This window comes from Scyliorhinus torazame, chromosome 28 (genome assembly GCF_047496885.1).
Source record: "Scyliorhinus torazame isolate Kashiwa2021f chromosome 28, sScyTor2.1, whole genome shotgun sequence".
NCBI lineage: Eukaryota > Metazoa > Chordata > Chondrichthyes > Carcharhiniformes > Scyliorhinidae > Scyliorhinus > Scyliorhinus torazame.
The window spans coordinates 11,847,173-12,090,965 of NC_092734.1; the positions used below are offsets into that span (position 1 = coordinate 11,847,173).

A 243,793-nucleotide genomic window follows, 5' to 3' on the forward strand; every position below is an offset into this window, starting at 1 on the left:
TGCCCATATAGTAGAGGTACATGGGTAAATCCCTGCCTGCTGGCTCCGCCCAGTAGGCGGGGTATAAACGTGTGTGCTCGTCGGTGCTGCAGCCATTCTGGTTCCAGCTTCAGGAGGCACAACATCTTTGCTCAATAAAGCCTCGATTATTCCACTACTCCCGTCTTTGTGGTAATTGGTAGTGCATCAATGAGCAAAGTGGTCAGAGATCTTCAGGAGTACGGCGGCACGGTGGTTAGCACTGCTGCCTCACGCCGCCGAGGACCTGGGTCACTGCCGTGTGGAGTTTTAACATTCTCCCCGTATCTGCATGGGTCTCACCTCCCACAATCCAAATATGTGCATGGGACGTGGACTGGGCACGCTAAATTGTCCCTTAATTGGAAGAAAATGAATAATAAAAATAAGAGGTCTTTAGGGGTGATATGGGGAGGAGGGGGTTGGGGGGGGAGGGGGGGACGGATTTGAAGCTGGCCATCCCACTATTCTAATGTGGAGTCAGGAGGTGTGTCAATTCACCAGGATGGCATCAGGGAGGTAAACTATGGTTAAGCTGTCTCTCGTCTACATTTCCTGTGAGTGTGGCTCCCTGCTGGGTTTGTGAGGGCACATAATTACCCCTGCACCGCACACTTTTAAACTGTGATGGCACCATAAATAATGCAGCCCAGGGTGATGCTGATCTCTCCCAGTGTTGGTCCTTGGCAGCAGTGGAGATGCAGCTTCTTTTAGGTCTCTGCAGTTGCGTTGAATAATGGTGGTGGAGTATCAAAGGGGGGTGATGGGAGGGTGGTGCGGTCTGGCGACCTAAACGCACCTCCAGCGAACGGACCAGCCACTGCATGGTCACTGACATGCTTGAGAGCCATGCACGTTCATCGAAAACCAGACAGAGTGTGAGGGCAGCTGAAGGAATAGCTGCTGCACTTATTCAAAGCAATGCTTTTTCCTTCCGTTAACTTGTCTGACAGCAATTGCATCTGTAAATGTAATGGAGGGTGCAATATACTGCACATCACCCAGTAAAGATGGTTTTTAATTAAGTAATGAGCTGATTTTAATAAATCTCTTGCCGAGAGTGCATCCAAGCTCGGGGTTAATTCTGTATCGAAGCAGTGATTTATACGCTGCTGATGTGCTTGTTCTGTCACATTCAAAGAGCTGACCGCACTTAATCACACGAGCTTTTTTATTTAAGCGTTTTTGCCTTGTGTTGTTTTAAAATTATCAGTGATGCTTGAAAGGCCTTTCTTCTTCCAATCCCGCTCTCCCAATGTACCGTGTCAAAAGTCTGATTGATAGCGCCCATTCTGAGGGAATCGTGGACTGCCGTGGTCACCCACACAAAGGAAAAGTAGGGTTTAAGCTGCATTAGCAGGCCGAGTTTCCTCAGCAATTAAATCTATCGCTCAGCTTGGATAGATCAGCTGCCATGTTGCCGTGGGTGATTTTGTCGACCAGGCCACTGTTTTTCATTGCTGCCGAATATGACTCTTTCCCACTCTCCCATCGCCAGCCCCCGAGCCCACCCTCCAAAAAAACAGATCTCGGAATTTGACTTGCGCAGCCTGAGTAGATCAATCACTCTGGTCAGTCGCCTTGAAATTGCCCAGTAAAAATATCACACTCGCTAACTCAAAGACGGTGCTAACCGTTTCAAAATATTGAGGCAAGCCCAATTGTAAATCAAACGATTAAAGTTGACCTGGACACTGATTTCCACACAGTGCAATTCATGGGATTTTTGATCACCGTTGTGTGAAGCAGAGTTAGAAAAAGCATTTCTTTACATTTATTTTTAATTCATTTACGGGATGTGGGCGTCGCTGGTTAGGCCCAGCGTTTATTGCCCATCCCCAGTTGCCCTTCAGAAGGTGGGGGTGAGCTGCCTTCTTGAACCGTTGCAATCCCTGAGGTGTAAGTACACCCACCGTGCTGTTGGGGAGGGAGTTCCAGGGTTTTGTCCCAGCGACAGTGAAGGAACGGTGATTTATTTCCAAGTCGGGGTGGTGAGTGACTTGGAGGGGAACCTCCAGGTGGTGGGGTTCCCAGGTATCTGCTGCTCTTGTCCTTCTAGATGGTAGTGGTCGTGGGTTTGGAAGCTGTGTCTAAGAAGCCTTGGTGAGTTACTGCAGTGCATCGTGTAGATGGTTCACAAGGCTGCCACTGTGCGTTGGTGGTTTGAATGTTTGTGGAAGGGGCAGCAATCAAGCGGGGCTGCTTTGTCCTGGATGGTGTCGAGTTTCTTGAGTGTTGTTGGAGCTGCACCCATCCAGGCAAGTGGAGAGTATTCCATTACACTCCTGACTTGTGTCCTGTAGATGGTGGACAGGCTTTGGGGGGTCAGGAGGTGTGTTACTCACTGTAGTATTCCTAGTATTTGACCTGCCCTGATAGCCACAGAATTAATATGGCTAGTCCAGTTCAGTTTCTGATCAATGGAATGGAGATCATTGAAGCAGCTGAAGATGGTTGGGTCTAGGACAGTACCCTGAGGAACTACTGCAGTGATGTCCTGGAGCTCAGATGATTGATCTCCAACCACAACCATCTTCCTTTGTGCCAGGAGTGACTCCAACCAGCAGAGAGTTTCCCCCCTGATTCCCATTGGCTCTAGTTTAGCTGGGGCTCCTTGATGCCATACTCGGACAAATGCTGCCTTGGGGTCAAGGGCAGTCACTCTCACCTCACCTCTGGCATTCAGCTCTTTTGTCCATGTTTGGAAACAGAATAAACCAACTGTAAATGATTAATGTTCTGTTAAATGGAAACAGATTAGACTGCCACTGTCACAGCCAGTAACTTAGCAAGTGTGAATTGTAAGTCTAGATACCTACATTTCCCCACCTTTTTCAGAGTGCAATTGGATCCCCATTGCTTTCCGTAACTCCAATGCACAAACGTAAGGGGTTTCCCGACAGCCTTCCAGCCTTAACATTGAGTTCATCAGCTTTCAATCTTAAAGACTGCTCCTATTTTCTTAGACAATTTTCTGCTGTAACCATTTCTACCTGTGCGTCACCCAATTACTTCTCTGCTTGTCCCGTGTCCATGCCCTACCGGCCAGCATCATCAACTATTTTGCCAGTAACAGAAGGATTTTTTGGCTGGTGGGGTTTCCCACACTGCCACCTGATGGTGTTGGCGCAGAATGCACTGCATCACCCCCAATCGCAGTAGCCGTTGATTGGCTGCCGGCTCTGTAGACGCAGCAGCAACAGCAGTGGCCAGGACTGGGACTATAAGCAGTGCCCAGATTCCAAGTCCCGGCATCCAGGAACAGGCAAGTAAATGGGGGTCTCGTGGGGAGAGGGCGGGAGAGTTGGGGCTACGCGATGGTTGGGGGGGTGCCAGTGTTCGGGGGATGCGAGGGTTGGGGGGTACACGAGGGTTGGGGGTACGCAAGGGTTGGGGGGATGCGAGGGTTGAGGGAGCGAGGGTTGGGGGGAGCGAGGGTTGGGGGTGCGAGGGTTGGGGGGATGCGAGGGTTGGGGGTACGTGAGGGTTGGGGGATGCAAGGGTTGGGGGGAGCGAGGGTTGGGGGTACGTGAGGGTTGGGAGGATGCGAGGGTTGGGGGGAGCGAGGGTCGGGGGGAGCGAGGGTTGGGGGTACGTGAGGGTTGGGGGATGCGAGGGTTGGGGGAGCGAGGGTTGGGGGTACGTGAGGGTTGGGGGGATGCGAAGGTTGGGGTAAGCGAGAGTTCAGGTAAGCGAGGGTTGGGGTAAGCGAGAGTTTGGGTAAGCGAGGGTTGGGGTAAGCGAGGGTTGGGGTAAGCGAGGGTTGGGGTAAGCGAGGGTAGGGGTAAGCGAGGGTTGGGGTAAGCGAGGGTAGGGGTAAGCGAGGGTTGGGGTAAGCGAGAGTTTGGGTAAGCGAGGGTTGGGGTAAGCGAGGGTTGGTGTAAGCGAGGGTTGGGGTAAGCGAGGGTAGGGGTAAGCGAGGGTTGGTGTAAGCGAGGGTTGGGGTAAGCGAGGGTTGGGGTAAGCGAGGGTTGGGGTAAGCGAGGATTGGGGTAAGCGAGGGTTGGGGTAAGCGAGGGTTGGTGTAAGCGAGGGTTGGGGTAAGCGAGGGTAGGGGTAAGCGAGGGTTGGGGTAAGCGAGGGTTGGGGTAAGCGAGGATTGGGGTAAGCGAGGGTAGGGGTAAGCGAGGGTTGGGGTAAGCGAGAGTTTGGGTAAGCGAGGGTTGGGGTAAGCGAGGGTTGGGGGACGCGAGGGTTGGGGGACGCGAGGGTTGGGGTAAGCGAGGGTTGGTGTAAGCGAGGGTCGGGGTAAGCGAGGGTCGGGGTAAGCGAGGGTCGGGGTAAGCAAGGGTTGGGGGTGTTTACAATGAGGGCAGGGGAATGGAAAACTCACTGGGGAGCTGATCTTGGGAGGGGTGTTTCTCTTGGAACCGTGTTACAATCGAGTCAGTGTTTAGTTAGTAACTGAGGGCAGCTACCGCCTATTGGGGAAATGTTAGGGAATTATTTCAAGTGTATTAAAAGAAACAGTTCTGACTGGGTGAAGGGAAGCAACAAGGGATTCTATGCCTGCACTATGTGGTCTTGTGAAAACACCTGGATTAAGGAATAGACAACTCCAGATTCACCCTTTTCTCAAAATATGAATAGGGGCTTTAACAGGTAGGGGGAGGGACTTGGCACCCAATGTGGAAATGGAGGCCTTGAGGGAGGCACGCCCTTCCCGCCAAGTCCCAAGCATGCGGCCTTCCGGAGCCACTCCCCACCTCCCTCCACCCTAACCCTGCCCCATCTGCAACCCTCCAGCGCAGGCCTGTAGAACCCTGCTCAAAATCTCTCCTCTTTGCCACTGACTGCCCATTATGCTCTTCCCGACACCGCGTCATCCCGTGCTCTATACTTTCTTACAAACTATTTCATCCAACCTCTTACAGCTCTGATGGAAGGTCAGTGACCTGAACTGTTACCTCTGTGTCTCTCTCGACAGGTGCTCCCTGACTTGCTGACTATTCCCAGTAATATCTGTTTCGAATTTCCCTCAATGTTTTGCTTTGGTTTCGGTGAATTGCCCCTTTTAATACACCCGTAAGGAGACGCCAAGTTGTCCCAAAATTGTTAACACAAATTCCCCTTTTAACAAGGAAACAAATAATAAAAAGCTAAATCGTACAAAGGAAAGCAAGTTTAATAAATTAATTGAATCAAGATATTATCAAGGGCAGCATGGTAGCATAGTGGTTAGCACAATTCCTTCACAGCTCCAGGGTCCCAGGTTCGATTCCCGGCTTGGGTCACTGTCTGTGCGGAGTCTGCACGTCCTCCCCGTGTCTGCGTGGGTATCCTCCGGGTGCTCCGGTTTCCTCCCACAGTCCAAATATGTGCAGGTTAGGTGGATTGGCCATGTTAAATTGCCCTTAGAGTTGGGTGGCGTTACTGGGTTACGGGGATTGGGTGGAGGTGTGGGCTTGGGTGGGGTGCTCTTTCCAAGAGCCGGTGCAGACTCGATGGGCCGAATGGCCTCCTTCTGCACTGTAAATTCTATGATTCTATGATTACCTCCAGCGTTGGCGACACCCTCAGCCTCTATGATGCCCATTGGCCACAAAGGGTTTTTATCGAGGTGATGTTGTTGGCACAATCACAGATTTTTAAGTTTTTCAATTTTTAAAAATCAGCCCTGGTTGTGACCGTGTATGGAATTTGACTGCGTAGATCACAGTTACTCTGTTACATAACCACCAGTGTTAAATGTATGTGTCTTCTGCAGGCTACAAATCCAACTCGTACCTCAGAGGCTAATTGCTCATTCTGGCGGCTTGTTGGCTTTGGTTTTGCTTCCTCCCCGGTTCCTCCCCCAAAGTGTTTGTGTTTTTACTCCCAGCGCATTGAACTGAAAAGGGCCACAAGCCCCTCTTAACTTGAGGTGAGAGTGAGGAGTTTGGCTTGAGGCCTGAAGGGTATTTAATCCCCTCTGTGCAGCTGCTCTGCCGCGAACGATGGATGGGCCTGCAGGTCACAGCGAACCTAAGCCATGCTCTTGGGGGTTTGAAACCCTGGTCAATTTTACCATGGACCAATTGCCTCTGGTGAAATTCCAGACTATGTGCAGTTCCGGGAAGACATCTGCTCTGGAGAAGGAACAGGAGAAGTGCTTCTAGTCCGGTCAGTTTCAAACTCGGATCGTGACGGGCAGTTGGGCCGCAACCGACTTTATAAAATGCTGGCTGTCCCGCGCGCGCGTGCGCCCTCAGCCGGACGGAGCAGTGCGCAGCACCGGAGCCCAACAGGGCAGGCCGCTTCCTCCGGACATTAGCGCGCTGTCCCAGGAGCACAATTGTTTTTAAATCAATGGAGTCTTCCCACCAGAGGCAGCAGCAGAGAGCAGGTCACATGCCTCCCACACTGACGTCACGTGCTCTGGACGTGAAATTACTGAGGAGTAGCTGCCAGAAAGCAAGTAACAGGACTACATGAAGAACGGAAGATGGGTCATTTTGTAATAAGGAAGAGAGGGCCAGAGACACAAACAGGCCAGGATCTCACAGCTGAATCTGCTGGAGAGAGCTTCTCGGGAGAGTCCGTGGCAGGACAAAGCAGTGCTGGTGTGAGCTCCAGGTCCTCTGATGAACAACGCATACGGAAATGTAACGTGGAATGACAAAGCAAGTGAGGTCTTGCGGACCAAGCAGGCTGAGGTACGCATTAAAGGTAAGCGAAAATGGTGGGTTGCGAATTTTGGGCGGTGTGGGTGGCGAAGGTCGGCCGGCGTGGGTCGCGAAAGTCAGCCGGCTGGTAAAAATCGGCCACCGGAAAAAAAGTTTGGAAAGCACTATTCTAATCTAACTTTTTGAACCTCCTATTGCATTCCTTACCAGGATTCAAGAGCCAACAGCCCTATCACCCTCTTACAAATGTGACACCTTCTTTCATGGTTGTAGGGTGACCTTGAGTACATCACCCATGTGTCCATTATACATGTATTTGCCTTGACAAAACATACCAATAAGCTGGATAACATGGGGGGGGCGGGGGCGGGGGTCAGTGGCATCAATTCCAACCACAATTTGGTGCTAAAATAAAGACAGAAAATGCTTAGTCAGGCAGCATTATCTGTGGTGAGAGTAATAGAATTGATGTTGCAGGTCCCTGACCTTTTCTCAAAACAAATGCAATTCTGTCCCAACCTGGTGAGCGTCAGGAGGGGAACGTTGGGCAATTATTTTTTCCTGAACTTTGGGAATTGGAGGCCAGTTGTTGCAGCTTTATTGCCATTGCTGACCAAAATGCAGGCTGGAACAATTGCCCTTGATGGCATCACCTTATAAGTTCATGAATGTTAGTAGGAACCCAGTCAGCAGGCAGCTGGAGTGTAGGCAAACGTGCGACACATCACCTCACATCACAGTGGTTCCGGCCTCCAACTTGTGACCCGACTCCATTCCATCCAATTCCATCCAAATGTACTTTGGGGCCATCAACGCGAGGTTATAACATCTCTCTTTCTTCCTAACAGTTTCATGGGAGAGGGTCAGAATTCCTGGGGTCCTGCAGCGACTTGGGTTCACATATTTTGTCATTGCCGTGATGGAAACGTGTTGTGCTAAGAAGGAACTGAAGCAATACATGGTGAGGAATCCTTTGAGGTGATACATCGTGTATGGCTGCCTGTGGGATATTGTGGTGTTCAGTTGTTCCGTGTTTGGTTTTGTGTGCCAGTTGACTGTTCTCTGTGCCATGCGCTCTCCGTCAACCCTTTGGGTGATGTGGCTACAGAGAACGAGAAACTGAAAGTAAGCTGGTAGTTGCAGACATTTTTGTTTTAAAAGCCTTTAGAATCAAGTCCTGCTCGCACGCCAGAACCTGCTGAGTGTCGTCCCTGCATACCTCCACAGTACAAAGCACTTGCAACCTGGCATTCCAGCGGCAACAATGAGGAGGGTGCTTTGTTACCAGTCACAGCCTTACAGAAATCGACACCTTCACCCCCCCCCCCCCCCTCTCCACGCCAGGTTGCAAAAAAACTAATCCCAGATTGGCAAGAGTCTCGATTTCTCGTAATTCAGGAGGGCAGCATGGCAGCACAAGTGGATAGCACTTCACAGCACCAGGGTCCCAGGTTCGATTCCCCGCTGGGTCACTGTCTGTGCGGAGTCTGCACGTTCTCCCCGTGTCTGCGTGGGTTTCCTCCGGGTGCTCCGGTTTCCTCCCACAGTCCAAAGATGTGCAGGTTAGGTGGATTGGCCATGCTAAATTGCCCTTCGTGACCAAAAGGTTCAGGAGGGGTTATCGGGTTACGGGGATAGGGTGGAAGTGAGGGCTGAAGTGGGTCGGTGCAGACTCACTGGGCCGAATGGCCTCCTTCTGCACTGTATGTTGTATGTAATTCACAACAAATCCCTGAAATGTTATTTCTCTGAAACACACTCCACTCTCCAACTGCAATGGTACCATTATCCACCAGGTTTGTGGTCTTGCACGTATTTTAATATCAGAACTTCTATCTTCTCATGCACCTCTGCATGTTGTGATTTTGCCCTCAGGACAGTTTTTGGGCTCCCATCAGGGATATTCTGATCTACTGGCCCGAGTGGATATTTATCGTTTTACTGGAAACATTATGGCTGTGCCTCACCTTTCTTCTACCTGTTCCAGGCTGCCCCAGGTAAGTCCTTTGGAATAACCAGCTTTGCTTTTGCATGTAGAAGTTGCAAAAGCTATTGAAGCAGCAATACCAAACTATCAGGGGCAAAACCCACCAGCACCATGATGTATAAGGATTCAGAGGAACACTGCCATGATTTTGCCATTAATTAATTTTATGTGGGGGGTGTGGAATTCTCCGCCTCGTGACGCAGCAAACTCGAAGCACGATCGGGCGGAGAATTAGGCGCCTGTCCAAAATCGAGGTCCCCGCCCGGTGCCGAATAGGGCGCCATGCTCGCTGGTGACCACCAAGAGGTTTGCGTCCTGCACCGGCGGCAATATGCCCCGCCCTCCCGCGATTCTCCGTTCCTCTCAAGCGAGGTCTCGTGGGCGCAAATTACTGCAAGTGGACGAGTCCACATTTGGCCTAAGGACATGTGAAAGGGTGGGTTATGGATGGGAAGAAGGGGCACAAAAAGGTCAAGGGGACGACGGGGCGTAAGAGGAGGTGTAATATTAGTGGAAGTTAGAGATGGGATGGGACGGAGCAATCCAAAAAGTGGGCAAGAACTTTAAATTCAGTTAAAGGACATCCTCTCAGGTGTGTAGCACTCGATTCTGTGAGAGGCCAGTCCTGAATTGAGTCGGTCATCGAGAAATGGCTGTGCGACTGCTGAATAATAGAGATTGGTTATTAATGAGGTGACTAATCAAACAGAGGCTGCCCTGAATGATTTACACCGCCAGGCGATCCAACTGCCTCAGGGCCTTGACGGCATCGTTCCGACCCGTGAGCTGAGGGAGTTTTGGATGGTGAGGTCTCACAAGCCTCACTCAGCTTGGTGTGGGAACTCTGTTTATTTATCGAGCTGTTCTTTATGATTTATTGCCTCATGTTGCAGACTTTGCTGAGGGATATTAGATAATCATATTGTGTCACAGACAATAGGGTGGGCGCAATGAGAGAGCATCCATCTTCTCAGCCCAGAGCTGGGCCACTTTCAATCTGGAATTTTCTCTATGATTTTTTTCTCTCTCTCCTTTTCAATCTAACCCCCCCCCCCCCCCCGGAGCTACAGAACGCATTTTGCAAAGGGTGTGAAAATTGAAAAATACATTCTAAGCGTTGGACATTTATCTAAACAAAAAAAACAAATACATCCAACGTTATTGCTGTTATGTTTTCCACATCATCTTTTCAGACTGACGCTTTGGCCAAGTTTGATTTTGTGTTTAGAGAATCTCCTCCCCCCCCCCCCCCCCCCCACTTCTCCAAATCCGTCTCCATCCTCCCCTCCACCCGCCTCCCCTCCCCTATGCACCCCAACACCAACCCACTGACGAGTAGCTAGGCAGTTGATGTGTTGGGTATTCTGGATCACAAACAGGTCACCAACACTGGAAGTGGTGCAACTCTATTTTATTATAAGGTTAACTATATTAACATACCTGAACTGTGGGTAAATGCAATACCAGCTTTAACTGTTGACCCTTGCCTAGTCCTAACCAGGTGAGGCACTCAGCACATGGTGAATGTCTGTGTTGCAGGCTGTGAGCTCTGTGCTCCGAGCTGGCTGCTACTAGAATGAGCGGGAACTCTCCTGTCCCCTGTCTTTATAGTGCGTGTGCTCTCACTGGTGATTGGTTGCGGTGTTGTGTATGCTGATTGGTCCCACTGCATGTCCATCAGTGTGTGTCTGCACCATGATATACTGGTGTATATTATGACAGCAGTAATCACACACATTTATATAGCACACTGGGCTAAATCGCTGGCTTTTAAAGCAGACCAAGGCAGGCCAGCAGCACGGTTCAATTCCCGTACCAGCCTCCCCGAACAGGCGGCGGAATATGGCGACTAGGGGCTTTTCACAGCAACTTCATTGAAGCCTACTTGTGACAATAAGCGATTTTCATTTCATTTGATATAATTCCTGCAACCCTAGCTGCTTTGCAGGGTTCTGGTGAAAAAGCTGCAATGTGGGATTAAATTCAATAGCCCTTTCAAAGAGCTGACACCGGCATGATGGATGACTGGCCTGTTCTGGAAGGTTCTCTGATTCTATATAAAGGGTGCGATCCAACAGCCACGCTGCACGTGAAAAGAAGCTTGCCGCGGCTCAGCGTGGCTGTTAGAAGCCGGGAGACCCCGCTCACAACGCCTCGTGAGATTTAACGTGATGTGGCGAGATGTTGCGATGTAAATCCCGCCCATAGCTAGCCTCACTCTAATATGCAGTTTCTCGAAGTACCTGAGGCATTGGGATCTATCCCTTTCGCCTCGGAGACCTCGGGCGAGTGCCGTTCAGTGCTGGCCCCCACAAACGCAGACCAGATGGAGCGGCACTCGTGGGAGTCTCTCAGGGGATGGGAGGCCCCCAGGTGCTTGCCCCTTGGGTAGGGTGGTACCCTGGAACTGCTGGCGCCACCCAGACACCATTCACTGCCAGCCTGGCACCCTGGCAGTGCCACCTGGGTGCCAGCTGGGCACTGCCAAGGCGCCCACGTGGCACTGCGAGCTGGCAGTCCCTCCGCTAGTGAGTTGGGGCTTGGGAGGGGGTCAGGGGCTGCACCAGGAGCTTCGGGGATCGGGACGTCATTTTAAAATGGCGTCCCGATCTCTCGCTATACTGACGAGTTCAGGCGAGCGGAGCTCCTCTGTGTAGAAAACCGGGGCTATGCGCAGCCTCGGCCGTGCGTTCCCTGCTCAGGCCCCTTATTTAATGTGTGTGGTGTTTTATAGCCTTGTGTTTCTCGGCACTGCGAGCGCCATGAGACACGTGGCTAAACACGCTCGCTATGGGATTTTATTAATAATAATAACAATCTTTATTGTCACTACACCTCTCCACCTCTCTGTCTCACTTCCCTGGTTTACGATGCTCCTTAAAACTTGGTTTCTTAGCCAGACCTTTTGGTCATCTGAGCTGTGTAAATACAAGCTGCTGTCACTTCCACTACGCCATCGGACATTTCCAGGTCAGTGCTCGACAAGTTTTGATGTAAGCCGTCGCAATAACTTAAATTTAGAAATGAACATTGAGAAGAAGGTTAGGTGAGGTATTTGAAGCTTATGTTAGAAAGGTAGATTTTGATAATGTTTTTCCTGCAATAACAACTCACCAAAGCTCCTTTGACAGCACCTTCCAAACCCACGACCGCTACCATCTAGAAGGACAAGGGCAGCAGACACAGGGGAGCACCACTACTTGCAAGTTCCCCTCCAAGCCACACTCACCATCCTGACTTGGAAATATATCACCGTTCCTTCACTGTCGCTAGGTCAAAACCCTGGAACTCCCTCCCTAACAGCACTGTGGGTGTACCTACATCTGCAGTGGTTCAAGAAGGCAGCACCTCAAGCGCAAATCTGGTGTTCTTGATTAACAAGGGGATTTCTTGATTAATAGGGGGATCAGGGGTTGTGGGGAGAAGGCAGGGGAATGGGGATGAGGAACATATCAGCTATGAAATGGATGTTATCTATCTTGACTTCCAAAAGGCCTTTGATAAGGTGTCTCACGGAAGACTGTTGAGTAAAATAAGGGCCCATGGTATTCGAAGCAAGGTACTAACATGGATTGACGAATGGCTGTCAGGCAGAAGGTAGAGAGTTGGGATAAAAGGTTCTTTTTCGGAATGGCAACCAGTGACGAGTGGTGCCCTGCAGGGTTCAGTGTTGGGGCCACAGCTGTTCTCTTTATATATTAACGATCTAGATAACGGGACTGGGGGCATTCTGGCTAAGTTTGCCGATGATACAAAGATAGGTGGAGGGGCAGGTAGTATTGAGGAGGTGGGGAGGCTGCAGAAAGATTTAGACAGTTTAGGAGAGTGTTCCAAGAAATGGCTGATGAAATTCAACGTGGGCAAGTACGAGGTCTTGCACTTTGGAAAAAAGAATAGAGGCATGGACTATATTCTAAACGGTGACAAACTTCATAATGCTGAAATGCAAAGGGACTTGGGAGTCCTAGTCCAGAATTCTCTAAAGGTAAACTTGCAGGTTGAGTCCGTAATTAAGAAAGCAAATGCAATGTTGTCATTTATCTCAAGAGGCTTGGAATATAAAAGCAGGGATGTACTTCTGAAGCTTTATAAAGCACTAGTTAGGCCCCATTTAGAATACTGTGAGAAATTTGGGGCCCCACACCTCAGGAAGGACATACTGGTACTGGAGCGGGTCCAGCGGAGATTCACGTGGATGATCCCAGGAATGGTAGGCCTAACATACGATGAAAGTCTGAGGATCCTGGGATTATATTCATTGGAGTTTAGGAGGTTGAGGGGAGATCTAATAGACACTTACAAGATAATAAATGGCTTAGATACGGTGGACGTAGGGAAGTTGTTTCCATTAGCAGGGGAGACTAGGACCCGGGGGCACAGCCTTAGAATAAAAGGGAGTCACTTTAGAACAGAGATGAGGAGAAATTTCTTCAGCCAGAGAGTGGTGGGTCTGTGGAATTCATTGCCACAGAGGGCGGTGGAGGCCGGGACGTTGAGTGTCTTTAAGACAGAAGTTGATAAATTCTTGATTTCTCGAGGAATTAAGGGCTATGGAGAGAGAGCGGGTAAATGGAGTTGAAATCAGCCATGATTGAATGGTGGAGTGGACTTGATGGGCCGAATGGCCTTACTTCCGCTCCTATGTCTTATGATCTTATGATCGAATGGTGGAGCAGATCCAATGAGCCGAATGGCCTAATTCTGCTGCTATATCCTATAGTCTTCTGGTCTCACCACCACATTCTCAAGGGCAATTATGAATGAGCAATAAATGCTGACCTAGCCAGCGATGCCCGCATCCATGAATGAATTTTAAAATAAAAATGAGTTGAGATGCAGAAGACCCTTCAACCCAAATTTTCGCATGTTTCTGGAATACTGGCCCGAACATCTTACAGGGTTACCTAGAGTTGACCAGGCAGATAAAGCTCACTGAAAATCCTGACTACATGAAGGTTATATGTCACGCAGGCCCCTGTCTCCACCTCATCCTCCAGTGTTAAATATTGATTCGCCCTGCTGCTTTGTATTTGGTTTGAATCACTTTGCCCTCTTAGCTGTACTTCAATGATTGGTCCCTAATGCCATGAAATCCTTCCAGGAGTCTAGCCAGCTGGATGGTAACCAAGCAATGCGCCCTGTGGAGATGTAATGATATTGAAATAATTTATACACTTTGATGTTTGCTCACTGAGATTTCTTTATTACCGTTGCACCAAAGTATTGTCAGAGAAAAATGATTCCTCAACAATACTGAGGTTTTGCTTCGAAATCCTACACTTCTTTCTTGAAGGAGTTTTGTTTTATTCTCAGCAATTCTTTGTGGTTTCATTCGACATAGAGTCTTTGCAGCACAGAAGGAGGACATTTGGCCCTTTGACTCCATGCTGGCTCTGTGGAGGAATCCAGTCAGCCCCATTCCCCCACCCTATTGCTGTGGCTCTCAGGTTTACTTTGCCTCAGTTTAATTTTGACATCATTGCGCACAATTCTGCTCGCCACACCACCAGAAGGATGTGGAGGCTTTGGAGAGGGTGCAGAGGAGGTGTACCAGGATGTTGCCTGGTCTGGAGGATGTTAGCTATGCGGAGAGGCTGAATAGAGTGGGACTGCTTTCATTAGAAAGACGAAGGTTAGGGCAGCACGGTGGCGCAGTGGTTAGCACTGCTGCCTCACGGTGCCGAGGTCCCAGGTTCGATCCCGGCTCTGGGTCACTGTCCGTGTGGAGTTTGCACATTCTCCCCGTGTCTGCGTGGGTTTCGCCCCCACAACCCAAAAGATGTGCATAGGTTAATTGGCCGCGCTAAATTGCCCCTTAATTGGAAAAAATGAATTGGATAATCTAAATTTAAAAAAAAGAAAGACAAAGATTGAGGGATGACCTGACAAGGTTATGATGGGCATGGCTAGAGTGGATGGGTAGGCACTCTTTCACAGGGTGGAGGGGTCAGTCACCAGGGGGCATAGGTTTAAGGTCCATGGGGCAAAGTTTAGAGGAGATGTGCGAGGCAGGTTTTATATACAGAGGGTGGTGCATGACTGGAACACGTTGCCAGGGGAGGTTGTGGAAGCAGATACAAAAGGCAGCTTGACAAACACATGAATAGGATGGGTATAAAGTGCTGAGGGTTTTGGCAAAGGTTGGTATTGTGACCGGTAAAGGCTTGTTCCTGTAGTGTATCGTTCTTGGTCTCCAGTTGCGTCACCCTCGCAGGAATCGGGATCCATGTCATTACCCGTCGATGTATAAAAATATTCTTCGCATCCTTCCTGTATCACTTGACGAAAACCTTAACTCTGTGCCCCCTAGTCCTTGCGCCATAACCTCGTGGGAAGAGATTTTCTTTATCCACCTTATCTAAACTTGTCACACGTCCATCAGATTTCCCTTCAACCTTCTTTGCTCCAAGCAGAACATCTCCAACTTAACCTTGTAGCTAAGATCCCTCAATCCTGGAACCAACCTGGCAAATTTATTTTGCACACTCCCAGGGATCTTCACATCCTTCCGAAAGTGTGGTGACCAGAACTGGACCTCTAGTTGCGGCTTAGTTGTTATCCGTACACGCTGGACAATAGGGCATATCTCGCCCGTTAGTACAGTTCTTAACCCCAGGGCTGTGCTGCAAATGTACCCAATTCTAGAAAGTTAATCCTCCTCCACTGTTACACCATTCGAGTCTTATCAGAAGGTGACAAAGTTTACATGGGCGATTTTCATATAAATGTGGACAAAGGGTTTTGTCATGGAAACTATTAACAGGGAGTTTATGTAGGTGCAAGATTTTTGGATATAGTCTGTACTATAGTCTAACCTCAGAGTCTGTATATGACAGTTGCTTCTATTGGTCCTTGTGACCAGTCTAAAGAGGAGGTATCAGTTGTTGGTGGAGATCTTAGAACTGGGTGGCACCGGATCATTTTACATTGGCAGATGGATCGAGAACTCAGCCCTGGCTGATGATGCTTTGTTTGACCTTTCAGAGGTTATCTTGGAGCCGGAGGAATAGGGGATGATGGGAAATTCCCAAACTGCACTGGAGGGGCGGCAGGCTACATTGACAAATGGCTGCTGGGAGCTAATCACATCTACGGCTACCCCACGTGCAAGGTAATACCTCTGTGCGTGGAACTGAGCTAAATACACCTCAAATTGGGACCTCGGCACCGTGAGGCAGCAGTGCTAACCACTGCGCCACCGTGCTGCCCAAGCTGAAGATCACTTGACGGTGGAAGCTCGTCGTAACCAGGGTCAGTGGGTTGACAGAGTGACTCCCTCGGCATTTCTGGGGATGTCAATTTCCATTCATTCTTGTTTTTACCTCTTATTTCAGGAACTGTACCACACCACCGAGCCTTTCGATCCCGAGGGAGTGCTGGGGACCATCAATTCAGTTTTGATGGCATTTATAGGATTGCAGGTAAGAATGTGGGGCAAATCCTCGCCCAAGCACAATGGAGCTTGCCCACATATTCCTCATCAAGTATCCCTCGTTCGAAAGTTCTCATTTGAGGGAAGACAGAGCTCACTTCAGATCACTTACTGTCGTTATGAATTGTACTGGATTCCCAGCCAGTTGGATATTGGTCTTTCACATGAGGGCAAGATATATGTCCGGGGCTCAACTGAGGCTGGCCTCCTCAGTCCAGCCACTCGTAACCATGGGCAGAATTTTCTTGTGGCTTGGGGGTGGGAGAGGGGGTGCTGCCATAGGGCAGGCAGCTGCAAAGACTCAGCGACGCCAACGGGAGAGGTGATCGCTGCTGAGGACAGGCTGGATAACGTGAGGGCACTTCCACGCAGAGGCCCCCTTCAGAAGGTCACTTAAATTAAAACAATCAGCCGTCGGGTGGCCCTGAACTTGAAGATTGCTGAAAAGGGAGACATGTTGCCAAAGCTTTCCACCTTGCACTTATCAGGACAAATGCAAGGAAGCTAAATTTCAAATGCTCACAAGAAAATCACCTAACCCGTACTTACAAAGACTCTGCAGTTGGATGCAATTGCGTGACTGGGAAGCACTTGGTGAACAATCCTGAGTGCATTAATAGCTACACAAACAGCCAATTTGAGCTAATTAGTTGAGCTTGTAACGTGGATCATCTATACTTGCCGGAAGTGACATACATTTCTAAGCAGGAACCTATTCTCGACATACAGGGGCTGGTTTAGCACAGGGCTAAATCGCTGGCTTTGAAAGCAGGCCAGCAGCACGGTTCAATTCCCATACCAGCCTCCCCGAACAGGCGCCGGAATGTGGCGACTAGGGACTTTTCACAGTAACTTCATTTGAAGCCTACTTGTGACAATAAGTGATTTTTATTTCATTTCATTTCATTTCAAAAGGAATATGTTCAAGCCTTGGACCTTTTTTTGAATTTATTGGGAAGACAGTAGTTCCCTGTTGCTTCCTCTATGGCACTACCTCGGCCAATCAGAGTTGACTTTCCAACCAAGTATCACCTGCACATCTTTGGACTGTGGGAGGAAACCGGAGCACCCGGAGGAAACCCACGCAGACACGGGGAGAATGTGCAAACTCCACACAGACAGTTACCCGAGGTCAGAATCGAACCCGGGCCCCTGGCACTGTGAGGCAGCGGTGCTAACCACTGCACCACCGCGCTACGACAAGAAAAGTGATCCCAAATAGAAATGGATGAGGAAAGACTGGAGGAAACAGTTTTCAAACCTGGAAAATCCTCACTGTAGTTTATAAAATATGAGATTGCATGGATAAGAGGAACAACAATGTGTGCATTTATACAGCGCCTTTCCTGCAAAAATACTGCAGGACCCCCGCACAGAGGCCTACTCGACTAACTTGATGGCAAACCAAAGGATGAGAAATTAAGAAGGGCATGTAAAAGTTAGTTAAAAGATGTGCTTGAAGATGCGGATGGAGATAGAGAGGCCGATGGTGATTCCCAGAGCATGGAGCTTAGACAGCTAAAGGCATGTTGCCAATGTTAGGACGATGGGAAAGTGGGTGGATACAATCTAGGTCAGAGCCAGAGGAACCGAGACCTTGAGGCTGGCCTGGGCTATCTTTAGGATTGGTGGAGTTTACAGAGATAAGGAAGCACAAGGCCATGACATGATTTAATCACAAGGTTGAAAAGGTTAAGTCCTGCTACAATTGTAAAAGGCTTTGGTGAGACCACACCTGCATACTGTGTGGCCTTGATCTCCATATTTAAGGAAATATGCACTTGCATTGGAGGTGGTACAGTGAAAGTTCATTGATAAACTCTGGGGGTGAGGGGGTTGCCCTATGCTAAGAGGTTGAGTAAATTGGACCTATTCTCTGGATTTTATGGGAGGTGAGTTCAAGATTCTGAAGGAGCTTGATAGGGCAGACACTGAAAGATTGATTTACCTGACGGGGGAATATAAAACACAGGGTACGATCAATCTGCCCTGGCCCGCTGGAATCAGAGCGGGACATGGCTGGTAGATCCCAGGAGAGGCCTGGTTAGATCTGGTTAGATCTCGCAAGACGTCGCATTCTGCGGGCGGGACCCAGTCTCGCATGGCGAACCGAGTTGAAGAACCCTCTTAGCCGTGCTGATGCCAGAACGATCGGCCACTCGGCATCTATCATCCTCGCCAAGGAGACCCCCAGCCGGGCGCCGTTCTGTACTGGGCCCCACAAACGTGCTGGACAGCACGGTAGCACAGTGGTTAGCACGGTTGCTTCACAGCGCCAGGGTCCCAAGTTCAATTCCCGGCTTGGGTCACTGTCTGTGCGGAGTCTGCACGTCCTCCCCGTGTCTGCGTGGGTTTCCTCCGGGTGCTACGGTTTCCTCCCACAGTCCAAAGAAGTGCAGCTTAGGTGGATTGGCCATTGATGTGTTGGGTATTCTGGATCACAAACAGGTCACCAACACTGGAAGTGGTGCAACTCTATTTGTTTATAAGGTTAACTATATTAACATACTTGAACTGTGGGTAAATGCAATACCAGCTTTAACTGTTGGCCCTTGCCTAGTCCTAACCAGGTGATGCACTCAGCACATGGTGAATGTCTGTGTTGCAGGCTGTGAGCTCTGTGCTCCGAGCTGGCTGCTACTAGAATGAGCAGGAACTCTCCTGTCCCCTGTCTTTATAGTGCGTGTGCTCTCACTGGTGATTGGCTGCGGTGTTGTGTATGCTGATTGGTCCCACTGCATGTCCATCAGTGTGTGTGTGTGTCTGCACCATAATATACTGGTGTATATTATGACAGCCATGATAAATTGCCCTTAGTGTCCAAAAAGGTTCGGCGGGGTTACTGGGTTACGGGGATAGGATGGAGGCATGGGGTTTAAGTGGGGTGCCTTTTTCAAGGGCCGGTGCAGACTCGATGGGCCGAATGGCCTTCTTCTGCACTGTAAATTCTATGTTCTTGTTCTAACAGGGATGAGGTGGAACGGCACTTGGCAGAGTCTCCCAAGCGATTGGTGGCCCCCAGATAGTCAGTCTCCAGGCAGGGTGGTCCTCGGGCACTGCTGGTACTGCCCAGGCACCTTCGCAGTGCCACCGGTCACCCTGGCAGTGCCACCCTGGGCACACTGGGTGTCAGGTTGGCACTGCCAAGGTGCCAGACTAACAGTGTCAAGGTGCCAAACTGGTATTATGCCCGCACTAGGGATCGGTCCTGCGGGTGCCCTGCCGCTATGTGGTGGAGGGCAGGGGGGAGTGCTCAAGGACCGCCCCCAACAGGTAGGTTGGGGCATTGGGGGGACTGAGGTTACGTCAGGTTCAAAATAAAGGAGGAATGAAGCACAAAGGGACAAGTCATCAAAATCAAATAGAAAACGTTTATCAGGAAGAACATATTTACTGGAAGAATCAGGAATAGTTGGCATAAACTACAGGTTGAGTAATGGAGATTAAAACATTAAAGATGTTTAAGGTCCAAGTTGGATGATATTATGGAAGAGTTTGCATACTGGAGCATTAAGTGCAGAGTAAAGTACGACCAAGATAAATTTTGTTGGCCATAATGGTCTGCACTCATACTTGTGGGAGTGAGAGTCAGCATTTTAAAATGTTTTTAACAAAGTAAACACAGGTTGTGTCCAACTGCAGATTCAATGTCCTCATTCTCTCTCTCTCTCTCGCACCATGCACATGATGAAGTGACTGTGTTAGAAGCATCCATTTGGAGGAAAATGAATGAGGTGCTGCTACAAATGCCTTTCAGCTGTTCCCCCTCCTTCCCAGAAGAAAAAAAATTAAAGGAGATCTCCCTCCTACCGATTTTCCACTCAGAGAAAATGCATTAAAGGCAGGGAGATCCAGTGCTCGCTGGTGTCTCTAAAGCAGCCAATGTCTTTGTCGTTATGGTTTAAAATATCGATCAGCGGCAATCTGGAAGCAGCCATGCCTTACAGAACCTTTCCTTGAGTGATGGCATGACAAAGTCAAGTGGCACACCTGACATTTAATTCCATGATGCCACTGCAAAGCTGATTTATGGAAAATTCTCCCCTGCTGCATTTGGAGCGTTTTGAGTATTTGACATCAGTCCCAGTTAGCTGCAATGATTTATTCACAGCGTACCCTGAATGCTTTGTCAAAGGAGCGGGTCGTTCCTTTTTAGTTTCTGGGGTCCCGGAGCCATATTGGTGATGCTGCTTTAAGAATGCAGCCTCTCTTGACTCATACTATGGATTTATTCACGTGAGATGTTGTTGTTAATGTCTTGTGGACTGGAACCCCAAGGACCCTTTGCTCTGGCATGCCTCCAGTCCAAATTAGCTGTACAGGCAAGTTTGATGCACCCCAAAGTGACTTTCGCCGAGATGTTAGGCACTTCCTGAGCAAACAAGGTGTCAGAAACATGCATACAGCTAATCGAAAACAGAAATTCTTGTTGCACAGCTGAGGTTGCTGTACCTTGAGCCCAGTGAGGAAATTCAATAGAACCATGTCCTAATAACTGTGATGGTCTAAAGCCACGTTCCAGGGGTGTATTTTGTCAAAGCCTTGGGAGAGCCAGCCAGGTTGCAGATGCTTGCGAATCAAAAGACGTTCAACCGAAAGGGCTACATAGAACCTTTAAAGAAAGAATCAAACTTGGCTGTAGTCTGTAACAGATCCGCACAGCTAATGTGTCCAACCTCGACTAATTGGACAGATTTGCTGAATGGACATTAACTAGAATTCCACATGGAACTCCACACCCACTGGTGCATCAGCTGTGATGGCCAAAATATCACTAAATCATTGCTCTCACAGTCCTGGTCCGAAGATGTGAAGGGTAGGTGGATTGACCATACTAAATTGCCCGTTAGTGTCCAAAGATGTGCAGGTTTGGTGGGATTACAGGGATAGGGCGGGGGAGTGATCCCTGTTAGGTTGCCCTTTCAGAGGTGCAGACTCGATGGGCCGAATGGCCTCTTTCTGCATTGGAGGGATTCTATGATTCCAAGATAGATATTGGCGGATTTTCATAATCTCTGCTGGTGCGTGGAAATTGTGGCTCTTTGATGTAAAACCAACACATTTCATGTGGTAGCATGGGTTAATGCCAGCTTTGAAGGTTAGACCATGTGCTGTGTGGAGTTTGCACTTTCTCCCCGTGTCTGCATGGGCCTCACCCCCACAACCCAAAGATGTGCAGGGTAGATGGATTGGCCACGCTAAATTTCCATTTAATCGGAATTTTTTTTAAAAAAGAGTAGACCATCAGGTGCTGACCTGCAAGTGCCCAATTGAAATACCAAACACTGAGCCACTGTGTTCTTATAGTGAACACAGTAAGACGTTGTACAACACCAGGTTAAAGTCCAACAGATTTGTTTGGAATCACTAGCTTTCGGAGTGTCGAATAAAATAAATGAATGAAATAAATAAAAATTAAATGAATAAAACCGCCCCGAACTTGTAAAACAAAAAACTGCGGGCGTTTAAAAAGAAAAGCGGCCGCACTGCGCATGCATGCCCAATCATAGGCGCGCATGCACATAGTTTTGCGCATGCACGTCGATGATCGTGTACGCAGTGCGGCCGCATTTGTTAAAACATATTCGTGGCCATTTTGAAGGCCGCTTGCAGAACCGGCGTTAATAGCCGGCTGTTGCGCGCAGATTTGCGCGATTGGGAGCGCCGCGACGGACGGCTCCACGACCCTCCCAACCCTGCCCGCGACCCACCTGCGGGTCGCACCCCCGAGTTTGACAATGCCTGCATTAAGGCCCTTAAGTGACCCTCAATGCTTAGGCTGGCAGGGGCAGGTGTGAGTAGGGTGGGAAACAGAGCAGGTTTCTATCGTGGGCGGGAAGGGTGAGGGGGGGGTGGTGCATATCAATCTGAAGGCCCCTTCTGATTGGCCAACAGTTTTCACAGGCGGGACATCCTTCCTAGGGTGGACAGAAGTCCGCTCACTGTCAATCAACGGTACGCACCGACTCTCAGGATGGCGAGCGCTGAGCACTCCCCACCCTTAAGGTTCTTCCCCTGGTGTCTTGGCCAATATTTATCACTCAATTAGCATCACTAAAACAGATTATCTGGCCATTATCACATTGTTGCCTGTGGACCTAACTGAATGCATTTTGGCTGTTGCGTTTCTTACAGCAGTGATGCCACTGGGAGGAAAGTTCTTTAAGAGTTCTGGTGGTTATTAAAAGTGCTATATAAATGCATGTCTTTTCTATTATAACTTCTGCCTCAAAAGTCATTTATAGTCGAGTATTCCATGTTTTAATATGCCCACTGTGTCGAGAAAATAATTGTTTCCTTCTCATTGTTTGGATGGTGGTCCAATGAGGTTATGCCCAGTGAGGTATCAGCTAAACGAGGAAGCACTGAGTGAGTGATGGGTGAAAAAGGGGTATTTGCAGATCAAGGTATAATCATTAAAATCTGGCGGGCAGTCAGAATAAGTGATCAAAAAGGCTATGTTGTGCTTTTTCACAAGAGACAGCTCGAAGATAAAAGCAAAGTGGTTCGACCACAATTGCGCAGGGTGCTGGTCAAACTCACACTGAATATTCAGTCAGCTTTTTCTTTCTGAAGATCTCAGGGAAGCTGTCGGAAAATTGGGATGATGCCCCACCCCCATCGTCAAAACAAAATCCCACAGACTTTGGGTGCACAATGTTCCAAGACATGGGCGAAATTCTCCGTTATCGGCGCAAAGTCCGCCGATCGGCGCAAAAAACGGCGCAAATCCGACCTGCGTCACGCCGCAAAAATCGTCGGGAAGTCTCCGGCCCGAAATGGGCTAGCAGCGACGTGACAGGATCCGCGCTTGCTCACGTGGTTCACGCCGTGCAGCGTCATACACGCCGCACGGCGTGACGGCTCATAAGGACGCGCTGCTCCCCCCCCCACCCGGCCGGAACACCCGACCGGAACACCAGACCGGATGGCCGGCCGCCGCTCAGCCCCGAGGTTCCGGTCACGCGATGTGGAGGCGCTCCTGGACGCAGTGGAGCAGAGGAGGGACGCCCTGTATCCCGGGCACGGCCGCAGAGTTGCCCCACGCCACAACCGGCGTCTGTGGAGGGAGGTGGCAGAGGCCGTCACCGCTGCGGCCCTGACACCATGGACAGGCACCCAGTGCCACAAGAAGGTGAACGACCTCGTCAGAGCAGGCAGGGTGAGCCTTCCCCCCCCTGCCCGATATCCATATCCCCCATATCCCCCTCCCCCATATCCCCCCTCCCCCATATTCCCCATATCCCCCCTCCCCCATATCCCCCTCCCCCATATCCCCCATATCCCCCTCACCCATATCCCCCTCACCCATATCCCCCCTCCCCCATATCCCCCCTCCCCCGTATCCCCCATATCCCCCCTCCCCCATATCTCCCCTCCCCATATCCCCCATATCCCCCATATCCCCCATATCCCCCCTCCCCATATCCCCCCTCCCCATATCCCCCCTCCCCATATCCCCCCTCCCCATATCCCCCTCCCCCATATCCCCCCTCCCCCATATCCCCCCTCCCCATATCCCTCCCTCCCCCATATACCCCTCCCCATATCCCCTCTCCCCCATATCCCCCCTCCCCCATATCCCCCTCCCCATATCCCCCTCCCCATATCCCCCTCCCCATATCCCCCCTCCCCATATCCCCCCTCCCCCATATCCTCCCTCCCCCATATCCCCCCTCCCCCATATCCCCCCTCCCCCATATCCCCCCTCCCCCATATCCCCCCTCCCCCATATCCCCCCTCCCCCATATCCCCCCTCCCCCATATCCCCCCTCCCCCATATCCCCTCCCCCATATCCCCCTCCCCATATCCCCCTCCCCATATCCCCCTCCCCATATCCCCCTCCCCATATCCCCCTCCCCCATATCCCCCTCCCCATATCCCCCTCCCCATATCCCCCCTCCCCATATCCCCCCTCCCCATATCCCCCTCCCCATATCCCCCCTCCCCCATATCCCCCCTCCCCATATCCCCCCTCCCCATATCCCCCGTCCCCCGTATGCCCCCTCCCCCATATCCCCCCTCCCCATATCCCTATCCCCCATATTCCCCCTCCCCATATCCCCCTCCCCCATATCCCCCTCCCCCATATCCCCCCTCCCCATATCTCCCCTCCCCCATATCCCCCGTATCCCCCTCCCCCATATCCCCCCTCCACCATATCCCCCTTCCCCCATATCCCCCATATCCCCCATATCCCCCCTCCCCCATATCCCCCATATCCCCCCTCCCCCATATCCCCCTCCCTCATTTCCCCCATATCCCCCCTCCCCCATACCCCCCTCCCATATCCCCCCTCCCCATATCCCCATATCCCCCCTCCCCCATATCCCCCCTCCCCCATATCCCCCATATCCCCCCTCCCCCATATCCCCCATATCCCCCCCTCCCCCATATTCCCCATATCCCCAACTGAATCCAGCCGTAACCTTAACCTCTGCAATACACGCGCAACCGATGGCGTGCATTCATATACCTGTCTAACACTGTTGCCTTCTACCCCTGCCACCCCCCCCCCGCCACGGGAGAAACGCGCACACAACACCAGGGAGCATGTGAGGACTGGAGGAGGCCCCGCTGATGAGAGGCCACTGACCGAACACGAGGAAAGGGCCCTGGAACTGGCTGGCGGACCTGAGGACCGGGAGGTTGCTGATGCAGAGGTCGGGGGCGTACTAGCAAGTGAGCCACCAACAGCCCGTCCCCATATCCCCCCTCCCCTATATCCCCCTCCCCCATATCACCTGATCACTGCCTGCGTGTCTAACCATGCATGCTTCATTGTGTATCGCAGGAGCAAACGTCGAGGCACCCATCCCCGCAGATGCAGACCGCCCGCAGGATGCCCCTCGGAGGCCACGGGAGACGGAGAGACCCGGACCTTCCGGCATGCGACGCCCGCAGGATGCCCCTCGCACACCACGGGAGACGGAGGGACCCGGACCCTCCGGCATGCGACGCCCGCAGGATGTCCCTCGGAGACCACGTGAGACGGAGAGACCTGGAGCAACAGGGAGACAACGCCCCCGTCACGTGCGTGTGTTACCCAGCAACGAGAGGGGCAGCCATAGGCCCCCGTCACAGCCGAGCCAGGATACCACTACCCAGGACACTCCTACCCAGGACACCCCTACCCGGGACACCCCTACCCGGGACAGCACTACCCAGGAAGACGAAATACCGGACAGTGACACAGAGTGGATGGGTGGAGATGATCCCCACCCCAAAGTGCCATGGACTCAGAGTGGGACGAAGAGCACGACACAACGCCACTGCTGTCACCAACACCCTCCACCATCGCAGAAACACTCACCTCGGTTGGGCACTTTAGTGATGAGGCGTCTGGTACACTCACTGGTGCGCACACCACAGCCGTCCCGGTACAGCAGGTGGAGGTAGGAGCAGCAGAGGGGCCGGGCGGTCGGAGGGCAGCCCAGCCCAAGCGAACATCTGCCGCCCAGATGGATCCCGGGTTCCTGGAGTTACCACAGCCACCCATAGATCCGATGCAACCACCGACCCGGAGACGAGCGAAGAGGGTGACGGCCGGCTTGCAGCAGCTGCAGTCGCAGGTGGAGGAGCTGGGAGTGGTGCCGGTCATACGTGCCACCCAGGCCGACACCGCACGGGTGGCGTACGCGGTGGAGGCAATGGGTACGACGGTGTCAGGCATGGGGAACGGTTTGCGAGGCCTGGGGCTTTCCGTGCAGGCGGCGTCTGTGGCCCAGGAAATGGCTGCCCTCTCACAGGAGGCCATGAGCCAGTGCCAGCGCCAGATGGCAGAGGCGCTCAACGCCATGGCCCAGTCTCTGCAGGCCATCGCTGAGGGCATCAGCGACAGTGGCCATGTGCGAGCCGGCATCGCACAGTCACAGACAGAGTTTGCCAATCCCCTGGGCTCCATGGCTGCAAACCTGCAGACCCCTGTCGATACCAGCACGGGCCTCCAGGACTGGCAGCGCCAGATGTCGGGGGTGCGTCGGATGGCCAGTCTGTTCGCATCCCCCACCCATGTAGAGGCCTGGGGGCCATCGGGCACCCCGAGGGAGGAGGAGGTGTGGTCCGTCCCGGGTCCCCCTGAAGGGGAGGTCCCGGAACACCGCGACACCTCGGACTCCCCCCCCCTTCCGTCCCAGGTGCATCGGGTGGGCAACGGGCAGGACAGGCTGGCAGCTCGCCATCCCAGTCGCCCGGGCCGCAGCCTGGCCCATCTAGGCCAGGACGCCCCAGGAAACGGCCGCCAAAGGGATCCAGTGTCAGAGGGCAGGAATCACAGGAGTCCACCTCCAGTTCTGCTGTACCGTCTGGGGAACCACGTAGACGTAGTCAAAGGGCCCGTAAGGCCAAACAATTAGACACTGAGTAAGTTGGCACAGGTGCAGGGCACAGATGAGTTTTAGGGGCTAGGGCACGTGCATGAACTCCTTTGGTTATTAAAGTCAATGTTACACCTACAGAAGCTGCCTTTGTGCTCTGTCCAAAGCGTGCGGGGGTGTCATGTACGTTGAGCGCAAGTGTGTGTGTGAGGGGTGGTCTTACTTCAGCCCCAGGTGAGTCTGCCCCTTCCCCCTGGGCCGCCATCAACATCCCCCCGGGCAGAGGACGGGACCGTGCGCTGCAGTGTCACAGCCGCATGCAGGGATGGTCCGGGTGGATGGTGGTACTGTGGCCATGGGTCAGACATAGTCCAACGATGTGGAGCCAGGAGCTCATCGCAGGGCGGGTTGTCATCATCCTCCATGGCCTGCAATAGACACGCGTCCACCCGCAACTGTGTGAGCCCGGCTGTTGTGCCGCAGGTGGATCGACAATTGGGGGGGGTGGTGTGCATGCGGGTGGGGTGGGTGGGGTTGGGGAGAGGGGTGAGGGTGCTGGGTGGGTGGATGGGTGGGGGGTGTGGGTGGTCGGCTGTTGCCATGGTATGCGGTCTGTGGCCGTACTACCCGATTCCCACGCCCATCTAGTCAGTGAAGCGGGCGGCGATCAGCATGTCCCGTGCCCGCTGGGCCAGCCGGTAACGGTGGACGCCACCCGCCTGTGTCTAGCCCGTCTGCCCTGACCATTGCCCCCATCCCCTTCATCTGGGGAGGACTGTGCCTCTTCCTGCTGCTCCTCCACTCCGCCCTCCTCTGCGTGCAGCACATTGCCCCTCTGCTGGGCTATGTTGTGCAGGACGCAGCACACCACAATGATGCGGCCGACCCTATCTGACCGATACTGGAGGGCGTCCCCAGAGAGGTCCAGGCACCTGAAACGCATCTTCAGCACGCCAAAGCACCTCTCTATCACTCCCCTTGTCGCTACATGGGCATCATTGTAGCGGTTCTCCGCCTCATTGCGTGGCCTCCGTATAGGCGTCATCAGCCACGATCGCAATGGGTAGCCCCTGTCGCCCAGCAACCAGCCCCTCAGCCGGGGATGGCGTCCCTCGTACATGCCGGTGATGGATGACCGCGACAACACCTATGAGTTGTGTACACTGCCTGGGTAACGGGCGCAGACGTGCAGGATCATCATGCGGTGGTCGCAGACCACCTGTACGTTCATCGAATAGGTCCCCTTCCTATTGGTGAACACGGCCCTGTTATCTGCAGGTGGCCGCACGGCGACGTGCATCCCGTCAATCGCGCCCTGGACCATGGGGAACCCGGCCACGGCAGAGAAGCCCACGGCCCGGGCATCTTGGCTGGCCCGGTCCATGGGGAAGCGGATGTAGCGGTGCGCCATGGCATATAGGGCGTCTGTCACTGCCCGGATGCACCGGTGCACCGATGTCTGCGATATGCCGGACAGGTCCCCACTCGGTGCCTGGAATGACCCCGTTGCATAAAAGTTCAGGGCCACCGTAACCTTGACGGACACGGGGAGAGGGTGTCCCCCGCCAGTGCCACGCGGTGACAGGTGTGCCAGCAGGTGGCAGATGTGTGCCACGGTTTCCCGCCTCATCCGGAGTCTCCTCCTGCATTCCCGGTCCGTGAGGTCCTGGTATGACTGCCGGGGCCGGTACACACGGGGCGCCCTCGGGTGCCTCCGTTGCCGTGGGGCCGCGACGTCCTCCTCCCCCTCCTCGTCCTGTCGGTCAGGTGTCCCTCCAGCCTGGGCGGCTGCCGCCTGCCCCTCTGCGGCAGCCTACGCCGCCTCTCTGGCACGCTCCTCCTCCTCCTCCTCATCCAGGGCAACATAGACATTAGCGACTGCCGCCACGGCGGCCAACATCGCTGGATGATCGGAAAACATGACTGCCTGGTTGGGGGGGGGGGCGGGGGGGGGGGGGGGGGCGGGGGGGGAACGACGACATGTCATCATTGCCCATACCCCCTCCTCCCCCCAGTCAGGTGCCATGGACCGCATGGGTCCAACTGTTGGAGGCTGGCACCTGGCCAGGTGGACCAACTCATTTGCCCTCGCACCCCCCTCCCCGTAACGGACCCCATCCACCTCCCCGGCACGGGCCCCCCATCCTCCTCCCTGGCATGGGCCCCCCTATCCTCCTCCCTGGCACGGACCCCCCAATCGACCTCCCCGGCACGGACCCCCCCCATCCTCCTCCCCGGCACTGGCCCCCCATCCTCCTCCCTGGCATGGGCCCCCCTATCCTCCTCCCTGGCACGGACCCCCCAATCCACCTCCCCGGCACGGACCCCCCCCCATCCTCCTCCCCGGCACTGGCCCCCCATCCTCCTCCCTGGCATGGGCCCCCCTATCCTCCTCCCTGGCACGGACCCCATCCTCCTCCCCGGCACGGACCCCATCCTCCTCCCCGGCACGGACCCCATCCTCCTCCCCGGCATGGACCCCATCCTCCTCCCCGGCACGGACCCCATCCTCCTCCCCGGCACGGACCCCATCCTCCTCCCCGGCACGGACCCCATCCTCCTCCCCGGCACGGACCCCATCCTCCTCCCCGGCACGGATCCCCAATCCACCTCCCCGGCACGGGCCCCCCATCCTCCTCCCCGGCACGGACCCCATCCTCCTCCCCGGCACGGACCCCATCCTCCTCCCCGGCACGGACCCCCCAATCCACCTCCCCGGCACGGGCCCCCCATCCTCCTCCCTGGCATGGGCCCCCCTATCCTCCTCCCCGGCACGGACCCCATCCCCCTCCCCGGCACGGACCCCATCCTCCTCCCCGGCACGGACCCCATCCTCCTCCCCGGCACGGACCCCATCCCCCTCCCCGGCACGGACCCCATCCTCCTCCCCGGCACGGACCCCATCCTCCTCCCCGGCACGGACCCCATCCTCCTCCCCGGCACGGATCCCCAATCCACCTCCCCGGCACGGGCCCCCCATCCTCCTCCCCGGCACGGGCCCCCCATCCTCCTCCCCGGCACGGACCCCATCCTCCTCCCCGGCACGGACCCCATCCTCCTCCCCGGCACGGACCCCCCCATCCTCCTCCCCGGCACGGACCCCATCCTCCTCCCCGGCACGGACCCACCCATCCTCCTCCCCGGCACGGACCCCATCCTCCTCCCCGGCACGCACCCCATCCTCCTCCCCGGCACGGACCCCCCCATCCTCCTCCCCGGCACGGACCCCCCCATCCTCCTCCCCGGCACGGACCCCCCCATCCTCCTCCCAGGCACGGACCCCCCCATCCTCCTCCCCGGCACGGACCCCATCCTCCTCCCCGGCACGGACCCCATCCTCCTCCCCGGCACGGACCCCATCCTCCTCCCCGGCACGAACCCCCCCATCCTCCTCCCCGGCACGGACCCCATCCTCCTCCCCGGCACGGACCCCCCCATCCTCCTCCCCGGCACGGACCCCATCCTCCTCCCCGGCACGGACCCCATCCTCCTCCCCGGCACGGACCCCATCCTCCTCCCCGGCACGGACCCCATCCTCCTCCCCGGCACGGACCCCATCCTCCTCCCCGGCACGGACCCCCCAATCCACCTCCCCGGCACGGGCCCCCCATCCTCCTCCCCGGCACGGACCCCATCCTCCTCCCCGGCACGGACCCCATCCTCCTCCCCGGCACGGACCCCATCCTCCTCCCCGGCACAGACCCCCCATCCTCCTCCACGGCACGGGCCCCCCATCCTCCTCCCCGGCACGGATCCCATCCTCCTCCCCGGCACGGACCCCATCCTCCTCCCCGGCACGGACCCCCCATCCTCCTCCCCGGCACGGACCCCATCCTCCTCCCCGGCACGGACCCCCCCATCCTCCTCCCAGGCACGGACCCCCCCATCCTCCTCCCCGGCCCTCCCCGGCACGGACCCCATCCTCCTCCCCGGCACGGACCCCATCCTCCTCCCCGGCACGGACCCCCCCAATCCTCCTCCCCGGCACGGACCCCATCCTCCTCCCCGGCGCGGACCCCATCCTCCTCCCCGGCACGGACCCCATCCTCCTCCCCGGCACGGACCCCATCCTCCTCCCCGGCACGGACCCCCCCATCCTCCTCCCAGGCACGGACCCCCCCATCCTCCTCCCCGGCGCTCCCCGGCACGGACCCCCCCATCCTCCTCCCCGGCACGGACCCCATCCTCCTCCCCGGCACGGACCCCATCCTCCTCCCCGGCACGGACCCCATCCTCCTCCCCGGCACTGACCCCATCCTCCTCCCCGGCACGGACCCCATCCTCCTCCCCGGCACGGACCCCCCAATCCACCTCCCCGGCACGGGCCCCCCATCCTCCTCCCCGGCACGGACCCCATCCTCCTCCCCGGCACGGACCCCATCCTCCTCCCCGGCACGGACCCCATCCTCCTCCCCGGCACGGACCCCATCCTCCTCCCCGGCACGGACCCCATCCTCCTCCCCGGCACGGACCCCCCCATCCTCCTCCCAGGCACGGACCCCCCCATCCTCCTCCCCGGCCCTCCCCGGCACGGACCCCATCCTCCTCCCCGGCACGGACCCCCCCATCCTCCTCCCCGGCACGGACCCCCCCATCCCCCTCCCCGGCACGGACCCCCCCCATCCCCCTCCCCGGCACGGACCCCCCCCATCCTCCTCCCCGGCACGGACCCCCCCCATCCTCCTCCCCGGCACGGACCCCCCCCATCCCCCTCCCCGGCCCTCCCCGGCACGGACCCCCCCTCCCGGCACTCCCCCAGAGCCCAGCCCATTCTAACCACCCCCCAGGCCGTCACCCACCTCCACGCTGGTCGGCGTAAACCTGGAGCACAGGTTGACGCCGATTAAAAGGAGGTTTGATTTACGTTGATGTGACCGGTCATCACGTCGACGGGACTTCGCCCCATCCGGACGGGAGAATATCGGCAGGCCCAAAATCGGGTGCCTTGCGCCCACCTGTGCCATTCTCCGATGTCAGCGGCGCCATTAACGCCCCGCCGACTTCTCTCCCTTCGGAGACTTCGGCAACAGGCGGGGGCGGGATTCACGGCGGCCAACGGCCATTCTCCGACCCGCTGGGGGGTCGGAGAATGACGCCCCATGTGTTTGACAAGTACTGAGAGCGGCAGTACAGGAAATCACCCCCCACCATTACTTTGAATTTTGGGCACTCTAAATTAGGAACGATGAACAGAACATGACAAGGATCCAATGAAGATTCATCAAGATGATATCTGGGGGTTAAATTTGAATACTACTTGGAGTGGTGATCTGATTGAAGCATGGAATTGGTAGTGTAATTAGCAGAAATATAGAACAAAGGGACATCATTTCAAAACTGGAGCTAAACTATAATTAAATCCAGGAGCAATGTCTTCACAATGGGTTGAGTTTCTGAAACACATTGATGCAAAAGGCAATTGAAGTGTTTGAAAGGAGGATATATACTTATTTGGAAAGTAGGGCCTTGAGGCACTTGGTGTCAGTCTTGGCTGAGCGGGTAGAATTCTCAACTTTGAATCAGAAGGTGATGGCCCCAAGCCTCAGAAACGCCAGGGACGTGAGCACACATCCTGGGCTGAGGGACCGCATTGTTGGAGTGATACCTTTGGACCAAATGTTAAACTAAGTCCTGCTAGTCTGCCCAAGATCCCCTGGCGGTATTTGAAAAAAAAACTGGCCCACTCCCAAAGTTCTGGCCAATGTTACCAAAAGCAGATTATCTGGTAATTTATCACGTTGCTGTTTTTTTTTTTTGCGTTCCTGTCGTGTGAAAGTTGGCTGCTGCTGTTATTGTCCATATTGCAGCAATGACAGCTCTTCAGACAAAGCGTTTTACAGGCTGCAAAGCGCTTTGTGATCTCCTGAAGTTGCGGAAGGCGCTGTGCAAAGGCAGTGCTTAGCACTGATACCCCATGGAGCGTCCTGGTGGGGCGGGGGGGGGGGGGGGGAGACACGTGCAATTTCAGTCTGAGACCTGCATTCTTACTGTTCCTCATAATCTCAGAATGAATCACTCCACTCTGGAATGAGGACTGCGTATCAAGAGATTCCAGACAAATAGTGTCATTGCGGCTGGTATTCTGTGAAGAATTTATGATATCATTAACTAGAGGTTATAGGTTATGGAAGATATGTCATGGCCTGTCTGTGACACAGTTAGGGTAATGCAAGTACTTCAGCTTTTTTAATCTGAGCGCTCAAGGTGATTAAATTAATATCACAGCTAGGGGGGAAGTAATAAATTAGTAACCATCACTAGATTGAAGACATTTAGAAACAATGTTTAGAATATGTTCTATGTTCCTGTACAAAGAACAGAACAAACACTGCAAATCCCCTGCATTGATCCCACCCCCCTCCTGTACAGCAGGGGTTTAACTCCAGTCTATGCTTCGAGTAATGTTCCTCAATCCTTTTGGCTTGATAGGCGAGCTGAGTGGACAGGCTTGAATCTGGCAGGAATATCTCTTCCCAGCGATGATGAATCGTGTGCAGCAATTTGTGGTGGGGGAGTGTTCCCTCACTTCTGAATCCAGCCCAGGCAAAATGATTGAATTGCCTCCTCTTATCTGTAGAACACCCCAAGCCAGCCAGTTTTGCATTGTTTGAGAATGCAAAGTACTGCTTGAACCTTTTAATATCTCTTGTAAGCTTTGCTGACTTGGCAGCCCTTTGAGCTAGGAAGTTGTGACTTTCATCCCCACTCCAGAACTTGCCCACGTAACCTGGGCTGATAGTTCAGCGGAACAAGTAAAGGTTGCTGCATTGTTGGGGTGGAGTCCTTTGGATGAAATGTTAATCTTTGTTCTTTGTGTTGCTAAATTCAGGATGGTTGGCGTAGTGTTCACAAAGACCACAAAATAGCTTGAACCTGAACAAAGCTTTAAATTTATTAACACTAATTTGGATTCGACACATACTCCTGATGATAATACAGTTGATAATTAACATATAATCTCTACTCTGTTATAAACTATGATCTGCTCTCACTCACACTATCTTTTTTTCAGTCTGTACTCTAGCTATCTCCTTCATTTCTCTCCCCACAAGGCTTAGCATCAATGTCTTATATACTTGTAACTCTAGCTCCCTCTGGTGGCTGATCTTGACATTTTATTAACTCTTGCAAGTTCTGGTTGCCACATTTGCCAACATAAAAGGAGCCACTGTACCTCAAAGTAATTTATCAAATGTCGGCAGGCTCTGAGAAGATTGAGAAATCCGACATGTTGTCATTTAAGTGCAAGTCTTTCCTCTACATACCTGTATTTTAAAACACGGAAGTGGTTTGTGCTAGCCTCTGATCACAAGCCTATTTTAGTCCTATCAGTTTCCGTGTTGTGATCAGTGACATGCATTGTGGAATAGTGGTGAAAAACATGGAGACAAAGATTAAGGCAGAATTAAATCCCTTCAAAAGAAAGGCAAATAGGTTGAATTTGGACGATGTGTTATGAGGCCAAACCATGCACTTGAATTTCTATAACACCCTATCACATCAAAGTGCTCCACGCACAGTTATATTATGAAACGCTATTACACAGACAAGCATTTTGTCCCAGTAATGCCCCATAAACTGTACAATAAATATCATCACGGTCCTTTTAAATGGTGGGCCCTTTCATTAAAGTAGCAGGGATAAAAACTACTTACAGACACACACACACGTTTCTACCAATGTCACATAGTGAATGTAGATTTGTTTTTGTTAATATAAATTTAAAGTACCCAATTAATTTTTTTTCCAATTAAGGGGCAATTTAGCGTGGCCAATCCACCTAACCTGCACATCTTTGGGTTGTGGGGGGTGAGACCCACACAGACACGGGAAGAATGTGCAAACTCTACACAGACAGTGACCCGGGGCTGGGATCGAACCCGGGTCCTCGGCGCCATGAGGCAGCAGTGCTAACCACTGCGCCGCCGTGCCACCCCGTGATTTGGATTTGTGTGCGTGCGTTTGAGTGTGTGTTTGTTTGAAATACATCCATCTATGATGGAGGTGATTTCAGGGTGGACATTTTAAACAGCCCCTCAGATGGCAGGATGGATTCTGCAACTGAAATTTGGTGGCTAGTTCTGTCAACGAGTGTACATGGTTCAAGACACCGCAATACCATTCATGCTTCACGTTTTCTTGTGCGTTTTCTGATCATCTGTGCAATTGATTTTGTTTTGCCAGCTGTCAGACATAATTCCTGTTGCAGAAACATTCTCTTTCCCTGAATGCAAGAATTGTATGTGCTTTAGAGGTTGGGAGGGAGGTGTTGCCATTAAGTGGGTATATCAGAAATATTTTGTGAAATAATTGGCTGCTGACCATAAATCCTTCATTTAATTAAGTTGACAAGGGTTAGTTATAGTAACCTTGAAATCTACACAGCTGTGCGAACAAAGCTAAGGAAAATGTTCCTGGGAATATCTCATATTTCCACTTTACTCACATTAACAGCTATGTTGTCTACACAAGACTCCCAGTTGGGTCCAGCTGCCTTCTGATGTCACTCGGGCTGATTGAGAATTCTCTGCAGATCAGCCGAGTGTGGAGAGAAATGTGCAGGAGAACTCTGCAGACACAGTTTAAAGAGACAGCTTCTCAGTCTTTGCTAAAAGACTTTCATTCAACTGTCAGAAGGAGAAAATTAATATATTTACCTGTGGGAGGAGTAGTTTAGGAACAGTTAACGGTGCCTTGAATGAGGCGACTTATATTTAAGGCATTAGAACTGTCACAGCCAGTGAACCTTACGGCAGCTTTAATGTTCGCCGTCCTCCATCCAACTTTAACACCTTACTTTCGAGGGCCATATGGATCCATGTCACTTTACAAAGCTCCTACTACTGAACTCCTCCCAATGGCTCTGAGATAATAATACTTGCATTTATATACTGTGTTATCACTTCAAAGCCTCCCACAGTTCTCCTTGCAAAGAATCACCTTAAGCGTGTAGTCATTTCGAGTTCCAACACAACAAAGGTGAACACCTTGAATGGTGCCACGGGATCTCCAATGTCCATCTGGAAAAAGGCAAGAGATTGCTCATAATTAATGGTGGGGGTGCTGGAAATGTGGGGTGATACCAGAAGATGCTGTTGAAGCGACCATCAATTCACTCGAAGATACGTGGAGAAGTAAACCGTGGTTTTAATCAGCTTAGAACTGAGCCTGCCTGTGACCGGTACAACACTGAAGGTGGCCCCGCAGGTCAGCAGCTCTTATACTTCCTGTAAAGGGGGTGGAGCCATGGGCGGAGCCCATACATGCCCTAACATATCCCCTGTGGGTGAAGCCCTTTTTGTCAGGAGCAGAAGTTGCCCGTGGGAAGCCCACCCCCGCCCACACGATGTCACAGGACCCGCCCCTTACAATATTTTCTCTAAGTTTTCAAACATGCGGTGTGAAAAGCCGGCAAGGCAGCTGGTGAGCTGGAATAATTCCGCCCAATGTTTCGTGTTGAAGATCTTGAGCGGGAGTCTCCGGTTCCCCCGCCGTGTATTTCTCGGCCGCGCGACGTTCGCTGGCGGTGGGATTTTACCTTCCCGCCGCTTGTCAATGGGATTTCCCATTGAAGCCACCCCGTATCACCGTTGAATCCACTGGCGCGGGCGCATGCCATCAGGAAAAGCAAATCCCGACGACCAGAGAATTCAGGCCTTTTTGTCAGAAGTTCGGGTTTTCCATACACACTTTCCCAAATGCCTCCCATCAAGCATGACATAATGGAAGTACAAAGTTGGCAACTTTTAATTCCAGCTCTTCAGAACGATTGCGTTAACACAGTTATGGCTCAGACATTTTCCTGTTTGCTTCCCCCGTGTTGATCTTTTTACTTTTTAAGAAGTTTTACAGAACCCAATTCATTTTTTCCAAATAAGGGGCAATTTAGCGTGGCCAATCCACCTGCCCTGCACATCTTTGGGTTGTGGGGGCGAAACCCACGCAAACATGGGAGAATGTGCAAACCCCACACGGACAGTGACCCAGAGCCAGGATCGAACCTGGGACCTCAGCGCCGTGAGGCCGCAGTGCTACCCACTGCGCCACCGTGCTGCCCTCTTTTTTTACATTTTAAAGAAGATTTTTAAAAATTACTTTATCAGAGTTACAAAGTCAGAGCTCCGAGTGTGGACAGGGGCAAACCCCTAATCCAGCCCCTTGCCTGCTCCAAAAACCAATTCAAATTGAATCCAATTCATGGCCCCACAAGAGCGACATACCAGATCCAGGCATTGCACCTGACCTCACGATCATCTTAGCCAAAAGGCCGAGAAGCGATGATCTTCTTTACTTTTAACATTAACTTGGAATTAACCCTTGGAGAAACACTATTCATCTTAGCTGGGCAGTGGTTGCATCTGCATTAGAAGGTTATGGGGTCGAACTCTGCGACCATATCATCAACGCCGGCACTTTCGGTGACAGTACTGAGGGGGGTGCTGCACTGTTGGAGGGTCATCTTTCAAATCCAGGGTGCAACCTTCCCTCCCCTCTTCCCAACCCTCAGTAAAGGAGAATATTGCCCAGAGCATCCTTGAGAAAGAGCGAGGGAGCCAGGAGTTCTTGCATTGTTATGACTAACATTCCTCCAACAACCAACAGAACCAACAGATTAAGTGGTCATTCACTTCACTTGCTGTGGAACCTTGCTGTGGGCAAACAAGACTCCGCTTCAAGTATTCACTGTATATCGAGGACTTTTGGATTTTTCTGAGATGTGATCAGGTGCTATACCAATGAAATTCTTCCGATTATAAAATCCAATGTAGAAACTCTGTCCAAATCTCATATACCCTTTAAATAGATCAGAGGGTTGAAAAACATACCAGCATCTTATGCACTGGCGCAACTGCATTATTTTCCAAACCAAGAACAATAATGAACGAGTTAAGTACAAGTGGAACATTTGGAATCATTACAATTCCTTACTCTTCTGTCTCTCAGTTGCTTTTTCAAAAGAAAGATTTCTGCCTTCAACTGAAGATTAAGTCCCTCTTCTCATGATCAATGCCCAGCTTGCTCAGTAATTAATGACCTGCTAATAAAATTGTGTTCTCAACAGCCGCACGTCTCAAGAAACAGTTTTTCCATTTTGTTAGCGGGTCATTAATTACAGGGAAAATTGCGTTCTCCAAGTTTTGTTGAAAGCAATAATTTATACCCTTCATTGTATTTGCTAAACTTTCTTCCGGGGCCAAGATAACGCTAATCCAACATTAGTAAATAATGCACTGATATCAAACCTGATTGAACGAAATTTGATCGCACCCTATCATATAGTTTGGCGGCAGGGATAATGATGAATGGGCGATTATGAGAAGAAATCTTTCAGCTGTTGAGGTGGCAAATTGGACACTTTGTAAATAGTCACGCCAATGAAAAATAAGAAATCTTACAACACCAGGTTAAAGTCCAACAGGTTTGTTTCAAACACTAGCTTTCGGAGCGCTGCTCGTTCCTCAGGTGAAGCCGTGCTCCGAAAGCTAGTGACATCGAAACAAACCTGTTGGACTTTAACCTGGTGTTGTAAGACTTCTTACTGTGCTCACCCCAGTCCAACGCCGGCATCTCCACATAATGAAAAATAAGACTCGCATTTATATTGGTGCCTTAACACATTGTCACGACACCCTGGTCCAGTGCGCGCTCAATTCCAGCCTCACTTACCCTAGTCGCAACGCGGTTGAAGTTAGCTTTAATTTTAAAATACCCAAGGTCCTCCGTTGCCCTGTAATTACAGTCACCAGGTTTGTAAATTCAAACACAATTAACTTTTTATTATTAACAGTAACTATAATTAAATAGGGAACAAATACAACTGGTTAATTACTATCCAAGCTCTACCCCCCCCGACCTTTAACTCACCCCACCCTCGACACACACCCACACAGACAAACAAACACAGAGGGGAAAGAAGTGTGTGAAATAATTATGAAAGTAAAAGAATAAGAGTCTTTGTCTCAGACTGACGTCTTCAATGTGTTTCTTCTTCAGTCTAGGATTTCAGACGGATATTGTCTCTTCTGTCAGCCTGTAATGGTTTTCACTGTAGACTCACAGGAATAGCAGGGAGAGAGAGACAACTTCTTCTTTCTGGGTCTAGAAGTTTCTGCCTTCAAACAGTAGGCGGTAGAGCGGAGAGAGAGCTGCTTCCACCTAGTGGGTCCAGTGGCTTCTCCTGGGTTCTCTCCGAAAAGCCCCACCTGACAGAAACCATTCGCTGTCAGTTGCCAGGCAGGTTACAGACCCTGGCCAATCCATTGGCCACCAGCCAACAAATCAAAATAAACCTCTCTAATCTCTTGGGTGCCATAAAGTCTGGCAAAAATGATGGTGCTTCCTGATAGTCCAATAGTGTTAAAATTTTATAACACAGTGTACTACTTTGACAATTTGAGTTCCTCCCTTCCTCTGAACGACTTAAAGGTCTGCCTCCATTAATGATCCATGGGCCAAAAATGATAAAGACAAAATAAAAGAAATAGGAACTAAGGGAAACAACATAGAACATAGAACCTTACAGCGCAGTACAGGCCCTTCGGCCCTCGATGTTGCGCCGACCTGTGAAACCACTCTAAAGCCCATCTACACTATTCCCTTATCGTCCATATGTCTATCCAATGACCATTTGAATGCCCTTAGTGTTGGCGAGTCCACTACTGGTGCAGGCAGGGCATTCCACGCCCTTACTACTCTCTGAGTAAAGAACCTACGTCTGACATCTGTCCTATATCTATCTCCCCTCAATTTAAAGCTATGTCCCCTTGTGCTAGACATCACCATCCGAGGAAAAAGGCTCTCACTATCCACCCTATCCAATCCTCTGATCATCTTGTATGCCTCAATTAAGTCACCTCTTAACCTTCTTCTCTCTAACGAAAATAGCCTCAAGTCCTTCAGCCTTACCTCATAAGATCTTCCCTCCATACCAGGCAACATTCTGGTAAATCTCCTCTGCACCCTTTCCAATGCTTTCACATCCTTCCTACAATGCGGCAACCAGAATTGCACGCAATACTCCAAATGCGGCCGTACCAGAGTTTTGTACAGCTGCAACATGACCTCATGGCTCCAAAACTCAATCCCTCTAACAGGAAGGACCCTTACAACATGTCTCAAAAATATGGCACCTTAGCCGCTTTCTGCCTGATGAGATGATGGTTTCAGTCTTGGTGGTCAACTCTGTGTTAAACGTGGCCTGACATGGCTCAGAAGCCTCACTCTCGCATGGCAGTCTCTGGCGTATTGCTGCAGAGGACGACAGTGGACCGAGAAGGTACGCAATTTGCTTGCCTTTGTTTTCCTTGAGGTCTCTTCTCGCCAGCTGAGCATTCCATTTACCCTTGCCTCTTCAAATGCCTCTCCAAACAGCCAGTCTACAAAGGTCACAACCATCAGCCGCTATCCCCCAGTTGTCTATGTCAATGTCCATCACCTTCGTACCTCACTTGCAAGTGCTTCTTGTAATGGAAGTATGGACTCCTAGTAGGTCATGACCCAGTGGCCCGTTCACCATATAGAAGGTCTTTGAGGAAAGCACTTTGAGGACCCAGGCTTGGTAGAATTGACGTTTGGTGTTCTCAGTCACGTCACTGTTGTTCTGCACTCTCTTCCTCAACTTGGATGTGACGGCTGCAGCTTTCATAATGCACATGCTGATTTCAGCGTCAGGTGACGGATAGCTGTGTGTGTGATGCCATCATCTCAACATTAAATGAACTACTTTGTAGTGCTGGGGCCAAAAGTGCAACATGAACAGGACTGTCACCCACAAGAGCAGGAATCTCGGACTATCAGGGAGCAGCACCTCGTGTGAAATTTCTCTGTCGAAGAAAAGAGAGAAGTGTTGCTGAAGCTTTTCACCTTGCACAGATCAGAACAAAGGCAAGAATGTCAAAGTTCAAACAAAGGCACCAAAACAAAATTAACTGAGCACTGCTTTATCCCCTGCCCTGCCACCCACCCCCCACGAAAGATCAGCAAACACAAAATGCAATATAGGTTTTCAATATTTCATACTCCCGTGTTTTCTGGTTTATCACAGGCGCTCCAAAGTTTTGACATTAGTTGATTTCCAAATGGGGTGGGGGGGGGGGGGGGGGGGGGGGGGTGCTGTAGGCATTAGCAGGGAAATAGAGTTGGCTGTCTTTGCTGTAAGCCGAAGTGTATCAATCAGCGCCCTGTTATAAAGGAGCTTGGTGAAATGAATGCTTTCCATGCTGTAATGACGAGCTTTGGAAGCTGTGAGAGTCGGTGGTGAAATGTTCAGTGATTGATGACCGGACTTGGCCTCGCCACCATCTGGTGGCCATGTGCCGTTTGCACCTTCACCGACACTAACTGCAACACACAAACATCCCCGACTTTGGAAATCCCACCTCGGTGAGGGGCACAATCCCATGAGTTGTCACTGCCATTCTGAAATACCCGAAACTGCAACATGTGCGAGGAATGTCTGTGCGGATCATTACTTCGCCTAGGTCGAAGACAGTGGGCGCGATTCAGCAGGCGTAAAAAAACTAAGTCCCCTTCCTTGCGCGTTTGGCAACCCAGAATCAGCACTTTGCCGTTTGTTTAGGCCTGGCGGGTGGGGGGGGGGGGGTTCTTCCCGACGAGGCTGCACTTCCTGCTGGCGAGCTGATCTCTGGAAACCTGACTTTTGTACCCTTTTTCCTGAAGCCGCGGGTCTTTAACTTCTCGGGAAAATCCTGAAATTCGGTTGTGTAGAGTTCTCCCGTAACTGAGACGCCCAAGGGAGGCAGAGCCAAAAAGGAATTTGTCCCAAACTCCTTGACTGACTCTGAAGCCTCCCAGAGAACTCCTGGAGGTAAGCTGGCAGAGTCAGCATCAGCTCCAACTTCTCCACTAATGGCTGGAGCTTTCACCAACGTTTTGGCGAGCGAGCTCGATAAACACTGACAAAACCTGTTGCAGAGGCCTTGGCCGCTATTTGTTTTGTTCTTAAAACCACCAGTAAGTCTGTCGAGACTCATGGAGCCACGATTAAGGACATGGAGGGCGCATTGTCGGATCATCGTGACAGGATGACCTCCCTAATCTGGCCTTGCTTTTGTGGTCGAGGTTAACAGAACGTTAGCTAAGCTGAATGACCTGGAGAACAGATCCAGGCGACAGGATGTGAGTATTGTGGGGTTACTGGAGGGGATTGAGGGCTGCACCCCTACTGAATATTTCTTCGACTTGTTCCACAAGATGGTGGGTGAGGGTGTGCTACCATCCACACCCGCCGAATTAGACAAGGCCCATTGCTCACTGCCGCCTAAGCCTCCTTCTCGTTTCATCGTTTCAAAGAAAAGGTATTGAGATTCCAATCGCTGCTGCTGCCTGTATCTATCACTCTGCTGTCAGGGTATCTCACACTTGTCTGTCTTGCTCCATCCTTACACATCCACTGTAGCTCGCCTGCGACTGACCTGTGACATCCGTCATCCAACTACGCCTAGATCAACCCCTCTTTCTGATGTCCTCCATTTTGCCCTCGAGAAATGATCTCTGTAGCCTTTCAGCTCTGATTAATTGGCTGATATTCCTTTTCTCTATCACTTTTCTTTTACCGATTCAAAGATGCCAGACAATGCTTGGAATGCGAGCATTAGCAGGTGATTAAATCTTTACAGATCCAGAGATGGGGTAACCCCAGGTTAAAGAGGTGTGAATTGTGTCAAGCCAGGACAGTTGGTAGGATTTCGCAGGCCAGATGGTGGGGGATGAATGTAATGCGACATGAATCCCAGGTCCTGGTTGAGGCCGCACTCATGTGTGCGGAACTTGGCTATAAGCTTCTGCTCGGCGATTCTGCGTTGTCGCGCGTCCTGAAGGCTTCCTTAGAGAACGCTTACCCGGAGATCAGAGGCTGAATGCCCTTGATTGCAGAAGTGTTCCCCGACTGGAAGGGAATATTCCTGCCTGGTGATTGTCACACGATGTCCGTTCATTTGTTGTCGCAGCGTCTGCATGGTCTCGCCACTGTACCACGCTTCGGGACATCCTTTCCTGCAGCGTATGAGATAGACAACTTTGGCCGAGTCGCACGAGTATGTACTGCAAACCCACGAATAACCTCACGATGCTCCACTTCTCCAGCTTCCACCCTAAACACATTAAAGAAGCAATCCCCTATGGACAAGCTCTCTGTATACACAGGATCTGCTCAGACGAGGAGGAGCGTAACAGACATCTACAGACGCTGAAAGATGCCCTCGTACGAACGGGATATGGCGCTCAACTCATCGATCAACAGTTCCAACACGCCACAGCAAAAAACCGCACCGACCTCCTCAGAAGACAAACATGGGACACAACCGACAGAATACCCTTCGTCGTCCAGTACTTTCCCGGAGCGGAGAAACTATGACATCATCTTCACAGCCTTCAACACGTCATCGATGAAGATGAACATCTTGCCAAGGTCATCCCCACACCCCCACTACTTGCCTTCAAACAACCGCGCAACCTCAAACAAGCTATTGTTTGCAGCAAACTACCCAGCCTTCAGAACAGTGACCACGACACCACACAGCCCTGCCATGGCAATCTCTGCAAGACGTGCCAGATCATCGACATGGATACCACCATTACACGTGAGAACACCACCCACCAGGTACGCGGTACATACTCGTGTGACTCGGCCAACGTTGTCTACCTCATACGCTGCAGGAAAGGATGTCCCGAAGAGTGGTACATTGGCGAGACCATGCAGACGCTGCGACAACGAATGAACGGACATCGTGTGACAATCACCAGGCAGGAATGTTCCCTTCCAGTCGGGGAACACTTCAGCAGTCAAGGGCATTCAGCCTCTGATCTCCGGGTAAGCGTTCTCCAAGGCGGCCTTCAGGACGCGCAACAACGCAGAATCGCCGAGCAGAAACTTATAGCCAAATTCCGCACACGTGAGTGCGGCCTCAACCGGGACCTGGGATTCATGTCACATTACATTCATTCCCCACCATCTGGCCTGCAAAATCCTACCAACTGTCCTGGCTTGACACAATTCACACCTCTTTAACATGGGGTTACCCCATCTCTGGATCTGTAAAGATTTAATCACCTGCTAATGCTCACATTCCAAGCATTGTCTGGCATCTTTGAATCTGTCTATATATGTTTCTGGAACATACCTCTTCATTCACCTGAGGAAGGAGCAGCGCTCTGAAAGCTAGTGACATCGAAACAAATCTGTTGGACTTTAACCTGGTGTTGTAAGACTTCGTACTGTGCTCACCCCAGTCCAACGCCGGCATCTCCACATCACTTTTTTTTAAGGAATTCGTTTTTTCTCTAATGCCAATGTTGGAAGAAGAGGTTGGGAGTTCTCCTAGTATCCTGGCCAATATTCCTACCCCAATCAAAATTAGAATTTCCTCTCATCCATTTATTTGAACCTTGCAGTATAAACAAAACAATGTTTGCCTCGAAAACAACGGCTGTAATGGCAAAGTAATATATTGGGCCACCCTGAGGATGCCGTGGTTGGAAGTATAAAAAACAATCTTTCCTTGTCTGGGTGTTCTCAACAATGAAACTAGACACACATAAATGGAACAAAGTTCCCTTTTCAAAAATATTTTCCTCACAGATTTCTAGAAGGGAAAGTCATGGAGCATTAACACCCCATTGTAAGGAGGTGTTAACTGGAGAACCAAACTAATGTTGGAGAAGCAATTAACAGAATGGCTATGGATTCTCTTGTTAATCAACTGCTAATTATTGCTCAATAAGCTTGTAGTATTGATGCCATGATCATTAATCCTGTAGTGTGGATATCTCCACATGCCAATGACATGGAGTACATTGGCAGTCAGCCCAGAATTAGACAAAGAAATAGCCCGTAAAATTATAACTGAGCATCGTTTTAAAGGACGAAACTGATTTTAAATGCAATAATGGAATCTTGGATTCATTCGGAAATCATAAACTTGGGCGTGCATCGCTTCTTCTGGTTTATACTGTTGCTGAATCCTTGGGGTAGATTGCTTCCATACACTTAGCACAATGCTGTGCACGAACCAGCAAAGTTTAATTGCTTAAAGTGCAGCTAAGAAGTCACTCCAGGCTAGAGTGTCCTGTAGGCAGACTGCGTTTGGAATCCAAATGTCTGTATTTGGCGTTCTATCAGTAAACTGGCCAACATCTCTCCAGCAGCACTGGCTCACCAGTGAACGGGCAGTTTCTTAACTCGGTTTTTAACTTGAAGCTGATTATCCCCCTCCAGGGGTCCCATTAGCAGGTTTTAACAGCCAAATCTCTTTTAATTCCTGCCCATGCTTGGCCACCTATAGTGCAAAGTATCAATTGGCCATCAGGGAAGATACCCGTTTCACTTCACCATGCTTATTCTCTCTGTTCATAGACGCCATAGAATCCCAACAGTGCAAAAGGAGGCCATTCGGCCCATAGAGCCTGCACCGGCCCTTGGAATGCGCTCCCTACTTTAGCCTACGCCTCCACCCTATTCCCGTATCCCAGTAAACCTACCTAACCTTTTGGACACTAAGGGACAATTTAGCTTGGCCAATCCACCTAACCTGCACATCTTTGGACTGTGGGAGGAAACCGGAGCACCCGGAGGAAACCCACGCAGACACAGGGAGAACGTGCAGACTCCGCACATACAGTGATCCAGCCGGGAATCGAACCCGGGACCCTTGAGCTATGAGGCAGCAGTGCTAACCCACCGTGCTACCATGTCCTCCGCCCACCTAGCATTTCCTATGCTACAGTTTTTGTAACAATGGTATTTAAAATCTGCTGTCTGTACATGATCAAACATTCGGTTGACCAAGGCGTAATGCATCCTCCATATTTTTATGACGTCTCAGTACAAATGTCTCATCAGAGCCTCTGGTTTACACTTACTGTATATTCCTGGTTTTGCTGCATGGAATTCCAGAATTATTGCTGGCAGATTGTTCTATTCCATTATTGGGGATGCATTCCAATATTCTGTCCATTGTTCCATGAAGATTGAAATGATTCATGATTGTGCATGCAAAAGTGTTTGTTCACCAATTGTAAAACAATCTACACATTAGCAAAATGCATACATTGAGATGAACCCCTTTACTAAGATTGAATGATTCTCACTCTGTGGCTCCACCCGAACATGAGTTTGATAAACCACTTCTAATTTACTTAATCACTCCCAGTACTCACTGATTGTGTACTGGGAGCTCGAATCAGCCAAATTGTTTTCAATTTGGACAATTAGCAACCATTGGACAGGCAGTTCCATTCCATCTATCTGGGCTGTATTCAGACCACAATCTAAGCAGTGGAAGGAGAATTTTTTGAACGCACTCCACCTCCTAGTCATCCATCAGAGGAGAAACTTTCAATTTCTCAGACTAGACTGGAGGTCGGTGCTGAAGATGATTGCCACAATTCAAACGCACTGAAGCATCCTGTGTCTCTCTGAGAAATTGAGGTTGCAGCCCTTCTGTTTAGCTTGTATTGAAGTCTAGTTTCGGAGGCCAAGTGACAGTGTAGGATCACCCAGAACCTCCCCCCTCCCCACTGATATTCTTCACCATTGATCTCTTCTTTTCTCATTTCTTTGCAGGCTGGAAAGATCGTTCTTGCATATCGTCCCAGCAACCTCAGCATCCTAAAGCGGTTCCTCATTTGGGCTGTTTTATTGGTGAGTCAAATTAACTACAGACATAACAAGATACTTAAGACATTGAGTTGTTTTGAACATAGAACATACAGTGCAGAAGGAGGCCATTCGGCCCGTCGAGTCTGCACCGACCCACTTAAGCCCTCAGTTCCACCCTATCCCCATAACCCAATAACCCCTCCTAACCTTTTTGGACACTAAGGGCAATTTACCATGGCCAATCCACCTAACCTGCACATCTTTGGACTGTGGGAGGAAACCGGAGCACCCGGAGTAAACCCACGCAGGTACGGGGAGAACATGCAGGCTCCGCACAGACAGTGACCCAGCGGGGAATCGAACCTGGGTCCCTGGCGCTGTGAAGCCACAGTGCTAGCCACTTGTGCTACCGTGTTGCCCCATTGGTGCCAGCAATGGTTTCAACGGGAGGCCACGAAGGAAGGAAGTTCTGGTGACATCAATTTGTCGATACACCCGAGGAGCGCTGTGTCTGCTGTAGTTTTTACAACCTTAAATCCATTTGAAATAAACAAGTTAACGAGGTTGTTAAAATGTCAGGGAAAGGATTTTAACGTGTTAACTACAGCATTACTCATTTTGTGGAGTGTGAGTTCAATAACAAAGATCAGTGCACTTTCTTGGCAAAAAATTGAGTTTAAGCTTAAAGAAAAATGGGGACAGAATCAACACAGGGTTTCTAATGGTTCTCCAACGTCTCCAGAATCATGGTTTTGCTTGTTGGCTATTCAGAGCTGTAGAGGTTGCCCTGTGAACAGTGATTGCTCAAACTGGTGAAATGCTTATTTGTGGAGAGCAACAGGTGCAGAGGGAAAATACTCAGAGAAGAAGATAAATAGAGAGAAAGAATGGGAAAAAAAAAGTAAAACGGAAAGCTGCGGGAGAAATGGAATGGTTCCCATTGTCCCACGTGCAGTCGCGAAATTTAAAACTCTCAAATTTGTTTTGAAACCTGTCGCGTTGTTCACCCTGGGGTAACACGGACTGCACACAATGCAGTTAACTGATCAAGCAGACACCAAACGTAGGCGTTGGTTCAATGCGATTTATTGAACTTCTGTAACAATGCACACAGCTGGCTGTGGGTTGACACTCTACTACTCTAAGTGTACTAACTCTAACTTACTAGACCAGACTATGTCTGATCCACATGTGGAAGGTGCTGACTGATATATACACCCTGACTGTCACTACAGTTGTCACCAGTGGAAAGAGGCAGAGTGTTGATGCCTCGTGTGTTTTATAGTTGGAAGCCTCCCTCTGGTGTTCTGTCTGGTGATTGGTCATGTTCTGTTCTGCATGTTGATTGGCTCACCTGGGTGTCTATCACTGCCTGCTTTTACCTCATGATGTGCATGGATGCATATTATAATAAAACCATATGCGGCGACTTTGCCCCTCTTTATTTGTAAACTCCTCAAAGTCTCTGTTTTTCTGACTTTGGCTTCTTGGGCATTCTCCCATTGCCCAACTATTGACAGCTGTGACCTCAGCCACAGTGGGCTGCATTTAATGTGTTCCTGCTGGGCGTGTTTTCAGCAGCGGGGGGTGAGCGACACATGAAAATTGAGGCAGCAGCAGCCCATGCCACCATCTTCCCACCTGTCCCGAGACTGAAATCAGTAGATTCTCGACCTCTGAGGGAATCAAGGGAAACGGGGAGCAGGCAAGAACATGGAGTTGAGATAGAAGATCGTCCACGATTGTACTGAATGACAAAGCAGACTCGAGGGGTCAAATGATCATACCCCATCCATTGCACACTACTGTCTGACCCGACAAGTCGTATGGCATTCCACAGCTTTGGGATAATCATGGACAACAGTGCAAAAAAAACAGACCTTCTTCTACCTATCTCTTTCCGATTTACAAGCAGAGGCAATATTTTGAACAGCTTCCATGTCCCGAAATGTAATGGGGTGGCCGGTTAAGATTCCCTGCCATAAATTGATGATTCCAGCTGTCAGAAAGCAATGATGTAATGATTTATTACCTGCCTCTAGTGCATTTCCTACGTCTGTACAGGACGTTTTAACTAGTGCATTGAATCCATCTGAGATTCATTGGAAATTGTGCTGTCTCAGTGGTACTTACAAAGAAGTGTACATCCGATGGCGCACTAGGAAAGAATTCATTACTTTTGGTCCACTAGATTACTAAAGCCACAAGGGTACAATCAATTTACTGAGACGTCGGCTCTCATACTGGTCATTTTCAAACCCAGGTTCCGGAGAATGGATAGTTTTCTGTCAACAGTCATCTACCCTGTTAACTATTGAAGCGATTGGATTTCAACGCATACGTTTATGTCCATAGAACCTAGAATTCCTACAGTGCAGAAGGAGACCAGTTTGCCCATCGAGTCTGCACTGACTCTGTGAAAGAGTACCCTACCTTGGCCCACACCCCGCCCTATCCCCATAATCACGTCTAACCTGCACATCTTTGAACACTAAGGGACAATTTTAGCGTGGCCAATTCACCTTTGGACTGTGGGAGGAAACCAGAGCACCCGGAGGAAACCCACGCAGACACGGGGAGAACGTGCAAACTCCACGCAGACAGTCACCCAAGGTCGGAATTGAACCCATGTCCCTGGCGCTGTGAGGCAGCAGTGCTAACCCCGTTGCTACCGTACCCTAGCAGAGTATGCCACCCAATTCTCTTCCAAATGTTATCTGAATTTAGACAGAAAAGACTGTTTGACTTAAAATATCTGACAATATTAAAGAGGGGATTCAAAGAACAAATCAAAGTACAGCACAGGAACAGGCCCTTCGGCCCGCCAAGCCAGTGCCGACCATGCTGCCCGTCTAAACAAAATCTTCTACACTTCCTGGGTCCGTATCCCTCTATTCCCATCCTATTCATGTATATGTCAAGATGCCCCTTAAATGTCACTATTGTCCCTGCTTCCACCACCTCCGCCGGCAGTGAGTTCCAGGCAACCACTACCCTCTGTTTAAAAAGATTTGCCTCGTACATCTACTCTAAACCTTGCCCCTCGCATCTTAAACCTATGTCCCCTAGTAATTGACCCCTCTACCCTGGGGAAAAGCCTCTGACTATCCACTCTGTCTATGCCCCTCATAATTTTGTAGACCTCTATCAGGTCACCCCTCAACCTCTGTCGTTACAGTGAGAACAAACCGAGTTTATTCAACTGCTCCTCATAGCTAATGCCCTCCATACCAGACAACATCCTGGTAAATCTCTTCTGCACCCTCTCTAAAGCCTCCACATACTTCTGGTAGTGTGGCGACCAGTATTGAACACTATACTCCCAAGTGTGGCCTAACTAAGGTTCTGTACAGCTGCAACATGACTTGCCAATTTGTATACTCAATGCCGCGGCCAATGAAGGCAAGCATGCCGTATGCCTTCTTGACTACCTTCTCCACCTGTGTTTTCCCCTTTCAGTGACCTGTGGACCTGTACTCCTAGATCTCTCTGACTTTCAATACTCTTGAGGGTTCTACCATTCACTGTATATTCCCTACCTGCATTAGACCTTCCAAAATGCATTACCTCACATTTGTCCGGATTAAACTGCATCTGCCATCTCTCCGCCCAAGTCTCCAAACACTCTAAATCTTGCTGTATCCTCTGACAGTCCTCATCGCTATCTGCAATTCCACCAACCTTTGTGTCGTCTGCAAACTTACTAATCAGACCAGTTACATTTTTCTCCAAATCATTTATCTATACTACAAACAGCTGAAGGCCCAGATGACTGAAAGCGCAGTCAATGGTGGAGCAAAGAAAATCAGGGACACACCAAAGGCTGGAATTGGAAGAGTGCAGAGAACACTGAGGGTTGTAGAGCTGGAGAGATTACAGAGATGGATAAGGGCAAGGACATGGAGACATTGGCACACAAGGTTGAGAATTTTAAAACCAAAGACTAAACAAGGAATATAGTCATGGTTCATGTGCTAATTATCTAGTGAGAGGTTCTTCTATTTTAAGACTCAATGAATCTCTTGTGATCCCTACCCTCGTCAGATTGTGCGCAGATTCTGCACGTTGCATTGTTTAGAGTGTTGCTCAGTTGCAGGGACTTCATATTACCGGTGAAAATTGGTGCTCAAATGGAGAAACTGCAAATTCCATGCCTTGCTCACCCCGATTTGCCTCCAGATCTGCTGGAGTCCATTGAGTAATGTATACACAAATGAGCAAATCTGCATATGAGTGGGTTGTTTGCCTCCAAATGTTACTGCATCCTAGGCCAAGATCAGGGCCTGGGTCATGACATAATCATTGTGTCATGTGAAAATTCATTACCCCCAGGTGCACATGTTTAGAAGGTGGCTTCAAGAAACCTAGACTCCCAATAGCAGCTTGGAACGCAAGAAAAGATTGGCCCTTCCTGTTGTTACATTTATATTTGATGCACCTGTATGCTTTTTCCCCCCTCTCTTCAACAAAGTGAAGGGGCCTAGCCCGAGGGACTAGGACATTTTACCAGTTCAGACACCCATGGTCAATACCAAGCACTGTTTGTTTGAATTATCACACAGATCAGCTGCCACATTTCAGCTTCTTCACCGAGGTGAAGCGGTGCGAATGCGGAAGCTAGCTGCAAGACTGTGGCAGTCCATGTCACATTTCCAATCGACTAATTCCATTTTTCCTGGTACATTGAGCCTTTCCTAAAAGCACTTTGCCCAGAGAAATTGCTGGTCCGCTCCACTCCACCCATTTCACATCGAGCATGCTGTCTGCTTGTAATTGGCTGATATGTCAATTGCCTAAGGCGCCTCACTTTCCGCCATGTCAGGACACATTTGTACCTTGCGCGATGAGCCATGCGAGGGAACAAGCAGAATTGTAATTCATTTTTCCACTTCTGCTTTGAGCTTTCGTGGGCTGTGCAGGGGTCAAAAAGGAGTCCGAATGGAGGCTGCAACAAGTGAAAAAGCTGTCAGAGCCCATAGAGGCAGCAATACCAAAGCCCAAAAGTGGACACGAGTGGCAGAAACAGGTTGGAAAAACTCGGTCTGGCTGCGTTTGTGGAGAGAGAAACAGAGCTAACATTTCAAGACACAATTCTTCAGAGCTACAGAGAGGGAGAAATGTGATGGATGTTATACTGATTAAGAGGGTGATGCAGAATAAAAGTTCAGGGATGGCTGGGAGCTGAGAGATTTGGCACAGATGACATGGGCATAAGACAAAGGGAGCAATAATGGCAGTGTGAAAGACTAAAGAAGGTGCTGAGAGTGGTATGAGGTTAAGATAGCAGAATGATGAGACGCAGGGGTCTTCATCCCCCATTGAGGAAATCACCTCCTTCCCTCCCTCTCCAGTTGATGGCTATGTTTTCAACTTTAGCGCATGTACGGAAGGTGTCACCGGGATATTTGGAAACTGTGCAAAGTTCAACCAAGTGAAAAAAATGTTGGGCAGCGCTGTTAACATTTTTGTTAGTATCTGTTAAACACTTGGCTCAACAGATAGCGAAGCAGTTCCCTATTAACTTTGTCAAATAATCCCGAATCAACCATTCGCTTTGTTTTTCCCTGGCTAACCTTGCTCAATCGCCTTGCAAATAGTACTTATTGTCCAAGTTAATTTGGTAATTCCAAGCAATATGAAACTCTCTTACCTTACACAGTCCAAACTTCCACTTAGATTCAGCAAACATAAAGAATGCCTCAAATGAAGAGGTTTTGGTTGTAACCACTGATCCATCGGCACGCTATTCTTTATAGGGATTACCTGCCTCCTGACTTGCAGGTTTTTCGTTAACCAGCTGGTAAAAATATCAGCCATTTTTAATTCAGTTTGCCCTTCTACAGAAAGGCTGCTGCGAATTTCATTGATGTGTGTCATCTCGCCTCTATTTTTACGCTTACTTTAAGTCAGAGGTTGTGGGTGCAAGACCCAGTGCTGAATTTGGACAAAATCCAGACTGATATTCCAGTGCAGTACTGAGGGAATGCTGTGTTGATGGCCATCCTTCGGATGAAAGATTAAACCAGGGGTGCGATTTTCCCCCTGTGCTGCGTCCAGCACATTGCGGGAGAGGCCCAAATCAGGCTTCGCGCCAGGCCCAAACTCTCGCATGAGTCGCCCAACTCGCGGCGCACAGCTCGATCTGGATTGCGCCCTCACTGAGTGAGATCCAGATAATCATATTTAGATATGTGCGGCCTATGTGAGGCCGTGTTCTCCCGGCACCCAGGAGTCATTGGTCGCACCGGCGAGGCCTCACCCGGGAGCCGATTAGCACCAGTCTCCACAAGTGGACAGAAGGCATGATGGCCACCCTGGTAGTCTTGAAGGCTACTAGAGCCCCCCAGGTGGTTGGGGATAGGGCAGGGCAGTACTTTGGCACTCCCCCTTGCACCCTGGCAGTGCCAACCTGCTAATGTCCATGTCTGCGGCGGTGGCATTGTCCATGGGTAGAGATTGGGGCACTATTTCCAAATGGCACTCCGATCTCTGAGGAGCCCGTCTTGCCGGCGAGTTCAGCTCACCACTGCTGAACATTTCTAAGTGTGGGCTAGACCGGGGAGAATTTCCCAAGGCTCTAAAAAGTGATTCAGGGCACAGTCGAATGGCCTCGCCGTGCCCGACTTGGTGCCGAAACGAGGCCGGTAAATCTAACGAGATCTCGCGAGACGTCGCGATCTGGAGCTCACCCTCAGCTCGTCAGTTCAGGAAGTGAGGTAAGTGCGGCCTCGGCTGGGCAATTCCTCGCGAGTCCCGATTGATAGTGGGGCCGTTCTCGGCACTACAGGCACCGGGAAACACTCCGCTATTTGCACCCAAAACAGGACTCTGTATTTTGGAAATTAAATCTCACCCTCAATGTGGGTGAACCCGGGTCTGGCTCTCACCAAAAAGCCAGCGGGAAACAACCCGCCAAACTATTGTGCCCCATTGTGTCAGTGGTGGCGATGTCAGACTTTGGATGACGATTAATGACCCGTGACACGATCTGAAAGTGAACTCCCCTGATTGTTCCGGTCAACATTCTTCACTTAATTACAGCAAAACGTGGGAACACAGGAGTTGGCCATTTAGCCCCTGAAGCCTATTTCCACTTGTGGGAGAGTCAGGGACCAGAGAGCATAATCTCAGAGTGAGGGGATCGGCCGAATAGGACAGGGATGAGGGGGAATTTCTTCTCTCGGGGGTAGTGAATCTGTGGAATTCTTTACCGCAGAGAGCTGTAGTGGCTGGGTCATTAAGCATGTTCAAGGCATGAGGTTTTTAATCAGTGAGGGAATCGAGGTTTATGGGGATAAGGTGGGAAGGTGGGATTGAGGATTATCACATCAGATCAATCATGATCTTTTTGACCGTGGAGCAGACTCGATGGGCCGATTGGCCTACTTCTGCTCCTGTGTCTAATGGTCTTAATCATTCAATGAGGTTGTGGCTAATCTGCAACCTAATTCCATATATTCCATTCATCTTGTTGCTCTGTGGTATTTTGCTATTTGCAAACTAACGTGGTAATGAGGCACTGCACTTTGGTATTTGAAATGCTTGAAAATATGCCTAAGAAATTTGATGAATTTTTACATCAAGCGAGTCTTACTTTCTAATTTGCATGAATTAAAATGGTGGGTCCATCAACAAATAATTCTTCAACTGAAGGTTTCATTACAGAATATGGTTTATGCTAATCCATCACCACCCGCTTTCTAATCCTTGGCCCGGTGAAATATGGCCTGACGTCTCATTATTGCTTCATGTCACCAGCTGCGTGGCTTTGTCACTAACATAAACTGTCAGCGCAAGGAAAGGATCAAACTTAATTTTGTTATATGACATTGTCTGAGTGACAGCGGCTGGCTACATGAATGAAAACTTGACAGATGGCACTTTAGCCAGAGAAAGATGAGAAATCTATAATTGATTAGGCATAATCAATTAGGCGAGGTCATTGACATCACTCATATGTTAATTGTTAGGTTTCTGCATGACTTCCTGATTAACCAGTAGTCATTTCAAATCAAGCCACTCAGATGTTATTTTACAGTTCCTTGCTTTATTTCTGTATCAGCTTGGTTCGGTTGGTAACACTCCAGCCTGAAGCTCGGAAATGTCACCAAAGGACTTTTCTCACGTAGAATTAGCCTTGAAGCAGTGACTGCAGCAAGAACGAGAAGCGGCCACTTAGCACTCCACAAGATCCAACTGCAAAGAAAATAAGACAAATAACAAACTCTCGCCAATTGTGGTTGAGGCTAGACTGTTGATTGGGACCCTTCCTCATGCATTTTCCAAATATTGACCACGGGATCTTTAACACACGGCGGAACAATCAGATAGGATTCTGCCAATCCTGTACCCCATCAAAATCTGGCATCTCTGACCATGCAGCGATGTCGTGACGAAGCATAGAAACTAGGAGCAAGGGTATACCATTCGGCCCTTCGAGCCCGCTCCGCCATTCAATATTATTATTATCCTCTATCTCAATGCCATATTCCCACTTTTCCCCCCTACCCCTTGATGCCATTAAAAGCAAAAATATTATCTATCCCTCTCTTGAATACTTTCAGTGACTTGGCCTCTTCAGCCTTCTGTGGTAGGCAATTCCCCAGGTTCAATACCCTTTGAGTGAAGATGAGTGAAGTGTTGCCCTGGGTCATCTCCATAAGTGCTGTCGTGGAGCTTGACCCCTGGCCTGTTGTACATGTGAGGGGTACATGTCAGCGTTCCTGAGTTTCTGGGGCATCAGGAAAGTGGCATTAAATTATGTAGGGATAGAGTTAACTGAGGACGGATGGGGGGGCGGGAGTGGCTTGAGTGGATCATACCCACGTGGGCTGGTTGGACTGAATGTCCAGTCTCTGCTCTCTGTTCAATATAAACGGTGGATAATCACGATTTGAATTAGGTGCACACCGGGGTCATTGGAGGAAAATCCTCCCGTACAATTGTTTAGATGTTGAACAATCTCATAAAAGCTGCTCATTTCATTAGATTATTTTGTAGACTTGCCATAGGAATCTGGCTGGTGCAATATCACTTGCTTATAGGTAGAGAGGTTACTTAAAGATCAATACCAATGAAGATCAATTTTCAATGGGGGATTTTAACTGTCACTGATCACCCAACGAAACAATTGTCATTCATGTCGTAAAACTGCCTCTCTGCCCTGACAGTATCATTGCATCATTGGCAAATGGCCCAACCTTGAACCGGAAGATTTTTTTTTAAAAACCGGAGTGAATGAAGGTTTGAAGATTCTCGAAGAAGGAAATGAGCTACATTACCGGTGTGTGTATCCGGTTAATGAGCTGACATTTCCCAAGCCTGTTTCTGCCTCATTCAACTGCCAAAATAATTGTAACGTCACATTTTGGAAGTAAAATTGGGAAAAATAAATCAAGAAAGGCAGAATTGAAAAGTAGGAGGCCTGTCGACAGATAGCCCATGGTGGTCACTTGTAAATCTGCCTTACAACTAAACAGTATGCTAAAGGTGTGTGATCGCCCCCCCCCCCCGCCAAGTAGAAACCAGCTGGAGTCTCTGCGGCTACCTTCTATTAAGAGTTTAATGTTGGTTCAGCTTCAGACCAACATGAAAATCAGATTGGCCGTCATTCTCATGGATCCCAGCAAATGATCCTGGGAGAGTCCATTGGAATGGCCATCAAATTAGCTGGAAGCAGAATAATCTGGGTTCCCGCACAGTCAGTCGGGACATGATGTAACTTCAGTGGAGACATGTCTAATCTCACCGTGTGCATCTCATCAACCACATGTGGAAATGTGGCCCATTTCTGGGCTCTGAAAGTGGGATCAGATATTTACCCTCTGAAATGGGGCTCACAGTGGATCTCCTATTGCTCTTTTAGGTGGGGGCGAGAAGAGGGACACTGCTCCCCACTCCTCCCAGTGGACCACCTTTGGGCCGGTTTAGCTCAGTTGGCTGGACGGCTTGTTCGTGATGCAGAGCGAGGCCAGCAGCGCGGGTTCAATTCCCTGTACCGGCTGCGGTTATTCATAAAGGCCCCGCCTTCTCAACCTTGCCCCAGTTTTCTCAATGCACTTTGCCCCAATGATCAGATTCCAACACCAGATTTGAGTTGTATTCACACCACTATGGCAGAATCCGTGCACAGTGTAACTGTAACAACTCTGCAGTCGCCGTGGAAATCCTGGTATTACAATGGCGACGGTCACAAGACTGGTGCCGCTGGCTGGGGACAGATGCTCCTCCTTCGCTCATCCAACCCGAAAGACTCCGACGTTTTCCTCTCACCGCACCTGAGATGTAATAATCCCGTGGCACTATTTAGAAGATGAACGGGAGAGTTCTCCCAAGCCGCCTGGCCAAAGAACATCATTGAGAAAAAAACAGATGATCTGGCCATTATCATATTGATGCTTGTGGAATCTTGCTGTGCGCAAATTGGTCATGCATTTCCAACATTGCAACAGTGACTACACCTCAAAAAGTGCAAAGCATTCTGGGAAGTGCAGAGGTCATGAAAGGTGCTATATTAATGCAAGTCTTCTTTGCTTACAAGGATTCTAGGTTTTAGTCCTGCACTATAACATGCAAAGCCTATTCCCACAAATCCATTACGTGTGTGGATGACCCTTTTGCTGGAGAAGAGCCTGGGCCCGAAAATATGATTCTGCTCATTTAACTTGTGTTCACCTGGGCGGCACAGTGGCGTAATGGTCAGCACGGCGCCGAGGACCCGGGTTCAATCCCGGTCCCGGGTCATCGTCCGAGTGGAGTTTGCACATTCTCCCCGTGTCTGCGTGGGTCTCACCCCCACAACCCAAAAGATGGGAAGGTAGGTGGATTGACCATGCTAAATTGCTCCCTGATCGGGGTAAAAAAATGAATTTGGTACTCTAAATTTATTTAAAAAAAGAATTACTTCTTGATTTAACGTTGCCATTAATAAGAACATTACTTAAGAACTAGGAGCAGGAGTGGGCAATTCAGCCTCTCGAGCTCATACCGCCATTCACTACCATCGTGGCTGAGGAAACATCTGGTACTACATCTTCATTGTCAATGCCTGCTATCATTTTTGAAAAAAATAAGCTGCATTCACCTCGTCCTACTGGGTTTGAATTTGCCCTTTGGGTTTACCTTTTATACTTCAACCCTTCAACCTCTCGGTTATTTTCTTTTTAAGCAACTGTTTGTGTGGTTAATTCGATGCAATATGTTGCTGCATAATCAATGCGAATTGTTAAAAACTGCTGTCAACATCTGTCCACTTGCTGCTGATTCCACCGGCTCACGTGTTTCCTTCCTTTTAACTCTTATTGACCAACTCTGCGTTTGCCCTTTCCCCACAGGGATTTATTTCTGCTGTCCTCACCAAATGTGGGAGGGAGGAAGGATTCATCCCCGTCAATAAAAACCTCTGGTGAGTATTGCTTCCACCTACCGGAAAAATCCACTCCATTGGAAGAGCACAAATGGGAATTCTTTAATTGGAGGTTGTCAGAAGGGTGACTGATATGGGTTTTTCAGGCTGTTAAGGAAAGAAAGACTTGCATTTGTATTACTTCCGAACGCATCGCTCGGAAATATCTCAAAGTGCTTCACACAATCTGCAGGGTAGTGATTGCTGTTCCTTGGGCAGACGCGGCCCTCATTTTCAACATGATCTTATGAACAGCAGTGAGGAAAATTATCACTTAAATCAAAGAAAAAAAGGACGCCTTGCATTTATGTAACGCTGTTCACCTGAAGGAACCCGCGGGCGATTAAAATCTCCATTTTATTTTGAGTACTATTGACTTGACTAATTAAAGCTGAAAGGAAGCACAAGTTTCCTTCCCGAAGGATCCATCGCTTGGAAGCAGCCCATTGCCCCTTAATGTTCTGACAGCAGCACCGGTAGTTTGCTGGTTACTCCATTCCCCTTATTCTGAGCATGGGGACCCTTGCCTGGGCCTGAAAGGGGATGCAAGTTGGACATATAGCTTTTGATATGACTTTTGAGCAGCCTTGCTCCAATATTTATGTGCAGGGAGGGAGAGGGAGGGCGGTTAGCGGCCAGGAAACGACGAGCAAGTTCGGATCGCGCTTGCGTGTACTATAATAATCTTTATTGTCACAAGTAGGCTTACATTAACACTGCAGTGAAGTTACCGTGAAAAGCCCCCAGTCGCCACACTCCGGCGCCTGTTCGGGTACACAGAGGGAGAATTCAGAATGTCCAATTCACCTGACAAGACGTTTTTCGGGACTTGTGGGAGGAAACCGGAGCACCCGGAGGAAACACATGCAGACACGGGGAGAATGTGCAGACTCCGCACAGACAGTGACCCAAGCCGGGAATTGAATCCAGGACCCTGGAGCTGTGAAGCAACAGTGCTAATCACTGTGCTACCCTGCCACCCTAAGGACAGGACCTGATTGAAAGGCCTTCGGGTGGGAAAGCCTGCGGCCCCAGGCCCCAGCCGCCGGGAGCAGAACAGTCAGGTGGGACATGGGGGCAGAGCCAGTCAGGGGTAGGAAGAGATTAGAGTGGTTGGCGCAGTGGGAGGGAGAATCCTTATGGTTAGACTGTGAGGTCTGGGAAAGAGGTTAACTTGCTGATCCTGTGGAAAGCTTTTCTGCTCCCCTTGACCCGTGAGCAACGCAGTAAAGGCATTTGTCTGATGGATCCAACTGTTTTTGCTGAAAGGCTTCACAGTGCCTGCAGAACTGGGGCGGCGATAGTGAGAGGGGGTTGGAGGAGGGGGGGGGGGGGGGGGGGGGGGATGAGCGAGGGGGGAGAGAAGAATGGTATGAAATTAACATTTTAATCAGCAACAGCATTGCTAGCGGCTCTTTAGGACTATTAGTGATTTAGAAATAAGGTTTCAGCGATTGACTTGGACACTTGAACTCATTACAAAAAAATCATTTATGGTCTTTGTCATTTATTCAGTTTTCGTCCTTGTTTCAAATTATTTTGCAGGCGCAACTATCTGATAGCAACCACACAATATCGTATTGTCTATTGATTATCTGCCATCTGAAAAACACGACATGCAGCAAGAGGCAGCAATGTCTTTCCTTTCAATGTCAACTTTCATTAGTGGTCACTTTATGATTGGAGGAATAGGACGATGAAAATTAATACAATTAAATTGTCATGGGCGAGCTAGGGTACGCTGGGCTAATCTCCGGTTTCCAGGGAGTTGGAAGAGAGCTTCTCTATTCTCCTGACCCTCATTCACAGAAAAAAAAGTCTCATCACACTATCTCATTCAGGACGGCTGATGGATATTCTTATATGAATTAAAGGTGCGGTTTTCAGTTTGACTTCTCCTCTCTTCTGGGTTGGGGTGGCGTGCGTTCAAGTCCAATTCAAGGGCGTGGGCTCATGGAGAGACAGAGCGTTGCAACATATTTTAAATCATGAGAAAGCCACCAAGTTTTTAAATATCTAACACTTGAGAGGTGGCTGGTCACTTTAAATGCATCTTTCCGCAACGGCTCGTCTAGCTTGTTATTGTAGCATTGTCTGGAAAGTCAGCAACCAGATGTAAGGAGACATTCAGGTGTTACTATGTCAGCAGCAATCTTGGCCACTTGCTTTACTCTGTGAACAATCAATCGAGCCTGAAGATGTCCAGGTGGCCTTAATGCACCAGTGCCTCGGTCGCATCAAAGCTGGTCGAAGCGGTGGCTAACTTGACCCTTACTTACCGGATAGCTACACTCTCTTCTCCCGTGAGACCTTGCGGGGCATCCAGGGCTTTGATCTCAAAGGCAGGCCCTTGCTTTTCCCAGTTCCTTTGCGTATCACTTCCATGCAAGTGAACACTCATTATAGATCCCCAAGTTATACTGATGTGGCTGGTGGCCCAGGTTTAATATTTTCAGTAATTAGTGAAGTGTCATTTAGTAATGTGAAAAAGAGTAAAAATACGAAAGCTGTTGTATTGCCTCTTACTACTATTTATCTCTCTTTTACTGTGACTGTACCACAATTTGTAGTCTGAAGCACAGTCTGGTACAACATTTATTCTTCTACCAGGTCGAAGAGTCCCTGAGATGCTCATTTACTATCTAGTAATGTGACCATAATGGTCTTTGGAGTTATGAAAGGTTTAATATGGTAAATGTTTCCACTTGTGGGGTCTCCAAAGCTAGGGGCCACAAATATATGAAAGGCCTTAATGAATTCAATCATCAGATAGGACCGAAGAATGATGAGAATGTGGAACTTGCTATAACAGGGAGTAGATGAGGCGAAAAGTAGAAATGCATATAAGGGAATTTATCACTGAGGTGAGGTGGAATTGGATGGGAGGAGGCCACCTGTGGAGCATATACACAATGTGGGAGCAAAATGCTAGATTCTGTGCTGGAAATTCTCGGTAGTAATTGCATATAAGTTGCTGTTCAACCCAGATTGTGTGTGTGTGTGTGCGTAGGCCACAATTTAATCCTTAGGGAGTGAGGGCTAAATCATGGATGGCAGAGCAGGCTGGAGGGGCTGAATTGCCTGTCCTGCTACTATTCTTACAGCACTTATCCTTACAGGACTGGTCCTCCTTGATGAGAGAAATATTTGGTAACAGGAAAAACCAAAACAATCCTGTCTTTGGGATGGGATGTTAACTAAGGCTTCACGTGGATGAAGGTATTAAAGACATGGCATAGTGGCACAGTGGTTAGCACTGCTGCCACGCAGCGCCAGGGATCCGGGTTCAATTTAGGCCTTGGGTGACCGTATGGAGTTTGCACATTCTCCCTGCGTCTGTGTGGGTTTCCTCCGGGTTCCCTGGTTTCCCACAGTCCAAAGATGTGCAGGTTAGGTGGATTGACCGTGATAAATTACCCTTTAGTGTCCGGGGAGAAGGAGGGAGGGAGAGGGTGGGTGAGTCGGCCTGGGTGGGGTGCTCTTTTGGAGGGTCAGTGCAGACTCAATGGGCCGAATGGCCTCCTTCTGCACTGTAGGGATACTATGACCCCCAGGGCACTATTCAAAAGCAAAATAGGGGGTTCTTGCAGTGTCCTGTCCAGTCTTTCCTCTCAAGCAATAGATAAACTAAGTATTCATCTTATTGCTGTTTATGGGGCCACATTTGCCGTAATAATTCACTGCACTTCAATGTACTTCAACATTGGCGAAGTGTTTCTGTGAGATGTGATGAATTGTTACACCAAACTTACATTTTATTTCCACATTCAAAGCTGCAACTCTCTGATCTGGTACTTCCACTGGGGAGTGCATCTTGGGAGACCATGGAGACATGCCCAATACCTTTGCCCTATTCGTTGATTTGAATATGCTGCCCATGATCACGATTCTCTCTGGATACCAGCATTACCCCTTTGAATTGGTACTTGCTTCAGAATTCTGATTCTTGTCCAGTTTGTCCATTTACCGTCATTTGTGATGAGATTGGCAAAGCTGGTGTTGTTCCCCTCGGGGAAGGTGAGAGGAACTTTGGCAGAGGTGCTGAAAACCGTGGGAGGACCAGACAGAGTGCAGAGGGAGAAATGTTCCCGTTTTGTTCCGGGCCATGAGCCAGCGAGAGGACGCCGATTCAGTGCGATTGCCAAAAGACCAACCAGAGGCGATGTGAGGATAAGCATCTTTAGGCAGGGAGTGGTTAAGATCTGGAGTGCCGCGTCCTGCCTGGGCGCTGGGGGGAAGAATTAAATTGTACCTTCCAAACGGGGATTGGGTAATTATCTTGAGGATGGACAGGGTTACGGGGAGTGGGACTGGCTGAGTTGCTCTCACAGAGGGCTGGCACCCTCACAATGGGACGAATGGCCACCTTCCGAGTTGTAACAGGTTCTGTTTCGTCATTTTTGCTCTTTAGGTCCCTATCGTTCATCACCACAACCGGCTGCTTCTCTTTCATTCTGCTGGGCTTGATGTATTACATTATTGACATTAAGGAATGGTGGGGTGGAGAGCCATTCATCTTTCCAGGTAAGCAGCAGGACCCATCTCCATGTTCTCCACACTACATCCTAAAGCTCAGGAGCCAAGCAGTAAGAACCTCGAACATCATTTGCAAGTTCATGTTGTTTCGAGGGGAAGGGCTCGGGATAATTTCAAAGCCAAAATAGAAGTATAGAAAATAGGAACAGGAGTAGGCCCTTCGAGCCTTCCCCACCCTTCAATATGATCGTGGGTGATCCTCTATCTCAAAGCCATACTTTTGTGCTCTCCATAATAACCCTTGACAAGTTGAGAGTCCAGGGGCTGGATTCTCCGTTAGGGAGACCATGGGTGGGTTTCTTCCTCCCGCCGCTCCGGATTTCTGGTTGGGCACGCCGTCGGGATTCTCCGTTTTGCCAGCTGGGCAATGGGGTTTCCATCAGAGACCCCCATCAGACCCTCCCAACCACCTGACTCGGCGCAACAAGGTCGTTAAATCTCGTGAGAGGCCTCGTGTGTGATTTGGGCCGCTTGGAACTCCTCGTGAGATCTAACGTGATATCGCGAGAGGTTGTGATCTGGATTTTGCCCTCACATGGCAGGCAGTGTCAAGCCGTCTGGGTGCCAGATTGCCTGTGCCAGCAATCGGGCCTGAGGTGCACTTAAGAGGGGGGGGGGGGTTCGAGGACTTCCTAAGTGGTAGGTTGAAGCAGTGGGGGCATCCGGAGGTTGCGATGTGGTGTTTGAAATGAAATGAAAATCGCTTATTGTCACAAGTAGGCTTCAATGAAGTTACTGTGAAAAGCCCCTAGTCGCCACATTCCAGCACCTGTTCTGGGAGGATGTTACGGAATTGTACCGTGCTGTTGGCCTGCCTTGGTCTGCTTTCAAAGCCAGTGATTTAGCCCTGTGCTAAACAGCCCCTGAGGGGGCTTGAGAGACCAGGGTGGCATTTAAAAATGGCGCCTGATCTCTTCCTGCTAAGCTCATCAGTGCAGGAAGTGAGGTCAGTGCTGCCTTGGCGGGATGTTTGAGACCGAGACCAGAAAAAAAAGAGTGTCACATTTGATAGGGGGTCATTCTCAGTGCTGTAGGCGTCAGGAACAACTCCGCTATATGTGCCCACAAACGGGACTGTTTTGTGGGCATTAAATCGCGCCCCATGGTGGACTCTACATGTGATTTTCCATCCAGTCTGCATGCTTGCAATTAGTTGATATTTCCTTTCAATCGTTATATCGTGCATGCAAAAGAATTTATCTGCCATGTATTTTGTAGAGGGTGGGTTTGTCTTTTGGATGGGGCAGTGGCATTTAATGTTGTGCATAGATCATAAGATCATAAGACATAGGAGCAGAATTAGGCCACTTGGCCCATCGAGTCTGCTCCGCCATTCAATCATGGCTGATATTTTTCTCATCCCCATTCTCCTGCCTTCTCCCCATCGCCCCTGATCCCCTTGTTAATCAGGAACCTATCTATCTCTGTCTTAAAGACACTCAGTGATTTGGCCTCCAAATTCACCACCCTCTGGCTGAAGAAGTTCCTCCTCATCTCTATTTTAAAGGATCGTCCCTTTAGTCTGAGATGGTGTCCCTGGTTCTAGTTTCTCCTACAAGTGGAAATATCCGCTCCACGTCCATTCTATCCTGGCCTCGCAGTATCCTGTAAGTTTCAATAAGATCCCCCCTCATCCTTCTAAACTCTGAGTACAGACCCAGAGTCCTCAACCGTTCCTCATACGGCAAGCTCTTCATTCCAGGGATCATTCTTGTGAACCTCCTCTGGACCCTTTCCAAGGCCAGCACATCCTTCCTTCGATACGGGGCCCAAAACGAGGAGTGCAGGAGCTACAGGGAATGGAAGTGCATGCCTTGGGGCGCAACCCCTTCCATCCGAAAACGTCCCCCCGCACTCCTGCGGTACCTTGGGCGAGGCAACGCCCGGACCGACGCCAGTGGCCGTCAGACATTCCTCCCCGAATGGAGCCTTCTCCAGAACCAATGGATGAGGAGCCATGTCCGTGTCAGAATTGTAGGCGCCGACCCCATCGCGGACGGCGGTCCTGGGGGCGCCAGAGGCGCCGTCGTTCTGACCGAAACTGGGACCAGCCCAGGGACCGTAACTGGGACCAGCCCAGGGGCCGTACCTTCCATGTGGATGAACCTGCGGCGACTACTCCTGAGGACGTGGAGACGGAGGACGACTGCCTGCAGCTGCATTGTGTGGCAGCTCCCCGTGTGGCCCCCATTAAGGTGACAGTACGGGTCAATGGCCACCCGCTTGAGATGGAGTTGGACACTGGCGCAGCGGTCTCCGTGATTGCCCAGAGGACATTCGACCGCATCAAGCAGGGTATACAGACCCTTACATTAACCGACTCACAGGCCAGGTTGGCCACCTACACGGGGGAACCACTGGACATTGCAGGAACTACAATGACCCCTGTTGTTTATGGACGCCAGGAGGGGTGTTTCCCACTTATCGTGGTGCGCGGCCATGGGCCCAGCCTGTTGGGTCGGGACTGGTTGCGCCATTTGCGGTTGCAATGGCAGCACATCCTCCAAACAGTTTCTGAAGGGTTGACTGAGGTGCTAGGACGATACCCAGATGTATTCCAGCCTGGTTTGGGGAAAATAAAAGGGGCCGTATCCCGTATCCAAGTCGAACCAGGAGCCACGCTGCGCTATTTCCAGGCGCGCCCGGTGCCTTACGCCTTGCTCGAGAAGGTACAAGGGGAGCTCACTCGTTTGGAGAGTTTGGGTATTATCAGGCCCGTCAGTTTTGCTGACTGGGCAGCACCAATTGTACCTGTAATGTACCTGCCAGATGCCACAGTTCGCTTGTGTGGCGACTATAAACTTACAGTGAATACGGCTTCCCGACTCGACCGATATCCAATGCCTCGTATAGAGGATCTCTACGCGAAGCTTGCAGGTGGATTCTCGTTCACAAAATTAGATATGAGTCACGCCTACCTGCAGTTGGAGCTGGACCCTGCCTCCCGACCATCTGTAACGATTAATACACATCGGGGCCTGTATGAATATACACGGTTGCCCTTTGGAGTATCCTCTGCCTGCGCAATTTTTCAACGTGTTATGGAGGGCATTTTGAGAGGTTTACCACGTGTTGCTGTCTACTTAGATGACGTTTTGATTACAGGGACGTCAAAGCAGGAACATTTGGAAAATCTGGAGGCTGTCCTTAGACGCTTTTCGGAGGCTGGAGTCCGTTTACGTCGCACAAAGTACGTATTTCAGGCAAAGGAAGTAGTCTACCTAGGTTATCGGGTGGACCGCAAAGGTTTGCACCCCGTCGCAGAGAAGGTGCATGCGATTCAACAGGCCCCCGCCCCTATTACGGGAAGTTCCTCCCCAATCTGGCAACTACGCTGGCCCCTTTGCACTTTCTGCTAAAGAAAAATCACACCTGGGTTTGGGGTCAGCCGCAAGAAACCGCTTTCCGGCGGGTAAAGCAACAATTGTCGTCATCTGGGTTACTAACCCACTATGATCCTGGAAAGTCTTTGCTCGTCACATGTGATGCATCCCCGTATGGTATTGGGGCCGTCCTGTCCCACAAGATGGAGAACGGGGCCGAACGACCGATAGCTTTCGCCTCCTGCACATTGACTGCAGCGGAGAAAAAGTACGCGCAGATAGAGAAGGAGGGCCTGGCAGTGGTTTTTGCGGTGAAAGGCTTCCACCAGTACGTGTATGGCCGCCATTTCACTATCGTGACTGATCATAAGCCTCTGCTGGGACTTTTCAGAGAGGATAAGCCAATACCGCCTATTGCTTCCGCACGGATCCAGCGCTGGGCTTTTTTGCTTGCTGCATACGAGTATTCTCTGGAGCACAAACCAGGTACGCAGATAGCGAATGCAGACGCACTGAGCCAATTGCCTTTATCGCCCCATGTCGACCCCCACGACCGGTGAGGTGGTTGCAACCCTAAATTTTATGGACACCTTGCCTGTCACGGCATCACAGATCCGTGAGTGGACCCAGACGGAGCCAGTCCTATCAAAGGTTCGGCACATAGTCCTGTATGGTGGGCAGCATAGACAGCTCCCAGGCGAGTTGCGGGCATTTTCCTCCAAGCTGTCAGAATTCAGCGTGGAAGACGGCATCCTCTTGTGGGGGACGCGTGTGATTGTCCCGGAAAAAGGCCAGGAGCTGATACTAACAGACTTGCACAATGGGCACCCAGGTCTGACCAAAATGAAAATGTTGGCCCGGAGTTATGTCTGGTGGCCAGGCCTCGACACCGACATTGAGAAGGTGGCCCAAAACTGCTCCATTTGCCAGGAGCATCAGGAGCTTCTGCCGGCCGCGCCCCTACATCACTGGGAATGGCCAGGGCGGCCTTGGGCACGCTTGCATGCAGATTTCGCAGGCCCTTTTCAAGGATCCATGTTCCTTCTATTAATTGACGTCCAGTCTAAATGGCTAGAGGTGCAAACGATGCAGGGGACAACGTCCTGCGCAACAATTGAAAAGATGCGTTTGACTTTTCGTACGCATGGCCCCCCCGAGGTGCTGGTCACGGATAACGGCACTCCATTCACGAGTGAGGAGTTTGCGAGGTTCACGAAGATGAACGGCATATGCCATATCCACACTGCCCCTTACCACCCGGCTTCAAATGGGTTGGCAGAGCGCGCAGTGCAGACATTCAAAAGAGGCCTAAAGAAGCAGTCTTCCGGATCAATGGACATGAGACTGGCTTGCTTTTTGTTTATGTATAGGACCACCCCCCATGCGGTGACTGGGGTAGCTCCCGCAGAACTCCTAATGGGCCGGAGACTTCGCACCCGCCTTAGTATGGTTTTCCCGGACATTGGCGCAAAAGTACACCGCACACAAGAACGGCAGGGTCAGGGATTTTCTCGGCATCGGCCGATTCGGCAGTTTGCGCCCGGTGACCTAGTGTTCGTTCGGAATTTTGCTGGTGGTGCCCAGTGGGTTCCTGGCGTAATCTTTCGCCAAACGGGCCCTATATCTTACCAGGTGCAAGCCCAGGGTCGTCTCCAGTGCAAACATGTAGACCACGTTCGGTCCAGAAGAGTATCCCCTCAAAAGATTCCCCGCCCCCGGAGCTCATTTCTACAGCCGCAGAGACCAGAGACAAGGGAAGGTAGTCCTCACAATCTTCCACTGGTGCCTCACTCGAAGCCTGCGCAGGTTGTTACGGGACCGAATGGAGATAGAGACGCTGACATGATGGAGGCAGCAGACTCTGACTCCGAGGTGGAGACACAAGATGCATCAGAGGGGGAATCCTCGGGTCCACGGGCCGTGGATGTACAACCGTTGCGCCGTTCATCATGGAAGCGCCGGTCTCCGTCTCGTTACACGCTGCCTGATCCAGCGCCGCGTGCAAATGGTGTCCGGCCTGCGGCAAAACGAGTCCGACGCCCTCCTTCGCCAGGGTCTTCGGTGGATTCCTTGGACTTTGGGGGGAGGGATGTTATAACCTGCCTGCTTACCATTGGCTGGGGACTAATGACAATCCCACAATCCTGTGGGAGTATGAGCTTCCCCAATGAGGGGGCGGAGAAACCACGAGTAAACTCCAAGTATAAATAAAGCTGGCCAGTTTAGGAACCAGTGTGCAGCAAGGGAAGTTGCTGCTGCTGTTATATATGTATGTTATTGTAAATAAATGTTATTACTTTGTATCCTTAAAACACGTGCTGGATTCTTCGTGGCCCTCACAAAAATAGCTGAGAGCTCTAGCAACGGAGACTCATGACTTGATCCCAGATTTTGTGCTCATACTGCCTGTGCTGTCAGCTATCAGCGACACACAAGAATAAGCCATTGTGGTGGCGCTTCGTCCAATCTCGCTCACTGCCTCGCTCTCCCCGCAGCTGCTTCTTTTGGGCTCCTCTGGTGCCCCAATGAAAATCGGAAGCTTCCCCAAGAGGACGCACGAAACCGTGATGCACAGAATGAGAAATAGGAGGGAAAGAAGTCCGTTTTTTATTTGTTTAAATGCGCGTTAAAGCATGCAATGCAATGAAAGTTGTAACTGCTCTGCCCAGCAGTGACTCTCCCCAAAGTCTTGGAAAATAAAAGTTCACTCCAGGGTCTGACAGGGAGCCTGTTCTGGTTGTTTTAAATGATAGCAGATGGACTATAGAACGTTTAATGAGGAAAGAGAATGATTCTGAAGCAGCTATTTTCTGTCTGTCTAATGCAGTTAGGAAACGCATCTTTTGCAGTGAGTTGGCCCAGTGCCTCTGTACGGTGAAGTCCGTGTGACTGCCATAAGCACTGATGTCATCAAGTGTAGCTTATTGATGTAAATGTACAGCTCTGTGTTCCATATCCATGCTCAGCCTTGAACAGAGCAATGAAACACAGTTATAGGAAACAATTGACAAATCACTTTTTAAAAAGTGTTTAAAATTAGGAAGGTTTCTAAGAGAATAAGTAGCGAAAATGTATTTCCAATAACAAGCTCAGGGTTGCTACCAGGAGTGTATTGGGGGACATTGCAAAGGTATTTTGTCCACACAGGGTTGCTGGAACAAATGGCTTTTAAAGCTGATTCAGTCGTGCCATTTAGAAGGAACCAGGTAAAAATTTGAAGCGCAAAGTTATTAAAGGATATCGGGAAAGATAAGAGAAGTGTTATTAGATTATATATCTCTGATACAGCATCCCGCTCTGGCACAGGGACAATGTACCAAATGGCAACCTTTTGTCCCCAACCTTTGATGGTTCTCGGCCGTAGATTCTTTGGAACTGCTGCTTCTCCGATGCCATTCCTTTGTTTCTGGCAAATTTACAGCAGTGGAACAGGAGCAGTCCCAAGGAATTTCCCAGCCTGGGACCTGGCCAATATCCTGTACAAAGTAACCAAAATCTCACTGATAGACTGACAGCCTTTCCTGACAGGTTGCACTGTCAGGGTAGCACAGTGAGTAGCACTGTTGCTTCACAGCTCCAGGGTCCCAGGTTCGAATCCCGGCTTGGGTCACTGTCTGTGCGGAGTCTGCACGTTCTTCCCGTGTCTGCTTGGGTTTCCTCCGGGTGCTCCGGTTTCCTCCCACAATCCAAAGATGTGCAGGCTAGGTGGATTGGCCGTGCTAAATTGCCCCTAGTGCCCCCCAAAAAGGTTGGGTGGGGTTGCTGGGTTACGGGGATGGGGTGGGAGTGTGGGCTTGGGTAGGGTGCTCTTTCCAAGGGCCGATGCAGACTCGATGGGCCAAATGGCCCCCTTCTACACTGTAAATTCTATGATTCTAAGTTTACTCCGTGCTGGGGGTTCATCCACAACAGGAAAAGAGAGAAGAAGTATTTTCACCCACAAGGTCATTAGAAGTTGGAATTCAAGTGAGGCAGTCACAATGACATCATTTAAGAAGGAATGTGCTGGGTCTTTGCCTGTGGGTGAGATCAGAACGAGGGGTCATAAATATAATCAGTTGTAACATTTTCCCTGCTATTGATGTCAGGCTAACCTGCCTACATATCCCACTTTCTTTCTCTCCCTCCCTTCGTAGATAGCGGGCTTACGTTTGCTGCTGTCCAATCCATGGGGATTGTACCAGCATCCAAGGAATTCTGGAAGATCAAAACCAATTCCAGTCTTTCTGTAGTTGCACCTTTGAAAACCCTAGGATGCATGCCATCAGATCCAGGAGATTTGCCAACTTCAAGTCCCAGTCATTTCTCCATTTGTGTAAGCAATGTAGTAAGATAATTACTGAAAAAATGCAATAGGGAATTCACGAGAAACATCTTTCCCCCAGTGTTTTTTAAAATGTGAAACTTGTTACTACATGTAGTGTTTTGAGGTGAATAGCATTGGCTAAGTCACGGGGAAGCTAGATAAGGGCATAGTGAGGTAATGAAGTATATTGTTATGGGCCAGGGTTTAGAGAACCTCAAAGTGTATCATGGAGTTCACCTGACCCACAACTTTTAATAGATTGTGGTATGGGGGGCACACGGTCCACTCTACAGGTGTGGGACAGCAGAAATGGAAAAGTATTTTTTAAAAGCAAAACAATGTTTATTCTATGAACTCAAGTTAACCTTTTTAAAACATACAGTGAACATCTTAGCAACCATTAATTCAAATATAACCCCCAAAGACTACAACACTATGTAATTCTTAAAGCTTCCCAAACAACATCCAGAAGACAGAAGAAACACCTTTTAACAGAAGCACATTAGGTTTACATTCACTACTGAGAACATTTATAATTCTGAATTCACCAAATGATCAAGAGATAGTCTTTTGATGGCAGAGAGAACAGCAGTACACCTGCTTGGTCTGGCTTCAGCTCCAACACTGAAAACTAAACTAAAACACACCCTGCAGCCTGCTCAAAAACGAAAGTAAAAAGCTGACAGACAGCCCAGCTCCACCCACTCTCTGACATCACTGCAGTCGTAAACACCCATTTCTTAAAGGTAGTCTCACTACAGATATTTATATACACACCCATTTATAAACACCCATTTCTTAAAGGTACTCTCACACGACAATATGTTCATGGGTTCATTGAGGGACGTGAGGGTTGTGAGCAGCATGAACATCTGCGTGGATCTGTTGGGTCAGATGATCTATTTTGCGCTGTAAATGCTTTGTAACTAGAATACTTTGTAATAAAATGGCAGAGAAATGAAACGCCATCGAGTAGACTAGTATTTCTTCTGGCATTCACTGGATTCCTGCTGTAACTCCAGTGGAAACCAGCACAATTCATAAGGAAACTTAGTTTGCTGGGAGTTCATCTGCCAGCTGCTCGATTGAGGCACTGAACGGCAAAGACAGGTGCATAGACCCCTGTACGGGCGGAAGTGGACACTCATGGCAAGGCAACATGAACTTTCAACGAACATGAGCTATTGCGTTGTCCCTTTTGCGCTGAAGGAGAGATGGTTAAAATCTTGGGGCAGGGAGCTGGGAAATCTCTCTCCCTCTGCCTCTCCCTTCCTTCATTAGCTTCAGCCATCAGGCACTGAGTGAGGGTAAGTGCTGAAGACACAAAATATTTGGGGAAGAGAAAGGAAAATGTGAGAGTGGGACTGGCTGACAGAACGGTCAAAGAGGATGTGTGTTTGTTTAAGGAGGCTTTTGAAAGGCAGGGAGGAAAATTAGTTTGGGAAGAGAATTCCAGGTGGTAGGAAGCGTGGTTAATGAAAATTAGCCACCAGTGGGAAAGCAGGGAGAACAGGGGACCCGTGGGATGTACATGGCGAGCGAGGATGATAGAGCGAGGCTGTGGAGTGAATTGAAGACCAGTCCTAATCCTTTTTTGTCCTCTGTTACTGAATAGGAATGAATTCAATCTTTGTGTATGTCGGCCATTCTGTACTGGGTTGGTACTTCCCATTCAGCTGGCAAATGAAACACGAGAATACACATGCTGAGCGCCTCCTCCAGGACCTAGTGGGAACAGCGATCTGGGTGCTCATCGCATACATGCTGTACAGAAAGAAATTCTTCTTAAAAATCTAACTTTAGCAGGAATAAATGGAATGTATGTTGGAGCATGCAATTAAAATAACACCATTGTATTATTTTGTTAACATCCTTTATTTCTCAAATGTAAGCGACCTTTACTTGTGCCCCTTGACTCCAGTACAATCTGTACAGCAAGATCCTCTAGGAGTCTCTGCCCATCAATACAGGCTGTGTGAATTAGAATCATCCGTCGATCTGGCTAACTGAATAGTATTTCTCATCATGTTAACCTCTAGAATCTTCGCGATGAAAACTGTAAAGCAGTAGCTGTGATACAGGCCAATAAATTGTTTGTTGGGGAAGGGATTTTTGTGTTTGTAAAGCTGAAGACTGTTGATAATTAGAAGGAGCTATTTTTCCACTTTTAGTATCAAATGAAATAAAAGTAGAACTTGTTTATTTCTTGCACCTCATCAAATTACTCAAACATTCCGATTTTCTTTGAAGTGCAGTGATTGCTGTTTTGTTAGCAAGCTTGGATCTGTAGCAGACATTAAAGCTTCCTGTACACCACCCTGACGTAATATAATTGTAATCGGGAACTAAAAAATCTTATTGCAGCAACATGACATTTCCACATTATTGAGAACAGTTGGGATGTTGGTAATGTCACTGAAATAGAAATCCAGAGGCTTAGACCTTTCTAGAGGCACAAGTCCTTGGCAGCCTGTGGAATTTAGAATTTAATTAATTAATAATAATCTGAAACTAAAAGCTAGTTTCAGTAATAGTGATCACGGAGCTACTGGATTGTTGTAAAAGCCCATCTCTTTCATTAATGTCCTTCAGAGAAGGAAACCTGCCACCCTTACAAGGTCAGGCTTACATCTGACTCCAGATCCACAGCAATGCAGTTAGTTGACTCTTAACAGCCCCCTGGAATTAAGGGTCTGGTGTGTGATGAAATACTCTCCACTTGCCTGGATGAGTGCACCTCCAACAACACTCAAGAAGCTCAACACCATCCAGGAGACAGCAACCCCGCTTGATCAACACCCCACCAGTACCTTAGCCACCCACTCTGTTCTACCACTGACACACAATGACAGCAATGTGTACCATTTGCAAGATGCACTCGCCAAGGTTCCTTTGACTGCATGTTTCAAACCTGTGACCTGTGTTACTGAGAAGGACAAGGGCAGCAGATGGGGAACACCACCACCTGCAAGTTCCGTCCATGTCACCTGCATCCTGACCTGGAAATATATCTCCGTCCTTCACTGTCGCTGGGTCAAAATCCTGGAACTCCCTTTCCAACAGCTCAGTGGGTGTACCTACACCACATGGACTGCAGGGGTTCAAGAAGGCTGCTCACCATCACCGTCCTAGGGGCAATTAGGGATGGACAATAAATACTAGCCTACTATGCCCACCTCCCATGAAATTTTTTTTAAAATGGAAGCTGCTCAGTCTGGGGGTTGGTTAGCTCAGTTGGTTGGATGGCTGGTTTGTGATGTAGAGCAACACTAACGGCATGGGTTCAATTCCCGCACCATCTGAGGTTATTCATGAAGACCTTTCCTTCTCAAACTCGCCCCTCGACTGAGGTGTGATGAACTTCTGGTTAAATCACCGCCAGTCAACACTCAAAGGGGAGAGCAGCTTATGATCCTCTGGTAACATTCCATTAATGCTGCAATGAAGTTACTGTGAAAAGCCCCTAGTCGACATATTCCGGCGCCTATTCGGGTACACGAGGGAGAATTCAGAATGTCCAATTCACCTAACAGCACGTCTTTCGCGACTTGTGGGAGGAAACCAGAGCACCCGGAGTAAACACCCAGGCAGACACAGGGAGAACTTTCAGACTCTGCACAGACAGCGACACAAGCCGGGAATCGAACCCAGGACCCTGGCGCTGTGAAGCAACAGTGCTGCTCACTGTGCTATCGTGCTGCCCACTGTGCTACCGTGCTGCCCACTGTGCTACCGTGCTGCCCACTGTGCTATCGTGCTGCCCACTGTGCTATCGTGCTGCCCACTGTGCTATCGTGCTGCCCACTGTGCTACCGTGCTGCCCACTGTGCTATCGTGCTGCCCACTGTGCTACCGTGCTGCCCACTGTGCTATCGTGCTGCCCACTGTGCTACCCTGCTGCCCACATTTACATTTATAGTCAGGATCCCACAAATGATTGAAAAAAATCTGGATTGTGAATTTAGTGTCAAATGCTGGATTGTTCTTTTATGTTAGAATTGTGTCAATTGGAATGGGCTGTTTACTTCAGGTCTATCCAACAGCCCATAATCTGTCTCAGAATGGTAGTACGTAAAGCTATTCAATCCATCATGCCTTTACTACTGGTTCTTTAATCCTGCCCATCAAATCTTCTGGCCATAATCCTCAGTCCCCAAGCTCATATCCCTTTGCTTACCAGTAGAATCAATATTTCAGTATTTGCCTTCTCTATAAACTTTTGTTAGGTTTGAAAGCCTCATTGAGGCAACTTTGACCCTCCCGTCTTCTTCCCGGTGAATCCCAGCATATCCCAGCCAAGTCTGGGCGTGTTCGGGAGCGACGTAATATCCCGCTGGCGGCACAGATAATTGGGCAGGGGGGCAATTCCGGTTGGGGCTTCATCTGCATTCCATTAACAGGATGCAAAATGGCCTCTGGCTGGAATGGTGACTCACCATGATGGGCGGGAGCACACATTCCCACTGCCATTTTGTGCTGACAGGAAACTGTTTTTGCAGTTCCCGCCACATTATCCCCCCAACTCACCATTGCAGCTGAATTACTTTGACAAAGAGCCATCCAGACTCAAAACTTTAGCTCACCTCTCTCTCCACAGATGCTGTCAGACCTGCCGAGATTGCCCAATGTTTTTGTTTTCCCCCCCAATGTTTCAAATCATTCTTCAGAAATATGTTGGCACCAAACTAGTGAATCTTCACAATGCTCCCAATTTGATCCAGCAACTTTCCCAGTGCCCCTTAACCATGACAGCCAAGCCGTGTCAGCAGAGAACCAACTGCAATACGGGTGAACCTTTAGACAGCCCATCATTCTTCAGTCCAAGGGGTAGCTCAGCTAGCAATGTTAGGTAGAGGAAAGGGGAGTTACAGATCTGTCAGTTATCACCTTCCTTGAAAATTGTGGTCACAGAATACTGTTCGATATGTATCTCAAACACAAAAAAGCTAAGGGGAAACTTAATGGAGGAGTTCAAATATGAAGATTTTTGACAGAGTGAGGAGAGGAAAACTGTTTCCACTGACAGAAGATCACATTTAAAATAATTGGCCAAAGACCTGGGGCAGAAATGGCCAGCATTTATTTATCCCCAAGAGTTGTTAGAATTTGGATTGCACTGCCTGAAAGAGCAGTCAGAGGTCTTGTGGTGCAGTGGGTAGCTTCCCTGCCTCTGTGCCAGAAGCTCTGGGTTCAAGTCCCACCCAGGACTTGATGGGGGGTTCGTTAGCAACGTGGTCAGATTGTCAACAAGCAAATCCTTCCAACTTTGCCAATGGATCATGGAAAGAGTGGGAGAGCCTCCTGTCGTCAGCCATGCTTCATATGAACTGGTGCCCCTCAAGGTACACATCTGCTTTCAGATTGTGCAAACTGACGGAAGCATCTGGCCCGTGCGTCACTAGACGTTGGACGCTTAAGAAGAAGAAGCCTGAAAGAGCGGTGGAAGCAGATTCAACAGTAACCTCCAAAAGGGACTTAGATAAATAGTTAAAAGAGAAAAGTCAGTGGGGCGAATGGGAAAACAGCAGGGGAATGGAATAAACTGGTGGCTCATTCAACGAACCAACATGGGCACGATAGGCCTCCTCTTGTGGTGTCTTATTCTAGCAACTCATTGAACTATTTAAGGAAAAAGTTGGAGTTCTCCTCGTGTCTCGGCCAACATTCCTTCAACAACTAACAACCTCTTGCATTTACATAGCGCATTTAACGTTCAGAGGAGTATTGTTAAACAACGTTTGATACCAAACCACTTAAGAAGACATTAGGGTAGGTGACCAAAAGCTAGATCAAAGAGCAAGGTTTTAAAGAGTGTCTTAAAAGAGGAACGATGATGTCGAAATTTAGGGCCGGATTTCCCGACCAACCCACCGTGTGATTTTTGGTGGCCGAGGTCCACCCTGCCGTTGTCAACGGGATTTCCTGGTGACTGCACCCCTCTCCTCCGGGAAACCCGCGCGCCAACCTGGGACCGGAATATCCCGCTGGCGTGTAAAGCCGGTAGATCGCGCCCTCAGAGAAGGAATTTCAAAGATCAGTGCGTATAGCTAAACGCACGGCTGCCAAGGCTGGAGTGCAAAACCAACAATACACAAGAGGCCAGAATTGGAGAAGCACCGTGTGTCGCGGAGCTCCAGGGCTGGTACACGCTGCACCGGTACTGAGGGATTTGAAAAGAAGAATGAGAATTTAAAAATCAATGAATTTCTCAGCCGGAAGCCGATATAGATGAGTGAGCACAAGGACTTGGTGTGAGTTAGGGAATGGACAGCAGAGTTTGGGATGGGTTCCAGTTTATGGAGGGTGGAAGATGTGGGTTGGAATAGTCATGTGCAGAGGTAACAAAGGCACAGACACCACCAGAGGCAGAGGTAACTCATTCATTTTGTTCCTGTTTATGGAATGGTTGCATAAGACCAAGTCACAGGCGTGCAACGTGATGCATTGTATGGTCAATACTTCCAAATACAACGAGACCCAATTTAAATGTATTTGGGCGGGATTTACTGGCCGTTCTCGCCGGTGGGATATTCCGATCCCACCGAAGGCGCACGGGTTTCCTGGCGACGAGGGGTGGAGTCAACGGGAAATCCCGTTGACAATGGCGGGATCATAAAATCCCCCTGGCGGGCCATAATTCCGGCCCAATATGTTTGTTTGTTTTTGGACGGATTTAGCCAATATGCCCCAATTTAAAACAAAAATTCTAACAAGCAAATTAGCCTGGAAGCTAATTTTAAAAAATGACATATTTGAAAGGCAGGCTAATAAAATTTATGGCTGGTCTGAATGAAATGCGTTTGTTAGAACCTTTGTCCTGAAACTACCAACAATGACAAAGCTGTTTCAGGCCAGATATAATATTCACAGGAAACTGTAATTGAACAATTTCTCTTGCGGAGTAAATTATATCAAAGCTAGTCATCGCTGAACTGGAATATTAAATTCATACAATCATTTATCAATATGAAGAGGTCTCCTAGTTCGCTTCTACTCTCTTCCCGGTCATCTTTGGATTCATTCCAGTTGCGAACTGGTGCACTGAGATTGGAATCAAAAATAGCCAAGCTCACAACCTTTTGGACCATTGACGTTGGCAATGCTCACCCCTGTTGTTTGGCCAGAATTGGAGGAGGCCCGCCAACCGGCGCGATTCCCGCCCCTGCCGAATATCCGGTGCCGGAGAATTCGGCAACCAGCGAGGGCGGGATTCACGCCAGTCCCCGGCGATTCTCCTACCCGGCAGGGGGTTGGAGAATCTCGCCCCATATCTTTCTTTCATTCAAGCGCCCCAGAGATAAAACAGCATTGCATTTGCCAATGCATCTCCATATTCACCTCTAGGTCTGAGTATATGAGACTTTGCAGTGGAGTTGCCTTGGGCTTAGCATTTTGTAGCAACAGCACATAGATAGAAACTCAACAGAGTGAGGGTTAGTGCCAGGGACCCGGGTTCAATTCCAGCCTTGAGTGACGGTGAAGTTTGCACTTTCTCCCCGTGTCTGCGTTGGGTTTCTTCCGGGTGCTCCGGTTCCCTCCCACAGTCCAAAGATGTGCAGGTTAGGTGGATTGGCCATGCTCAATGCGCAAGGTTATGGGGAGTGGGCCTAGGGAGACGGCTCTTTCAGAGGGGCGCTGCAGATTTAATGGGCCAAATGGCCTCCTTCTGCACTGTAGGGATTCTATGGATTCTATACCGATAATCCTCTTGATGCAATGAGTCATTCCACACCATCTACAGGGTGTAGAACCACAGGGCATACTTTTAGGATAAGGGGTCGGTCATTTAGGACTGTGTGCTGATTCTTAATACCTGACGTGGTCCACTTTTAAAAAAGTGTATTTTATTCCAAACATGTGTAAAAATAGTAACATATACAACATGCTCCACAACCTCACAATCCACAGTTTGTACAATTGTTCCCCTTTTTACCCGCTACCCTCCCCGCTCCCCATTTCCCACGACAAATAGTTCCTCAACCATTGTCATGAACATTCCCCATCGTGTCTTGAAACCCCCCCCCCCGGACCCCCCCCCCCCCCAACTCAAATTTGATCTTCTCCAACCGGAGAAAGTCATTTAGGTCCCCCACGTCAGGCCGCCACCCCCGGCAGCGAATCCGACCTCCAATTCAGCCGGACAATTAGAGAGGCGAAGGCCACAACATCAGCCCCCTTCCCCTCCATCAGCTCTGGCATTTCTGATACCCCGAAGATTGCCATCATTGGATCTCCACCAATTTTGGACAATGTCCCAAACGCCGCTTCCCAGTACCTCTCCAGTTTCTCGCAACCTCGGAACATGCGCGCATGATTCGCCAGTCCTCGCCCACCCTTCTCACACTCATCGGCCAACCCTTGAAAGAACCCACTCACCCTCGCTGGGGGATAGGCACCCCCTAGGCATTATCTTAAACTGAATCAAGCGGTTCATACGCCGACTCCTGAGGCTACTGCTGCACTTGGAACTCAGTCATGGCAGGTGACTGCCAGAAAAGCAGCGAAAATGCTTCGGGGTGTCCTCAAAGCATCACTGAAGAGGTCAGACATACACGCCGACTCAATCATGGGAAACCTTTTGTGACCAACGAAAATTGGGAAGGCACCGAACACTGAGAGACTTGATTGGGAACATGCAGAGAAAACGTCAAGGCAAGCTTCCAAACAACCCTTCAGGCACCACCTGCACCACATAGGCAAAGTCAGCAGATCACACATTGTCATCTTAGAACCCATTCAACTGGAATGGAAGACAACCCACCAGTCAATGAGACCATAGCTGATCAGTGACTTTATTCCACATATTCGCCCTGTTCCTTAGATTTCAAATTAACAATTTAACTTAGTATCAATTGTCGTTTGCAGAAGAGAGTCCCAAACGTCTGCACCATTTACAGATTGAAGTGTTTCCTAACCTCGCTCCTGAAAGGTCTGGCTTTAGTTTTTAAACAATGTCTCCTGGTCCTTGCCTCTTGTGTCAGTAAAAAATATTTTCTTTCTATCTGGCCCATCTGTCTCCCTTAATAGTTTAAAAGTTTCAATCAAACACCAAACTTCTACATTCGGGGGAATGCAACCTTACTTTGTGTAACTTCTCATAATTTAACCCTTAGAATTCAGGTATAATTCCGATAAACCAACCCTGTACTTCCTTCAAGGCCAATTCATCCAACCTAAAGTGTGGTGCCATGATCTGTTCACTGTACTCCGGGTGTGATCTAACATGGGCTTCTTTGTATAATTGTAGAATAACTTCTAGCCTCTTTTCTAGTTCTCTGGATATATTTGGCCATTTTATGGATGCACATGATATTTCAGTGATCACTGTAGATAAATCCTGTTGGACTTTCCTTGTTGTTAGATTTTCATCAGTTAGAAGGCCTCCATTCTATCCCTTTTAGCTCCGAAGAGAATGACCTCACATTTACCTACATTGAAGTCCATTTGCCAAAGTTTGGTCCATTCACATAATGTATCGATACCTCTGTAATTTTATCTGTCCATCTACACTGCTTACAAGACTGCCAACCTTCTTGCCATGGGGAAATGTGGACATGTGCCCCTCTACCCCACCCGCTAAGTCGTTAATAAATGTGGTGAGTAGTTGAGGCCCCAACACAGATCCTTCTGGGGTGTCACTAGTCTTATCCTGCCGAGTACAGTACTTGCCCATTAACATTAGTCTCTGCCTCCTACCACACAGTCAATTTCCTAACCATAATTTGCCTTCAATACCATGGGCTTCAACTTTAGCTAACGGTCTCTTATTATTTATCAAATGCTTTCTGTAAATCCACATAAATATAATCCATAAGCATTCCCCTGTCCACTATTTCAGTCTCCTCTTAAAAAAAATTCGATCAGATGCATCAGGCGTAATTCACCCTTTACAAGCCCGTGTTGTCCCTCACTGATCAGTTGAAATTATAAACTCTCATAATTTTCCAACAACAGATGTTAGGCTAACTGGTTTATAATTCCCTGGTTTCTCTCTCTCACCTGCCTTGAATCGTGGTGTGATGTGCAGCTTTCCAATCTCAGGAAAAGGCTTCCGAGCTGCACAAAGTATGGAAGGGACAGAAGCTGGGAATTTACATGCCAATTCCTGATCTAAAACCACTTTCCCCAGCATTTTATTTTCTCCTGTACATGAGCGTCAGTGGCAAGCCCAGCATTTAATAATAATAATCTTTATTAGTGTCACAAGTGGGCTTACATTAACACTGCAATGAAGTTACTGTGAAAATCCTCCAGTCGCCACATTCCGGCGCCTGTTCGGGTACACGGAGGGCTAATTCAGAATGCCCAATTCACCTAACAAGCACTTGTGGGAGGAAACCGGAGCACCCGGAGGAAGCCCACGCAGACCACGGGGAGAACGTGCAGACTCCGCGCGGACAGTGATCCAAGCCGGGAATCGAACCCGGGTCCCTGGCGCTGTGAAGCAACAGCGCTAACCACTGTGCTACCATGCCACATTTATTGCCCAACCCTAACTGCCCTTGAGAAGGGCAGCTTGAATTAACCTCAGCATCTGCTCAGAAGCATTTCATTGGCTGTAAAACGCTTTGGGAAGTCATGAGGTCATACAAGGCGCCATTCAAATGTAGGTCTTTCTTTCTTAGAATTACTGACAAAAGGTAACCCTCGCCCCCGCCCCCCCTATCCTGATGGCTATTTTTACAACAGGATCAGTGATCATGACCCTCTGATTTTCTTTTTTTTAAAAAATATTTTATTGAAAATTTTTGGTCAACCAACACAGTACATTGTGCATCCTTTACACAATATTATAACAACACAAATAACAAAACAGAAAATGAATAAATAATAAATAACAAAAATGAAAACTAGCCCTAATTGGCAACTGCCTTGTCACAAGTAACACTCTCCAAAAATATAATTTAACAGTCCAATATATAATTATCTGTAGCAATGACCTATACATATTATACAGTATATATTAACAACCCTGAGAGTCCTTCTGGTTCCTCCCCCCCTCCCCCCCCTCCCCCCCCCCCTCCCCCCCCCCCCCCTTCCCCGATCCTGGGCTGCTGTTGCTGCCTTCTTTTTTCCATTCCATCTATCTTTCTGCGAGGTATTCGACGAACGGTTGCCACCGCCTGGTGAACCCTTGAGCCGACCCCCTTAGAACGAACTTAATCCGCTCTAGCTTTATAAACCCTGCCATGTCATTTATCCAGGTCTCCACCCCCGGGGGTTTGGCTTCTTTCCACATTAGCAATATCCTGCGCCGGGCTACTAGGGACGCAAAGGCCAAAACATCGGCCTCTCTCGCCTCCTGCACTCCCGGCTCTTGTGCAACCCCAAATATAGCCAACCCCCAGCTTGGTTCGACCCGGACCCCCACTACTTTTGAAAGCACCTTTGTCACCCCCATCCAAAACCCCTGTAGTGCCGGGCATGACCAAAACATATGGGTATGATTCGCTGGGCTTCTCGAGCACCTCGCACACCTATCCTCCACCCCAAAAAATTTACTGAGCCGTGCTCCAGTCATATGCGCCCTGTGTAATACCTTAAACTGAATCAGGCTTAGCCTGGCACACGAGGACGACGAGTTTACCCTGCTTAGGGCATCTGCCCACAGCCCCTCCTCGATCTCCTCCCCCAGCTCTTCTTCCCATTTCCCTTTTAGTTCATCTACCATAGTCTCCCCTTCGTCCCTCATTTCCCTATATATATCTGACACCTTACCATCCCCCACCCATGTCTTTGAGATCACTCTGTCCTGCACCTCTTGTGTCGGGAGCTGCGGGAAATCCCTCACCTGTTGCCTCGCAAAAGCCCTCAGTTGCATATACCTGAATGCATTCCCTTGGGGCAACCCACATTTCTCGGTCAGCGCTCCCAGACTCGCGAACTTCCCATCCACAAACAGATCTTTCAGTTGCGTTATTCCTGCTCTTTGCCACATTCCATATCCCCCATCCATTCCCCCCGGGGCAAACCTATGGTTGTTTCTTATCGGGGACCCCCCCAAGGCTCCAGTCTTTCCCCTATGCCGTCTCCACTGTCCCCAAATCTTCAATGTAGCCACCACCACCGGGCTTGTGGTGTAGTTTCTCGGTGAGAACGGCAATGGGGCAGTCACCATAGCCTGTAGGCTAGTCCCCCTACAGGACGCCCTCTCTAATCTCTTCCACGCCGCTCCCTCCTCCTCTCCCATCCACTTACTCACCATTGAAATATTAGCGGCCCAATAATACTCACTTAGGCTCGGTAGTGCCAGCCCCCCCCTATCCCTGCTACGCTGTAAGAATCCCTTCCTCACTCTCGGGGTCTTCCCGGCCCACACAAAACCCATGATGCTCTTTTCAATCCTTTTAAAAAAAGCCTTTGTGATCACCACCGGGAGGCACTGAAACACAAAGAGGAATCTCGGGAGGACCACCATCTTAACCGCCTGCACCCTCCCTGCCTGTGACAGGGATACCATATCCCATCTCTTGAAATCCTCCTCCATTTGTTCCACCAACCGCGTTAAATTTAACCAATGCAATGTGCCCCAATTCTTGGCTATCTGGATCCCCAGGTAACGAAAGTCCCTTGTTACCTTCTTCAACAGTAGGTCCTCTATTTCTCTACTCTGCTCCCCTGGATGCACCACAAACAACTCACTTTTCCCCATGTTCAATTTATACCCTGAAAAATCCCCAAACTCCCCAAGTATCCGCATTATTTCTGGCATCCCCTCCGCCGGGTCTGCCACGTATAGTAGCAAATCGTCCGCATACAAAGATACCCGGTGTTCTTCTCCTCCTCTAAGTACTCCCCTCCACTTCTTGGAACCCCTCAATGCTATCGCCAGGGGCTCAATCGCCAGTGCAAACAATAATGGGGACAGAGGGCATCCCTGCCTTGTCCCTCTATGGAGCCGAAAATATTCAGATCCCCGTCCATTCGTGACCACGCTCGCCATCGGGGCCCTATACAACAGCTGCACCCATCTAACATACCCCTCTCCAAAACCAAATCTCCTCAACACCTCCCACAAATAATCCCACTCCACTCTATCAAATGCTTTCTCGGCATCCATCGCCACTACTATCTCCGTTTCCCCCTCTGGTGGGGCCATCATCATTACCCCTAACAGCCTCCGTATATTCGTGTTCAGCTGTCTCCCCTTCACAAACCCAGTTTGGTCCTCGTGGACCACCCCCGGGACACATTCCTCTATTCTCATTGCCATTACCTTGGCCAGGATATTGGCATCTACATTTAGGAGGGAAATAGGTCTATAGGACCCGCATTGTAGCGGGTCCTTTTCCTTCTTTAAGAGCAGCGATATCGTTGCTTCAGACATAGTCGGGGGCAGTTGTCCCCTTTCCTTTGCCTCATTAAAGGTCCTCGTCAATACCGGGGCGAGCAAGTCCACATATTTTCTATAGAATTCGACTGGGAATCCATCCGGTCCCGGGGCCTTTCCCGCCTGCATGCTCCTAATTCCTTTCACCACTTCTTCTACCTCGATCTGTGCTCCCAGTCCCACCCTTTCCTGCTCTTCCACCTTGGGAAATTCCAGCCGATCCAAAAAGCCCATCATTCTCTCCCTCCCATCCGAAGGGTTGAGCTTCATATAATTTTTTATAAAATGTCTTGAACACTCCATTCACTCTCTCCGCTCCCCGCTCCATCTCTCCTTCCTCATCCCTCACTCCCTCTATTTCCCTCGCTGCTCCCCTTTTCCTCAATTGGTGTGCCAGCAACCTTCTCGCCTTCTCCCCATATTCGTACTGTACACCCTGTGCCTTCCTCCATTGTGCCTCTGCAGTGCCCGTAGTCAAATTCTACATGTAGCCTTTGCCTTTCCCTGTACAGTCCCTCCTCCGGTGCTTCCGCATATTGTCTGTCCACCCTCAAAAGTTCTTGCAGCAACCCCTCACGTTCCTTACTCTCCTGCTTCCCTTTATGTGCCCTTATTGATATCAGCTCCCCTCTAACCACCGCCTTCAGCGCCTCCCAGACCACTCCCACCTGGACCTCCCCATTATCATTGAGTTCCAAGTACTTTTCAATGCACCCCCTCACCCTTAGACACACCCCCTCATCTGCCATTAGTCCCATGTCCATTCTCCAGGGTGGGCGCCCTCCTGTTTCCTCCCCTAGGGAGGGTGGTAAAAGAGGTGGGGGGGTGGCATTATTAATTTTGAGATAGTATAACAGCTGCAGAAAGGCAGTTCGAGGAGTATCACCCTATTGAGGTAGTATGGGTTGAAGTCAGAAATAGGAAAGGAGCAGTCACCTTGTTAGGAGTTTTCTATAGGCCCCCCAATAGTAGCAGAGATGTGGAGGAACAGATTGGGAAACAGATTTTGGAAAGGTGCAGAAGTCATAGGGTAGTAGTCATGGGCGACTTTAACTTCCCAAATATTGAGTGGAAACTCTTTAGATCAAATAGTTTGGATGGGGTGGTGTTTGTGCAGTGTGTCCAGGAAGCTTTTCTAACACAGTATGTAGATTGTCCGACCAGAGGAGGGGCAATATTGGATTTAGTACTCGGTAATGAGCCAGGGCAAGTGATAGATTTGTTAGTGGGGGAGCATTTTGGAGATAGTGACCACAATTCTGTGACTTTCACTTTAGTAATGGAGAGGGATAGGTACGTGCAACAGGGCAAGGTTTACAATTGGGGGAAGGGTAAATACGATGTTGTCAGACAAGAATTGAAGTGCATAAGTTGGGAACATAGGCTGGCAGGGAAGGACACAAGTGAAATGTGGAACTTGTTCAAGGAACAGGTGCTACGTGTCCTTGATATGTATGTCCCTGTCAGGCAGGGAAGAGATGGTCGAGTGAGGGAACCATGGTTGACAAGAGAGGTTGAATGTCTTGTTAAGAGAAAAAAGGTGACTTATGTAAGGCTGAAGAAACAAGGTTCAGACAGGGCATTGGAGGGATACAAGATAGCCAGGAGGGAACTGAAGAAAGGGATTAGGAGAGCTAAGAGAGGGCATGAACAATCTTTGGCGGGTAGGATCAAGGAAAACCCCAAGGCCTTTTACACATATGTGAGAAATATGAGAATGACTAGAGCGAGGGTAGGTCCGATCAAGGATAGTAGCGGGAGATTGTGTATTGAGTCTGAAGAGATAGGAGAGGCCTTGAATGAGTACTTTTCTTCTGTATTTACAAATGAGAGGGGCGATATTGTTGGAGAGGACAGTGTGAAACAGATTGGTAAGCTCGAGGAAATACTTGTCAGGAAGGAAGATGTGTTGGGCATTTTGAAAAACTTGAGGATAGACAAGTCCCCCGGGCCTGACGGGATATATCCAAGGATTCTATGGGAAGCAAGAGATGAAATTGCAGAGCCGTTGGCAATTATCTTTTCGTCCTCACTGTCAACAGGGGTGGTACCAGGGGATTGGAGAGTGGCGAATGTCGTGCCCCTGTTCAAAAAAGGAACTAGGGATAACCCTGGGAATTACAGGCCAGTTAGTCTTACTTCGGTGGTAGGCAAAGTAATGGAAAGGGTACTGAAGGATAGGATTTCTGAGCATCTGGAAAGACACTGCTTGATTCGGGATAGTCAGCACGGATTTGTGAGGGGTAGGTCTTGCCTTACAAATCTTATTGAATTCTTTGAGGAGGTGACCAAGCATGTGGATGAAGGTAAAGCAGTGGATGTAGTGTACATGGATTTTAGTAAGGCATTTGATAAAGTTCCCCATGGTAGGCTTCTGCACAAAGTAAGGAGGCATGGGATAGTGGGAAATTTGGCCAGTTGGATAACGAACTGGCTAACCGATAGAAGTCAGAGAGTGGTGGTGGATGGCAAATATTCAGCCTGGATCCCCGTTACCAGTGGTGTACCGCAGGGATCAGTTCTGGGTCCTCTGCTGTTTGTGATTTTCATTAATGACTTGGATGAGGGAGTTGAAGGGTGGGTCAGTAAATTTGCAGACGATACGAAGATTGGTGGAGTTGTGGATAGTAAGGAGGGCTGTTGTCAGCTGCAAAGAGACATAGATAGGATGCAGAGCTGGGCTGAGAAGTGGCAGATGGAGTTTAACCCTGAAAAGTGTGAGGTTGTCCATTTTGGAAGGACAAATATGAATGCGGAATACAGGGTTAACGGTAGAGTTCTTGGCATTGTGGAGGAGCAGAGAGATCTTGGGGTCTATGTTCATACATCTTTGAAAGTTGCCACTCAAGTGGATAGAGCTGTGAAGAAGGCCTATGGTGTGCTCGCGTTCATTAACAGAGGGATTGAATTTAAGAGCCGTGAGGTGATGATGCAGCTGTACAAAACTTTGGTAAGGCCACATTTGGAGTACTGTGTACAGTTCTGGTCGCCTCATTTTAGGAAGGATGTGGAAGCTCTGGAAAAGGTGCAAAGAAGATTTACCAGGATGTTGCCTGGAATGGAGAGTAGGTCTTACGAGGAAAGGTTGAGGGTGCTAGGCATTTTCTCATTCGAGCGGAGAAGGATGAGGGGCGACTTGATAGAGGTTTATAAGATGATCAGGGGAATAGATAGAGTAGACAGTCAGAGACTTTTTCCCCAGGTGGAACACACCATTACAAGGGGACATAAATTTAAGGTGAAAGGTGGAAGATATAGGAGGGATATCAGAGGTAGGTTCTTTACCCAGAGAGTAGTGGGGGCATGGAATGCACTGCCTGTGGAAGTAGTTGAGTCGGAAACATTAGGGACCTTCAAGCAGCTGTTGGATAGGTACATGGATTACGGTTAAAAGATATAGTGTAGATTTATTTGTTCTTAAGGGCAGGACGGTGGCATTGTGGATAGCACAATTGCTTCACAGATCCATGGTCCCAGGTTCGATTCCGGCTTGGGTCATTGTCTGTGCGGAGTCTGCACGTCCTCCCCGTGTCTGCGTGGGTTTCCTCCGGGTGCTCCGGTTTCCTCCCACAGTCCAAAGATGTGCGGGTTAGGTGAATTGGCCAATGATAAATTGCCCTTAATGTCCAAATTGCCCTTGGTGTTGGGTGGAGGTGTTGAGTTTGGGTCGGGTGCTCTTTCCAAGAGCTGGTGCAGACTCAAAGGGCCGAATGGCCTCCTTCTGCACTGTAAATTCAATGATAATCTATGATTAATCTAGGACAAAGGTTCGGCACAACATCGTGGGCCGAAGGGCCTGTTCTGTGCTGTATTTTCTATGTTCTATGTTCTATGTTCTATCTCCAAGTCTACCCAGTGTGGAGCGTGATCCGAAATGGCTATAGCCGTATACTCCGTTCCCCTCACCTTCGGGATCAACGCCCTTCCCAGCACAAAAAAGTCAATTCGTGAGTAGACTTTATGGACATAGGAGAAAAACGAGAACTCCTTACTCCTAGGTCTGCTAAATCTCCACGGGTCTACACCTCCCATCTGCTCCATAAAATCTTTAAGTACCTTGGCTGCTGCCGGCCTCCTTCCAGTCCTGGACTTCGACCTATCCAGCCCTGGTTCCAACACCGTATTAAAATCTCCCCCCATTATCAGCTTTCCCATCTCTAGGTCCGGAATGCGTCCCGGCATCCGCCTCATAAAATTGGCATCATCCCAGTTCGGGGCATATACGTTTACCAAAACCACCGTCTCCCCCTGTAGTTTGCCACTCACCATCACGTATCTGCCCCCGTTATCCGCCACTATAGTCTTTGCCTCGAACGTTACCCGCTTCCCCACTAATATAGCCACCCCCCTGTTTTTCGCATCTAGCCCCGAATGGAACACCTGCCCCACCCATCCTTTGCGTAGCCTAACCTGGTCTATCAGTTTCAGGTGTGTTTCCTGTAACATAACCACATCTGCCTTAAGTTTCTTAAGGTGTGCGAGTACCCGTGCCCTCTTTATCGGCCCGTTCAGCCATTTCACGTTCCACGTGATCAGCCGGGTTGGGGGCTTCCTACCCCCCCCTTGTCGATTAGCCATCACCTTTTTCCAGCTCCTCACCCGGTTCCCACGCAGCTGTATCTCCCCCAGGCGGTGCCCCCCCGCCCATCCCCTCCCATACCAGCTCCCCCCTCTCCCCAGCAGCAGCAACCCAGTAATTCCCCCCTCCCCCCCCCCCCGCTAGATCCCCCGCTAGCGTAATTACTCCCCCCATGTTGCTCCCAGAAGTCAGCAAACTCTGGCCGACCTCGGCTTCCCCCCGTGACCTCGGCTCGCACCGTGCGACGCCCCCTCCTTCCTGCTTCTCTATTCCCGCCATGATTATCATAGCGCGGGAACCAAGCCCGCGCTTCTCCCTTGGCCCCGCCCCCAATGGCCAATGCCCCATCTCCTCCACCTCCCCTCCTCCCCCCATCACCACCTGTGGAAGAGAGAAAAGTTACCACATCGCAGGATTAGTACATAAAATTCCTCTTTCCCCCCTTTTTAACCCCCCTCTTTGCCCCCCACATTCGCCCCACCACTTTGTTCAAACGTTCTTTTTAATAACCCGCTCATTCCAGTTTTTCTTCCACAATAAAAGTCCACGCTTCATCCGCCGTCTCAAAGTAGTGGTGCCTCCCTCGATATGTGACCCACAGTCTTGCCGGTTGCAGCATTCCAAATTTTATCTTCTTTTTATGAAGCACCGCCTTGGCCCGAATAAAGCTCGCCCTCCTTCTCGCCACCTCCGCACTCCAGTCTTGATAAACGCGGATCACCGCGTTCTCCCATTTACTGCTCCGAGTTTTCTTTGCCCATCTAAGGACCATTTCTCTATCCTTAAAACGGAGGAATCTCACCACTATGGCTCTGGGAATTTCTCCTGCTCTCGGTCCTCGCGCCATCACTCGGTATGCTCCCTCCACCTCCAACGGACCCGCCGGGGCCTCCGCTCTCATTAACGAGTGCAGCATCGTGCTCATAAATGCCCCGATGTCCGCTCCCTCCACACCTTCAGGAAGACCAAGAATCCTCAGGTTGTTCCTCCTTGCGTTGTTCTCCAGTGCCTCCAACCTTTCCACACATCGTTTCTGATGTGCCTCATGCATCTCCGTCTTCACCACCAGGCCCTGTATGTCGTCCTCATTCTCGGCTGCCTTTGCCTTCACGACCCGAAGCTCCCGCTCCTGGGTCTTTTGTTCCTCCTTTAGCCCTTCGATCGCCTGTAGTTTCGGGGCCAACAGCTCTTTCTTCATTTCCTTTTTGAGCTCTTCCACACAGCATTTCAAGAACTCCTGTTGTTCAGGGCCCCATGTTAAACTGCCACCTTCCGACGCCATCTTGGTTTTTGCTTGCCTTCCTTGCTGCTGTTCTAAAGGATCCACTGCAATCCGGCCACTTTCTCCTCCTTTTTTCATCCGTATCCAGGGGGGATTCCCTTCTGGTTTACCGCACAGTGTTTTTAGCCGTCAAAATTGCCGTTGGGGCTCCTATCAAGAGCGCTAAGGTCCATTTCACCGGGAGCTGCCGAAACGTGCGACTCAGCTGGTCATCGCCGCACCCGGAAGTCCACCCTCTGATTTTCACTCTCTCCTAAGAGATCATAAAAGAAATTCCCCCAATGTCCTGGCTAACATTCATCCCTCAACTAATGCCAGCAAACATCTAATTATCTAAGAATTATTACACATTGTCTGTTCAGTTTCTCTACATTCCAATAGTCACTACACTTTTCATTGCCCGTGAAGTGTTTTTTTGCGATGTCTCCATCAAAACTCCTTCTTCCCTCGTGAACCTTTCCCAAACTCATCGTAGAATAAAGATTCAACCTGGCACGTCCCTGACCTGCATGGCTCAATACCACACCTGAAGGCTCAAGGGGAAGCTATCTTCTTTATCTGTAGAAATGTAACCCATTTAATGAGAACTGGTCACACAGTTGAGCTGGCTGCATTTGATACAGGTGCCGGAATTCTTCGGTTGTTGCGATTCAGTTTCCCCGCCGGCAGCGCACACCCCTCCCCCGCCAGCGGGTTTTGTGGCACCGTGGGGTGGTTACGATGGGAAGATAGAATCCCGCCTCCAGCGAATGGCGTGCGGCTGAGAATCATGCGGCTGGCAGACCAGAGAACCCCGCCCATGGTGTGAGGACATGTCACTGTGACATTATACAAATGTACAGCATGTGAAGAGTTAATGTTATGTTACAACTAGCCACTAGAGGGAGCTAAGGGACAGTAGTATAAATTGCACTGACTCTTAGATTTCTGGGAGAGTACAGGGAGAGGGAGATTAGAGTTAGAGTGCATTGTAGAGCTAGTAAGATAGAATATAATTGTAGTTAAAATATAGAGATAATGTTCATGAGTGTAGTTTAATAATATATTTGTTTACCATAGGAATAAGTGTCGAACTCTAAATCAAGTAGTGTAAATAAAATTAGTTTAGTTCATGGAAAGAACTTCAAGTATCTTTGTGATCACGACGCTTTCCATCCTGAAGTCAACCTCACAAAGATCGCCACAGTCACTTTATCACGATGTACCACAGGAGCAAAACTGCAGTGATGCTGAATTTCACTGAACTCCAAAGGGACATGTGCCTTTTATCGATTACACCCCAATTTCTCTGCACTGCTGTGAAGTACAAGCCCCAAAGCGCAGTCATGTTTATTAGATAGTAAATATTCAATGATGCCAACCCTTTATATCAGCGCAATGAATTTCCAATCATTCACAAGATGAGCGTGATAACCTTTCAGATTTTGACTGCTGTGCAAACTCCTGTGCTTTGAAAAGGCAGGTTGGAGAGTTGTTGTGACATTCAAACTCTGTGTACGTGCTAAGTACAGATATTTACACGCAGTATCTAAAGATAGAGTCCTGGCACTAGAGCTCCTTCTAAAAATCGATGATCCTGTCTGTAACCATTAAGGATTTTGATGGTAATTGTGAGGCAATTACCCTCAGTTCCCACCCAGCCAATATAATATCAAACTCAGCTTTTATAATCACGAGTCAATTAAACCATCCAATCGAACATTATAACTATGGATTTGTCCTCCTTGGGAAGAAGATTATCCCAGGAGATGGGATTGGGCAGGATTTAAGAAATGGTTACATTTGGGGTTTCGGTGTGGGAAAATGTAATGTGAAATAATTCCGGTGTTTAAGATGATTAGAAGGAAGTTGACAGGATTAATGGAGAGAAAGTATATCCTCTGGTCCAGAGGGATCCAGAACAAGGAGGCAGAACCTTCAATATAGAATCAAGCAATATGGGGGTGATGTAACTTAAATGCTTCTTTCACATGAAGGGGAATAGGAACCTGGAACTGTCTCACCCAAAAAGCTATTGAGGAGTATCAATTGGAAATTTCAAAACTGAGATTGGTTGTTTTTTTCTGAGGCAAGGGCATGAACAGTTATGGACAGTGTTGTAGACAGGAGACAGGAAAACTGTGCTAGTTCCTCTTATCACAATGCTTTGAATTATTTTTAATGTATACTGCGACCTGGTTTCCCAATCTCTCGGTTTTTGTGATCTAATTCAGTGTTTTTCAAACTTATTTTCCTGGGACCCACTTTTACCAAATGGCCGACCTTCACGACCCATGCCGGCCGACCTTCGCGACCCACGCCGGTTGACCTTCGCGACCCATGCTGGCCAACCTTTCCGACCCACACCAGCCGGCCTTTGCGACCCACCATTTTCACTTACCTTTAATGCAACAGGTGAGCCTGCTTGGTCCTCACGATCTCACTTGCTTCGCCATTCAATGTTACATTTCTGCTAAGGACTTCAGCTGTCGATTTACGTTCTCGCTGCAACCTGTGAAAAAAATCAAGAGGTTTGTCCTCAGACTTGCCATGCTTAGTCTTCAAATGCCTTTTGCAGTTTTGAGGGTTTTCAACTTTTGTTCACCAGTACTTCCCTGCATATGACACTCATGGGCTTTGCATCCAATTTACATTGGCACAATTAATAACGCTACACCTCAAGAAATCAATTTTATACTGCTTTGTTTCCGATTTCAGTTTCTTCTAAATTGTTTGTTCACCAGAGGCCCTGGGGCTCTGCATACAGCTCACACCACCACTGCTTTGTCCTGCCTTCGACTGTCCTGAGAGGTTCTCTCCAGCAGATTCAGTTGTGAGATCCTGGCCTGTTTGTGTCTCTGGCCCCCTCTTCCTCATTACAAAATGGCCCATCTTCAGTTCTTCACACAGTCCTGTTGCTTGCTTGCTGACTGCAACAAAATGGGGGAACCACTCCTCCGTGATTTCACGCCCAAAGCACAGACGTACGGGGTGCACGACGTCAATATATGTGCCAGTTGCACAACCTGCTCTCTGCGCCGCTTCCAGCGGGAAGATTCCATCCTTCGTATTTAGAAGCTGGGCACGGCTGGCATTCCCAACTTAAAATCACTTCTCTCCGATCGGCAAAGTCAGGGCTGATCGCTACGCGACCCTCTCGACTCCCGGGGTTGCGAGTTTGAAAAACCCTGATCTAATTTACGAATCTTCCACAGTAAGCCTGCATTATGATTAACTCAGAACGGTAGTTTATTTCACATTTTAGCAAAAAAACCTGGGGAAGGGGTGTCCACAACTTCCAGCTCAAAACACAGACATGCACACAAGGGGTAAAGGAGGGGGTAGAAAAAAATTAGTTTGACAAAACCACAGAAGTGAACATCAGTCCCCGTGATTTCTAGAGTCTGAGAAAGCAAACTGCAGAGGGGGTTTCCTTTGTGGTGGGGTTCAGTTCCGGTGAGTTTCTGGTTGGAGATAACAATACATAAATGCTTGAAATGAAGGACGCTGCGGCACGATTGGGATTTCTGTCCTTGGACCGCTTGGCAAGCATTGATCAGAGACTTTTAAACCAAACAGATTCTGCGACGTTGAGAGGGCAAAATCAACTGATTAGTCAGCCGGTTTGCTGGAGCCCTGTCCAGTTGATGTTAAAACAATAGCCTGAGGATTGATGGGCAGCACCGTAGCACAAGTGGCTACCACTGTGGCTTCACAGCGCCAGGGCCCCAGGTTCGATTCCCCACTGGGTCACCGTCTGTTCTCCCCGTGTCTGGGTGGGTTTCCTCCGGGTGCTCCGGTTTCCTCCCACAGTCCAAAGATGTCCAGGTTAAGTGGATTGGCCATGATAAATTGCCCTTAGTGACCAAAAAGGTTAGTAGGGGTTAATGGGTTACGGGGATAGGGTGGAAGTGAGGGCTTAAGTGGGTCGGTGCAGACTCGATGGGCCGAATGGCCTCCTTCTGCACTGTATGTTCTATGTAAATTTCTCAGTTCTCAAAGGCTTTCAAATATTTCACTCTTACCTTCTTTCCATAGAATCCCTCCAATGCAGTTGGAGGCCATTTGGTCCATCAAGCCTGCACCTGAAAGAGCACCTAACCTAAGGGCCGCCCCCCCGCCCACCCTGCCCCGCCTCCCGCCTCGCCCCACTCTATCCACATGATCTAACCTACACATCTTTGGACACTGAGGGGCAATTGATCATGGCCAATCCACCTAACCGGCACATCTTTGGACTGTGGGAGGAAACCGGAGCTCCCGGAGGAAACCCACGCACACATGGGGAGAACGTGCAAACTGCACACAGACAGTAACCTGAGGCTGGAATTGAACCTTGGGCCCTGGCGCTGTGAGGCAGCAGTGCTAACCACTGTGCCGCCGTGCCACCAATGGTTTCTGCACAATGATTTCAAAAGAAATGTTTGTCCAGTGTGCGGAATTGGCTTTGATTTCAGCACTGATGTCACCGCCATTAGTTTTTAAAAGAGTTACCATCCATGTTGAGGGCCTAGTCTTGGGGAGCCATTAACTCGGCAAACCCACTGGCAAGATGAACTTATCGGATGAAAATGTCATTTCGAAGTTCCCCCCTTATAACATCAGGGGCTAGCTCCCAGGCAAAGGGACAACTCTGGTCATGTGACTTGCAATAGCCATTTTTTTTGGTTCAGTAGAAAGTCAATTTGTTTTTAAATGGCGAAAGAATAAAGTTTTGTTTTTCTTTTCATATCATACGGCGTCCAACATAAGACAGGGAAATGGAGTTAAGATAAAGGTCAGCCATTGAATGACCCAATTAACCCAAGGGATCGAATGGGCTACTGTTGCTTCTAATGTAAAAGAATTGGGTTTTTAAATAGGGTTTTTACTACAAAACATGAAGCCTTCTGTATTTTTATTACTGATTGATCCATTTAATGCCATTTGTAACTGAAATAAAATGACAAGAGCGTGGTACAATGCCAATAATATCAGTAACATCCTTTAGACGTATGGATTATCAGAATTGGGGCTGTGTGTATGTTGCGATGCCCAATCCACTGGCCACTGCTCCATTTCTGGGCCAGGAGCAGCAAAGAAAATCTTCCCCAAGGTTTTCAAACATTTAAACAAACAATTGTACGTGCCGGTCAGTGACCTAATACAATTGTTTATTTTATTTTATTACGTTGTTCTTCTGATCCTTGATCTTGATAAGTATGAGAGACGCTGGTGGTGATCGAATATCTTGCTTTCCCAGAATTCAGTGAAATGCAGGTAGTACAATCACCACATGACCACCCAACAGATGATCTCACTCATCCTGGGCGGGATTCTCTAATCCCGCGGCAGAGTGTTCAAGGCCGTCATAAACGCCGTTGCGTTTTACGACGGCGTGAACGGGCCACACCAACAACTAATTCTGGTCCCTACAGGGGGCCAGCACTGCACTGGAGTGGTTCGCGCCTCTCCAGCTGCAGATCCCAGCACGAACTGTGCGCCATGGGATCCGCGCATGCGCAGTTGCGCCGGCGCCAACGAGGACATGCACAGTGGCCTCCTTCAACGCGCCGGCCCCGCGCAACATGCCGCAGGACTACAGGGGCCGGCGCATAGGAAAGGAGGCCCCCGGTCACAGAGGCCGGTCTGCCGATTGGTGGGCCCCGATCGTGAGCCAGGCCACATCGGAGGCCACCCCCCTCCCGGGGTCGGACTCCCCTCACCCCGTCCACAGGCCGCCACCCGACCCTTACACGCCGAGGTCCCACCGGCCCAGAGTAGGTTAGAAGAGCGGTGGTGGGACTCGGCTCTTTTCTTATGGCTGCTCGGCCCATCCGGGCCGGAGAATCGGTGGGCGGGCCGCGTAGAGCGGCCCGCGACCGGCGGCGCGACAACCACGCCGGCGCCAATGCCGCTGATTCTCCGCTCTGCGGAGAATCGCGTGCTGGCGTCGGGACGGCATGGCCCGTTCGCGGGGATTCTCCGGCCCGGCCCAGGGCTGGGAGAATCCAGCCCCCTATTACTGAATGCATTTCTCCTGTGCCACAGCCATTGGTTCTTCTTTCTACAAATTGACTTGTACATTTTAAGGGAATCGACCACAGTCTGTTAAATTGCTGTGTGGGGTCGGTTAGCCAGGATGGCTGGTTTGTGATGCAGCGAAGCCAACAGCGCGGGTTTACTCCCCATAACGGCTGAGGTTATTCACAAAGCCCCCCCCCACCCCCACCTTCTCAACCTTGCCCCTCGCCTGAGGTGTGATGATCCTCAGGTGAAACCACCACCAGTCAGCTCTCCAAGGGGAGAGCAGCCTGTGGTCCTCTGGGACTGTGGTGACATTTACATTTTTTATTTTTAAATTACTGAGTGTTGTCCAACTTAAGTTTGATACAAATACATCGTAACTTCTCTACTTCCAAATTCTATCCCTCTAGAAATGTATCATAGTGCCTTTCTTTAATTTTTATGTTAACCAATGTTGCGAGTCTATTAATTTGCTAATCTTTACTACTAGATTTTGCTCCTTTGTACCATGTCGGAAGGTGTGGCCTCCATCTTGTTCCTGCTAAAATGCAACTATTTATTGTGGTAGTATGCATTAGGGGTCATGTGGGACTGTCAGCCAATGACATCACGGCTTCACAGTCCCACATGACCCCCTCATCGACTTCACTCTATTCGTCTCTCAGAGTCTTTGTGCGCTACAATTTATTAAGCGTGACTGTTCCCCCGCAGTTCAGTAGTAGACTGCCTGCGGGGGAGGACTCCTGGTACTTATACTCCACCTTCAGGGCGGAGCTAGAGGTCAACGTCCAACCAGGACCCAGGATCTGTCAGCCAATGATATCACGGCTTCACAGTCCCACATGACCCCTAATGCATACTACCACATTTATATTTTCCAATATTGAAATTAATTTATAATTTACATCTCACCCCTGAAAGCTTATTAATGGCTTATTTTTCTTTACTGCAGAGTTCCTCAGTATTAACCATCTCCCCAATTTGGTATCATCTTGTTTTTTTGTTCAGTCTGGAGATTTAAGCAAATGCAGACTAAACCAACATTTATTTTCCATTCCCCTAATTGCAGAAGAACATAAGAAATAGGAGGAGGTGTTGTCCCTTCAGTCTTTCAATCTCACTCTGTGGTGTTTTTTGTGTTGCTTAATTCAGGATGGTTGGCGTAGCACAAAGACCACTAAATACCTTGAACTTAAACAAAACTATAAATTTATTAACACTATTAATTTGGATTCGACATGTCCTCCTAAAAAATATACGGTTGATTATTAACATTTAAACTACACTCAAATTTAGCTACTTTTAATACTGATATAAACTATGATCTGCTCTTACTCACACTATTTGTACTTCTCACTCTCTCTAGCTAACCCCTGCACACACTCTCCCACAAGGCTCAGGATCACTGCCTTATATACTTGTAACTGTAGCTCCCTCTAGTGGCTGCTCCAGACATTTCATTAACCCTTGCAGTTCTTACAGTTATGATAATACCACACACTCTGCCATTCAGTGACACCATTTTCCTGCATTAATACTATCTTTAATAACGAGAAATCGATCAATCTCTACCTTGAACATCTCTGACAGAGCCTCCACAGCCCACAGCGATAACATTATCCCTGCACTCTGCAAACTCCAACTTGTATTTCTGATTCCCGAGTCCAAATCATTTTTGTTGGACATTGGAATTGTAATGGGGGAACTTTCGGAGATTGAAGTTAGGTACTAATTATTGGGCTGTATGGTTGGAATGTAACGGAGCAAAACATTTGCAAATCAGGCGCAGAGGGATAAAGAGGAAAATCCCCCAGTGTGATAATACCTCAATTCATTGAGCCCAAATTAAATAAAAAACAACCTTTAGTTCATCCACTTCTCCGTGTCCTGAACCCTTTTAAAAGGTGTTGACATTCTTCCATTGCATGAACACAGTGAGCAAGAGGCTGGTGAAAAGGTTACCAGTTATATGATATTTCGCTAAAATGCAGCCAGTGCTGCTAAGTTGGAGGGAGTAGTTACTAGCCCACAGGATCAGCAAACACACAAACCTCTCAAACATGTCACTGCAAACTGTTCAAACAGATTTTATTACAAACCTTATGAAATGTCAGGGCTATAGAAGAAAAATGGAAACAATTGAGTGTGTTTAAGAATTCCTGTCATGAAAATACGGTTGGCGGTGATTAACTACTTATAGACAAGGTTGAAGCCTACTCCCTCCCTCATCTTTGTTCCACTCTCTTCCCCTTTCAATCCTATCACCCCCTTCCCTCTATGATTACTGTGCTGCTCAAACTGCCGACCACTCAGCACCCTCCTGTAGTGTAAATTATTATGATTGTTTGAAATTTGATATTCTTGTGTTCGTAATGATGAGTGCAACATGAAAAACTTCGATGAAAGGTTCTAAGCGACAATCGAAAGAAATATTTTTTTTATTCGTTGGGAATCACAGCATTTATTGTCCATCCCTAATTACTCTTGAGGGGGCATTTAAGAGTCAACCATATTACTGTGGTTCTGGAGTTGCGCAGAAGTAAGGATGACCTTCTCTTCCTTTTGCCAGATAGGTTTTTACAACAATGGTTTCATTAGACTTCTAATTCCACATTTTTAGTGGAATCAAATTTCACCGTCTGCAGCGGTGGGATTTGAACCTGGGTGCCCAGAGCATTACTCTAGTCTACTAGACCAGTGGCAATACCATTATGCCATTGCCTCCCCACTGTTTATGCGGATCTGCGATTAGGCCATGACTCCATTACAGCATTTTATGAAACAGCGTGTTCTCTGATTTATCACAAATGAAACCTATGAGATAAACATATCCTTATAAATTCTGCAAGTAGTCAGGGACAACTTGCAATATTTTTAAAACACTTTTTTTGTCATCATAATTACTTTGAATTACAGATAATTAAATCGTGTTAGTTATTAGTGATAATTTAAATTGATGTTATTTTAAAAACGAACTTGGGCAAGTTAATAAGACCCGATGTTTATCGATTTTGAAATACAAAGACAATGGTGGGAATACTCCGAGGCAGGCGCCCCCACAGCGGATGGTGAGCCATCCAATCGGCCATTCACTTCAGCGGTTCTGGAAGATCGGGAGCAGGGTCAGAAAATTCTGGTTAATTTATCTCGGTAACCTGATGCAGCATTTTGCCAAACAGTTTTATTTCCTGAATTCAGTTCCCTAGTTTCCCTCTGTTTTGGTTATCACTCCACATTTCAGAGGCACGAAAGAAACAGGTGCATAAATTGCTACCAATATTGAGATCGAAAAACGTTTATCTGTTCCCCAAGATCCTTCTCTCCGCATGACCTCTATCACCGAGAGGGACAAGAGCTGGAATGCTGTGGGAACATCTTCACCTCCACACACCATCCTGACTTAGTCAAACATCACCATTCCTTCATTGTAGCTGAGCTAATATCCAGGGGTTTCTGACCTAACACCAATGTGACAGCATTGCCATTATGAAGACTGCCTCCAGGTCCATTTCCACATTCTTGGAGAACTTGGCCAATAAATGTGGCCTTGCCAATGTCACTCATATCTACTGAACGAAAAGCAAATACCACTTTGACCTCATTGTGCTCTTTATGTTTGGGTTTCGTGAACGCTTTCAGTAGGATAGCCTCCTTTTCTATCAATATTGAACGTCTGGTAAAATTACAGGTACATCAAATCTGTCTGCAGACCATCAGAAAGCAATAATTGTGACACTTTACATGAAAAATCCAACCTCTGCTGTGAAATATAAATAAAACCAGCTGCATTTCAGTGAATTGCAAGGGGACACCTAATGGGGAGGGCTGGGGGGTTAAATGATGAACATAAACAGCTTGACATGTTTGGCTTTTGCTGTAATCTTTCGATTGGATTACCCAGACTGAGAGAGGTCCAGAATACTTTGTGCAACCCTATTAACTCAATGTCCAAGGCTTAAAGCCATGCATCAAATCCCGACTTTGGCTTTCCAGTCCAGCTATTTTATAATTGTCCCTTTCGCTGTAAACCAAGCTGGAATGATTGAATTCACCCAAATGTTTTTTTTTATATAGAACAGAAAATCAATACTAATCTTTTAAATACCTCTTTTTTTCTAATGGTTTGAGAAATTACCTGCTTTGCTTTACTCATCTATTAGAATCTGAGCTGTTGCTATAACGATGAGGTTAGATGGGGTCAAAGATGCCACTAGTAACCTGAATCTATCTAAAATCATTACAATTAATTCGTTATAGGAGAGTTTCTAACGTAGGTTTTTATTCCAAGGCACTTGCGTCTCTACTCTTTGCGTTCTACCTTTTCCCAAAGAGACACATGGATATTGCAGCTGGCTCGTGCAAGGTCTGAAATAGTCGAGATGCTATAGTGGCCCAGCATTGCCGCTTTCCTCTTCAATTATATATACAAAATTCTGACTCTTTGCAAACATGCTTGGAAGCTTTGTGCGATTCTGTATGTCCCTTTGAATGACAGCTTTGGTCAGGGATGTATTGTTGCAGGAGTATTGATCAGCTCTGTGCAACATATGGCTCCCAATCTTTATCTGATATGGAGCCATGTGATCCCTAAAGGAGCCCCACAGGCAGATATCTGATCTGTCTCTCTCTACATTTTCACCGTCATTCCGACAGATTAGAACTGGGACACATGCCTGACAAAGCTTTCCTGAATCCTTTTGCAGAATTCTCCAAGTGACAATAATGCCTCTGCCTGAAGTCGCATGCAACATCGATTGAGTATGAGTGTTCTCTGCAATTATTATTGTACATAGGTAAAAGCTCTCCAGCCTTTGGGCAGCAGGCTAAAAGGTCATAGTGGGTGCTAATAAACATAGCGAGGTGCATTCAAAATGTTTCTTTTTTTGGTTGTGTCTCTGTTGGAGCAGAAACCACATCCAGTGAATCTGGTGTCAAAGGTCATGGAATGTGTCTTCCAGAGAGGACGGACGCTATTATAAAGAGCGAGAGCCATAAATAATGTGTATTGTGCGAGAGATCATGGTTTTAGAGGTTTTGAGCACAGGGAATTTGCACAGTCCCATCACATTGGGACCTTGGTTTTTAATCTGTTTCAGGAAGGACTTTCCTTTTACAGAATATGTTTGCTCGCACCCCCTATATAGTCCCAGCATTTTCTCTTTCAATTTCAGATTTCTGGTACCAGCTGTCCTTGTTTTTTTATATGACGGAAGCCTCTCTCCCTCAGACAACTCTACAAGCATTGATGAAATGAGTTTCCAAAGCCTTTACCTACCTCCTCAGTAACAGCCAATCCATGGTCATGCTTCACCCATAATTAAACCCTTAACAGTCATGGAGAGGCTACAAGGATGGCTGGAGTGAGAAATGGGTGATGTGGGAATATGTAAATTAAGGTTACTTGACAAGGATGTGCTCTGAGCATTTTGTGAGTTGAGAGAGTTAGGATCGCACATGTACAATAGACAAAATCTCATTGAAAAGAATATTGTACCGGGTGACTGTCCGTGTAGTGTTTGTACATTCTCCCCGTGTCTGCGTGAGTCTCACCCCCATACCCCAGGGTAGGTGAATTGGCCACATCTTTTTACTAAAAAAGTAAAAGATTTATACAAGGCCAAACGGTACAAACACTAATTTTGCATTGGAGAAACAGGGTCCCCTCCCCTCTGTACCAAAGTTCGGGGAGGGGGGTAGGATACTCTGATTATTAAACCAGTTCACAACACAGTTGTACAAAAAGCAAACTAAACTTTGCGCTGGAGAGACACCCTCGCCTCTGTACCAACAGAAGGAAAAGGAAGGGGGCACGCTAAATTGCCCCTTAATTGGAAAAAATGAATTGGGTACTCTAAATTTATTTTAAAAAAGAAAAGAATATTGTTGTTATGTTGGTTCACAAGCAGTTGGAAGCATCAAATATTGGATTTAAGGATCGTAAATAATTAGGTGATTTTGGGTCATCCATTGCTTGAATATGAAGAAAGGATACTGGATCACACATTAAGTGAGATAGCATGACAAGATGCATTAGAAAAAAAGTAGATGCATTGGTTTTGCATGAATCTCTGCTTGCTATTATTTCTGTATTCAAAAGGATCCCATAGTCATAGAATCTCTACCGTGCAGAAGGAGGTCATTCAGCCCATCGAGTCTGCATCGACCCTTCGAATGAGCACTCTACCCATGTCCACTCCCCTGCCCATGCTGCCTTATCCCCGTAACTCCATCACCTAACCGAATAATAATAATCTTTATTATTGTCACAAGTAGGCTTACATTAACACTGCAATGAAGTTACTGTGAAAAGCCCCCAGTCGCCACACAGGCGCCTGTTCGGCTACACGGAGGGAGAATTCAGAATGTCCAATTCACCCAACATCACGTCTTTTGGGACTTGTGGGAGGAAACTGCAGCACCCAGAAGAAATCCACTCAGACACGGGGAGAACGTGCAGACTCCACACAGACAGTAACCCAAGCCGGGAATCGAACCCGGTTCCCTGGCGCTGTGGCACTGTGCTAATCACTGTGCTAATCACTGTGCTAACGTGCGTTCTGTAAGGCATGTAATAACTTTTCAGTCATTGTGTTGTCCGAGCAAAATCAATATGTAATGAATTGATTTTCATCTGCAGTTTTTTCATTTCCTATTCTAACACTTCCCATGTTAAAGTTGCAACTACAATGTTGCATTTTTAGCAATATTAGTGTAAGACGATGTTTCATCTAAGGCACCATGGATGCCAGCCAGTGATATGAGTTAGGAGAGATGGTTGAAGGCACAAACCCAGAGGTAGGTTTTGAGGAGTCTTTTAAAATCAAGGGGGAGCAGCTAGCTGAAGAATTTGAGGGAGGCACTTCTCAAGGGTCAAGCCAAGGTGGGTGAAGGCTACCATTGATGGAGCAACAGTGCTGGGGTGATGGACAATGCACCAGGTGACTTCCGGGTGCGGCTATGCAGAGCTAGGTCGCATATTCGGTAGCTCCCGCTTGGAACGGTCTTTTGGGCTCTTTTACAGGGCCCCCACGGCATTTGTTTGACATTTCCCGGTGTGGGAAGAAGACTGCAGCATTCCCCTGACAGTGTCCCCCAGGAATGTTGTGTCTTTTTTCTACCAGACCCGGCAGAAACAGTGAAAGATTTGGCTTGAGCTGCAGCAGTAGACGAGGGCCTCTTCCAGCATGCAGGTGGGGGAAGGGCAAGCTTAAAGCTGCAATCTGACTTGACTCTATCAAAGGTGAATTCTAGCAGCAGAGGGAACAACTGTAAAAAGATCTACCAAGGCCATTGAAGAAGCAGGGACGAGGCTTCTGGTGGCGGCCATGGGTCCCCCTCCAACTTCTATGAAACGGAGCATAAGTGTAACGGCCAAAGGAGCGGCACTGGAGCAACGGGAGAAGCGAGGGAAAGAAAACAAAATGGCGGCGGCCAGGGACAAAGGGGAGCTGCAGGAGTTCATCAAGCGCTGCTTCGAGGAGCAGCGCGAGGAGATGCGCAAGGAGATGTTGGCGCCTATGCTTTCGGCAATTGAAGGACTCGGGATCACCCAGAAGGCCCATGAAGCTAAGATCCAGGAGGTACAGAAAAGAGTCAGTCAGAACGAGGACGAGCTCGTAGGCCTGGCGGTGAGAGTGGAGCAGAATGAGGCGCTACACAAGAGGTGGGCGGGAAGACTCGAAGACCTGGAGAACAGGTCGAGGAGAAAGAATCTGCGAATCCTGGGTCTCCCTGAGGGAGTGGAGGGGGCTGATGCCGGGGCATACGCGAGCACAATGCTCGAGGCGATGATGGGCACGAAGGCCCCTTCGAGGCCGCTGGAGTTGGACGGGGCACATCGGGTGCTGGCGAAGAAGCCCCAGGGAAATGAGCCGCCAAGGGCGATGGTGGTGAGGTTCCACCGGTTCACGGACAGAGAGTGGGTCCTGAGATGGGCCAAGAAGGAGCGGAGCAGTAAGTGGGACAATGCAGAGATCCGAATATACCCGGACTGGAGCACGGAGGTTGCAAAGCGGAGAGCGGGTTTCAACCGGGCCAAAGCGGCGTTGTACCGGAAAGAAGTGAAATTCCGAATGCTGCAGCCAGCGCGACTGTGGGTCACATACAAGGGCCAACACTATTACTTTGAAACGCCTGAAGAGGCGTGGACCTTTGTACAAGCCAACAAGTTAGACTCTAACTGAGGGTTTGTGAGGGTGGGGGGGATGTTTTGGGGTTTGATGTGTGATGGTTGTTGTATATAGGGGGTCAATCACGCGCAGGAAATGTTACATGGGCTGGGGGAGAGAGACAAGGCCGCGACAGGAGCTGTGCCAGAGGGGGTGGAGCGGGCTTTGGAAAGGCGGGAAGGGGAACGAAGGAATGCATATGGATTGGGAGACTCCCACGCGGGGAGGTCAATGGGACGGCGGGGGAAGCCGGGGTCAGCAGGCGTCAGCTGACTTACGGGAGTGACATGGGGGGAGCAAAAAAGCTAGACAGGGGTCTAGCGGGGGGGGGGGGGGGGGGTTGCTGCTGCACTGGCCAAAAGGGAATGGGACACAGAAGAGGTGGTCGGGACGGGGGTCCCCCCTCTGGGGGACTGGAGGGTGAGGGAGGCGTGGACACGGGACTGTCCCAGAAAAGGAGATGGCTAGTCGGCGGGGCGTGGGGGGGGGGGGGGGGGTGAGAGCCCCTCCAATCCGGCTGATAACGTGGAATGTGAGGGGCCTGAATGGGCCGGTGAAGAGGGCCCGAGTGTTCGCGCACTTAAAGGGACTGAAGGCAGACGTGGTCATGCTCCAAGAGACACACCTGAAGGTGGCGGACCAGGTCAGGCTAAGAAAGGGATGGGTAGGACAGGTATTCCACTCGGGACTGGACGCGAATAATAGAGGGGTGGCAATATTGGTGGGCAAGCGGGTGTCATTTGAGGCCAAGACTATTGTAGCGGACAATGGAGGGCGATATGTAATGGTGAGCGGTAGGCTGCAAGGGACGTGGGTGGTGTTGGTGAACGTATACGCCCTGAACTGGGATGATGCAGGATTCATGAAGCGCATGTTGGGGCGCATTCCGGACCTGGAGATAGGAGGCCTGATAATGGGAGGGGACTTCAATACAGTGTTGAATCCAGCACTGGACCGCTCCAAATCAAGGACTGGAAAGAGGCCGGCGGCGGCCAAGGTACTTAGGGGGTTCATGGATCAGATGTGGGGAGTGGACCCATGGAGGTTTGCAAGGCCGCAGGCCAGGGAATTTTCTTTGTTCTCCCATGTACACAAAGCCTACTCCCGGATAGATTTCTTTTTTCTGGGTAGGGCGCTCATCCCGAGGGTGGAGGGGACGGAGTATTCGGCTATAGCCGTTTCGGACCATGCCCCGCACTGGGTGGAACTGGAGCTGGGAGAGGAGAGGGACCAACGCCCATTGTGGCGGCTGGATGTGGGACTGCTGGCGGACGAGGTGGTGTGTGGGAAGGTGAGGGGGTGTATCGAAAGGTACTTGGAGGCCAACGACAACGGGGAGGTGCGGGTGGGGGTGGTATGGGAGGCGTTGAAGGCGGTGATTAGGGGAGAGCTAATTTCCATTAGGGCTCATAGGGAGAAGACAGAGGGCATGGAAAGGGAGAGGTTAGTGGGGGAGATTTTGAGAGTGGACAGGAGATACGCAGAGGCCCCGGAGGAAAGATTACTTGGGGAAAGACGACGGCTCCAGACGGAGTTTGACCTATTGACCACAGGGAAGGCGGAGGCACAGTGGAGGAAAGCACAGGGGGCGACCTACGAGTATGGGGAAAAGGCTAGTCGGATGCTGGCACACCAGCTCCGTAAGAGGATGGCAGCGAGGGAAATAGGGGGAGTCAAAGATGGAAGGGGAGCCACGGTTTGGAGTGCGACAAAAATAAACGAGGTATTCAAGGCCTTTTATGAAGAGCTGTACAGATCCCAGCCCCCAGCGGGGGAAGAGGGGATGAGACGATTCCTAGATCAGCTGAGATTCCCGAGGGTGGAGAAGCAAGAGGTGGCTGGTTTGGGGGCACCAATTGGGGTGGAGGAGCTGAGCAAGGGTTTGGGGAGCATGCAGGCGGGGAAGCCCCGGGACCGGACGGATTCCCGGTGGAGTTCTACAGGAAGTACGCAGACCTGTTGGCCCCGCTACTGGTGAGGACCTTTAATGAGGCAAGAGAGGAGGGGACCCTGCCCCCAACAATGTCGGAAGCGACAATTTCTTTGATCCTAAAGCGGGACAAGGACCCACTGCAATGTGGATCGTACAGGCCGATCTCGCTCCTCAATGTGGATGCAAAGTTGCTGGCAAAAGTGCTGGCCACGAGGATCGAGGACTGTGTCCCGGGGGTAATCCACGAGGACCAGACGGGATTTGTAAAGGGCAGGCAACTAAACACCAATGTGCAGCGGCTCTTAAACGTGATAATGATGCCATCGGAGGAGGGAGAGGCGGAGATGGTGGCAGCTATGGACGCGGAGAAGGCCTTTGACCGAGTAGAGTGGGAGTACATCTGGGAGGTGCTGCGTAGGTTTGGGTTCAGGGTAGGGTTTATCAATTGGGTTAAGCTCCTTTACAGAGCCCCGATGGCGAGTGTAGTGACGAACTGGCGGAGGTCGGAGTACTTTCGACTGTACCGAGGGACGAGGTAGGGGTGCCTCCTGTCCCCCCTGTTGTTCACATTGGCGATCGAACCATTGGCCATGTCATTGAGGGAGTCTAATAAATGGATGGGGGTGGTCCAAGGGGGAGAAGAGCATCGGGTGTCGCTATATGCGGATGACCTGTTGCTGTACGTGGCAGATCCAATGGAGGGGATGGTGGAGGTCAGGCAGACTCTAAGCGAGTTTGGGGAGTTTTCGGGCTATAAGCTCAATGTAGGGAAGAGTGAGCTCTTTGTATTACAGGCGGGGGACCAAGAAAGAGGGATAGGGGACCTACCGCTGAGGAGGGCGGAGGGGAGCTTTCGGTATCTGGGGATCCAGATAGCCAGGAGTTGGGGGACCCTACATAAACTGAATCTGACGAGGTTGGTGGAGCAAATGGAGGAGGATTTCAAAAGATGGGACATGTAACCGCTCTCGCTGGCAGGTAGAGTGCAGTCGGTCAAAATGGTGGTCCTTCCGAGGTTTCTGTTTGTGTTTCAGTGCCTTCCCATCGTGATCATTAAGGCCTTTTTTAAGAGAGTAGGCAGGAGTATTATGGGGTTTGTGTGGGCGAATAAGACCCCGAGAATAAGGAGAGGGTTCCTGGAACGCAGTAGGGACCGAGGAGGGTTGGCGCTGCCAAACCTGGGGAGCTACTACTGGGCAGCAAATGTGGCGATGATCCGCAAGTGGGTTATGGAGGGAGAGGGGGAGGCATGGAAGAGGATGGAGATGGCGTCCTGTAAAGGAATGAGCCTGGGGGCATTGGTGACGGCACCGCTGCCGCTCTCGCCGACAAAGTATACCACGAGCCCGGTGGTGGCGGCAACGCTAAGGATCTGGGGCCAGTGGAGACGGCACCGGGGTGCAATGGGAGCATCGGTGTGGTGCCCAATCAGGGGTAACCACCGGTTTGTCCCGGGGAAGATGGGCGGGGGGTTCCAGAGCTGGCATCGGGCGGGGATTGGAAGAATGGGGGACCTATTCATCGACGGGATGTTTGCGAGCCTAGGGGCACTGGAGGAGAAGTTCGAGTTACCCCCGGGAAATGCCTTTAGATATATGCAGGTGAGGGCTTTTGTGAGGCGACAGGTGAGGGAATTCCCGTTGCTCCCGGCACAAGAAGTTCAAGATAGGGTGATCTCGGGTGTATGGGTCGGGGAGGGCAAGGTGTCGGAAATACACCAGGAGTTGAAAGAAGAGGGGGAAGCGCTGGTAGAAGAGTTGAAGGGTAAATGGGAGGGGGAGCTGGGGGAGGAGATCGAGGAAGGTCTGTGGGCTGATGCCCTAGGTAGGGTTAATTCCTCCTCCTCGTGTGCCAGGCTCAGCCTGATACAATTTAAGGTGGTCCACAGAGCGCACTTGACGGGGGCGAGGTTGAGTAGCTTCTTTGGGGTAGAGGACAGATGTGGAAGGTGCTCAGGGAGCCCGGCGAACCATGTCCATATGTTTTGGTCATGCCCGGCACTGGAGGGGTTCTGGAGAGGAGTGGCGGGAGCAATATCTCAGGTGGTGAAAGTCCGGGTCAAGCCAAGCTGGGGGCTAGCAATATTTGGAGTAGTGGACGAACCGGGAGTGCAGGAGGCGAAAGAGGCCGGCATTCTGGCCTTTGCGTCCCTAGTAGCCCGGCGAAGGATCTTGCTAATGTGGAAGGAGGCGAAGCCCCCCAGCATGGAGGCCTGGATAAATTATATGGCTGGGTTCATAAAGTTGGAGAGGATTAAGTTCGCCTTGAGAGGGTCTGTGCAGGGGTTCTACAGGCGGTGGCAACCGTTCCTAGACTATCTCGCGGAGCGTTTGTTTGTAAGGGAGAAAAATTGTGTTAAAAAACTTTAATAAATATATTTTTTCTTAAAAAAGACAATGCACCAGGCCAGGATCCTGGGTCTATGAGAATGGCTGGAATGGAAGGCTAGACAGAGAAGGCTGAAAAGGATACAAAGCGGGAATATTTTGAATTCAGTGCACAGGGGTCAGGGAGCCAGGAGGAGATTACAAGCATGCTGGTCTGGGACAGGTGATGGAGTGGTGTGGGTGACGGAAATTTGAATGAGCAGGAATTTGTAATTTTCCGTTTCTGTGTCGATAGAATAGGCATAAACTCATCTTAATTTAAAATAGAGCATATACTGAGGACTGGGACTCTGGTTAACTTCATGCAGCCCTCACGTTACAACCAGGCACCTCAAATTACAGGGAAACGTCAACTTGGAGCTGGCTTGTACAATGTCAGCTTGACTCAGTTGGTAACAATTAGCCAAAACATGGTGGGCTGTGTACTACCCCAGAACACAGGCACTTGACACACCAATGCAGTTCTGAGGGAATGCTGCTCTCAGTGTTGTCGCCATTTGTCATTTTTCATACATCTCATTGTTTATGGGATCTTGCCGGGCACATATTGCGTTTGTCTGTATGGGACGGCACAGTGGTTGACACTGCTACCTCACAGCGCCAGCGACGGGGGTTCAATTCTGCCCTCAGGTGACTGTCTGTGCGGAGTCTGCATGTTCTCCCCGTGTCGGTGTGGGTTTCCTCCGGGTGCTCCGGTTTCCTCCCACAGTCCAAAGATGTACAAGTTGGGTAGACTGGCCATGATCAATTGCCCCTTAGTGTTCAAAAAAGATGTGCCGGTTAGGTTAAGGGATTATTGGGATAGGACGGGGAAGTGAGTTGAGGGTGGAGTACTCTTTCAGAGGGTCAGTGCAGACTCGATGGGCTGAATGGCCTCCTTCTACACTGTAGGGATTCTACGACAACAGCCTCTGTGAACGTGCTTGAATTGTTTAAAGTATATTTCTTTTTTAAAATAAATTTAGATTATCCATTTATTTTATTTTCCAATTAAGGGGCAATTTATCTTGGCCAATCCACCTAAACTGCACATCTTTTGGGTTGTGGGGGTGAAACCCACGCAGACACAGGGAGAATGTGAAAACTCCACACGGACAGTGACCCAGGGCCGGGATTCGAACCTGGGACCTCAGCGCCGTAGTCCCAGTGCTAACCACTGCGCCACGTGCCACCCCTTTAAAGTATATTTCTAAGAGGCATGAGAGGGTGCTCCATAAATGTAAATGTTTCTCGAGGTAGATTTATTTCCGACCAATCAGGACACCCCACCAATGCAATGTCCTCTGGCACATTATTGCTCTAACCAGAGACAAAAAGTTTGTTTCCGGTTTAAACTCCTGTTTGCGGCTGTTAAAAAGCATCCGAATCGGTCTTGCTTTAACTCCAGTGTCATCAATATGAATACTGTACAAATTTATTTTAAAAACCTAAATACTGAGGTGGTGATATATTTTTGCTGCGTTATAGCTTCTTGTTGCTAGTCTATATGTTAGGGTTATCTAGCTTTCAATAGTGATGAAGCTAATTCTCACTCCCTTTGATTTAAGAGTGGCTCTTAGCATAGCTGTGTGATTAGTGCATTACTGATTATTTGTCCATTGGGTCTACACCCTCCTTCCTCCATTGGACGAGCTTTGTTTTTAAATTAATAATTAATTGTGATGGATTCTGGTTACAAGTTGCTGGTTTTAATGTAGCAGCTCTGGAATAAATCTCTCATTCTAGTTCTCAGACTCATTCTCATCCCCTTAAAGTGCATGTCATCCAGATTTATGCTTTGAATTGAATCTCATCGGTGTAAAAGGTAAACTGATGTTTACATACTCCGATATTGCATCAAGGTAAATATTCTCCTGATAAAACCAAAGTAGAGCAAATATATTGGAATCAAATTAGTTTACAACCTCCTTCCAGCATTCGGTGCACTCCAGTTACGTGTTATTGCCAATAACGTATACAGGTTCAGCATATGAGTAAAGGTCGACGTAGGGCATATCGAAAGAAAGAAACACTTGCATTTACATAGCACCTTTCACATCTTCAAGACATCCCAAGGTGATTTTCAGTCAATGAAGTAGCGTAGTCACTGTTGTAGCCATGGAAATGCGGCAGTGAACTTTTTGCACAGCAAGATCCCACAAGCAGCACTGCTGTAATGAACACATAATCCGTTTTAGTGAAGCTGGTGCAAAACGGCACCTCTGACACTGTGGCACACCCTAGGACTTCTGTGTGGTGTCAGCCTAGACTTTGTACACTCACCGCCCACCACTTTCTGACAAAAGAGGCCAGACACTGCGGGCGGGTGGGTTCTGAACTAATTCGAAACCCACCCACTTTGCACAAAGTTATAATCAGGCACACTATGACTCTGAAGTTAGGGGCTTGTCTTTTAGCGATGGAGTGATAATTGACAGTGTGGGGTTGGGTGTTCTTGAATGCAACTCATGTGGGACAATTCATAAAGCCATGAAAGGCAGAGTCCTTCATTTGCATTGAGATTGAATTGACTCACGGTTGAAAATTGTGCTCACTTCATAGATTCCTGCGACTGTATCTCTCTTTCTCTGAAAGAGGAATAGCTTTGTCAAAGGCGTTAAGAGCCAATCCTGAATTTTGAGAGATGTTGGAGCCTTCAAGTGAAACCATTATTGAGCATGTTAAAAGGATCAAAAGACAGTTTCAACATTAAGAATAATTACTATTTTGACAGAAGTATTTTTTAAATTATGCTACAAATCTTTGTGCCCCTTAGTTAATAGATTGTGGGGATATTTTCTGGGGGAAAAAGCGATTTAATTAGCATTTATAATGAATAAACTCAAGTCTCAATAAATGAACGAATTAAGTGGATGAGATTTGAACTGCACATAAATCACAATGAATGAATTTGTAAATAAGTCAACCTTGTGTAAGAAACTTGAAATGAGGTGAGACGGATTTGGGAAGTGTGACAGATTTATAGAATAAAGTCCTATTCTATCATCTCAATCTCTTCCAACCTTATATCAACTTAACGCACTCTTCATCTCTCCAACGCTGGCTTCCTTGGTAAGTCTCAACATTGTTCCTTCCGCAAATTGTCTTGTCTTCTTGGTTCTCTTTCCACTTCTACAAACCTTCCAAACCCATCATTTCAAGCAAAAACATTAGTCACTTTTGAAGAAGAAAACTCATTCACGACCCTTGCAGCCCCTGTATGTTCTTCATTTAATTCATTTTCTCCTCCCGCACCCCCCTCCCCAGCAATACATTTCATGAGGCATTTTCCAAGTTATTGGTGTTCATTGTGGGTATAGTAGTGTCAGAGCGTTGAATTGGAAGTTCCACACCCTAGCGTTGTAGCCATCTGGGATGGCCACTTACAACAAGAAACATGGACATTCGCAAAGCCTCAAGGGAAATATGGACAATGTAAGATTCAGGCAGGCACAGAGCCTGCATGTATATTCGTGAGCAGAGAATCCAGACAGCATCAAAACCCCCAACCGATTAGCATTTTAATGGCCCATCTCTGTAAAACAAAGGATTGATACTCAGGTAATCAATACAAGTCCAGGCATTTCAGCGCCACTCCCTTTACTCAGGAAGCATAAACAGCAAGGTCAATGACCGCTTAGGACACGCCCAGCCATCAAGGCACCTGCCCCTTTATTGGCTCAGATCGAAGGCAGTGACCGAGAACTGCCCAATTAATTGGGTCCAAACCTAAGGGCTGCCCAAAAGAGTGCAAAACCCCAAGTATAAAGAGATACGCTGCCATGTGTTCAATCTCTTTTGGACCTGCCGCTCCGGCAACATCCATCTCCAATCGCAGCACCACGACCCGAAGCAAGTTCAAGTTCAACGCTCGCTACCAGACGGATGAGCCCAGCTGAACAGCAGTTACTTCTCCAGACCCAGTAGATCCAGATTCGAACAAAGGCCACTGTTCCTCTGACCTAAGCCGGGTGCCTGAAGTTAAGTACAGGTTGTCATAGTTGTTAGGTGTAATTTAGCTCGTAGTGTTTATGATGCATGTGTAAGTTAATCTTGTGTGTAAATAAAGTACCATTGATCTTGAACTAACTAACTGGTTGTTTGGCTCTTTGATCGACATCCGGTTGAACCTTGTGGTGGTATCATTTGAAACCTGGCGACTCTGAAAGCAATATAGTTTCGATATATTGACTGCCATATTTCTAGCAGGTAAAAAAGGCAACAGCCTGGTACTTGAACTATGCCAAACAGTAAGTATACACTAAATATTGGTAATAAATCTGTATCATTGCAGACAGGGAGTCAAGAGCAAGCGTACCAATCAGGTGATGTAGGGTTAGAGGTGGGGGAATGGATAGACCTGAACATACAGGTGTAATGAATACCCATCTTGTCCATTCAGTTTATATTTCCAGGTGATTTTTTCTGAATGGAAAAAATGAGAGTCATTAAAAAAAATAATAATAATATGATGCCACAAAATGCATTATCTTTCCCTGGGTGCGCTCTGTGAGATGAGAGGGTAATCTGAGGTGACTCAAATTAAAACAGAAAGTGCTGGAAATTCTCAGTAGGCCTGACGGCATCAGTAGAGAAAGGAACGGAGTTAACGTTTCGAGTCCAATATGACTCTTTTCTTCAGAACTGACCTCTCAGGGTAGACAATATTGAAATAACAGCTGGGGGTGGCGGAGGGTGTGTGTGTGGTTGGGGGGGGGGGGCGGGGGTGGTAAGCCCAGGCCAACACTGCCCTTTAACCAACACCCTTAAAACGGATTAATCCGGTCACATTTCTCGTTGCTGCTTCTGGGATCTTGCTGTGCATACATTGGCTGCCCTGTTGGCCAACAGGAGAAAGGCCTGAACTTTGAAAGTACACCATTGGCTGTGAGGCTACTTGAGATGTCCTGAGGACATGCTAGGTCCTATGCAAATGCAAGATCGTTCATTGTTGCAGTGAAGACCTCAATGTACATCGAGCCACACAGGATGTTGCGGAGATTTACTGATTTGGGAAGAAATCTATTTCTGCCAATTGACTTAACAGTGACTTACGCTGTAAATATCGACAGTAAGTGTGAAGCAATGAGGTCAGGGATTTGTAGTTACACAGCTTGTTCACATGCTGTCAAATGGAACATTTACAGACTCTTGGACAATCGTACTCAAATGCACGCGGAGTTCGAAAAAAAATCTGGAAAACTGACTGGAAATACGAAGCAATTCCATTAGCGTCAGAAAATTAAACATGGATAATGGTTAGAGCGCCTCCTCTAAATTTTGTAACCTCTAGACTTAATTATTCCAATTGGTTGGTCTCCCACATGCCAATATGCTGGATACCATCCAAAACTCTGATGCCTGTTTCCTGAATCATGCTGTCCCGTTGTCACCCATCACTCCTGTGCTCACTGACATTCACTGGTTTCCACTACAGCAACATCTCCATTTGAAATTCGTATTCTTGTTTTCAAAATCCCCCCCCCCCCTCAAATGGTTTCATCCCTCCCCATGTCTGCAATCACCTCCATGCCCACAATCCTCTGACATCCATGCACTCGGACAATTTTGGTCTGAAATATCTCAAATTGTAATCATTCTGCCCTTGAGGGCCGAGCCTTCAGCTGCCCCAAAACACCGGAATTTCCTCAATAAACCTCTCTGTCTCTCTACCTCGCTTTCTTCTTTTACGCTCTGCAATTGGGTTGCCAAATGTGATTAAATATATTCCTGGAGGTTACATCTCATGAGCTGCCCCCATTCTCCAGCCATTAGTTGGCCCAACACATCCATCCTCGTGACATACGGCCTCCCTACACTAATTGGAAAGCAAAAGGACTCATTACCCAACTGGAGGATAATTGGCTTTCAGCCAAGCAGCTCCCCCAGCCATTTCAATATGCTTATATCTGGTAAAGAATAATGTTTCAAGGAAAATAGCAATAAAGCTATCTTTTTTCTGTATTTATTCTATGGGATGCTTTACTGGCTAAGTTGGCATTTATTGTCCATCCCTCATTGAAAAGATGGTGGTGAGCTGTCTTGTTGTACCGCTGCAGTGGAAATCAGGAATAGTAAGGCGAAAAAGTCACTGATAGGAGTAATCTATAGGCCACCAAATAGTAACATTATGGTGGGACAGGCAATAAACAAAGAAATAACAGATGCATGTAGAAATGGTACAGCAGTTATTATGGGGGATTTTAATCTACATGTTGATTGGTTTAACCAGGTCGGTCAAGGCAGCCTTGAGGAGGAGTTTATAGAATGTATCCGCGATAGTTTCCTCGAACAATATGTAATGGAACCTACGAGGGAACAAGCGGTCCTAGATCTGGTCCTGTGTAATGAGATAGGATTGATTCAGGATCTCATAGTTAGGGATCCTCTCGGAAGGAGCGATCACAATATGGTGGAATTTAAAATACAGATGGAGGGTGAGAAGGTAAAATCAAGCACTAGTGTTTTGTGCTTAAACAAAGGAGATTACAATGGGATGAGAGAAGAACTAGCTAAGGTAGACTGGGAGCAAAGACTTTATGGTGAAACAGTTGAGGAACAGTGGAGAACCTTCCAAGTGATTTTTCACAGTGCCCAGCAAAGGTTTATACCAACAAAAAGGAAGGACGGTAAAAAGAGGGAAAATCGGCCGTGGATATCTAAGGAAATAAGGGAGAGTATCAAATTGAAGGAAAAAACATACAAAGTAGCAAAGATCAGTGGGAGACTAGAGGACTGGGAAATCTTTAGGGGGCAACAGAAAGCTACTAAAAAAGCTATAAAGAAGAGTAAGATAGATTATGAGAGTAAACTTGCTCAGAATATAAAAACAGATAGTAAAAGTTTCTACAAATACATAAAACAAAAAAGAGTGGCTAAGGTAAATATTGGTCCTTTAGAGGATGAGAAGGGAGATTTAATAATGGGAGATGAGGAAATGGCTGAGGAACTGAACAGGTTTTTTGGGTCGGTCTTCACAGTGGAAGACACAAATAACATGCCAGTGACTGATGGAAATGAGGCTACGACAGGTGAGGACCTTGAGAGGATTGATATCACCAAGGAGGTAGTGATGGGCAAGCTAATGGGGCTAAAGGTAGACAAGTCTCCTGGCCCTGATGGAATGCATCCCAGAGTGCTAAAAGAGATGGCTAGGGAAATTGCAAATGCACTAGTGATAATTTACCAAAATTCACTAGACTCTGGGGTGGTCCCGGCGGATTGGAAATTAGCAAACGTGACACCACTGTTTAAAAAAGGAGGTAGGCAGAAAGCGGGTAATTATAGGCCAGTGAGCTTAACTTCGGTAGTAGGGAAGATGCTGGAATCTATCATCAAGGAAGAAATAGCGAGGCATCTGGATGGAAATTTTCCCATTGGACAGACGCAGCATGGGTTCATAAAGGGCAGGTCGTGCCTAACTAATTTAGTGGAATTTTTTGAGGACATTAACAGTGCGGTAGATAACGGGGAGCCAATGGATGTGGTATATCTGGATTTCCAGAAAGCCTTTGACAAGGTGCCACACAAAAGGTTGTTGCATAAGATAAAGATGCATGGCATTAAGGGGCAAGTAGTAGCATGGTTAGAGGATTGCTTAATTAATAGAAAGCAAAGAGTGGGGATTAATGGGTGTTTCTCTGGTTGGCAATCAGTAGCTAGTGGTGTCCCTCAGGGATCAGTGTTGGGCCCACAACTGTTCACAATTTACATAGATGATTTGGAGTTGGGGACCAAGGGCAATGTGTCCAAGTTTGCAGACGACACTAAGATAAGTGGTAAAGCAAAAAGTGCAGAGGATACTGGAAGTCTGCAGAGGGATTTGGATAGGCTAAGTGAATGGGCTAGGGTCTGGCAGATGGAATACAATGTTGACAAATGTGAGGTTATCCATTTTGGTAGGAATAACAGCAAAAGGGATTATTATTTAAATGATAAAATATTAAAACATGCTGCTGTGCAGAGAGACCTGGGTGTGCTAGTGCATGAGTCGCAGAAAGTTGTTTTTCAGGTGCAACAGGTGATTAAGAAGGCAAATGGAATTTTGTCCTTCATTGCTACAGGGATGGAGTTTAAGACTAGGGAGGTTCTGCTGCAATTGTATAAGGTGTTAGTGAGGCCACACCTGGAGTATTGTGTTCAGTTTTGGTCTCCTTACTTGAGAAAGGACGTACTGGCACTGGAGGGTGTGCAGAGGAGATTCACTAGGTTACTCCCAGAGCTGAAGGGGTTGGATTACGAGGAGAGGTTGAGTAGAACGGGACTGTACTCGTTGGAATTTAGAAGGATGAGGGGGGATCTTATAGAAACATATAAGATTATGAAGGGAATAGATAGGATAGATGCGGGCAGGTTGTTTCCACTGGCGGGTGAAAGCAGAACTAGGGGGCATAGCCTCAAAATAAGGGGAAGTAGATTTAGGACTGAGTTTAGGAGGAACTTCTTCACCCAAAGGGTTGTGAATCTATGGAATTCCTTGCCCAGTGAAGCAGTAGAGGCTCCTTCATTAAATGTTTTTAAGATAAAGATAGATAGTTTTTTGAAGAATAAAGGGATTAAGGGTTATGGTGTTCGGGCCGGAAAGTGGAGCTGAGTCCACAAAAGATCAGCCATGATCTCATTGAATGGTGGAGCAGGCTCGAGGGGCCAGATGGCCTACTCCTGCTCCTAGTTCTTATGTTCTTATGCAGTACATCTGGACAGTGAAGGAATGGTGATGTATTTCCAAGTTGGATGGTGAGCGCCTTGGTGGGTAACTTCCAGGTGGTGGTGATTCCATGTATTTGCTGCCCTTTTCCTTCTAGATGGTAGAGGTCATGGGCTTTGCAAGGTGCTGCCAAAGGAGCCTTGGTGAGTTACTGCAGTGCATCTTGTAGATGGTACACACGGCTGCCACTGTGCATCGGTGGTGGAGGGTTTGAATGTTTGTGGAAGGGGTGCCAATCAAGTGGGCTGCCTTGTCCTGGATGGTGTGGTGCATCTTGAGTATTGTTGGAGCTGCACTCATCCAGGCAAGTGGGGAGTATTCCATCACACTCCTGGCTTGTGCCTCGTAGATGGGGGACAGGCTTTGGGAAGTCAGGACATGAGTTACTCACCGTAGGTTTCGTAGCCTCTCATCTGCTCTTGCAGCCATAGTATTTATATGGCTGGATCCAGTTCAGTTTCTGATCAATGGTAACCCCCAGGATGTTGATAGTGGGGGATTCAGTGATGGTAACGCCATTGAATGTCAACGGGCGATGGTTACATTTTCTCTTGTTGGAGATGGACTTTGTCTGGCATTTGTGTGGCGCGAATGTAACTTGCCACTTATCAGCCCAAGCCTGGATATTGGCCAGGTCATGCTGCATTTGAACGTTGTGAATGGTGCTGAATATTGTGTAATCATCAGCGAACGTCCCCACCCCTGACCTTATGAAGGTCATTGCTGAAGCAGCTGAAGATGGTTGGGCCTCGGACACTACCCTGCAGTGATGTCCTGGGACTGAGAGACTGACATCCAACATAACTGTCTTCCTTTGAGTCAGCTCTGGCTCCAGCCCTTTTGTGGGAAGGTTAATGTGAGCAAACCTTAGGTAAACAGCAATGGCTCTGCTATTAGTTACAACTCAACAAGATGAATAAACCTTGGAGTTGTCCTCCCTTTTGCTCCAACTCAGAGGTGTTCACATCACAGAGTTCAGCCGAGGCGCAGTGTCTTCTGCACCTGATGTGGATCATTATTTCCCTTGAGGAGAGGGGGTCATTCTGCCCCCTCCCTGCACACGCCTGTGTGTAAAAGGGAACCGAGTTGCGGTGGGGGGGTGGGGGGGGCATCCTGGCTCACTTCATCAAGCTGCGCAAAGCTGTGAACTCTACAAGTGCATCTACACAACTCGGGACTGTCTCCTCTCACAAATCCTTCCATCAGCCCAGGTGAAGGATCTCAATGATTTGCACGACCTGCAGTTTATCTTCTTTTGCTTGACTGGCTTAATCCCACTCTTGTCTTAAACTTTTATGTGTTTCTTATTCCTGCTGTTTCTCATTTTACATTTCTTTGTGCTGACATCAATTACTTTCCCAATTCCTAATTTATTTCCCTCCAATCTCAGAGGCATTATTTTGTTCTGTTCATTTTCCACTTGCCCTTTCCCTTTCTGAATTACTGCTGGATTGGATTACACCCGATGTCTATCTCTGTCAACTTTTATTTGAAGTAAACCAATTGTTCTATCTTTGCAAAGGGGGGTGCGAGGGGGGTAGAAAGTTCCTTTTGAACGCTCTGACTCACACCCCATTTCCCTCACCATCCCAGTGATTCCCGAGTCCTACGTAGAATCAGAGAACTTACAGTGCAGAAGGAGACCATTTGGCCCATCGTGACTGCACCGGCCCTTGGAAAGAGCACCCTACTCAAGCCCACCCTACCCCCTTAACCCAGTAACCCCACCTCACCTTTTTGGACACTAAGGGCAATTTATCATGGCCAATCCACCTAACAAGCACGTCTTTGGACTGTGGGAGGAAACCGGAGCACCCGGAGGAAACCCACGCAGAACGTGCCGACTCCGCACAGACAGTGATCCAAGCCGGGAACCGAACCTGGGGCCCTGGAGCTGTGAAGCAACTGTGCTAACCACTGTGCTACTTGGCATTTCCCAGGTATATCCACACCCTCTCCATATGTCTACTCCTGAATATTCCACTCCTCACCTGTTATATCTTCTATGGAGATATCAGTTTTGAATTGGACAATACCCTTTCAATCGTCACTGGCCAAACATCTTATTGGTTAAGTCTCTCTCCTTATCTGGCTATCTGTGTCCCCCCCCCCCTCCCCAATCTCCAAATGTGTTTGACCATTCTCCCTCCATCACCCACTGCCCCCCTCTCTCTATTCCCAAGGAAAATCCCCTCTTCGCCTTCCCCTGACCCACAGCGTCACCAGGAGTCTTGTCCGAGAATTTCCTCGGCGGCCGCCTCTCATCTCTAATTAACTTTGGGCCGGTGATCAACATCAGAAAATAAGCATCTCCTGCCAGGATCAGGATGGGGGCAGTATGTGTGAGAAAGAGGCAGGAGGAGAGCGAGGGAGAGAGAGGGAGAAACACACACCACACTAAACCTTCCAGACTAACAACAAAACAGAGCCGGGACACAAGGGGAAGCTGGCAACGGGGAGGGAAAATAACTCTTTAAAGGACAACTCCTCGACCAGAGGAAGGATGTTTTCACTGAAGGGACCCAGCACTTTACTGGTTCTATTGCTTAACGAAGGTAAGAGGATTTTTATTTTATTACATGATGGGGGTGGAAAGTTTGGAGAGGTTGGACTGCAAAGCTGACCCTGCGAAACTGACACAGGGGGATTTCATTATGGGAGCAAACTTTGAAATATGATGGGGTTCCTTGAAATTTTATTTTTTTTGCGAAACTGCACGTTGATTTAATTTGCAAGGAATTTTAACAGGCACCTGGTCCCGGAGTGGATTTTATTTAAACGTGCCGTGTCGTACCGGTCGTTGCAAAAAAATAAAATAAAAAGTTAATTTCATTCTGCGCTGAGTGCAAGTTCCAGATTTAAGTCGCCGGCAGCGAGTGTCGGGGATGAACATGAATTGCAAAAGCTTCCCCAGGCACACACACACACTCCACTACCAACAACATTGAGTGGGTGTCCAGGGAGCAACAGCCTCCACGCGGCCGTTATGCCCCTCTTCCCTGTGAGAGCTTTCCCTCCACCTTTGATTATCAGTAGCAATCGCTGGCTTGGGCGAAACTTGGGAGCTGACCCCTGCAGCGCCAGCACACACACACCAACACACACATTAGATTTTGTTTTTGCCTGGAGTGGGGGGGGGGGGGGGGGGGGAGGGGACGGGGAATTTAAAAAGAGGCAGCTCCCTAGCCAGGGCGGGGTGGAGTACAGATGTGAGTGTTTAATACGCTTTGCACAATGTGTGAAATCAGGATTCAGGGCTCATCATCCCCCCCTTCAAACACAAAAGATATTGTAACGACTCAATGACAGGCTAGCTGGTGAAATGTGTCGGCTCAATCTCAGCCTGTCCGCACAGGGGAGGTGTCAGGACGCAGGGGATGGAAATATTTGGGCATTGAGCTGGAATAGAATTGGTCCAGGAAAGGGCAGTTTCATGTTTGGGGGAATAAGGGCCGCTGCAAACATCCCCATTTCTCTTCTGAATTCTCAGTCTGTTTCCAGGATCCCCATTAGCATGTCACCGAGATGAGTTCATCAGTGCACGGGCTGCAGGAGGGTTCCACATCAGCCGCTCCGTTGTGTGTTAAAATCGGTGTCACAGTAAACTAATCCTTACTTTCCTGTGCTGAAGATTCCCAGTGAAGCGAGAGTGTGGAAGGTGGAGCCTTGCGGTGCAGGATTCTTGGCCAGGGGATGTGAGGTGTGGACTGCCCGTTTGCGAATGGGCTGTTGGCGTTTCATAGATTTGAATCAGACTTGGTGTATTGAAGCAAGCACTGCCAGTTGTTAGTGTGTCACAGACTGATTTTTGCTGGTCATCGGATTTTTGCTGGCCTGGAAACTCTGGGACTGAAGATAGGACCTCTACAGTTCAGAAGGGGACCATTCAGCCCATCGAGTCTGTACCGGCCCTCTGAAAGAGCGCCCCACCTAGTCCCACTCCCCCGCCCTGCGCATTGATCACGGCCAAACCTAACCTCCCCGTTTTTGGACACAAAGGGGCAATTTAGCATGGCCCATCCACCTAACCTGCATGTGTAGGAAACCCACGCAGGCACGGGGAGACAACATCAAGTCACCCAAGGCCAGAATCAAATCTGGGTCCCTGGCACCATGAGGCAGCAGTGCTCACGACTGTGCCACCATGCTGCCCCTAGAATCATAGAATCCCTACAGTGCAGAAGGAGGCTTTTCTGCCCATCAAGTCTGCACTGACCCCCCCTCCCCCCTTGAAAGAGCTTCCTACCTAGGCCCGCTCCCCTGCCCTAGTCCTGTAACCACACCTAACCGTTGGACACTAAGGGGCAATTTAGTATGGCCAATCCACCTAACCTGCACACACTATTGTGTTACTTCTGCTGTTGTATACTGATTAAAAAAAGATGCTTACCATTTTCTTTGGGTATCAAAGAGTGCCCTCAGATTGAGGGCACACCCCCACCCAACCCCGTTACCCCACCTAAACTGCATACCCTTGAGCACTAAGGGGCAATTTAGCATGGCCAATCCATCTGACCTGCACATTTTTGGACTGCGGGAGGAAACCGGAGCACCCGAAGGAAACCCACGCAGCCACGGGGAGAAAATGCAAACTCCACACAGACAGTCGCCCGAGGGTGGAATTGAACCCTGATCCCTGGCGATGTGAGGCAGCAGTGCTAACCGCTGTGCCACCGTGTCAGCTTGTAACAGAATGAGGGAAAGATTTACATTTATATAGCAACTTCAGGATGTCACAAACTGCTTCAAAGTTAAGGAAGTACTTCTAAAGTGTTGGCACTGTTACAGTGTCGGGAACCAGCTAGAAAATGTGTGCACAGCAAGATCCCATGAATATCAGTGAGGTAAATGACCAGATGATGTGCGCATTTCTTTTTTGAGTTATTGGCTTTGAGATAAATATTGACCAGGTCACCATGAGAACTCTCCTGCTCCTCTCAAGGTGACTCTGGCTCAACATCTCATCCAAAATGCTACTGTGAGGAACCTGAGCCTACACTGCCCTGATTCAGAGGTGGAAGCTCCTAAAGCTGCCTCTGAACCGCCAACAGCCATCCTCATATGAAACTATCTCTGGTAGTCCCTTAAAGCAAGAAGGACATTAGCTGCAGAGTACAGCCATTGGCAAGAACCGTGCGCATGAAGTCTTTTATCGTGGGGAGGTTGTTGTGCTGCAGTTACAACACGGTTCTGACCGACCAGGGAACTCTCCCACTCGTACCACCTGCCATAGGCATACAGGAAGGATTTGCAGGATTATAATCAACCTGTCAGACCACGTTCAGAACACACCTGTCATGACCATCGTGTCTCTGAGTGGGACTCAAACATGGAGCTTTTAGCTCAGAGGCAGAGACATTGCCCATTGCACCGTAAGACCATCTGAATGAAGCTCTGCTGTATTCTGCACGCCTGAAGATGCATGGGCGGTACGATAGCAGAGTGGTTAGCACTGTTGCTTCACAGCACCAGGGACCCGGGTTCGATTCCCGGCTTGGGTCACTGTCTGTGTGGAGTCAGCACGTTCTCCCCGTGTCTGCGTGGGTTTATTCCGGGTGCTCCAGTTTCCTCCCACAAGTCCAGAAAGATGTGCTTGCTAGGTAAATTGGACATTCTGAATTCTCCCTCTGTGTACCCAAACAGACACCGGGAATGTGGTGACTAGGGGATTTTCACATTAACTTCATTGCAGTGTTAATGTAAGCCTACTTGTGACAATAAAGACTTATTATAAAATGCACATGGTGGAAAATTGAACATTTGCTACATTTTCACCTTTTCACTTCTTAAATTGTTTTTAATTCTAACTAATTATGATAGTCACGCTTTTGAAAAGAGAGACATATTGCTAAAGTTTTTCATCTTGCACTCATCAGGACAAATACAAGAATGTCAAATTTTAAACGATCGCAACAATTTATACTACTGTAGAAAAGGTGCTGCTCTGTTGGCAAGTCAACTCTAATTGGCTTTCAGTTTGTCCTGATGAGTACAAGATGAAAAACTTCAGCAAAATGGCTCTCTTTTCATCAATATTCAAGTTCAATAATCGTTATCTGGAATGTGATGAGCAACATAGCTGTACTGCATTCACAGGGAAGGCAAAAAATCCTGCACATTAATTAACTGGGTCTCTAATTGTGTATATGCATCCTTGCTATGAGTCCAGCCTCATGCCCATCTGTCCGCTTAAACATGTTCTGTGTCTAGCACATGTTCATCACATACGTGATACCACAATGTAACTATCAAAAATAAAAAGAATAGAAAGCAATCATTGTCCTGGAGTCTGACATCGGCACTTGCATTCTGCAATTGAACTCTCACTGACCTCATTCTGTGTTTTCTTAATAGTAATCAGAAGTTGTCTCCTTAGCGGTACCAACCTTTATGCTGACAGCAGAATAATTAGGATTAGGATTCATCGCTGATTATGACAAAAGAAGTTGCATTGGCATAGTTTCTCCCCTGTACTCGGGGCATCCCACAGCAGGGGTGAAGTAAGGAGAATTTGTAAATAAGAGAACTTTGGTGATGGAACAAGTTGTTGCAATCTGGAATGTGCTGCCTGAAATCATGATGGAAATAAATTCAACGGCAGTGTGCGAAAGGGAATTGGATAAATACTTAAAAAGGAAACATTTGCAGGGATATTTGGGCAGGCATGGTGGTACAGTGGTTAGCACTGCTGCCTCGCAGTGCCAGGGACCCGGGTTCAATTCCAGCCTTGGGTGACTGTCTCCCCGTGTCTGCGTGGGTTTCCTACAGGTGCTCTTTTTTGCTCCCACAGTCCAAAAATGTGCAGGTTAGGTGGATTGGCCATGCTAAATTTCCCCTTGGTGTCCAAAGATGTGCAGCTTAGGTAAGGGGGTTATTGGGAGAGGGCAGGGAAATGGACTTGGGTAGAGTGCTCTTTCAGAGGATCGTTGCAGACTCAATGGGCAGAATGGCCTCCTTTTGCACTGTAGAAACTCTATGGTACTAATTTAATTGTGAAGTACCTGGGCCATTCCATTCCATAAAACATTGCTACAGCTGACAACATCATAGTTTAATCTAAAGTCAGATATTATGGAACAACTAACGGGTAAGGCTGCAGTGACCCCTTCAATTCTTAAAGACCTTGGGAAAGTCGCATTTGCATAGACATCTTCAATAAAAGTTTTGTTCCTTTAAACTCATTGGCATTGTGATGTGTCAGCTTGGCTCAACCAGTATAACCCCTGCCTGTGTGAAACTTGGCTGTTACATTTGCTGATCAAATGGCAACTGAGGTTTATAGTAACACATTTATAGCGGAGGAGACACAATATGGCACAGAGTAAATGTAAATAGTTCTTCCCAAATGTTGTGCGGTTGATAAAATGAGTATTTTTGAGGGGCTAAACACTCAGCCCTGAATGGGTTAAGTGGTTTGAGTTGTATGAAAGAAGCAGGATTTTTCGGGAATACTAGATTGTTTTCCTTTTTCACTGCAGGCTGAGGACTGAACTGTGAAAATGTTACTTGTGTTGTCAATATGACAAAATTAAGCCACAGCTCTCCACTACTTACTCTCAGGCAGTCGTCTATAAACATTGTGTCCCTTTAAAATGTTCTCTTTACCCCATATACACAACCTTCTTCTTGTTTCTATTATTGTTTATCTTCCATCTCACCACCCCAACCCTCTCACAGCCAACTCCGTTTCTACCCTTACCGGTACATCCTTTTCCCACCTCCTCGCCCCTCCTTTTACATTCTCTTAAGTCTCACCATCCCCCACCTCTCTTATCTCGTCTCCATCTCTCTTTCTGCCTCCCCCACACCCCACCTACCCCAAGCACGTCAATAATATTCTGACGAGCCATATAGGCTGATATCCTGACCACAAAACGATGATGAAGGTTAATTTGGGTTGACTTGTTGTCAATATATATTCCTCAACCACTCCTCCCACGCAGCACCCCCCCCCCCCCCCCCACACCACACCCCCTAGGGGTTGACAAATGTGTACGTGGCTGTTTCATGTCATGAGGTTTTTTTTTAAAAAGGAAAATTGGCATTGCCCAAAATTGTTGTACAATTTCCCAACATTGGGTCGATATTGATGCTGGCTGGCCTATCCGAGCTCAATGGTTTAATGTTATGAGTAATGTGGAATGTAGGCAATGGTGAGTGAGCTGATCAGCATTGAGTCAGAGGTAGGAAAAACATTTTCACTGCACTTAACATTTATTGCCTGTGTAGCCAGTCCATGGGGACTGTTATATCATAATTAATTGTACAGACCCATGGTTCATGCAGTGCACTTTTTAATAACAATAAATAAGTTCCTTAGGTCATAGCCCTTTGTTAGAAGCTGTCTTAAGTTTTGTTCTGGGGGATGGGGGTGGGTGAATGTTACTCTTGTTGGATGGGTTAATAATGTAGATCAGCCATGTGTTACTCAAAGGGCAGGACAGGCTTGAGTGGCGGAATGATGTCCTGCTGTTCCTGTGTTCTTAAAAGTAACATTGCTGGGAGTACCCTGCCCTTGAGCATGGCAGTCCTGATGCTTTCTGCTGGGTGGGTACTGCCAAGAGGTGCCATTCTTGAGCATGCCTGCATAATTGCCCTCTAATGGCATGGCACTGCTAATTCAGGCTTCGCCTCGGAGTTTAAAAATCCAAGTTATATCTGTGTGAAGAAAATATCTCCGCTGGTGAAGAGGGGTGTTGTATTTTCCCAAGTTCTTGTCGAGGAAGTGAGGCAGAGAGATGCAGAGATCATGCTTGCCTTACTGCCAGGACTTATATGAACAATATAAGCTAAATAGAAGATAATGGCTCTTCGTAAGTGAATTACAAAGCAATAATTTAATCATTGTCTTCAGATGACATCAGAAATCATGAGAGTGAAAGTTGAGTCATCTGCCAATGTCATCTGAAACCTGAACAGGGACCCGTGTTCGTGAGGTATTATTTTTGTTCAGTGAGGGCATATTTCCCTGTGTTCCCCGAACGCTCCCTCCACCTTCACATTGAGTTGTTATAAAAGTACAGGGCCACGCTGCTCCTGTGGCCTGCTGCACTCCGAAACAAAAGTGACGTATTTTGTTCCGGACTCACCATTGACCAATGATCTCTCTCTAAGCTGTGCCACGCATGGGAACAAAAATGAATGCACATGTCAATTGTAAAGGGATACACAATGTAACAAAGCTGACCACGCACAGCAGACAGCAGTTAGAGGGAATGTTGATGGTGACCCACTATCATGTGGGCTTTACAGGTTCCTCGGCCTTCTTGTTGCCTGGAGCCTGATGCAAAATCTCCTGGAGTCAGACTGTTGGTGGGGTGGGAGGGTTGAAAATGTGAGGAGGACGAGGCGGCATCCTTGCCTTCATTGGCTGGGGCATTGAGTTTAAAAATTGGCAAGTCATGTTGCAGCTTTACAGAACCTTAGATGTCACTATAACACCTGAAACCAGCTCGGCAAACAGAAAGTGCTTTTTGTCCTCCTTTTCCCCTTTCTCAGGACTTGTTTCTCGCTCCCCAGCCAGTAATGATCGGGGTCCCCTCCTTACCTGCCTCCCTGTTGCATCTAGTCCTTCTGTAGTCTGCCCCCACTCAGCCCTTCCATATATTGTCTCCAGTACATAATAGTACACCTGATTATCGTGTGTGACATTTGTTGGAGTCTGTATTCCTTTTAGTTTAATTTGGTTTGCTTCCTTTTACAGTGTTGTGCAATAATTCAGGTAAGTGGATTTCTGATATTGCTGGAAAACAGTCGATCCGACCAGCAATGTTTTTTACTTACAGATAAACAATCAAAATTGACTTTATCCTGTGTGTTGTTGAGTTTATACACTCTGCGGATTACCCTTAATGGGTAATTAATCTTCATAAGTCCAGCGGCCACCGGCTGAAATGAGTTTAATGCCTGCAAGATGCATGTTTCATCCCAATGTCGAACTCCAGTATAAAGTGGGTGCAGATGATGGGGGTGGCATTGCTGGTTTAAGCCAATGGAATGTTGCACTGTATAGATTAGAATCCCTACAGTATAGAAGGAGGCCATTTGGCCCATTGAGTCTGCACCGACCCTCTGATAGAGCACCCTATCTAGACCCCCACCCCCACCCTATCCCCATAACCCAGTAACCCCACCTAACCTTTTGAACACTAAGGGACAATTTAGCATGGCCAATCCACTTAACACGTACATCTTTGGACTGGGAGGAAACCGGAGCACCCGGAGGAAACCCACGCAGACACGGGAGAACGTGCAGACTCCGCACAGACAGTGTCCCAAGGCTGGAATTGAACCCGGGTCCCTAGCGCTGTGAGGGACCAGTGCTAACCACTGTGCCACCGTGCTGCCCATCTCTGCTGCCTGTGTGATTTCTCATCTCTTGGACATTTACTGTGACGACGATACACTGACTAAATAGACAAGAAAAGTATACAATCTCTGGCAGTTGTAATAACTCCGCCAATAACCCAAAGATGTGCAGGTTAGGGGGATTGGCCATGCTAAATTGCCCCTTAATTGGAAAAACAAGAACTCCCCCAAGACCAGGCTATGAACAAACTCAGGTTTATTCCAGTTACTCTGCTGCGTCCAAAGCTTGCGTCCCAGCCCGGGACCATCGGGAACACTGGTCCTGGTTACAGCTTTTAAAATCCTGCCGGTTGGTCCCCATTGGCTGAGGACCCGCCCACTCAATAAGGGCACTCGTGTTCCATGAACCCCACTGGCAGGTTAACTGTCGACCCCCGTGGTCTTCGTAGGCACCATCACAGCTGTGCAGAGTGAATCACTGATCCCATAGGACAAAGAAACCATTGGTATGGACTGTGTTTCTCTGAGTAGTTTGTGATCACAGCAGGACTCTGCTCTCTAGTCAAAGTGTTAGGGAACTCTTCCCTTGATTTTCCTTCAACTTTCCCAATCCGTTCTCCATCTGAAGAAGGTGGCTTCCCGATAAGACTCCAAGCGCTCATTAATGTACATTTTTAAAATTTATGGGATGTGGGCAATGCTGAGTGGCTTATGAGGCCATTTCAAAGCCTACCACATTGCTATGGATCTGGAGTCATATGTAGGATACCGAGGAGCAGAAGGCCCTTAGCGTACATGTACACGGATCCCTTAAGTTGCAGAGCAGGTGGATACAGTGGTTATGAAGGCATACGGTATAATTCCCTTTATTAGCCGAGGCATAAAGTTTAAGAGGTTGTGCTGGAACTAACCAATAATTGTGCTAACCAATAAAACATTGGTTAGGCCACAACTAGAGTATTGTTTGCAGTTCTGGAATTCACATTCTATGAGGGATGTGATAACTGGAAAAAATGCAGAGGAGATTTACCAGGATGTTGCCTGGGCTGGAGAGATTTAATCATGAACTGAGATTGGATAGGCTTGGATTGTTTTCCTTGGAGCAGAGGAGACTGAGGGTGGACATGATCGCGATGTATAAAATTATGAGGGGCATAGACAGAAGAAACCTTTCTCCTTGGTGGAGGGAATCAATGACCAGGGAGCAAAGATTTAAAGTAAGAAGCAGGAGGCTTAGAGGGGATGTGAAGAAAAATGTTTTTACCCAGAGGGCGGTGGGAGTCTGGAACTTGCTGCCTGAAAGGGTGGTGGAGGCAGAGACCCTCAAGACATATTTAGATGTGCACTTGCGCTGCCAAGGCCTACAATTATTAGGTGGTTGTTTTTGACCGGCGCAGGCATGATGGGCGGAAGGGCACTTTCTATGATGTATGACTCTGACTCTGAGGCCAGACCAGGTAAGGACGGCAGATTTCCTTCCCTAAAATGTGTTAGGGAACCAGATGGGTTCTTAAGACAAAAAAAACAATGGTTTTATGGACACCATCTGACTTTTAATTCCAGATCTTTATTGAATTTGAATTTCACCACCTGCAGTGGTGGGATTTGAATTTTGCTCCCAAAGCATTGCTAGTCCAGTGACGTTAACACGACACCACCACCTCCCCTTATTTCCTGAGGCTGGTAGTTCACCCTGTGATTGTCAATCACTTGTTTGAACCTCCCTAACCAATGAATAGTTCACCACATGATACAAGTCACTTTTTAGTTGACGTCTTGCTGAAGGTCATACTCTAGGTGAAGGTGGTATATAAACGCAAGGAAGTTCCCTCCAATTGGTTCAGGATTGTTTGCAGACCTCCATGCGGGAAGAACAAACTTTGTGATCTTTGTCTCTGCCATGTCTTGGCCCCTGACGCCTTAGAATTGTTTGTTTTCTTCAGATAGAGAGAGAGAAGTAAATCCTGTGCCAGCTAGTTCAATGAGGACTCGATACAATTGGAAAAATACCATTTCTTAAAGGTCTCCATTTCTTACGTTTCACAGCCAAGTGCGTAAATCATTGCTTCTGCTAATGGCTCTTTGTGGCTTGAAAACCCAGTTGCCGGTCCCTAATTGTATCAGTTGGGGATAGTCTTAGCGGCAGAGGAAGTGTTAGAGGGTGTCATGTTGTCCAGATGCTGCGTCTATTATTGCAAGATGGGAGAAACTGCTGCTCACGAGATATAAACCAGCTGGTTCATAACAAAGCTCCCGTCAGCATGGCCAGAATGAAGAAAATTACTAGTAAATAGTTAGTGCAGTAAAATCCGGAAGGTAACGACCTTTATTACACGCAGGAGGCAGGTCTCATAATTCATGGGCCATGGCCTGCAATGAGTTATGTAGGTTTATCTCATGCACAGTGTGTAAAGTGGATTCCACCCTCCCCCACACTGAATATATTAATAGGACAGGTGTTCTGGCTAAAATTATAGTTTCTGCTCTTCATTGCCTTTTTTTTGGGGGGGGGCCTCCAGGTTTGAAATGACATAATTGCAAACTATTGGACAGTGATAGGCTGTTGAATTATTGTACCAGCTGAGGCTGAAACACTGGAATTTGCACAAAGATGGCTCCCGCTTTTGCTTGATAAATCTGGCATTGCACAGGATTCTTGTGAAGGAAATCATATCAGAAAATTCTGGAAGTACTCTGCAGGTCAGGCATAACTGCAGGGAGAGAAACAGATTTGAGTCCAATGTGACTCTTCTTCGGCAGTACTTCTCTCTTCATTTCTGAAGAAAAGTCATTGGACTCAAAACAAGTCAATGTGTCATATGTGCTATTAGGGAGGGGGTGCCAGGGTTTTAACACAGCGACAGTGAAGGAACAGCAATATATTTCCAAATCAGGGTGGTATGTGTCTTGGAGAGGAACTTACAGGTGGTGATGTTCCCCTGTGTCTGCTGCCCTTGTCCTTCTAGATGGTAACGTTTGTGGGTTTGGTAGGTGCTGTCGAAGGTGCCTTGGTGAGTTGCTGCAGTGCATCTTGTAGATGGTACACACGGCTGCCACTGTGCATCTGTGCTGGAGGGAGGGAATGTTTAAGGTGATGGCTAGGGCACCATTCAAGCGGGTTGCCCTGTCCTGGTAAATGTCAAGCTCCTTGAGTGTTGTTGGAGCTGCACTCATCCAGGCAAGTGGAGAGTATTCCATCACACTCCTGACTTGTGCCTTGTGGATGGTGGACAGGCTTTGGGGAGTCAGGAGGTGGGTTACTCACCACAGAATTCCCAGCCTCTGACCTGCTCTTGAAGCCACAGTATTTATATGGCGGGTCCAGTTCAGTTTCTGTTCAATGGTAACCCCCAAGATATTGATAGTGGAGGATTCAATGATGATAATACATTGAATGTCAAGGGGCAATGGTTAAATGCTCTCTTGTTGGAGATTGTTGGTGTAGACTTGATGGGCTGACTTGCCTCCTTCTGCACTGTGGGAATTCTATGATTCTATGGCCATCGTCTGGCACTTAAGTGGCATGAATGTTACTTGCCGCATGTCATCCTAAGCCTGGATATTGTCACGGTTTTTCTGTATTTGGTCATGGACTGCTTCAGTATCTATGGAGTCATGAATGGTGCTGAACATTGTGCAGTCATCAGCAAACATCCCCACGTCTGACCTTATAATGGTCATTGATGAAGCAACTGAAGATGGTTAGGCCTAGGACACTACCCTGAGGAACCCCTGCAGCGATATCCTGCGACTGAGATGATTTACTCCAACAACCATACCCATCTTCCTCTGTGGCAGTTATGACACCAACCAGGTGAGAGATTTCCCCCTGATTCCCATTGACTCTAGTTTCGTTAGGGCCTCCTTGACGCCATACTTGGTCAAATGCTGGCTTGAGGTCAATGGCAGTCGCTCTCACCCCACCTCTTGAGTTCAACTCTTTTGTACATGTTTGAACCAAGGCTGTAATGAGGTCAGGAGCTGAGTGACCCTGGCGGAACCCAAACTGCGCGTCAATGAGCAGGTTATTGCTAAGCAAGTGCTGCTGGTCAGTGCTGTCAATTACATCTTCTATCACTGTGCTGATGATCAAGAGGCTGAAGGGCAGTTGGCCTTTCCTGCTTTTTGTGAACAGGAGTATTTTGCAGTATTTTGTTTTTGTTTTGGCATTTAAATTCATTGCCACTTCTACTTCAGGAATGCCTACCTTGTCAAAATTTTGTTTTTCTCTAACAGAATTTCCATTTGTCTCTTTTCTCTTGTTCACCTTCATTGCTTTCCATTACCCTCCTGATTTGGTATAATTTCTGAAGAGTTATATTCGACTTGAAACATTAATTCTATTTCTCACTCCACAATGTTGGCAGACCTGCTGAGTGTTTCCAGCATCCATAGTACTTTTATTTTATTATTTGAAATGATGTGTACGGGCCAATAGTATAACGTAATCTCGACCAAACGGGGGGACTAGCAAACGGATGAGTGACAAAGATATGAGAAAAAGGGCAGAAATGGTTTGTATGTAACCATCATCGCATCCAATCTCCCAAAGACCTCAAAACACATCACAGGTTACAAAATGCTACCTCAATGTGCGGTGACTACTGTTAAATGGGAAAATTATACGAACAGCAAGACCCCACAAATATGAGTGAAGTGAAATGGCTAGATATTGCTGGTTGAAGGAGGAATGTTGGTCAGGACTGGAGTGGTCAATGGTTTGATTGATCTGTGTTTGATTATGTTAATCTGGGAACTGAGCTATGTTCACCACACTTGGCTGGTAAAGCCTGGGTGTTGACTCAGAGATGACATTAACAGACGTCACAGAAAGACCTAGAAACTGGAGTTGGGAATGCAGGCATTTCAGAGATACTTTCAGGCACTATAAATAAACCTTTTGCACACTTCGAAAATTAGTGTCATCTCTGCATTGCTATGAGGCAAATCAAACAGGTAAAATATACAACTAGTTGTTAAATACACAATCAGGACACTAACAAAGTGGCGGAACAAGCTGAGTCTCTGTGAGAACGGCGTGGGCATCCAACATGGAAAATGAACACGGATGAACATAGAACAGAGAACATACAGTGCAGAAGGAGGCCATTCAGCCTATCGAGTCTGCACCGACCCACTTAAGCCCTCACTCCCACCCTATCCCCGCAACCCAGTAACCCCTCCTAACCTTTTTGGACACTAAGGGCAATTTAACATTGCCAAATCCACCCCTTAGCTCACACACTATTGTTCGAAGAGGCTAATTTCAAAGCAATTGATAGGGGAAGAATAGCGGGAGTTTGAATTACACTTAAATCTGTGTCGTGCCTTGTCCCATGTGCTTGGTGCCGATAGTTTGCTGAACGTGTTCCGCTTACCTCACCTGGAGCAGCACAAAAATAAAATTCTGAATCAAATTACGTGCAAATAAAATGTGAGCGGCAAGAAAATGATTCTGAGAGATCCGCAAGTCTTCAGGGTTTAAAAGTTATATTCTTCAGATATTGCACACATCAATTAACGAGGCACGCTGAGTGTGATTTTAAAAGCAAAAAATTAAGAAAGAAAAGGAAATGAGTAGAAGATTTTGCATTATGCGGCACCCTACCGAATTCTCTGAGCATCCCAAACCACTTCACAGTGAATTCATTATCTGTGAAATTTAATTAACGTTGTGTAAGCAAATTAAGTAAAGCTTTTAGCAAGCATTGCAACCGTCATGGTGAGTTTGCGATTGAAAACATATTAATTTTTCTGCCCTAAATCACTGCTTTCAAATGGAGTGCCAGCTTGGGTTCAGCTGACAACGCTTAGTGAGGCAGCTTTAGATGATGGTTAGTTCACGTCTCACTCCAGGATGGGCCCCCCCCCCCCCACCCGGCCTAGGCTGACGCTGCACCACTGAGGGGGTACTCCAGTGCCGCAGGCGCTGTTCTCGGATGAAGCATTAAGCCTCGGTCCCATTGTATGTTCTGTGATGATTTGGGCCATGAGAATAAGGCAGGGGGAGTGGGGCTGGACAAGTAGCCCTTACCAAGAGCTTAGAATTCTTACCTTGTTTATGATGGTCCACATGGCCTCTTTCCATGCTGTATAATTTTGTGATTATAAAGGTTCAGTGGTGTCACTAATTGAGGAATGACCGAGCCAACATTCTTCCCTCAAACAAAACCACCAATAAAACAGATGACCTGGTGGCTCATCTTTTTATTTGTTAAAATCGTTTTTAGTGTACCCAATTAACTTTTTCCAATTAAGGGGCAATTTAGCGTGGCCAATCAGCCTAGCCTGCACATCTTTGGGTTGTGGGGACGAAACCCAGGCAGACACGGGGAGAACGTGCAAACTCCACACGGACAGTGACCCAGAGCCGGGATCGAACCTGGGTCCTCGGCGCCGTGAGGCAGCAGTGCTAACCACTGTGCCATCGTGCTGCCCGGACCTGATGGCTCATCTTGTTGCTATTTATGGGATCTTTCTTTATAAAAAAATGCTGGACTTCAATGTGACTGATTGCACATGAAGCATTTTGATACGTTCTGGTCTGATTCTCTTTGTTAATATAAAGTGCAAGGGTTGCAGAGAATGCGCTCAGTAATCTCCATTTAGTTCTCTCTAATCTCAGGCTTTTGAGGCAGCAGCACAGGATCAATATTGATGTAGTCATCAACCTGAAATGTTTCTCACTCCATGGAGGCTGTCAGACCCACAGAGCATTTCCAGCATTTTCTGTTTTTATTTTCAGATTTCCAATAGTCGCTGTATTTTGTCTTTGTATCAGTATTGCGTGATTTTCAAACCGTGTTGTTCAAAACAAGGTATCCACACAGAGGAGAAATAGAGAAAGCCTCTTTAACAAGGACGTGGGAGTCCATACCAAATAAGAAGGTTTTATGGATAAACAATGTATTTACACTCCCTGGTAGATCCCTACCAGGTACTTCATTGGTCAGTGCCTTACTGGCCAACATTATATTCGCACAGAATTTCAGAATAAGACCCTGCAGAAAAGGCCCTTCGGCCCATCCAGTCTGCACCGACGCATGAAAACATCTGACCTGCCTACCTAATCTCATTTACCAGCTCTTTGCCCATAGCTTTTAATGTTGTGACGTGCCAAGTGCTCATCCAGGTACTTTTTAAAGGATGTGAGGCAACCCGCCTCTACCCCCCTCCCAGGCCGTGCGTTCCAGACCGTCACCGCCCTATGGGTAGAAACGCTTTCTCCTCAAATTCCCCCTAAATCTCCTGCCCCTCTTATTTCATAGAATTTCATAGAATTTACAGTGCCGAAGGAGGCCATTCGGCCCATCGAGTCTGCACCGGCTCTTGGAAAGAGCACCCTACCGAGGCCCACACCTCCACCCTATCCCCATAACCCCTTAACCCAGTAACCACACCCAACACTAAGGGCAATTTTGGACACTAAGGACAATTTAACATGGCCAATCCACCTAACCTGCACATCTTTGGACTGTGGGAGGAAACCGGAGCACCCGGAGGAAACCCACGCACACACGGGGAGGACGTGCAGACTCCACACAGACAGTGACCCAAGCCAGGAATCGAACCTGGGACCCTGGAGCTGTGAAGCCACATGCTATCCACTTGTGCTACCGTGCTGCTCTTCTTGCACTTGTGTCCCCTTGTGACTGACCCTTCAACTAAGGGGAACAGCTGCTCCCTGTCCACCCTGTCCATGCCCCTCATAATCTTGTGTTCGCCCCCTCACCTTCTCTGCTCCAACCCAAGCCTATCCAACCTCTCTACATAACTAAAATGTTCCATCCCAGGAAAAATCCTGGTGAATATCCTCTGCACCCCCTCCAGGGCAATCACATCCTTCCTATCATGTGGTGACCAGAATTGTGCTCAGTACATGTCCTCTGGATAATTGAGATATCTCGGCCCTAGCGGGGTAACTCATACTCCACAGGGAGCACGGGGAAGACAAGCATTCTAACCACATAATCCTCACGCGGGATATTATAGCCTCCCAAGTTGTTCTTTGACGAAAGTATGGACCCAACCAGTCACCCATGCAATGATGTAATTTGTGCTTGGCTTTGTGTCCCTTTCTCTGCATTGTCCATCCCTAATCTTGTTTCTCCATGTTTTTGATTTTAGTTGGCAGCTGTTCATTGTTCTGCCATTCACACCTCCTCCAGACACATCTTCTGTTTTATAAGACCAAAAGAAACAGGAGCAGGAGTAGGCCATTCAGCCCCTCGAGCCTGCTCTGCCATTCAGTAACATCATGGCTAATTGGATTGTGGCCTTAACTCCACTTTCCTGCCTAACTCCCAACCTCCCAACCTCTGACTCCCTTGTCAGCCAAAAATATAGTAAGAAGTCTTACAACACCAGGTTAAAGTCCAATAGGTTTGTTTCGATGTCACTAGCTTTCGGAGCGCAGCTCCTTCCTCAGGTGAATGAAGAGGTATGAGGAAGGAGCAGCGCTCCAAAAGCTAGTGACATCGAAACAAACCTGTTGGACTTTAACCTGGTGTTGTAAGACTTCTTACTGTGCTCACCCCAGTCCAACGCCGGCATCTCCACATCATGGCTAGTCAAAAATATGTTTAACTTGAATATATTCAATATCCAGAATTCCAGAGACTAGCAACCCTCTGCCATCTCAAATAGTAGTTCACTTATTTTTAAACTGTGCCCTCTAGTTCGAGATTCACCCATAAAGAGAAACAGCATCTCAGCATCTATCCTGTACCCAGCATCCTTATATCCCTTCAGAACCTTATATCTTTCAATACAATTATCTCTCATTCTCCTAAGCGCAATGAGTATAGACCCAACCTGCTCAACCTTTCCTGCTATGACAAAGCTCTCATCCCAGGGATCAGCTTACTGAACCTCCCTGAACTGTTTCCAATGCAAGTATGCCCCATCTTAAGTAAGGTGACCAAAACTGTACAGAGTACTCTAGGTCTGGTCTCATACGCAATGCCCTGTATTGTTGTAGCAAGATTTCCGTAGCTTTATACCACATCCTCCTTGCAGTATAGGCCAGTATTCTAATATAAAAGCAAATTACTGTGGATGATGGAATCTTAAACAATGGAGAGAGAATAGAGCTAACGTTTTGAGTCTGGATGGCTCTTCAACAAAGCTTTGACAAAGAGTCATCCAGACTCAAAACGTTAGCTCCCTTCTCTCCCCGCAGAGGCTGTCAGACCTGCTGAGATGTCTGTTTAGTCCAATATTCCCTTTGCCTTCCTAATTACCTGCTGTATTTTCATGCTGGATTCTTTTGTGATTCATGGACAAGGACAACCAGGTCTCTCTGTACCGCATCATTCTGTAATCCCTCTTCATTTAAATTATATTCTGCTTTTCTAATCTTACTGCCAAAGTGGACAACCTCACATTTTCCCACGTTATAATCCATCTGCCAAATGTTTGCCTACTCGCTTAACCTGTCAGACTGTTCCTACCTACCTCCCTATCAAAAAACAGAAGATGGCACCGGAGCGAGGCGGCTCTCTGCGAGCTCTCCCCAACAGATCCACTTTTTACTTAACTTATACTCGTTTTAACCTTTTAAAATTTAATTCTAAGACTAACATTAATACTAACCTCTCTCTTTTATACCTTGTGTTGCCCTATTATGGATTTTCTTTCATCCCCTTTTCTTCCCATGTACTTAATGATCTGTTGAGCTGCTCGCAGAAAAATACTTTTCACTGTACCTCGGTACACGTGACAATAAACAAATCCAATCCAATCAGCAAATTTGGAGACAATACAATTGGTGCCTTCATCCAAGTGATTAATATAGAAGGATCATTTAGATCTGTTTCTCTCCACAGGTGCTGCCAGATCTGCTGCGTTTATCCGGTATTTTCTCTTTTTGTTATTATTATAAATAGTTGAGGCCCCAGCACTGATCCCTGTAGCACTCTAGTTACAGTTTGCCATCCTGAAAATGTCCCATTTATCCCCACTCTGTTTCCTGTTAGTTAGTCAATCTATGCTGTTATATCGCCCCTCACCCCACCAACACCAAGAGCCCTTATCATGTATAATACCTTTTATGCAGCACCTTATCAGAAGACTTTTTGAATTCCAAATACACTACAACTACCGCTCTCCTTTACCCACCCTGTTACATGAGGGTTAGACGGCCGGCACAGTGGTTAGCATTGCTGCCTCATAGTGCCAGGGATATGGGTTCAATTCCGGCCTTGGGTGTCTGTCTGCATGGAGTCTACACGTTCTCCCTGTGCCTGTGTGGGTTTCCTCCGGGTGCTCCGGTGCCTCCCGCAGGTTAAAGATGTGCAGGATTAGTGGATTGGCCATGCTAAATTGTCCCTTAGTGTCCAGGGATGGGCAGGTTGGGTGGGGTTGCAGGGATAGCAGAGGGAAGTGGGCCGAGGTAGGGTACTCTTTCAGAATATCCAGCCGCCAGACAACTCAAAGTCATGTGGGTTTTTTTTCCCGCATGACTTTTGTAAACAGATTCAGATACCAAATGCAATAAAGGCATTGCCTGAATGAAGCAGTAGATTCCTGGTAGTGATTGCAAGCCGGTAATCTACTTGAGGGGTTCTGAAGGTTTATAAAAAGAATCATGGATACTTGGGATTGATTTGAAGGCATTAATCTAATTGAGGGGTACAGTTATTCCACTGCAGTGAAATTATCAATGATTATAAGCATCATCGGAGTCCCAATATTAGATTATTGTCTTCAAAGTAAACTGGATTATGTTAATTTTAGTCGACATTTTCATTTAGTTTGGGTTTCCTCACAGTGATTGCGGTGTGATGCCTACTAGCTGATGCCTGGTGATAATCATACTAAGGGGTAAATAATTGTAACCATTACTGTAAATTAATGAGGAACAATGGAGTTTAGAACGGGGGAATTCTATGCCTAGTATCCGAGAAAGAGACTTTATCAGCTTGTCTGCCAACTCTTATAAGACAGGACTGTTTGTGAAATCTCTGCCGGCGGGATTCTACGTTCCGCCGGCAGGGCACGCCCGCCCACGGGATTCCCGGCAGCGTGCGGTGGCTACAATAGGAAATCCCATTGGCCGGCAGCGGGAGCGGAGAACCCACCTCCAACAATGACGCGCTGCCGAGGCACACACGGCTGGTGAGGTGGAGATCACTGTGTATTACTCAACATGGCTACAGAAATCTAACAAGGGTATATCAGAGCTACCCAAGATAGAAAAGACCCACTCCAGGATGACTTAACAAATTTTCTATGATTCCACAAATTTTGAGTGATAAATGTGGTCCCAATAAGCCCGTCGGGCCAATTTGTGGTATTGCAAAGTGTCAGGGAAGGAGGCCGAGCCTTGGGTAGCGTCCCTACGTTGACCCAGAAGCTCCAGGGTTCGAGTCCCGCTGCAGGACTTGACGGCCACAGTAGGTGTGTTCATAACAGGGCCAAACAACTTGAACATCATTGCAAGCGGTAAGAGCAGGAGAGACTCCTGGTCAACCATGCTTGATGCAGAATGGGACCCCTCAAGATAGAGATTCAGGCTAGCCACCAGATGTAAGCACGAGCTTCGTCTGCCTCACACATCCCGAGACGCAGCAAGTCTTCTAAATCAAAGGTGCCAGAGGCAGTGTCTGCTGAAACCTTAATGATTAACTGTTTTGCAAACATTTGGAAAATATGTATTGTTTAGACTCGTAAGGTAAAAGTATCTTTTATCACCTTAGAATATGCTAAAACGTTTCATGGTCATTGCTTCTATAATGCAGAAAATAGAACAACTAAACACTAATGGGATTAATGACCAGATGATCTGCTTTTATTAATATTGGTTAAAAGATACACATCGATGTGCACAGCAGGAGAACTCTAATGCTCAAATTGTGGCACGGGATCTCTTGGGCGAGATTCTTTGGCTTCACCGGGAAGTGTTTCTCAGCGGTGGCCGCAGGAGGCGGGCAGTTATTGTCCGGCCACGGGATCTTCTGGCCCCGTCACTGTCCGTGGGATTTCCCATTGAATCCACCACCCGTAGCGAGGGGAACCCTGACAGCGGGACTGAAAGAACAAAAGAACAAAGAAAGGTACAGCACAGGAACAGGCCCTTCGGCCCTCCAAGCCCGCACCGACCATGCTGCCCGTCTAAACTAAAGTCTTCTACACTTCCGGGGTCCGAATCCCTCTATTCCCATCCTATTCATGTATTTGTCAAGATGCCCCTTAAACGTCACTATCGTCCCTGCTTCCACCACCTCCTCCGGCAGCAAGTTCCAGGCACCCAATACCCTCTGTGTAAAAAACTTGCCTCGTACATCTCCTCTAAACCTTGCCCCTCGCACCTTAAACCTATGCCCCCTAGTAATTGACCCCTCTACCCTGGGGAAAAGCCTCTGACTATCCACTCTGTCTATGCCCCTCATAATTTTGTAGACCTCTATCAGGTCGCCCCTCAACCTCCTTCGTTCCAGTGAGATCAAACCAAGTTTATTCAACCTCTCCTCATAGCTAATGCCCTCCATACCAGGTAACATCCTGGTAAATCTCTTCTGCACCCTCTCTAAAGCCTCCCCGTCCTTCTGCTAGTGTGGCAACCAGAATTGAACACTATATTCCCAAGTGTGGCCTAACTAAGGTTCTATACAGCTGCAACATGACTTGCCAATTTTTATACTCAATGCCCCGGCCAATGAAGGCAAGCATGCCGTATGCCTTCTTGACTACCTTCTCCACCTGTGTTGCCCCTTTCACTGACCTGTGGACCTGTACACCAAGATCCCTTTGACTGTCAATACTCTTGAGGGTTGTACCATTCACTGTATATTCCCTACCTGTATTAGACCTTCCAAAATGCATTACCTCACATTTGTCCGGATTAAACGCCATCTGCCATCTCGCCGCCCAAGACTCCAAACAATCTAAATCCTGCTGTATCCTCTGACAGTCCTCATCGCTATCCGCAATTCCACTAACCTTTGTGTCGTCCGCAAACTTACTAATCAGACCAGTTACATTTTCCTCCAAATCATTTATATATACTACAAAGAGCAAAGGTCCCAGCACTGATCCCCACTAGTCACAGCCCTCCAATCAGAAAAGCACCCTTCTATTGCTACTCTCTGCCTTCTATGACCTAGCCAGTTCTGTATCCACCTTGCCAGCTCACCTCTGATCCCGTGTGACTTCACCTTTTGTACCAGTCTGCCATGAGGGACCTTGTCAAAGGCCTTACTGAAGTCCATATAGACAACATCCACTGGCCTGAACAGCTGGAAGATCCAACTTGTGGAGCAAATGGGGCATCTTATTAATGTCTTATCTGAAAGAAGGCACCTTCATCAGTGAAAAATGAAAAAAAAAATGAAAATCACTTATTGTCACAGGTAGGCTTGAAATGAAGTTACTGTGAAAAGCCCCTAGTCGCCACATTCCGGCGCCTGTTCGGGGAGGCTGGTACGGGAATTGAATCGTGCTGCTGGCCTGCCTTGGTCTGCTTTAAAAGCCAGCTCTTTAGCCCTGTGCTAAACCAGCCTCAGTGCAGCACTCCCTCAGTACTGCACTGGAGCATCAGCCTAAATGATGTGCTCTTGTCTCTGGAATGGGCATGGCTCCATGCCCTTCCGACATTGAGGCAAAAGTCAAATCTGAAATGTATAAGGTGGTGGTCACTTAAACCAGTTTCATATACAATATACATTTTATTGGGACTAATTTACCGGGCTCTTTCTTTCTTTGTTTTTGCATGAACTAATCTCAACTGCATTGCAAAACCTAGTCACCAGCACTCACAATAACCCGAATTAAAATTTGACCTCGTCATTCGATCTTTCAACGTACTGGTTATTTGCGACGCCTGTGCAGTTTGAAGTTATTTATGAGCGTGTTTGACCGTGTTTTATTTACAGAAGAAGGTTTCTTTTTAGATTGCCTGGTATGAGTTATCCTGAGTATGTAGAATTATGAGTTTAGACTTATTTTTAAATCGTGTTGTGCCAGTTTATTTTTGATTCTTTGCTCTTAGATTCTATTTTAAACACTTTTTTCCTGAACCCTTCTCAAGGTTGAATATTACTCGCACTGTGGAGTGTTCTGCTATTCCTGAGATAACTTCTTTCCTGGGATAATCTTGGTTTAAGGTCTCAGCTGAAAGATGGCTTTGCCATCGAGATTGGAGGTTACTCTAGATTTGGTCAGTGATCAGTTAGTTTGTTGTTTTAATGGCAGTTTTGATTGTGAGGGGTAGGATGTTCTGGGATTCTACACAATAACAGCAATGACTTTCTTTATGCGCTAGATATTTAGCTCCGATATGCCACATAGTCGGATCCAGCCTGTATTACAGTATGTGGCCCTGGGTGGTGTCTTGATGTTTAATTCGCAGCAGAGTCCAGCTCTTGCTAACATGGCCAGCTGCTCGTTTAAGACCATTCTCAATCCACAGTCAAGAAGTTGTACACAGTTGTCAGTTTTGGCTGAGTGCCTCGCACTCTTGCCTGAGTCAATAGGTTGTAGATGCAAGTCCCACTCCAGGACCTGTAGAAACTCCGTCAAGACCAGGATTCATACAAACTCTAAGATGAAAGTAAATTACCGTGGGTGCCTGAATTTGAAACAAAAGCAGAAAATAATGGAAAATCTCAGGTCTCACAGCACCTGTGGTTAGAGTAGGCGGAGCTAATGTTTCAAGTCTGGATGGCTCTTTGTCAAAGCTGTCGTTTATTTGGATAACGAACACAGCCGCAGCCATGGCGTGCAATGCTTGTGTTCCAGCCTGGGGGCCATCAACAACATCGGACTGGCTCTGGGCTGCCGGTTTTAAACTCCCGCCGAATAGTTCCTACTGAGTGAGCCTCCACTCGCTCAATAGGAAACCTAATATTCCACAAATCCCACAGGGACTATGCCCCATGTCCTTCGTGGTCACCGTAACAGGACCTAAGCACAAAAATCTCTGCACACGGAGGGCATTCATTTCTGCTCAAACTGCATCCGTGTGCTCCCCCCCCCCTCCAGCTCACCTGCTTGTAGCTCTCCTTTGTGTCTCGTCACATGGTTTTTGTTTCTCAACTGCCTTCCTGTTGGTACTGCTTCCAGGTCAAGCGTCGCCAGGACACATAGAACAAGTTTTTTATTGTTCAAGAAAATCACGATTTATCCCTTTACAATTGATGCAAAGTTTTAAGCCCTTTTCAAACATTTTTAAACCTGATCACAGATTTCCCAGGTATTTTAAAGAAATTACAAATTTTGCTTACTCTACTCCTTCCGGGTCACAGCTGCTGCACACACAATGGGCCGAATTGTCTCCTCCAATATTAAATCTTTGGTTTCTCCTGCGGTGAGTGTGCACAATTTGATTGTTACTCCACCATCAATCTTTAGGATATGTGACTTGTGCAGAAGAGGGGCAGCACGGTAGCACAGTGGTTAGTACGGTTGCTTCACAGCTCCAGGGTCCCGGGTTCGATTCCCGGCTTGTGTCACTGTCTGTGCGGAGTCTGCACGTTCTCCCCGTGTCTGCGTGGGTTTTCTCCGGGTGCTCCCGTTTCCTCCCACAGTCCAAAGATGTGCAGGTTAGGTGGATTGGCCATTCTAAATTACCCTTAGTGTTGGTTGAATGGGGTTACTGGGTTATGGGGATAGGGTGGAGGTGTGGGCTTGGGTAGGGTGCTCTTTCCAAGAGCCGGTGCAGACTCGATGGGCCGAATGGCCTCCTTCCGCACTGTAAATTCTATGATTCTATGACGTCCCAATAGCTCGGCCCTCCCCAGTGACTCTTCTCAAACCCTTTTTAATTTATGGCTCACTGAATGCCTTGTTTGATATCAGGAAGCCCCCTTTCCGTTTTCCTTCTGATAAATGTTCTAAAAGGTAAGTTTTTATTGCCACTCCTCTCGATGGACCGCTCCACGATTACAAGTTGAATTTCTGTCCTGGGCCTCTGGTTGCCGTTTGACATGATTCGTGGATGAAGCTGAGAGGATTTATACACCAACAGAGCTATAGGAGTTTGTGTCAGTAAAGAATGCAACTGTATTATTTTCAGACTACTGGCAGGAAGTTGCTCACTTAATCTACTTGCATTTTCAAAGTGTTCTTCACTTCCCCCATCGCTCCGGTCGGGATACTGTTGCATGGGAGGCATCAGCAAATTCAATTTTTCCCTAAATGGGTCACTTTTCCTGTACAAGTTATAGTGGCATAACTGCACAGGAGGTCATTCAATCCATAGACTCCGTGCCAGATCTCTGTAGGGAAGTCCCTAATCAGCTCCTTTACCCCTCTCTGTTCCTGTATCCCTGTATGCCTATTCAATTTCCTTTCAAAATCATTGATCATCTCCACTTCTAGAAGCCTCATCGGCAGTGAGTTCCAATTGCCTGGAGGAGTGCAGCTCCAACAACACTTGAGAAGCTCGACAGCAACCCAAACATTCGCTCCTCCAGCACCAACGCACAGTGGCAGCCATGTGTACCATCTACCAGATGCGCTGCAAGAACTGACCAAGGCTCCTTAGTCAGCACCTTCCAAACCCACGACCACTACCATCTAGAAGGACAAGAGCAGCAGATACCTGGGAACTCCACCACCTGGAGGTTCCCCTCCAAGTCACTCACCATCCTGACTTGGAAATATATCGCCGTTCCTTCACTTGAGTTGAAGTAAATGTAGCTCCTTTAACAGGGGGACTCGTCCTTTGACGGAGACGCTCTTTCCACACCAGGCAGGAGAATGGTTTGCAAATGTGTGAAGTGATGGTGTGCAATGTTTCAAACAGTTTTAAGAACATAGGAACAAAGGAAATCCCTGGGCCTTCTCCACATTTCGACCAGATGATTATTGACCTGGATGTCAATTCCCTTTGCTCCTTTTCTCTGACCTGGGGAATACAATCCAAGTTTATGCTATAAAAGCGGAAAATGCTACAATTACTCAGCAGGGTCTGGCAGCATTTGTGGAGAGGGAAGCAGAGTTAACGAGGTGAAATTTACAGGGAGGGCCGTCATCCCCGCCTCCCACTCCATTGCAAAATTTGGTAACGAACCGACTGACTTATAAAAAGGCAGCCCCCCTGGCTGCAGCCTTGACGAGCAGAGAGTGGGACTACCACCTCTCAGTGGGAGGATGACCTGCCCTCGAGAGCTACTGGCTACTCTGATTGGCCGCCAGCTCCAGCAGCGCCAGAAATCCATAGTGGGCACTTCTGGAACTGCATGCAGGCCCAGAGAGGCGAGCAATGGATCTCGGATAAAGGTAAATCCTGGGCTCTTAGGGCAGGAAGGGTTCAGGCACTCTGGGGAGAGGGCGAGGGAAGTGGGGGTAGGACACAATTTGGAGGCTGGAGAGGCACCAGGGGCTATTACCTTGGAGGTGGCGTTGAAACCCACGGGGCAACCTCCCCCCCCCCCCCCCCCCCCCCAGTTGTAGACCCTCTCAACTTCCTTCCTGCTTTTTTGACTCCAATGGTGAAATAGTGGTCTCCCCCACTCCCCCACCCGCACCATGCCAACCCTATTGTGGTATGGGCAAAATATAATACTCAGGTTAATTAGCTTGTCAACAAGCTCAATTGCCCATTGATGTTCTTTTTTTAAATGGTGGCAGAATGCCGATTTCAGCGCCCACTCACCTACCATGTTATGGTGACCGGGTCAGCGGTGAGTGGGGAGGGGGTGGGCTAACCAACCATCATAGTTTATGTGCCTCCTCCTGTCATAATATGCACTCATGTTCATAATGCGATACAGACAGGCAGTGATGGACACACATAGGAACCAATCACCACACAGAATACAGAACACCCAACCACCAGGCAGGACACTACAGGGTACATTACCAGTATAAAACACACGAGGCAGGAAGGCTCGGCCTCTTCGTACTGGTGATAGCTTTCGCAACAGTCAGGGTGCAAAGTACAGTCAGCACCTATTACACATGGCACAGAGCAAGTCTGGGCAAGCCAGACCAAGGTTAGAAAGTTTAGATTAATAGAGTTTCGACCCACAGCAAACTGTGAACATTACTCGGCAAGTTCAATAAAGCAGTGTTGAACCATCTACAGCGTTTGAAGCCTGTTTTCAAGTGATACTACGTTGAGTTGCAGTCCGTGTTAATCCAACATATATAACACGTCACCTCCCTCACCGAAAACATGCCCGGAGTGGGCGGCTGCAACATCCAGCCCAAAGTTTGAGGTGGATGAACCTCCGCTGTGTTTCTCTGTCCACAGATACTGCCCGACCTGCTGAATATTTCTGGCATGTTCAGTTTTTACTTCAGATTACCGGCATCTGCGGTGTTTCGCTTCTGCACTCAAGCGTATGCCAGCCTTTCCTCATAATTCATCTGTTTAAGCCTGGCCATCGTTTTGGTGAAAGTGTACTGCATTACCGCTTTCCCCTCTTTCCCCTGTCCCGATAAGGCCCGTATGAGTTGCGGGGAGCCCAGACAGAACTGAATGCAATGCATCAGCTGGGACCCAATGGAGGCTCTGTGCAGCTGAAGCATTGCTCCCTCCACCATCCAGTAATGAAAGCAGAGCAGCTGATTAAAGAACGGGGGATTGAAATTCTCGCAACTGAGCTCCTGCGAAGCAGCAGCCTTCACAGCAGCATAGTTATTATTGAATTATGTATTAAATGTCAGGGACACATCACCGTGGCAACACTTAGCGGCAATTGGACTCGGGTTGCCAACTCTGAGTGGACTCATCCCTGGAGGCTTCATCACATGACTTCCTGCCTCCAGGCCCCATGCTGATGCCATTGGTAGGCCGGACTTGTGCCACCCCACCCCCCCACCCCCGCTCCCCGCCACTTCCCACACCAATTGGAAAGCGAGCAGATTCATCATGAGTTGATTGGACGATTCTTGGCTGTCAACCAAACCACCTTTTTCCCAACTCTGATATTTTAGTTATTAATAAGCACAATTATGTAAAGCAGATGAGGAAAATAGTCACAATTTTATATAATGCCTCTCGCCAGTTCCTCACAGCAGTGCCTTGGAGATTAATCTTTAATTCTTGGGCATAATTCTGTGATAATGCAGGAGGATTAGCAACCCTAAACCTGACTGGTTGGCGGAGGCAGACGAGTTGTCCATACATTTTCCCTGTGTGCCTGAACTCCATAGATTCAGATTGAGGGGAGAAGCAGATGTCCTTCGAGATAACTGCACAGTTTTCACTGACTCCTCTTCAGGAAAGCAAATGAAGATTTATTCCCTCTTTCCCATCCTGCCTCTTTTAATGCCGTTAAACCCACGAGGGACCCATTTAAAATAGTACATACACAGCGGACGTGCTCAAGATACAGGCCACAGACAGCAATTTGGTCAGCGGGCAACTGCTTATGTTTGTGTCACACGTCCCTAAACAGAGAACTGTGCCCAGTCGCTTTAGAGAACGATGGACACGGAGCTGAGGAGAGAAGGGAGTACTAGAGGCATGTCAAAAGTTGTGAGGTTGGGGGGGGGGGGGGGGGGGGGGGGGGGTGTTAAATTTGGAGGGAGGTCCATGGAACGTGAAAGAGAAAGTAAGAAAGTTGCAGTTCTACAGTGCTTTTCATGACCATCGCCTGTCGCAAAGCATTTTGCAGCCAACAAAGTATTGTTGATATCGTCACACTTGTAAGACATGTTGGAAATGTGGGAGCCAATTTGCACACAGCAGGCTCTCACAAACAGCAATGTGGAAATGACTGGATAATCTGTTTTTTGTGACGTCTATTGAGGGCTAAATATTAGCTCGGATACCAGAGATAACTCAATACCCTAATCATCTTCAAACAGTGCCACGGAATCTGATAGCCAGCCAACAGATGGCATCCCCGACAGCACGGCACACCCCCCAGCACTACACTGGGGTGTCAGCCTCAAACTTTGTGCACAAAAATGCCCTGAAAGAATGATCTTTGGTTGTGTTAGATGCACGGGGACACTCTGCGTTCACCTCACCGACAGTCAAGCTCCATACAATTCTCACTGTGATTTGCTTTGAATGCAATGTCCAACCCTCCAGCCTCAACCTATCGGTCTTCTTCAATAAACTCTTTCCTCCCCCAAAGAAACAAATTTCACGTTTTATGAAAGAAACCTTTTTGGAAATTTTGAGAATGATTAATGTTCTTCCAATTTACTGAAGGCTCCAGAAGCCTTTCTGAAACGGGAACCTAAATAAACATTTTTCGCTTGAAAACTGGTAGCAGTATCTTCCAGCATCAGGATTTATTTCCCTTTTGAGTTATTTTCTTATGTACTTTCCCCAAAGTCCTCTCCAATAATCCTCTCCTGTTTCCTATTGTGTGGTCTTCCAGGAATTGCAATACAGGCTCTGCATTCCATAACCATACTGCCCAAACACAAAGATGACCTGCTTTAGTCATGTTCTTGGATTTGATTGATGTGGATAGGGATGTCCATCCATTTAGATATTCTTTTTTTATTTGCTCTTGGGGTGCGAGCGTCATGGCATATGCAGTATTCATTTCTAATCCTTAACTGACCTTGGAAAGGTGATGGTGGATATTTAAATAATTACTAGACATAGCTATCATATGACTGGCAAGACTTTCATCAGTTTTATCTTTTTCTTTCCTCAATGCTGTGTTAAAAACCTGTGATTCCAAGCTCCCGATCTGCGATTTAAACTCAGTTCTGAGAGTATGGTTGGAGGTTCCTTTCTCTGAAAAGGATGCTATGGTGAGGCACCACTGTAGTGTATTGAAAATGGTAATGTACATTTTGTCCACTTGAAGCTACCAAACACACTTGTACCAGCAATAGGAGTCTGCAACATCTTGGGGTTTACCATTGATCAGAAACAGAACTGGACTAGCCATATTAATTCTGTGGCTACCAGAACAAGTCAAAGGCTAGGAATCCTATAGCGAGTATCTAACCTCATGACACCCCAATCCTACAAGGCACAAGTCAGGAGAGTAATGGAATACTCCCCACTTGCCTGGATGAGTGCAGCTCCAACAACACTCAAGAAGCTCGACACCATCCAGGACAAACCAGCCCGCTTGATTGCTCCCCCTTCCACAAACATTCAAAACCCTCCACCACCGACGCACAGTGGCAGCCTTGTGTACCATCTACAAGGTGCACTGCAGTAACTCGCCAAGGTTTTTTAGACAGCACCTTCTAATCACACGACTGCTACCATCTAGAAGGACAAGAGCACCAGATACCTGGGAACACATGTGCGATTACAAATTCTGGATCTTTCTGGCTGTTTAAGTCCCAAGAATTGTTTGTCTGTCCTGTGTGGTTAGCAAGCTTCTCTATAGTGCTGAAGCTTAGATAACTTATAGGCACCATATCAAGGCCCTAGACCAAATTCATCCACGCTGTCTTAGATGGATCTTGAAATTCAAGTGTGATGACAGAAGAACATCCTCGAAGATACAGATGTGCCAAGTATAGAGGCTGTGATAATCTCACATCTGTGATGGACAGGCCACATCGCCAGAATGCCCGGCTCATGACTGCCCAAACAGGTACTGAGAGCTACAGCAGGTGGCCTGCTCACATGGGCAGCAAAGGATTTGTTTCAAAGCACGGGCTCCATGAATCAGCTCCATTAACACTGACGCAAGGGAAGCAGATACGCAATTATGATCAAGGTGGAGATGCATCATCAAAAAATGGTGTCAAAACGTTCTAAACCACAAGAGCAGCTACTGAGAGAGAATGGTGAGAGAGACAGAGAGAGAAGGCAGCTGCTCAAGCCAACAATCTGCTGCCATGTCTACAGGCTGACAACCTGACGTCCTCACTGCGAGAGAGCCGGCAAGGCTGAGATAGAGCTCGTAAACCATCTGCGAATCCACAGACAACACTGACATCTCACATAAACCAGCCATCTGCACGGCGGAATCACCCCCGACGTAAATTATGATGACGACAAAGATGATGCTGGATCTAGGAAAATATAGACTGATATTAAAATAGGGACAGAATTTCCCTCTACGTCCCATTTTAAATATCCTCTGGCTGCTGCCTCAAGTGTAACTGCTGACCATCATGTGTGTGCGCATAATAATCTTTATTATTGTCACAAGTAGGCTCACATTAACGCTGCAATGAGGTTACTGTGAAAATCCCCTAGTCATCACATTCCGGCGCCTGTTCGGGTACACAGAGAGAGAATTCAGAATATCCAATTCACCTAACAAGTACGTCTTTCGGGACTTGTGGGAGGAGTCCGGAGCACCCGGAGGAAACCCACGCAGACACGGGGAGAACGTGCAGACTCCACACAGACAGTCACCCAAGCCCGGAATTGAACCTGGGACCCTGGCGCTGTGAAGCAACAGTGCTAACACTGTGCTACCGTGCAGCCCTCGTGTGTGTGTGTGTGTGTGTGCCCTACACTTGGGACTCAAGCGGACAGTATCAAAATCCGCTGCTGACAACAAATCGTGGGGCTGGCGCTGCGATCGTGTACAGCAACCTGCGAGAGTTTGTAAGGCGAGCAACATTGGTAGCTCGAGGCAGGTATCATCCGATGAGGAAATCTGTGATATGATGCCAGCAGCCAATGGCTTTGAAGTTTCACAAATGTATTTGTGGCTGGGGGTTTTGGAACGATGTCAAGGCGGTGGAGAAGGCGCAGTGGGGAATTACCAGGATGGTGGCAGGGATGTGAAAATTCAGCTGTGCAGAAGAACTGGAAAACTGGGATTGTTCTCCTTGGAGCGGAGGAGGCTAAGGGGAGATTTAATGGATGGATTCAGAATTATGAAGATGAATTTAGACAAGAGGGTTTGTAACCGCAAGATGCAGACTGAAGATAATTGGCACAAAAGCCAAAATGGGGGATAAAGTGAAATAATTTTTGATGTAGCATCCTGAACTGGAGTGTGCTGTGTGAGAGGAAGCCCATTCACGGGTACCTTTCAAAATGAATGATTAAAAAAGAAAAACAATGCATCATTATCTGGGCAGCATGGAGGATTGGTACTAATTAGATAGCTATTTTGAAGATCCAGCTCAGGTTCAGATGGGCCAAATGGCCTTCCTGTGCTGTAACATTGATGAGCCTTGGGAGCCCAGTTTTATCTCTGGGGGCTACGACCTCTGAAGAATGGGTTTATGATGTTGCCTGTCCCTGAACCCAGTGTACCTTACAGAGTCCAGCTCTCAAAACGGAACCTAAAAGAGTTAAAGTGTTACTCAGATTCCTCCTTCACATAGCACCGTTGAAGCACATTACTCACTCGCTCCTCTGCTGTTTGTCCGACTACTCAATATGAAACCGGCTCCTGTGTTTGTCTGCATCACAGCAGAGATTGCCGTTCAAGAACAGAGCAACAAATTGGCAGTGAAGCTGTGATAAGATAAATGCCAAGTCAATCCATAGGCTGAGATTGGTCGATGTTTGACAGAAAAGGATATTAAGAGAGCTAAAACAGTTAAACGGAGTTAAGACACAGATCAGCCTTGATTTAACTTAATGACAGAACAGACTAGAGGGGCTGAATGGCCTCCTTGCGTTCCCATGTGTCTTTGTCGCCCTTCCAATTCGAGAGCCGGGTGCTTAAGTGCAGAAATGGCTTTATAAAGACGAGAACCTGAGGGCTGGGTGATTCTAATGTGCTTAGATGCTCAGTAATAAATATATTGGAGCAGAGCCCAAGGTGCACCTTGCCAAGCTGTTTGTTTTACAGTAGCTCATTTCAGGCTGTCAGCCTGCCTGATGATGGAGAGGTGCTGGCGTGCTGAGCGAGGCGCTGCCCTGATTACATGCACACAATACCTGCTCTTTATGGTGACTGGTCCTAGAGACGGTGGCCAGGTGCACTACCAGGTGTACCCAAAACTGTGCAAACATACTATTTACCCAAGAGACAAGGGTTTACTAAAAGAAAGATTAGCGTCAGCCCGCCTGTGACGTTCGGTTAATTACAGCCAGATGAATTGCTCCTTTCTCTCACTCTTGCAATTTATTTTTAAACAGTCAGGCTTAATTATATTTTTTATTATTAATGCACCTTGCACTTCCTCCATCTTTCTTTCCACATGTCACCCGTTTTATGGAGAATCAGATAGCAGACAAATTAGGCTGACCTCGTCTGTTCTCATTCACAGTAGGAGTGAATGTTTTAAGGGTCTTGAAGTGCGTGGTTGGGCTTCTCCCTATCAAGTACCATCACCCTAAAAACTCTACCTTTTAATATGGACTGATTGAGGACCGGGCAGGAGTTTTGGGCTGGACTCTTTCTGACGGATCAGAGAACCATAGAAATTTGAGTAGCCGAAAGAGGCCATTCGGCCCATCCTATCTGCAGCAGTTGACACGTAACTATCCAGCCTAATGCCACGGTCCAACTCTTGGTCCATATCCCTGGGAGTTACGACACTTCAAGGGCGCATCCTGGTGCTTTTTCAGGCAGTAAGTTCCAGATCCCCACCGCATTCTGGGTGAAACAATTGACCCTCGAATCCTCTCTCAACCTCCTACCTTTTTGAACTCAAGTGGAACTCCAGTGCAGACTTCGATGGGCGGTGTGGGGTGCTTGGGGGGTGGAGAGAAGTGGTAGGAGCTTAGGATCTTGCTAGCATATTCCTAAAATCCCCGGACTTAGTGAGATGTGATTTCACCTGGCAAACAGAATCTCTATCTGTGCAGAGCCTATTAAACACAGTGATGGTTTACTGCACGCGGCGGACACAGAACAGAGAACAACACAAGCGGTTTACATCAAACATATTAATATACTACAAAAAAGTGGAGTTAGACCTTGTTATTTTATGGTTCAATTCCATAAAGGTGAGCCCATCTTCTGCCTGCATCTTAACGCACAGCAAGTCCCATTCACCTATCACCCTTGTGCTTCCTGAGCTACATTGACTCCTGGTCAAGCAACAACTAGATTTGAAGATTCTCACCATTGTTTTCAAATCCCTCCATGGCCTCCTCTCCCTCTCTCAATCTCCTCCAACCACACAACCCTCTGAGATCACTGCGCTCCTCTAATTCTGGCCTCCTGACCATCCCTGATTTTAATTGCTCCACCGTTGTTATGCCACGCCTCCGGTTGCCTCGGTCCCGAGCTCCGGGATTCCCTCTCTCCACCTCTCTTTCCTAATTTAAGGCATTCATTAAAACCCACTGTCCATGACCAATCCTTTGGTCACCTGATCTGAAAGAATTCCTACAGTGCAGAAGGAGGCCATTCGGCCCATCAAGTCTGCAGTGACCCTCTGAAAGAGCGGCCCACTCCCCTGGAACCCCATCTAACCGGCACATCTTTGGACACTAAGAGGCAATTTTAGCATGACCAATCCACCTAACCGGCACATCTTTGGACTGTGGGAGGAAACCCACGCAGACACGGGGAGAACGTGCAAACTCCACACAAACAGTTACCCGAGGTCAGAATTGAACCCAGGTCCCTGGTGCTGTGAGGCAGCAGTGCTAATCACTGTGCCACCGTACCGCCTCATGGCACCATGTCCTTGTGTGTCTCAATGTCATATTTTATTTTATAATGTTCCTGTTAAACATCTTGGGACATTTCATTAAATCAAGGGTGCTATATAAATGTAAGTTGTTGTTGTTTCCAATTACATTTTGGGGGCATCAGTGTGACATGGTTTCACTCAGATAGGAACTACAGTGTCAAACGGTGACATGTCTTCACTTACACGGTGACTGAATCACTGAGACAGTTTCACTTACACCGCAACTGCCATATGACATGGTAACTTTCACACCATCACCAGTGGATGATCTGGGTGCATTGTCCCACAGAACCACATATCACGTGTCTGCGATTTACTCCGAGACATTGAAGTCTGCATGTGCTTTGGTTATCTGAAGCGCATTCCCCTCCAAACCCAGTGCAGTATTCAGTTGTGCATTGTTTGATATGTGCGTCTGTTTACTGCTGATTGCTCACTCTGGGCGACTGCTTAAGCCTGGTTGTGGTGACTTTCCCTCAGGGGCCTCGTGTCTCTGTGGAATTCTCTTCCCCAGGGGGCGTTGGAGGCTGGGCCATCAAGGCTGAATGAGACAGGCTCTTCATTGACAAGGGTGTCAAAGTGTACAGGGGGTCATGTCGGAAAGTGGAGCTGAGGCTACAATCAGTTCTGCCATGATCTTTTCCTGAGGTGGAGCAGGCTCGAGGGGCCGAATGGCCTACTCCGGTTCCTAGTTTGTGTAAACTGAAGCAAGGAGCTGGATGTATGAGAGGAGGCGTTTTGTGACTGCAGAGACATATTAAAAGCACTGGTAAATCAAGTTCCTGCACACAGATAACCTGGAACAGTGATGAGCCATCTAGGCTCGTGAGTGGGCCGCATGGCTGACCCTCCTTCTTCATCTCAGTGGGCCACAGGATTGAAATCACGTTTGTTCACTAACCGTGACCCCATGAATAAGATTAAATATATTTAATACATACCGAATATTTCATAACAAGATATAGAAAATGCTTAATCATTTATATATTAATAGAACAATCAAGTGAACCTCCTCTGAACTGCCTTTATTGCAACTACATTCCTCCTCAAATAAGGCACTGTACAAATAAAGACAAGTTTTTCTTTTATTGGGAGAAGTGTTGACTTTCATAAGTGTTATTCTACTAATAATAATCTTTATTATTGTCACAAGTAGGCTTACATTAACGCTGCAATGAGGTCACTGTGAACATCCCCTAGTCGCCACATTCCGGCGCCTGTTCGGGTACACAGAGCGTGAATTCAGAATGTCCAATTCACCTAACAAGCACATCTTTCAGGACTTGTGGGAAGAAACCGGAGCACCCGGAGGAAACCCACGCAGACACGGGGAGAACGTGCAGACTCCGCATAGACAGTGACCCAAGCCGGGAATCGAACCTGGGACCCTGGCACAGTGAAGCAACAGTGCTAACCACTATGCTACCGTGCCGCCCTATGATGTCCCATCAGTCATAATATACACCAGTATATCATGGTGCAGACACACACTGATGGACATGCAGTGGGACCAATCAGCATACACAACACCGCAGCCAATCACCAGTGAGAGCACACGCACTATAAAGACAGGGGACAGGAGAGTTCCTGCTCATTCTAGTAGCAGCCAGCTCGGAGCACAGAGCTCACAGCCTGCAACACAGACATTCACCATGTGCTGAGTGCATCACCTGGTTAGGACTAGGCAAGGGTCAACAGTTAAAGCTGGTATTGCATTTACCCACAGTTCAAGTATGTTAATATAGTTAACCTTATAATAAAATAGGGTTGCACCACTTCCAGTGTTGGTGACCTGTTTGTGATCCAGAACACCCAACACATCACCATCTACGTGCTGCTGTGGTTCAGGTGATTAATAAAGATCCCAGATCCCTGTTTAAAGGGGAGCAGGAGGTGATCCTTTGCTTCCGAAGCCTCTCAGAAAGTGTGACTGTCTGCACCTCTGGAACCTGCTGCGTTATCCCTGTTTCTTCTGGGGAGGAAAAATGTGCGAAAAACTAAAAATTAAGCAGAATGAGAGAGTGTGTGTGAGAGAAGCGGAAAAGATTGTGCGTGTGTCTCCGTGTGTGATCAGTTTCAGCACTGATTGATTGAATGCATATCTGAGCACTGCTTGAGACAAACGGGTCTGTGGGATTAAATGGACATCCTGAGGGAGTTGGTGGGAGTGATTGCCTAAGACCGTCAACTGAGACAAATTTCACCATGTTGTTCTGTATTCTCTATTCAACCCCCCCCCCCCCCCCCCCCCCCCCCCCCCCCCAACCCTCCTCATCCCCAGGCAAACATTAATTCATTATGGATTAATTCTCTAGACAAAAACATGGCGAGGATTTGATCACTGAAATAGCAAAAGCTTTAAATATAGCACGGTCTGGCTCATTGTTGGATTTCAGAAGCATCTCAAAGTGTTTCGCAAACAATTAATGGCTTTGAGGTGCAGTGGCTGCTTTCATGTAGTGAATGTTCCATCAACAAAGTGCTTAGCACTGCTGCCTCACAGCGCCAGGGGCCCAGGTTCGATTCCGGGATTCGCTGTCTGGTTTCCTCCCACAGTCCAAGGATGCACAGGTTGGGTGGATTGGCCATGATCAATGAGCAGGGTTACGGGGATAGGACGGGGTGGGCCTGGGTAGGGTGCTCTTTCGGAGGGTTGGTGCAGACCTGATGGGCCAAATGGCCCCCTCCTGCACTGTAGAGATTCTATTCTGTGGATTTAATTCCATCTACCTCTCCAATCTAATCTTACATGTTAACATAATTTCTGTCTCAACCACCAGCCCCAGAAGTGAATTCCACAACCTGACAATTCTATCTTAAAGAGGTCACACTCTTTGTTCTCAAAGTCTTTCATTTAATTTGTATCTTTGTTTCCTCTTTATAGATCCCTCAATCCTGAAACAGTCCCCTCCTGTCTTCCCCCGTCTCATCCTTTAATGATTTTAGACATTTCGATCATATCGCCTTTTAATTTGTGTTGTATGAATGGAAAAAAGGTCCTAATTTCCACAACGTTAGTTTGCTTCTCATGCCAGGTCCGTGAAAAAGACCCTCTGTAACTCCGCGCTCTTCTTCAAACAACACTGTGCAATCTTCAGTGTACGCTGACTATGTTCTGAGTCACATACTACACCAATCAGGTGCTGATGGTGCTATCGCAGCAATTGACTGCAATTCGATAAACTTGGAACAGGTTTGTTACATTTGGGAATCCGTCTCAGTAGAACCTGTAGTTCTGCTGGACAATCCAGAGCATGCCAGCATGTGGACTCTTTATACTAACTGAGATCATTTCAAAAATGTAATCCCATTTCTGGGTTCAGCTAAGAAGTGACTCTCATGGTCTGCAATATAATTAAGGCCCTGCTTGATAGCATTACTCTTGTAATCGGAACTGTGGATCCATTATTCCCTAAAGACGCTAAAACATAATTGAACTAGGTCAACGGTGAAAATGACCATAAGGCCATAAGACATAGGAGCAGAATTAGGCCACTCGGCCCATCGAGTCTGCTCCAACATTCAATCATGGCTGATATGTTCCTCATCCCCATTCTCCTGCCAACTCCCCATAACCCCCGATCCCCTTATTAATCAAGAACCTATCTATCTCTGTCTTAAAGACACTCAGTGATTTGTCCTCCACAGCCTTCTGCGGCCAAGAGTTCCACAGATTCACCACCCTCTGGCTGAAGAAATTCCTCCTCATCTCAGTTTTCAAGGATCGTCCCTTCAGTCTGAGGCTGTGGCCTCGGGTTTTTCCTACCAGTGGAAACATCCTCTCCATGTCCACTCCCATCGCTTCCTTTATCGCAAAACATAAAAGACTGCCCTACCGCACCTTGATTGCCCCTCTCTTTTATCTCGGTGTCTCTACTGAAGGTGGATGGCATTGGCAATTCCCGGATTACCCGGTAGTTTGGATTACCAAACGGTGCGCAATTATTGCTAAACTCTCCACTGCTCTGTGTTCAAGTACGTGAGTGAGGGATGAATGAATGATTCTTGCATTGGCAAGATGGAGCTGGTGCTGAGCCCCAGGGATGTGTTGTGAACTCAAAATTTGCCAGCAACATCAAATTGTCGGGATTGGGGAAAGAGTAAGGAGATATGAAGACAAAGACAGATGTGCATTGTGGTAGGCACATCGCTACGTAGTTACATGCAAAAGGACACACCAGAAATTTGCCCTGTGTCCAGACACACAGATCTAGGGGTAGACAAATCTAAAAATGCAAGTATGCAGATCTATGGGATGATAATTCACAAATATGCAGGTGTGCAGGAGGCCAAAATTGAAGAATGCAGAGATTTTGGAGGTTTCGTTGCTGAAAAGCAGGCACAGAGTTAGGGAGGACGAGGCCATAGATGAATTGGAAAATTGGAATGCAAAGATGTTCGACAGTTCGACAAAGGCGCTGTATAAATTGCAACTTGTTGTTGTTTGGCTGTTTGCCGAGGGCTGGTCACACGTTGCTTAATGTGGAGAGGTAGCTGGGCACCCGAGTACTCTGCGGCACACAAGCTGCTTGTTTCCATCACCAGTGTCACGCTATACATCGCCCAGCCTCGGAGACACTCGGAGATACTCCTAATCGCTTTAGTGAAAGGTCTGCATGAAAATATTATGTAAAAAGGTGGCTTCAATTTGAATGTTTGGGTCGAATCAAGTTGAGAGATTATACCACCAAGCCAGTGAGGATCGATCCAGAGATCCTTTAATGGAATTAGTCATCTAATTTATCTGTGACATGTACTTGTGCCTTATGGTTTCCTCTGGTGTTAGAAATACTCCTAAATCCAAATCTTTGAACATAAAGAACATAGGTTTTGCAAACTGGTGTTCACAAATCTTGGGATGTGTGAGTGTATCTATGTGTGTGCATGGGTCTGTGTGTGCGCGCATGGCTTTGTGTGTGTATGTGTGTGTGCAGGTCTGTGTCTATGTGTGCAGGTCTGTGTATATTTGCATATATGTGGGTCTGTGAGTGTGCGTGTGTGTGTGCGGCTCTGTGTGTGTATGGGTCTGTGTGTGCTGTGTGTGAGCAGGTCTTTGTGTGTGCGGATGTGTGTGTGTGCAGGTCTGTCTTGTGTGTGTGTGGGTCAAAGTACAAGAAAGAACAAAGAAAGGTACAGCACAGGAACAGGCCCTTCGGCCCTCCAACACCGCGCCGACCTTGCTGCCCGTCTAAACTAAAATCTTCTACACTTCCGGGGTCCGTATCCCTCTATTCCCATCCTATTCATGTATTTGTCAATATGCCCCTTAAACGTCACTATCGTCCCTGCTTCCACCACCTCTCCGGCAGCGCGTTCCAGGCACCCACTACCCTCTGTGTAAAAAAACTTACCTCGTACATCTCCTCTAAACCTTGCCCCTTGCACCTTAAACCTATGCCCCCTAGTAATTGACCCCTCTACCCTGGGAAAAAGTTTCTGACTATCCACTCTGTCTATGCCCCTCATAATGTTGTAGACCTCTATCAGGTCGCCCCTCAACCTCTGTCGTTCCAGTGAGAACAAACCGAGTTTATTTAACCTCTCCTCATAGCTAATGCCCTCCATACCAGGCAGCATCCTGGTAAATCTCCTCTGTACCCTCTCCAAAGCCTCCACATCCTTCTGGTAGTGTGGCGACCAGAATTGAACACTACTCCAAGTGTGGCCTAACTAAGGTTCTATACAGCTGCAACATGACTTGCCAATTTTTATACTCAATGCCCCGGCCAATGAAGGCAAGCATGCCATCTGCCTTCTTGACTACCTTCTCCACCTGTGTTGCCCCTTTCAGTGACCTGTGGACCTGTGCACCTAGATCTCTCTGACTGTCAATGTGTGTGTGTGTGTCCGTGGGTCTGTGTGTGTGTGTGTGTGTTTGTATGTGCACGTGTCTATGTGTGTGTGTGTGCACACGTGAGTCTGTGTGTCTCTGTGCATGTGAGTCTGTGTTTGTGTATGCATGTGTGCCGGTCTGTGTGTGCACGCGGGTCTATGTCTGTGTATGTGTGCGCGGGTCTGTGTTTGTGTGCACAGGTCTGTGTGTATGCGTGCATGGGTCTCTGTGTTTGTGTGCACAGGTCTGTGTGTGTGCGTGCGCGGGTCTCTGAGTTTGTGTGCACAGGTCTGTGTGTGTGCGTGCGTGGGTCTCTGTGTTTGTGTGCACAGGTCTGTGTGTGTGCGTGCGTGGGTCTCTGTGTTTGTGTGCACAGGTCTGTGTGTGTGCGTGCGTGGGTCTCTGAGTTTGTGTGCACAGGTCTGTGTGTGTGCGTGCGTGGGTCTCTGTGTTTGTGTGCACAGGTCTGTGTGTGTGCGTGTGCGGGTCTCTGTGTTTGTGTGCACAGGTCTGTGTGTGTGCGTGCGTGGGTCTGTGTATATGTAGGTGCTGTGATTATGGCTTCTCTTTTTCAAAGCACATTTCTCAGTCTGTCGACATGTTAATAAAAAAAATCGCTTTCCAATTCCAGTTAGGAAATAGTAACCTTGGCACATCGTGTTCTCCATCTTGTGTAAATGTGCTGTGTGTGTGAGCAGGTCTTTGTGTGTGCGGTCGTGTGTGTGTGTGCAGGGCTGTCTTGTGTATGTGTGTGGGTCAAAGAACAAGAAAGAACAAAGAAAAGTACAGCGCAGGAACAGGCCCTTCGGCCCTCCAACCCCGCGCTGCACGATACACAGACCCTGAGTGCACATTCAAGGGTCTAACTCCCTCATAAATATTCCATCATCGGACTTTCAGGGCCTTTGGTCCTATTGTGTCTAAGACTTTGAATCATTTATTGATTGCAGGCAACAGAGAGAAATAGGCAAAAGAAAAGTTTCTTTAAAATGTATCCTATGCACCTTAACTTCCATTATTTTTCATTCATTCCCTGCTTCTGGGTATCGCCAACATCATCAGCATCTGTTGCCCGTCCCCAATTACCTTAAACTGAGGGGCCTGCTTGATCATTTCAGGGGGTAGTTCAGAGTCAACCAGATTGCTGTGGGTCTGGAGTCACATGTAGGCCAGACCGAGTAAGGATGGCAGATTTCCTTCCCTCAAGGACATTAGTGAACCAGATGGGGTTTTCATGGTCACCATCACTGAGACAAGCTTTCCATTCCAGGTTTTAAAAAAATTAATTAAGTGAATCAAAATCCCACCATCTGCCGTGTTGGGATTTGAACCCATGTCCCCGGGTTACCGATACAGTGACATTACCACCTACACCACGGCCTCTTTGAACCACTGCAGTCATAGAATTATAGAATTTACAGTGCAGAAGGAGGCCATTTGGCCCATCGAGTCTGCACCGGATCTTGGAAAGAGCACCCCACTTAAGCCCACCCCTCCACCCTATCCCCGTAAACCAGTAACTGCACCTTAGCTAAGGGCAATTTATCATGGCCAATCCACCTAACCTGCAAATCTTTGGACTTGTGGGAGGAAACCGGAGCACCCGGAAGAAACCCACGCAGACACGGGGAGAACGTGCAGACTCCGCACAGACAGTGACCCAAGCCGGGAATCGAACCTGGGACCCTCGAGCTGTGAAGCAACTGTGCTAACCACTATGCTATCATTATTCCCCGAAGTTCATCACCCCAGTCCATGCGGTGATGGTGCACCCACAGTGCTGTTGACGGAGAAAATTCCAGGATTTTTCACCCAGCGGCAGTGAGATTTTCCGAGTCAAGATGATGAGTGACTTGAAGCATAAAACGGTTGAAAACTCCATCGTATTCCTCTATCCCTTTTCTTAAACGCCCTTCATTGTAGAAGCTTTGTACATAATGTTTGCCCAAAATGTTCAGGTGCGGTATCTTGAACTTAATTTGAAATTAAAGGAATTGGCACTTGATCTGCTAGAATTAAAGAACATAGAGATGGAGTTGGCGACTTAGTTTAACAAAGTGACCTCTCGATCACCAGCTCTGTCTTCTTGGATTTCAAAGTGAGGTCTGCTCTCCAATCTACAGTTTCAATCGGCTTTCAATTTGCGATCGATATGAATTACTCCCAGCGGAGGCACAGCTCCAGATGCTGTGACCTTGCCTGGGTGTAGCACCCTCTAGTGTTCATAACATCTGAAAGATTCACGTCCCATCCCAACATTCAGCTTCCTAGAGGTCTTGAGCTGTTGTTACGCGTTTCGGGGGATTTTATTCACTCCCCCCCCCCCCCCCCACACCTCTACCCCCATCCTCTTCCCCCACGCTCGATGGCCAAACTACAGTTCCCGGTAACTGGCTAATCACCCTTTCCTCCACCCCGTCCTTGTAGAGATGAGCCCCAAGATCTGATAATATTCTCACTCATCATTATCTGCTGACTCTGACTGTGTTTAAACATTGTGCGACACACGTTTACTAAGGACACGGGAAGTCCACAGCGAGTAAAATAAGAAACAAAGTTCTATTTACACAAACCATGAGATTCCTACGGGGTTTCCCTCTCTGGGTCGGCGCCTTAATGGCCGTCGCTTTGTACAATGTTTAATTTTCATTCTGCCATGACACCATGGGCGCGGTTCAACCAAAACAATTCTTATTTTAGCTGAATTTGACAGGGCATTTTGGTAGAGATCCACACCGCTGGTCAACCACACTCTCCCCAGTCAAGCCCACACTTAGGGCTGGATTCTCCCACCTCACCCGCCGCAAGAACTCCATTGACCTCGGGTGGGATTTTCCGGTTGCCGGGCGAACGCGGCCGGAGAATCCCGCCCTCGGAAATGTTTTCATCACCGGGGAGCTGAACTCCAGGGAGACCGGCTCCTCAGAGATCGGGCAGCCATTTTGAAATGCGTTGATGATGATGCTGCACCCGTTGATTTATGATGACAGCATGGGGTAGGGAAACTGCCTGCCACTATCATGGGAGGGGGGACGAAAAGCATGCGATAAGTTTAGATCAGTCTGTAAGTCCTGGTGCACCATCACCATGGCAAACGGTGTAAGAAGGATCCAAAAAAGGGTAGTAGTGTTCTAAACCGGGGTGGTCCAGGTCTTGTGTCTGAAGGAACCACATTATGTACATGGATTTGAGCTTTGCCGGTGGCAGATATAGGGCTCGATTCTCCGCTCCCGCGCCGGTTGGGAGAATCGCCTGGGTCGCCAAATTTTCCCGTGACGCCGGTCCGACGCCCTCCCGCGATTCTCCCAAGCGGCGAGAACGGCCCTGTCGAGTTCCGTGCGGCGCAGGCCGGAGAATCGCCCGAGACACCCAAAATGGCGATTCTCCGGCACCCCCGCTATTCTCGGGCCCGGATGGGCTTAGCGGCCAGCCCAAAACGGCGGGTTCCCCCCCGGCGCCGTCCACACCTGGTCGCTGCCGGCGGGAACAGCGCGGGAACGCTGGGGGGGCGGCCTGCGGGGGGGGAATGGGGGGATCCTGCACCGGGGGGGGGGCCTGAAATGGGGTGTGGCCCGCGATCGGTGCCCACCGATCGTCGGGCCGTCCTCTCTGAAGGAGGACCTCCTTTCTTCCGCATCCCCGCAAGATCCGCTTGACATCTTCTTCCGGGGCGGACTCGGAGAGGACGGCAACCACGCATGCGCGGGTGACGCCAGTTATGCGGCGCCGGCCGCGTCATGTACGCGGCGCCGACTTTACGTGCCGCCAAGGTCTGGCGCGCGTAAATGACACGGCGCCGCTCCTAGCCCATTATCGGGCCCTGAATCGGTCGGGATAGGGGCCGTTTCGCGCCGTCGTGAACCTCGACGGCGTTCATGACGGCGCGAACACTCTGCCTCCATTTCGGAGAACCCCCCCCATAAACCTTTGCTGAGGTTTTCCTACATTGCAACTGTGACCACACTTCAAAAGCGCGTCATTGGCTGGAACACGCTTTGGCAGTTCCTGAGCTGGTGGAAGGTGGCGCAGAAACACAAATTTCCAGCTGAATTCTCCGCCGGCGGGATCCTGAGGCAATGGTGATTAAAACAGACCCTTTTCCTGACCTCTTGGCCCACCGATTCAGAACAAGGCATCTGGGAAGGAGCACGGAGTTTCCTGGGCTGCATTGTCAGGGGGTCAGTAACTGTACGCGTCCTGCATACTGTGACAATGTCCATCTTCCAACCCAATGTTTGATATGGTTACTGTATAAATTGAACGTACAACATGGAAATCATTTGCCTGTGAACAGCAAACACAAATGTCCTTAACTGGCCTTGATCTCAGTTGATATATCGAGTGTTTTGCTGGACAGGTACATATGATATCACTGCTCTTGGCTGGGATGCAGAAACAACGACCTGTCAGATACACTAGAAGGATGCATCTTACCAGAAGTGAACCTGTTGTTATTAATGTAATTATATCCACACACTAAAGAAAAACTAGAGCATTGGTTAACTGGGTCTGCTAATGCCGTGACAAAGGCTGTATTGACTTATTTCTATTAATAATCCTCTCCCGATGATCTGGAATGGGTTTTCATCAATTAAAAGCGTATCGCCTTCCCCAGAACATCATTGGCCACGGGGAACTTTCAACTTGTTCGATTAATATGGGGTCACCCCTGATCTGCGTCTACAACAGGCCTCAGATAGTGAAAGTGAAGGCACTTGTTGAATATGTCCTTTTTTTGTTGTCCTCAAGCCCTCGTCTATGAAGCCTTACCTATCTCCCTGAGATTGAAAAGATGCTGCAAGGTCATTTTGCTGCAGGACTGGGAGATGGAAATGAGAAGTGGTACAAAAGAAAGACTTGCATTTATATAGCGTCTTTCATGACTTCAGGGTGGCCCACTGAGCTTACGTACAGCCAATCATGTAAGTTTGAAGTGTAGTCACTCTTCCAATGTCGGAAATGCTACAGGACCCAATAACAGCCACATCCTCATGACCAGATGACTATTCTTTCATTCATGGGCGTCTATGGCTCGGCCAGTATTTGTTGCCCATCCCTAATTGCCCTTGAACTGATTGGTTCACTCGGCCATTTCAGGGGGGCAGTTAAGCGTCAGCCACATCGCTGTGGGTCCTGACTTACATGTAGGCTGACACACCATCAATAACACACAACGAGTGATGAACGTAACTGAGGCTTTAATACACTAAACATCAAGCCTCCTGCCTCTGGACCCGAACTGGGTCGGAGGCGGAGACTTGCCACCTATATACAGAAGCCCGAGGGGAGGAGCCACAGGCGGAGCCAGCCTGGACAACCCCAGGCATGCACAATACAATACAATACATATAATGCAATAACGTGGTTTACCACATAGATCAGGCCGGGTAAGGGCGGCAGATTTCCTTCCTTAAAGAGGCATTCGTGAACTGAATGGATTTTAGATCAATCGACAATAGTTTCCCGGTCCCCATTACTGAGGCGAAACTTTAGTTCTGGATTTTATGAATTGAATTTCAATTCCGCCAGCTGCCATGGTGGGAATTGAAGCCATTTTCTTTTTTGAAATTTTTTTATTGAAGGCTTTTCACGTACGCGCATTGAAATATCAGGCAGTCGAACAGTCCACAGTAACGAAGACCACAGGCCCACAACACCCCTGATACCTCGCCCCCAACTCTCCCCACTTATCTCCCTCCTCCAGCAATGAGAACAAACCTCTAAACTCCCCCCTCCCCCTCTATAAATTGGATGAGGCTTAACCTCGCACACGACGAGGATGCGTTCACTCTCCTCATGACTTCCTTTCACGTCCCAGCCCCCCCCCAAACTCCTCCTCCCTTGATCTCCTTGCACTTGATTTCCTCCACCAGAGCACCGCCCCTCTCCATCAACTCTCTAAATCTGTCCGGCACTCTCCCCTCCCCAATATAATCCTTGGACAACTGCTCATCTTGCAGCTCCGGAGGCGGCAGCCCCGGGAAGGACGGCACCTCCTCTCTCCTCACACAGTCCCTCCCCTGCAGGTATCTCATAGAATTATCATAGAATTTACAGTGCAGAAGGAGGCCATTCGGCCCATCGAGTCTGCACCGGCTCTTGGAAAGAGCACCCTACCCAAGGTCAACACCTCCACCCTATCCCCATAACCCAGTAACCCCACCCAACACTAAGGGCAATTTTGGACACTAAGGGCAATTTTGGACACTAAGGGCAATTTATCATTGGCCAATCCAACTAACCTGCACATCTTTGGACTGTGGGAGGAAACCGGAGCACCCGGAGGAAACACACGCACACACGGGGAGGATGTGCAGACTCCGCACAGACAGTGACCCAAGCCGGAATCAAACCTGGGACCCTGGAGCTGTGAAGCAATTGTGCTATCCACAATGCTACCGTGCTGCCTGAGGGGAATGGCTGCCGTATCTGAAGCCATTCCCCTCAGGCAACTCATACATTGGGATTTGAACCCATGTCCCGCAGAGGATTAGCCTGGGCCTCTGCATTACTAGTGCAGTGACATTAACACCAGGCCACTGTCTTCCCCGTTTATATCATTGTTTTATTTATTGGCGTTGGACAAAATGTTGTCCAGGACATGGAGGAGTTCTTGCCCCAAGAGGATGCGCGGGATGAGTGAAAATCCATGCCCAGAATCTGTGCTTGAAACTGAGTCATAAATTAGCTTCAGTTTGAGGGGTAGGTACCAGTTGGGGTGAAGAGACGGCTTTTCGATTTACCTTAGAGCCGGTGGGGGAGCAGAAATTGTAATTGGCATGGGTTTGGTCTTGAGTCATTTGGAGCCCGTTCTCAAATCCCTGCTCGATTGTACCCATCTGTCGGGCTGTACTGTTTTTCCATATGTTTCTATTAGGAGGGCACTCACTGTATACAGCCCCATCTGCCTTGTTGTCCCTACAGATTTGTATCATTATACATGTATGTGGGCGAAATTCTCCCGAAACGGTGCGATGTCCGCCGACTGGCGCCCAAAACGGCGCCAATCAGACGGGCATCGCGCCGCCCCAAAGGTGCGGAATGCTCCGCATCTTTGGGGGCCGAGCCCCAAAATTGAGGGGCTAGGCCGACACCGGAGGAATTTCCGCCCCGCCAGCTGGCGGAAACGGCCTTTGGTGCCTCGCCAGCTGGCGTGGAAATTACATCTCGGGGCGGCGCATGCGCGGGAGCGTCAGCGGTCGCTGACAGTTTCCCACGCATGCGCAGTGGAGGGAGTCTCTTCCGCCTCCACCACGGTGGATCGGGTGGGCCCCGATCGCGGGCCAGGCCACCGTGGGGGCACCCCCCGGGGCCAGATCGCCCCGCGCCCCCCCCAAGGACCCTGGAGCCCGCCCACGCCGCCTTATCCCGCCGTTCAAAAGGTGGTTTAATCCACGCTGGCGGGACAGGCAATTTATCGGCGGGAATTCGGCCCATCCGGGCCGGAGAATCAAGCAGGGAGGCCCGCCAACCGGCGCGGCGCGATTCCCGCCCCCGCCGAATCTCCGGTGCCGGAGACTTCGTCAACCGGCGGGGGCGGGATTCCCGCCAGCCCCCGGCGATTCTCCGACCCCCCGACGCCCAACATGTTGTGTCTCGATGTATCAGCCGGGCTATCTATGAGTGGATGAGTGTATATTGCACATCCTGATATTTCCACTGGAGGTTGTGCCTTAAGCTGCCTGGACAACAAACTCTGGAATTCCATTCCTGAACCTTTCTGCTTCCCGACGTTTTTCTCCTTATTTCAGATACTCCTTAAAACCGACCTCATGGACCAAGTTTTTGATCACCGGCCTTAACATCACCTCACATAAACTGCTATTAAATGTGCCCTGATAACGCTCCAGTGAGGCCTATTGTGAGGCCAGCAGCGCGGGTTTGATTCCCCTAACAGCCTCCCCGAACAGGCGCCGGAATGTGGCGACTAGGGGCTTTTCACAGTAACTTCATTTTTGAAGCCTACTTGTGACAATAAGTGATTTTCATTTCATATAAATGCAAGTTGTTGGCATGTCTGTGTATCTGCGTGTGCCCGTGTCTGCGAGTCGACCCTTTCTCCATGTTGGTGATGGGTGTACATACTGAGGGAATGATGCTGTACCATCAGTCAGTCTAAAGCTCAGTCTGCTGCACAGACCTACAACTTGAGCTCCGTACTCAATACTTATGACATTTGCTGAATTTACCAGTGGTTATTTCTGTTGCTGTCCATTAATAAAAACGGATTGTGGAGTGGCTAATTTCTTTGCATATCCCTACAGAAGGGGGATTCCTGGGAATGTGTGGATATTGGGTACATGTGCTATGCTTCCATGGGGTCTCTGTTGACAAATAGAGACTGCGGGTTATTAATTTTTAAAAATATTTTATTCAAGGCATTTTCATTTAAACAAACAAAAGCAGAACAAAAAAACATACAACATTATAAATAACCAACACCCACTTCCACCGCACCCCTGATATTGCCCCTTCTCCCATCCTGCCTTCCCCATTTTATCCCTCTCACCCTCCCCCCTACCTGCTGACCCCTCAATTCTCCTTAAAGAAGTCAATAAACGGCTTCCACCTCCGAGTGCGGGTTATTAATGTAACTTCAATAATACATTAGAGAAGAGACGATTAGGAGGAGAGCTGATAGAGGTGTTCAAAGTCAGGAGAGATCAGGGCAGAGTAGATGGGGGGAAACTGTTCCTGTTGCTGATAAGGTTGAGACCCAGAGAATATGAATTTAAGATAAGTGCTGAAAGATCCAACAGTGACATGAGGAGGAGCGTTGTACGCTGGTTGGGGTCTGGAATGCACTGCCTGAGGGTGTGGTGAAGGCAGTTCAATTGAGACTTCCAAAAGAGAACTGCTGGACGTACCGGTCTATCCACCAGGCTGTTAGTTTCCATTTCGGGAGCTAACTGGTCACAGGCCCTTTCAGAGTTTCCCTCTTAATTTGTTTGAACATGCCATTTGTCTTCGTTTGAAAACATTTCACAGTGACTTCAAACTTGTGACAATAAAAGATTATTATTGCATTACTGTTGACTTTCTAAACTGGTTGACACAGTATCTTATACTAAAGAGCATGCCGTCACCGCAGAGACATCTTTAAGCAGTTCAATGAAATTTTGGCATTGCGGCTTTAAGGCAGATTCCCAAAGATCCTCCAGGATTGGCCTGGAATCTCCAGAGATTGAAGATCAATCTCCAGGACACTACAGTGTGCAACCCTGGAGAACATTCTGTGAATATTTCTCTTTACCAGATACAGGTGAAAATGGGACGGGGATGCGGGTGGGGTGTGTGTGTGTGTATGGGTGGGGGGGGGGGTTGCTGTTGACTAACAATTAGGCATCATCCAATTGGGTAATGAGCCTTGTTGCTTTCCTATTGGAGTAGGAAGGCCGTGCGACACAGGGGTGGACGTGTTGGCCATCTAATGGCTGGAGTGTGGGTGCAGGTCATGTGATTAAATCTCCAGGGATACACTTCACCACAGCAATCCTATGGATATCGCTGAGATTAGTTTTTTGATGGGGTTGCTTGAGGAAGTGCAGCTGTGCAGGACACAGAGAGATCTTCCCCCAGACTCTTTTGAATACTGCAAGTGATCTTTATCGTGATCCTTTTGCAGGAATTGACAAAGTCATGAATTTAATATGAACACACAAGCTCACAGCCGTGTCTAGCCAAAACAAAGCATTGCCCAATGTGGCAAGAGTGCTGGTTTATTGAGGAGGAGGGGGAGATGCAAGGTGACTGACGGACTCTTCACATGCGCCATTTCTATCTGTATGGATGCCTGCCTTTGAAATAAACAAGATCTTTAAGCATTATTGGAATTGAGTCAGGTTTAAAGAGGATGCTGTCAAGCATTTGCAGATAAAAGCCCATTATGCAGCAGCAATCACTCGAAAAGATTAATCTTGCCCTGCCTGACTTTTAAGGTGTTTTTCTGAGATTTTGCCCTCCTCCCTTATCCCTTTGATAGTTGCCTGGAGTCTGGTGCACGTTGCCCTGATAATCTTCGTACCATGGCAGAGACTCCAGCAGAGCACCAAGGGGGAAATGAGAGTGTAGCATAGCTTCAGAAGGCTGAATGGTGAGTGCTTGGACTGGCCGCTGCTGTGGGTTTGACTCGTGTGGTTCATTGCGAATAGATTTTACTGAAGAGCGGACGCACCGCCCAGTTTGTTTCTGGCACGGTGGAATATCCCACTTGGCCTCTGACAATTGCCGACGAACTACCCTTTGTGTTGCAGACCCCGCCTTCGGCCAAATGGCCAGGGGCGGAATGGCGTGCGCGAATTGGGCGGCGACACAAGTTTTTGGCATCGGCAGCCTCTGGGCTTGCTCTTATGGGGAACAAACGTCCTGTCCCGATCCTCTGGTGTTGGTCTTGAACCCGCAGCGTTCCGACTGAGAGGTCAGGGTGCTACTCATTGAGCCACAGCTGACAGCCCCCTTACCACGTGTCCAACTGTTTCTCAGACATGTGCTGACCATCCCATACGGTGATCGCTCTCAGTGCGAAGGGCAACATCTGACATGAAGCTCGAAATGTATCTTTTGCCCCTTCAGCGAGTTCCCTCGTGTTCCAAAGTCATGGTTTAATACGAAGAAGCGCTTTGAGTAATACTTGGTCGCTAAATGTCATCCTGTGAATATTTGTCTCGAAAACACACTTTGGGTGGCAATCAGATTAAAGGCGAGAACATCAGTTAAAACCTGTTTGTCGTTTTTACTAATGCGTTGATCAGGCACTGATATTCATTAAATAGGAGAATATCTGAAACATGGTTTCATATGAACTATGGTGATTGGACGAGGAAGCCCAGGTTCAAAACTTCGGAAGGTAAATTTAGGAGAGATTTTGTAAAATTTAGAGAAATTTGAAGATTCCTGCAGCAGAGATTTCCACCATTTACTAGCAATATAAAACTGATGTTTTGTTTCCCTGTCCCTCTACTCTATCTCATTTGTCGGTTCTATTTTTCTGTCCCTTCTGTTCTCTTTTTCATCCGACTCTTACCTTCTGTCGATCCTCCTCCTCCTATTTTCTTCCCCTCTTGCTCTCCCTCTCTTCTGCCTCTCTTTTACTCTCCGTCTATCATGCATTTCTCCTTCTGTCCAGTTGTGCTGGGACTATATTTCCCCAGAAAGACCTACCAGACGACTGTGTATGTTGGCCAGTCGGCAGACACCCCCCTCCTCCAGATCTACGCCCTGCCTGATGAGGGGGACCGCACGGCCTACTTTGGGTTCTGCAACAATCTGTTGAATGGATTCCGACAGCAGTGGTTCAGGATTGATGAGCGATCCGGGGTGTTTTACCTGAACAAGACTCTGGAGGAGAGTGACCTCAATCTGCTGGGTAAGCAAAGTGTTTATATCCTGTGATGATATAGTTAATATTGATATTTCATGGATGATATCGTTAAACTAAACTAGTTATGATTTAATAAGAATGGGATAATTCAAGAGAATGATCTGAAACAAAAATAAACTCTACATTTTAAAAAAATTAATTATTCACGGGTTCTGACCGTAGCTAACAAGACTAGGCATTGAGGAGGGGCCAATGGGGTTGTGGTAATGTATTATTCTGGTGATCCAGGGACACGGGCTGATTTCTGAGGACACAGCGGAATTTCAATTCAATTAATTAATTAATTGAAAATCTAGCCTCATTAGCGGCGACGATGACATTGTTTGAAAATAAAACATCAGGTCCACTAATAGCCTTTAGGGAAGGATAGTGGTTAGCACTGCTGCCTCACAGTGCCAGGGACCCGGGTTCAATTCCGACATCGGGTGACTGTGTGTAGTTTGCACGTTCTCCCCGTGTCTGCGTGGGTTTCCTCTGTGCGCTCCGGTTTCCTCCCGCACTCCAAACATGTGCGGGCTAGGTGGATTGGACATGATAAATTGCCCCTTAGTGTCCAAGGATGTGCAGGTTAGGTGGGGTTACGCGGATAGGGTAGAGGAGTGGGCCTAGATGGGGTGCTGTTTCAGAGGGTCAATGTAGACTCGCTGGGCCGAATGGGCTCCTTCTGTGCTGTAGGACGTCTATGGTTCTATGCATATCTGCCATCCTTACCCGCTCTGGCCTTCATCTGACTACAGGTCCACTGATTGCTCCTCTGAAATGGCCGAGGAAGGGCCAGTAGTGATGGGCAAATGCTGGCCTTGCCAGAATCGCCACATCCCATGAAAGAATAAAATAATTCTTGCTCATCCCTAACGCCCCTGGGATGTGTGAGCGAGAATTCACCTGCATGTGGGGCATCCCACGAACAAAGAAAAAAGTGAGCCAATCTGTGAAAGCATTTCTATTCTGAATAACATGCCCCAAACACATAGCACATAGACACTATATTGTCTTCAACCATCAGAATGGTTACAAAGATGCATCTGTTACATGTGTTTAAAATCTTGATGGAATTCTCCAAGTGACTAATTGTGGTGATAGAAATCATAGAATCCCTGCTGTGCAGAGGGATTTGGCCCAATGAATCTGCCCTGACCCTTTGAAAGACACCCTACCTAGGCGCACACCCCGCCCTATCTCCATAACCTTGCTGGACACTAAGGGGCAATTATATCACGGCCAATCCACCTAACCTGCACATCTTTGGACACCCCCCCCCCGCCCCCAGATTCTGAAACAAGACGCTCCTAAACCTGACAAGATTGGGTTGCGTGACCCAAATGGAAACCAACTGCCAGAGTTAAGGTTAAACAGGATGTCTGAGCAAGTGACAAGCCACTAGGTGACGACATGGGTGATTCCTCTTCATTGGGATGAGATTCCCAAGACTTCAGTTCGCTCAGGAAGGCTGGGAGTGGGAGCGACTGCCACTGCCAACTATGGAGGTTGGCACTAACTCTGCGCTGCTCGTCCTCCGGGGCCGGTAAACTATTGCTTCTTAATAAACGGATTCAAAATCACTTGAGTTTGACTGAACACCCTCCGCCCCCACCACCCTTTTTGTGGGTAATCTAAGACTCCAAGACCAAATCCAATGCTGATCATCTACCTGGTAGGATAGGGTTAACATTGTCGCTCATAGATTTCGCAGCAATAGTCAGAGCTCCTCACGAAAGCAGAGCGTCATGACCGCTTTCTCTACCCCCTCTGTTGCAGGTAATATGGGCGGACCTGAATTATATAAGATCACACTGCATATCTTTGCTGTTCCTAAGCCACTTCAGAAGAAGGAGTGTAAAGCCCAGGTGATAGTTATTGTGGTGAACAAAAGCCCTCCGCCCTGTGCCAATGTCACGGCGGAAGACCTCTGCTTTGGGGAAGTGGATTCCAAGGTTCAGATTATCGAGAACAAGCATCCGGGCACGTTCTTTCAAATGAACTCCTTGCCGAACCAGTACCAGTGTCAACTGGCAAACATCTCCTACCATCTAGCAACAGGTAAACTCCACACGCGGTGAGATGTGATGACTAGTGTTCTTGGGGTGTATGTGGGGTGCAGGGATTGGCCTCTTGAGAGGCTGTAGGGTGTTTCAGGATGCCTATCAATCTCAATCAGTGTGCTGAGTTTTCAGGGATTGGGAAACCTCTTTCGTGATTGTGGTAGTCTGTGTAGAGGTATTACGGTACCTGGTAAAGCTGGAACACCATTGGTAGATATTATATGTTTCATATTGGTCAAGCTGTATGGTAGCTCCGCCCTGCTAGGCGGGGTATAAGAGCATGTGCCGCCCCAGCAGCCTTCATTCTGTACTTGAGCTGCTGGGGGAAACATCGAGCTTATTAAAGCCTTCAGTTGGACTACAACCTCGCTTCAGTGGTCATTGATCGTGCATCAATTTAATAAGCTAGATTTAAAAGGAGTGTCTGCAACTCAGCCCCCACGCGGCGAACTCAGCGGCAATCTTCAAGCACTGGCTGGCGTGTTTACAAGGATATCTCGGAATGGCCTAAAACATACCCACGGGAGAACAGAAAATGCAAGTCCTGCACTCGAGGGTGAGCCCGGAAATTTACACCCTCATCGAGGACACGGAAGACTTCGATGTAGCAATAGAGATGCTAAAAGGACATTATATTCGCCCGATAAACCAGGTATACGCCCGACATCTGCTAGCAACGAGGCGACAAATCCCTGGGGAACCGCTGGAAGAATTCTACCGTGCGCTCCTGGCGTTGGGGAGAAACTGCAGCTGCCCGCAGGTTTCGGCGAGCGACCACACAGAACTCTTGATCCGGGAAGCTTTCGTGGCAGGTATGCTGATCTCCCAAATCCGCCAGCGATTGCTGGAAAAAGACCTCAAGGAGGCACGGGCCCTTGCAGGCTCCCTGGGTGTGGCCTCCAGAAGCGCCCGCGCTTACGTTCCCGACCGCGCGGCAGCCCCCTGGGCAGCGTGGAACCCTCCGCAGCCGACCCCGAGACATCCCCCATCCCCCCACAAGCTTGTGCTGCAAGGTGGCCTGGCAACCCCGGGGGGCCCCGCTGCTATTTTTGTGGGCAGGCCAAGCATCCCAGCCAGCGCTGCCCGGCCCGCGCATCCACCTGCAAGGGATGCGGTAAAAAGGGCCACTTTGTAGTGGTATGCCAGGCCCGTGCGGTCACCGCGGTCTCTGGCGGCGAATGCGGACCGCCACCACAAACCTCTCCACGGTTTCCGTGCGGCCAGTGGGCGCCGCCATCTTCCTACTCCAGGGCCACGTGCGGTCCCCGGGCGCCGCCATCTTGTCCCGCGGACACACGTTCGATGAATGGGCGCCGCCATTTTGTGCACCCCCAGCCATGTGCGCCCAATGGGAGCCGCCATCTTGCATGGACTCCCAGGACCCCAGCTCGGATGACCGCACACCGCCCGAAGAGAACACTCAACTGCTGAGATTAGCGTCAGTGACCCTGGATCAGTCCCGGCCTCGAACACTCTCAACTGCTACAACAACAGTACTAATCAACGGGCACGAGACGTCCTGCTTAATCGCCCCGACACGGTAAGGCGCTGTTCTCTCCTCGTCCACCCCGTTAATCAAAAAATCTCCCTGGCCTCCGGTTCCCACTCAGTAGAGATAAAGGGGTTTTGTGTAGCAAACCTCACAGTCCAGGGAAGGGAGTTTAAAAATTACCGGCTCTACGTCCTGCCTCACCTCTGCGCGGCCACACTCCAAAGTTTAGACTTCCACTGTAATCTCCAAAGTCAAACTTTCAAATCTGGCGGCCCTGTACCCCCCTCACTGTCTGCGGCCTCGCGACCCTCAAGGTCGATCCGCCTTCCCTGTTTGCGAACCTCACCCTGGATTGCAAACCCGTCGCCAGCAGGAGCAGACGGTACAGTGCCCAGGATTGGATCTTTATTAGGTGAGAGGTCCAAAGGCTACTGAGGGAAGGAGTCATTGGAGCTAGCAACAGTCCCTGGATAGCTCAAGTAGTGGTGGTAAAGACCGGGGAGAAGCATAGGATGGTCATCGACTACAGTCAGACCATCAACAGGTTTACGCAGCTGGACGTGTACCCTCTCCCACGGATATCCGACCTGGTCAACAGGATTGCGCGTTATAAGGTCTTCTCCATGGTGGATCTTAAGTCCGCCTACCACCAGCTCCCCAACCGCACTAGTGACCGCATATACACTGCCTTCGAGGCAGATGGGCGGCTCTATCACTTCTTACGGGTTTCCTTCGGTGTCACCAACTTGGTCTTCCAGCGCGAGATGGACCGAATGGTTGACTGGTACGGTTTACGGGCAACATTCCCGTATCTCGATAATGTCACCATCTACGGCCACGACCAGCAGGACCACAACACCAACCTCCGAAAATTCCTCCAGACCGCAAAGATGCTTAACCTTACATACAACAAGGATAAATGCATGTTTAGCACCGACCGCCTAGCCATCCTCGGCTACGTAGTGCGAAATGGAGTTATAGGCCCCGACCCTGAACGTATGAGCCCCCTTATGGAGTTCCCCCTCCCTCACTGCTCCAAGGCCCTGAAGCGTTGCCTAGGGTTTTTCTCTTACTATGCCCAGTGAAATGAAATGAAAGGAAAATCGCTTATTGTCACAAGTAGGCTTCAAATGAAGTTACTGTGAAAAGCCCCTAGTCACCACATTCCGGCACCTGTTCGGGGAGGCTGGTACAGGAATTGAACCGTGCTGCTGGCCTGCCTTGGTCTGCTTTAAAAGCCAGCGATTTAGCCCAGTGTGCTAAACAGCCCCGGGTCCCCAACTATGCGGAGAAGGCCCGTCCCCTGATCCTATCCGCCAGGCTTTCAGCCGCACCAAAGCAGACATTGCAAAGGCCACGATGCACGCCATCGACGAGTCCCTCCTCTTCCAGGTCGAGAACGGCGCGTCGGACGTAGCTCTGGCGGTCCCCAAGCGGGCAGACCCGTGGCCTTCTTCTCACGTACCCTCCATGCTTCCGAGATCCGCCACTCCTCAGTCGAAAAGGAGGCCCAGGTCATAGTAGAAGCTGTGCGACATTGGAGTGACCCGGGGGTCACTCGTTTTTCCACTTTATCAAGACCCGCAACCTGCCCTACTCCATCGAGGAGGTCAGGACAGCCACCAGGGACTGCCAAATCTGCGCGGAGTGCACACCGCACTTCTACCGGCCAGAGAAAGCGCACCTGATAAAGGCTTCCCGTCCCTTTGAACTCCTCAGCATGGACTTCAAAGGCCCCTCCCCTTCACCGACCACAACACGTATTTCCTGAACGTGATTGACGAGTACTCCCGGTTCCCATTCGCCATCCCCTGCCCCGACATGACCGCCACCACCGTCATCAAGGCCCTCCACAGCATCTTTGCACTGTTCGGGTTCTCCGCCTACATACATAGTGATAGGGGGTCCTCCTTTATGAGCGACGAACTGCGTCAATTCCTGCTCAGCAAGGGCATCGCCTCGAGCAGGACGGCCAGTTACAACCCCCGGTGTAATGGACAGGTAGAGAGGGAGAACGGAATTGTCTGGAAGACCATCCTACTGGCCCTACGGTCCAGGAATCTCCCAGTCTCCAGCTGGCAGGAAGTCCTCCCGGATGCCCTCTACTCCATCCGGTTACTGCTTTGTACCACAACCAACCAAACACCTCACGAACGTTTCCTTGTCTTCCCCAGAAAGTCCTCCTCTGGGACCTCGCTTCTGACCTGGCTGGCAGCTCCCGGACCCATCCTGCTCCAAAAACACATGCGGGCGCACAGGTCGGACCTGTTGGTCGCGAGGGTCCATCTTCTCCACGCTAACCCCCATTACGCCTACGTGGCGTACCCCGACGGCCGACAAGATACGGTTTCCCTACGAGACCTGCCGCCCGCCGGAGCCCCACGCACACCCCAGCCACCAGTCCCACCCTCCCTCCCACCAGTGCACCTTATAGGAGGAGCGGTCCTTCCATCGGCCCTGTCTAGGCCCCCCCCCACCCACCGACGCACCCCGCAGATGCTCCCTTCCCAGGTCAACCGTTTTCCCCACCAGCGCCGTCTAGGGGTGTCGAAGCTGCCACAGAGCTCGAGGCCACGCTCCCGGAGTCACAGACGCCCGAGCCTCCACCGGAGTCACCACCGAAGCTTCGACGATCACAGAGGACGACCAGGGCCCCCGATCGACTGATTGCTTCATTTTAAAGTGTATAGTTAATTATGAACCATAAATTGTAAATAGTAAATAGAATTGTAAGTAGTTACAAAACGCTGTACCTCCATAACTATAATTTCTACCACGTTACCATGTTGTAATATCAGGCCACCACCCCCGCTGGACACTTTATAACAGGGGGTGAATGTGGTAGTTTGAGTAGAGGTATTACGGTACCTGGTAATGCTGGAACACCATTGGTAGATATTGTATGTTACCTATTGGTCAAGCTGTATGGTAGCTCCGCCCTGCAAGGCGGGGTATAAGAGCCCGTGCCGCCCCAGCAGCCTTCATTCTGTACCTGAGTTGCTGGGGGAAACATCTAGCTTATTAAAGCCTTCAGTTGGACTACAACCTCGCTTTAGTGGTCATTGATCGTGCATCAGTAATGTAGCGACGCTAACAACCAATTTAAGATAATCAGTTGAGCTCGTAAAGTTGCTCATTTATGCATGCTCAAACTGACATCATTCATACACGGGGACCCGGTCCCTCCAAACAGAGGGAACATGTTCATGCCTCGCAGCTTTCGTTGACTTACCCGGGAGCTTTTAGGGAGCCTACTGTTCCCCGTTGCTTTCTCCATTGACCAATCAGAGTTGACTTGTCAACCAGCCAGCATCCTTTTCTCCTGTGGTATAAATTGTTCTGATTGCTTGAAATTTGGCATTCTTGTCTTTGTCCCGATCAGTGCAAGAGAGGCAACATGTCTCTCTTTTCGTAAAGGTTCGAGAAACCTCTTTCCCCAGGCAGGGGAGAATAAGACAAGGGGACGTAACCTGACAAGGCAACCATTGAGGAGAGGAGTCATGAACTGCTTCTTCACCCAATGCGGTCAAAGGTGCGGAGAGGCTGGCTTGATTGATCGTTTGAAAACTTTGAGCTCAATCGATTATTTTTTGCGAGACAAGGGGATAAGGGGAGTCAAGGTGGTGGATGGAGCTAAGATAGAGTTGAGTCATGATCTCACTGAATGGTGGCGGAACGTGGTTGACGGGCTGACTGGCCTCTTCCTGTTCCTACGTTCCTGTAACTCTCCGATCAGCCAGCAGCGTGAGGGGACATACCCAGGCCCAACACTGGCCCACAGAGGTACCGAGGAAAAAGTAGGTTGGTTGCGGTTTGCTCCATGGGCTGGGCACAGCGACAGTGGGTGAGCCCTGAGCACGAGAGCCTATTTGCTGCAGGATAGCGAGGGACTTTACGCGTGGACCTTCTATGGCATTGCTCACTCTGAGTCTGAGGATGTGCGAGATGTTCGGGAGGGTTAGGTATATGGGTAGCAGTGAAGTCCTTTTCGGTGGGTTCACATTTGATGCCAGCTTGTATGTCCCCCGGCATTAGACCGCACAGTCAGACGACACACCAGATAAGGAGACAAGGAAGATGGCTGAAAACGTGGTCACTCAAAGAAGTCGGTCTTAAACGTCCGTTTCAAGGAGGAAAGAGAGTCTGTGAGGTTTTGGGAGGGAACTCCAGAGCATGGGGCTGAGACACCTGAGGCACTGTCCCCTATAATGGAAATTTTAGTTGTGGATGAGGCCAGAATTGGAGGAGCGCAGATATCGCGGAGGATTGTGGGGCTGAAGGAGTTCACAGAGATAGGGAGGGGGGGGGGGGGGGGGGGGGGGGGCGCGAGGCCATGAGAGACTTGAAAACAAGCATGACATTTATCAAGGTGCTGCCTGCTTGGCTGGGAGCTGGTGTGGGTCAGGGAACATCAGGATTATGGGTGAATGGGACTTGGTGCGCATTAATGCACAGAGATTTGGATGACATCTGCCCTTTAAAAGGGAGCCTGTATTAAGGTTGCAGAGTGGTGTATTTCTTCAACAATGGCACCATCTAGTGGTAAACAGGTTCATAGCCTCTGTCTCATTGCAGAAATAATCCTGATCATTTATATTTGTATGGTATCGCATTGCATCCTGGTGACGATCTAAAATGCCATAGACGGCAGCGCAGTGGCGCAGTGGTTAGCCCTGCTGCCTCAAGGACCCAGGTTCGATCTCGGCTCTGGGCCACTGTTTGTGTGGAGTTTGCACATTCTCCCTGTGTCTGCGTGGGTTTCGCCCCCACAACCCAAAGGTGTGCAGGGTAGGTGGATTGGCCACGCTAAATTGCCCCTTAATTGGAAAAAATGAATTGGGTACTCTAAATTAATATTTTTTTAAATGCCATTGATTACTTTTGAAGTACAGATGCTGTTGTTATTTAGGCAAACACCACAATCATGTTACACACAGCAAGATCCCATGAACAGCCAGGCAAGATGCAGAATCCTTTTGTGCTGTACTATTCTGTGATTCCACAGTCCATTTGTTGAGTGTTGACCCGGAAACGGAACTGTTTAACGTCAGAGTCGCTGCTGACTAAAATGTCGCCATCTCCTGGCCAATATCTTGGCCCATCCAATTCACTCACTAACTTGAGAAAGCACATAATAATAATCGCTTATTGTCACAAGTAGGCTTCAATGAAGTTACTGTGAAAAGCCCCTAGTCACCACATTCCGGCCCCTGTTCAGGGAGGCCAGTACGGGAATTAAACCCGCGCTCCTGGCATTGTTCTAAGCCAGCTGTTCAGCCCACTGTGCTAAACCAGCCCCTAATGGCATTATTGATTTCCTGGGAGGTGTTGTAGAAAGAGAAAGAAAGGCTTATATTTATGTAGTGCCTTTCCGGATATCTCAAATTGCTTCACAGCACATCAGGTACTTTCGAAGTGTGAACCCTTCTTTCGTAATGTAAGAAACACGGCACTCAAACTGCGCACTGCAGGCTCCCACAGACCCCCAGAGTGATAATGACCGGATAATCTGTTTGTGTGGTGTTGGCTGAGGGATCAATATTGGTCTGGACACTGTAGGAACGAACACAAAAAGGCCCTTCATCCCATCAAACCTTGTTCTGCTGTCCAGTTAGACTATGGTTGTCCCATATCTTAACTCCATCTGTCCACCATGGTTCTTGTAATCTTTAATATATTTGTCCAACAAGGGTCTATCGTGGCGCTGTTGCTAAAGTGTCTGGCCTGCTGGATGGGCACAGGCTCTCGCACCAAATATAATTTAATCCCCTTCATTTTCCAGATGGTTCCGCTCCGTTCAGTATCAACGAAGAGACATCAGAGGTCCGGGTGGAAAAGTCACTGGACAGGGAGCAGAGGGAGACGTACGAAATGATTGTCAAATGCACCTTGCGGACGGCTGCCCAGGTGATTCAGGTTGGGAGGTCTCTGCACGTGACTGTCCTCGACAAGGGTGATAACACTCCCTACCTCCCTGACGGCAACAACACCGCCGAGGCTTTCATTGAATTCAACAGGAAAGAGGTAGGGTGTCCAACAAGACTCAGGACGAGAATTTGTGCATTTGTCCCTGCTTGTACTTTGTTATTGAGCATAATGAAAGATGCAGAACTGAAAAGGACCCCAGGTTCTGGCCAAAAACCTTACCCCTCAATTCGCCCCGTCTGCTACACTTCCTGTTTCCCTCTCCTTCCGTGATCGGAATTCTCCAGAACATGGTGCTTCTTCATCTATCACGGCTACCTCTAGATTCTCCACAACAGCTCCTTCCAGAGGAGGAAAAATGCTGGCAGCCGCTAGCGTGGCGAGCTTTTGCCTGCAGAACATACTATTTAACACATGCCTCAAATAACCTTTGTGCTGGATCTCAAATTGTTATTTTCTGAGGGAAGTCTAATTTGCATTTGAATGAATCGACACAAACCCTTCCCGTCGTTTCCTGAGGGAGTCATGTCCATGAGTTTCTGCAGATTTGTTTCGAATTTACCCCCGATCCTGAATTTCAGGAACGGTTGCTCTTTATTGGGCCGCAATTGTTTGAGTTCTCTTGGTGTTTCTCTGATGTTTGAATTGTGCACTCCACAAGTGACTTCAGTTCTGATGTGCCGCACTTTTACTTTGAGTCAGTCAACAGCATGTGATGAGAGTATATGGCAAAATAAATGACACTTGGGAAGCAAGTGTGTTATGACAAAAGAAACCTGGCGCAGATGCGATGGGCTGAAGGGCCGTTTCTGTGCTGTAGACTCAATGACTTCTCTTACTCCATTATCCCAACACAGCTTCTGCTTCCCTTTCTCCCCGAGGCCCCTCTCCCCCAGCTTCCTTTTTATTTTACTTGTTCGGTGTTGCAGGCGAGGCCGGTATTAGCGGCCCATCCCTCATTGCCCTCCGGAAGGTGGTGGTGAGTCACTTTCTTGAACTGCTGCAGTGCATGTGGGTGGTGCTGTTAGGGAGGGAGAGCCAGGCTTTTGACACAGCGACGGGTAAGGAACGGCGATATGGTTCCACGTCAGGAGGGTGCGTGGCTCAGAGGGGAACTTGCAGGCGGAGAAGTTCCTTAACGTAAAGGGATCTCCTCGCCCACTCTAACCCCCAGTGTATTCTGTGGTTTCCCGCCTCTCTAATCTTCTGGTGGCTGGCCAATAGCTTATTGAGTTTGACCACATCAACTTCAAGTGCCTCAACCACCTCACAGTTGGTGTAGAGTTTTTAAAAACTTCCGAATTCAGGTCTGCGAGGCAAACATCTCAATTTCTACAAGTACTCCATTGTTATGGAGCTTTGTAGCATGATAATTATTTGAATTAAAAAGAATTCTCCTGAGAAAGTACAAGAAACACAAACTCCCTTCAATTAGATTCCTTGAATTCCGGCCCCCCCCCCCCCACCCCCCCACCCCACTTCCCTCTTTTGAATTTGTCCCAAGGTTATTTGCTTGGTGTTCCAGTTCAGAAAGCCAGTTGGTGAACGATGACCCTCGAGCTGATCTTTACTCAGGCCGACATTTATTTGCAGAGCGAAAAATTACAAGCATGTACCTCCTAACTCAACCACCCACAGTTTCAGTTGGTCTCTCCTTATATGTGCTCAAGTAATGCCATGTCTCCCATCTGCATGTAACTAAACATAATTAATATGCAGTTGCAACTTGGCACCTCCTGTTTTGCACCTAATTCCCACTCTCACCAAAGTCCCATTCAATGATTTTTCAGGCTGTTTCCCAACACTCGTTCCTCGTGTTCCACGACAGTGCTGCTTGCACGCAATTTAGTGAGTCGGAATCCCTGTATTTTATTTCCAATGTCGTCAGTGAATGGAGGTGCAGAATGTGATGCTGACTCGCTGCGAGCCTATTTAACACTACCGCACAAATCCATGGTGAGGTTTCATCGGCTACACTCGCTCTTATCTTTCAGAAAACGGTGGTGGCGGCTCTCCACGTGTACGACACCGACAGCACCACTAAGTACACGGCGACAGTGATGAGGAACGACACTTGGATTACAGACAACTTCAGGGTGAAGGCCACCCCTTTGGAGACACCCGCCAGCATCGAATGCCCAGCCCGAGGGACGGTAAACAGATACGGTAAACCCTCGCCCCCTCAAAACAACTGTCCTTCGGCAACGCGCAACTCGGGCCCGTAGAAAGGAAAGTGATTGCATACTCTGAGTTGCATAAAAGGCAGATCCTCCGGGGACAGTGGGGGATTTATCTTTGCAACTCAGACACCTTAAGAGGAGCAAGCTCATAAATAGGAGCAGGGTGGGTGTGAGGTGGGTTTGTGGACCTGGTTTGGGGGGATGGGAGTTGATTGAATGGGCACTGGTCTGTGCCTTTTACAAAACATCTGAACTCGCAGACAGATAATATGAAGGTCGGCAGCTCGGCGATGGAGGGAAAGGGATGACCTCAGTGTGTTGTGTTTTATAAACAGCATTACAATTGTATTACGCATCCATACAAATACCCCGCTCTCATTTCATGCTGGCAGACAGAGCCCTGGTAATTTACTCAGAGTCTGACCTTCAGTCTTGAATCACTCAATGTAGGGGAAACTTTTCTGATTTAAGTGGTCCCGGTGTAGAGCTTTGTGCAATGGAAATAACACGGAAGATTTATTTGACTCTGATCTTACTGAAATGTGGCTCAGACTCGAGGGCCTGTATGGCCTCCTCCTCCTCTTTATGTCCTGATGGAGACTTGTACACTCGATATTCCATCCATTAAAATAATGGATGGAAAGTTACCAAGGCCACACATCCATCACTCTCACCCACTGGATCCAGATTTGTGCAAAGTTCCGCATCGGGTATTGGAACATTTACAGTTTTAAACTGGAACACGTTTTGCCTAAAATACCCTCACGGAGACCAAGGAAAGGCCGAGGGCTAGATCAACAACTTGGTCTCCAGGTGATGACCTGGTTATGCTGCGATTAATTATCCCAGGGACTTTCCCAGCCATACTGCTCGCTCCCACTTTACCAACCTGGACTGCGGAAAGGTCATGATCCAGTGGACACTGGAAAATTATAAACACATCTTGAATACTGATAAATAGTGAGACAGATTTTTAAAAATATATATAACGTGCATTTATATAACGCCTTTCATGACTTCAGGGCCTTCCAAATTGCTTTACAGTCAACAAGGTACTTTGGTAGGAAATGCATCAGAAGTGCACAGAAAGCTCCCATGAAAAGCATCAAATAATATCTACTCTTCTTCAAAACTGCCAAGGGATCTAATGTGCCCACCTTCTAGGGCAGAGCGGATCTTCGTTTAATTTCTCGTTCGAATCTCACCAACTGAGTGCCACACTGCAGTGTCAGCCGAGATTAGTTTTCTCAAGTCTCCAGAGTGGGAGTTGAACTCGCAACCTTCCGACTCAGGAGTGAGACTGCCCCGCACTGAGCCCATGGTTGACTCAAACATAAAGGTGTTAGCAGGGAGAGTTCTCCACGGGCCAGTGGGTGAGGTGGATGGATGAGTAAAACACATCAACAGGTTAATGAAGGTGGGTACTTCTACGGTAGGTAGTTAGATTGTAGAGGCGTGTCAGCTGGCAGCGCGCTGATCTGAGGCAGGAGGCTGAGGGTTCAAGTCCCACTCCTGGACCTGAGCGCAAATAAAGGCTGATACTTGCAGTGCAATACTGAGGGAGCGCCGCACTGTCACAGATGCTGTCGTTCAGATGAGGCGTTAAACTGTCTGCCCTCACAGGTGGTCTTAAGAGATCCCATGGCACTATCTCGAAGCAGAACTATCCTGATGACTTGGCCAAGATTTATTTCTCGTAATCAACGTCACAGGAACAGCTGAGCTGGTCATTGTCACATTGCTGTTTGTGGGAGCCTGGGAGCTTGCTGTGAACAAATTGGTTTGCCTTGTTTCATACATTACAACATTTTGCACTTCAAAAATACTTCCTTGGCTGGAAGAGACATCTAGTAGTCATGAAAGATGCTATATAAATGTGTTTTTTTATTGAAGATTGGAGGGAAGAATTTATGGATGACCAAAGTGCTCCAGACCTAAGCCCTCACTCTATGATTTCATAAAAATGTCTTCCTGGCTCATTAATAAAATTATTTTAAAAATCTAGACAAAGGTTTTAAAATGACTGAAGCCTCATCTGGTTATGACTCACACAAATGGACTTTCTGGCCTTTGGAACAGCAGCAGCCTCGTTACCCCTGAAGACACGCAATCCCCCCTGTGAATGCAGAGATCAAATCCCAAGGAATTGTGCAAAGCCCCTTTACATTTCTAAAGCCAAGCCCTGGCCAATGGAGATGATCCATCTGGGGGGACAAATGGTCCCTGACACCTGTGTTGAACTTATCAATAAAGGAAGTCTTACAACACCGGGTTAAAGTCCAACAGGTTTGTTTCAAATCACTAGCTTTCGGAGCACTGCTCCTTCCTCAGGTGAATGAAGAGGTGGGTTCCAGAAACATATATATATAGACAAAGTCAACGGTGCACGACAATACTTTGAATGGGAGTGGCATCATTGAATTTGTCTGTCTGTATGTTTCTGGAACCCACCTAGTGATTCGAAACAAACCTGTTGGACTTTAACCTGGTGTTGTAAGACTTCTTACTGTGCTCACCCCAGTCCAACGCCGGCATCTCCACATCATGAACTTATCAATGGTTTAAACATTGACCACCTCAAGAATCCAGACAAGGAATACACACCCTTCAACCAAACCCAGGTGGAGGAGTGGGAGTTATGCCACATGAGCCCCCCCCCCCCCCCCCCCCCCCCCCCCCACACACACACATATACAAACACACACAAGCTGCTAGAACCTGTAATATCGCCTCATGGAGCTGAAAAGGACGGAATGCTATTTCCCATCTCGTCGCAGCAATCTGGTTTGTGTATATCAAGAAATCCATTCATAAGTAGGATAATTGAAAGTCTTATAATAGTTGATAGATCCACCGATGAATAATTAAGTAATTATGGTGTGTCACAGTTCAGTCAAGGAGTCCGTGTTGCTGTGGCAACATGCACTTTTACATGCATGTTACAGGCTGGAGCTCTGATTAGTGAGGGTAGAGGCTGCAACATTCTCTCCATCACATTGCTGACCAGGAGTCTGTCCCTGCCACCTCTTACCTTCTGCCAATGGTGTGTGTTGGAAGGATTCACAGGTGGATATCAACCTGCTTGGCCATGTTCACGGAATCATATAGTACAGAAGAGGCCCTTCTGCCCATCAAGCCTGCACCAAAAGTAAATACCAACCCTGATCTACACTAATCCCATTTCCGTGCATTCTGAACACACCTTCTGTGGCCATCAAATCCTGGGGTGGGAGTTGAACCCAGAGCTCCTTAGGCCCAGAGACCGGGACGCTACCCACTGTACTGCAAGACCATCTCCCATTCTTCTTTCTTTATTCTTTCATGTGTGCATCGCTGTCATGGGACCAGCATTTGCTGCCCATTCTGAACTGAGTGGCTTGCAACACCATTCCAGAGAGGCACTCCGAGTCAACCACATTGCTGTGGGTCTGGAGTCACGTGTAGGCCAGACCGGGTAAGGACAGCAGATTTCCTTCCCTAAAGGGTATTAGTGAACCAGTTGGTTTCATGGTCACCATCACTGAGATGAACGTCTCAATTCCAGATTATTAATTGAATTTAAATTCCGCCATATGCCGTGTTGGGATTATGTTAGAACTGAGGTGAGGAGGAACTGCTTCTCGCAGAGGGTGTTGAATTTGTGGAACTCGCTGCCCCATAGTGCGGTGGAATCTGTGCCAATAAATGCTTTCAAGAAGGAGTTAGATTATATTTCTGATTTTTTTAAACGGGTTAAAGAGGTATGAGCAACAGGTGGGGAGGAGGATTTGAGACCAGGAAGAGATCAGTCATGATCTGATTGACTGGCAGAGCAGGGTAGAATTGCCGACCTCGGCTCCTAATTCCTCTGTTCCTAGGTAATCCCATATATATTTTCCCATGTTCCATTCAGAGTTGATACTAAAGAAGAACCTGTCGATCTCCGAGAACCGATCGTTCAGTTTGGATGTCCTGGTTCGTGATACAGAATACAGTGGCCCCAACAACTCAGTGATGCTCCATTTCAACGTCAGTGTCCAGCCTATCATTATTGAATTCACTGAGAAAACATTCCACTTCTCGCTGAACAGGAACGCAGGACGTTCTGCAAAGGTGATGAGGTTTTTTTTTGGTGATGTTTGAAGGTTCTGCTGGAAGAAAGCTTAAATCTGAACAATTGCGAAAGTTGATGAGAACCATTTGAGATGCAATCTAACATTGACGGGGTGTACGTAGTCTTGCGGTCTTGGTCCTGAGCAATGTTACTGCTTTTGGGCGAGCAGTTTTTAGAATCTGGATGTCTATTTCTACATAGAAATTACAACAGGTTAACAGGCCAATTAGGTGAATAGTCCATGTTGGTATCTGTCCTCCAAAAGATCTCCTGATCCAGTGTCAGAGCTCTACTCCTCCCACAAACCTATCACTTGTTAAATGTTGGTATGGTCTCTACTTCAAACACTAACACTGGCAGTGTTTTTTAACAGCCACAGTGCAAATCTCTTTAAACTTATCTGTTAGACAATAGGTGAGGAAGAACATTTTTTATGCAGCGATTGGGAATGAGCGGAACTCACTGCCTACGAGGGCGGTGAAAGCAGAGATGATCAGCGATTTCAAAAGGAAATCGGATGGGCACTTGAGGGAAATAAACGTGCAGGGCTACAGGGAGGTGGGGGAGACTGGGGGGTGGTCAATGGCGCTGACCGAATTGCTCTGCATGGAGCTGGCACAGACTCGATGGGCCAAATGGCATCCTTCTGTGCTAAAGTGACTCAATGATGTACCCAATCTGGGATTAGGAAGCGAGCAGTACCACGGAACTTCGGTGGGGCAATGGTCCACACAAAGTAAACCAATTGCCACTTTGGGCAAAATCTCATGTCTTACCCCGTGGCAGGTCTGGTGGTGGGTAGGGTATTAATTAGGTGGGGAGGGTGGGGGCACGGCGTTGGTGGCGGATAGGGACCTTCCCGCCTCCACCCTGTGTAACTCTACGCAGGGGGTGTGGTGAGCTTTGCCGCCCACTGCCGATTTGAGGCCATTAAGTGGGCAATGCCTGTTTAAGGGCCCCATCTTGCTGTCACTGGTATTGACAAAGTGGTGAGAGAGGGCATGCTCACCATGTGGAAAGCACGACAAGCAAACGCTGGTGTGTGCGTGTGTGCTTGGGGGAGGAGGTGGGGGCAGTTTGTTGTTCAATGGCACTCGGTGCCTAATCAAGGACGTGGCATCAGGATTTTGATTTGATTTATTATTGTCACATGTATTAGTACACAGTGAAAAGTATTGTTTCTTGCATCCTATACAGACAACGCACACCGTACATAGGGAAGGAAGGAGAGACTGCAGAATGTAGAGTAAAAGACAGAAATAGAGGATATACTGGGCACAGTTTGCAAGAAGTCGCCTCGCTCCATGCCATCTTCGATCCTGAAAACCTCCGGCCCCTCACCTCAGTTTCCCAGTAATCCACTCCTCAGACCCCTCCCTCCCCTCATTCCCCTCAATCTGAACCTTCGTATGGGTGTAGTACCGGCAGCGGCCATTGCCCCCTTAATGGTGCTGCTGAGTACAGAAGAGCTGTCGGCCTTTGATTGGTTGGCAGCGCTCAGTGGGCGAGGTTTCCTCCCCCTGGTAACCCTCCGTTGACCTTTTAAGTGTCTGAGTGGCACAGGATGTGGCGGGCTTTCTCGAAAAGAGATGATGTGGGATCCTTTCCCACGCTTCAACTGGCAGATGAGATCCCTATCCCCTCCACCAGGTTCATCCCTTTATCTCTTGGGGTGTTCTTAGTGTTGCTAAATTCAGGATGGCTGGCATAGTGTTCACAAAGACTACAAAATAGCTTGAACTTGAACAAAACTATAAATTTAGTAACACTACTAATTTGGATTTGACACGTACTCCTAAATAGTACACAGTTGATAGTTAACATATAATCTACACTCACCTACAACTAATCTCTACACTATTATAAGCTATGATCCGCTCTCACTCACACTATCTTTCCTCCAGTCTGTCTCTAGCTAAGTCCTTCACTTCTCTCCCCCACAAGGCTTAGCATCAATGTCTTGTATACCTGTAACTCTAGCTCCCTCTAGTGGCTGATCTAGACATTTCATTAACCCTTGCAGTTCTTACATTTATGATAATACCACCTCTCTGAGTTCAAAGTTCCTTTCCCCTGAATGGTCAATGTGATTCTGTTGTTTTCATGTCTCCACAATCTCCCTTGGTGAAGAGTGTGAGGGATCTGTTGGCTGATAAACAGTCTGACAGGCTGCATAAACATCCCTTCCGTGGCTGTAACCATCTTTATACCAACCAACAGGGATTTTAGTCCAATACACCGGGAGGTTTTACAGGCTCCCACAGTCATACTGGGAGCAGAAGATACCCAAAACCACCTGGAGTGAGTATCTAGCTTGTGATGATCTTAACATTCAGGGTCAGAGTTCCACTCATCTGGGGTGGGTTTCGAACCCTCCACCTTGGAGGCAGTACCGCGAACCAGTTGGGATGGCGGCAGCAGCTTATTTGTCATTTCTTTTGTGTGTTACAGATTGGAAGAATTTGCATAGCAAACTGTCTCAGCTTTCAAGCATTGAATATAAGCTACATGCTGGTGCCCTTGATCCAGGCGGAGGAGAACGCCACACAACAGGACAAAAACTGCTCTTCCATTGTGGGGGTCCTCAAGGGAGCCGAGGATATATTCGGGTTTCTGTACCTCAGTGACGTGAAAGTGTTGAGAAACAGCTCTTGTTCCAAACTCCACTACGCCATCATTGCTAATGAGTCACTGAGCAAGGAGGAGGCCAAGGCCACCATTATTGTCACGCTCGAGGGCGCACGTACGTATCTGTACTTCGCAATCGGTGTTTCGGGATTTTTCCTCCTGTCCCTCATGGCTTAAGGTTCTTCACTCTTATCTTCTATGTCCACACTTGCTTTTTCAGGTGAGAGGGAAGGGAATATTACACACGGCATAATTGAAGTGGGTTGCAGCCAATGGAGCTCACCCATAGTGATGGTGCCTAAACCAGTCGGTACCCAACGGTTGTGTGTGGACTATAGAAAGGTTAATTACGGGCAGCACGGTAGCATTGTGCTTAGCACAATTGCTTCACAGCTCCAGGGTCTCAGGTTCGATTCCGGCTTGGGTCACTGTCTGTGCGGAGTCTGCACATCTTCCCCGTGTGTGCGTGGGTTTCCTCCAGGTGCTCCGGTTTCCTCCCACAGTCCAAAGATGTGCAGGTTAGGTGGATTGGCCAGGCTAAATTGCCCATAGTGTCCACAATTGCCCTTAGTGTTGGGTGGGGTTGCTGGGTTATGGGGATAGGGTGGAGGTGTTGACCTTGGGTAGGGTGCTCTTTCCAAGAGCTGGTGCAGACTCGATGGGCCGAATGGCGTCCTTCTGCACTGTAAATTCTTTGAAAGTGGGATTTCCCAACCCTTCTTGCAAGTGGGCTTTTCCAGTCTCGCTGAAGGCAACTTCCTCACGGGGGAGAGGGGGGGGGGTGGCGGGAAGCTGTACAAAACCTCATAGACCTCAGTGGGACTGACAATCCCACCGGTAGTCAATAGCAAGCCGCCTCCGCCCCAGGAAAATGAGGGGGGGGGGTGGAAACATCACAGCCCTTGGGGAATATGAACTTGAGCTGGAGAATCAGTCACGTTCTATTTAATAAAACTTGACAGTAGGTCTGATGCTTTATACAGCCTCCGCGGGAGGCACGATTGAAGCCATGGGTGAAAATACCTGGAATTAATTGACGTCTCTCTTCTCTCTAGACACTGACAGAAATAACGATTGTCCCAAGATCTGTGCCACAAACAAGCAGCGTTCCGAATGTGAGGAATGCGGTGGTCTTGGTACATTAACTGGGAAATGCCAGTGGCGACAGGGCTTTGAAAAGGGTAGGAATCTCCTCTGATAAATGAGTTAGTTCTTCCCACTTTCTAACTTCCCATTAGGTGTAAGATTTGAATGCTAACCAATGAATGGCTTCAACATGAATACTTCCAAATGGTGTGATTAACTACTACTGTCGGATCTCAGAAATGCTCCAATTAATAATTGGAAGTGCAGTGACTGTCGCTATGTGGGTCAAAGAGGCTGGAACTAGTAACTGGTTAAATGCTTTTTGGTGGAGGGAGGACTCTGCGAGGACAAGAACAGCGGAGGTCGGTGCAGGAATAGATCACGAGGGCCATTGAGCATGCTCTGCCAATCCAGTCAAACATGACCGAATTCTCAACTCCCATCTTCCCGCCCACTCCTCGTGTCCCTTCATTCTTTGAAAGACCAGAAATCTATCCATCCCAGCCACGCAGTACAATTTGGATAATTGTAAGGTTATTTACTTTGGAAGCAAAAACAGGAAGGCAGATTACTACCTGTATGGTTGTAAATTGGGCGAGGGAAGTGTGCAGCGGGACCGGGGTGTCCTTGTGCACCATTCACTGAAGGTAAGCATGCAGGTGCAGCAGGCGGTAAAGAAGGCTAATGGTATGTTGGCCTTCATTGCGAGAGGTTTTGAGTACAGAAGCAGGGATGTGTTGCTGCAATTGTACAGGGCCTTGGTGAGGCCACACCTGGAGTATTGTGGCAGTTTTGGTCTCCTTCGCTGAGGAAGGATGTTCTTGCTCTCGAGGGAGTGCAGCGAAGGTTTACCAGACTGATTCCAGGGATGGCGGGACTGTCATAAGAGGAGAGATTGACTAGGTTGGGATTGTTCTCGCTGAAGTTCAGAAGAATGAGGAGGGATCTCATAGAGAATTATAAAATTCTAACAGGACCAGACAGGGTAGATGCAGGGAAGATGTTCCCAATGATGGGTGTGTCCAGAACCAGGGTCATAGCCTGAGGATTCAGGGTAAACCATTTCGGACAGAGATAAGGAGACACTTCTTCACACAAAGAGTGGTGAGCCTGTGGAATTCATTACCACAGGAAGTAGTTGATGCTAAAACTTTGAATATATTCAAGAGGCGGCTGGATATAGCACTTGGGGAGAATGGGATCAAAGGCTATGGGGAGAAAGCAGGATTGGGTTATTGAATTGGATGATCAGCCATGATCGTGATGGCAGCACGGTAACACAAGTGACTAGCACTGTGGCTTCATACTGCCAGGGTCCCAGGTTCGATTCCTCGCTGGGTCACTGTCTGTGTTGAGTCTGCACGTTCTCCCCGTGTCTGCGTGGGTTTCCTCCGGGTGCTCCGGTTTCCGCCCACAGTCCAAAGACGCGCAGGTTAGGTGGATTGGCCATGCTAAATTGCCCTTGCTGTCCAAAAGGTTAGGAGGGGTTATTGGGTTATGGGGATAGGGTGGAAGTGAGGGCTTAAGCGGGTCGGTGCAGACTCGATAGGCCGAATGGCCTCCTTCTGCACTGTATGTTCTGTATGTATGTTCTGTATGAATGGTGGAGCAGGCTCGAAGGGCCAAAAGGCCTCCTCCTGCTCCTATCTTCTGTGTATCAATGTATGTATGAATGCATTCAACAATGGAGCATCCACAAGCTTCTGGGGTAGAGAATTCCACAGAATCACAACCCTTTGAGTGAAATTATCTCTCCTCATCTCAGTCCCAGGTGATCGGCTCTTTATCCTGAGACTGTGCAACCCGTGTTTTAGATTCCGCGACACGACAAAACAATCTCCCAGCGTCTGCACTATCGAGCCCCTTCAGAATCTTGTGTGCTCTCTGATCATTTTTCAAATCGTGTTTCGGGATCTTACCATTCACTTGAATGATCTAAAGAAGAAAACTAGCGCGCAGGTACAGCAGGTAATAAGGAAAGTGAATGGAATGTTGGCATTTATAGCTAAATAGAGTAGACAGGCAAGGACGTGTTGCTGCAACTGCGCAAGGCATTGGAGAGACCGCACCTGTAGTATTTGAGGAAAGATGTAGTGGCATTGGAGGCAGTTCAGAGGAGGTTCACTCGATTGATTCCAGAGATGAGGGGTATGAGGAGAGATTGAACAGTTTAGGCCGATACTCTGTAGAGTTTAGAAGAGTGAGAGGTTTAGAAGAAGATAAAAGGTATGGACAAAGTAGATGTGGAGCAGATGCTTCCTCTTGTGGGGCATTCTAGAATGAGAGGCCATAGTCTCAGGATAAAAGGGTAGTGAATTCAAAACCGAAATGAGGAGAAACTACTTCTCCCAAACGGTTGTGAACCTGTGGAATTCCCTACCCCAGAGCGTGGTGGATGCTGGGACAATGAGTACGTTTAAGGAGGAGTTGGACAGATTTTTAATTGGTAATGGGTTGGAGGGTTACGGAGACATTGAGGCCATGATGAGGTCAGCCATGATTGTATTGAACAGTGGAGCAGGCTCGAGAGGCTAAATTGTCCACTCCTGCTCCTAGATCTTATGTTCTAAGAATGAACTATTCTGTCTAATTCCACCATCCAGCTCTTGCTCTGTAGCCCTGTGGGTAACAGCATCTCAAGCACAAATCTGGTGTTCTTGATTAATAAGGGCATTTCTTGATTAATAGGGGGATCGGGGGTTATGGGGAGAAGGCAGGAGAATGGAGATGAGGAACATATCAGCCATGATCGAATGGCAGACTCGATGGGCCGAATGGCCTAGTTCTGCTCCTATGTCTTATGGGTAGCCATCTGTTATCTTTAAATGGCATTGCTTGTTCACGTTGTAGCAATCGACTGAACTGAACTGGACCTACCATATAAATACTGTGGCTATAATAACAGGTCGGAGACTGAGAATTCTGAGGCGAGTAACTCATCTCCTGGCTCCCCAAAGCCGGCCCACCATCTACAAAGCACAAGGAGCTGTGATGGAATATTATCTGTTGGCCTGGGTGCATGTGTGTCCAACAAGACTCAAGAAGCTCAACACCAGGTCGCTTTGTCAAAGAGTCATCGGGCTCGAAACGTTAGCTCTTTTCCCTCCCTACAGATGGTGCCAGACCTGCTGAGATTTTCCAGCATTTTCTCTTCCATCCCAGGTCACTTGATTAGCATCTCATTCACCTACTTACACGTTCTCCCCCTCCAACCACAGGTGTGGAGATGCCGGCGTTGGACTGGGGTGAGCACAGTAAGAAGTTTTACAACACCAGGTTAAAGTCCAACAGATTTGTTTCGATGTCACTAGCTTTCGGAGCGCTGCTCCTTCCTCAGGTGAATGAAGAGGTATGTTCCAGAAACATATATATATAGACAGATTCAAAGATGCCAGACAATGCTTGGAATGCGAGCATTAGCAGGTGATTAAATCTTTACAGATCCAGAGATGGGGTAACCCCAGGTTAAAGAGGTGCGAATTGTGTCAAGCCAGGACAGTTGGCAGGACTCGGCCAATGTTGTCTACCTCATACGCTGCAGGAAAGGATGTCCCGAAGCGTGGTACATTGGCGAGACCATGCAGACGCTGCGACAACGAATGAACGGACATCGTGCGACAATCACCAGGCAGGAATGTTCCCTTCCAGTCGGGGAACACTTCAGCAGTCAAGGGCATTCAGCCTCTGATCTCCGGGTAGGCGTTCTCCAAGGCGGCCTTCAGGACGCGCGACAGCGCAGAATCGCCGAGCAGAAGCTTATAGCCAAGTTCCGCACACATGAGTGCGGCCTCAACCCGGACCTGGGATTCATGTCGCATTACATTCATCCCCCACCATCTGGCCTGCGAAATCCTCCCAGGGTGTCTTTCTCTAAAAGACGCCGGCGGATCTCTGAGGAGCTCAAACCTGCTACAAAGGCATCCCGGATTAGGAGTTCCGTGTGGTCGCTCGCCGAAACTTGCGGGCAGCCACAGCTTCTGCCCAGCACCAGTAACGCGCGGTAGAACTCCTGCAACGAGTTATAGGTCCCCACCCTGACCACATGTGCCCCCTCATGGAGTTCCCCCTCCCTCACTGCCCCAAGGCCCTGAAGCGCTGCCTCGTGTTTTTTAGTTACTACGCCCAGTGGGTCCATAACTATGCAGACAAAGCCCGTCCTCTGATCCAGTCCACAACCTTCCCCCTGTCGATGGATCCCGCCAGGCCTTCAGCCGCATCAAAGCAGACATTGCAAAGGCCACGATGCACGCCATCGACGAGTCCCTCCCCTTCCAGGTCGAGAGCGACGCGTCTGACGTAGCTCTGGCCGCCACCCTCAACCAAGCGAGCAGACCCGTGGCCTTCTTCTCCCGTACCCTCCATGCTTCCGAAATCCGCCACTCCTCAGTCGAAAAGGAGGCCCAGGCCATAGTAGAAGCTGTGCGACACTGGAGGCACTACCTGGCCGGCAGGAGATTCACTCTCCTTACTGACCAACGGTCGGTGACCTTCATGTTCGATAATGCACAGCGGGGCAAGATAAAAAATGACAAGATCTTGCGGTGGAGGATAGAACTCTCCACCTACAACTACGAGATCTTGTATCGTCCCGTAAAGCTAAACGAGCCTCCTGATGCCCTGTCCCGCGGCACATGTGCCACCGCACAAGTAGACTGCCTCCGAGCCCTCCACGAGGACCTCTGCCACCCCGGGGTCATTCGCTTTTTCCACCCGTAATCTGCCCTACTCCTATCGAAGTGTCAGGACAGCCAGCAGGGACTGCCAAATCTGCGCAGAGTGCAAACCGCCATCTCTACATCAATTCCACCAAAGTCCTCCAGGAAGCCCTCCACTCCATCCGGTCATTGCTCTGTACGACCATCAATCAGACACCTCATGAACGTCTCCTTGTCTTCCCCAGGAAGTCCTCCTCCGAGACCGCGCTCCCGCCCTGGCTAGCGACACCCGGACCCATCCTGCTCCGAAAACACGTGCGGACGCACAAGTCGGACCCGTTGGTGGAGAGGGTCCATCTGCTGCACGCTAAGCCCAGTACGCCTACGTGGCGTTCCCTGACGGCCGACAAGATACGGTCTCCCTACGGGACCTGCCGCCCGCCGGAACCCTACGCGTACCCCAACAACCTCTCCCCCCCCCCCCCCCCCTCCGCAGCACCTCACAGGAGGGTCAGTCCTCCCGCCGCTCCTGCCTGGGCCCTCCCACCCACCGACGCCCCCTACAGGCGCCCCCTCTCCCAGGTCAACCGCTCTCCCCACCAGCGCCATCTAGGGCTGACAAAGCTGTCATGGAGGCTGAAGCCACGCTCCCGGAGTTGCAGAAGCCTGGACCCCCACCGGAATCACCACCGAGGCCCAGACAATCCCAGAGGACGCCCAGGGCACCTGACCGACTGATTGCTTCATCTTAAACCGATCTGTAACTGTTAATAATAAACACTCACTGTATATATCTGCCATGACAGTAAATATCCTCTAAACACTGTAAGGAGGTATCACGGTGGAGGTATCACGGTACCTCCATATCTGATCATACCATGTTGAATACAGGAATACAGTAGTAGCCACTGGCCACCACTCCCGCCGGACTCTTTTTTAACAGGGGGTGAATGTGGTATTATGAGGTATTGCAACACTCGAGAGGCTGAAGTTCCATTGGTCAAACCTGGGGGTTTACCATTGGCTGTATAGTATGTAGCTCCGCCCAGATAGGCGGGGTATAAGAGTTGGTGCCGTCCCAGCAGCCCTCATTCTGTACCTGAGCTGCTGGGGAACAGTTCTAGTCTATTAAAGCCTTCAGTTATGCTTTAACCTCGTCTTTGCAGTAACTGATCATGCATCAGTGGTTATGTAAATTTATTCAGTAATCTGAAAGACTGGACGAATAATCCCGAGAACAAGAGTTCAAATCCTTCTTGGGAGTTTGAGTTCAGTTTGAAAAGATCTTGAAATTTAAAAAAAAAACTAGTATCCATAAAAGTGAGAATGAATCGGTTGTAAAAACCTAGCTGGTCCACAATTGTTTCTTTCGGACGTACATCTGCAATGTTTACCCAATTTGCCTTAAAAGTGACTCCAGTCCCACACCAATATTGTTGACCATCCAGTTCATTGTTGCAGCCTAGCAAGGTGCTCAGTTGCATCAAACCATAGCCGGAATTCTCTGGACATTGGAATTCCCTGTTCCCGCTGGCAGTGCATCCTGGTCTGTGGGATTCCCGGTGGCGTAGGGTGGTTTCAATGGGCAATCCCGTTGTCAAGCGGCAGGAGTATGGAATTCTGCTGTCAAGGATTGGCATGCCGCTGACAAAACAGGGGTCCGTGGGACCGGAAAAACCAGCCCCATATTCCCAGTAAGATAGAATTGAAGAGCAGCGATTATGGGGGAAGTCTCTGTCCGTTCACGGCAGCGAGGTTCTCCGGGACCGCTGCAGTGAGTGGGAGATTCGCCAAATTCTCTGTCCTCTTTAGCAGTGGTAGCGGGGAAGATTTGCAACGGAGAATCCTGGCCAATGTTACATTTGATTTGACCCTTGGCTAGACCACATCTGGAATACTATGAACAGTTCTGGTCTCCATATTACAAAATGGCTATAGAGGTACCGGAGAAGGTGCAAAACAGATTTACTATAATTACGCCAGCAATGAGAGGTTACACCTGTCAGGTAAGGTTGGACGAGGCTGGGGCGCTTTTCTCAGGAGACAACTGAGGGATGATCTGATAGAGGTCTTTAATATTATCGAGGCTTTGGTGGAATTGATGTAGAGATGGTTCCACTTGCTGGATACCAGAACTGGGGGTCATACGGTGACCATGAATCCATTGTTGATGTTTGTAGAAAAAAACAACCATCTGGTTCACTAAGGTCCTTTAGGGAAGGAAATCTGCCACGCTCACTTGGTCTGGCCTACATGTGACTCCAGATCCACAACAATTAGGTCAACTCTTGCATACCCTCTGAACAAAGGCAATTAGGGATGCGCAATAAGTGCTGGCCTGGCCAACGTCGCCCATCTCCTGTAAATTAATTAAAAAATATAAGATAGCCCCTTAATAAATCCAATAGGTCATTCAGGAGAAACCACTTTGAACAGAGAGTGGGGAGAATGTGGAACTTGCTGCCACAGGGGTTGTCGCGGTGAATAACATTAACGTATTTAAGGAGAAGCTGGATAAGCACAAGAGGGAGGAAGGAATAAAAGAATAAAATTGATAGGTTAGATGAAGAAGGATGGGAGGAGTCGCGTGGAGTATGAATGCTAGCATGGAGCCTTTGGGCTGAATGGCCTTTTTCTGTGCTGTAAATGCTTTGTCGAATGACCCCATTGTGTAATCTATGTGGGATGTTCACCATGTAGTTCTACATCACTGTGCACTGCAGATGCAGTGCCTGGCTTATCAATGGATTAGTCACTTCGAACATTGACATTCTACCTGCAGGTATATCAAAAAACTACTCGACCTGCTCCCCGGACCTCTCCAGCTGCCCTGATGGATATTGCGATGTTGTGGAGAAGAGGAAGAGTACGTGTCCTCAAGATTGCATCGGTATGTAAGCACAACCACCCCTGCCCTGATAAAGCTCAGCTCACCAGCATGGGTGGCAGAGAGAACAGCCAGGCCCAGAGGCGAGTCTGATACACGCCGGCTGGAACAATCTGCCACCCTCGCAATTTCCTGCTTACAAAAACTCATGATCAGAAAGAGGAAGAAAGCTAATTTTTCTGACTTCTGGATGTGTTTGCTTTATGAAGGTGGAGAAATTCGACGCTCTTGCCTAAAAGGACACAGCAGGGTAGGCACAGCAGGTTCATGGGCAGTAGAATCACGCAAAGTGTCTTAAACAGTGTAACAACCCTGATCTTAGAGACAGAACATTGACGGACTGACTGTTAATGAATTTCAAATATTATTATTAAGACAATCTTATTCCTTGACAGTGCTACTTACAAAGGTGTCTCACCAGTTAGGCTGTGATTAAGACTCAAAGATGTCTTTTTAACTCAATCCACCTAGTCCAGACAAATTCCACTCCTGCCTCGCCTCCCTCAGCCGTACAGCGGGTTGGTTGGAATAGAAAACTTTCCAATCCAGGATATGAAGGCTGGGGTTTTCCAGTCCTGACATGGCTGGACTCGCCGCAGATCATTCAGCGGCCCACTGACCTTAAGCTGAGCTGGACAATCCCAACGACTGGCGGGCCTGGAAAATCCCATCCTAAGACCGGAAATTTCCAACTGTTCATGCCGGTGGGATCTTCCGTTCCTGCCCGCAGCTCACCCCCGCTACAGGTTTCCCGGCGGCGAGGGGTGCATTCAACAGGGAACCCAGTTGACAAGGGCGGGGCAAGAAGATCCCACCCCCTCCCGCCACCACATAACAGTGGCGGGATTGCCCAGTAAATCCCGCCCCTAAGCCTGAGTCCCCTGGGACTGGCCATTTTCTTTAACAAGAGAAGCCAGGTTGACTGGGCAGAGGGATTCCAGCGAAGAGATCCGCCTATCTCACATGTTCTGTTCAATCTATTTGATTTAGAATGGGACAAGGTCGTCGGTGGATTTGAACCTGGAGAGCTGGGAGGAATTAAAGGAGGTTTCGGAACTTGTGTCTGCTATTCTGATAATAAATGCGTATGCCAGAAGGATGACATTGTTGGTAGGTTTATGGATAGAATCATTCTCTTGGTGTTTTACAGATGCAGTTATGGCAGGCGTATTTTCTAAGAATCAAGGGGTTGGAAAGTTCTGGGCATGCTGCACCCATATTTTCCAATATGTGTCATCTCCGGGTGCATCCCTGTCAGATTCCCTGCTCTTTCTTGCTTTTGTCTTCATCTGAATCAGGAGCCTTTGTTTATGGGGGTATGGCCAGAACATAGATAAAAATTCCCTAGATTACCCATCAATGCTTCATGCTATCCTGCCACATAGTCTAACACAGTAACGACCCATTCCAATCAATAATATTGATCTTTCGTTGAGGAGAATCTGAGACAAAAAGATCTACTGTTTAACACCTGCATTGACGAACGGCACCTCCAACAATGCAGTGTTCCCTCAGAAAGGCACTGAGGGAGCGATCCATTTGTCTTAGGCAATTTTACATCAATCTTTGGCAGAATCATAGAATTTACGGTGCAGAAGGAGTCTGTACCGGCCCTTGGAAAGAGCTCCCTACTTAAGTCCACACTTCCGCCCTATCTCCGAAACCCAATAACCCCCACCAAACCTTTTGGACACTAAGGGGCAACTTAGCACGGCCAGTTCACATAACCTGCACATCTTTGGGACTGTGGGAGGAAACTGGAGCACCCAGAGGAAACCCAGGCAGACACGGTGGGAGAACGTGTAAACTCCACACAGACAGTGACCCGAGGCCGGAATTGAACCCGGGCCCCTGGCGCCGTGAGGCAGCAGTGTTAGCCACTGTGCCATCGAGAGATAGAACAAGTTCCCTCATGGGTTGGATAATTGGAAGACTGGGGAGGAAAATATAATGTATCAACAAAATGTTGCCCACCTCCCGACTGAGCCAAGATAAAGTAATTGACATGGGTTTCTGCTGATGGGAATGTTACAGTGTTTTCTGTTCTGTTTCATTCGCAGAGCTGGTTTGCGATGATCTGTGTAAAACCATCATTGCGGCCGCAGTGCTGCTGTCATTCATTCTGTCTGTGCTGCTCTCTTCCTACTTCATTCACCGATACCACAAAAACACTCCCAAACCGCCCATAGCCTCGGCTGAAATGACTTTCAGGAGGCCTGCTCAGGCTTATCCCATCAGCTACTCCTCCAATAATATCCGAAGACCTTCCTTGGATTCCATGGAAAATCAAGTGGCAGTGGATTCGTTCAAGATCCCGGTGAGTGCCGTTTTTAGTGTGGTCTTCTAAGAACTGGCTGTGTGAGACAGTCAGACGTTGGAGCAGAAGTAGACCGTTTGGCCCATCAAATACGCTCTGCCATTCAATCAGATCATGTCTGATCTTAACGTGATAATCCTCGACTCCACTTTCCCGCCTTATACCCTTAACCCTTGATTCCCCTACTGATTAAAAATATATCTCATCCTTAACGGCCCAGCCTCTTTAGCTCTCTGTTGTAAACAATTCCACAGATTCGCTTCCCTCTGAGAGAAGAATTTTCTCCTCATCTCTTGTCCAAATATTACAACTACTGCTTAATGTATGAATTTTGATCTTTGCTCATTAGTTTCCAAGTTGGGATCTGTGGGGCTTAGAGTGTCCATGAGGTCTTCAAATGCCTGTGTATGCCTCTACTGGTTGGCTCACTAACATAGCAGCCCACCTTTTAAAGCAAGCTGCTCAATAGGAATAGAGGGTGTTTATTTTTATTCTTTTATGCCGTTGCTCACCATTAATTGACCTTGAGAAGGTGGCGTTGGCTGGCTTGCTGAGCTGCTTCGGTAAAGCACGTTGCTGTGAGTCTGAAATCTCGTGTAGCTGTGTCAGACTGGGTAAACACGGCAGCTTTCCTTCTCTGAAGAGCATCAAGGAATCAGATGGATTTCTTCAACAATCTGTTAGTTCGCTGGTCACCATGACTAATGCTGGCTTTTAAAATCACAGATTCCATTTAATGAATTGAATTTAAACCGCCCCACTGCTGCGGTGGGATTTGAACTCGCGTCCCTGCATCATTAGTCCAGGCCTCTGACTTACCGGTCCTAAAGCTTGACGACTGTGCTGGCAAACCCCCTAACATCCAAATCAATGCAGTGTAAAAGTGCCGGGTGAGAGGTGTAAAGTGGGTGTTTGGGTCCAAACTCACCCCAATCTGACTGGGCGGGTGTTAGGTTCACTAGTCTTGTTCACTCATTTTAAAAATATCTTCCGCAGAAATAACTCTTGTTAGTCCACGAAAACATGAAGCATTGGATGCTGTTTAGGCCGTTTCAACTTCCTTGCCCTCTTGTCTGCTCCTGTGTCGCAGGTCAGCGTCTTCTGTGCAGCAACTCTTAAGTGTAGTTCTTTTTTTTTTGCTGCACCCAGAAATTTGAGTTCCGTGACTTTAGCCTGTTCCAGCCTCGGCAGAGATCCATTATCTGTTGCCGTGAAATCCGACAAATGCAGCAGCTTTACTACTGGTCAAGGTCTAAAGAGCAGAGGAGGTGGGAAAGAAAATGGGGGACTACAGCACACTTACCCGTGATACCAACACTTCAGTCAATTCGACATAACAATAGAAAAATGATATGAGAGGGGGGGGGTCACATGTTATTACTATTGACCTGCGATCCATGAATCCAAATCCAGAGCCTGATCTCCGTGGTGGTGTGTGGCAGATCGGAGTTGCTGTGCCACTTTTACATGCGTGTTGTAGCCTGGAGTTGTGGATAGTGATGGTAGAGGCTCCAACGTCCTTTCCATTACGTGGATGACCAGGAATCTCTCCACCAGCTCTCACTGCTGTCAGATGTGTTGGAAACATTTGCAGGCTGACAATCAATCTGTTCAGCCTCCTGCTGAACGCACAATCCTTGACCATGGATCCCTGGAGTGGAACTCCGATCTGGAGCTCTGGCTCAAAGGCAGGGACACAATCTGTGTAAACACAGCCAGTTGTAGACAAACCATCGTTTCCATATTTGTCTCCTTTCTTCCTAACAGGAGGATCCGAAGTGGGAATTCCCAAGGAAGAACCTGGTCCTTGGTAAGACCCTTGGGGAAGGAGAATTTGGGAAGGTTGTGAAGGCTACAGCGTTCAGGCTCAAAGGAAAAGCAGGCTATACCACTGTGGCAGTCAAAATGTTAAAGGGTAAGGCTCAATATCTTCAAAGTTGAACGGTGACGAGCACGTATTGTAACAGCTGTAGAGCAATAGGTTAATAGGTGTTGTTAATAGGTGTAGTAATAGGTTAACAGTTGTGTTAATGAGACCCTGATGATATTGATGATGTGACTGCGACATCAGCAGTCAGATGACCAAGAGATTCTGAGAGGCGCAGAATAATTTTCATTTCATAGTCTGTGTCTTGAAAACCATGTGCTTACCCTGAGGTCTTTGTAAATAGTCCTGAACAAATTGTTTCCAGTTAAACCAAACCGAGGATCTTGGCTCTGTGGTAGAAGAAGGAAAGCCACAAAAAGGTAAGACAAGAAGATCACGGTAAAACCTCACCAAATCCGGAGACAACACGAAGTAATATCCTTACAAGCTGACCACAATGGTCAAGATTTAAGAAAAGGCCCCACATCTAGATAACCTTATTGGCAGAACAACTCCAAACACCAATTTCGGATCTTCATCCTTATTTGGAATCTTGCCCTGTAAAATTTTGGATTCAGGGGCCACAGATATCTAAGATAAACAGCCTACTTTTCATAAGTAATTTAGAGATAGTTTATTGAAGAAGCACCCGTTTAGGTGTGATGCAGTAATTAGACAGAAACAGCATACAGCCCACAACAATTGGGGAAGGTTTACTGGTCCCAGAGGCTGAACGGACAGTTGGTACAGTGTGTTGGTCTCAGTAGCTTGCGATAGCCGCACTTTGGTTTATTGAAAATGTTTCATATTAATCAAAACAACCCAAAACAATCAAACAATAGAAAAGAAAAAAACCAAAAACACAACACCTAATTAACTTTAACAGAAAAATTAACTTAACCCCACGAGCAGCTGACAGTGGCTAACTCTTTAAAAAAGGAAATTAATGGTAGCCATCTTGAGTAGAACTTCTCCACCGACCCTCTGATAGTGAACTTGACCTTCTCCATGTGCAGAAGTGACATGGAGTCACCCAGCCAAGCTGAGGCACTGGGCAATGTAGGAGACCCCCGCCTAAGCCGAATTCTCCACTCAACGAGGCAAAGGCGAGGACATCCTCCTTCACGCCAGACTGAACCACCGGTGAATCTCACACCCCAAATATGGCCACCAGCGGACATGGGTCCAGATCGACACAGTATCTCCGCCATGGTGTTAAAGAAAGAGGCCCAGAATCCAACTTGGGTCAGGACCAGAACATATGTGTACGGTTCTCTGGCCCACGTGAACAGTGCTCACACGTATCCTCAACCCCAGGGGGAAAGTACACATCGTAGCCCTGGTCAAGTGCGTCCTATGCAAAACTTCAATTGAATCAGCCTCAGCTGGGCACATAAAGACATGGAGTTGACCCTATGAAGGGTCTCATTCCGCGGCTCACCATTAAGAATGCGTTCCAATTCACCCTCCCATTTCGCCCTCACACTACTCAATGGAGCAGAATCCGTTAAAGGGAAATGGCCATATATGTCCAAAATAGACCCCCTGTCTGGCCTAGAGACAGAATCTTCTTCAACAGGGAAGAGAGTGGCGCCAAGGGAAAGGAGGGGAAAGCTTTGCATGACAAATCGCAAATTTGAAAATACCTAAAAAGACTGGAACCCGGCAGTTGGAAATTTCCAGCTAACTCTTTAAAACTAGCAAACATCTCCTCCACCAATCAGACTCCAAACCTCTCCAGACCCTTCCCCTCCCAAGCCATAAATGTCGAATCCAAACCAGCTGGTAGGAAATGGTGATTATTATGAATGGGGACCAGCGAAGACAAAGAAAGGAGTCCGAAATGCTGCCTAAACTGCTTCCAAATTCTCAGGGAGGCGACCACCATTGGAGTCAATGAAAATTTAACAGGTGAAAAAGGCAACAGTGCAGTAACTATTGCCCAGAGACTAGAGGTAATACAGGAGCATGCTTTGTCCCCATATGGATCTGGGATCACTAAACCACAACAATATCTTCTGAATATTGGCCAATAGTAAAGCAAGAAATTGGGGAGGGCCAATCCCCCGACTGCCTGTCTCTTTGGAGCAATGCCTGAGGATCATTTCCTGACCTTTTCTAAACACTTACATAGACAAAGGATACACAGGACGCTGTCCCACTGACTTTGTTAAAGGCCCTAATTCCTTACCTCCCACATGTCTGGGAGCGTTGCATCCTGAACAGGAGCAGCCTAAACTCTCAGTGTATACATCAAAATGATGTTTCTGTGTAAGCCCAGCAGGTCAAGTGTCTTGGGAACCATAAATTGATACAGTAGAGAAGGAAGCCATTTGGCCCATCGTGCCTATGCTAGGTCTTTGTCCTGCTCCTTCCCCATAGCCCTGCAAATGTTCTACGCTGCAACTATATAGATCTAACTTTCGTTCGACATTTGCAGTTGAATCTGATCCCACCAGGCAATGCTGATCATTCCACCTTGCTTGGTAAAACTATATTTTCCTCATCCCCTCTCGAATTAAATTCCAGTGGGTTAGATAAACTGAGGGCTGAATTTTACCTCGGGTCGGGTCAAGGTGAAAAGTGGACCCCAATCCTGCACTCACTCACCTACAGCAGCAACAATATTAACGCAGGTGGCTTTCGAATTGGCTGCGGTGGGTGGGGGGCAGTTTCTGCGAACCCCTCTTAACCCGTCTCTGTGCAGCGGACAGGCAATCGGCGATTCAGCCGTCCCTTTGGCCGATGTCGGAAGAGATGTTGAGGAGAGGTCCACATGCAGTTGTCCACCATTTTACCGGTCCCCCCACACCTCCCTTCCCATTCCTCTCCCCCAGGCTGCCCCCCCCCCTCCTCAACCCCACCTCCCCAACATGATGACTGGTAAAGTTTGTTCCAATTTCCTTCTGCCTTGGTTACATCAGAGCATCACTGAGGAATCAAATTGCCCCAACACTCCGAACTTCCAGGCTGGAGGGAGAGGGGAAAAAAAGAGGTGGTTTGGGAGGGGGGGGGGGGGGAGAAGGAGAGAAGATTGGTAGAACGTTCCATTCCCAAAATATCCTGCCTCTGCTTACTTTTTGTATGTAGGCCTCTGTGAAGCCTACTTCAGGGGCGAGATTCTCCAACCCCCCGCCGAATTCTCTGGCACCGGAGATTCGGCGGGGGCGGGAATCGCGCCGGTTGGCGGGCCCCCTCCCGTCGATTCTCCGGCCCGGATGGGCCGAAGTCCCACTGCTAGAATGCCTGTCCCGCCGGCGTGGATTAAACCACCTCTCTTACCGGCGGGACAAGGCGGCGCAGGCTGGCTCCGGGGTCCTGGGGGGGCGCCGGGCCATCTGACCCCGGGGGGGGGGGGGGGGGCCACGGTGGCCTGGCCCGCGATCGGGGTCCACCAATCCACGGGCGGGCCTGTGCCGTGGGGGCACTCTTTCCCTTCCGCCTTCGCCACGGTCTCCACCATGGCGGAGGCGGAAGAGATCCCCTCCACTGCGTATACGTGGGGATGCCGTGAGAGGCCGCTGATGCTCCCGCGCATGCGTTGCCCGGCAATGTCATTTCCGCGCCAGCTGGTGGGGCAGCAAAGTTAGGGCTCGGCCCCTCAAGCTGCGGAGGATTCCGCACCTTTGGGGCGGCGCGATGCCCGACTGATTTGCGCCGTTTTTGGCGCCGGTCGGCGGACATCGTGCCGATTACGGAGAATTTTGCCCCAGATGTTTTTCGTACAAGTGCAAGTTGCTGTGTGTGTTTCCTACGAGAAGCGAGTTCTGATGGTGGCTCTGCCTAACTTGAATTGACTCTCAGTTTGTGTGTCCGACAGAAAATGCGTCTCAGAGTGAGCTGCGGGACCTCTTATCTGAATTCAACCTGCTGAAGCAAGTCAGCCATCCTCACATTATTAAACTGTACGGAGCCTGCTGCCAGGATGGTAAGAGAACAAACGACACAGGGGGATGGTCGCCACAACCTAATTTAACCGCCACATTTCATTACTATTGTCCCATCATCTCAATGAACGTGTCGACCCATTTAACGTAACGGCTGGGGTGGATTAGATGCAGGGATGTTGTGGGTGAGACTAGTACCGTAGGGCCCATAAGTGTAAGTTAGCCACTGATTCATCCAAAAGATAAACTTCTTTAACCAGAGAGTGGTTAGAATGTGGAACTAGTGATAACAAGGGGTCGAAACGATGACCATGTTAAGAGGGATGAACTGTCTCCTCTCTTTCTCCGACTCTTGGGTTGGTTATAACAGGAGTTTGAATTTAAAAGGGAGGCGATATTGCCAATTCCATATATATACTTAACTGTGGACACCTCAGTGCAAGAAATAAGCCAGATTCCTGAAATTAACCAGTAAAGCGTTAGTTTTATTGCTGAAACTTACTGGGTGCAGAAACCATGAACAGAAAAGGTTTAAAATGCACAAATGTATCCAACTTACCACTTAGGCGAACGAACACACACACACACACACAAACAACACCCTCCCCCCTCCAATGCATGCACAAAAAGAAATAAAATTTTACAAAGTATCAGATATTAAAACGTCGCCAAGTAAGAAGTAAAGTCAGAGAAAAGAATGATTCCCGGACTGTCCAGATGAAGTGTCACTGTCCACAGCAGCTGCTTGTTCTGGGCTCCCTCACTGGAGTAGTTATCCTGCAATCATGGTTGGTTGATTCTCTTTTCTCTGGGAGTCGGTAGTGTGGACTTGGAATCCTCCTTTAAGAGCTCTCGGTTTGCAGCATTGCAATCTTCTGGTATGTTTTCAAATCACAAACTTTGATGAGAGAGGTTTCAGAAGAAGAGAGAGTAAGGCCGTTGTCTCCCTGGTAGTCTCGCTGAGACTGTTAGTCCAAACCCTGTCTGTTTCATTCAAGAGCTGGGTCATGTGACCTTTCTCTGGTTTCAGTTTCACTTTAACACTGCCTCTGAGAGCTCCATTGACTCCGTAAAGTCGATTGTGTCCTTCACAAAGTCAACATGTTACCTGCTGTAGGACAGAGTCCTTTGTTTGGCAACAAAATGCAAAAAACAGCATATACATTGATAGCAACACAGGACAATGTACTCTTATTTAGTAGCACGTCCTTGATACACCAGTATATCATGGTGCAGACACACACTGATGGACACATAGTGGGACCAATCAACACACACAACACCGCAGCCAATCACCAGTTAGAGCACACGCACTATATAGACAGGGGGCATCAGAGTTCCCGCTCATTCGAGTTGCAGCTAGCTAGGAGCACAGAGCTCACAGCCTGCAACACAGACATTCACCATGTGCTGAGTGCATCGACTGGTTAGGACAAGGCAAAGGTCTTTAGTTAAAGCTAGTATCGTGTTAACCCACAGTCAGAGTGTGTTAAACAGTTAGTGATTCAATAAAATAGTGTTGCACTATTTCAAGTGTTCCACGGATCTAGAACACCCAACACAACATGATACCAGGAGTGGTGGGATATTAGCACTTCTTACACCTACCTGCAAGTGATCTGCCTTCCGCCAGCATTCCGTCATCCTGCAACATGGACGACATCAGCCCGCCGCCGCCGCTCCGCATCGCCGGCAACCTCGGGGCCAACTGGAAGATTTTCAAACAGCGTTTCCAGCTCTTCCTCGAAGCCACGGACTGGGAGGGCGCCTCGGATACCAGGAAGATTGCTCTCCTCCTCTCCATGGCCGGGGAACATGCCGTCCACATTTTCAACTCTCTCACCTTTGCGGATGATGAAGACAAAACAAAGTTCAAGACGGTCCTCCTCAAGTTTGACACTCACTGCAGCGTAGAGGTGAATGAAAGTTTCGAATGCTACGTGTTCCAGCAGCGTTGGCAGGGTAAGGATGAACCTTTCCAATCCTTTCTCACGCACCCCCGCATCCTTGCGCAGTCTTGCAGCTACGGGCCCACCTCCGACTCCATGATACGCGACCAGATTGTTTTCGGTGTTCAGTCGGACCCCCTACGACAGCAGCTCCTCAAAGTAAAGCAGCTCACCCTAGCAACCGCCATCGAGACCTGTGTCTTACACGAAAACGCCACGAGTCGGTATTCCCACATCCAAGCGGCTGAAACGGCGCAGCGCGGTCCCCACGAGGCGGAACAGGTTCAAGTGATTGAGCAACTCCAGGGCCTCAGCCTGGATGAGGGCGGCCATTTCGTGTGCTTTTCGCGGACCCCCGCGCTTGTGCGCACTGAACGAGGGGACGGCGACGTCGAAGAAAGCAATACGCAGGTGCGCACCACGCACGACCGCACCGCGCATGCGTGGTGGCGCAGCGAACATGCTGACGCTATGACGTGCGGCAACTGTGGCTCCGCCCATTTAAAACGGCAATGCCCTGCCAAATCTCGACAATGCCTACGATGTAGCAGACTTGGCCACTATGCTGCCTTCTGCCGAGCAGCTCAGCCTGCCAATTCACATCGCTTCAGCCAGCTTCGCAGGAATGTCCGGGCAATTCAACCCACGGTCACCGAGTCCGATGCGGACCTCCCACACAGCAGTGACACCGAGGACCCGAAGGCGCCTTTCCGAGTCGGTGTTGTGACAAAAAACAGGCTGTCCCCGAAGCAAAGACACCAGCCGCTGTCGGTATACAGCATCGATCCAGACGATGAGTGGTGTGCCACCCTGACGGTCAACCGGTCCCAAATACGATTCCGCCTGGACACTGGTGCCTCCGCCAATCTCATGGCGTGGTCTGACTTCCAAAGCCTTCGTGTCAAACCAGCCATCCTTCCATCAGCCTGCCAGCTATTGGATTATAATGGCAATGTCATTCCTGCTAGCGGCTCGTGCCAACTTGAAGTGACGCACAGGTCACGCAAAGCCATCCTTCCTTTTGAAATCGTGGGCTCCTCGAATGACTCCCTGCTTGGCACACAGGCATGCAAGTGCAAGCTGTTGAACCTAGTTCAGAGAGTTCGCTCTCTCTCTCCTGATGACACGTCTGTCTTTCAGGACACGACTTCAGGGCGCAACTCGACGCCATCATCGACCAGCACCACAACGACGACATAATCATTTGGTCCACCACCCCGCAGGAGCATGTCAGTCGCCTCCAGCGCGTGTTCAAACGCATACGGGAGCACGCCTCAACAGGGCCAAATGCTCTTTTGGTCAGACGGAACTCAAGTTCCTCGGGGATCACATCTCCCAGTTGGGTGTGCGGCCGGATGCGGACAAGGTGGCTGCTATCACAGCCATGAAAACGCCAGAGGACAAGAAGGCGGTCCTCCGATTTCTGGGCATGGTCACCTTTTTAGGGAAGTTCATCCCTAACCTCGCCTCTCATACCACGGCTCTCAGGAACCTGGTCAGGAAGCCGACAGACTTCCAATGGCTCCCTACCCACGAGCGCGAATGGAGTGAACTCAAAACCAAACTCACCACGGTCTTAGCTTTCATTGATCCAGCAAAAGAGACCAAAATTTCGACCGATGCCAGCCAACCGGCATTGGGGCAGTACTCCTGCAACGTGATGAGGCCTCATCATGGGCCCTCGTTGCATATGCGTCACGCGCCATGACCCCCACGGAACAGCGCTACGCGCAGATAGAAAAGGAGTGCCTGGGCCTTCTGACCGGTGTGGTTAGGTTTCACGATTATGTGTACGGACTTCCTCAATTCACCGTCGAGACCGACCATCGCCCGCTGGTCAATATAATACAGAAAGACTTGAACGACATGACACCTCGCCTCCAGCGTATTCTTCTCAAGCTCCGGCGATACGACTTCCAGCTGGTATACACCCCAGGCAAAGACCTCATCATTGCCGACGCTCTCTCCAGGGCAGTCAACACTCCGTGTGACCCAGCGGGATTCGTCTGCCAGGTTGACGCCCATGTGGCCTTCGTGGCCTCCAATCTACCTGCCACGATGAACGCCTCATCCAAATTCGCCACGAGACGGCGGCTGACCCTTTGCTACAGCGTGTCATGCGTCACGTAACAGACGGGTGGCTCAAGGGCCAATGCCCTCAGTTCTATAACGTCAGAGATGATCTGGCAGTAGTAGACGGGGTTCTCCTGAAACTGGACCGGATTGTCAACCCGCATAACATGCGCCAGCTCGTCCTGGAACAGCTACACGAGGGCCATCTTGGCGTGGAAAAGTGCCGCCGATGGGCCCGAGAGGCAGTATACTGGCCCGGCATTAATGACGACATAGCCAACACAGTGCTCAACTGCCCCACTTGTCAGCGCTTCCAGCCGGCCCAACCACGTGAGACCCTGCAGCCCCATGAACTGGTCACGTCACCTTGGACCAAGGTGGGCATCGACCTGTTCCACGCGCTGGGCAGGGACTATGTCCTGATTGTGGACTACTTTTCAAATTACCCGGAGGTGATACGGTTGCACAACATCACATCGTCTGCAGTCATCTGTGCCTGTAAGGACACCTTTGCTCGACACGGCATCCCACTCACGGTGATGTTGGACAATGGCCCTTGCTTCGCAATCCAGGAATGGTCCAACTTTGCCAGGCGGTACAATTTTGCACATGTGACATCCAGTCCCCTGTACCCCCAATCCAACGGCAAAGCGGAGAAGGGTGTCCACATAGTCAAACGGCTCCTCTGCAAGGCTGCCGATGCTGGGTCCGATTTCTACCTCGGCTTGCTGGCCTATCGCTCCGCCCCACTGTCCACTGGCCTGTCACCAGCCCAGCTGCTCATGGGTCGCACCCTGAGGACGACGGTGCCGTCCATTCATGTCCCGGACCTCGACCACGTTCCGGTCCTTCGACGGATGCAGCTGTCTCGTGCACAGCACAAGGCGGCTCATGACTCCCGTGCAGCTGATCTCCCTGCTCTGGCTCCAGATGACAACGTCCGCATCCATCTTCCGGATGGTGGCTGGTCTGCAACCGCTGTGGTCCTTCAGCAGGTGACAGGGCCCCCGCTTGTTCCTGGTTCATCTACCGGATGGCTCCATTCTGCGCCGCATTCGACGAGCCCTTCGTCTCGTTCCGCGCTCGCTACGTGATCCTCCACTGTCGCCTCGCCCTCCTGCTGACCCTGCCCTGGAATATGCAGAGATCCCGGTCACTCTGCATCCTCCTCACTCTGACGCAGTCCAGCCCGCTCCTCAGCCGGCGGCTCCCGACCCACCCTTGCGGCGGTCAACCAGAATTTGTCGCCCACCTCAGAGACTTAATTTGTGAACTTTGTGGACTTACGGATTTTCTGATTTGTCCTGTTCTTCCGTTTAATCGTTTACGTGGTTTGTATATAGTGTTCATCTCGTTATTCTTGTGACATACTGTTTTTTTGCACCAGGCACCTTCCCATGAAAATAGCTTCGTTCTCATGTACATAGTCCTGTAAATATTTCGCACACACGTAGTCAGGGACATTCACCATACACTATTTATTGCCACGCAGGTACATTTTTTAAATAAAAGGGGGGGATGTCATAATATACACCAGTATATCATGATGCAGACACACACTGATGGACACACAGTGGGACCAATCAACATACACAACACCGCAGCCAATCACCAGTGAGAGCACACGCACTATAAAGACAGGGGACATCAGAGTTCCCGCTCATTCGAGTTGCAGCTAGCTAGGAGCACAGAGCTCACAGCCTGCAGCACAGACATTCACCATGAGCTGAGTGCATTGACTGGTTAGGACAAGGCAAAGGTCTTTAGTTAAAGCTAGTATCGTGTTAACCCACAGTTAGAGTATGTTTAAACAGTTAATGATTCAATAAAATAGTGTTGCACTATTTCAAGTGTTGGTGACCTGTATGTGTTCTACGGATCCAGAACACCCAACACATCAGCTATGTTTTCAGGGAAAGAAGTCGGCCAGTCACTCCTTTGGCAGGTACTGAAGGCTGCAGTAGCAGAGACTCAGAAACCGGTAGTTTAACCTCCCAATTACACAAAAAATAATTTATCTACCCAGGGAAATCGGAAATGGAATAACCTCTCAGAACCTATTGCTGTCTTACAGATGTCTAACCATCAACCCTGTAATAAATCTTGCTTTTTCTTTCAATATTGATAAAACTGCACCATATCAGCAGGTCAAAGTAAGTGGGCTAATAGCAATTTACAGCTGTGTACAAGGGTTGGAATCAATAGTAATAGATGAAATGTGAATTCTCAAAGCGAGTGAGTTCCTTCCTCTCATTCAATGCCCTCTGATTAGGAGCTGGACCCTTTCCCTGTCCCTTGTTAAGTCCAGTTTCCAAAGGACTCTAAAATATGTTGAGCTTCCTTCACCATCATTTCTAGTGGGTTTCTAGCAGATGTGGATTCATCTGCCAGTTAGCAACTGGTCAAGACTGAGCCAGGACAGAGCCAGGATTGCCTGTCTAGAACCAGGATTGCCTGTTTGACACACAAATGCGACAATGAGATGAATGGAGATGTCTCGATTTTCCAGCAATTACGGGGGCCCACCTCCCAGAACTAAATGTGTCCAGCTGTGATGATATACAAATCACCAATCACTCACAGAGGGGTTGAGTGGGTTCATTTATTAATTCTAGGCCCGTGTGAACACGGACGTAGAGCTCGAAGACATCAGCAGAAGAGCTGTGCACTCTGCGCAGCTTCAGACCAAAACTAGACTGGATCGCATGACACAGTTCCTTTCTAGTGATGCCATGCTTCAATGCCTTAAAGGCAGATTACAACAAAGTGAACACATTCACTCTGTGGGTGGTGCAGGAGGGAGATGGGAACCACACAGAAGCAAACTGAACTTAATTCCCAGATTTTTCTCAGTTTGAATTCAGTTTGAAACTGAAAGGTTTTATGGGAAACTGAGGCAAGATACCCAGCGAGTGATCCCAGTGCCATTTTTCCTGGATACAGGGAGCAGTGCTCAGCCCTGTCGGGGTTAACCCATTCTGTGTTTGGTGGAAATTGGAGAGCGTACTGTACTAGGTCCAGATGGAATTAAATCCAGTGCCATGTTTTGAGGAAGACTGGAGTTACATGGAATTTATTGTCCCGAAAAGGATGTTTGGCCCAAATGACCTATGTCGCAAGCAAAATACTGCAGATGCTGGAAATCTGAAATAAAAGCATTAAAATGCGAGAAATATTCTGCAGGTCGGGCAACATGGGTGGAGAGAAAAACAGAGTTAGCGTTTCATCGGAACTTATAGTCAATGCTGGTGTTTATACTTCGTACAAATCTCCATCCGCCCCCCCTTCATCTCACTTTATCAGCATAACCAATTTCCCTCTCTCTCATGTATTCATCTGCTTTTGTCTTAATTCCCTCCACATTATTCATCTCAGCAGTAGTGAGCTTCATATTCTAACCACTCTCTTGGTAATGACATTTCTCCTGAATTCCCCAATGGATTTATTAGTGACTGACCTGTGTTTATGAATCTGAGTTTTGGACGCGCCCAAAAAGCAGGAATATTTTCCCTCTGTCTGCCCCATCAAATATGTGCATAGAATCATAGAATTCCTACAGTTCAGAAGGAGGCCATTCAGCCCATCGAGTCCACACTGACCCTCTGAAAGAGCACCCTTCCTACGCCCATTTCCCTGCCCTATCCCAATAACCCCACCTAAATTGCACATCTTTGGACACTAAGAGGCAATTTATCATGGCCAATCCACCTAAACTGCACATCTTTGGACTGTGGGAGGAAACTGGAGCACCCGGAAGAAACAAACACGCACAAAAGGTGAGAACGTGCAGACTCCGCACAGACAGTCACCTGAGGCCGGAATCGAACCCGGGCCCCTGTCGATGTGAGGCAGCAGTGCTAACCACTGTGCCACCATGCCGCATCATTTTAAAGATCTCTGTTAGATCGTTCCCTCAACCTTTGCTTTTCCAAAGAAAATAGCCCTGGCCTGTTCAATCTTTCAGTCTAAACAGCGCCAGTTCCCGATGCGATTAAATCCATCCTGGCTGTCTCACCCTTTTCGCTGGCCAGAACGGAATGATGTTATTGATGTGTTGGGTACTCTGGATCTGTGGAGACTGCGTTTACCTTAGCAGTAACATAGACAGGCTACCAACACTTGTAATAGTACAACTCTATTTTATTTAACTAAAAGTTGTTAAACATACTTGCACTGTGGGTCGACACTATGTTAGATTGACTGAAGACCTATGCCTAACCTGACCAGCCTATACTGCTGGCTCATGGTGGATGTTTGTGCTACTGACTGCGGGCTCTGTCTGTCTCAGAGGCTGCATCCCGAATGAGCGGGAAAACTAGTGCCCTCGGTCTTTATAGTGACCGTGCCCTAACTGGTGATTGGCTGCTGTGTTGTGTGTGTTGATTGGTCTTGCAGTGTGTCAGTCAGTGTGTGTCTCTGCACCATCATATACTGATGTGTATATTATGACAGTTATTGGTCAATGATATGTTGTGATGTATGGAACAGAACGAAAGAGAGCTTCTTTGGCTAAAGACTGCACCTTCCTTTGGCAGGTCCTCTGTATCTTATCGTGGAATACGCCAAATATGGATCTCTGAGGAGTTTCCTGAGGGAAAGTCGCAAAGTCGGCCCCAGTTACCTGGGTGAGGGCAATCGAAATTCCAGTTACCTGGATAATCCGGATGAGCGGGCTCTGACCATGGGAGACTTGATTTCCTTCGCCTGGCAGATCTCCCGTGGAATGCAGTACCTGGCTGAAATGAAGGTGATCTATTATTTTTTTTGACACACACGTCTGTTGTTGAAGGTGTTGAGCGGCTGGAGCTCACGTGGCATTTCGAGATGAGCTGAGCACTCATCCCTGAGTCTTAGCTGCGAATCATTCTCCACTGGTCCAGGCGGTTAGCATGTCTCCTTCTGAGTCAGAATGTGTAGTGTTCGAATGGCATTCCAGACAATCCAGGTAGGCAGTGATCGGAACTGTGAGTTCTGGATTGACACCCATTGCTACATTTCCATTCAGTCGCTGTGAGTGTCATCATTTTATCATGTGGGTTGTGGGAGGCCGCTGTAGAGGGCTAACTCACACCGCCCCCCGCATCAGTTGACCTGGAGATGTTTAGGTCCTTGGAAGGAGTGTTCATTGTTAATCAGCCTCCAAGCCCTCCAAATGCATCACGCTCTTGGTAGGCTCCTCACTGTTTGAGTATCTCCAAGCTGGAAGTGATTGTGTCATCTCGCGTGGGCCCCTCTCTCATGGCTGAGGTTTCTGATGTGGGATCGACACAGATATCCACAGACCTGGCAGCGCATGTTGATGCTTGGGCGAACCTCTGCCGCTCTGCCGCTTACCGCCTTCCTCCTGGTATGTCGGGCATTGTGAGTTTGGTGCAGGTGGCCCTTGCGTAATGTGTTTCAGTGCTTGCCTCCACATGAGCTGGTTGGCTGCAGAGTTCTCCTGAGAGAGGTGGTCCCTCTTTTTGAGGGTATCTTTCTATCCTTTGTACTGACCACCGTGATGTTCTTTGCCTGACACAGTTCCCCAAAGAAGGGGCTTCTGTAATCATCCAATCAGGAAACATGACCCACCCATCTAAACTGAAAATTCAACTTGAATAGGCATCACGCTATTCTCCAAAGAAAGAAGTAAACAAGCTTCTCACTAGCTAAATCAATTGGACGACTGTTTATATAGTTGGTCCAGTTGTGAACTGCATATCACTTGCTAAGCAGCTCAGTATAACCTGTGAATGACCAGTGTTAGGAACATGAAGGTAATTTCATGGGATTTCTATATTTTTTCGTAAGCATTAGAAATAAAGTAGAATTTTAAGTGGGTTTAATCTAATTTTCTGTGCATGGAAGGGTAAATCTTATAGATTCATGCTGGACAAAGGTGTTTGTCTGTGTGGGGATGGGTTAAGTTCCATCTGTGTTTCTATTGTGCTTAGAGAGGGCTACGGTGAGAAGAATAAATAGTAGTAGCAGGGCCGCTGCTTAGCAACGTGGGTTCATTTCCCCGAGGCAAGGACTTTCCTTTGTTCTTCGTTTTAACTGGAAGCCAAGGCAGTTGGAGCCAGGACAGGGAGGAGTGAACAGCTCTTTTTTTTTAAAATATGTTTTTATTAAGAATTTTTCAACAATATTTTCCACCATACAAACAAACCCCCCCCCCCCCCCCCCCCGGAACAAAGAAAAGAAAGAAAGCTCGCGTGGCAAGACATGAACATGGCAAGTCAATAAGATACAGAACTTTGTACATTGGATTCTTCCCGTACATGTCAGTTTCCGGATCATTCATGTGTTTTCTTGCTCAAATGCCCCCCCAGAGAAACCCCCCTTGAGTGAACAGCTCTTAACTCTGCCAGGAGAAGCTGGACAGGTCAAGGGAGTTGCAAAGATGCAAGCTTCCTAAGGAACAAGATACAGTCCAGACAACCAGGGAATTGGGACAGAAAGACTGTCTAAGAAGTCTGGAGTTAAGTGAACAAAGACCAAGGTATTGTTCAGAAGAATTCAAGGAAGAGTAAACAAAGTGTTCTGAGTTAAGTAGACAATTGCAGGAACTAAATTTAAAGTAGGGCAGCAGACCTCATAGGTAGATGAAACATGTGATGTTATTTTAATACCGTCTGGGAATCAAAAGTTAAAGGAATTGTGAACAGCCTGCACAGCACTTAAGACAAATAAATCCTAAAGGGGTTGGTTTGAAATCCTGGACTGGACTCTCAGTTAAAAGTGGAGTGGAAGGTTTGTTTGAAAGTGCCATTTGTAAAACCTGGACTGGATTTCGGAATGCAAACCGCTAAGGGAAGGCATTATTATGAGAGATGATTCTAAAGTGTTTGTTTAGGAGTGGAGTTTGGAAACCCTCATATGATCATCATCTGGAGGGATTCCGAGGAAAAATCCACAGAGACTAACTTGAGTTCAGAGCAGAGTGTGTATATTTGATCGCAGTCATCTTGTGTGCTTAAAAGGGACTTTGTGTTAATGAGACCGTTGTATCTTAAGATGTACTTTGTAATCCATGTTAATCTTTAAATCTGTATGTATTTGATAAATGAAGGGGGGGGAATAAATGAGTATTGTATAATAATCCAACTTTTAACGTTTAATAAGTTTTGTTTCTTGTTGTTAAAACTAATTGCGGTCCTGGGATTCTGTTCCTCCATGTTTTATAAACAAAGTAAAAGATACAGGATGGGATTCGCCGACCTGCCGCACCCATTTGCTGGTGCGGCCCGCCCCCATCGGCAGCGGGATCCTCCATCCCGGCAGCCGGCCAATGGGGTTTCCCATTGTGGGCACCCCCCACCCCCACGCCGTCAGGAAATCCGCAGACGTGAGTGCGCTGCCGGCGAAGCGGAGAATCCCGCTGGCAGAGAATCCGCCCACGGCCTTTTGAGCCAGGGGTCCATTCTGGGATTTTTCTCTGCAGTTATAACATCAATTGGGATGGTACCTGCGCTATAAATGGAGTTCCTCCACCCAACAGAGAGCTGCCACTACAGAATTCACTGTCTGTGTAGTTACATCAAGATCAAGAAGCCAGACCTCTTAGATATTGTGGCCTCGTGGTTTAACATGGCATGTCCCATCTATTTAGCTGCTTTCAGCGTAGTGTTTTCTTCCTAGCTTGTCCATCGTGACCTGGCAGCGCGGAACGTTCTGGTCGCAGAAGGACGCAAGATGAAGATCTCCGATTTTGGGCTCTCCAGGGATGTGTACGAGGAGGACTCTTACGTAAAAAGAAGCAAGGTACTTCTTTGGTCATCTGCAAACATCCCTCAGTGCACTGCATGTAAAATAATACATCTTGTTGGCGTAGCACTCCTCAGCTTCAATGTCTTTTATGACTCAATTCAGAATGTGACGCACGGCGTGTTAATCACCCATTGCTTCTAACACAGAGGGTGGTGATGGAGTAAGGTTCCTTCTGCTTTGGAATGTTTTTTGGAGGAGCCCAGTGGATTGTGAGGCCACCTCTGAAGAAATTAATAGGCAACCCCTCCCCACCCCTGCGTCCCCCACCCCTCTGTGTTTGGGGTCTGGAGTCACTCGTAGTGGCTGGCACGATGTCTGCCGAAGCAACCGGGTTTTCGCAACAGCTTCAGGCTCCAGCCCACAAGTTTCCGGATGGATTGAATTCAGCTCCACAACTTGACATCATGGCTATGACTCACAACCTCGGGGACACACCTGGACACAACTGCTCAGCGTTATGACCACTGCATTACCAGCCTTCTGCCCCTTCCACTTAAAACTCAAAGACTGGCCTTCCATATAATTATCAGGCATATCCCCAACTCCACTCCGACATCGGTGGAAGGGCCTCCTGCCATTACGGTCCTACTCTTTGCAGTGCCTTCCCTGAGGCTCCAGAATCCTCGCCCTCGCTCTCTCTCTTCACCAGCCTTCTTAAATGATACCTGTGTCGGGTAGCACGATGGCACAGTGGTTAGCACTGCTGCCTTACAGCGCCCGGGTCCTGGGTTCAATTCCAGCCTCGGGTGACTGTTTGTGTGGAGTCTGCACTTTCTCCCCGTGTGTGCGTGGGTTTCCTCCGGGTGCTCCGGTTTCCCCTCTCAGTCCAAATGTGTGCAGGTTAGGTGGATTGGCCATGCTAAATTGCCCTTAGTGTCCAAAGATGTGTGGGTTAGGTGGGGTTATGGAGATAGGGCAGGACAGTGGGCCTAGATAGGGTGCTCTTTCAGAGGATCAGTGCAGACTCAATGGGCCAAATGGCCTCCTTCTGCACTGTAGAAACTCTATCCATTCTAAATCAAACTCTTGATCACCTCTCGTAATGCTCCCACAATGCCTCTTTTTTTATTCCTCGGTGGTGTTGTAGGGAATTTTATCCACGTTAACGGCATGAGTTAAAATTAGGTTGAAACACGTGAAACGTCCCATTGCCAGCCAATGGTATAAAGCACAGGCTTCACAGCTGCCAACCATAAAGCTGTTGGGTTGACGGCTGGCATGGTTTCCGGAGCCCGTGTACATTAAGTGATGGAGTTTCGTTAATTTTAGTTTGAAACAATAGACAGGCTATATAGCACGTGTGACAAGGCAGTCAGGAATAAAATCCTCAGGCCCAACCTTGCTCATGCAATCCATGCGTGGCTGACTACTTTTACCTTACTTCCCATTCATTCTCCATAGAAGGCAGGTCAGCATCGTGGGTAGAGACCCTTCATCGGGATTGATGTGAGTGAATATCTGGCAGGGAGGAAGAGGTTTTTGCCTCCTTAGAAGCTTCACCTGTGGTGATAAATGGGAGGAGTTCCGGCCTGGCTCGGATTGTAGCCACTCTGTGGGAAGAAGGGAAAGGATGGCCTCTGACTCATGAACTTTCCAATGAATGTTTTATCTTCCTTTTGCTTTCGTTCTTCAGGGACGGATTCCTGTCAAGTGGATGGCAATCGAGTCTTTGTTTGATCACATCTATACCTCACAGAGTGATGTGTAAGTGACGCTGGTTAACCAACTTGTCTACCATTCAAATCGGGAACACAGATTCTCCTATCCTTCATTGATGCCAATTGCAGGGCAGTAATTGACATGTGAAACTGACCAAATTCGCACGTACACCTTATGGGTGGGACAAACATGGGGATATAGTAGTGGAATATCAGGATCTTGCATCCTGACTATTTCCCTACACTGATTTATATCCTTCCTTTTCAGTCTTTCAATTTCCCTTCACTGCGTCAATATCAACGGGTACTAAAACATTGTGCCTAATTCAGCGTAGAATCAAGAACCCCTCTAGATTGTCCAACTGAGTCAGTCACTGCTGTAACCAAATACGCCACTGGGCCAACTCTGGGAGGGGTCACCGTTACTGATGATGGCCAATAACCCAACTCTCTTTCCCTTCCTCTTTCCAGATGGTCATTCGGCATTCTCCTTTGGGAGATAGTGACACTGGGTGGAAATCCATATCCGGGAATTGCCCCTGAACGCCTCTTCAATCTCCTGAAAACGGGATACCGGATGGAGAGGCCAGAAAACTGCAGTGAGGAAATGTACGGCAAACCTTAAAGCCACCGAATAATGAGTAGAATTTCAGAATTAGCATTTCCAGCAGAAATCTTCACTCAACATAGTGGGAGCGTGAGTGTGAATGTGTGTGCGGGATGGGGAGGTGTGTGTGCGGGATGGGGAGGTGTGTGTGCGGGATGGGGAGGTGTGTGTGCGGGATGGGGAGGTGTGTGTGCGGGATGGGGAGGTGTGTGTGCGGGATGGGGAGGTGTGTGTGCGGGATGGGGAGGTGTGTGTGCGGGATGGGGAGGTGTGCGCGGGATGGGGAGGTGTGTGCGGGATGGGGAGGTGTGTGCGGGATGGGGAGGTGTGAGCGGGATGGGGAGGTGTACGTGGAATGGGGAGGTGTACGTGGAATGGGGAGGTGTACGTGGAATGGGGAGGTGTGCGCGGGCTGGGGAGGTGTGCGCGGGATTGGGAGGTGTGCGCGGGATTGGGAGGTGTGCGCGGGATGGGGAGGTGTGCGCGGGATGGGGAGGTGTGCGCGGGATGGGGAGGTGTGCGCGGGATGGGGAGGTGTGCGCGGGATGGGGAGGTGTGCGCGGGATGGGGAGGTGTGCGCGGGATGGGGAGGTGTGCGGGGGATGGGGAGGCGTGCGGGGGATGGGGAGGTGTGTGCGGGATGGGGAGGTGTGTGCGGGATGGGGAGGTGTTTGCGGGGGATGGGGAGGTGTGCGGGGGATGGGGAGGTGTGCGGGGGATGGGGAGGTGTGTGCGGGATGGGGAGGTGTGTGCGGGATGGGGAGGTGTTTGCGGGATGGGAGGTGTGCGCGGGATGGGGAGGTGTGCGCGGGATGGGGAGGTGTGCGCGGGATGGGGAGGTGTGCGCGGGATGGGGAGGTGTGCGGGGGATGGGGAGGTGTGCGGGGGATGGGGAGGCGTGCGGGGGATGGGGAGGTGTGTGCGGGATGGGGAGGTGTGCGGGGGATGGGGAGGTGTGTGCGGGATGGGGAGGCGTGTGCGGGATGGGGAGGTGTGTGCGGGATGAGGAGGTGCGTGCGGGATGGGGAGGTGTGCGCGTGATGGGGAGGTGTGTGCGGGATGAGGAGGTGTGTGCGGGATGAGGAGGTGTGTGCGGGATGGGGACGTGTGAGCGGGATGAGGAGATGTGTGCGGGATGAGGAGGTGTGTGCGGGATGGGGAGGTGTGTGCGGGATGGGGAGATGTGTAGGGGATGGGGAGGTGTGCGCGGGATGGGGAGGTGTGCGCGGGATGGGGAGGTGTGTGCGGGATGGGGAGGTGTGTGCGGGATGGGGAGGTGTGCGCGGGATGGGGAGGTGTGTGCGGGATGGGGAGGTGTGTGCGGGATGGGGAGGTGTGTGCGGGATGAGGAGATGTGTAGGGGATGGGAGGTGTGTGCGGGATGAAGAGGTGTGTGCGGGATGGGGAGATGTGTAGGGGATGGGGAGGTGTGTGCGGGATGAGGAGGTGTGAACGGGATGGGGAAGTAGGGATGGGAAGGTATATTTGGGATGGGGAGCTTAACCTCTCCTGTTACCCAATACAGTCAAGGTTGTAATTTATAACATGCAAACTGACTATAACTCTCTCTCTTTTCTTCAAGTAACGTAGGTGATGTAAATGCAATGTAATTCTCCCTCAGGTACAACTTGATGTTGCGATGTTGGAAACAAGAGCCAGACAAACGGCCCACATTTGCAGAAATCAGCAAAGAGCTGGAGAAAATGATGGTGAAGAGTCGGGTCAGTACGATGTTTTCCTGGCGTGCTGGTCTCCTGAACCTTTATTTGATTGAAAAGCTGCGGGAGAGGGTGTCGTCACTGAACTTAGTACATCACCAAGGTTGGGAAGAATAAAATACATAATTAAGTAAATCAGGAAGTGAGAGTAGTTGATCGATGGAAAGGTTAAGGTACAGGAGTTGACCCATTGGGCAGGACGTTCGGCCTACCCCCGCCCCGCGTGGCGTGCTTGGTTTTCGGCGGAGATAGCCCACCTTCGGCTGGAGGTGGGATCTTCCAATCCTGCTGCTGTCACCGGGGTTTCCTGTTGTTCACACCCTCTGTCGCCGGGGGATGGCGAGGGGGGGGGGGGGCATCATCGGCGGGACTGGAAGATCCTGCCGGTGGGAATGCCCAGAAAACCCTACCCAGAGTGCCTGTGTGGCTCTCCGCAAGAACAATTCACTGAGTCTTCTCCTACGATCTTTCCTCCTCAGATAATGATCCAATTCTCTTTTGAAAGCCACAATTGGATCTGCCTCCACCGCACTCTCAGGCAGTGCGTTCCAAATCCTAACCACTCGCTGCGTAAGAAAGAGGTTTTTTCCGCTACTTAGCCATTGCCCCGTTTGCCAATTGCCCTCAATCTGTACCCTCTCGTTCCCAGTCATTTTCCTACCTACTCTCGTCAGACCCATCGTCATTTTGAACGCCTCCATCAAAACTCCTCTCAGCCCTCTCTTCTCCGGTGGGGGGTGCCGGTGGGGGGGGGCGGGGAGCAGCCTCAAATTCTACAAACTGGAGCTTTTAGACGGCATGACAATGGAAAGACTTGAAGTGGTGAGGAGTTCCGCAACTTGCAGGTCCTGAAGAGGAACGATTAGGAGGTTGTGCGTTTGGGACAGCACGGTAGCATTGTGGTTAGCACAATTGCTTCACAGCTCCAGGGTCCCAGGTTCGATTCCGGCTTGGGTCACTGTCTGTGCTGAGTCTGCACATCCTCCCCGTGTGTGCGTGGGTTTCCTCCGGGTGCTCCGGTTTCCTCCCACAATCCAAAGATGTGCAGGTTAGGTGGATTGGCCATGATAAATTGCCCTTAGTGTCCCAAATTGCCCATAGTGTTGGGTGGGGTTACTGGGTTATGGGGATAGGGTGGAGGCGTTGTCCTTGGGTAGGGTGCTCTTTCCAAGAGCCGGTGCAGACTCGATGGGCCGAATGGCCTCCTTCTGCACTGTAAATTCTATGAGTCTATGAATCTTCATGTTGATAGTGAAGATTGAGAGAGGATTGAAGAGCATTGTAAGGTGGAGTGTTTGGAACTTAAAGCATGTTGAATAATTTAAAGGCACACCAACCATTATAGTGGTCAATGGAATAGAGATGCAAAGAACAATTGAGAGGGAAGTTGCTGGTGAAGTAGGACAGGGATTGTCTATCAGTTGATAAACTTCCCTATCAAAAGGGTGGAAAACGGGGCGGCACGTGGCACAGTGGTTAGCATCGCTGCCTATGGCGCTGAGGACCCAGGTTCGAATCCCGCCCCTGGGTCACTGACCGTGTGGAGTTTGCACATTCTCCCCATGTCTGCATGGTTTTCACCCACACAACCCAAAGATGTGCAGGTCAGGTGGATTGGCCACGCTAAATTGCCCCTTAATTGTAAAATAAAATAAAATAAAAAATAATTGGGTACTCTGAATTTAAAACAAAAAAAGGGGGGGGGCAAAACATCTTTGAAGAATCACTCCAGATATGAGTGCAGGATTCAAAGCATGGAAAGGCTCAAGGTTCATGGACAGCAAAGAGTTATTGAGGAGAAAAAATAACTATTTGACTCGAAAGGGCTTTCTGGAAGGAGCTTCAGAAACCAATAAAAATAGTTACCCCTGAAGTTTACAGATTTCTATTTTCTCAAGAACCCCGACATGCTCAGTCTTTCCTGATAGTTGATTTCTCAGCTCTAGTGCCATCCCTACAATTTTCTTTTCCTGTACCTTCACCGCTGCCTCAGCATTCTTTTTGAAATATGCGCAAGGTGAGGACATTTTTCCTCTCTTTAACCTTGGGAGCAGACACTGATCCCTGTGTCAATGCCAGACAGATTCCTGATATGTGCTCGTGATATACGAAGCTCTGCCTCAAGGGCAGCAAAGTGCACATCTCACTCCCAGTTAGTGCAGAGGAAGAGGGGAAGCCCATTCAACTCCCCTGCACGCCCACCCCCCCAATTCCCCCACCATTTTGTTTGATCATAGTCGATTTCTACCTGCACTTGTTTTATCTGCCTTTTTCGATATCTCTTGACCCCCCCTATGTGATCAAAATCCAGCGTCCCAGTCTTGAAATTTTAATTTCACCCCCACAGCATTCACAGCCCTTTGAGGGGGATGGAGTACAGGGAGGGAGGGCAAGAGAATTCCAGATTTTCAGATACCCCGTGCATGATGAATAGATTTCCCACCTGGCTGGTGCATGTAGGGTGTTGGTTTGGCCGGCCCGAAGAACTCTTTATAGTCATACGTAGGTTAACTGTAAGCCTTTATTCACGCTTAGAATTATTTACAAATATATATAGGAAGGCTAAGGGCTGTCTCCGTGCTGGCTGGTACACACGTCTCTGTCCAATACCAGACTGATCCTGGGTGCGGATCATGTGCTCTCTTACATCACTGTGTGGGCGGTACTGTACTCGGCCCCACGTTAACCCTGTACATGCCAGCCCCCCATGCCACAGTCCTGCTCTAATTTGTTCTCATGCAGTGTTTCCCCAGGATTGCTTCCCCATCGCTTTTATCAAAAAAGAAAACCTTGTCTTTTCTTCATGCTATCCCTGGACCAGGAAGAGATTAATTCTATTCCCTCTATCCGCTTGCACTTTGGCACCACATTATAGGTTGCGAATCTCTGGGAGAAATCAGCCAATGATCATATGAATGGTCAGTGACCAATCACATGAGCCATTATGTTGAATTGTCAGATAGGTTACGTGAACTAGTATAAAACAAAGTGAATCGGTTAAACCTTATCACAGCCAGTGAAACACCTCATTGGAAATAATCATCGGGAAAGGTCTATCGGTCACTTATCGGGCAAAGTCACAATGATCCCTCACCAGCCCTCTTGCTAACTCTGTTTCGATCTTTGTTTACACTCTAGTTCTCTCTATCATTTTCTATTTGTCCTACGGCCTGTTTCTCTTGATCAATGAAGCTCTAAATCCGACTCTCCAGCCTCTCAGTTGCCTCTATCTGCCTCTCTCTATCTCTATGTCTCTTGCCTCCTCTCTCAATCATTCTATCTCTATGGGCAGGTTTTTCACGGTCCCTATGAAGTCAAGTCCTGCCACGAGTTTCCTGGCATGACGGAAAATTGCCATGGTCTTTGATAGGACCGGATGATCCCGTTGGCAGCCAATAGCGAGCCACCGCTGCCATAGGAAATCCAGCCGTGGGGAGGCTGAAAGATTCCGGCCTAAATCTTCCTCTTTCTATCCCCCACCTCTCTCCATCTCCACCTCTCTTTCTTTCTATAAATCTCTTTCCTTTCCACTCCAATCTCTGTCTCTCTCTCTTATCATTTCATCTCTCTAGCTTCTCCCCCTCTCTCCATCTCATATGTGTCTGGCACAATTTTTGTACTCAACGCAAACGCTGAGCGAACGTTTCTGTTTTTGTCTCTAGGACTACCTGGATCTTGCGGCTTCCACCCCGTCAGATACCCTGCTCTACGATGACGGCGTGGCTGAAGAAGAGACGCCATTGGTAGACTGTAATAATGCTCCCCTCCCTCGGTCCCTCCCCTCCACATGGATTGAAAACAAACTCTACGGTAGAATTTCACATGCATTTACTAGATTCTAAACTGATTTTCAGAAGCACTGCTGCAGCCGATGGCCCCGTTTACACAGAGCGCCTCCAAGATTCAGCAACAGAGGGTTACCCAAACCAGAAACACTCCTTTGAATGCACTGGATTGATTGAATTCAGGCACAGTGCATGCATAGCGGAGCCCTCTCCCCTCCCTCAATATGGAAACCTAGATATGGAAAGCCTGGGCTAAAAATACACGGTGCAATTAGTCCTCTCTACATTTTCTCTGTAGATTACTGAAGAGCATCAGGCACCTTTAAGCATCCATAACTACCTTGTTCACATCTCTCTCTCTCTCCATACATAATGGATAATTGGTAGAGCTTCTTGGCAATTAATTGCAGACTTCTCAGTAAATATCCTTTAATGGCAAGGACATAATTAGTGAGCATTTGCATTGGCATGGATCTCTGCCTTCACACACACACACATCCCAAACCTATAAATACTCCTTTGAATGCTCTGGATTCATTGAATTCAGGCACAGTGTGTGCATAGCGGAGCCCTCTCCCCTCCCTCAATATGAAAACCTAGATATGGAAAGCCTGGACTATTGTGTTAGTCCTCTCTATGTTTTCTCTGTGGCTTACTGAAGGGCACCTTTCAAGTTATTTGGAACCATGTGATCCCTCTCAGTTGTTCATGACTATCTATTTATTGGGTCTTTTGTCCATTTCTCAGTCCTCATTGACCCTGGCCTTATACAATGAGAATGAATCTACCATTATACATATCTGCAGTTGACTGCTCTGTTTTTGTTTTGACAAGAGTTTTAGCCCAATATTTCCCCTAAAACAAATGGAATATTGTGATAACCAGGATCTCTGTGACACACACACACACACACACATTGTAATCACCCACTCCCCACATGGACACTGAATCATCCCCTCCTCAACACACAATGTAGCCCTTCTGACACACACACTATAATAAGCCACTCTCTCCTCTACAAACACACAGTGTAATCAACCTGTCAGACCTCTAAACATAGAACATACAGTGCAGAAGAAGGCTATTTGGCCCATCGAGTCTGCACCGAGCCACTTAAGCCCTCACTTTCACCCTTTCCCCGTAACCCAAAAATCTCTCCTAACCTTTTTGGACACAAAGGACAATTTAGCATGGCCAATCCGCCTAAACTGCACGTCTTTGGACTATGGGAGGAAACCGGAGCACCCGGAGGAAACCCACACAGACACGGGGATAACGTGCAGACTCCGCACGGACAGTGACCCAGCGGGGAATCGAACCTGGGACCCTGGAGCTGTGAAGCCACAGTGCTACCCACTTGTGCTACCGTGCACACACACACACCGTAATCAGTCCCTCTCGCCCCCACTCACACTGTAATCAGCCTCTCTCCACCCGCATATGTACTCAAACTTACATCAAATGCCCCATAATAGTTGGTTACATTGGTTCTTCCTCTTCGATACTCAATGATTGCAGTACACGCCATTGGGAAGCGAACAGTATAGCTCTGAGGCCGATGCACTAATAACAAGCGATGGGCAGATTAGGGCACCTCACTCAGTGCGGTATAACTCCAGTAGTGTAAATCTGAGTTTCAAATTCTCAGGGCAGTCTGTGACCCAACAAGATGGTGACCAAGTCCCACGTTTGTTCTCCTTAGATAGCCGCTCCTGTGTGTGGTGGAAAATGCATCTGTGCTCCCTCCCTTTGGGCAAGCTCAGTTTGAGCCAGAGTATATCTCCATTTTAAAGGCTGTATTTCGCATGCTACCGATCTCACAAGAGCGTAAGAAATAGGAGCAGGGGTAGCCTGCCCCCTCCGTCAATAAGATCACGGTTTACGACTCCCCTGTAATTCAAACATCTGTCTCTCAACTGATTTCCGAGCACTGGTAACTCCATGTTTGACCGCAGTGAAGGCTCTGAAGTAATAACACTCTGCCTCTCACAAGACTTGCCCACATTATCAGGTTGTCTGTTTCTAACACTCTCTCTTTACGCACCACACTCTCAGCATAAAGCTCCCAGTTCACACTTTCTCCATTATAAAGCTGGACACGAACAACTGGTTTTACATCTCAACATAACCTAAATCTCGCTCCTGCCAGCTTGTCATTATAAGTAAGAAGTCTCCCAACACCAGTTTAAAGTCCAACAGGTTTATTTCAAACCACAGGCTTTCGAGCACTGCTCCTTCATCAGGTGAAATGGAGGTAGGTTCACAAACACAGCATTTCTAGGAGAGACACAATTGCAGGATAATTATAGAATGGAATGTGAAGAATGGTTGGAATACGAGTATTTGAAATGAAATGAAAATCGCTTATTGTTACAATTAGGCTTCAAATGAAGGTACTGTGAAAAGCCCCTAGTCGCCGCATTCCAGCGCCTGTTCGGGGAGGCCCGTACGGGAATTGAACCGTGCTGCTGGCCTGCCTTGGTCTGCTTTAAAAGCTAGCTCTTTAGCCCTGTGCTAAACCAGCCCCTGGCATTCTCGCATTCCAACCATTCTTTACATTCCAATCTGTAATTATCCTGCAATTGTGTCTCTCCTATACATGCTGTGTTTGTGAACCTACCTCCATTCCACCTAAGGAGCAGTGCTCCGAAAGCTTGCCCTTTGAAACAAACCTGTTGGACTTTAACCTGGTGTCGTGGGACTTCTTACTGTGCCCACCCCAGTCCATATCATGTCATTATGAGGGTAGAGTCATGTAAAATAGAGCCAGAGGGTTCAAGACTTTTCCACCGATCCGTCCAGACGCTAGTGTCTGAATGTTGTGTTCTTGTAATATCCCCTCTTTGCGAGGGTTACGACTAACCCATATGGGATCCTCACCCCAGCAGCTGCAGTGATATTTCCACAGTGCAGTTGGGAGGGGAATGGCCCAGATGGAAAAAAAAGAGTTTGGACCAGAATTCTTACTCCACTGTTTTACTGTTTTTGCCTTCTGTGGGGTGTTAGGATGGGAGCAAGGCGAGGGGTGTTACTGGGCCGGAGACAGAATCGATTATATGAGGAAATGACCAGATTCTCAATGAAGGCCCACGTCTTCAAAACGGAGAGTGCGCGATAGCTAAAGTCATCATTTGAGCCTAGAGACCTCAGATGCGCAATATCAAAGTGGGATAAATCACCATCTGATCTCAAACAAAGACATCGGCCGTGTAAGCCGGGGGCAAAAAGAAAGTAGCATCGGAACTGCAGCAGTTACTTTGATTTTCCTTTAATTTATTATTTATAATTCTTTCTATTTAAAGTTTCTGCCCCTCAGTGAGTGGGGCTTTGTGTTGATACGTGCACTGAATCAGATGTGGTGTTTGGTGACAGTAATTGGCAGCGCCTGAATCTTATCTTTATTTGTCCTGGTTTCCCCCACTTGTGCAGAAAAAATTATCTGTTTTCGTTTTTAGGCATCTCGTATCCCTGCTGGCCCGAAGACAGCCCTGTCCCCATCACGAGATTCGATGGAACTAACTCAGTCTTTACAAGATATGCAAATGATAGTGTTTATACAAATTGGATGGTGCCAGCGACAGTTGTAAAACTTATGGAGCAGTGTGATAGTTAATAAAAACAAACAATGCCCAAGAAAAAGGCCAACGGAACTGCGCGCACATGGGTCAGCTCTTTCTCCCCCAAAACACACACACGCACACATTCTCTCCCCTCGTGCTCCCGCCTCACAACACTGCACACGCATAAACCACGTGTGTCTTAGTTCTGATCATAGAATCACAGAATCCCCACAGTACAGAAAGAGGCTATTCGGCCCATCGAGTCTGCACCAACCCTTTGAAAGACCACCTTACCTAGGCCCAATGCCCCTGCCATGTAACCTCACCCTAAGGGGCAATTTAACGCGGCCAATCCACCTAACCTGCACCTCTTTGGACTGTGGGAGGAAACCGGAGCATCTGGAGGAAACACACGCAGACACGAGGAGAGAATGTGCAAACTTCACACAGACGATCACCCGAGGTGGGCATCGAACCCGGCTCTCTGGCGCTGTGAGGCAGCAGTGCTAACCGCTGCGCCACCGTCGCCGCCCCCATGGTGCAAGAACCCACCTGAGTGAATAGGAAAGGGCGATTGCACTCTGAACCCTTGCCCCATGATCTTTTCCTTCAAAGCTGTTACTCTTTTACGGTTGAACCATCATTCCCCACCCCGTCTCCACTCTGTACCCTGGTGAGGGAGCTATAGCATTGCTGGGAGCTGGGCCGCAGCTTGGGACGATGCGGGTCGCTATTTCCTTGAAGTGAGTAGAGGAAGGGAATGAGATGCAGGCAGAAGTCAAGTGGCCGCTCGGTTGTCATGGTGAATGGGAAAGTGCCACAGAAAAGCCGCTCCCTGAAGTAACCGCCGTAGCTTTAAAGGTTACAGCGATCGTTGTGATTTTCTGAGGCTGCACCGATTCGATTTTTGGAGTAATTCATCCCTTGCTGTTTTAAATAAACCAAACCTGTCCACGTGTGCTGCACCCATCGATGGACCAATTAGGGCACCGTTCGTCCCAGTGTCACAGGGTGTGAAAGTCCTGAGCAACGTTTACTGTCTGTTAATCAGATCCCAACCGAAACACAGCCCATCTGAATTAGCTGTGCCCCCCCCCCCTTCATCCCAACCCTCGTTTATCACCAGGGCTAACCCTACTTGTTTTGAGGTCTGCTGGCAGCCTCAGCTGGCGCAGCGAGAGGTGTGGCCAGCGAGCAAGGATGAGTGCATTCACAATGGGAGATTGTCACAGGCTCATTGAGGACACAGAAGGAGGCCCGTCGAGCCCAGGCTGGATGCTAACTCACCCGCACAACTTAGAGACCATAACGCCCAAGATAGCCTCACCGTCTGCAGGCTTTCACTGATGCATCTCTTCCAAGGGCAATTAGGGACAGGCAATAAATGCTGGCCTTGCCCGTGATGCCCACATCTCAAGAGCGAATACAGGAAAGAAACGTTGCTGCAAAAACGTAGAGAGAAAGTGTTTTCACGACAGGCCCAGTGCATGTGTTTTTAATCCCGTCTCACAGTCAGGGCATTGGGGAGGAAGGAGCCATTTCCACTCTCCCTCCATGTTTACAGGCAGGAATCTGTAAGTTCACAAATGACCGGGTGCTGTTCCAGATATTGGAATGGTTCTGCCTCAACTCCCACAGGGTGACGGTGAGGTTGTCCTTTTCTTTTCTGCTGCTGGAGCTCGGGCGCACCCAGTGGGCATTGCCATCTGCTGGCAGGGACAGGAACGGCCTGAAGGGCGACACCTTCGGCTCTTGCCGATTTAACGATCAGGAAATTACAACCCGCAACGCTGGCATGTTGAAATCCGCACGTTTTCACTGCAGTGCCCAGGCCTGAAGCATTTTACTGGAGGTGTTAGCCCATTCAAATTAAACAGTTCACCGCCCTATGTTGAAAGGTGAATCTATATCGCACTAACCACGGGGATAAATTTCACGCTGTCATTTTTCAGGCCATAACAATAAATGTAAAGGGGAGGGGGGATGGGAGTGAAAATTCAGGAGAAAATAACGCTCGGTGTAAATGATGAAAGATAGTTGAGTAAACTTAGTTTTCATCCCACGGGTAAGATAGAAATGCACACAATCTCCGTAAACCAATGCTCATGCTCTGCTAGGTTCCATCCTCAAGCAGGAACCTCTACAAAATTGCCTGGTATGTTTGTATGATACATGGCATGTTTGCAACATGGGTGTGCGTGTATATGTATATATGTAGCCGACAACACCCAATTTTAGCAGGGGTAGCGGATCTCTGTTAGAGTGCCCCGCCAAATAATTTATTTCCATCCAAGTCACTCATAATGAATAATGGGGTGGGGTCGTGTGACAGTAAGATGATCCCCTTTCCCCCACACCCCCTACCCCAACCAACGGGTCCTGGTCAACATTCCTCCCTTCGCCAATATTACCGAAACCCGGAGACAAATGGCTCTTTGGCTCTGTCGGGGAGTTTGGGGATTTTGCACCTCTGCTGTCACTGTGACCTTTTACCTGTGACCTCTCCATGTCTGCCGCCACTCCAGTCGCAGTCCATTTCAGGAGCAAAGCTACCTTGATGGCCTGGTCCTGCACTCTGCAACGGTGTGGCATTTCCCAATTGTTTAATTCACGCAGAATGACTTAGGAAGTATTTTTTTAAAATGTAAAAAGTATCGCAAATAATGCCATCAGATTGTGTTAATTAAAACTAATTTATTAATTTTGGAATTGACTATTTAAACTGAATATTTCAGTGGGGGTTTTTTCCAAGCGTAATGATATTTGTTTCTGCATTTGTTGTGTAGATTTAGCAGGCACAATATTGATGAACTGTTATGCAATAAATGGCGGATGTAAATGTTTTTTGGATAAAAATTAAAAGGTTACTCTCTCGATTAAATATTTCTTGAGTCTGTTTGTTTTAAGGCTGCTTTTTTAAACAGCAGGTTTTCTTGGTACTGTATGCTGGAGAAGGGGCTGATATGTCAGGCATGTGGGGCAAGAAGATAAAGAGGCAGACAGCTTGCCCCGCTCTGGGGCAGAAGGTGCTGAGCTCAAGGCCAGCACTCGGAGTTTGTGTAAGTAAGGTAACGGGTGTATAACCTATCTCCGAGGTAGTCTGCATACAACAAGGTCTAGACGGCAGTGCCGAGGGGGTTCTGTATTGTTTGGAGTGTGTTATGTTCTTTGTTGTAGCCGCGACAGAAAGAATCAGAGGTGACACACGTCGAGATGGTATAATGCAGAGCAAGGGGCTGCTCAAACATGGGACAATGGCGAACTCCAGTAAAGCTTGTGAAATGTTCCAATTATGTTATTTGGTAACATATGACATTACACTAGCCAATGGTTACTCTGATACATAGAACATAGAAAAATACAGCACAGAACAGGCCCTTCGGCCCACGATGTTGAACCCCCCCCGCCCCCCCAACTCTTTACTCCTTTAGTGACCCGGCACTTTTACTGAATTAAACACTTTAACACAGATCCAACACATTATGCCATATCTAACATTGTCATGTTGCGAATGCATACCGTCGTTAGTAACACAGTCTCTTGGGTGGACGTCTGTCTCATTTTGGCAGAACACAACGTTCAGGAACTTGGCTATTAGGGGTCCTGGGAGTCTTCCTGTACACTGGTCAGTGTTACATCTGGCAAAACCAAATCAGGAACTGCCTCTGGTTGTGTGGCTGATTTTGTCGTAACACATTCTGTAATTTCAGCAGTTGTAGTCCTCTCCACTTGCCTGGATGAGTGCAGCTCCAACAACAAAGCTCAACACCATCCCGGACAAAGCAGCCCCGCTTGATCGCTCCTCCTTTCACAAACATTCAAACCCTCCACCACCGACGAACAGTGGCAGCCGTGTATATTATCTACAAGATGAACTGCACAAACAACTCACCAAGACACCACCTTCCAAACCCACGACCGCTACCATCAAGAAGGACAAGAGCAGCAGATATCTGGGAACCCCACCACCTGGAGGTTCCCCTCCAAGTCACTCACCACCCTGACTTGGAAATATATCGCCGTTCCTTCGCTGTCGCTGGGCCAAAATCCTGGAACTCCCTCCCGTAGAGCACTGTGGGTGTACCTACACCTGAAGGGCTGCAGCGTTCAAGACGGCAACTCCATCACCTTCTGAAAGGCAATTAGGGATGGGCAATAAATGCAGGCCTAACCAGCGACACCCACATCCCGTAAATGAATTTTTAAAATGTCTGGCACGTCACTGTCCATACTCTCTGGGTGAAAACATCTGGTACACATTCTATACTCTCACCACATGCAACCAATAATAGGTCAACGTGCCGAAGCCAAATTTGTTCATCGTCAGATTGTACAGTATACGCAAGCGGACCCGTTTAGGCCATTGCAATTGCTGGAGTCCATTTTTGACCTGAGGTGTAATCTCTCACAAGAACACGTTCCCCACCATCAAAGACTGTTTTTGGAATGCTTTTCCCTTCTAGCCACTTGCGTCTGATGTTGTTCCCTGACTATTTCTAATTTTGCTGGGGAATCAAAAGGTCGAACTGGTTTGATAGTGTAGCGCACAATGACTTACGAGAGAGACGAGAAGTGATGAAGTCGATTCAGGCTTTATTAAGCGAGACTTGTCCCCAGCAGCTCAGCAACAGAATGAAGCGGCGGGGAGAAGCTCGGGTTCTTATACTCCGCCTTCAGGGCGGAGCCAGGAGTCGGCAGCCAACCAGGACCTGGGATCTGTCAGCCAATAGCATCACGGCTTCACAGTCCCACATGATCCCTAATACATACCACCACATTCACCCCTTGTAGTGGCGGGGTGGTGGTTCGCATGGTGGTAGGGGTTTACAAGGCTGGCCCTAGAAGGAAAATTTCGGACATGTTACTACAGTTTTAGCCCTACACTGGGCTATGTACAAGTTTGTGAAAACTATTTACAATATTAGCAAAAAAATTTTTTTTTTGTTACAACAACATTCTTGGTGTCACGGGGATTCCACGAGTCGAGCGGGCGGTCTGGTCTTCCTCGTCGATCGCCTCAGCCCCGGTGGTGGTGCAGGTGCTTGTTCAGGCGTTGTCGTCTCCGGGAGCGTTTCGGTGTTTGTTCCTGTTTTACTCCTGGGCGGGCACGGGAGGAGGACCGATCCCCCCGGGAAGGGGGCGGTCGCGGGGTGCGCCGGTGGCAGGGAGGGGATGATCGGTGTCGGGGGGGGGGGGGGGTGTGTGTTGCCGGCGGGCACCAGGTCCCGCAGGGAGACCGTGTCCTGTCGGCCGTCGGGGTACGCCACGTAGGCGTACTGCGGGTTCGCGTGGAGAAGGTGAACCCTCTCGACCAACGGGTCCGATTTGTGCGCCCGCACATGTTTCCGGAGCAAGATGGGTCCTGGGGCCGCCAGACAGGTCGGCAGCGACGTTCCGGAGGAGGACTTCCTGGGGAAGACAAGGAGGCGCTCATGGGGCGTTTGGTTAGTGGTGGTACACAGCAGCGACCGGATGGAGTGGAGAGCATCCGGGAGGACGTCCTGCCACCGGGAAACTGGGAGATCCCTGGACCGTAGGGCCAGTAGGACGGTCTTCCAGACCGTGCCGTTCTCCCTCTCTACTTGCCCGTTCCCCCGGGGGTTGTAGCTGGTCGTCCTGCTCGAGGCTTTGCCCTTGCTGAGCAGGAACTGGCGCAGCTCGTCACTCATGAAGGAGGACCCCCTGTCGCTATGGATATACGCGGGGCAACCGAACAGTGTGAATATGGTGCCATGTCGGGGCAGGGGATGGCGAAGGGGAAACGAGAGTACTCGTCCACCACGTTCAGGAAGTATGCGTTGCGGTCAGTGGAGGGGAGGGGCCCTTTGAAATCCAAACTGAGGCGTTCAAAGGGGCGGGAAGCCTTGATCAGGTGCGCTCTATCCGGCCTGAAAAAGTGCGGTTTGCACTCTGCGCAGATGTGGCAGTTCCTGGTGACTGTATGGACCTCCTCCACAGAGTAGGGGAGGTTGCGGGACTTTACGAAATGGTAGAATCGAGTGACCCCCGGGTGGCAGAGGTCCTCGTGGAGGGCTTGGAGGCGGTCTATTTGTGCGTTGGCACATGTGCCGCGGGATAGGGCATCGGACGGCTCGTTCAGCTTTCCGGGACGGTACAAGATCTCATAGTTGAAGGTGGAGAGCTCGATCCTCCACCTTAGGATCTTGTCATTTTTAATTTTGCCCCGCTGTGCATTATCGAACATGAAGGCTACCGACCGTTGGTCGGTGAGGAGAGTGAATCTCCTGCCGGCCAGGTAATGCCTCCAATGTCGCACAGCTTCCACTATGGCTTGGGCTTCCTTTTCCACCGAGGAGTGGCGGATTTCTGAGGCGTGGAGGGTCCGGGAGAAAAAGGCCACGGGTCTGCCCGCTTGATTAAGGGTGGCCGCCAGAGCTACGTCGGATGCGTCGCTCTTGACCTGGAAGGGGAGGGACTCGTCGATGGCGCGCATAGTGGCCTTTGCGATATCCGCTTTGATGCGGCTGAAGGCCTGGCGAGCCTCTGTCGACAGGGGGAAGGTAGTGGACTGTATTAGCGGGCGGGCCTTGTCTGCATACTGGGGGACCCACTGGGCGTAATATGAAAAGAAACCCAGGCAACGTTTCAGGGCTTTGGAGCAGTGGGGGAGGGGAAATTCCATAAGGGGGCGCATGCGTTTGGGGTCGGGGCCCATTATCCCATTGTGCACTACGTATCACAGGATGGCCAACCGGTTTGTGCTAAAAACGCACTTTTCCTCGTTGTATGTGAGGTTCAGGGCGGTAGCGGTCTGGAGGAACTTTTGGAGGTTGGCGTCGTGGTCCTGCTGATCGTGGCCGCAGATGGTTACGTTGTCAAGATACGGGAATGTGGCCTGCAACCCGTGCTGGTCAACCATTCGGTCCATCTCCCGTTGGAAGACCGAGACCCCGTTTGTGACACCAAATGGGATCCTTAGGAAGAGGTATAGACGCCCATCTGCCTCGAAGGCTGTGTACTTGCGGTCACCTGGGCGGATGGGGAGCTGGTGGTAGGCGGACTTGAGGTCCACGGTGGAGAAGACCTTATACTGGGCAATCCGATTGACCATGTCGGATATGCGGGGGAGAGGGTACGCATCTAGCTGCGTGTACCTGTTGATGGTCTGACTATAGTCTACGACCATCCTTTGATTCTCCCCGGTCTTTACTACTACCACCTGGGCTCTCCAGGGACTATAACTGGCCTGGATTATGCCTTCCTTCAGCAACCGCTGGACTTCAGACCGAATAAATATCCGGTCCTGGGCGCTGTACCGTCTGCTCCTAGTGGCGACGGGTTTGCAATCCGGGGTGAGGTTTGCAAACAAGGACGGCGGTTCAACCTTAAGAGTTGTGAGGCCGCAGATAGTAAGTGGGGGTATTGGGCCGCCGAATTGGAATGTTAGGCTCTGCAGGTTACACTGGAAATCTAATCCCAGTAATGTGGGCGCGCAGAGTTGGGGAAGGACGTAGAGCCTGTAGTTCTTAAACTCCCTCCCTTGCACCGTTAGGTCCGCGATGCAGAACCCTTTGATCTCTACGGAGTGGGATCTTCTGTGACCTTTGACATGATGCCCTGGTCCTGGAGGTCCTGTAACTGCTGCATGAGGTGGCCCTTGAGGGGTGCCGGCACCCGATGTGGTGCGTGGATCACAGGGTTTTGAGCAGGATTTTGTATCGGTATGGGAGTGTGCCCATTCCGTCGAACACGCTGTGGTACTGTGTGATGATGTCATCAATTTCAGCCTGGAAGTTCTCATCAGGTGAGGCCGTCACCTGTGAAGATGACATGGTGTGGACCCGCTGGACCAAGTTCAGGAGTTTGCAGGCCCGAGCACCGAGCAGGGATGCTCTGTCAGGTCCCACGATCTCAAATCGCAGTGTCGCTTTAAATGACTTATTGGAAACTCCGAGTTGGCATGAGCCACTAGCAGCTATGGCATTGCCATTGTAGTCAACGAGCAGGCAGGCCGGTGGAAGAATGCTTCGTCTGACACGGATGGTGCCCAGATCAGATTTGGAGATCTGGGGCGTCATCTCCGACCCCCCAGCGGGTCGGAGAATGGCCGTTGGCCGCCGTGAATCCTGCCCCCGCCGGTTGCCGAAGTCTCTGGTACCGGAGATTGGGTGGGGGTGGGAATCGGGCCGCGTCGGTTGGCGGGCCCCCCCCCCCGCTCAATTCTCCAGCCCAGATGGGCCGAAGTCCCGCCGAGAAATTGCCTGTCCCGCCGGCGTAAATTAAAGTAGGTATTTACCGGCGGGACAAGGCGGCGTGGGCGGGCTCCAGGGTCCTGGGGGGGGGCGCGGGGCGATCTGGCCCCGGGGGGGTGCCCCCACGGTGGCCTGGCCCGCGATCGGGGCCCACCGATCCGCGGGCGGGCCTGTGCCATGGGGGCACTCTTTCCCTTCCGCCTCCGCAATGGCCTCCACCATGGCGGAGGCGGAAGAGACTACCTCCACTGCGCATGCGCGGGAAACTTTCAGCGGCCGCTGACGCTCCCGCGCATGCGCCGCCCGGAGATGTCATTTCTGCGCCAGCTGGCGGGGCAACAAAGGCCGTTTCCGTCAGCTGGCGGGGCGGAAATCCCTCCGGCGTCGGCCTAGCCCCTCAATGTTGGGGCTCGGCCCCCAAAGATGCGGAGCATTCTGCACCTTTGGGGCGTTGCGATGCCCGTCTGATTGGCGCCATTTTGGGCACCAGTCGGCGGACATCGCGCCGTTTGGGGAGAATTTCGCCCGAGGTTCGCCGATGCGCCGGTGTCCAGTTTGAACCGGATGTGAGTCTTGTTGACTGTGAAGACAGCACACCACTCGTTGTCGGGATCCACGCTGAGGATCGGGAGGTGCGTCGCTATCTTGGAGATAGGCAGCGCATGCTTCGTAATGATGCCCACCCGGTATGGAGATTTGAGGCACGCAGCATCAGGATCTGTTGGGCTGTCTGGCATGGCCTGCTGTATTGAACGGACGCTTCTGCGCCGCGGCTGGGATTGCTGAATGCTGGGCAGTGGAGCAGATCTGCAAAGGGCTGCGTAGTGGCCAAGCTTGCCACACTGTAGACACCGTCATGATTTTGCACGACATTGCCGCTTTAAATGGGCGGAGCCACAATTCGGACACGTCATGATGCCAACGTCAGCGTGTTCCGTGCGCCATTGCGCATGCGCAGTGCGGTCGAACGACGTATGCACCTGCGCAGTCTGGTCGTCGGTCTTGCCGTCCCCTCGGTCGTGGCGCGCATGCGCAGGGGCCCAGGAAAAGCGTGCGGAATGGCCACTCTCGTCGATACTTAGGCCCTGCATTTGTGCGATGGCCTGCATCCGTTCCGCCTCGTGGGAGGTTAGCTTTTCCTTTTCTGCCGCCCTGATGTGGGAGTACCGATTGTTAGCATGTTCATGGAGAACGCATGTTTCGATGGTGAGGGTGAGCTGCTTGACTTTCAGGAGCTGCTGGCGAAGGGAAACGGAGTGAACCCCGAAAACGATCTGATCCCGGATCATGGAATCAGTGGTCGAGTCATAGTTACATGACTGCTCGAGGATGCGGAGATGGGTCAGAAAGGATTGAAAAGGTTCATCCTTACCCTGAAGCCTCTGCTGGAAAACGTACCGTTCAAAGCTCTCATTCACCTCAATGTCGCAGTGGCTATCGAACTTCAGTAGGACTGTTTTAAATTTTGTCTTGTCTTCGCCTTCAGCGAAGGGAGTTGTAGATGTGGATGGCGCGGTCCCCGGCTGTGGAGAGGAATAGTGCAATTTTCCTGGCGTCCAATGCGGCCTCAAGATCGGTGGCTTTGAGATAGAGTTGGAACTTTTGTTTGAAGATCCTCCAATTTGCACCGAGGTTGCCGGCGATGCGGAGCTGCGGAGGAGGGCAGATGTTTTCCACGTCACCGGTTGGCTGTTTGCTGGTCAGTGCTGATTCACTCAAGGTAGGTCCGTCAAATTTTCAGCATCACTCAGCTGGTACCATGATGTGTTGGGTAGGCTGGGTCGAGGTGAACTGCACTTGATGCAGTGTAGCGAGAGACAGACCTCCAACACTTGATAAAATACAACACGATTTTATTCAACATCCAAACTATTATACATGTTTAACTGTGGGTCGACACTATGCTGACTTGACTGGAGACCTGACACTAGCCTGACCAAACTAACTTAGCTACCACATGGTGTAGGCACAGGCTAGCTCACGAGCTCTGACTGTCTCAGAGGCTGGGTCCTGAGAGAGCGGGAAAACTGGTGCCCTCTGGCATTTTAGTGTTCGTGTCCTGTCTGGTGATTGGCTGCTCTGTTCTGTGTGCTTACTGGTCATCCTGTGGGTCAATCACTGCCTGTCTGCACTCCATTGTATACATAGATGTATATTATGACAGATAGCACTGTGGCTTCACAGCGCCAGGGTCCCAGGTTTGATTCCCCACTGGGTCACTGTCTGTGAGGAGTCTGCATGTATCCCCCCGTGTCTGCGTGGGTTTCCTCCGGGTGCTCCGGTTTCCTCCCACAGTCCAAAGACGCGCAGGTCAGGTGGATTGGCCACGATAAATTGCCCTTAGTGACTAAAAAGGTTAAGAGGGGTTATTGGGTTACGGGGATAGGATGGAAGTGAGGGCTTAAGTGGGTCGGTGCAGACTTGATGGGCCGAATGGCCTCCTTCTGTACTGTATGTTCTATGTTTCTATGATTTCAACTGTGCGTTGGATCCCCAGTCGGACAGGGCAAGCCCAAGGTCATTGGTACGTTTAGGAATGCTGAAGGAACTGGGGGTGTTTATGGATCAGATGGGAGGTGGGGAGGGGGCGGGGGGGGGGGGGGGGCAGTTGGATCCATGAAGGTATAGATGGGAGTTTTCCTACTTCTCCCATGTGCATCGGGTGTACTCTCGCATAGATTTTTTTGTGGTGGGAAATTCGATTCTCCCGGGAATAGCGATCGTGGTTTCGGACCATGCGCCGCATTCTATGGATGTGAGACTTGGCCAGGCATAGGGACCCTTGTGGAGGATGGACTCGGTGCTAGTTGTGGACGAAGAGTTTTGTGAAAAGATGACTTTGGTAATTAGGGAGTATATAAGAGTTTAATCAGAATGGGGAAGGATTGTCCTCCATGTTTTGGGAAGATTCAAAGCTGGCGGCACGGGGGGTGAAGTGATCTTGTACAAGGTCCATAGAGATAAGGTGGAGAGGGCTTAAAGGTGGTGATTGGTGGGTATGATTTTGGAGGTTGACCGGCGGAACTCTATGGCACGACCAGGGAGCTCTTAGTGGAGCGGAAGAGGATGCAAGGGATTGGATTTGCAGATGACAGGGAAGGTGGTGGGCCAGCTTCGGAGGGCGAGGGGGGTTCTGTATGTACGGGGAGAAGGCCAGCCACCTTTGCATCAATTGAGTCGACAAGCGGCCGCGGGGGAGATAAATCACGTGAGGGATGTGAAGGTGAGCAGGCGGCGACGCCAGGGAGAATTAACAAAGTATTTGAGACTTTTTATAGGTCTGAGCCTCGAGGGGAGGAGGCGGAGATGGGCGGTTTCTGGATTGGCTGGTGTTCCAGGAGGTTGAGAGGGAGAAGGGGCAGGGTTTGGAGGCGCCACTGAGGCTATAGGAGGTTATGGAGGCAAATGGGTTGATGCAGTCAGGGAAGGTACCGGGGCCAGGTGGCTTCCCGGTCGACTTTCACAAACGGTTAGCAGCGGAATTGGCCCCACATCTCCTGGAGATGTTTTCCGATTCTTTGCCGAGGGAGGAGTTGCCGGCCATGTTGGCTCAGGCATCGATTTTGTTAATCTCCAAGAAGGAGAAGGACCCGGTGGAGTGTGGGTCATAGAGGCCCATCTTCCTGTTAAACACAGGTGTGAAGGTGCTGGCTAAGGCATTGGCTAGGTGGTTTGAGGGGTGTGTGCTGGGGGTGGGACAGTTTGAGCGCCCTACCAGGAGCAGGTTCAGGTATTTGAGTATTCAGGTGGTCCATGACTGGGTCACGATGTGTAAATGGAATGTGGTCAGTTTGGTGGAGGGGGCGAAAGGGGATTTGAAGTTATGTGATGCCCTCCCATTATTGTTGGTGGGGAGGGTGCAAAATCCCACCAACTGTCCTGTCTTGAGACCATTCACACCTCTTTAACCTGTAATCCCTCTCTCCAGTCGTTCTGTCTGGACCTGTAAAGACTTAATTACCTGCAAAGACTCGCATTCAAAGTATCATCTTGCATCTTTGACTTTGTCTTTATATGCTGTGTTTGTGGAACCCACCTCTTTACTCACCTGAGGAAGGAGCTGTGCTCCGAAAGCTAGTGAATCCAAATAGACCTGCTGGACTTTAACCAGGGAATGCATTAGCATTAGATTTAGAGAAAATGTGAATGCATAAACAGGAGGAAGGAAAAATAAAATAGTCAAAAGAAATATTAGTAGGAAAACCGGGAAATGGAAGAGGAAACTGGGTGGATTATCTAACTGGCGGCTGATCTACAACAGCAGCTTCTCTCCTGGTTGAAATGGTAGGGCAGTGTGTGCAGAATCCACTCTGAGAAAAATGCAGCTATGCTGGATCTATAGCAGTACCACTGGTTTGCCACAGGATGGCAGACTGTGCACATTCTTCTCGATGTTAATTAAAGTCACAACCAGCAGCAGAAAGTCTTTGTGGGGCATTTAATTCCATTCACACACCCAGAGTGTTGCTCCCACAACACTCGAGAGGCTCCACCTCATCCAGGACAGGCGAGCCTGCTGGATCGGCACCCCGTCCACCACATTAAGCATCCACTCCTTCCAGCACCGGCGCACGGTGACAGCCGTGTGTACCGTCTACAAGGTGCACGGCGGCAAATCACAAAGACTCCTTCAGCAGCACCTTCCAAACCCGTGAACTCCATCACCTAGAAGGACAAGGGTAACCGCACACCACCACCTGCCGTTCCCCTCCAAACCACTCACTGTCCTGACTCGGAATTGTAATCGCCGTTCCCTCGCTGTCACTGGGTCAAAATCCTGGAACGAGCTCCCTAACAGCAGTGTAGGTGTACCTACGCCATATCGACTGCAGCGGTTCAGGAAGGCAACTCACCACCACCTTCTCGAGGGTAGTTAGAGATGGGCAGCAAATGCTGGCCCAGCTAGCGAAGCTCACATCCCGTGAGAGGATATAAAAATCCTGTGTAGGACGAAGGATATTAATTAAGGTCCTATGCAGTGTCAGTCTGGACTGAGTAACCAACCCTCCAGAATTGCACTTAACTCCAGGATTGACGATTAATCTCCAGGATCCTGCAACATCCAGGAGAAAAATCAAAGGGGCGCTGAACAGAATTCACTTTATTTAAAGTTACCATAGGTTGGTAACATCTTTGTTGTGTTGGGGAGAAAATGGCTGCAACCATGTCACTGTTGTACACGGGGGGGAATGCTGCAGTAAAACAAATATATGCAACAACTGTGGCAGGCAGGGCCGCATTGCCACGGCGTGTTGGACTCAGGAAACCTTTACACCAAGAAGGTGCAAGAGAACAAACACAGTTAAACAATATAATCGTGTCTATGAATTAGCGGATGAAGCTCAAGATCAGTCAAAAGACAGCGAAACCAAACTACTGCGAGAGCTTAAGCTAGGTGTCTAACCAATGCAGGGCAGTCAACATGTTTTTGGGCTTATCCAAAAATTGAAGCTTGTGAAATTAAAATGGATAAGGGCGCAAAAGTATCGCTAATATCAGACAATTTATTGTCAAAAGCTGAAGGATCTGCCTTTAGGATTCTCAGGACGTAAACAGAAGAGGTTGTACCAATAAAAGGATACATTATGGTTAAACTAGAAGAAAATGGGCAGACGGTGAAGTTACCTCTTCACGTTGTCCGTGGAAACTTTCCTGCTCCATGTGGCCATGCATGGTTGGCTAAGATTAGGCTTCACTGGGAAACGGTCAATCAATTAGCGGATTCAAAGAGAATCTTGAAACAACTTCTGAAGAAGTACGAGAAGGTTTTTTCGAAGATTCTCAAGGCTCTATGACTGGAGTTGAACTACCCCTAGAATTCAAGCCAGATAGCACACCCAAATGTCTCAAAGCTAGAACCGTACCAAATATCATCAGGCATAATGTTGAAGAACTACAAAGATCAGTACGAAGAGGAATCATTGAACCTGTTGCTACAAGCGTTTGGGAAACACCAATAGTTCCTGTATTGAAACGTGATCGCTCAGTGAGAATCTGCGGAGGCTTTAAAACTACTATTAACCCAGTTTTGCACGCAGATCAATATCCATTGCCACTGATTGAAGGCATATTTTCTGGACTTTCTAGAGGGCAGAAATTCAGTAAAATAGATCATTCACGGGCATATCTACAGATGAAGTGAATGCTGAACCACAGCCACTACTGACCATCATGACGCACAAAGGTCTGTTTTGTTACAGAATACTTCCTTTTGGAATAACATCTGCTCCTACTCTTTTACAGAGATCCATGCATCAATTTATATGTGGGCTGAATGGAGTGCAATGTTATTCAGATGACATGATCATCACTGGTTCAAGTGAACAGGAACACTTGGAGAGTTTGGAAGCTACCCTGAAGCATTTACAGAGCACCAATCTGAGAATTAAGAAGGGAAAGTGCAACTTTTTCAAGTCATCCATTTATTACCGTGGCCATGTCATCGATAAAGATGGCTTACGCAAGGAGCCAAAGAAAATTGCCCCTTAATTGGAAAAAATTAAAATGCCAGCAACCTTCAACGCACCACATCCTCGAAATGTGACACAATTAAGGTCGTTCTTAGGATTGATCAATTGACATGGGAACCTTCATGGGTCCACTACCCCATGTGTTCCACGAAGGTGTTCAATTCCTGCGCCATGTTTGATCGTTTCCCCGACTTGGGGTTGGACCTGTCTGTCTGTGAGACCCCCCCCCCAGACCACATCCGCGCACCGATTGGTCAGCTTCTGCCGGTGTGACTTGTGGGCTCTGTCCACTTCAGGGGACTTGGGGAAGCTTTCCCCTCCAACCAGCTTGCCCAGCACCTGGCCCATGTACTCTGTGGGGTTCCTGCCCTCGGTACTCTCCGGTAGGCCCACAATGTGGAGGATTTTTGACAGCGCGACGGGTTTCCTGGTGCTCCACCTTCCCCTTCAGCATCCGCTGTGTTGCCACCAACTTTGCCATTTCCGCCTGCAGTGAGACAATCCGGTCGCTCTGGTCAGTCACAGCCTTCTCCAGCTCTCTGATCGCCGCATCCTGTGTATCCAGTTGCAGCAATGCTTTTCACAGCATCACTTGAACCAATGCTTCTGCTACCGCCGCCTTCACCGTCATCATCATTTCAAATTTGATGGCTCTCTGTGCAATTGGAGCTCCTGTGTTAGGATTTGTTTATCGGAGGGTAGCCCGGTGTACACCCTGGCAGCCCATCCTGTTCAGGTGCAGTCGATTCCTCGTCGCCAGTTTTTTGTCGTCGCCTCAATCTTCCTCTCCAGGCTTTTGCTGATTCATAGAACATAAAATATACAGTACAGAAGGAGGCAATTTGGCCCATCGAGTCTGCACCGATCCACTTAAGACCTCACTTCCACCCTATCCCCGTAACCCAGTAGCCCCTCCTAACCATTTTGGTCACTAAGGGTAATTTATCACGGCCAATCCACCTAACCTGCACGTCTTTGGACGCAGACACAGGGAGAACATGCAGACTCCGCACAGACAGTGACCCAGCGGGGAATCGAATCTGGGACCCCGGTGCTGTGAAGCCACAGTGCTAACCGCTGTGCTACCGTGCTGCCCAATCCTGCCGTCTTTTTGGCTCCTCCTCCAATTGTTGCCTGGCGTGTCTCGTTCGTTGTGGTAGTGCTGGAGGAGGGTGGATTTATTTCCAGGATTAGCGGCCTATTTTGGGGCTAAAAGTGCCTCATTTCAAGCTTCCAGGAGGAGAGCCAGCTTTCCTGCATCCGCTCAGCACATCCCCCTCACCGGATTTCCACTAGTTCTAACTTTTAATCCAGAATCCCTCTCCCCCACCCACCAATCCCCTCAATTCATGCCTTAATCCCTTCTTACTCGACATTGTACCACATGCCCCTCAGAATAGCATATTCCACATTCACAACCCCCTCTGTGAAAGAATTTCTCCCAAATTCTCCTTTTACTGATCAAAATTTTAAAAAATTTAAATCATTTACGGGGTGTGGGGGTCACTGGATAGGTCAGTGTTCATTGCCCATTCCTAGTTGCCGTTCAGAACGTGGTAGTGAGCCGACTTCTTGAACCGCTGCAGTCCTTGAGGTGTAGGTACACCCACTGTGCTGTTAGGGAGGGAGTTCCAGGAGTTTGCACCAGTGACAGTGAAGGAACGGCGATATATTTCCAAGTCAGGGTGGTGAGTGACTTGTAGGGGAACCTCCAGGTGGTGGTGTTCCCAGGTATCTGCTGCTTTTGTTCTTCTAGATGGTAGTGGTCTTGGGTTTGGAAGGGCGGTACCGAAGGAACCTTGGCAAATTGCTACAGTGCATCTTGTAGCGGGTACACACTGCTGCCACTGTTCTGCGGTGATGGAGGGTTTGAATATTTGTGGAAGGGGGAGCAATCAAGCGGGCTGCTTTGTCCTGGATGGTGTCGAGCTTATTGAATATTGTTGGACTGCACTCACCCAGGCAACTGGAGAGTATTTCATTCCACTCCTGACTTGTGCCTTGTTGATGGTGGACAGGCTTTGGGGGGGTCAGGAGGTGAGATACTCCCTGTAGGATTCCTAGCCTTTAACCTGTCCTGTTAGCCACAGCA

General features: G+C 48.9%; 2 protein-coding genes across 3 annotated transcripts in view; both read left to right on the plus strand.

The window, feature by feature from the left end:
* LOC140403524 (heparan-alpha-glucosaminide N-acetyltransferase) overlaps positions 1 to 71,748 on the plus strand; it is a 358,411-nt gene extending 286,663 nt beyond the window's left edge. The window contains exons 11-18 of the mRNA XM_072491483.1: positions 7,472 to 7,584; positions 8,499 to 8,620; positions 15,595 to 15,721; positions 15,945 to 16,031; positions 45,942 to 46,019; positions 57,311 to 57,381; positions 61,793 to 61,905; positions 71,162 to 71,748. Coding sequence (XP_072347584.1) covers positions 7,472 to 7,584; positions 8,499 to 8,620; positions 15,595 to 15,721; positions 15,945 to 16,031; positions 45,942 to 46,019; positions 57,311 to 57,381; positions 61,793 to 61,905; positions 71,162 to 71,343 — 893 coding nt within the window. The 3' untranslated portion in view covers positions 71,344 to 71,748. The remainder of the gene's footprint in view (positions 1 to 7,471; positions 7,585 to 8,498; positions 8,621 to 15,594; positions 15,722 to 15,944; positions 16,032 to 45,941; positions 46,020 to 57,310; positions 57,382 to 61,792; positions 61,906 to 71,161) is intronic.
* A 46,444-nt stretch (positions 71,749 to 118,192) lies between these two features.
* On the plus strand, positions 118,193 to 229,899 carry ret (ret proto-oncogene receptor tyrosine kinase). Of its 2 annotated transcripts, XM_072491486.1 has the most exons (20): positions 118,193 to 118,451; positions 168,606 to 168,845; positions 170,619 to 170,900; positions 178,177 to 178,418; positions 180,314 to 180,485; positions 184,392 to 184,591; positions 187,044 to 187,335; positions 188,276 to 188,401; positions 195,744 to 195,851; positions 196,839 to 196,958; positions 197,909 to 198,165; positions 199,933 to 200,080; positions 203,853 to 203,960; positions 212,477 to 212,688; positions 215,562 to 215,684; positions 217,324 to 217,394; positions 217,820 to 217,957; positions 219,577 to 219,676; positions 223,336 to 223,483; positions 226,914 to 229,899. In XM_072491486.1, exons 1-20 carry the CDS (start codon positions 118,400 to 118,402, stop codon positions 227,069 to 227,071), a joined length of 3,297 nt encoding a protein of 1,098 aa, XP_072347587.1. In that variant the 5' UTR covers positions 118,193 to 118,399; the 3' UTR covers positions 227,072 to 229,899. The 2 variants fall into 2 exon arrangements, with proteins under 2 accessions (XP_072347587.1, XP_072347588.1); XM_072491487.1 differs by lacking the exons at positions 168,606 to 168,845; positions 170,619 to 170,900.
* Positions 229,900 to 243,793: the final 13,894 nt, after the last annotated feature.

Bases quoted from the DNA above. Each gene is read 5' to 3' on its own strand.
- ret (XM_072491486.1), top strand. From the start codon at position 118,400: ATGTTTTCACTGAAGGGACCCAGCACTTTACTGGTTCTATTGCTTAAC. The intron at 180,486-184,391 runs GTAAACCCTCGC...TGTTCCATTCAG, and splicing joins AGGGACGGTAAACAGATACG to AGTTGATACTAAAGAAGAAC. The intron at 212,689-215,561 runs GTGATCTATTAT...TTTTCTTCCTAG, and splicing joins AGTACCTGGCTGAAATGAAG to CTTGTCCATCGTGACCTGGC.